The 243793-nt window shown below is 48.7% G+C and overlaps 2 protein-coding genes, 1 long non-coding RNA gene and 1 pseudogene across 5 annotated transcripts; 2 read left to right on the top strand and 2 right to left on the bottom strand.

Annotated features, from left to right (window-relative positions):
* Positions 1-876: 876 nt before the first annotated feature.
* Positions 877-6317, bottom strand: Egr3 (early growth response 3). Of its 3 annotated transcripts, XM_021642444.2 has the most exons (3): positions 6000-6136; positions 5497-5549; positions 877-4601 (listed from the first exon to the last, which is right to left on the bottom strand). In XM_021642444.2, exons 2-3 carry the CDS (start codon positions 5534-5536, stop codon positions 3592-3594), a joined length of 1050 nt encoding a protein of 349 aa, XP_021498119.1. In that variant the 5' UTR covers positions 5537-5549; positions 6000-6136; the 3' UTR covers positions 877-3591. The 3 variants fall into 3 exon arrangements, with proteins under 3 accessions (XP_021498119.1, XP_021498118.1, XP_060247365.1); XM_021642443.2 differs by lacking the exon at positions 5497-5549 and having other exon boundaries at positions 6000-6317; XM_060391382.1 differs by lacking the exons at positions 5497-5549; positions 6000-6136 and adding an exon at positions 5711-5907.
* Positions 6318-24185: 17868 nt separating this feature from the next.
* On the bottom strand, positions 24186-230965 carry Pebp4 (phosphatidylethanolamine binding protein 4). The gene is made up of 6 exons (XM_021651211.2): positions 230817-230965; positions 226006-226132; positions 119691-119789; positions 37425-37470; positions 34829-34942; positions 24186-24360 (listed from the first exon to the last, which is right to left on the bottom strand). The coding sequence occupies exons 1-6, from the start codon at positions 230963-230965 to the stop codon at positions 24215-24217; spliced, it is 681 nt and encodes a 226-aa protein (XP_021506886.1). The 3' UTR covers positions 24186-24214.
* On the top strand, positions 62774-69364 carry LOC132656500 (uncharacterized). The gene is made up of 3 exons (XR_009594247.1): positions 62774-62912; positions 67773-68134; positions 68211-69364. It is a non-coding gene; the product is annotated as an uncharacterized LOC132656500 (long non-coding RNA).
* On the top strand, positions 213680-214600 carry LOC110557072 (ribosome biogenesis protein NSA2 homolog; annotated as a pseudogene).
* Positions 230966-243793: the final 12828 nt, after the last annotated feature.

The raw sequence follows: 243793 nt of genomic DNA, 5'->3' as shown, positions 1-243793 counted from the left end.
AGGCAAGACAGGGAGGGAGAAAAGATTCAGTTGCCCGAAGACTGCTCTAGAACAAGAATGGAAAAGGGAGATAAAGACAAAAGCCAAAGACAAATCTTCCCTTAATGGCCAGCACGCTAGGTTGGCCAGCGAAGCCAGGGGAGGGTGAGGGAGGTAGCTTGGAGGGCATGGGAAGTACTGTTTTCACAGGAGATAGAAATCACGAGATGAACGGGTTGACACCACACGGACTTTCCCTGTCCTTTGCATGCCCTGAATCTCAGAAGTCCTTTCTTCCTTTAAAAGCAGCAAATCTTTGAGCAATCCACAAGCCCCTCTCTTAGGACCACCTTTCTTAGACACTGGCAAGCAGTGAGGACTCTGGAAAGCTTGTTCAAGTGGGATTAAAGCTGGAGGGCTTTAAAACCGGACTCCCTGCTCCCCATTATCTGACCACAGAGAAAACTGCCAGACTCTCAGGTTATCTCGCCAACACTGAGGAACCCCTGTCAAGTCTGCACCTGTCTGTCAGGCTTCAAAAGCTTAAGCAAGAGAACTTCTCAGTGCTGTTCCAGAGGCCCTTCAGGGTCTTGTCTTAAGACCAACAGAAAAATAGTTTACCAACCAGGAGGTTTACCCATGGAAACAGAGAGAGGCTTCCAGATTTAAGTCACTGCCCTGTCTCCCATGAGTTCAGTTTATCCATTTTGTTCACATAATTGCTCGGTTAGCAGGGCTCAGAACTGGATTAGCGACACCAGGATACACACAGAATCACGAGCCTTGTCTGGGGACATTAGCTCTACCCTGAGAGCTTTCTGAGCAAGAAACATAAATCCAGGCACCACAAGCTATCAAACAGACCACCAAAGCCCCAAAACAAAACAAGACCAAAAGACCCAGGCCAAACCAAAACTTTATACTGTGAAAACAAGAAATAAGATGAGATGTAAAGCCCGGCTGATTGTCAGCAAACACAATATATCCACTGTTTTGGCATTTGCTCACAGGGCAAATGGTACAACATTACACCGTTTCAATATTTGTTTTTAAAAATGCTGTTTTCATTACCTATATTATATTGGCATAACAACGTGACAAGGAGTAAATGAAATGTTGGTGAAGAATCTCACCTTTTCACAATATCAAGCATTTTTTTTTAACCTTAGTATAAGGTACTATAAATCCAAGAAATAAAAACATCCACAAAATATATTACATCTGGTTTGTCTTTTTCTAAGTACTCAACTGTATACAAAAGTCTTTCCAAAAATATCATTCCCCATAGGTTTTTCTGTTTAAAACCTGATTTTTTTTCTCTCAGTTCACATAAGTTAGAGTGCATTTTCTTTTGCTGTTTTTTTTAAACATGCAGACATATAAAAAAAATCGGGATAGCACAACCTTTTGGCAACAAAGTTATTTTTCTCTTAGTTTAGCTTAAATGTCTGAGAACAGTTTTATTAAAACAAAGGAAAAGTCAGAGTTATCATGCAGCGACATGCATATTCCAGAAGGAGGAAGGAAAAAAATATTAAAGGATATTTGATTCCTCCTTCCAGCTTTGAACTGACCAAATTTTTTGTGTGTGTTTTTTAAATAATCATCACATTATAAAAAGTATTCAGCAAAATACTGTCTCTGCAAAGAAAGATTTTACCCTTCAAGCTGAAAAAATATGGGCCCTCCTGGCAAACTTCTCCTTCTACAAAAAGCCCGAGTACCTGGAAATTCACAATCCCCCTGCTCTTCGAGTTTTTCCTCTCCTTTCACTAGAGTCCTTTTAGTATTATTTATCCACCATCAAAAGACGGTGCTTTTTAATTAGAAAAAAAAAAAGTGGGAAACGCATAAAGTGACTTTAAAAACAGACATTCTGTAAACTCCAGACCTTTTGTCGCTTCTCTCTGGGCAGCTCACTGGCCACAGGAGAAGGGACGCAAACAGGGAACAGTACATTCAGTGAAGACCACGCTGGAGAGCACCCTTCTCTAAGTCTCCACTTCAAAGGGGCCACCCTGTGTGAGGAAGGGCTGGGCAGGACAGTTGGGGGAGAGGGGCTCCTGAGAAGAGGTGAGGTAGGGTGGGGAGGAGGTGTGATGGGGGGGCCATGAAAGCAACACAGATTAATGCAAATATCCCCATCTGTTTTTGAGGAACATTTGAACAGAATGTGTATGCATATATACACGTGTGTCCATATATTCACACACATACACAGGTAGATATAATCTCATCAGTTAACATTTTCATAAAAATAAATCATTTAAAGCAGTATATGCCTACAAATTCTCCTTATTCCAGTGCACTGCGCTGGATAAACCAAATGCCATAGATTTGATTTTGCTAGGAACAGTGTGTTATGTAAACATATGTGTATAAAGAAACACACACATACATCTACACACACATACCGGCATCATATACATACATTTCACTTCTATCTGTTGTGTTGGCGATCACAGAGGGCAAATGAATAGAGCCAGCATTCCCAGGAATGGAGGAAATGAGAAATGGGCACGTGACAGAGACAAACAGTTGAGTGGTTGATTGAGGCCTGCCTTTCTGGGTAAAGATTTTGAGAGCGATCAAGTGAGAACCTGAGAGGGAGAAAGAGAAGATGGGAGGGAAAGGCAGGGGGCAAGCTCAAGAACACAGATTTTGAAAAGTGGGGTTGAGCAAATGATTTTCTTTTTTTCCCAAAAAAAAAAAAAAAAAAAAAAAAAAAAGGCAGGCTCAGGAGATGGTGGCTCTCTCTCCCCCAAAGATCAAACTGCCCTGAGGCCTAAGAGGGAAGCTCTCGGAAAAGGAGGGGGGCTCTGAGGGGCCAAACCCGAGGTGGCGGCGGCAGCGCAGCAGCAGCAGCAGCTGCGTCCGAGGCATTTCTGTAAGAAACATTATTAAGGAGCAGATGGAAGACCATCTCCTCTGGCCACATGCGGATCCCCAGCCTAGGACATCTCCCAACGGCTTGGGGACCCTATGTGAAGAAGAGTTTGGGGGTAGACACAGCCCAGTTCAGCTCAAGAGTCTCACCCATGCGTGCCCGTATACACACACACACACACACACACACACACACGCGAGCACGCGCACACTCGCGCAACATCCCTGCACGCAAGCGCGCGTGCGTGCGGGCCGGCAGCAAGCTCGGCGCTTTGGTGCGCTCCTTACCCCCTCCCCCTCTCGGGTGTTCGAGGGGGGCACACAGGGAGACACTGGAGGGGAAAACAGTGAGGTGCTTGGGTCAGGCGAGGGTTGGGTAGGCCTCGCCTTCAGTCCCCCGCAGGTCCTTGGCGCGGCCCAGAGGCCCCTGGATCAAGGCGATCCTAACTGAACAAAGCGGGCTAGACGCCACCTTTCCGCCCCCACGCCTTGGCTAAGGGGGGCGGGGGGGGGACCGCAAGGAGAAAGTGCCTCCAGCCCTAGCCCCCAACCGCCGGCCGGTGTGAAAGGGTAGAAATGGGCGTCGAAAAGGAGGCAGAGGGGCCGCACGTCCAGGGCGAGACCAGGGCGCGGCCCCTGCGCCTCGGTGACTGGCTTTCCCCGCTGCTTTCAGGCGACCAGCCAGGAGGCACTGGAAGGGAAAAGAAGGGACCTGGTGCCCGAGCCTCAGGCGCAGGTGGTGACCACGGGGGCCAAGGACACGGTGGGCGCCGAGGAGGCAGAGGGCGCCCCCCCTTTCTCCGACTTCTTTTCCTTCTGCTTAAGGTGGATCTTGGCGTGGCGCTTGCGCTCGTCGCTGCGCGCAAACTTGCGCCCGCAGAACTCGCAGGCGAAGGGCTTCTCGCCGGTGTGCGTGCGGATGTGGGTGGTGAGGTGGTCGCTGCGGCTGAAGCTCCGCATGCAAATCCGACACTGGAAGGGTTTGTGGCCCGTGTGGATGCGCAGGTGCCGGGTCAGCTCGTCGGAGCGGCTGAAGCGGCGGTCACAGCCCTCGGCGGGGCACGCATGGGGCCGTTCGTGGAGCGGGGTCTTGCTAGGCCGGTTGGGGTACTTGCGGGGCCGGATGGGTTTGAGAGTGAGCGGAGGCTGGGGCAGGCTGCCGAAGCCCGGGTGGATCTGCTTGTCTTTGAAGGCCTTGATGGTCTCCAGGGGGGTGATGGGGGGTGGGTTGACCCGGATGGGGTCCATGCCCTGGAAGGGCTTGTGTTCCGGAATGGAGCCCATGTCGTTGGGGTGGTGGTACAGGTTGTAGTCGGGAATCATGGGGAAGAGATTGCTGTCCAAGGTCGGTTTGGCCGATTGGTAATCCTGGGGGGAATAGGCTAGCCCAGGGTTCCCCTGGGGGTCGTGGAAAGACACGGGCTCCGAGTAGAGATCGCCGCAGTTGGAATAGGGGGGCAGCGCCGGATACATGGCCTCCACGTCGCCCTGCGGAGGCTGCACCATGCTGGCCGTGGACGTCTGCGTACTGAGCGCCCCCGAGGCCGGGGGCACCCCCAAGATGCCGGCGCTCATGAGGCTAATGATGTTGTCCTGGCACCAGTTGGAAGGAGAGTCGAAAGCGAACTTTCCCAAGTAGGTCACGGTCTTGTTGCCGGGGGCTGGCTGGAAAGAGCCGGAATAAGAGAGTTCCGGGTTGGGCTTCTCGTTGGGGAGACCGATGTCCATCACATTCTCTGCGGAGAGCGGGGAGAGAGGGGAGGGAGGGGGTGAGTGAAGCCGAGCCGGCTCCGGGCCCCGCGGCGCCCAGGTCCTCCTCGCCCGGGAGTAGAGAGGGTGCGGCCGGCTGGAGTGCGCAGCGCGTAGGGTAGGACGAACGCCGCCGCCGAGGCCGGCGCGAGGCGGGCGGTGCCGCGCTCCCCGGCGCAACCTGGATACGGCAAAAAAAATACTACGGATCGGGGTGTGGAGCGGCTCCGGCACACGCACACACGCGCACACACACACACACACACACCGCGCACACACTCACGTACCACACACAGACAACGCAGGCGCGCGCGCGCGAGGGAGCATTGTTGTTCTCTCCCCGAGGTGGGGCGGACAGGTAGCTGCAGCCACAGGTAGTTTCGGAGCCGGAGCGCGCCCGCCTCTTGCTCTCCCGGGCACACACGACTCGGCCCCTTCCCCTCTCTGGCCCGTCTACTCCGAAGACGCCGCGCCTTGGCGCCCCGAGCGAGGTCCCCCCCCCCCACGCGCGCTCAGCCCCGGGAAGCCGACTCGGGAGAGCTCCGACGCTTTTGTCCTCGGAGCACAGGAGGGTGTCGCCCGTGGAAAGGGAACCTCTCCCGGCCCTCGCCTCCCTTCCCCCGGCCTGAGGGAGCTTTTCTGCTCCGGCCGGAGGGCAAAGCCCGGACCCGGCTACGGGATGCGGAGAGCCCGGTCGGTGTCTCCACGGAGGGAGCGGCCGCGCATCCCAAGCTCCCCGGTCCCCGGCATCGCCCTCGGTGTGGCGAACCCCTTTCCCACCCACCCCTCCCCGCCCCGCGGGTGAGCCCCCTCCCTCTCCCCGCCGTCCCCACACCCCCAACGGGCTTTGCTGAACGCCCCAGAAAGGCAGCGCCGCAGTACCTCTCCCACCGTGGGGACTCCACGCCGCACATGGCTCCATCCCGGGTGGGAGGCTGAGGGAGTAAGGAGGGGGGGGGAGAGTGCGGGTGAAAAAAAAAGAAGCCGGGCTCCTCCCGAGAAAAAGGGGGCTAAAGCACCACGCCTTGCCTCACAGCCTAGCGACCGGGCCCCCCCTGCGTAGGGAGGGAGAACCCCGGAGCTTGCTCGCACCTACCTCCCTCCGGTCGGCGGCTGCCCCCACCCGGGAGAACCGATGCCTCCACCGTGGCGTCTCCAACCAAGCCTTCCCGATCTCGGAGGGCGGGAGGAGTGGGTGGGAGAAGCAACTCGCCCCCCGGAAAATTCCCAGCGCGCCCCCCATCTCTCCATCCGTCTCTCCAGCCATCCATGGCTGCATCCACCGGTCTGCGTGCAAGCCACCGCTAGCTCGCTCCCTCCTCCTCGTCCTCCCCCTTTCCTCCCCGGCCGCCTCAGCCGCCTCACCGCCTCACCGCCACCCTTACCTGTAGCCATCTGATTGTAATGGGCTACCGAGTCGCTGCTGCCGGAGAAGAGGTTGAGCGCGCTGGGGATCTCCTCGGGGTACAGATTGTCAGGCAATTGGTTTAGCAAACTGCTCATGGTCACCGGCACCTTCTCGGCGAGTTTGCCGGTCATAGCACTCCCGAGCTGCCGCCGCCGCCACCGCCGCCGCCGCCGCCACCGCCGCCGCCTGTTCCTAACGCAGCATCAGGGCTAGCGGCATCCGAGAGGCGATCCGTGGTGCAGGGGAAAAGCATGCGAGAGGGAAAGTTCGGGGGGAGGGGGAGGGAAGAGGGGAAGGGGTGGGCCAGGGGAGGGGATCTATTCTTTTTTTGGGGGGGTGGGGTGGGGTGGGAGGGAGAGGGGCAAAGAGGGGTGATCCTCTCGGGTGCCTCAGCCGGTGCGGTGCGACGCTGGGTCGTGGGGGTGGGGTGGGGCGTGTGCGCGGGGAGTGGGCTGGGTGCTGGGCTTGGGGAGAGGGGGGGGAGAAATCTAGGCTCCAGGGGGGTCAGACGCGGCTTCAGTATTGATCTCACAGACGCGCGCCTGCCGACCCCCCGCCCCCCCCGATCTGCCACAGCAGCCGCCGCCGCCGCCGCTGCCGCCGCCACCTCCTCTGCCGCTGCCGCTGCCGCCGCTAAGCACCACCAACCAGCCCCGCCGCTTCCTAGCTAGCTCACTGCTGCCCAAAAGCTCCCAGCCAGGGAACTCCACCAGTCTATTTATCTGAGCCCCGGGAAAGCTCCGTGACGTAGCTGCCCATATATGGACAGACAAAGCCCAGCCGAAGGGGCGCGACGTCACAATGGAAGCTCCTCACAATGGAACATTAGAAAGCAGGAAGCGGGCCGCAGCCGGCGTGCAGCGCCCGCACCGCTCGCCGTTCTTAAAAAAAAAAAAAAAAGTCAGTCAGAAGATTAGAAAGAAGCAGAGAGAGGAGGGGGGGGGGGGGACGAAGCCGAATGCAAAGCGCGCGGCGCGCGTTGCACAGTCGAAAACCCAGGAACCAAACGTGTAGCTTTTAATCTGTGGTCTGCGTTAGAGACGGCCGGCGTTTAGCGGGGGGGGGGGTGGGGGGTGGAGGTTGGTTGCAATGGGCCCTCCAGCACTCTCGAGCAAGAAGGGGTTTAACACACCAAGTCCCTTAGCAGCCTGGGAATGGGAGGGGGATGGGGAGGTGACCGCTTCAACCCAGGGTCCCCACACCCCCCCCACACCCTTCCTTCGGCACCCTACCCTGGACTAGACTGAGCTGGAGAGAGCGAGTGCTTCCCCTTGGGGAAGGGGCTTTCAGGGTCTCAGGGCCCCTTAGTCTAGTCCACCCAGAACTTTCGTGCGGACGACATTCTGATTCACCGCCCACAGCCCCGGCTCCTCCCTTGGGCTCTTGACCCGGCGCTGACTCCCAGTTGAGCGCACTGGCCTGAGACTGTGTAGCCGACTAGCTAATTGCGCCGGGGCAGGAGCCCCACACTTCGGGTGGGTGGGTGGAGGGGTTGAGGATAGGAGTTTTTTGGTGGAGAAGAGGAAAGAGTAAAGTTTAGGGGGTTAGGAAACACGTGCATCGATAATTTCCAGATAAATTCCCTAACGGTTCTAAAGCAAACCCCCTTTGGCCACAGGATGGCAGGAGGACCCAGCAGGCCCGGGCACAGTCACTGTCTACCGCAGCCGGCGAAGGGCTTGCAGAGGAGTTACAGCAGGAAGATGCGAAACCCACAGTTTCTAAGTCACCGCAGCGGTCTCTCTGAGTCTCCAGCCTCCCTCCCTGTCTCCTACAGGGCTGTCCTCATGGCTGCCTGAGGGTGCCTCGCAGTCAAGGCCGGCCCCCTGTGCCTACCCGGGGTGCTGTCACCTCGACAGCGGATCCCGGGGGTGGGTGATGTGTTCCCCGAGGCCTGCTCCTGATGCGCGCAGCCTGGCTGAAAGCGAGGGGGAGGAGAGGGAGGGAGCGTGGAGGCGCGACCCCGAATCACACCGGTTTGGCGGGGGAGGATTCCCTCCTCATTGGCCGCGTGGGCGCGGTGAATCCCGTGTACCCCGCTGGAGAGTCGGGGCTGGGGGTGGAGGGGGGACGGACTTGCATCTCTCATGACAGTGGGAGTATTGACAAGGAGGAAGAAAGGATCCCCGCCCCCGGGCCTCACGCCGTGGGAGGTCCACGCGGGGCCGGGGACGTGTAGGAGGAACTCCCAAGCTGAGTATTGTGAAGGGGGTGGATGACAACCTTACTCCCTCTCCCCTCCCCTCAGTTTGGAGGAGAACATCGGGTGGGAAGGGCCCAGGCTCCCCCGGATCTTCTCTAGCTCTTAGGAAAGGAGGGATTCCGCCGCCCGTGAGGCCCCGCTCTGCCACCCCCGCCTCCTCTCCCTCCAGGCTACCCATTCCTGGGCTCTAGAGGCACTGCGCCCCCGGGTTCTCCTCCGCCCGCGCGGCGCGGGGAGACTGCGCGCTGCAGCGGTCCCGGGCTTCGGCCGGAATCAGGGCATGCAGCGCTTCCCGCCCCCGGCTCCATCCCTGGAGGGGGGAGCGGCCGGTCAGGGGCGTGGGTGGCGGTGTGAGCCTGGTTGGGTGCGGGAGGGGCCATCGCGGCTGCAGGGAGGGTCTTGGGGCAGCAGGCCAAGCCGGGAAGAACCATACAAGGAGCGGATCCGGTGACGCGCCGGACGCGCCCCTTCTCCTGCTCTATTTGGCTGCAGATTCCGGTCCCCGGATTTGCATATTTTGGCAACCAGTGGAAAAGGGAAAGAACGGAACCCGCAGCCTTTAAAGGAACCGCACAGACTGTAGCGTCACCTAAAGAGGCGTTCTGGGGGGGGCGGGGGGGGGCAGTGAAAAATTAGCCTAGAGCTCTGGCCTCTGGCCGGAGAGCCAGGCAATTGGGGCGGGGAGAGGAGCCCAGGGTACCCGCGAGCTTTGGGCGCGCCTCTGCCGCGCTTCCTGCCGCGCGTGCTAGGGGAGGCTGACGGGCTCCGATGGGAGGGGCGGGGTGTCTCGGTGGGTTCCTGCCCTACGCCTGGACAAGCCGCGAGTTTCTCGGCTCTGGACCAAGCGGCGAATGTAAGATTGACTGCAGTGGCCATGTTTCCCCGCGTGAGGCAGCGATCAGTGGGAAGGCCCTCCGCAGCCCAGCTCATCTAGCAAGGACCCGAGATACCATCCACTTTCCACCTGTTGGGCTTTCTCCGTGCGGGCCTGTGGTGGAAGCATTTGGGATTCCCAAAGGCTTTCTGGCTCCATCGTCAGCTAATGCTCCTCTGAGGACAGCCCAGAACACTTTCGAGGAGAATTAGCTTATTGCTTCTAAGAGGGAAAGCTTAGCTCTCAGCTCGGAGCTGGGCCTGTTGGCTGGCAACAGGACCTTGTTGCCTACTAGACAAGACAGGGACGGCTGTCAGCCTCTTTACCACTAGATCTAACTGAATGGGAGCTTTCCGTTCACTTACTGTATTTATCAGAGCTTCATTGTGACAAGGCAAAAAAAACTACTGAGCTTCTTAATCTATCGACTGAGTTAACAGTGCAGACTTCACAGGAAGAATGGGAGAATTTCCATAGCAGACCTTTAGCAAGCACTCAGTAAACATCCAGTACTATGGTTTGACTACATTCTCTCCCGTCCTGCTGCAGGAGGGACACACTCCTTGTGTGCCCCAGAGATGGATTCAGACAGATGGTAAAAGTTGGCCTACTGGGGGAAGCCATCTCTTCCAGCGTGTCATGTAGAAGAAATACCGTGTATTTACAGAGGAGAGTGAAATTATTGTTTGGGGGCCTGATAAATGGGTCAATATAGGGATTTTAAGGAATGGTCCCCTTTCTGCGGGAGCCAAGACATGAATTAAGATCTCAACAAAAGGTGGTGACAGGAGGCAGGGTCTGATGTTCCTGAATCATTCTCTAACACCCTGGAGTGGCTGTGGCTCCCTGGCTCCCACGATAGGGTGCAAGATTCTGGGGCCTTTTCTCTGCATTGAAAGGAGCCTACAAGCATAGGCCCTTAATGGCTACTTTCTATTCAGGTTGTAATGCCAGCAGATGGCCTCTGCCACCCTGGATGGCGGTGGTGGGTGGGAGCCATGGTTCGGTGGTGGTAGAAACAACCAGGAATTTGGAGCCGCGTGGGGTGTTTACAGTGGTGATTTCTGTGGATTACAACACCTTCCTGGCTGTCAGTGAAGAAAAAGTTTTTCCTTCTTCCCTCTGTTCCCCCCTCCTTGTGTGTTTCCTTTCTCCCTCCTGGAGAGGGGCTGAGGGTGTTTGCTTCAGGTTTATTGGCAGGCTCCGGTGAGGTTGCCAAGAGCCTAATTACCTGAACTCTAAGCCCTGAAAAGTTGTTGGGGAGCAAGTAGGCGCTGGTTCACGGGCGGGCGGCGGCGTCCTTCCCTGGAGCTGGTGAAGGGCAGGCAGGCCCTGTGTAAAAGAGCCAAGGCCGCTGTCTCCCACGGAGGGGGAATGGGTGTCTTTGCTTTGGTGGGGCTGAAGAGTATGTGGTCCTGGGAATCCACTGTAGAAACAGGCGCGATTCTGTCTTGGTCTTTTGTTCCAGGCAGCTCTGAATTTTAGCTTTCCTTTTTGTTAAAACATAACCAGTCTTCTATCTTCCAAGAGTTCCTCCTCCCCCCCCCCCCCCGCCATGAAAATTAATCCAACCTGGGATGTTAGCCGCTTAATGCTTTACCAGTCTTAGGTGACATTTGCATTTATATTTATTTGTTTTGATGGGCATGCGTGTTTTACAGGCATGCATGTGTACAGAGGTTGTAAGAGGCCATCAGGTCCCCCAGGGACTGGAGTTACAGACAGTTGTGTGTCTCCCTGTGGGAGCTGGGAATCAATCCCAGTCCTCTGGAAGAACAGCCAGTTCTCTGAACTGCTGAGGTCCAGGCTCAAGAGAATTTGCATTTTCAATGGAGAATGCTTAGGATATGGGATGTAGCTCAGTGTTAACTACTCGGTAGCCTGATTAAGGCCTGGGTTTTTTTGTTTGTTTGTTTTCTTTTTGCTGTGTATAAGTTTGTTTTCATATGCATACTCGTGTGTGTGTGTGTGTGTGTGTGTTCCTCAATTACTCTCCACCTTTTATTTTTGGTTTTTCAAGGCTGGGTTTCTCTGTGAAATAGCCTCAGCTGTCCTGGACAGACACCTGCCTCTGCCTCCCAAGTGCTGGGATTGAAGTTATACATTACCAACCAGGCCAGCCACCTTATTCTTTTTGAAGCAGAATCTTATTAAACCTGGATTTCACTGATTTGGCAAGACTAGCCAGATTGTGAGCCCCAAGGATTCCCGTCTCTCAGTGCTAGCATTTCAGCTGTGTGGCAACGTGCTGCACTTTGTACATTACATGGGTCCTGGAGATGTGAACTCAGGTCTTTCTGATCGAACAGTGTGCAGTTTTCTATCTGAGACACCTCCCACCAATTCCTTTTTTTTTTTTTTTTTTTTTTTTTGAGGACAGGGGTTTTGATTACCTTTGAACTCAGCTGAGAATGGCCTTGAACTCTGGCCTCTACCTCCCAAGTGCTACAACTGGCTCCACTACCCAGCAATTCGGAGAAAAAAAATACTTAACAAGGGTTACTATATAACCTGGAGATACTAAGCTTGACACTGAGGATGTCACCTGGAATGTGGAGGCACTCATTAATGCTGCTGGAATGGAAATCTGGTTGTGGGACATCAGGCCCAATGATGAGAAATTTGGGGTTGTTCAAATCATCAAGTATCTGCAGAGGATCTGCCCTGGTGGCATTGTTCCTGAATGCCAGTTATCTTGAGGGTCATCTGGTGTTTTCCACTTTTGGGTGCCACCCAGGAAGGTCACTGGAGTCCTACTGCTCGGTAGAGAAATCTCTAGAAGTCATTGCCATTTCTTTGGTAATGGCAGCCAGCTTCGAGCAGCAGCCAGGTAGAATTTTCCTGGAAGACTGAAGAAGGAAAGTGTTGGTACCCAGTAGTTGGGTTTCATGGGGTGCCAATGCTGGTGCTTCTGGTGGATGCTATATCCCCAGAGGATTGGGCCAGTGTTGTCTGATGTCTGCTTTTCCCGGGCCTTGTGTATGTATGCCTATGTGTGTGTATGTATGTATGTGCTCTGTTTTTTTAAAATCTTTTTTGATATCTGTTTTTTAAAGTATGTAAGTATATTGCCTGTATGTATGCATGTGTCTGTGCCCATGAAGGTCAGATGAGGGCATCAGATTCCCTGGGGCCAGAGTTACAGATGGTTGCTAGCCACCGTGTGGGATCTGGGAGGAAAAAATAAATAAACCTGAATCCTCTATGAGAGTAATAAGTGTTCTTATCCACCGAACCATTTCTCCATCCCTCACTTATTTATTTATTTAGTTAGTTTTTACAACAGCCTCATTTCTTACTGCTAGCAGAAAGTCTACATGCTTGGAAGAGTCTTTGTACCTTGTTGGAGGTTATTTGGTCTCAAAGTGGTTCATCTATTTGAACTCAAGAATGCTTTTTGACTCTAACTGTTGTCCGTTTTTTGATTGTAACAGAGGGAAGAAATGAGGTGGCTGGTGTGGGTAGGAGGAAGGACGGAGCTACAGGCAATTGTGAGCCACCACATGGTTGGCTAGGTCAGAGCTGGGTCCTCTGAAAGAGCAGTAAGCACTCTTTGTGTGTGTGTGTGCGTAATTTTTAATTTGTTTTTCCCCCACAATTTATTAATTATATATCTTGATTGAAGCCCTCTCCCTCAACTCCCCCACCCTCTTCCCTCTTCCCTCCATCCCCTTCCCCTAGTCCACTGAAAGGGGAAGTTCTCCACTATTGCCATCTGCCCATTGCCTGTCAAGTCTCATCAGAACTGTCTGGATCCTCTTCCTCTGTGGCCTGGCAAGGACGCATCACCAGGGGCGAGCGATCAAAGAGCAGGCAACTGAGTTCATAAACTTAAGTGACAACACATGCTGGAGAGGATGTGGAGAAAGCTGAACCCTCCTCTATTGTTAGTGGGAGTGCAAACTTGTACACCACTTTGGAAATCAATCTGGCGCTTTCTCGGAAGATGGGAATAGCTCTACCTCAAGATCCAGTGATACTACTCCTGGGCATATATCCAAAAGATGTCCCACCACTCAGCAAGGACATTTGCTCAACTATGTTCATAGTAGCTTTATTCGTAATAGCCAGAATCTGGAAAAAAACCAAGATGTCCCTCAACTCAGTAAGCACTCAACCACTGATGCATCTCTTCAGTTCCTCCATCTTGATTTTTTTTTTTTTTTAATGACAAGGCTTGATTGAGGTATCCCAGCATCCTTTGGACCAAACATGGAGGTGAAGGAAGAGCCCCAAGGCCAGTAAGGGGGTGTAGTACTTAAGCTTCTTAGGAGTTCTGTTAGCACCTGTTTATTAGTAGGCAGAAGAGTGACTGTCCTAGCTCAAGTCCTACTTTCTAAAGCTGTTACAATAGCCATGGGAATCCTCTCCAGGGGCAATCACATTCTTCACTTTTATGTATTTTTAAATTTTGTATGTGTGTATTTGGTGTGTGCACACGTGCTTGTTCACCTGTGTGTGTGGGTGAAGGTTGAAGTATCCTCAGTTGCTCCCTACCTTTATTTTTAAAAATCTCTCTCTCTCTCTCTCTCTGTGTGTGTGTGTGTGTGTGTGTGTGTGTGTATGCAAGCGCACCTGTGTGAGTTTGTTTGCACCATGCACCTGCAAGTCTCCTTGGAGATCAGAAGAGAGTGTCAGATCCTCTGGAATTGGAGCTACAAGTGATTCTAAGCCATATGGATATTGGAAAGCAACAACAGCAACAACAACAACAACAACAACAACAAAACAGTAGTAGCAGGCACTGCTGAGCCATCTCTCCAGCCCTCTCAACTCCTGTTTCTCTGAAGTTCATTGATTTGGCTAGGCTGGCTGGCTGACCAGTGCGCTTAGGGATCGGCCTGTCTTTGCATCCCTTTCTCTACAGCTGGGATTACAGGCGTGTAACGTGAACAGGCCTAGCTTTTTACGTAGGTCCTAGACAAACAGACCCTCTTGTTTGCTCAGCAGGTACTTTATCAACTGAGCCATCTCCCTGGCTGGACACACTTTCCTTTTAAAATCTGTTGGTCTAAACTCAAATAAACTTATTCTAATCATGTAGAAACAGGATATTTGGGATCACATTCTAGGTAATTTTGGAATGTCTGACAACCAGAGAGGAAATGTACTGTTACGGAGTACCGCTAGCTGTGTGGGAGTAGCCACTACATTCCCAAAAGGTGGTTTATTCTAGAGACCTCTTCCCAACTCTGAGTGAGTCCGTAGCACTAATTAATTGCCATGGGTAAGCCAGAGAATGAACACTCAGGACTGAACTGGGACAGGGAGGGAAGGGAAATATTAAAAGTCAGAATTGAGGAAAGTGTACATTGTGGGTAAATGTCAAACCCTTGCCCTGGTATGGGAACCAGGGGCTCTGATTTCCTCAATAAAACTACCTGTGTGTGACTTTGACTACAATCAGTTTTATTTGTGGGTGTCAGGAGGGTTGGACAACGCTTTTCTGTTAATTTGAGCTCTGGGTTTTGTCACTTCATGGGTTTCTGAATGAATTTCTAATGGTGGGGGCTCGTAAGGGGAGAGAGAAAGAATGAATGAAGCAGGCAGGCCTCCTTTCTCAGCTCTCTGGGTTTTTGACGATGGCCAGCAGGTTTGGGAGGAATGTGTTGAAGTTCTAGTTCTAGTTAGAGGTTCTAGAAGGAGAGGCCCGGTTGTGGGGGGGGGGGGAGGCAGTGTTTGGGGGAGTGGGTCAGGATATGAGGGCTTGTAATGGGAACTTTGCTCAGGGACTCATACAAGGTAAGTGGAGTCATGTGCTCTAAGGGGCTGTCACTCCCCTGGGACCCACTGTGGGCTAACCCCTTCTCAGTTAGAAGGGATGGTGCCTCTGCAGAAAGGGCTCTCAGGGGATGGCGCTTTTTGGAAAGAGGAACTTCATGATTCGAAATGAAGCACAAAAGGTGTGAGTGTCGGTGGAGGGGGGAGGGGCAGTGGGGAGGAGGAGCTAGAAAAGAAAGTGGGAGGGATCATGGGTAAGTTCTTTTGGAAGTGGTTGGCTGTAGAGCTGCTTTTGAAGAACAGGCTTTTTTTCATAAGGCAGGTGCTGTCTCTTTTCCTTCACTTTCATAAGAAAAACTCTGGGTTGGTGTGGCTAGAAGATGGATGAAGCTACAGGGAGTTTCTTTCTTTTCCCCCCTGCTGTATGCTTCTAGTCAAGCTGGATTCAGGGAAGCAGTTAACGACTCTCTAGAGCTCAGAACGCCGGCTCTTGGTGGGGTTCATGCCCTACTCCATGAGCAGCTTGGGGAGGGCTTCCCGCCTTTGTAGGGCTGGCTGAAATATATCTTTGGGAGTAGAGGGCCTGGGGTAGGGTCTCACTGTGTAGCCCAAGTTGGCCTTGAACTCAGTCTTCCTGCCTCAGCCTACTCTGTACTGTGATTATGAGTGTGAACCTACAACAACTCCCTGTAGCTTCATCCATCTTCTAGCCACACCAACCACCTCGTCAGAGAATTGATAAATCCCCGTTCAAGATGGAATATGCTAAATTCTCTACCAATCCTAATTTTGAAAGGGGTGGGGGGAAGGTTAATTACCAGTGGGAAACTAGGAAAGGAGGAGTATGAGAATGGGGGATCAAGAAACAGTACAACAGGAACTACTTATAGATCCCAGGTTGGGGGCAGGGTGGGGTAGGAGTCATTCAACACAATCTCAAGAGGTAATAACCCCGTTAATTGAGAGGTAATGACCCTTGGCATTTTCATCTTCAAAGCCAGGAACAAACTGTAATTAATGCTCCCACTGCCCGGAGGCTGGGTGGGGTGTGGGGAACCTTGAGCTACTGCTGCTCAGAGAAACTGAGGCACTGGCAGAAAGTCTTTAGGAGAGAGGGTTGGAGCCAAGCACAGCTGGGATCTTCGGGGAGCTTGGAACACATCAGAGAATTGCCCTCTCCAAAACCTGGCAGCCTGGAGAGAGTTGGGGAGAAGCCAAGGTTTAGGATGGGAAAACCTGAAGACCGATACAGGCCTCGACACAGGTGGTAGCTGGGTAACTGGGTTTGCTGGTGGCACAGCCTCAGAAGGCCCCACTCAAGCTGTGCCTAGTTTCCAAGAGCAGGGCCTGGGAAGCTCCAGGGGTGGACCTTGCAGCCCCCAGCCCGTGTTGCCATCTTTGTGGAGCACAGAGGGGGAGGACACAGAAGTCTTTCGCGCCCAATGGCTGGCGGACTCCCGGCACACTCAGAATGACTCATGGGGCGACTACGGTTTCTTCATCTCAGTCTGGCTGCCCCAAGCCCTGAGGGAGTTTTTCATTAGCATGATTATCCTGCTGTTGTTAAAAGCTGGTAAATCTCACCCAGGGACCGAGGCCTGGAGCTGCCTCTGAACTGCAGTCGGAGTTCATAGGTCCCCAGCTGCGGGCCAGCGGCGCCATTCCATGTCTCCTGCGACCTGTTCAAACCCAGGTGTCTGGGCACCAGGGGCAAGAGCCCGCAGGGGCTTATGTGCGGTCTCAAAGACCAGGCCCCCCACCCCCAAGTGCTCACCTGTAACCCTCATTCTTGTGGGGGTGCGGCGGTTGTGTGTGTGTGTGTGTGTGTGTGTGTGGAACTTTTTTTTTTTTCAGGAGCGCCTTGCCCATGCGCTTCCTCAGCCCCCCTCCCACGTTTGTACAATCCTTCGAGAAACGTGTCCCTTCAACAGGTGCTTGGCAAGGGCAGAAAAGTAACTTGTGATTTTACACAGACTCCCATTGCACCCCGATCTCATCCTTTCCCCCAACATGACCCCCATCCACCTGACACGAGCGTCTGGTGTCCACTGGGCTTTTGCCTTTTTGGATTAATAAGTTGTTTTGGGGGGGGGCAACGGAACTGTTTAATGACCCCTTGTCCCACCGTCCCCACCTTACCCCCAGCATTTGATGGTTATGTCTGTATGCCAACTGCAGGTTCACACACTGGGATAAGGCATAGATGAAAGTAGATCAGGTCTCTGCCGTGGGGAAAGATCCATGAGGCTTCAGGGTGGGCAGGGAGTGTAAGCAAGTACAGGCGATTTGGTGGTAAGGAATATGGGTAAAGATAAATTAGGAAGCCGGGGGTGGGGGTGAAGAGTGGTGAGGCCTGTATCGGCAGCTACTCTCCGATCCTTGCGTTTAGAGGTATGGCTTGGTCTGCCGGCTTACCTAGCAAAGCACTGAGTTCTAATATATGGGTCAGAGTTTTAGTCCGGTTACGTCCTGGCTCCCTAGATGCTCTGAAAAATTCCACAGGAATGGGATCTTTGTTTTGTTTAAATCTCATCAGGGGCTAGTGGGATGGCCCATCAGGTGGGAATGCTGCTCTAAAGCCAACGACCTGAATTTGATCTTGTGCCTGAACTGACACTGACACTGGCTCCATGCTTGTGCCATAGCACAGGTGCATCCATAAGTGTGCACACACGCACACACACACACACACACACACACACACGCACACACACGCAGACACCACACAGAAGCACATTAGGGACAGTCAGACCCTGGAAGCATTGCCCCTTGGTCCCTGCCCCAGATGGCCTGAGGGGGGAAAAATTTCTGACAGTGTTATGAGGACAGGATCATGTTCATGGTGTGTGTGTCTGTGTGTGTCTGTGTCTGTGTGTGTGTGTGTGTGTGTGTGTGTGTGTGTGTGTGTGTGTAGGGAGGCGGTTGGGGTATAATGAGTCAGCAGCAGATCAATAGTGATGGTGGCTTTGGATGCCCCAGCCCCAAATCTTGGGATAACACTTTCCTCTTGCACAATTGTACCCTTTTTTTTTTTTTTTTTTTTTTTTTTTTTTGAGGTAAGGGAGAAGGTGGAGAAGCTTTGTCTAGACCCCAAATGAAAGAAAAAGTGGTCATGATGGAAACTCAAACAAATTCTTCCTCATTGCCCTACTTCCCTCCCGTGGTCACACTTCCGGCTGCCACCACAGGGTATTTTAGGCTCAAAAACAAAGCATCAGATCTATTTGAGCAACTTTTGTTCCATCGGAGTAGAAGCCCAGGGGCTTGTGGCCGCCCTGGGCTAGGCCACTTCCCCAGGGAACTGACGCGTTTCCCCTTCGCTGCCAAGGTCCAATTTAGCAACTCAGTCTGGCCGATTTTGGTTTCTCCTTTCCCTGGCTGGGCAGCACACAGGCAAGGGGCCAGAGGTAGGGCTGCGAGGAGGATAGGCATGAGTCTGGACGCCTTCCTCATGAACTTTGAGGGAAGGCCTGGTTCCTGTCTGCTAGCACCTCCCCCATCCCCTACCTTCTCCAATCACACACAAGAAACCTCCACTGCAGTCGTCAAAACTCCCCTTGAAGTGGCAGATTGCAAAGTGAGATTTGTGGTTAGGTCAAGTCTGGTCCTACAGAGGCTTTTTTTCTGCGTTAGTGGTGGGCTGGTGTGTGATCCGGCTGTGAGTGAGAGTGTGAGGGCCAACAACATAATCACAAATGCAACTTGTCTAGGATGTCTAGAAAGAGGTTGAGCCCATACCCCTTAGTGTCTATCGGGTGTGTGCATCACGTGATTTTTGTGAGGGCCGATGTGTTGACAGCGCTCACGTGCAGGTAGCGTATGGTACAGGTGTGTGTGTGTGTGTGTGTGTGTGTGTGTGTGTGCGTGTGAATGTGAACACTTGTGCTTGGATATGTGTGGATGGGCAAGGGCATGGCTGGCAAGAAGACACTCAAGTCCCTGACATCTATGGCCGGTGTCCACGTGGGCAAAGCTTAGGCTGCAGAGCATTGGTTCTCAACCTGTGGGTTGCGTATCAGATATGTTGTATTAGGATTCATAACCAGCATGCATGCCCTTCTCCTCTTAGGAGCCTGTCTTCTGACTGCGCTCTTCTGAGGCTCAGCTCTGATGGGCATCATACTCACACAACTGGGCTAGGGCAGTGACTTGGCCATCCATAAGTCAATGGTCTGAATGCATATATGCAAGACTGTCTCTGCTTCTGTGGGTCCCGGGAAGCAGAGAGTGCGCAGGCTCTGGGCTGCTACTCAGACCCTACAGGAAGTATGCTTTACCTGCTTTCATCATGAGACTGGACTCAAAAGTGGGAACCCAGGGCCGCCGAGTCCCTTTCTGACAGATTCTGTTTCTTTCCTTTTAACCCATTGCTCCTGACTCGGGATTTTCATTTATGAGTCTGTGTGTTGCTTTGGGTCCCTCTGCTTGAGTTTTGTCTGGCTTGATTCAATAGATACTGCCTGTGGGAAATCTCAGACTCATCAGCTCCCTACGTCTGTAAACTCATCTTTAACCCAAGCGCCCTTACTAGGATTTTCCGGCTTCTGCAGCTGAATGCGCTTGGCATTGCTTAATCATGAAAATGCTCATTCTGCTCTGTGTGGTGCTTTCTCTCCTGCTTTCTGAAATAACCATACAGAATTGTAGAACATGGAGGTGGAACGGAACTTATAGAACGAAGTATTTCATAGATGAACAAACTGACTTGCCTGGCAAAGAGAGGAGTTAATGGCAGAAATGGACTGCCCACCAACAGCTTTTTTTTTTTTTTTTTTTTTTTTTTTAAGAAGGGGAGATATGAGCCGAGGGCATGTCTGTGAGTGTGTATGCTGTGTGTGTGTGTGTGTGTACAGACACATCTTAGCAGTTACTGGGGGCAGAGGCAAAAGTTAACTACCAGGAGGAGGAAATGTGCTCTGGAGTCATCTCAGTTGCCCTTAGGCTGGCTAAGACAGTGGGGTAAGGTCCTAGAGGTGGCTGGCTCTGCACTCCATCCCTGCAAAGTAAGAACAGACACCTGGAGAGGCTGTTGGGGTGTGTGTGTGTGTGTGTGCTGAGTGAAGGGTCTTTGTCTTTACAGGGAAATGCTTGCTAGTTGCTAAGGAACTGGATGTCTTTCCTGATCCAAGAATCCCAATGTTTTGCTCAGTTTGGGAGGGGGATCTTGGGCTGGGGCTCGAGACACCCTAGCTAGTTGGCCCTCTCCCTGGGCTAGTAAGGTTCTGATGGGTCTGGTAGAAAGGATACTCATCTGGAGGAGGTGGCTCCTAAGCCTGAGCTTCGTTGCTTGTCTCAGCTGAGCTGGGGAGAACAGGTGAGGTGGAGGCAGGGAAGGAGGGGGAAACGTGTGTAACAGACTGCCTGTCAGCACCGTGCTCGAGTACCCGTGCTGCCATCTCTTCTCATTGTTGTAAGCCTTCCTAGAAGGAAGACATCTACCCACCCCCCCTTCCATGATACTCTTTATTGCATTTGAAACACAGGTCTGAAACAGTTAAGATGCTCCAGGTTACTAGGTTGTCAAGTGGCAGAAGTCTAGGTGAATTTAGGCCTTTAGAAGGGAAACTGTGCCTTTTTTATACTCCCTGGCTGCTTAGCCCTAATACCCAGATATACCACCACCACCACCATTGTCATCACCGCCATCAGCAACACTATCCACCACTGCCACCACCACCACCACCACCGCCATCAGCAACACCTTCACTGCCATCACCATCATTACCACCATTCTGAGTCCTCTTGAGGTAGCTTTCCCTCCTTTTCCACCTCTGTACCTTTTCTAGGAGTAGCTATCACATAGGTGTGTGTGGGAAGACAGAAGGGAGATTCAGTTATGTGAAGGTGAAGTCGTGGAATAGCCTTTGACAAGGAGGGAGCGGTGATAATGGTCTCTGGACTGGCCTAGCCTGTTTGCCTTTAGTGCTCGGAGGCTCTAGCCTTCTCCACAAAGGTCCAAGGATGGCTGAAACCTTAAACTATTATGGTACTTAGCAGCCTTTCTCCTTTGGCTCAGCCAAGCTCCTGAGTGAATAAAAATCCTGGCCTTTATTTTATATTGCCCAGAGAGTAAAATTAAGAGTGCTGTTACCCTCTGAATATTATGCCGAGAGGCTTTGGTATGATGTTCTGCCGTTGCCTTTTATGAATCAGAGAGCAGGGACTCTGTTTCCTCCATCTACGAAATGAGCACGCGACTCCCCGCGTCGTTAGGCTGTTGTGGCGACTGGACGAGAGAACAAGCATGAAGACCTGAGTAGGTTACGAATCAGGGTTGCGCGTAAAACATTTGGTGCGGTGCACGGTGTGCGGAGAGTGTTCGGTAAGTGACATCTGACGACGACGACGATGATTTAAAAAAAAAAAAGTCATTTCTCCTCAGTGTGTAAAGGATCACAGTACATCCCCTTATGTATTTATTGGCCATTTACACGCCTTCGTTTTTATCCTGGAGCAGCTGATGGAAAGAGGTGTGAGGCCCACAGAATTCTGCAGGTAAAAGGTTGAGTCAAGCGTGGTGGCGCACACCAGGGATCCCAGCACTCTGGGAGGCGGAGGCAGACAGCTCTCTGTGAGTTTGAGGGCAGCCTGGCTTACAAAGAGAGTCCAGAATAGCCAGGCTACACAGAGGAACGCTGTCTTGAAACAACAATAAACAAACAAAGAAAAAAGCTGAGTTGAGAGGGGTGCCCCCCCCCCCCCGCAGTCACTTTTGTGGACTTCAGGCTTCCCCGTTACCCCAGTCAGACTTTCCACTGTGATTCTGGCAGGGCTGGCTTCAGCCTAGGGCCTGGGCCAGCTGCTTTCTTTTTCACTTTTTAGGACCTGAAGAGTGGAGGTCCTTCATGAGGCTGAACTCAAAACCTCAAACTCTAGGGCAAAAGAAGGGACGGGTGAAGAAAAGGGAAAGAAAGCAAGCTGATAATTTCCTCGAAGGATAAACATCCGATTTTTTTTCCTTACCCCAAAATAAACATGTTAGCCACAAGGAATTAAAAGCAGAAGAGGGAGGATGTCTCAATTTGGGGTTGTTCTAGCAAGCTGACCTTCTATTTATTCTAGTCTTGGGCACCAATTGGAGCTGCCAATTACGCTCTGCATCTGGCATGGTAAGGGTTATGGATAGAAAGTTCCAGGGAACGTGGAACCTAAAAAGTCCCTTTTGTGGCTGTCTTCCATGACACTGCAAATGGAAACTTCCTTTTGTTTCTTATTTTAGCTCTGCTCACAGACTTGCCTGGTAGGGTAGAGGGAGCAGGAGGTTCCTTTTGCCTTGGGCTGGCATCATAATGTGCTCCTGGGACATAAACATTTGTTCCTATTCTTTTGGGTGGGGGCGGGGTCTGAACCGAGCAATGGAATGGGGCAGAATCCAATACTGGCCTCCCGAGCCACAGACTCAGTAGCCCACCTCACTGCATTCCTTAGCTTCAATCCTGAAAATTAACTAACGGGTTAAGAGTGTGTTCCACAGGGTGAAGGGTAAGCTGGGGCCCCTCTACCTTGTAGCTATCATGGGGTCTGCCTCTGAGAAGGTGGGAACAGCATGCTCAGCTCCGTTGATGAGAGGCTACTTCTCATCACAGATCCCTTTGGTCTGGGGATCTCGAAGCACGCTGTCACCAGTGCTGCGGTGTCTCGGCCACAGCCTCCAGGTCTTAGTAAATCTTGGAGGGAACCTGATCTAGAGGATCTTGAGGGGGGTAGAAAGGACTAGGGTAGGGGTAAAACAGCTGAGGAGCTATGGTTCATGCTGCACACGAAAGTAGCAATCTATCATTCCATGATTTCCTATTTTTTTTTTTTGTATGGATTCAATGAAAAACTATAACATGGTTATGAGGGCTGGCCTGGCCTTTGCCAACATATACAGCCAATATCTTGCTTTTCTCTCCATTAATTAATTAATTAATTTACTTTACACCCCAATTGGAACTTCCTCTCCACCATCACCTCCCAGTTCCTCCCTTTCAACTCTCCTCTCTTTCCCCCATGTCCCCCTCCCCAAATATCTTTCTTGCGTGCTTCATTCCAGTTACTTTATGGGGCTTTCATTTTCTGGAGGAGGCCACATATGTTCCTGCCAGCAGCTTGGTGACACTCTAAGAAACTCTTTGCCGCTACCTCTAGCCACTGAATTAATCCCTACACCACATTCCAGCCACAACTTTAAATACCACATCTTCCAAGGGGCCTTGCCTCTTCCACTCCTGCCAAAAACCGGGGCCCCCTTTACAGCCTCATAACGCTTACTGTAGTTTGTTAGAACTTGATTGTGACTATCAGATGATTAACGCCCTCACCCAGAACTGTTAACCTCCACCAAACTGGTACCTCTCTCTGTCTTCCCTGGGTCTAGTATGGAACAGGTGCCAGCCGAAGTCACTGAGTAAGGGTTGTTAGCCAAGAACCTTGGAGATGGAAAGGGCCGTGGTCAAAATTCCAGTTTTCATTACTGTTGATTCCTTCTTCATTGCCGTAGCTGGGGAGGTGGGGCTTTAGGGTGGATGAATGATTTGGCAACTTGGGCCCTGGGCCCTGGTCTCCAGTTGTCTATCTAGCTCTCAGCCTGCCATGCTTACATTTGTATGAAATCCTCAGATCCAGGGTAGACACCAGTCTAGACTTCCTTGTTGGTTTTCTTTCCTTCTCTCCTTCTTTTCCTCTTTCTTCTTCTTTTTCTTCCTCCCCCTCCTTCTGTGTCTGTGTGTTTGTGTAGATGTGTTTGCACACACACATGTGTTTGTGCATGAACGTGACATCAGAGGAAAACCTCAAGCATCGTTGTTCCTCAGGCACATTCAACATTTTGTTTAAGACAGAGTCTCTCCTCCCACCCGCACCCCCTATCATTTTCCCAAAACAGGGTTCTTCTGTGGAGCCCTGGCTGCTCTGCAACTCACTCTAGACCAGGCTGGCCTTGAATTCAGAGATCTGCCTGTCTCTGCTTTGATTAAAGGCATGTGCCCCCACTGCCTGGCTAAGACAGAGTCTCTTATTGGCTCAGATATTGGCAAAGTAGCCAAGGCTATTGGCCTTCGAGCTTTGGGATCGCTTTTGCTTGCCTCTGATTATCGTGTTCCTATCAGTGGACTTTTTTTCATGGGTTCTGGACATCTTAGCTCAGTTCCTAATACTTGCAAGTCAAGTTCTTTATTGCCTGAGGCAATTCCCCAGCCCTTCCCTATCGATTTTCAGAGGAATGCAGGTTAGAAAGCAAACTGCTAAGCCCTGGGTGACTATTTTCTTAAAAATTAATTATTTATTTAAAAAAATTGGAAGATGCCAAGGGGAGGTTCTGTCCCCAGGCTATCTGTAGTGGATTATATGACATGGACACACACCTGGAAGGTAAAGTTTGCAGCTCAGTGAACAGTTATCTTCTACCTTGTCATCAGTTATCTTCTGTGTCATCCCCGTCATCCCTTTGAACTTTATTAAAGTTGGGTATTTCCCCATCAAACTCCGTCATGTATTGGGTGCTTGCCTCAAGAATGCTCAGATTGTGATCCGCCAGAAATTTGTCTAGGTTCCAAGCACCTAGAAAGACAGACAGACCACAGAGAAACAGTAAGAGATAACCGATGGCCTGAGCTGACCTGACAGGGGCAGGTGAGCTCTGAATAGATAGAGTCGCCTTTGGTTGTCAGGTGAGGCAGGACATGCTGCACGGGGAGAAGGAAGTGTCATCAGCTGGGTGTCGACTCTTCCCATTCCCTCTTCTCTTCAGAGTTCTGACGGAGGGTACGTCTCATCAGACCTGCTTGCCCTAGCTGTTGGGGCTGAAACTGGCTGAAATCTACTGGTTTTCTTACAATTTTTTGTCCCCCCAGGGCTCCAATCACCCCATAAAACACAGCTCCTCCTTGAGGTGAAGGGGAAGAGGGTTGCGCTTAGATCCTCAATGGGTATCAAAAATGGGAGACATCTCCCCTGCCTGGTGCTGGAGAATCGTATTCAGTGCCTAGGACAGATGGGTGTCTTCTCAGGGACAGACAATCCAACATGGACTTTATGTGATGAAAGTGGACGGACGGGTCTTGTGACAGGAAAGTGAGTGTGTACAGGCCTGGGCACTGGAGAAAGTTGAAGGAAGTATTTGGATATATATGCCCTTATTCCTTTCTCAGATCCTGAGCTTTGGGTATCCTGGGTAGAGGGTTGCCAGGAAAATTCAGGAAGCACTGGTAGGTTTGGATTTCAGATAACGAGTAATTTGCTGTATATCTTCCCCCACCTACTTCGTGGAGTATACGTACGCTAATTTTTTTCTTTTCCTGTTTATGTGGATAACTGCAATTCGAATGCGTCCTGAAGTGTTTTATTCTTTTAGGGGTGGCTGTGGCTAACTCTAGCAATCTTCCTTGGGTGGGAAAACACCTGAGGAAGGCCTTGCCCGTAACACAGAGAGGCAGTGGCCAATATGCCATGGTTTGTGGGGACCAGTCATCGATGGGATCCGGATGCAGGAGTGCCAATGACATGAGGTTGTCTCTGCAGAGCCTCGCCTTAGGGTCATAGGCCCCTGATGTCCCCCCTCCCCCGTTATATCCACTGTATCCACAACTGCTTGTACAATGAGGATGAGATCACCTCCCCACCAGGTAAGTACCAGACAATTTTTTTTTTTTTCATACCAGCTCCCAAAGCTGTAATGGTGAGAGTGGAAACAATGAAAGGAAGGGCGACAGCACACCGTTGCAGGGTTTCCTAGGAGCCATCGGTTCTCACGGGAGCGCTATGTACATTCCTTCATGTCTCTTCTAATGTGGAGGACTGTGGTTATTTCGGCTCACAGACGGGATGAGGGTGGTGGGGTGCAGGATGGGGTACAGGGATGGGGATACAAGGCAGCTCAGTGAACAGTTTTCAAGGTTCCCTCAACCCTGTCTGACTCAGTTTCTGAGCGCTTGACTCTGCCTCAAGGGCTGTGGTTGGTAGAGCTTATGCAACTGTCTTGGGAAGGTGGCTGAGGTGCTCCCGGCTTGGCCTGTAGGTAGGTGCCTAGTACACTGGGCAATTCCACGGTGTGTTACCCTTCTTTTGTGTACATTGTGCCTGGCTAGAAACCCTGTACTCAAGGGGCCCAGCTGGCTGGAAAGAAATCTTGTTTATCTGACCCTTGGAAAGCACCTGTTGGTGAATCCTCTGTATGCACGTGCTTGCATGCCTTCACCCCCACCCATGATTGTGTGTGTGTGTGTCCCCGAGATGGGATCTTGGGTGAAGCGGTGTGTGGCAGGTATAAAGGCACAAGGAGGCTTTCTCCTTTCCTCACTGAGTATGACAGGAAGGAGCCTGGGTGGCAATGAGGGAATTGAAACTCAGTCACGAGATCAGAGCAAGCTGGTGGGAAGAAATCCCCTATGTCCCGAGAGAGAGGCCTGGCTCCCTCGTGCAGAGCTGGCCACCCCCAACCCAGCAGCTGTCTTTTGTGTGAGATCGCAGTGTCCTGAGGTACTCAGGCTTCTTCCAGCTACAGTTCCAGCAACCCCGTGGTTTTCAGCAACTTGGGCAGCAGCTCCACGAAGCCAGGGATCTGGGCTGGCCTGTCTCCTGCTGCCTCTTCCTTTTGGCTCAGCAGGGATCCCTTACACACCCCCACTTGTTTCCTGCCGCAGAAGGCGGGAGGAACTGACCCAGAGTAAGCTCCAGAAGGAAGAGGGGTGGTGGTGAGTCAGGCCCTCAGGGGCATGTGGGGAGAAATGGAGAGCTGTGGCTTCTGTGGTCACTGCTAGAAGGAAAGCCCCTTCCTGTATGGCACTGCTCTGTCTCTGTGTTGCAGGAAGAGGGTAGGACCACTGCCCTGGTAGCCATGAGGATTCTTCTTGGGACAGGACAGGTGGGTGAATGTGCTTGTTAGAGGCAGCTAGGAGAAGGCGGCTCTCTGGTGTTTATACCCCGGGGGAGCAACACAGAGGCTGGTGATCCTTCATCAGGGCCACACACATCAGCTTGGTCTCCACACAACCCTAGGGGCACCCCTTTCATCCTACAGAAGCAGCCTTGGCAGCCTAGCCAAATGGCCACGGTTCCTGCTAAGGGCTGGTGAAGAAGAAGTTGACCAAGGTGCTGATGTCAGCTTGGTGGTGGAAGGGAGCAAGGGGAGCATGAGGAGCACTGTCTAAAAGCCTGGAAGAAATTGAGCCACATGGTATGCCTGACTTCTCCCTAGGCACCGGGAGTATGAAAGATGAAGGACCCTCTTCAGCATCCAGGGGAGCGACTACTTCCCTGAGGCTCACTCCTAGGGAATTCCATGGCTAGCAGATTTGGAATGGCCTTGGTGGTAGATGTTCCTGGTCACTTTCTCCATTCTAGGTCCTGAGTCCATGGGGCAGGCTTTTGGAATTTGGAAGCGGCAGCCATGCGTGTACATGCCATGTACAGGCCTCAGGGGAATGAGATGGACAGCTCCTTCCTTAGAATATGTGCGTATGAGCTGAGTAGATCTCTGCGCTTGCCTCATTTATGGAACATTGGCAGGACCTCCCTGGGCCTCTCTTAGGCATAGGCAGTGGTAGCTGCTTTATCTAGCTTCAGTGACCTTTGTGAGTTTCTTATATTATCTAATTAACATTGGAAGAAAACGAAACCAGTCTTGGTCAGGGAGGCCGTGTCTAGTAGCACAGCTTCGTAGCTGGCTGTGGACTGATGCTCCCAGACCCTTCTTCATCCTGCAAGCCTACTTCCAGATTTCCAGCCAGCAGAGGTCCGTGCCACCTGCTTCTACTCTGGTGAAAGATAGTTTTCATCTGATTTCCCATTTGGTCCTTTCATCTTAGGGATGTGGGGTTGGAAGGCTAAGGGAGGCAAAAAGAGATAAGGTGGAGGTTCAGGTAAAGTGGAGAGGAAAAAAAAAACAAACAAAAAAACCAGGTTCTTAGCTATTGGCTCTGGACTTCTGCCTGAGGCAGTTCAGATAGGCACTCTGGGTCTTAGCTGCCTGAGCCCCAAGGCAAGTATCTAACCGAGGTGTTCAGCCTCTTCCCTGGCCTTGACCTTGCTCTACTCTCGAGTTTGGGAGAGCAGGGGATGGTGGCTCTGAAGAAAACTGCACAAAGTCAAGTCCAACCTAATAACCACCGCATGGAGAGGCCGGCTCAGGTCTGTAATTTGTTTGGCTCGCCAGGGCTGGACGCAGTGATGGAAGTGCTGATGCCTTTCCGTGGAGATTAATGATGTCCTGGCGGTGGTAGGCGGGAGGCCTGGGCCTTTTATTTTTTGTGCCATTAAATGACATCCAGAGACTTTCACTCAGGAACTGAAAAGCCCTCATTCCATCACATCCAATTACTTCTGGGGAGTATTTGCTGAGTGGCTGATCCTGCTGGCTCGAGAGGCTTTGGGACAGAGGGACCACTGGGACCTGGGACTTCGGTCCACATGGGCAGGAGGGAGGCTGGGCAGGCCTGTGGTGGTGAGGAGATGTCTCTGTCCTCTGTAGAAGAGGACCCAGGAAAGGTGGGGAGTATGAGGGGGTTTCTAATTGTTCAGCCAGAGGAGACGGGGTGGGGGATGGGCTCTTTTAGTCTTGTAGCTGAGGGCCCTGATGGAGAAGGGAGGGAGAGAGGAAGGAATTCAGGGGCCAGCTTAGCCCCCACCAGTTCCTATATTTGGCAGTAGCAGTGGCTGGCTACAACTTGGGAGTTATCTGTGGGTTCTCCACGATGTACTGGTCCTCTTGCTTTGAATGGTTGATGGTCAGCCTGGCTGGGACACATTTCTCTGAGAGGCCTACCTTCAGCCTACAGAAATTTCAGGTAGTTCCTGGAGAGGGTACCTGGCTGTGTGATTGCCTAGGATGCTCCCAGCTGGGCGCCTGCCAGAAACCCAGAGGTACCAAGTTCTGCCAGGTGGGTGGGACCCTACAGAGGCAAGAGAGAGCTGTCTGCCACACAAGCCCACCGTGAGTTGTGATCAGGGGCTAGGCCCTGAGGGATTCTGGGGCCAGGCCAGGTAATCCGCTGTGGGAGGTCATGGAGGGTTGGGCTGAGTTGTTTTGCAGTGGGCCGTGTGTGTGTGTGTGTGTGTGTGTGTGTGTGTGTGTGTGTGTGTATTTGTGCCTGTGTCTGTCTCTGTGTATGTGCTGCAGGGCGGTAGTTTGGGGGTGGGGCTGTCCTTTAGAAACGACCTCCTTTCTTCTTGAACCTCTTTCCTTCATATGCCCTGACTTTCTCTGAGCTTTAGCTTTTGCCTAAAGGCCTATGGGGTCCCTCCTAGCCTTGTTCCTTAATGTCTCCAATGCTTTTGCTTTCGGGGCTCTGTTGCCTTCATGCCTGTGGTCCCACAATAGCCCTGTCTTACTCAGGCAGAGAGCCCTGTGGCTGTTCAGAACCATAAGCAAGACTTAGAAGCCATTGTATGGCAGGCCCATGCCTGCTCCTCCTCTTCAACCCTGGAATCCAGATGTCTGTGTACTGGGGAGCACTTTACAGCTACCTAGCTTCAGACCCTAACAGTCCCTGCTTGCTGTTTCCATCCCGTTTTGCAACAAGTAAACTTTACCACTGAAGGTCCCTGAGGTGGTGACCATCAGAGTGGCCCCGTCTTGGACTTGTGGTCTCTGAGTGGTTTCCTGGAGCAAGTGGTGGCATGCCATTTGTCATCTCAGAGGACACAGATTATGGAGAACCCACGATACTCCACAAATCCCAGCCAGCCATTGCTACTCCCAAATGACCGCCAATGACCTCCTACTCTATTCCGTTCCTTCTTCTCCCTCCCACCCCTTACCCCCGGCACCACCACCACACGAACAGGAGGGACATGAGACTGGTTTGCGACAATTGAGGGCCAGTGGCTTAGATGCAGCATAGTGTAGACTATAGCTCTCTAGGAGTTTGAGACTTAGTCAAAGACAAGAAGGGAGCACTGCATAAGATGATCACTCAGGCTCAAGACAAGATATGGTTGCTTCCCACACCAGAGCCCTGAAATCTGCTGGGCTGGAGGAGAGAGGCAAGTGTTGAATGTGTTGGTGCCAATGTCAGGAGCCCTTTGTCGGGAGAAGGTCGGTCTGATTTGATTCATTATGTTCTGCTTTGGTTTATTACGGGCTTAATTTTTTTTTCCCAGTCATCCAGGGGATGTCAGTCTCTGTTCTGCCTCGTGACAAGGTGGGGCAAAGGAAAACGTCATGGAGCAGCTGACAGAGAGGCTGCCCCACTGGTCTGGAGTTGGATAGGGAGGACGTGGCCATAGAGATTGTCATTCGGGAGCATTAGTAGTCGTAGAGGCGGCTGCCTCTTCAGATGTTGAAGGGTGTTGATGTGGCGTGTATGTGAACGTGGTGGCGTGAGAACATGCCGATCTGTGTGTAAATGGTTACACACATTCTCTCTCTCTCTCTCAATGACTGAGGCCAAAGTAGGCTGGGTGCAATGACATGATAAAAGGAAGGACTTGCTCTGCTCTCAAGGAACCTCTGGTGTCATGATGGAAGCAGGGTGGATGTGCGTGGAGTATTCTTTGCTAACAGCGGAGAGACCCACGCAGATGCCCAGCAGAACATCAGGAGGGCTGGCACAATGATGGGGACACTGATGGGAGAGTGTAGGGCAGGGCTGAGCCGAGAGGGGACAGCCCTTGTTTACTGCAGAGCACACTGAGGAACAGTTCAGATTTGGGAGGGGGGAACCGCTGGTCCTTCTAGATTGTCAACACAGGGATGGGTGAATCAGTTGTTCTGGGAACATGTGAGGCTTCTGGGGATCTGTGTGTGTGCGGGGAGTGCTGCTATGGGGTCAGGTGGTTCCTCTAGAATATAGACATGAAAATGTCAAGGCCAAGGCTGCTGCTAGAAAAAAAAAAAAAAAAGGTGTAGGGAATCTGAGAGTCCACAGATTAGCTGAGGCTATGTCTTGGCCTTCAAGATTTTGTGCATGTGTGCACGAAGTTGATGTGTGTAGAGTGAAAGTGCAGTCCGTCCTAGGCCAGAACGGACACTAGCTCCTAGTCTGGGCAAAGCATAGCCCTTGGGATGATGTCAGTGAACCACGACCTACCCTTGCCAGAGGTAGTGGCTTCAGGGGTCCTAATGATAGGTTTGGATACTTTCTCCGATGTAATCTGTGTGTTCCAGTTCTCAGGCGACACCAGGTGACACCCCCGTCCGAGGGAACAGAGACTTGCAGCAGTTCTCTTTTGTCCTGTCAGCGCTGGGAAGGATGTTGTGCACAACTTAGCATGGAACACTGTCCCAGGGTTGCAGAGGGCATTGCGCAGTCAGGACAAGAGAGAAAGCGGCTGTGGCACGGGAGTGGAATCATGACGCCACAGGTCTTCCTAGCTAGATCGGGGTAGCTCGAACCCCTCAAGGTCCTCCCTGTAGAAACCCCCACTTAGAAATGTCTGGGGCTGGCCCCTTCAGTCGAGCCTTATTGTCGCTCTCATTCACATAGCAGAACTCAGGAAGGAAGAGCACAGGAAGTAAACGTAGGAGCATATCAGTTCCAGGTCATTCCAGTGTAAAAGAATTCATTACATTTTGATGAGACAGAGGTCAAGGTGCAGGGGTGTGAGCTGGCTTGTCCAGCGTCACACAGAGAGCTTGAATGTCAGGATGTCTTTATTCTCTGAGTACATGTGTTTGTCCTGAGTCATGGGACAGAGCAGAATCCTGAGGAGGGTTTCACCCGCTTGGCTTTGAACAATGCCACCTGCCACTCATTACCAGTCATGGCAGGTTCAATGGCGATTCATTGCTACGTTCAGCCTGCCACATACACACGTGTCCCAAAGAGGACAGGGCCCTGAGTAGGAACAGAACACGGCTGGTTTTACATATTTTTTGCTTTTCAATGTGAACTGTGCTCTGTGTCACACTGGGGACCTTTAGGTTACTTTAGTTTCAAAACTGCTTTGCAAAGGTTTCTCGTAATTGTCTCACTAATTGGCTCAGGGAGCTGTCTTTTCAGATGCCCCTTTGCCTAACTCCTGTAGCTTCACCTTTCCCCCTCAGCCTCTAGAAGCTGTCCTTGCCTGTTCGCCCTGGGGGATACAGCAACTGGTTCTAGCATACCTACATCTCTCATGGCTCTGATCCTAGGGACAGAAAACTAGATCAAGGCAAGTCCTGGGGCTTGTGTTCATTGGCAGGGCCCTATGCCCTGACCTGAGTGTTGGTTTTGCCCAGGGCTCCATGAGTTCCTAAGCACAGTAGGACAAGTGCGGAGTGTACCGGGCTCTCAACACTGAAGTTGTGCAAGGACCACAAAAGCAGTCTCTGCTTTTGCAATTGCCCTGGGTCCGTCTCTGCTGGCCTCTCACTGCCTCAGATCAGCACACTTATGGTGGCCTCCTGCCCCCTCTCTCTGATTATTCATATTGCTTGTCCCCAAAGAGCCATTTTTCACACGCTACCTTTCCCTCAAACAATCTCTACTGGCTCCTTGTGATTTACCCACACTTCTGGTGGGCCTTTGAGAATGACTGCAAATTTTCCTCTGTTCCCCATTTTCATTTTTTTTCTCTTTCTCTCTCTCCCTCCCTTCCTTCCTTCCTTCCTTCCTTCCTTCCTTCCTTCCTTCCTTCCTTCCTTCCTTCCTTCCCTTTCTCTTTTCTTTTCTTTTCTTTTCTTTTCTTTTCTTTTCTTTTCTTTTCTTTTCTTTTCTTTTCTTTTCTTTTCTTTTCTTTTGTTTTTTTCAGACAGGGTTTCTCTGTGTAGCCCTGGCTGCCCTGGAACTTGCTCTGTAGGCCAGGCTAGCCTCAAACTCACAGAGATCTACCTGCCTCTGCCTTCTGAGTCCTAGGATTAAAGGTGTGCACAACTACTGACTGGCTTGCTCCCTAGTTTCTTACTTGAAAACAAACAAACAAACAAACAAACAAACAAATAAAACTTTGTATCTCTAATCTCCACAGCCAAGAGCTCACTCTTCCACCATTCAAGAGTTCAGATCTTCTTCTGCAGGGCCCAGTCTATACTCCAGACTCCTTCATGAAGCCCTAGGGCAAGATACCTGTAGGCCTGGCTGTCAATGACCTCATCTTTCTGGAGAGGAAACTGAGGCCCGGAGAGCATTCTCACCAGCTAGAGAGTGGAAGCAAGATTTCTTCACCCCACAGCAAAGATACATCTGCTCACTACCTAGATGAAGAGGGGCTCTGTCACGGCAAGAAAGAGACCCCAGGGAGGGAAGAGATAACTCCCCAGTCCTCGTAGTACTATTGTGTCCCCAGAGTCAGGGCAACACGATTAAGGACTTAATTATAAGCTGCTCTACACTGTTATTTAATCAGTTCCAAGCTGGACTGTCGGCCCCTTGAGGGCAGGGAAAATCCTGTGGGCCCTGGGACTGTTTCCTCTTGGCACAAGGCTGTGCACATGGTAGGGCCAGAACCTTTGGCAGCAAAGAAAACTATAGGGGGCTTTTACTCTTCTCAGATATGTGCAAGGTGCTTGCGTGAGTGTGAGTATGTAAGGAATGGTGCTTCTGGTAAACATCCAAAGTGATTAATAATGGTTTTGGGTCCCATAGGTTTGTAGGTTTTCTTGCCTTGCTGTCTGTCCTAGGAGGGGATGCAGCCTCTGTCAAGTACTTAAGCCACTGTGTTTCATGGCCGTTGGGCTATGGTGATCTACCAGGAGCAGGACAAGGCAATGTCTTGGACCTACACTGTCCCCTTCCTCTCCTGCCCCCGTCACCCTTCTTTCTGGCCTCCTCTAATGCTCTCTCTCACTCCCATTCTGTCAAAAGGAAGACAGCTTCCCAGCACAAGCCCATCACTGAGTCTAAGGCAGAGTGCCTGTTCTACAAGAGTTTCATAGGATGGGTGGGCAGGAATGACGTAGAAGGCACCCCACAGCTACTGAGCCTCAGTAGCAGCCTGTGATTTTGGTACCCAGGAATCTAGGGAGACATAAAACTTGTTTTGGTCTAGTCAAGATGCATTCTTTCCCACCCCCCTTTCTTCATACTTGATGTCCAGATTTCAAAGTGTGGCCTTGGCAGAGCTGTTTAAACAGACTTGGGCTTGGCAAGGCACTGAAGGCACCTGGGAGGGGTTCATGGGTAGAACGGTGGCACCTTCTTGGCTCCAGGGGCTGAGTCTTTTGTGTCTGATGCCCTCCCCCACCCCTGCTCAGCACACATCTAAAGGGCTCCACCAGCATGCCAGTCCCTTTCTGGGCTTCAGTTCCTTACCTCTGGAGCCTCAGGCACAGGGGATGTGACAATACCTGTACTGGCTTCCCAGTGGGTGGAAGTTAGTTGGGGTCACTGGGGGAGAGGAAATGGCTGCCCACATCTGCCTTTCCACTCACCTCTGCACAGTCTGGGGCATGTGTGCTTATGTACCCTTACACCGATGCCTGTGAGTTCTGTAGGACCTTCCCTTTCCTAAACCTGGGAGGTGACAGACTGCACAGGGACCACTGTTGTCCCATTTCCCCAATGAGAAATCTAAGGCTCACACAGCGAGTTGCCTGTAGTTTGTCTGGAAAGCAATCTCATCTTGCTTCTTAGTCCCACTGGCATGATGGCTGAAGCCAAGCAGGCTAGGTTAGCCATGAGGAGGCTGTGGAAATGTGTCCTCTCCAGGGTCTGAGGAGGGGTGGGGTGCTCAGAGAAGCAGGGGCAGGGGTCGTGGCTGGGGACATCTTTGCCCCATCACTGAGATGGCAAGGCAGACCAAGCAATTAACCACCAATGAAGACAGACCAGCAGGGTGGCATTCCAGGGTACTCTTGCCCAGATTGGCCTCAATTATAGGGCACAATTACCTGCTGAGGTGTTGTAGGGTAGCTGCCTGTGCATGCCATGCAAAGTTTTGGGGGTGCTCCTTAGCTGATGTATTTACTTCTGGGAGCCCACATCTGAGGCCAACACTTCCTTCAGGATGTTCATCCCAATCATTCCCAAGAGATCCTGCCCTTCGACCCCAGCCTCCAAGGCTCATGGGTGGAAGTGGAAGTTCTGACTCCCCCCCCCCATGAGGACACATGACTTCAGTTCTGCCCCCAGAATCTACTCTTGCTTCGGTGTGAAGGTCCAGAAGGCCTTACCTCGGTTTTTGTTTTCGTTACTTGAGATGGAGACCTGCTTGTCTCCCTGACGATAGAGGCGGAACTGGTAGCGATGTAGACCCGTGGTCGGGGGTGGGGTAGGAGGCTCGTATGCTGTAAGAGAATGGCAAGAGACACCGATGGGTTTACCACCTTGCTGCCCAGGGTGGAGTTCCTGCTTACAACACCTCCTGGCTGCTCTGAAGAAAAAAAAAAAATCGCCTGTGTTTTTCCATCCCTGATGACCTTCCTAGGGTCACCCAAATGAAGTCACACCCCTTGGGTCCCTCCCTCTGCCGTTAGGGCTTAGACTTGGTGGGATCTCACTCTCTGTGACTCTATTAAAGGTGTATGTTTGGCATAGGTAGGGGTATGGGAGTGCTGGGAGTGGGGCTCCCAGGTTGGCATGAAGGGTTGAGGCCCCCAGGCCTTTCTGGGCCAGTGGATGGGTGTTGGCCATGCCCTGTTTTTGTCTTAGCCTGTCCTGATGGACTTCCTGCCTCAAGAGAAAACCCCTTTTCCCCTGTGAGTGTGTTTGGTAGTAGGTTTTAATTGATTGTTTTTTTGTTTGTTTGTTTGTTTTGTTTTGTTTTTCTTCTTCAGTATTTCTTTACGAAGTCAACCCCTAAAGAAGCCAATTTCTTGGCTGGTTTGGGAGGGTCTGAAAGTGGTTACCAGGGTGGGTGGGACTGGGTTCGAAAGGTTTGATCACAGGCACTGTGGAAGCTAGGTACTGGGAGAAGGCTCCTCTTTTTCATTTTTCCTCTTGGAAGCTGGCTTTTTTTTTTTTTTATGGGGGTAAGACAGAAGGGTGAAGAGATCCCCACCCCCTTTGCCTCATGCCTTTGCAGCAACCAACAACTGGGGATTTGGTTGGCTTGGCCTAGGCCTTCTAAGCTAGAACTGGTTCTGAGACTGCTGTGCCCCTCCCCACTTTCCTCTCCCCATTTTCCTTTCTAAGGAGGATACACAAGCTACAGCCAAGAATCTTCCCTGGGTTGGGGATAGTGCTGGTAGGCTGGGGTTGGGGGAAGGCATAATTTTAAGGATTGTAGAGGGTGGGAACACTGGTTCTTCGTGGCCATCCTCCTATCCTCTCTTAACCATGAAACAAAAGAGGGACTGATTGTCAGAAGTGTTTCTCATAGTGTACTTCTGGCCACTGGGCCACTGGCATTCCAAGAGCCAGGGGATTTCCAGACTGTTCATTTTTCCCATTGAAGATCAGATTGTGTGTGTGTGTGTGTGTGTGTGTGTGTGTGCGCGCTCTCTGAGGGAATGGAGCAGGGTGTGCCAAGAGCCTTGTGCATTTGTGTGGCTCAGGGTCTAACAAGGGAGTAGGTGAGACCGTGACAGTGCTCTGAGGTTACTTTGGAGCTTCTGAATTTAGGTAAACCAAGGGATGCCTCTCAAACACTTCTAGGGTTAAGAAAGACTTCTGAGCATGGGGCGTAAAAAGATAAAAAGACGGCCACTTCGTGTACATGGTTGTGTGCAGGACAGATATATTAGGTGGCTTCTGGCCAGCCTGGTGGGCACGGGGGAGGGGGTGGGTTACTCTTGAGGTGGGTATATTCTTCATGCCAAGGACAGGTAGCCAGACATCTCCATGGACAAGACTGAAATTAGAATTAAGGATTTAATCACAGGGGAGATGAGGACTTTACCCCTCTTATTAGAGCTTTCTTGAAGACACCCTCCATTCAAAAGCTCCAGAAGTGAATATTTGGGAGTAGGGATTGGGGACCCTACATGTTGGCTAGGTATATAATGGGCAATTTCCTCCCACCCAGGCCTTGGTAAGGTCCGGATTCAACTATTTATTTATTTATTCATTTATTTATTTATCTGTCTGTCTATCTATTTTTAAATTTTTGTTTGTTTGAGGTAAGATTTGTCTGTGCAGCTCTGGCTGTCTTGGGACTTCGCTTTGTAGACCAGGTTGGTCTCCAACTCAGAGATCCATAAGGTCCGTTTTTTATGATGAGGAGGCTGAAGTTTTGAGAAGTGAGACGGGCCCATAGGAAGTGAAGCTGGGATTGGTCTCAGCCTTTTGTCTGAGGTCAACTTGCTGCCTTTATAAAGCATCCAGAGTACACCATGGGAATGGGGATCTTGGGGAGGGGGTCTGGGGGGCTGGGAGGTTTGGTCATGGGTATCCTCCAAGGCCGGTCTCTTGCCTTTTCAGTTACATGATAAGGGGAAGCCCTTCCTCCACCCCCACCCTAACTTTTGTTTCTTTAGAAGTAGATCTTGGGGCTGGGGATGTGGCTCAGTTGGTAGAGTGCTTGCCTAGCATGCTTGAAGCCCTGGGTCCCAACACCTGCATGGCATAAAACCAAGCATGGTGATGCATGCCTGGAATCCCTGAACTCAGGAGTGGAGGCAGGAGGATCAGAAGTTCAAGATCATTCTCAGAACTACGTTGGCTTTGAGGCCAGCTTGGAATACATGAGATCCTGAGTCAAAAACAAAACCTGGTGGTTGAGATGATGTCGGAGCCTACAGGTGACCTCTAGAGCTGATATTTGCACATTGTGAATTTGTGTTGTGGTTACTCTTATGACCATCATTAATGTCCTGGCTGGAGACTCACCGGTTAGCACATTGCCCCGAGGAAGCCCATTTTTTATGTTAGCACCCTAAAAGGAGAGAGGAGAAAGACTGTGGATTACTTCCTGGGCAGTGACTTTCCATGCATCAGCTATGTCCCCCCTCCCCCCACTCCACTCCAGGTACTTAACGGCTGACCTTTCTTTGAGAGCAGGATGGAAGAGGGGGTGTGGCTGCTTCTGGGAGAGGACTTTGGAGTTGGAAAATGGTACTTCAGGGAGCCTCGGGGAGAGGAGATAAAAGGTGTCAAGGGGGTAGGGGGGTGTCCTGGAGGCAGAGAACAGACCCTTGACCTCCGGGAGATCCTGATAGGAACCTTCCCCAAGGGCTGCCTTAAGGGTCACCATCTGCACTTGAGAGTGGGTACAGGGTATAACTGTTCATGGGGCACTTGGCCTGGCTTCCTTAGCTACTGGCTCATTAACTCATCTTCATGGGAGGGAGGGCTCTGCTTGTGACTCTTCCTTTTAGCCTGTGAGGCAAGGAAGCAAAGGGAGGTAGGTCAGCGGGGAGAGTAGACTGCCTGGCTAGACTCAGCCACAGCTCTGGACAGTCTTTTTGGCCTCAGTTTCTCTCTGCTTCCCTCTGCCCTCCTTCCTTCCACTCGGGTGTCTGTGGGATAATGAGTTGCTCCTGGAGGCGGGTGCTAATTATTGTTTTTGCAGGACGGGTGGATGCTTAGATGAAAGAGACTGGAGCCAGGCCCCTGGGTCTGTGCCACAGCTCAGGGCCCCAGGCCATGCCAGGGAACCCTGCGGCCCCTAGGTGTGGGGTTTTTATAGCATTAATGATGGTGATTAGCGTGGTTCTTAATTGATTCTGCCAACACCTAACTGTGCCCTGGCCCCCTTTCCACCCATCCCTTCCTGGGGCAGTCTGTGCCTCTCATTCCCTGAAAGAGGAGGCAGGATGGAGGGATGGTGGGGAAGAATGAGGCTGGGGCAGGTGAGGCTGTCCCCTGGCTAACTGACTGCCTGTTCTAGAACCAAGAAGGGACACTGATGGGGGGGTGGGTAGCAACCTGACCTCTTTTGCTTTGGGCTCTGCTTGTCCACTGTTCACTGTGGGTCTCCTTGCCCATATCTCTTCCCTAGGCTCACCTATGAGGGTCTAGATCACCTTTAGTTGGGGAAAGGTGTAAGAGTCTAGAATGACAAAATCCTCTACCATAAGTCAGTGCATCTGATTTTCCCTATTCCCTTTCTTCTCTTCTCATCCTCCATTTTTCCCTCCCTCTCTCCTTCCCTCCCCCCTCCCTCCCCTCTTCCCCCCTTCTCCTGCCCCATTTCTGTAGCCTCGGGTACACCTGGGTAGTCTTGGATTGGTACCCACTGCAGCCTGCTTGGTACTTCTCTCAATGCAATCCCTTAGTTCCTCCACTTTGGGTCCTGGCATTGTCAGGGCCTGGCATCAGACCCAGATGTGACCAGAAGCTGAGAGGTTGAGGTAGACGTGGGAGTGGGGTGAAGGTGGGAGGTTTGGAGCCTGGAGGCTTTTCTCTTCAATGTCCCTTCTAGAAGGGGAGGTCAGGACGCCTAGAAGCACTCTCCTAAAATAGCTCTGTTGACTCCCCTTAACAAGATGGGGAGGAGGCAGGGAAGCCCAGCCCTGCAGCCTGCTCTCTCTCTCTCTCTCTTCTCTGGCCTCCCCCCTCATGCCTCTCTTAGGCAGCCTGGCTAGTAGTTTGTTTAAAACCAAACAATAGCAACCTAGGCTGGCTGTTTCTTCTCCATCTCCCATGGGCTTGGGTCCCACCCAGAGCAATGAACAGGCTTGGCTCCTCCAGTGAGGGCAGGGAAGCAGTGAGGGTGGGGGCCGAGGCTTCTAGGTCAGGGAGCTGCTGTTGTGGAATCGGAACTGTGCCTGTGTGGAAAGTCTGACTTGAAGCTTTACTCAGACCCTGGGAATATCTTCTCACTCACTAGGGCTGCTTGGCAAAGACTGGACGCAAACCCTTGGGTTGGGCCTAGAGAATCATGCTGTCTGCCCTTCCTGCCTGCCTCCCTTGTTGCCTCTCTGCACCCGGGTTTCACTGGGTGCCAAGGACATTTAGCTGTTTGGGGTGGCCTCAGTTGGTCCGATAGATAGATGTCACTCTTGCTGGCAGGAAGGGAAGAACATGATGGCGGCGTGCGAGGGGGGCCTCCATATGCAGTGAGTGGGCAGGGTTTCAGGGACTTACTTGGGTTGGGTGAGGATGGCTAAGAGTCCTTTGACTGTAATCCCTCCTCAGGTTAGTCCTGGAGGGGCAGACATTCCTACTTCGGGATCAACGCCAGTCAGGAAGTCAGTCTCTAAGAGCCAAGAATATTGGAGCTCAAAGAGGCTGGACAAGTTGTCTCAAGCCATTTGAGTAATGAGTAGGAGAGCTCCAGCAGGCTCAGGGAGCGAGAGACCCTGAGACTCCCAAGGCTGACGGATCAATGGCTCAGACCATTTAGCCCATATTCTGCCCTGTGCCTTTTCATGACACCTTGACAACCCCATCGCTCCACTGGCAAGCACTGTTTTCAGTCAACCGTCATTAAATACACAGGCGTTTGTGAGGGTGTGGCTCAAAAGAATGGGGTGCTTAGCGTGTGTGGAGGGTTGGACTTAATACTCAGTACTAACCCATACCAAACGGAACCAAATAGTATCTGGAGACTTGGGGCTACAATGGAAACGGCTCTCATTCCATTCCATCCCACCCTAACCCGCCCCATCCCATCCCACCCCACCCCACCTCACTCCACCCCATCCCACCCCTCCCCACCCCATCCCACCCTACCCATCCCATCCCACCCCATCCCAGCTTTTCTAAAATATCTTGGTAGAAAATCATATCCAGCCTAGAAAGCTGGAACATTGGAGGATGGCCCAGGACTCAGTAGTAGAATATGAGCGGGTTGCTAAAAAATGCCAGCTCTGCCCTAGAGGCCAGGCCTAGAGGGGATGGCTAGGGAGCTGGTGTTGGAGGAACATAGACACCACACTTGCACTTTTGAAGGAGCACCTGCAAGAGGCCAGGGACCACTGAGAACCTCTTTAGCCTCTTTCTACTGGCTCCAACCTGCTGGCTCCACCTGCTCTGACAGACTCCAGGTGTTCATCGAGGCCCAGCAAACCCAGCCCGAACCTCCTTTCCCTTTTTGTATCTGCAGACAGATTGAAATTTTCAAGGAGACTTTAAAATGCTCAGTTAGAAAAACAAAACAAAACAAAACAAGAACGAATTATAGAAATTACAAACATCATAGACGCTGTTGGATTTTTGACCCTCGGGAACAAGGCTCAGAAGCCAAGAATGAATGGGGCTTTTCAGAGTGGCAGGACTAGGGTGCCTTTAAGTGTGCTTGTGTCATGTACCTGGGAGAACATTCAGGAGCTCTCATAAGTGTTGAGGACAGATGGCTCGGGGCCGGGGTGTCGGGGGGGGGGGGTCAACTCCCACTTGCATCAGCATCTTTTGGGAGAGGGGAATCTATTACCTGTGGGGGTTTCCAAGGTGGGGGAAACCGCTCTGTAAGGCAGACCCTATGTGTGCTGGATGTAAGGGCAGGAGCTTCTCTTGTTTCTTAGATGTTGGTCTTGTATGCGTGTGTGTGTGTGTGTGTGTGTGTGTGTGTGTGTGTGCGCGTGCGTGCGCGCGTGTGTACATGCTTATGTGAATGCATCCACGTATGTGTGTATGCCACAGGGTGCTGAGAACATGCATGACTACTTGGCATAGGATTCCACACGAGTTATGCTAAGGGTAGAGTCCCTAAAACCATGAGCATTTTTAGGCAAGCACTCTGTTTACTGGACAACACCCTTGGCCCTAGCACAAATGATTCTAATTGCAGAGAAGGAGTTGGACTCAGGGAGCACACGGGCCTCTCTGCATGGGTAGACGTCAGATTTCCTTTCGCTGGCTTCCCTCTCGGCACCCACTGCCTCCCTATTGAGCTAGCTTAGAATCTGGAGATATTTAGGGATGGTTGGGGCTTGATTGAGAGTCACAGAAACTAAGAAGACTTAAAACATCTTAAAAATGCTTCTTCAGGCTGATTTGTCTCAGCTTAAGTCAAAAGCATGCTGTTGGAAGCGCGTGCAAGTGTGTGTGTGTGTGTGTGTGTGTGTGTGTGTGCGTCTGCCTGCCTGCCTGCCTGTCTGTCTGCCTGTCTGTCTGCCTCTAGTTAACTCATAGTTTGATTCTCCAGGGCAGTCTTCTGTTGATTGATCTCACAACATTCCCTACCTGGGGCACTGGAGAGTGGTAGGCCATAGAACCAGACAGAAAGCAGAAGGGTTTCTGCTCCTGCTGGGCAGGGAGTGTCCATTCCCCTGGGATGTCTTGCTCCCTTCACCTTTGCTATCCCAGTCAGTTCTATTTCTCATCTATACCCTTCATTTTCTCTCCTCATGGAGACACTTGTGTGCTGACTCTCTGAGGCTTCTCACATCCTCCACTCACAAAGTCTACCAGATAAAAGCTCAGGCTCTTCATTTGGTTCATGAATGGGGTGTGTGTGTGTGTGTGTGTGTGTGTGGAAGGGGACCTGGCTGCTGCAGGTCCCAGCAGGGTTGCTGCCTTGCCGGCCTCATTCTGCTGCAATTACCCACTGGCAACTAGCCACCCACTCGGGGGACCCTTTTCCAAGCTCCAGGTCCCCGGCTACCTGACCCCCAGGTAGAGGGTCATGGCACTTTCCCTCTACCACTCAGGAGATGATTTAATCTCTTCACCCACCTCTTCCCCATTTACACGGAGGATTCAATCACTTCTGCTTGACTAGGGATTCCCTCTGGCAGAGTGGGAAGTTTCGCTTTTTTTGATTTCAGGGAGAGTTGGGGGGAGGGGCATAATTTGGAAGACAAGGTACAGAGATAAGGAAGAGTGGCAGGAGAAATGAGCAGTACAGAAAGTCTTTGGGTAAAAAAAAAAAATGAAGGAAGACAAATCCCCAAAACAAAACAAAACAAACAACAACAACAACAAAATCAAAACAAAACAAAAAGAGAAACTGGAAATGAAGTCCAGACTGCCTGACACTGGCACGGAATGAGAAAGTTCCTTGCTGTTTCGCACAGCTGCCTGCAAGCTGCCAAGTGGCAAAGGAGCCAGGAAAAGGCACAACACTGGAAAGTGCTACCCAGCAATCTGTGTATTCTGCAATTAACAAGGGCTAAGTGAGTGGAAGGCATTGACAGCTCCCAGGCTCTGAGATCCCCAGGGGCTGTGGCTGCCAGGCCACCAAATGCCCGCCTGGAGGAGACCCAGCTCCAGAGCTGGTGCCTGCTCCAAGGGAAAGCCTTCCAGTCGATTAACCCCATGGCCCGATCTTGCCCTGAGGCTTGGTCACTGGGGCAAGTGGAGTAAAGTCCACGGGAAGTGGTAAGATGCAGGCACACGGGTCTGAGGCCTCCTGTCAAGGGAGCGCTTCTAGATCCCCAGGGTATAAGGTGGCCATTTATTTTGCACACCTGTTTTCATCAACATATGTCAAGACTGAAGACTCATCAGGCCTTTCCCCTCTGCCCTCACGGGCAGTAGAGACAGCACGGTAAATACTGTTCGTCGGAACAGGCCGACGGACGGGCAACAGATCCTGGCACCTTGACCTCAACTGATGATAGGGACCCCTGGGTTTTGATTCTGAGCTTGGTTTCGAATCGAGGTCTTCAGGTACCGTGGTGGAGCAGAATGGGGCATAGCTGCTGGGGAATGATATACTTTTTTTCCCAGGAAGTAATGGCCCAAGATGGAAGGAACATCACCCAAATGTAAGCCTCCTTCCTCACACTGGGTTAGTAGGCAAATATCCCAAGACCAAGGTCAATTTTGTCTGTGGCTTCATAAGTAAAAGTGGCCCCACCCCTTTGTTCCAGGCCATGTGAGGTACAAGTGGTCTCTCAGCAAGTCCTGCTCACTTGACATTGACCGTGTGTGGAACTGGGTCTGAGGAGTGATGGCTGGAGAGGTGGGAAGGTGAATGAATGGATGAGGTGTTCTGTGTTGGGCGTAGAAATATCAACAAGGCACAGTTCCTGGTGTCCTGGAGCCCATGGTTCAGAGAAGCAGATAAATTAACAAAGGAAAGACCGTGGAAGTGAGGCCAGCAGGCAGTGCTAAGAGGACGAGAAGATGCAAAGAGTAGGGGGAGAAGAGAACCCTAGAAAGCTGTGGTGAGGAGGCCGGTCTTTGGGCGTGTGTTTTGTTTTGTCAATGGATAAAAAGGGGAGGAAAGGGCAGCCTAAGTTGGGAAATCTGCCTGCTCTTTTTCAAGTCTGTAATATCCCCCACAGGCCGTGTGTTTCAACATGTAGCCAGTCCCTGGATGGTGGTGCCCTTTTGGGAGTTGGTGGAGCCTTTGGGACATGGTAACTAGCTGGCGTCCACAGGCCACGAGGGGCAAGCCCTTAGAATTCTGTGCTTCACTTCTGGTCTGTTTTTCTTTGCTTCCTGAGTTGCCCAAATCTGAAGACCTGTAGCTTCATACACAGCTTCCCTAGCCACCATGCTCCCCTACCATGATGGACCGTGGCCTTCTGAAACTGTGAGCTAAGACAGATCCCTCTCTTAAGTTGTTTCTGTGAGATCAAAGAGAAGAGTAACTAACATACTACTTCAGTGACGTGTGAGCACGGAAGTGACAGGGAAGATGGGACTAGATTGGGTCACCAGTGTGCATGTCTGCAAGATGATCGGGGGAGACTGGACACTCGAGGGAGAGGTCAGGCTCTGATGGCAGAAAATACAGTCAGGCTACAGAGAACCAAAGGCATTAGCAGGCTGAGCCTTGAGTTCACAGGTCCTAAGCAAAGCCTTTCTGTTTTCCAGAGCCTCTGCTGCCATCCAAGGGGGGTTAGGGGAGCTAGCTCGCCGAGCTGCCTCTCAGTTCAAGAGAGTTAGGCTGGGTTTTGGTGCCCTGCCATGTCAAAGGTCAAAAAGGATGCAGCTGGATTCCATTACCAATGGCTTCCCCTCAGAGCATGTGAGCTTGGGATCTGGGACCCCAAACTCCTCTCTTCTACAGACAGTAATTTTGTCTGTTTGTTTAAGGTTACAAAAGGACGCATCATTTATTTTATTGTAACTTTGTGCCTATACGTGTATGTGTGCTTGGGTGTGTGTATGTGTATGTGTGTGTCCAGAAGCCACAGGACTGCCTCAGTGGGGCAGGCCCCTCACCAGAGCTTCTGCATGAGTCAGTTCACTTTGGCTTCTGCTCTGCAGGCACGTCTCTGCTGAAGTGCGGTGAGGCTGTGAGACTGTGTGCTTGGAGGGGAAAGGCCTTGAGCAATGCACCCTGCGTTGGCTTTTGGCAGCCACAAGACCGAGGAAATGGAGACATCCAGTTGACAGGCGGCTCAGGCATCCAGCATGCCTGTGCTGCGGGGCCAGCCAGACTTCTGCCCGGTGTCATTACCAATTAGCTACATGACTTTGAGGAGCCACTCAGTTTCCAAGTGTCTCAGTCTCTGTGCCTCTGAGTCGTGATGGTCATGTGCATCTGGGGTTTCTCGCCGGGTTGCTGTGAAGCTGTAATTAGGAAACAGAACCCTGAAGCCCCACAGTGCCACCCAAGTGTAAGGGACATTACGGAGCTGAGCTCTCTGGTGAAGCTTGGGCTGGTGGAGGGAGGAGGGGCTCAGTGGCTGCCAGAACTCCTTGATTATGACAGGCCCAAGAAGTGTCGGGGCCAGGTCAAGCTCACAAGGCTAATGGCTGTGCCTAGGGCTCAGAGATTACCCAGCTGTGACTATGGCCTGTCCCGCTGGGCCTGGGCTTACTCCAGGCTTGTGGAGCAAGCAGTAAATGATGTTTATTAATAGGCCTTGATGAGGGGCATTAGTATTTCTTAATGATACCATCTGAGACTGGTCTCTTTTCTTCTCTTACTTCTCGGCCCTTCTGCCAATGCCCATCCCCAATCCCACAGAGACACACACTGTCAAATAACACGGGACACAGAGGCACAGTCAGGTCTGGAGGAGGCTCACACCAGAGGGCCAAGACAGGAGCGATTGTCTGAGGAAGAGAGGGAGGCTTTGTGGCTGGAGAATGGATGGGAGGTCCAGTCTCAGGGATCAGAGGGAGGGTCCCAGTGGGCAACAAGGCAGGAGTCGGTGGAAACTTGGCCAGAAGTGGCTTGGTGACTGAAGGGAGGAAGAACCGTAGCAAGACATTTTTTTTTTTTTTTTTTAGAAGTAGTAGAAATGGTATGGTTGGAGCTTAGCAGAGTCAACCTAGAGGGGGCTTGCTTCCTTGAAGGGAACAGCAGAGTGTGTGTGGGGGGCAGTGGGAGCTGAGGAGGCTATGACGTTCCCGCTTGGAGCTGTGTCTGAGAGGGATAAGTGGCAGGGGAGAGACAGTTACTTTCTGACAGGGACATACACCCACACATACCCAAAATGTGCCCAGTTCCCACACTTAGCATATACCGATGCTCACCCTCACATAGTCAGTGTTCTCATAGTCAATACCCTCACATCCATGCTCACATGCGCTTATGCATGCCCATATATCCGCATATGACATACGTCCACACTGCACCCATGCACCTCCATATTCACATATGTGCTCACGTTCACTTGCATGCACGCACACACACACACACACACACACACACACACACACACACACACAAATGCTCACCCCAGAGGCCCACTCACAACTTACTAACACATTTAACATACATACGACGCTCATATGTACGCACGTGTTTGCACTGACTACACATCCTCTCTTAAGATGCACGCACTCATACGTATGATCACACGTATCCACTGATGCTTACCTCTGACATGCTCACAAATATAACATACAGAAATATGCATGCTCAACGTGTTCATTGCATACATATCACTCATGTGCTCACCTGTGCATGTTTACAGACTCGGACATAGCCAATACAGTATGCTCACATGTATCATGTGCTCGTACATTTACACATGTTCGCAGACTACCACGACACATAATCTCTCATATGCTTGCCCGTATATTCACATACATGCAAGCACGAGGACAGCCATATATGTATGTGCACACGTGTACGCTCACACATTCATGCATGCTCACACACCCGGACTCCTATTCTCACGTTCTCACTAATACACAGATATGAGATGATCACTCGCACACGCTTCCTCTCCCAGGCAGCCTGCGCCTCGTGGTATAGTGAGAGTTTAAGTGTGGTGGGAGGAGCCGGGCAGGTGTCTGGGCTGCAGCTCGGATCGTGGGAAGCAGAAAAGTGGCAGGGGGTGTGGACAGACAGAGATAGAGGACTGAGAGGGCTGGCCTGTTGCTCTGGGGTGTACGGGCCCAGTAAGCCTCAGCCGGGAGGTGTGGAGAATGTGGGGGCCAGGGTGCTGGAAGGTGGGCTCGTAAATCTAGTCCTCCTTGGCCTTCCTCCCTGGGTGCTTGCAGGAGGCTGCAGGTCTACCGGCTCCAGCAGTAATTAAGAGAGGAGTTCAGTTAATCCCTAAAACAAACAGGGCTTGAGAAATTGCAGCCCAGCGAGAGGAAGCTGCAGGACTCACTCCTCGGCCCTGGTTCTTATCGTGCTTCATCTTTCACCTGGAGAACCCTGTCTTCCTGGCTGTTGACTGCAGCCCATAGCTGACACCCCACCCCTTGCCCTGGATTGTGTAAAAAGACGAACTAAGGAGGACCCATACATGAGGAGGAGGTGACCCTACCAGACTTCTGCTTCCTGCTTCACAGCAGACCCCTCGGGAGTGCTACCTAGTGATGTCTAGAATGCCATGCCCCCAAATTTGGAGGCTCTTGCAGTGGTTGTGATTGCTTCCTGTATCTGCAAAGCTTCTGGTCCCATAGTTTCTCCTTGTTTGCGATCCTGCTAATTTTCGGTCTCCTCTTGTTTGGCTGAGGCACTCCTTGTCCCAATCCATCTATTCACTTTTTTTTTTTTCCTGCCAGCCAGAAATGGTCAACAATCCCTGTGCTACCTTGCCTTCCCCATTTCCCATCTAAGAGCTGAGGGGCCTTCTTGAAGTTGGATCACACAGGCTGGGGTGGGGTATAGAGCTGGGTAAGAAGCTTTACAGTCAAGAGCTGTCACTGTGGCCTCAGGGATAAAGATGGGTAATTGAGAGCAGCAGCAAACAAACTACTCTTGGGTTCCTGTCTCTGCTGTGTCCCCTTTCTTTGCCCCATTTGATGAGTTAGGGGTCCAAGTGACACCTCAGAAGCAACTCTGGTGGGAAGAGAGTGTGCAATCCAGACTTTTAAGCCTCCCATCAATGGGCCCAGGCCTGGGCCTGTGCATGGAAGGAAGGAAAAAAGAAAGGAAGGAAGGAGTGAAGAATGGAATGAGGGAAGGAAGGAAGGAAAGAAGGAAGGAAGAAAAGAAGGAAGGTAGGAAGGAAGGAAGGAAGAAAGGAAGGAAAAAAGGAAGGAAGGAAGAAAGGAAGGAAGGGAGGGAGGAGGGAGGGGAACTTGAGCAAGAAAGGTCAAGCGCCTTTTGAAAGAGAAGCTGCTGACAAGAGTTGGAGGCTCTGGGAAACAGATACTCATGAGAAAGTGTGACAATGAGCAGAAACAGTCTAAGTCCCATTCAAGTCCCATTTCACTCATTTCCGAAGGTTGACACACAGCTTGGCTGCTGCCCACTAGCCATTAGTCCCTGTTATTTAAAATGAGGCTGACCCAGAGCAGTAGCTGGGCCTATGTGATCTCCTGCAGCTCTTTAGAAAATGCAGCATCTGGGGTTCCCCTCTAGGCCTAGTAGATCCCAGCGTTTCAAAAAATAAGAACCTGAGATGAAAGCTGTTGCCAGGGATGCAGGCTGTAATTGCTGCTGAGGTAGGTGGGTCACAAGTTGAAGACTGGACTGAGGTACAGAGTGAGTCCAAAGCCAGGTTGGGCAACTTAATCGGGCTTGTTTCAAAAGTTTTTAAAATTGGAATGTGTTGCTAGGGGTGTAGCTCACTGATAGAATGCTTGCCTGGCATAGTAAGAACTTAGGCTCAGTTTCCATGGTGGCTGAAAGGAACAGTCCCCATCCCTCCTCTACCTGAGGTGATTCACACACAGGGCCAGCCTGGATTCTACCTGCCAGGGAGTCCTGATTCCCTAAGGAAGGAGACTGATTCTTCAGCAGACCTATGGAAGTAACAACAGGAAGCCTCTATGTTCTTGTCCTGGATGGGTCCTGGCCCCTTGGAAACCTTTCCTTGATATGCCTTGGTTGGGCTTCAGGTCCTAAGGTGCCTGGCTTTCAAGGAAGGTGGTTCAGAGAGGGCAGGACAGCTGGAAGAGGGTCAGTCACCCTGCCTAGGGACACTGGGCTTTGAGTCTTTGAAGCCTTGATGGTAAGGTGGTCACCACATTTGCCGGGTACATGAGCATATTGTGACCTTTTGAGAACCCCCCTGACAGTCCTTCCCCAGACAGTACAACTACAACTCTATCGGATGTGGGGCATTCCTGTTCTCCAAGTGGGTGGGACCTCACAGACCAGTGGGAGAGGGAAAACATGGGAGAGTGGGGACCTACAGACTGGAGGATGGTGCAGGCAGCGATTGGTCCTGAGGGCCATGATCTTCTCTGGGGTTCTGGTGGCGGTAGCAGGACTGTCTCCAAGTTCCTCTCTCGTTCAGTTTTCCCTCCTCCCAGATGTCCAAGGTGCTATCCCTGACCAAATACCACAATACCCTCCCATTCCTTGACTCTGCTGGGACCTGTGTGGTGGGCCTTCATGTCTCTGCCTGCCTGCCACAAACCAGATGTTTGTTAGGCCCATGGAATTAAGAATGGGGCCCACCAGAGCCCAGCCAGGGACTGGGGCCGTGCAGTCTCCAGTCAGGCCCAGGGCTTGCTCTCATTCCATTGTGTCACTTTTTTTAACAGTGCCCAGCAGGCAAATGCCAACCTGGGGAGCTTGGCAATTATAATGAGAAAAACAACCCAGGCTAACACAGCCAACTCCACCCTGACCTCATGGTTGGTCCCATAGGTCTTTGGAATGGTTGGGGACTGACATGACCTCAGGGGGAGGTGGGGAGCTCCTATGAGAACCTGGGGGGGCAGTCACTGCCAGTAGTCACTGGGTAGGTGCATATGAGGTCCCTGGCTGCTTCTTGGCAGGCAGAAGAACGGGGAGCTGTGGGGGGGGGGGCGGGGAGGGCAGCTTGTGGCATTTGGCATCCAGCCCCTGTGGGGAGCATCCTCAGTCCCCATGTGTTGAAATGAATCTTTGCACAACTTTGAGGAGGGCCTGGCCATTCCAGGTGATGGTGCCAAGGGGCAAAAGGAGATGGGAGGAAAGGGGACCAGGTGACAGCAGAGGAGAATGCCAAAGGGGGTCAAGGGGCATCTGCTGACTCCTAAACCTACCTTCTGCCAATCAAAGCCCATTGTAACTAGTCCAGGGCGTGCCCCACCTCTGCAGAGCAGTCTGGGAGTTTGGATACCTAAGGCTAGGACACACGGAGAAGTGAAACCAAAAAAAAAAAAAAAAAAAAAAAAGTCTCTGCAGCTACTTGTCACATCGTCTAAGGCTGCTGTGCACACAGGCAAAGGGGTCTTTAATGAATGCATGTGACAACCAATTTATCTGCAGGCTCTTCGCGTGGGCTATGGCCACGCTCCATTCAGCCTGGTCGGCTTGCGCTGCTGGGGTAGGCTTCAACGTACTGCTGCTGGCTTTCCATCTCCTTCCATCCCTCAGGACTTAAGTGCTATGGGATGGCCCGGGAAGACGGGTCTTCATCCTCTCAGACTTTGTTATCAGGTGTTGCTTTACAGTGATCTGGTTACCTTTCTGGGGACAGGAAGTGCAAGGGGAAGGCCAAGTGGCCACTCAACAGGACTTAGAGAAATTAAATTAAATGAATTTAATTTAAATTAAGGGGGTGAGGCTTGGTCCACATGCTCTATCCTGGCTCCTGACAGCTCAGTTCTAAAGTACTGCTAGGTTCGGAGTACAGGGCCTGTTGGAGGTGTCTCACAGTGTGTCAAGGACTTGAGAATACAGAGGTACATCTGTGACCAGAGCTAAAAACTGGACATACAGAGGACCCAGTGGGGAGAAGGAAGGAAGCTTTTCTTTTCTTTTTTCTTCTTTTTGGTGAGGGTGGGGGTAGGAGTCGGAGGGAGAAGCTGGTGTTGGTATGTACCATCTAGTTAGCTAGCAGTGCCCCGTAGATGAATGTGGAGATTGGCTATGGCCGCTTGTGCCAGACTGTAGCTGTCACTCCTAAGCCCTCAACAGGACCCCCTCTACAAGAAGCAGGAGCATTAGGCCCTTCTGACAGCCTTCGCATGGTCTTGGGCTGCCCCAGCATCTGGAGCTTGGCGAGTTGGAGGGGGAAATCAGAGGCAGGCCTAAGACTGAGGCTTGTGGCCCTTTCCCTTGGCCGGACATCTTCCTCCAAGGGAGAAGCAGTATACCCTTTGGGGGAGAAACCCCCCTCAGTTTCTACTACCATAAAGAATGGGCCAGAGCTCTCTCTGTTGCTTCTAATGATGGGGTTGGGGTGTAATGAATATTTCTGTTCCCATAAAACAGGCTAATGACGGCCCTCATTTCGTGGACCCCTTTTATCCTCACTGTTCCCAAACTGGAAGGGACTATCTTGGTTGGGGGGGAGTAGCGCTGAGGCCCTGAACCTGATGGCAGTCACAGACCACAGCTAGAGTTGGGGGTTGGAATGGGGGCTGTTGGTTTGGGAGGCTGCCTGTTGCTCCCCCATGCTTTACCTGGTACAAACAGCCTGAGCAATTTGGGTCGCCGATGGCTGAGAAAGCTCAGTGTGAGGAACTGGGCAGGGATCATGAAAGGATGACATAACTTACACCCTAATTCATAAGAACAGAACCTGTGGACCCAACAGAGACCCAGAAAGCACGTGAGTGCCCAGAGGCGGTACCACACCCCCCTTCCTCTGGGTGGGTGCTGATAGGCACTCATTGAATCATCCCAGGCTCCGTCCAACACCTAAGAAGAGCTAGACTCCACGAGGGAGGGGCTGGACTGCTGAATCACCAGCAACACCTGTGTTTTGCTTGGGAGGTCTCCTGCTCCTAGACCAGCCAAGCCTGACCCTGTTTGGCTTCCCGGAGCAAGCTTGGTGAGATCACAGCCTAGGGTGTTATGGCTCCAGGCCAGTGTGACCTGCTATGCAGGGAGGATTTTTAAAGAGATACTTGCCCCTGTGTTCCCAGGACTAGTTCAGAGAGGGAGGGAGGGGGAGAGAGAGAGAGAGAGAGATAGAGAGAGAGAGAGAGGCTGTTCTGTGAGTCCATGTTCTGTGAGTCTGCTAATGTGGATTAGTAGAAATTGGTCACTGAAGATAAAATGACCCAGGATATGAAGAGGAAAGTAGTCCCACCTGCTTAGTATAGATAGGTATCTGGGGGTGCACAGGGGATCTTGGTAAGCCATAGCACCTGAGGGAGATAGAATAGGCATCACCAAAGCCCCCATAGCCTCCGAGGATGGAGAGAAGACTTGGGCGCTGCCTAACCGAGGTCTTCTGGTCACAGTCTGTATAAGGTCTACAGGGCCACTGTGGCAGAATCTTCAGCAAGTAGCAAGGGTCATTACTGACTCAGTCAGCAGCCTCCCTGTCACCGTGCAGGCACCGGTCCAGCCCTGCTTCGGGTGACCTGCAGATAACCGGGGGTCAGCAGAGGGCAGAGGATGGCAGAAACTCAAGTTCCCTGCACCCTAAGCCAACCTCCCCTTTCTAGGTCCCCTCCCTTCTAAAGTGGGGCCAACGAGGCATCTGTACGCCTCATCCAGCCTTCTGCAGGGCATAGAGGTGGTAGTGTCCACTGCAGGTGTTTCAGGCCCTGCGTCCCACAGTGTCACATCTCCGCTCCTCCCTAAGCTATCACCCACAGTTTGCAGCTGGATCATAGTCCCGGTGGGCAGTAGAGTTGGGAGTGGAATCCAAGTATCCTGGCCCAAGGTCGCCTCTCGACTCATGGCCCGAGGGTGCTTCAGCTTCCCCCTCAGAACACAGGGGGCCTGTGTGAAAAGTTCTAAGGTGGGGGGGGGAACTTGGCTTCTCTTCTCTTTGCTGGAATCACTCTGGCAAAGGTAGTTTGGTCAGAACTTCCTACATTGCTCCTGCATTGTGCCAAGCCCAGCGACAGAAAGCGTTTCCAGACAGGGACCAGTCATTTTTTGGTAACATTTGCTTAATTTAGAGGGTCTTTGGTACCGTGGGCTGAGAGGGTTCTCATACAGTGTCCCTTGTAATCTGACTGGGGACAGAGTCCTGCAGGGATGTGGGTCAGACTTGGTGAGTGAATGGGGCTGGAGTTCAGTGGCTGGAGGTTTCTCCATGCAAGCCTGAGCATCCTTTGTCTGCCTGGACCAGGAAGAACTAATGAGCTCCTGTTCAGCTTGGCCTGGGGGTTCTCTGGCTCAAGTGTCCTTTCTCTTTCCATTTCACACAGCTTCCTCTAGGAAGCCTTCCTAAATTGTCATTTTCCAGTTGCTTGTCCCTCACCCTCTGTGTTAGCCTCCATGGCCAGACCTGGCTGTCCCTTCTACCTTTCTTCTGTGAATGATCTGACAGGGCACCATCCGTTGCCAACCTCCTACCTCTTGTGGAACACTGGGGCTAAAGGGCTTGCTTTGCTCATGACTTCAGTGTCCTGGAGCCATTCATAAACACCACGGCTGGGTATGCGAGGGAAACTAAGGCTGGAGAGGACAGGGCCTGTTCGAGTGATCAGGTAGTAAACTTTGAATGAAAGCTAGGCATTTCTGATTGTGTGGGTAATGCCCTTTGCCCAGCATGATGGTGTCTTTCAAATGTTTACTTAGAAGAATGCCAAGAGAAGTGACAAAATGGACTATGGGTGTGTCCATGTGATGGAATCATGGTGCCCTCTGCTTTGGAGTGGTCTGTTTGTAGCAGGAGAAGCACTTTTGTTAAGAACCTTATAGATCACACACACATACACATCTGTGTGTACAGTATGTGTGTTTGTGTGAACATGCTTTCATGTATGTGTGTGCATGCACACACCCACCCACCCTGGTGCCTGGTTTTCTTCTTCTAAGATGTGGGTTCCAGGGATTGAAGTCAGGTTATCAGGCTTGACAGCAAGTGCGTTTACATGATAAGCCATCTTAGCCCAGGAGATGCATTTTTGTATCATTAGAACTTACTGTTTATATCTCTTTCTCTGTCTCTCTATTTCTGTGTGTATGTGTATTGTTTTGTGTTTCTCTCTCCCTTTCTTTTTCATCCAGATGTATTTTACTGGCTTGAACAGTGAAAAAGATCTCAGGGTCCCTCTGTTAGATCTGTCTGCCATTTTGTGCTCAGATGTGGAAGCCACCTGGGGGACAGACGAGTGCACGGTCAGAAACAAGCTGGGCTCTATGGATCTGTACTCTCCTTGTGTCATCTCTGGCCACTGGATGGCTGTGACATCTGTGATCCTAGACCTCGGCCCTTCTCTAGTAGGTGGGAGACAGTGTGAGTCACTCTGGGGCCAGGGCCAGTTGGTGGAGTCATTGTATGACAGAGATCTGTATTACAGTTGTTTCCTTAGTTTTCCTATGCTGTCTCCTATCTTATGTCCCCCTACTTTGACATCCTTTGCCTCTCTCTGCCTCCTTTCGCCCTCTCTTCTGCCACCTCCTCCTGTCCTTCCCAGGAGGACATCACCTCCCAGTCTAGGATCAGATCCTTCAGGCAATGTCAGCTCCCTCTGACCTCCCTCCAGGTCGGCCTTGTCCTTTGCAGGTGAGGGCCTGTTTCTTTGTGCCCTCCTGCTGAGCAGCTGTGACCCTGCCTTCTCGCTCAGCACTGTACAGGGAGCTAGTGCTACCCAGGAAGGGAATTAGAGCAACAGTGACTTCATTTTACTTCATCTGAATGGAAGGAGCCACGTAGAGCCGGCGGTGACTACATCAGACATCAGCACTGGTGGGTAGAGGCGGTACCAAGCATTAGACTCCAGAAACTCTCTGGGAGTGGCCTCTGTGCCTATGTGTGCGTTGACATGTGTAGGAGCAGTGGGCAGATTTTCTTTTTTAGGGAGGTAGGGGAAGGTTTGAGGCAGAGTCTCACTATGAAGCCTAGACTGTCCTTGAATTCCTCCTTCTCCTGCCTCCTCAGTGCTGGGATTAAAGTGGCATCTGGTTTTCTACCCAGCCCAGCCTCACCAGGCAACGCGAGTCTAGGAAATGGGCTGAAGGCTACAGAGCTAGTGAGATGGTTGCGACCCGACTCCGTTCTTGGCAGGCATCTGCAGGTTCCCTGGCCTAGGCTGTTTGTTTCACAGTGCGTAGACTTCCGCTTTGACCATAAAAGTCTCCCGGAAAGCCTTCCCACGGAGGCCTCGGGGGCTTTCTCAGGGAATGTGTGAGTGTGCACACAGTCATTGAGCGTGCTATCCCAAGGAGCCGTGGCCTAGCGCTGAGGAGTGTGTGTGTGTGTGTGTGTGTGTGTGTGTGTGCTCCAGTTTGGGTGAAGGGATCTGGGACTTGGGGCCCTGGATTTCTGAAATGTTTGAGACTCATGTCAATTAGGCAAACTGAGGCATATGCACATGAGCTCCTATAGATAAGCATGGACTTTATGCGGAGAGGTATAGAGAAGGTAGATATTTTCTTTTGCTTCTGTATCCCTGCCCATAGGTCCCCTCCCCCCTGAGATTAGAGAAAGGATAATGGTCTCTGACAGAGAGCGGCTTCCAGGCTGCTTGGGTTTGGGGCATGTACCCAGTCTAGGGCTGAGGTCTGATAGACCACTGATAGGAGGGCCCTACGTTAGGTGAGAGAGGCCCAGAAATCAGCTTTAGATAGACCATGGCCAAAGTCTGGACAGCAATGGAGGCCTCCTTCTTCCTCCTCGAAATGGTATCCAGGCCTCGGGTATCCTGGGTCATAGAACCTGCCTGTCAGAGTGTTGCGTCAGAGTGAAACTGTGCTAGATGCCTCAGGGGAGAAGGCAGTGAGGGCCTGTGAGCCCGATTTTCCAACCTTGAGGTGCTCAGGGTCAAGTCTTTGGACTCCACCAGCTCTTCTCCAGACTTCCAAGAGTATCCACTAGACCTTACATAGATGGAAGTGGTCTCTAGGGCGTGTGGTCTCCAGGGGGTTGTGAGTCAGAAGTGACCAGGCTTTCATCAGCCCTGAATCAGAGGGAAGGCAGGGAGGAGGGTGGGAGTGACTGTAGATGGTCTTGTGGTTCCCTAGGAACAAAAGCATCCCGAGGAAACCAAGGCCATCTGGACAGTCCAAGGCTTATGACGTGCCCAGTTATACAGGCCATTGCCACACAGCCCAGAACAGGACAGGCCATCAAAACCTTGAGTGACTTAGGAGAAGGGCTGCCTGCAGTGGGTGGTGGCGAGGGGCGGGGAGGAAAAGATGGTACATCCCTAGGATTCCTCTGAATTTTGTGATTCTACACCGAGGCCTCACCGCAGCAACACTTTTTTTCCCCCCTGTGGACCCAGACCGTCTGATATGGGATGTGTTTCTCTTTTTAAAGCTAGCAGCCCTGATATCATCTATATAGAGTGAGGTTGAGGTCTGGCTGGTTGGCACCTCCTTCTAGGTCTCTATAGACCCCTCTTTAGATCTTCTTGCTTTCTACCCAGATGCAAGAAGTTCCCATCTGTATCCTGTCAGCACAAACATCATGGCTACCTATCTGCCCCAGGCCTTACCTCTACCCACTCCCTGCCGGCAAGTGTCATCACCTAGGGTTACAGCCATCCATCTGGCACAGTGTGTAGATCAACCTTCCCAGGCGGTCTCTATTTACAGTGTGTCTGAATGCTCACCTCCCCTCCCTTTGAGTAGACCCCCCTTGATCCTGCTCTAGGCAGCTGTGCAGGCATGCACGAGTCATGAACATCAGCCCCATGAAAGCACCATAACTGATGAGCTAGGGCCACCCCTGCATTCAGCAAAGGGACACATTCATGACCCTGGCATCTATAGCAGAAAGGGTTTAGGACCCAGTTCTTCTGATCTCCTCACTCGGCCTGATAATCTTCCACAAGACAATACTTTCATTTTCTTAGGACTCAGCTGTTAGGCCTGGAGTTGGGAGAAATTTTAACTGAGTGGAGTGTTTTCTTCTTCCCAAGCCGGCGGCATGAGGTACTGGGAACGGGGCTGCTGTTTAATAAATGCTTGCCAAAGGACTTGCGTCTCTTGGGAACTCCTGTGTCATCGTCACCGTCCTCACCCTCCTCACCCTCCTCACTGCCGTTCGTGAGGGCTAGAAGTGAGGAGAGCAGGTAAACCACTCCTCCATCTCTTGGGTCACAAACTCTCTTTTAGCTCCGCTCGGTCCCGAGACCTGAGCCAAGGAGTGGGTCTGTGTAATGTAACCACCCTGTCTAACTGTTGGAGAAACAAACAAGGTGCTGTTGTGCCAAGAAGAGAGGGCTTACATCAAAAGTATCTCAGAAAGGAAGAAAGCTAGTTTGTGTGTGTGTGTGTGTGTGTGTGTGTGTATGCGCACTTGCGTGTGCCTTATGTGAGATGCATGGATAGGGGGGGAGAGGGGAAAAAATGCCTGGGTAATTAACTTAATAGGTTTCTTAAAGAATGCCCTTGTGAGTGGTGTTCAACACATTCAAGTGTTGACAAGAAGGCATTGAACTTGACGCCCACGCAGCGGGCAGAAGCATGCTCTCGGCTCCGACACACCTTCGTCTGAAACGTGTAGTAAACTCGGTGCTGGGTTGTGAAATTAGTCCCAGGGAATCCATGCTGTGGGGGCTCTGAGGCCAAGGTCTCTGCTCCGAGAGAAGTCAAGGTGGCCACCGTCGACAGAGACCCTATGAGTAGGATAACGGGTGTAGAACATCGCCTCAGGTGCTGCCGTATCTGTGGTGTGGGGGATGGGCAGAAGTGAGGCCCGTCCTTCCCTTTCAGGCCCCGGTTGTCTAGAAAGGCATGAGCCTGACACCCAGGGACATCTGTGAGACCCTAGGGATTCCCTGTCTTGAAGAATTCTCAGAGGAATCCAGGTGAATGTGTGCCTATGGCTTTCCCCTTTCTATGAACTATGGAGTCGGGGAGAGAGATCACCAACCGTTGGTGGGCTGGCAGAATAGGAACTTTGCCTTGTATGTGCATGCGTGCGTGCATGCATGCGTGCGTGCGTGCGTGCGTGTGTGTGTGTGTGTGTGTGTGTGTGTGTGTGTAACAAACACTGGTTGCTCTTGGTTGAAGCCATAGGAGGACCATAAGTCATCTTGATCCCTCTAATAGAGGGTACCCTTTGCTAGGCGGCCTGCTTCCAAGGCGTAGAAGAGGATGAGCCTGGGCCTTGGTGCCTATCAGCTACCTTCCTGCTCGTCTCTCATCGGCCCTCCTGTCATCAGTGAGCCACTCACTCATCCTCTCTTTCTGGGATGTGAGGCTCCAACTTATCAGATGAAACTTTTCAGGCTGAGACCTGAGTGGCAAGGGACTCCATCACAATGATGGTGGCCAAATTTGTAAAGTGGGGAAAAGGTGCCATGAATGCCCATGTGAAAGAATTTCTTTTTCTCCCCTCTCTCCCTTTTTCCTTCCCTCCTTTTCCTTCCTTCCTTCATATTCCTTTTCTCCTTCCTTCTCTCTCTTTCATGAGAGAGGGTCTCCTGTGGCCAAAATGTTTGAATTATTTGTATAGCTGAGGATGATTTTGAACTTCTAAGTTGTCTCTGTTTCATGGGTGTTGGGATCATGGGCATGTTCCTGCCACCGCGCCTGGTTTATGGCGATGCTGGGAATTGAACCAAGAACCTTGTACATGCTATGCACACATTTCTACTGACTGAGTCCCACTCCCAGCCCTGAAAACTTCTCTTTCTTAGATACTTAAGAAAATGGTTTAAAAAACACATACACACACAAAACCCACAACTACCCATGTCTACAGTTGGCTGGTGGTTCAGAGGCAGTTCATATCAAGGGGACCATCTGAAAACTCAAACTGAGCCCCATGATTCATATTTTTGGAGGAGCCTGACAGAAAGATCAGCAACTGCCTTCACCTGAAGTCTTACACCAGACCATGTAAGCTGGGAGAGTGGGGTGATTTGAAATTATACCTCATTCACAGACAGTAGAGCCCAGGAGGTGAGCCCTTCCTGGTAACTGCCAAGTTTGGATCAGCGCTTTGCTCTGGCCCTGCATACCAGCGCTTGCTCTGGGGCTCCCTCCTGCCTGGAGAAGCCAGTTCTCATGCAGGTTAAGTCCTTACTCTGGAAAGTGCAGGATTCTGGTTTTTCCACACACTCTCCCAATACACTTCTAGAATAAGGTAATGACTGCCCATCTTTCTGGTCACTCTGGAAACATTAGCTCTGGCGTCTAAGGAAAGGTTGTGTCTGTGTAGGGGGACACAGCTAGTTTCAGTGTCTCCCACATGGTTCTCCATCATGGAGAAATACGCTCATGCCTCACCTTTTCCTGATCGCCTAATCTGAGTTTCCCAAAGGCAAATCGAAAGGGTTAATCAGGTTCCCCCATTTGCCTTTTGATGCTGATGTGTGTCAGAGAAGTGGGCTGGCAGCTCAGTTCAGCACATCCCTACCAAGCAAGCACCTTCTATGTCTAGAGTCAAGGCTGGGGATTATGGGTATACGTTCATAGTCCTCCAGCTCCTGGTCTTAGGGAGGGGCTATCATATGGACACGACAGAGCCTCCGGAACCATCCTGAAGCCCAGGGGATGAATGATGCTCTATGCTCAGGAAAATAGAGAACCCTAGGGTTCTCAGGGAGCTTTGAGAACCCTAGAAACAAGCTGGGTTCCAGAAATGCCATCACCTTTCAGCAAAGTAGACCCCACCCCACAGCAACAAGGCTAGACGGTGCCACGTGGATTTCTGCAGACGAAGGTACGGTACATCTTTTTTTTTTTTGCATCAACCACACACGTGTATGTTCATTAATGTGCATGTGTTCGACGGTCAGGGGACAACCTTCCACGTGTCATTCCTTTTCGTTTCTTTTAGAGTGTGAATGTGTATGTGGTCTGTGTTTCTCTCCGCGTGTGTTACATCTGTGTAGATGTATGTGCAAGTGTGTGCACCTGCATGTGTGGAATTGACATCCGTGTAGTCTTCCTTGAGATCATTCCCCACTTTTGTTTATTGAGGCGGGATCTCTCCTTGAACCCAGAGTCCACCAATTCTGGTGAACATGGCTAGTCAGCTTGCCCCAGGGATCTGCCTGTCTCTGCGTTCCCTGTCCTGGGACTGCAAGGATACTCCATGACATCTAGATTCCATGTGAGTGCTGGGAAACCGAACACAGGTCTGCACTTGCCCAGTATGTGCTTTATCAACCGAGCCACCACTCCAGTTCTCAAGCTTAAAAAAAAATAAAATAAAATAAAACAAAACCCAGTAATGTTTACTTCCCTTAGGTGCCTGCCAGAAGCATATTTTTTAGGCATGAGAAAATAATGAAATTGGTGTCAACATTGGTGTGTTTCGTGTGGACAGAGGATGCTAGGAGGTAGGACTTTAGAGCCAGGAAGGTCCTGAGCAGCTGTCGAGGCACTGAAGTTGAAGTCTATCTAAGTTCAGGGAAGACGCAGACTTGCTGGAGTTTTTCCTAGGTCGCCACTCCTTTTGGAGGCCCCGGCAGGGCAGGAACCAAGGTCCTCGGCTGTGCTGTTCTAGTGGCCACTTGATGGCTTTTGGATTGAGAAGAAGAAAATCTGGACTAGACTTCCCCACCCCGGCGTGGGAAGTGTGAGGGGCTGGCGCAGGGAGGCAGGAAGTGAGCACAGATGGACAGGCCTGGACAGCTGTGCAGGGAACAGAGCACATCTGTCTGGGAGTAAGTTTGGCAGGGCCCCTCCCACAGCCTTGCTGCTGAGTGTGGGCTGGGTTTGGGTCCCAGATGGGGAAAATGATGGGAAAGAAAAGGGCCGAGATCGAGACTGGGGCTGGAAGCTGGTATGTGTGTGTGTGTGTTCGTGTTTGTGTTCAGATGGAAGCCAAGAATGTTGCCGAGCAATGGGGAGAGGGAAGAGACAAGGGGCAAAGCAGAAGTTCGTTGAATGAATAAATGGTTTCATGGCCTAAACTAGCATGAAATTTCCTCTAATTAGCTTCAAATACTGCCAGGACACTCCCAGATAGACACCTAGGAGAGATCCTTGAGCGATAGAAGCAGGATCAAACTTCTCCTGGGAAATTTACCCTCAGGCTTAGGGGTAAGTTAGCCTTTTGCTCTGTTCTCTGGAGCGGGACAGAGAGGAAAGGTTCGTTGTTCTAGAAACTGTAGCTACTGGCTTGTCATCATAGCCATCTGCGTAGCCTCCAATGGAGCAGTTTTCCGTTCTTCCGTGCAAAACCTGTCACCTGCCTGGTGTGGAGCTGGAGAGGTGGGGTGCCGCACAGACCTCAGCAAGCTTGGTGGCTGACAGATTCCCCTGCATCTGCTCTTTTGCCACCTTCTCAGTTTTCCACTGTGCGAATGAGCCAAGATGGGAGCTGGCACTCTAGCCCTGCCAGGCACTGTTGCCGGGGCACTGCTGCCGGAGACTCCTCAGTCACTCACCATCCTTTGAGCCTTCTCATTTGTAGGATGGGAGGTTGGGCCAGCTGACCTCCAAGACCCCTCCAAGCTTTTCCATCTTGGAATGTCATAGGGTAGTAAGAGGGAATGTGGCCTTTGAAGGTCGTTTCTATCATCTGTGTGTTTGGGCTGGGTGCTTTGCCTCCTTCACTCAGGCTTGGGGAAAAAAGGAGGAAGGCTCAAGACGCACTGACTTCACTTGCCAAATGCTGGACTTACTCACTTGTGTAATGTAATGGTGACTCCTCTTTTCTGGGCAGATGGAGCCTAGTCCTATATAGGGTCAGGAGGTCAGTGTGATTCCTGCAGTGTTTCAGACTCTTGCTTCTGGGTTTCAGTTGTCTAGTGAGTGCAATAGAAATATCACTAGACAGGCAGGAAGGGCTGAAGCCTCCAGGGCTTGGGGCTAAACAGGATAAGCATACCCCGTTCTAATATCACCATAGTCATCACCGTCATCATCACCAGCTATTAATATTGCTAAATGTTTATTGTTCTTTATTCAGCCCTGTGCGGCGGATGAGTAAATCCTCGGGAAGAGCCAGTCCCAGGTACTGGCTCCATTCTAGGCATCTCTTAGATACCAGTGAACTTGACCTCTACCTAGAGGCCAGAGCTCACTCACGGCAGGACATGGAGCCAGAGGCTCTGAACTCTTGTGTTTATCAGGATGCTCTTCTTCTGGGGAAGATAAGCATCAGAATCCCATGCTCCTGCTGTTGCTTCACAGTTGTGCCATCCAATTCTCCCTACCCCCATAGTCCCTTCATCAGGGTACAGCAATCAGTCCTGGCTCAGCATTGACTGAAATTCATTTTTGTGATGATGAATTATGATGCATCTGGCATGGGAAGGGAGCCTGGAATAACCCAGGGGCCTGAGAGCTTCTGGAAACTGAGAAATCTCTACTTCCTTGACTGGGGCATCTTCCAGGCTAACGCCTAGAGCTAGAGAGCCTCAGTTTGCAAGACTAGCGTGGGATTGCCTTTGGAGGCAGGGTGGCAAGCTGCAGACAGGAGGTGAACTGCGGGCGCCTCCTTCTGGCCCTGCAGGGCTTGAGCAGGCCTGGGGAGGGCTCCTGCCTGAACCTTAGCCCCTAGGCTCTGGTGTGTGACCCTCCCTGGCCCTGAGCCCCTTCAAGGCCAAAGGGAGAGAGGAGAACCCGAGCTCTGGAGAGCCATTTGGAGACAGACAGAGAGAGAGAGAGAGAGAGAGAGAGAGAGAGAGAGAGAGAGAGAGGCTGTTATGTAACCAGTTTACCTCCTCATCAAAACTGGTGACTAATTCAGACAGTCTCTGCCAGATTGGCTCTGCAGCCTTGCTGTTAGCTTCAGAGGGCTCAGCCAGTGTGTGACAGGTCCTCACACCCTCTGCTGGATAGATTTCCTCTTCACTGGTCTCAGCTCCCCGCGTGTAAACTCTCTCCAGAAGTTACCAAAACCTGAGTAGTTAGGGAGGCAAGCCTTTCTTCTCTGCATCCAGCCCCACTCCCACTTTTTCTTGCCTCAACAGAGGAGGCCAGAGGAAGAGTTCCTCTATCTGTCTGGAGATGCGCTTGCCTGTGAGCCCACTGAGGTCTGTCACCTTTTTCTGAGTGACAGTGACCAAGAGAAGCAGGCAGCCAGGCTGGGAGCTTCGGCTTGCAAAGGTTGAGAGTGTTGGGCCCAGAACTCGGTGGCCAGTCTTGCCATGATTCGGGGTGGAAAGGACACCCCAACACTTCTGACCGTGGACTCCTAGCTTTGTGGGTTACGGGCTTCCTGGATGATGCTGGGGAGTTATGCTCACAGCCCATAGTTCTTTCTTTTCTTGTTCCAGAGCAGGTGTGTGCATAACACGGCTCTTTCCTACTACAGAAGGCCGTCCTCAAGAAAACAGCAGCACGTGTTGGTGCATATGCGGAGACAGTGCACAGAGAGACGCAGGCAGATGGTGCTCAGTGATGGCTCCAGTGTACTTGCCACAGTAAGTATCCACACTGTGTGCCAGGGTTCATTTTATTTACTTCTTCACGGAAGAACTGTCTGGGCCTTGTAATGTTCCCATTTTATAGGTGAGGAAGCTGGGGCTGAGAGAGAGAGACCGTGGTTTCCCAAACCTCTTAAGCAGCTGAGAAGGGATTTGAACTTACATCTCAAAGCTCAGGAATCTGGATCTGGCTTGCCACACCACTTCCCTGTGGCATTCCCAGGGCTGGTTCTGAGGCCCTTGAGACATTCCCTGTCACAGCGACTTCATAGCAACTGCCTTGCCAACTCCAGAAGATAATGCAGCCTTGTGTTCGTCCTGCTACTTCCTTCCGTCAGGCAGCTCATAGACATGACCTCATTCGCTCTCCCACATCCCTTAAGACCTGGGAGTGGTAGAGATCCTGACTTCTGATTCCCAGGGAGAAAAGACCCGGTGCAGAGAGGCACAGAGACCCGCCCTCAGTCACACAGCTAGCCGGAACTGAAATTGCCCTTTCCTGTCCTGTAAGGCTGTCACTTAGCTTGATGGATAGGAGTCAAAAATCAGCCCCCCCCCAAGATCTTGAACTTGGGGTGGGGGTATGAGTCAGAGGCTGAAACAACTCCAAGAGAGTTGGAGTGGTGTTGAAAAGAGAAATCTGAGATGCACAAAAATTCAGGCCTTATGGGAAGCAGGGGTATCCCACTGCCCGCCTGCCTGTGTGTTCCAGCTTCCCTTTCTGGAGGCCTTGGAGGTCAGAGCACTCTGGTGTGATGGACAGAAGCTGGTCTTCAGGTCACAGAACCCCTGGTAAGGTGATCCCTCAGTTACTCATTCTATCCCTGCCTCTCACACAGAGTGGGAATGCTAACTCACAAAGAAGACAGTGTGAACCGTTTCATCCTCAACCACAAAGCTTGCACAGAGGAACACAGCTGCTGTCCCCGACCCCCAGCCCTATTTCCTCTGCTAGACACCGTGTGTGTGAGTCTGTGTGTGTGTGTGTGTGTGTGTGTGTGTGTGTGAGAAAGAGAGAGAGAGAGAGAGAGAGAGAGAGAGAGAGAGAGAGAGAGAGAAAATGGCTTTGAAGTGAGTGGATTGGTGCTCCAGTTGATGTCTCAGGTCCCATGTCTGGCTTTCCCTCTGTACCCTTTGTACTGTGTGTGTGTGTGTACCGCTCAATGCCTGATTGTCAGTGCATGAGCCATCCCTGGGCAGCCCCACAGCAAACTTTCTAGAAAGGCCCGGGTAGCAGATGCCTGAGCCTTGGTGGGCTACATGGTATTAGTCACATGCTCCCTGTGTGTTTTCATCTTCGCTTACCACCCTTCAAAGACACAAAGGCCACTCTTAACTCACAGGCCCTGAAGAAGCCGGCGGACACGTCCTGTTTGTTGCAGTTTAACTGGACTGCAGGCGGGTGGGAGATTAGGAAGAGGAGGTGCCTGGCATCCAGCTTTTGGTAGCTGTGTGCCCTTGAACACGCCACTTAACCGTCTTCAGACGTAATGATGTTGCCGCAACTCCATGCTTTTCATTAACGGCAAAGTGGAACTTTTGGGGTACCAGGTGCTAGGTGAGGGCTGGGTGCACTTGGGCATCCCTCCAACCAGCCTGTGCCATACCTATGGGTCGGGACCCTCAGTCTGTGGCTGTGGGAGAGCATAGACCAGAGCAGGGGCTTTCTCCCTCCCGTATGGCCTGAGGACAGAATTTTGAGATTTTAAATTTTATTCTCTTTCTCCCTCTCTCTGTTCCCCCCACTTTCTCCTTTCCCTCTCTTCCCCCTTCTCTCAGAAATACAGGGAGAAACGGCTGTCTCCCTAATTGTCAGGCTACCTCATCATTACTCAGCCTGTGCCGTCTTATGGCTCCTTGAGAAGGGTTCAGCTCGGACCCACGTCCTAGGATGTCACTCGGCAGTGGCCAAAAACATGTTCATTTCTGCACTCCCTTGCACTTGGGCCCACTCTCCCCTGCCTAGGCACTCTATTGCATTATCTCAGTTAATCCTTAGGAACCTATGAGGCACACGTTCTAACACCCAATACAGAGCCTCAGGGGCAGCCAAGTAACTTGCCCAGAGTCACTTAGCTGGTAAGGAGTCTAAAATCTGAGCCCAGGCAGTTCAATGCCAGTGCCCTCCTTCCTAGTTACAAAGTTAATATTGCCTTTCTTCATTACTTATCATTGACCCAAAATGTAATTAGACATTTATGGGTCTGTAAGCATCTCTTGAGCAGAGACTCTGACTTACTTGCTCCAGATGCCCCGGAATGTAGTATATAAAATAATGCACACAGTGGGTGCCCGGTGGATGTTTATGAAGTGAATGTTGAAACTGTGGTGCTGAGGCCACAGAGGAAGGTGACAATTTTTTTTTTTTTTAAGTCAGGTTTCACTGTGTAGCCTTGGCTGTCCTGGATTCATTTTGTAGACCAGGCTGGCCTCCATTTCACAAAGATCTGCCTGCCTCTGCCTCCCCCATTGCTGGGATCCCAGGTGTGCGCCACCGTACCTGGCTAAGGTAACCAATCTTAAACAGGCACGGGAGGCAGACATATGGATGAAGTGCCTGGGCTTCCGGAGCCCTGCAGGGGAAGAATGTGCCTGGGGAGCCCTCACCCTGCCCTCTTGCAGTTGCTGTCCTGTGAAGGCAGCAGAGTTGTGTCCTGACCCACTGCTTGGTGAGCATTCCTAGCAAGACCTAGGATGCACAGAGGTGCTCTAAGTCCAGGATGAAGAAGAATTATTCAAATCCTTAGCCAGCACACACGGGGAGAGCCAGCACTCAGCCTTGTACGATGGACTTGGGGGAAAACACCCCCTTTAAGGTAAGGCCTGGACCGTGTGACCTTAAACAGGGCTCTGAACATTGCTGTCCGTCTTTGTGTCTGTGGCAGCCATCGGGGGTTCCTGAGTGTAAATATCCGTGTATGTTAGCCTCTCTCTTTTACAGTAGAACAGAAAGTTGAATATGAGACCTTTGTTTTCTGCCTGGCTCTGGCCCTGGCCCAAGGAGGTAGTGGGGGGCTGTTCCATTCAAAGCTTATAGAACCTCCCAGCATGCTAAGATGGCCTGTGAGGTCATGTAGCATGTACCCTGGGCTGTGAAAGCAGCTGTCGGATTTTGCAGGTGGGTCTGTCCAGGGAGCTGTGGTGTGTGTGTGTGTGTGTGTGTGTGTGTGTGTGTGTGTATGTATGTGTGTGTGTGTGTATGTGTGTGTATGTGTGTGTGTGTGTGTGTGTGTGTGTGTGTGTGTGTGAATACTTCACTGTGGTGACTGGCAGTGCCCCCTGAAGTCAACTGGAAAGCACTTTGCTTGCCTGGAAGAGGCCCAAGGCATGTGTGGTTGCAGGCGTGGCAAGGCGAGGCTATGGGGGGAGGAGGGAGGCTGGTGAGTGAGAAGACAGCCCCCTTGCAACCCTCGTTCATACAAAATGCATTTCCCAACGTATCCCTCTGGCCTGTCGAGGCCCTTCTGCTCACTGCTCTGTTTATACATGATAGACAACTAATTAACAGCAGAACCTCTTGAAAGGTCTTTTCAGAGGTAATGTTCTGACAGATTATGTCAGCAAGGAGCACTGATTTGTCTAAGCATGGATCACATTGTTTCAGATTGAATGAGGTGAATATTAAATTGCTTTAAATGTACTCTTCATAAAGCACTAATTACACACTCCCAAGGGAGAACAGCCAAGGAATACTAAACAGCAGAGAAGTCAACAGAGGGACCTTTTTATAGTATGTTGCTGGGCTCTGTGTTTTTCTGTCTCTTCTCTCTCTCTCTCTCTCTCTCTCTCTCCTTTTTTACAGTAAAATCACAGCAAGCTAAAGAATACACATTTATAGCACAATGCTTCTCATCTAATTATATGGCAATCATTAGTTCTAAGCTGGATGCATTATATTTTCTTTGATATATTATGCCTGAGGCACAACTCTGTATTTATTGCTGCTGCTGGCAGATTTTAGTCCTCTACTCTCCCCCCCCCCCCGAAGCCCCAACTCCTCTCTACCCGCTACCCCTTAACAAATTATTTAACCCCTAGTATTAGTTTGCTTATTGTCTCAAGGGAGGAAAACATCCTTACAATTTAAATTGGCAAAGGGGTGGGGGTGGGGGTTAACTAAAAGAAAAGAAAAGAAAGAAAGAAAGAAAGAAAGAAAGAAAGAAAGAAAGAAAGAAAGAAAGAAGAAAGAAAGGCAATCTTGTGTGTTCTGGGAGCTATGTGTTTGGTTTATTAACCAGGTGGTGTCCTGAATACACAATTTCTCTCCCCACCCCAGTAAAATTCCTTTGCAACAAATCTTACCAGATCACACTGAATTCCCACTTGGCTGAGTTTCATTGTCCCTCGGGGGAAAAGATATTTCTATGTCTATAAATATATGTATATATCTGTAAAGCAACACAGGGGTGGAGAGCATTCCATGAGATGGCGGTAGGGGGGCATTCCTTCAGAAACGCTTGTCCACAGAGGCTGCCAACTCCTGCTCCTGCATCCTTTTCTGGGTGACTTTCACCCTTGTCCGTAGTTGGGGAGAACCAAAGGCAATGCTGAGGTACCCTGGAATAAGAGACTGCGAGTCCCTGGGAGGGAGACTGACCTGACTGGAGCTGGAGTCCATGCTTGCCTGTACTGCCAGAACCTGGGAGGTGGACGTAGGAAGATCAGTAGTTCAAGGTTATATTTGGTTATACGGGGAGCATGACACTAGCGTAGGCTGCCTGAGATCAGGCCTCAGACAGCATCCACAAATCAAACTCTTACAGATTGTGTTTCTTCTACAGCCGTCTGTTTTTGCCGAACACCGGGTCTTGGGTCCACCTGAAAGGATGGGAATAACCCTTGCTCCTTGTTTTACAGATGTATGACCTTGATGGAGTGGGAATGGGGCGCGCCATGCACTATCCCGCAGCCGCCTGCAGTTACTTACAGCTGGACTCCCGGGGCTTGAACGATCAGAAGGTGTAGTTCCAAGCAACTCTCTGTGACAAACTTGGCTGACAGCAAAGGAATGGAACGACGGCTATTTCTCCGAGAGCGAGAAGTCATTGAGTCCATCCCTCTTGTTGCTGGTGGGTCTCTCCACTATCCCTACCCATAAATGCTCGCTTCAATGCTTGAAAAGCTCTGCTGTCTGGAAGGTGTTCAAGGGCAATGACAGCTGGAGCTGGCGCTTCTGCTTTCAAATCTTGCACAGCCACCTGCTACTTGGTGGCCCTTGGGTAAGAGACATTGTTTCCTTTTTGCTTCTGTTTTCTTCCTGCGTGCACGCTGGTAATTGGAGTGCCTCCCTTGCAGGGTTTTGTGAGGAGGGAGGAGACCGTGCTACTTCCCAGCCTGCTGGACCACCCCGGGATCACTGTTACTATTGTTAGAGAACTCACCGTCAGCGGAGCACCATCGCTGTAGACAAGGACCTGAAAGAACTAGCTGGGTCTGGTGGTGCAGGCCTGTAATCCCAGCTCCTTGGGAGGCTGATGAGGGGAAATACAAAGTGCAGGGCCTGCTTGGGCTACAGAGTGAGTTCAAGCCTGCTCTTGGCAAATTAGCAAGACCCGTCTCAAATGGAAAGTGCCAAGAGGGGTAGGGGCTGGTCAGTGAGGAAGAGCACTTGCCATGCAAGCTTGATGGTGAGGGTTTTGATTCTCAAACCCATACAAAACCTGGATGCAACGGCTTTCAATCTAGCACTCCTATGACAAGGTGGCAGGCAGAGGCAGGAGAATCTCCTGGAAATCCATGGACCAGCAAGGTATAGTACATTGGCACAGTGGCAAACACAAGGGACAATGCTTCAAAACAAGGTAGTTTTGGTGAAGATATGAATTAATACAGTCATTATGAAAATCAATTTGCAGATTCCTCCCCCCCCCCCCAAGATTTAAAAATAGAACTTCTGGCTCTTTTACTTCTGGGCATGTAACCAGAGAATTTCACATTCTACCTGAAAGGTATTTAATCCTCATGGGTACTTTACTGCTGCTTTATTTACTACAGCGAGGAATTGGAGCCAACCTGTTTGTCTCAGTAGGGGAAGCTATGATGAAATCTGGCACTGACATGAAATGGAATACTATTCAGCTTTGAAGAAAACTTAAATCACCAAATTTGCAAGAAGGTAGATTTGCAAAAGATAATATTGAGCAAGGTCACACAATCTCAGAAAGAAAAAAAAATACCCATGTTCTCCCTCATTTGGGGATCTTAATCTACTCTATATGTGTAAGTATGTATATGCATGTAAACAATATACATATGATTACTGTAGAACACATAGAAAAGAGAACAAGAAAGGCTGAATATTAGGTGATGAGGAAAGAAGGAATGCAGGTAAAGGACACTTGAGTCATGAAGAAGGAGATGAAATGGTTTTTCTAGTTTTAACTCTGTTATTGAGCTACCCTCCCCCCACTTTTTGATACATGGTGAAATAAGTGCATAAAAATATAGTTGATGTGAAGGTACAAAATCCATTGTGAAGCTCCACAGCTTCAGAATGGCCATTCTAACTGCATAGAAATTCACTGAGATGTGTAGACTTTGGGTTTGGCTAATTTCTCTGTGTGTTTGTTTCTTTGAAAGTTCTTCATAATAAAGTTTTAATTAATAATTAAAAAGTATGGAAGGAGAGGACTGACATCAGAGCTTATCCTCTGATCTCACACACTGTGGCATGTACACACATACACACAACAACAACAACAGTAACAACAACAACAACAACAAAACGAAAACATTGTCTTTCCAAGAACTACTTTTGGCCCCATGGACTGAGATTAACTTTCTTCCAACCTAGCTGCCTTCAAATGTTTTAACTCACATGTGTCGCTTTTACCCTGGCCCTGGATACCTGGTCTCTGCTTTCAAAGACCTTGGGCTCAGAGCTTGTCTTTCTCAGAATGGCTCCTTGGAGCCTTGGCATGCTCCTCCCTTGGCATGATGTCATAACCGTCTTATGGAGGGAAACATCAGGAAAGTAGAGATAGATCAAGGATGAAAGAAAGTGGCTGCAAATTTGTGCTTTACTTCCCCGAACTGCATAGTATTTGAGATTCATAGATGTAGGATACTTCTCAGCGAGAGGAGCCCAGGTCTTTCTTTCCCTCTCCCTACTCTCTCTCTCTCTCTCTCTCTGTGTATGTCTTTCTCTGTCTCAGTCTCTCTCTTGCTCTCCTTGTCTTTGTCTCTGTCTCACACACCCCAGTTAAACTAAACAGAGTACCTTTGCATCTGCCAGTTCTCTGGGAGATATATATATATATAAAATTTTTTTTCTGTCTCAAACCCTGTGATGAGCTGTCATTGGACAAACTAGAGACTAGGTGATGGTGGGTGAATCTTCTGAAGCACTGAGCTAGCTGATAGTTCCCTAGTCACTGTATTTGACAGCCTCAAAACCAGGCACTAGGATGACTTCCTATGAATGTGGCCAGTGAAGGCTCTTGACCTTAAAGTGACCGAAGGCTCTGTTGTCTATGCCTTTCCATTCCTAATGACTTCATCTTTGGAATTGTGTTGTGAATGAGGTCTTATGGGATGGCACATGCTGGGGATTTGGAGTCTCCCTGGTTGAAGTGTGCTTCTACCCACTTTATGATTGGTCACACCTTTTCAGTAGGGCCCTGGGACAGGTCAGAGTGGAGATCAAGGATCCAATTCGTCTTGGGTTGGGACAAAAAAAAGTGGTCACCCTGGACCCTGCCTGGCAGCATTTGGTACCTCTTACCTACCTCTAATCTAGACACCAACCAACTCATGGCAGGGAGGTCACAATCCCTGGAGTTTTCCCTGGCAGTGGGGGAGAGGGGCAATGGGAAAAGGACACGGCCTATCTCCACTGAAGGTAGGCCCAATTCCCTTGTCACGTCAAGTCCTACAATCATGCCATCAAGTTCTGCTAGGGATCTTGCTGAAGACTCCCTCTGCATTCCCTTTTCCTCCAGTAGTCAAATGCACCACCACGGGAGCCCAGTTCAGGGATGCTGGGACCACCTCTGTGCCACCCCCAGCTTTTGCATTCTCATCCCATGGCTGATTCTGCAAAAACTGGCATCAGAGAAGATGGATTTCTTTTGGTTACTCTCCAGCAAAGGTCCTTTCTGCAGTGTTCCCTGTTGTGTCTAGGAGAGCAGACAAACCTCTTTGGCACATGGACATATGAATAGAAGGATATATCTATGACCTGACATATATTGAATCCACACTCTGGGTGGGTTCCAAGAATGTTTTATTTGTTTGTTTGTTTGTTTTTGTTGTTGTTCATTTGTTTGTTTTGTTTTTGGGTTTTTGAAACAGGGTATCTCTGTGTAGCCCTGGTTGTCCTGGAACTCATTCTGTTGACCAGGCTTAGCCTCAAACTCACAAAGATCCACCTGTCTCTGCCTCCTGAGTGCTGGGATTAAAGGTAGGTGCCTGGATGAATGCCAATTTTAAAAGGAATTTTTACCTTTTGTTTTATAGAACTGAAAAACACGCTACATTTTTATCCAGTTTGTCATCCCCCAGCCTGACGCAATCTGTGCATAGACAGGGTCCTGGATGCAAATTATGTAAATTATACAATTATGAATCACTGCATTTAGGACCCTGGTGGAACCATGGGTGGCAGCAGATCTAGCTGCCAGCTCTTTGGCCTACTTGCAGGATCCCTGTTTCTCTGTCAAGCTCACGCTTACTTCCTCTCTCTCATAGTGCATCTCTGGGCAGTTGTATTGAAGTGAGGCCCTTTGGTGATGCGGACATGGTGGAAAAGATGTACTTTTCATGCTTAGACGATACCTGGCTGGAGAGGTTCACGTGACTCTGGGCTGCGTTGCCCACGCATAGGCAATGAACACTTAGACAAGTCTGTGTGTAGTAGAAAGAGGCTGCCAATAGCTGATCGTCAGACTGGTCACTGTTCTCATCTTCAGGGAGCTTTTGGCTTCCAGGAATTCATTTAACTCTCTGAGCACAGAAGGCCCATTCTACAGGGTTTCTATAGTGGAGACATTTGATAAAGGATAAATGTTCCACAGGGTTTCCAAGTGGGCATTCCTGTCTATCCCAGGAGTGTAGGTAGAAACTGGCTCTTCTGGGACAGGAGCAACTGTGCACAAATCTTTAAGGGTGTGACTGGATACCCTGATATATCTCTGTCCCTGGCCTTGATGGTAACCAAGAACGGGACAGATGTTGGCGAACACGGTCTGTGCCTCTGGTGTTCAAAAGAAGCGTGCTTGGGAAATGTGCTATAAAGCATGAAGATAACTCCCCCCCCCCCCTTATGTCCTAAAGGTATCAATTTCCTCCTGGGTGCAGGCTTCTTCGTCCTGGCTCAGAGATGCTCAAGATCTTCTGCTCCACCCACTGGTGTATCAAAATACAAGCTTTGGAAGAGACCAAACTGGACTGGAACCATTGCCCGCAGCCTGAGAGTTGTTCACCGACCCCATGCCTCAGTTTCCTCTTGTGAAAAGTGGGGATAATGGTACTATGCTGCTTACTTTGATGGGGGGGGGATGGCACAAGGGTGCAAGGGTATGGCACATGGGTTTCTGGGTCCTCTGTAAGTCTCGCTAAAGGGCACTGTGGCCTTAATGGATTCTCTCTCCTCAAGAGGCCTTTCAAAGAGGGGGCTGGGCTGTTTGACACAGTGCGATGGATCGACTGGAGCATGACTTCAGGGAAAAGCAGTAGGGTGGAGACAGGAGATATTTTGGGGGCAGGAAGTGGCCTTCCTTTAACTTCTGAAATCACACCACTTAGACTAGCAGTTCGCAGCCTCCAAGCTGTGACACGCTGGTGTGGGACCAGCAGTTGTGAGATGCATCACAGACAAATACGTTACTAATAATAAAGTGTTGCAGTTTTCGAATAATTTCCCCCTGTTTTTTTTTTCTTTTGTGTAAATTAGAGGGAATTCAAGGTTATCTGCCTCTTGTTGTCAGACACAGCCTCACACCCATGTGAAGAGGGAGGACCTGGGAGTTGAGCCTGGCTCTACAGGGATGTGTGTACTTGGTCACTGGGTGATGGATGCCCTGGATGTCATGGGCTCCGGGCCCCTATCTGAGAGCGGAGAAGCCCAGACGTGAAAGTCTTTGAGAAACAGACATACTAGGGGACACAGATGAGGGGACAAACACCTGCTGTCTGCATCTGCACAGGTGACACAAACCGGCACCTGCCTCACGGTGACAGCCAGCGATGGTGACAATCGGTTGGCGGTGACAGCCCAGACAAATAAATGCCCCCAAAGTGGAGGAAGTGAGTGAAAAAGAGGCAATGTGGTGGGCCTCTCAGGGTGCTAAAGAGAGTCTGTGGTTTGGGTATGGTGGCAAGCCCACAGCTGAAACACCACAAAGCTGTTTAGTTAAGGTCTGCATCCTTGGGGTGGGTGCAGTGTGCATGCCTTCAATCCCAGAAGGCGGCAGATCTCTGCGTCTGAGGTCAGCTTGGTCTGCACAGAGAGTCGTAGGCCAGCCAGGGCTACAACACGCCCTCCCCCAAGAACAGATCCGGGTCCTTGTCCCATGTGCTTGTATCATCACAGGAAAATGTTCACACATCTGCATAGGGTCCTAGTCACACACATACAGGGGGCTTTCCTAGAGCACCTTCTGGGAGTTCCCAAAATGCTCTAAGGCCTCAGGGGCTCTGGGAACCTTGGGGTCTCCAGAAGATCTGGTTTCCCCGTAGGTTCTGCCCATGAGCTGTGTTTACACATCTGCCTGTTCCATTTAGTGGCTTGGTGTCTGCTCTGAGCTACCTACCCCCGGGGAGATGACTGACTCTGCTTGCCTCATTAACACCAGTGCTTACCCAGACGAGGTCTTCATCAGAGATCTAATTTCTGGTGACAGCTCTGCGGGCAAATTAAGAGCGTACACGAGGCCCACAGCATGTTGGGAAGTGTTCCTTGCCAGGGGTTTCCCTCAGCAGTCTTGGTAAAAGGGGGTGGACAGACAACCCCCTTTAAATCTCAGGCTCCAGGATGCTGAGGTGACTGTTCGAAGGCCACCCATTTGGAGCTCATTTCATTTGCTTTGTGCGTTACTTTTCAACCCACCCCCTCAGTTGCCAAGGAAACAGTGATGCATCCCAGGGTGGGGCCTGAGCTGGTCAATAGAGCCTTCTGAGGCCACATTCAGGGAGGTGGGCCTGGGAGCAAGTGTTGGTACTCAGGAAGAATTGGAGCAGGGTAGGATGAGAGGTGGGAGTGATGGGCTGTTCAGCCCCCTGCAGGTCCCAGCCATACACGGTCTCTGGAGACCTATCCTTCACCATGCCACCAGCAGCAGATACAAGGCAAATATAGGGCAATGCTAGCAGTCCTCCCTGCCTTGGTATTTGTGGGGCTTCACCAGGTCCAAAGCCTGTGCAGATTACAGCACAGTTTGGAGTCTGGGAGAATGGATTTCTTCTCATAGACAGCTCGGGAGGAGTCATGGGCCAGTGCTAAACTCAGGCAGGTCCTGCTGTGTAAAAAGTGTCCTATGAATGGAACTTCCTGGCTTCCCGTCCTTAGGTCACCACCTGCATCAATATCAGGATCCGTGGGACCTCTATACCTTGGGCCTCTTTGACATAATTCTCAACCTCCATCCCCTAGGCTCACCCTTACTTCTTTCCCAAGATCCTCTCCTCTGGGCTGTGTGGGTACCCTCTGTGGTCTTGCCAGCGGCTGGGAAATCACACACTGACATAGCGCCAGTCTTCTTCCCACAGCAGAGGCCCCTCATCCACTCCCCGCCTGCCTCCGTGCTGTCATTTCCCTCTACCACCCAGTCTCAAAACCTATGAGCTATTTTTGCTTCATCTAGCTCCTCTATCACCCTTATCTAGTCGCCTATCAAATTCTGTCAGTTCTTCCTTCAAAATGTCTCTAGCATATGTCCCTCCCTTCCTTAAAAAATAAATTTCATTGTTTTTCTTTGTGTGAGAGAGAAATGCACTCAGTGTGGAGTATTTAGAAAAGGCAGTACCCGTAACCAAAGAAGACAATAAATAAATAAGAAAGAGAAAAAGGAAAACCACGAGCAGCTCTTCACATGATAGCTAACTCTTCTCATTGTTTGGCTACGTGCCAAGTCACCTGTCCCCCACTAATGTGTCTGTACCCTTCAGCCTTCTCTTTCCTCCCATTGTTCCCCATTCCTGTCCCCACCCTCCTTTCAAGGTCTCATGCTCACTTATCCTTCCCACCCTCTTCTGCTCTGGCCAGCTGAAGCTCCTCAAACACTCTTCAAAGTGTCCTGTCCCCCACCTGTTGAGTTCAGAGGCGATGAGGGTCCACACTAAGCAAGTGCCCACCCCAGGGAGAAGCTCACGGCTTGGCAAGCTTATGGCCAGTTCCTTTGTGGGAATTAGAAAGAGGCTTGCCTTGTCTCAGGGTGGAAGTTCATGCTATGTTTGAATGACCCCTCCCCCTAAAGTCCATAGAGTGAAGGCTGTCTCCCCACATGAATATGCTGATGGCATTTGGAAGTGATTGGGCTTAGGGGAGGCCGTGGCTAGATGGCATTAATGGTAAGAAGGTGGAAAGAGGCTCAGGTGAGCACGCATGCCCTGCTTTCCACCGTGTGCGGCTCACGTGCTGGCCGGATGCCGGGGCCACGCTCTTAGACATTTCAGCCTTCAGAACCATGACTGCAAATCTCGGTTATTTTTTCCCTACTTTTTATGTATATGTGCACGATTGTTCACGTGAGGATGAGTGGGTGCATGCACACACACACATATACACGTGTGCAGAGGTTGTTCCTCAGGAATGTTACCTACTTTTGGGTTGGGGTTTCCCACTGGACCTGGGATTCACTAAGTAGGCTAGGCAGATTGGCCACCAAAGACCACGGATCCTCCTGTCTCTACTTCCCCAGCGCACTAGGGAGCCTGGCTTTTTTTAAAATGTGGATTCTAGGGTTTGATCTTTGGTCCTTAGCGTGCACTTTACTGAGTGAACCATCTCCCCAGCTTTTAACTCCTGTTATTTGTAAATTACCCATTCTTTGGTATTTTGTTATAGCAGCAGGCAGCATACAAAGATACCAAGGGAAGGTAAGTGACTTGGTAGGTAGAGAACAAACTTCCTCCTGCGGAGTAGTAAACAAATCTGGGAGGCGGCCCTCGTGAAATGTCCTCTGCCACGTAGTTGGCAAAGCCTAACTTACCAGCCTCGGCTTCTGGCTTCGTGGCACTTACTATTCCCTGCTCAGGCTGGGCTATACCCTGTTTCTCAAAAATGTGTCTTCTACTCTTTCCTAGGCTCCTGTTGGAGCTCTACCCTTCTCCAGCATCCTCCTTTCCCCTACACCTATATTCCCACTTCTGCGGCTCAGGGTCAGCCCTCAAACGCCGATAGATTCCAAACACTTTCCCTGAATGCATCAGTGGGTAGGATGGGACTCTGTGGCGAGGGCCTGGCTCTACCAGATCTCTTTCTCTGCTATTAAAACAACCTCCCAAGCTTTTGAGGTTGCTTGCTAGAGAGATCCTTCTCAGTCATGACTGGGTTATATCCAGACAAACTCATCACAAATGGTAGCCAGCATTAGATGTAGATGGAGTTTATCCTCCTAACTTACAGTACACCACAGCTGCAAACACATCACACTGAAAAGTTTTAGTAGTCTCCCCTTGTGTTTGTGGGATTAACCAGAAGCTGAAGCTCTGCCTAGGACCGTAAGTGTCATAGTGTGTACATTGCTAGCCTGGGAGGAGATCAAAGTTTCAAGTCCCAAAACTTTGGGGGCAGGGGGGGGGAGGATGGATAAAGCTGTAATCCCAGCACATGGGAGTATCAGGTAGGATGATTCCAGGACTTTGAGGCCAGGCTTGGCTGTGTAGTGAGTTCCAGGCTAGCCTGGGCTACATAGCAAGACTCCATCTCAAAACAGAACAAAACAACAACAACAAACTCCCTCCAAACCCGTGTATGGTTTCTACTGAATGTACGATCATGTTAACATCAGCCTAATGCTGAAAATTACAAGTTGTGAGACCTGATAGGCTAGGGTCAGATAGAAGAGGAGGAGGTCCTCCCCTGTCAGGGGACTAGGGAAAGGGCATAGGCAGAGAAGAGGGAGGTTGGGTGGGACTGGGAGGAGATGAGGGAGGGGCTGCAGCGGGGATACAAAGTGAATAAATTGTAATAAATAAATATATAAATTAAATTAAATTTAAAAAAAAAACATAAAAAAAAGAAAATTACAAGTTGAGCAACTGTTAACTTGAGGCTGTTATCCAATAGTTTAAAGGCCTATCCCAGGTGAAGTAAAGCTATCCAACTCTCCATTAGTTTATTTCTCCTTTAAAGAGTTCTGGCCCTCTGTCCCACGTCTCTGTGCTCAACTCTGCTGCTTACACAGAAGAACCATGCCCACCTGGGCAGTTCAGGCTGCCTCATGCAGTGGCAAACATTCCCGTTCATTCATCCACTTAACAGGGACACATTGAGGGTCCTTCGCAGATTTCAGAGCACTTGGCTCTGGCTTCTGACTCCAGAACGTTCTGTAGCAAGTGGCTTACACTTCGCTTTCTGGTCTGTGAAATGGGGATTAAGCCAACTCTCGGCTCACTCACTTGTGGGAATCACATGTGTGCCAGCGTTTTGCAAACTGTGGTACTCTGGGGAGTGCCATTAGCATCCCATCATCCTTTGTTTGAGGTGTGCTAGGCTTGTGTTTCTGAGAGGTGGTGGCTGGCTCCCGATGGTCCCGAGGGTCTAACTCCGGGCTTATGGTAAGATTTATGTGGATCTGTTAATAGAGTGCACTTAGGGAACTGTCTCTACCTCCTTCGATGGAGGATTTACATAGACTCCAACACAACCAAGTACCGTGAAATAAGAACATAACGACAGTGACAAGTAACCCCGACGGAGTTCTTGCTGCATGCCCGACACCTAGCTAAGAGCTTTTTGATCTCTGCTTCATATCATCATCACAGTTACGTCCTCAAGAAAGCTGTGGTTGTCACCCTTACTGTACGGATGAGGAATTGGGCTGTGTGTGGACGGTGAGAGGTCTGCACAGGGATCAGGGAATCGAGGACACCATGAGCCAGAAGGTTTAGATCACCAGAGATCACACTTACAAAGGCACCTGGAAGAGTCTCACACAAACTAACAGCGCGTAATATGTGTGTGTGTGTATGTAAACATATATATAAACTGTTTGTTACCAGGCCTAGGAAAGTCTCTTTTTAATTTAAGTCAACCTTTATAATAATCCTGTGAGGAAAGTACTTGTTTTAGTTTCTTTTTCTGATCAAATAGCTTGGCAAAAGAAATAATATAGAGAGAGCAGTTCAAAGCACAGTATATCATGGTGGGGAAGTCAAGGAAGAACCTGGCCACATCACAGCCACAATCAGGAAACACAGCTGAGGCTGTCAGCACCCTCTCTCTGGTAAGAATGCTTACCAGAACACTGCTGATGGTCCTCCATGGGTCTATTAGTGAGAAGGTCCCTGTGAAGCCCTTCAGTGCCTCTTTCACCTGAACCCACTTGGCTCATGAATACCTCTCTGGCTTGGGATGCCCAGGGCTGGGCATTCACAGGCCCTCCCTGCAAACTTCAAGACAACAAAGACTTACAGTACCTTATCTTGGCCTTCCCTGCCCCCCTACCCATTTTCTCCCCAAAGAAAAATGAAAGAATCTGATAATTACTTCTATCTACCACCCAACTGTACTAATTACCAACCTATTTCTTCACAGTGTGACAGACACCAGCTCTGGAAAACACATAGAGATAAATTAGCACTAATTGGTTTTCCTCTGGCTGTTTGAATTAGTATTTAAAGCTCCAATTACAAAGCAGAATAATTGCTATTAATGTCCTATCGAAGTACAAAAGGCAGTTCTCTCGAGAACCAGCCCAGGTGTATGATTACTCTGATTACAGCGTATTTAACCTGGCTCGTTAAGAGGGAGAGGAGCAGACGGTTTCAATATGGCCGACAGGCCACTGCCTGCAGGGCTGTGGCTGGAGGGAAGAAATGGCAAGCAGAGAAGGTGAGAGCAGAGTAGAGGGTGCCAGGGTGTAGGAGGTTGGGCCTGCCTGCCCCTGCCAGTCAGCAAAGACCCTCTAGCAGAGACTCCTGAAGGATGTGTGAAAGGCTAGCACAGGGGCATGTGGTACCAGCCAGTTAAGTGGCAAGGGCTTTGCCTTCACCCACACCACCTTCTTCTTGATGGGGTCTCAGTGGACAGCTTCAGGATGCGATCCTTTGCCTCGCTCTATGACTCTTTTGCCTGGCTTCAAGCCTCCTACACAATTTCCTCCTTGTCCCTCTTGTTTCCCCTCTCTGACTAGAGATGGATGGTCAGGAGGGGTGGGGGGGAGGGCGCTCCCTGAATGCATGCTTATGCTCTGCAGAGGTGAGTCAAGTGGGATCCTGGCTTTCTGGCTCCTCGGCTACACTGACAAGCCCTCCAGCCTCCACAAGCTTCGGCAGATTTCTTCATCTCTGAACCTGGGACCACAGTGTCTGCCATCTGCCAGGATGCTGTGTACCTGTGGATCTGAGCCCACTGCGTCAATAAAGTTGGGTCTCTACATTCACTGTGGAACAGTCATGATTGGAGCTGGATTCCCCCCCCACACACACACTTTGGTCTCCTCTTCCTTTCCAAGCAACTTCCTTCCTCCTTTTTGCCTCTTTCTCAGCTTCTACTTCCTCCCTTCCTCTGGGCCGCCACCCAGATCTCTAGTCTCCCCATTCACGTTGGGATGCTAAGATCTCAATGAGCTCTCCTTTCCCAAAGCAGCTGCAGTTTGAGAAGGGAGGGCTATGTTTAACCCAAAGAAATGAGTCACTAATGGTGAACTTTCAGGCAAACTGAGATGATATTTTGTGGGGGAGCGAGGATGTCACAGTGCTCTTCAGAGCCCCCTAGGCAGCTGTCTACTCCGCTGACACACACCGCTTTGGTGCGGGCCTGTGCCAGGCTGAGTCTGAGCCAGGGAGGGGAGAAAGAGGCCCACGGGGACAAGACAGCAAGATAGGAGGCCCTCTGCAGGCACCTAGGCTGCAAAGCCAGCTGAGGCTGCTGACCTGAATGGTGAGGTAGACTGAGGTTTGGGGGGGGTGTTCCGTGGTGGAGCTGCTGGCGGTGCGGAGGGGCATCCCTCATATGTTTGTCCCCACTAAAATATTCAGTTGTGTTTCTGGGCTGGGTGTCCCTGAGGCTGTCCCGAGGAACTCCGCCTGTCTGGAGCCTGCCATCCTTTATGTTCTGATGCCCTGTTTTGTGCCCCTAGACTTCCTTCCTTATTGTCATATGGGAACAGTCCACTCTGACGTTCCTCTGCTGGTCTACTGGGGTCCCTTGTCCTTCGGAGCCTTCCCATCTTCTCTCTGTTTTCCTTCAGGAGTCCCCCTGACTTTGCTCCTTACTGTCTGTTGTCACTCACTGTCTGTCTCCCTCCTGTGTTCTGGGAGAGATGTCACAGGGCAAGGGGTCATAGCAGCATCCTTGGGGAGGGGGGTGGCCAAGGTTCAGTTGAGTTAGCTAGCCAATATACTTCCTTTTGCCTCCTCAACCTCAGTTTCCAACCTGTACCGCGAGAGATTGGCTCCAAGGGCTTTTCAAAGGGAATGTTCTAGCTTTGGGAGCTCTCCACTTCCTTCCCCCTCCTCCCACCTGGTCTCTTCCACCCAGCAGCCTGCATATCTGGGCAGCAGCCTCTGTCAGTGACTTTGGGGCCTCAAGAGCCTTGGCTAAGGGGGTCCTGAAGTTGGCAGTGAGAAGGCTGCCAGGGTCTGTCTATTGGGGAGAAGCCCCTGGGTGGTCTATGTTGGGTGGGCCCAGCTATAGCAGCCTGGGCGAAGAGCAGCACTGCCAACCAATCCCTTCTTTACAACCATGCTGGGAGGGACTTGCAAGGGCCTGTGGGTGGTGTTCACGTATTGGGGGGGGGATTTCTTTTTAAGAGACAAGGTGGGTGGAATGGGGGAAGCCAGCTGGCTGTGGGCTCTATTTCTACTGACAAGGCTTTACCCTGTAGGTGTGAGGAATTCCAATTAAATATGCAGCCTATTTGTCTGTGTGTGGGAGAGGGTTTGCTGGAGGGAGGGGGATGGAGGCAGCGTCTCTGTGGCATACCAGCAAACCAGAAATTAGCTCCGTTCATCACAGGCACACGGGGCTTCCCTCAACCCTCCTGTGCACTCGCAGGAGTCGAAAGAAGGAGACAGACAGAGGAAGCTAGAGAGAGGTTGGGGAGGCGGGTTCCCGGCTAGAAGGGCTTCCGGAATTTCTGAGTGGGCAGGAAGGATTGCCCGATTCCTTGGCTCTTGGGGGATTTTCCGGATGCTAGCAGTGAGCTCCCCTGGCTCATCTCTCCCTACTAATGGCCAGGGTGGCCTGGGCTCACTCCTGGGAGGCCCTCTGATATATGTGAAGGGCAGGTGGACAGGACAGCCACCACCAGCCTGGATGACCTACCTCCTCTTACCCACCTCTCCATTCCAAAGAAGCGTGTGGAGAGCCTCCCTTGGGGCAGTGATTTCTCTGTAGAAAACACCCCTGTGATCCTGGTTTGAGGGTTATTCAGAGGCACTGGCGGGGGGGGGGGAGGGTGTTACACAGGTCTCCAGAAACTGTTGTGAATCTCTTTCCTGTCCCTCAGTTCTCTTATTATTCACAGATGGAATGGAGAAACCACAGAAATGCTTTCTAGACTACAAAGACCAATCGACATTGACAATTGACATTGATCCATTTAGAGCAGGTCTTTTGATAGTGAGATCACGTGACTTTGGGGAGGTTTGTGTGCCCATACATAAGACATACGATTGTCAGTGAGCCTGGCCACGGGGATGGTTGGCCAACCTGGTCATTGTCTTCCTCAGTCTTAGCCATGAAAACACTGGTCTTCTATTCAGACTGCCACACCCCCGTCTCACACCCCACCTACCCATTTCTTCAGTGATCAGTCCCCTGCACTTTTATACTTTCTTCCTCCCTTAAGGTCTCTCCCTGTTTGCTTTTACCGTTCTCCCACCCCTCAAATTCACTGCTAATAGATGAAAACACAATCCCTGGGGAACCTAAGAAGCAGAGTAGCTGGGCTGATACAGAAGGGGAGAAGGAGAATGTCAGATGGGTATTTTTCTGATCAAGGCATCCAAGATGTTGGTTGAGTCATCCCATGCTAGCAAGCGCCTCCTCTTCCAAGCAGCCCTAGTGTGAAGCCTGGGTGTGGAGGGGGTTGACAAGTGGCTTCATGCCTGCCTGAAGGATGGCATGTGGGCACAGCTGAGACTGTTGGTAACAGGGACCAGGGCAGCAAGCCTGACAAGAGCGATGGGATGAATGTTGGGCAGAATGGGGAAATAGCACCATTGAGATCTGGCGTAGAGGGAGAGGGGTGCAGAGGACGCAACTGTGCCTATAAGCGGGTTGGGCCAGAGCCACCAGTGGGCAGCCGGGAAGGAAGTCTGGTACTAGTCATCCAAGGAAGAATACAAATGACAACCTCTGCTCTGCTGTCCCTGTCTGCTCCCTTCTTTCTGTTTCATCTCTGCTGCATCCTTCCTTCCCATTTCCCCCGTGCCCCCATCTATAGCATCTCCCACATTTATAGGGTGAGAAAAGAGGAGCCTCCTGGAGCACAGAAGACAGGACCTTCTCTGGGGATGCCCTGTCAGGGTTTTGAGATAATGTCTGAAAGATAAGGAGCCTGGGTTACACAGAGGAGGAGTGATTGCACTAGCCACTGACCCTCCCTTCCCCTTGCTCCTCACTTGATAGAAAGGTGGAATATGGGTCCATGGCTTACAGGAGAGGGCTAACATAGAGGTAGGAGGGCAAGCAGAGGTGGAGGGGACCAGAGGAGGCCAAGAGCAGAGAATCCGGAGAGGAGGCAGCACATTCCCTTTGAGATGTTAAACTGGTAACGTCGTCTTATATGAAAGTTATCTTAAAAGGGTAGAGACAACCTTCCGTCGAACCAGATGTTTGTAGAAAATGTTGGAGAGACAACATCGGGCTGTATTCAGAACTCAGCTGGGGTCCTCCGCAGTGGTTGTGGGGACACTCTGAAGTGTGAGGGACAGTGCTGTGGTACTTCCTACAGGGGCATCTGCAACCTGTGATGCTGTGGGTCCCACAGATGACATCAGCACTGCCTCTAGAAATTCGCTGACGAAAGAAAAACATCTCTGGGGACACATTACCCCCTCATCACTTTTTTTTTTCTGCCCAAGACATGAGCTAAATGGTAACCGCCCTTATTTGAAGGGAGGAAAGATTTATTTTGGCTCCTACTTAAGAGGGTACAGCCCCATCATGGCAGGCAAGGCCTGTCAGCTAGGGTGGCAGGAGTCAGGCGGGGTGGCTTTTTCATGTCTTGGTGGATGATGGGGAAGCAGAGAACTCTGGTTGCCAAGTGGGGCTGGACTATGGCCTACAATAATCTGCACCCAGGGGCACTTCTACCAGCCAAATCTCCTACCCTAAAGGTCCACAGCTCCCCACCCCCACCCCGGCCAAAACAGATGTTCAAGCAGGAGCTCATGATAGGAGATGTTTTCCACACAAACCGTGATATTCTGCTTCTGACCCTCACAACTAGAATGGATGAGCCATCAATGATGGAGGTGCTTCTCTAAGCCCAGCCCTCAAGCAAGAAAGAAGAGGAGCAGCAGGAGATGACCCTCCCCTCCCTCTCAGGGGCACTTTCCAGGCTACTGAATGACATTAGGAAAGACTGCAATCCCGGGTACATTGAAGTGGGTCCCATAAGCCACAGGTAGGATTTGTACTAGGTTGACAAGGTGCTGGGTGGGATTATGAGGACTCCTTGAGACAGAGTTTAGGATGGATGGGGAGGAGGCTGGCTGTGCAGCCCCAGGACCCTCAGGCAGGGTCACATCTTAAAGAAGATGGGCAGGCATCTTCTGGGGCTACGTTGGACAGGGCCTCCCTAAAACAGCCAGAAGGCCACTGGGAAACTCCTCCTCTGGCCCCATGTACCCAGTCTCGCTGCTCTCAGGCTCCTCTTACATTGCTGATACTCCTGTCACCCCAGAGCCAGGGGTGGCTGGGGTGCAGGGGAAATATGAACGGCAGAGCTGCCCCAAGCCCCAGCCGGGAGAAGAAAACCCAACCAGGAGGTATTTTCCAGGCGCTAGGGATAACCTCGTAGGAGGGAGAGAGAATCCAATTAGACATGCAAGGATGGGAGCTGTGTGGTGAGTGGGCAAAGCTTGCTTCTCGATTTCTGGCTTCCCTGGCCCTCAGTGGGATGTGACAGCTCTGCTCCCTCACAGCAGCCCCTCACATCCCATTTTCCTCTCCATGGGGAGGATCACTACTCTGACCACCACCCTGTCTGATGTTGGGTGGGACAGTCTGGGACAGAGTGAAGCCCTGAGTCAGCAGCACCCCAAAGGGAGTGGCCACCACTGTCCCTTTCTCCTTAGTGGCCTCTAGATTTGGGTAGGGTGTTGCCTCCTACTCCCCTGGGGGTTGGATACCCATCCTCCCCTTCTCCATTTCTCCAAGCATATCTGAACTCCACAGGAAGTGCCTGTTTCATCCCCCTCTACTTGGGCTTGGTGCAAATGACAAGTGACAAGTGACCTTGCTCTTTCAGGAACCATCATCCCCAACTGTCCCTAGCAGCCAGGTAACCCTGATCTTATAAATGAAGCCTGGATCTTCCTGCCTCTGAGGTATACCACTTATCCTCATCGACATCTATGGATATCTAGGGGTGGACACCTAAGCATGTTGGTTGAAAGTGGCTTAATTTGACCGTGGACAGGCCCCTGACCTCAAGCCTTCAGCCACTGCTCCCTCCCCTTTGAGCATCCCAGGAGGGGGAGGGTCTGTTGGAGGTGGCCTTGGGCTCTACTTTCTACTGAGTTGGATGGGCCTGAGTTGCAAACCAAGCCACCTCTTCCCCCACCCCCAACCTGGGGCCCTGGGTAGAAGGTTCTGGAAGTATCATTTGGTTGGATGCTGAGTATCCAGGGCATTTCTAAGTCTCTGGATGCTCCACCTCGCCCTTCTCTTTCAGTTCTGCTGGGTCCATTTGGAGGGGACATTTTTAGGGAAGATGAGCCTCCTGGTCAGCTTTAGTACCCCTCCATAGTCTTGGAGCCTGCCACTACCACAGGCTCTGGTTCCTCTGCGTTTTATTACAGGCTGTCCTTAGAGGTGTGAGGAACTCCAATTAAGCATGCAGCCAGTCTGCCTGTGTGGGGGCCTGGGCTGTGGGGGAGGCTCCTTGTGCTGGTGAGGTGACTAATCCTCACAGCACCAATTATGAGCCTGTAGGGAGGAGGTGTGGGGAGGTGAGGGGGTGGGGGAAGGTGGGGAGGTGGGAGGAGGGGTTTCCTCACCCAGTTAGCTGGTGCTGGGCAAACTGTGCCTTTGGTGGTAGCCAGAGGAATGTATGCAATCCCCAGAAACCAGAGCCACAGGGACTCAGTGCCCTCACAGGAAGGGCCACACCCCACAGTGGGGTCCAAGGCACCCCCATGTTTGAATTCTCTTAATGCTTTCTGAAGACCAGGCTTCTTACAACTCTAAGTTGGCCTCAGTTTACCAAACAAACACAAAAGGATTTGAGTTATAGAGAAGTGACTTTTGATAAAAGTCACTTAGCTAAGAGGTGACAGGACTGGATGAATGGGAGAGATTATATGCTTGGGAGGTAACTAGCTAGGGTGGGTCCCTGGATGCCTCCCCCACTCTTTGCCCAATAATGGGGTAAAGTTCATGGAAATCTGGACAGTATCTCCACGGGATGCTTATCCAATTGACTTAAAGATCTCCTAATGAATTAGGCTACATCCTCAGGCCTGGGCCTCTTACCAGGAAGGGCCAGGAAAGCCAAGTCACCAAGAAAAGAGATTCAGCCTGTACTTGAAGTTCCGTAGCAAATGTAAGAGGTACTGAGGGGCCCAGAAGAAAACTGAATTAGGCTCCCTGGGCCTGAGAGCGGCTGGATTTGAAGCCTCATCTAGAGCAGAGTGAAAGAAGATCTGCCTTTAGGGGAAGACAGGGTGTCAGAGAGAGCAGCTGGACAGAGGCCTCCCTAGAGCCACCTCGGCTCTTTTCCCAAGTCTCTGCTAAGAGGTCAGGCCAGCTAGAGACAGGCCTTTCATCCCAGGGTACCTTGTTAAGAGTGGGTCCAAGGGCGGTGCAGGAACCAGAGCTTTAAAAGAGCAGCAGAGGGCTCTGGGAAAATGAGAGGTGGTGGGTCTCCAAACCTTCCCAAGTTTGTCGTTTGAAGTGCATGCGGGTGGAGAGTAGTTAGCTGCTTCTGTTTCCCAAATGAGAGGGACCAAGGTTTAAACTAGCCCATGTAAGATGAACCCTTAAAGAAGGCTGCTGTACAATGCACCAGGGCAGACTCTGGGAATTTTGCTTTCTTTTTGGAGGGGAGGGGGGGGCTGGAGGTGTGGAATGGATAATAGTCTCCTTCCTTGTGGTCAGGTTCACCGGGGACAGATGCCCTTTTTGTCCAGATTTTTCCTGTAGCTTCGTGAAGCCCAGGGCAACTCATGCCTTGAAATCCATTTGTCCACGGCTAGAGAGACGGCTCAGGGGTAAAAGGATGGACCGCTCTTCCAGAGGACCAGAGTTGGATTTCTAGCACCTACATCAGAAAGCTTATAAACTGCCCGGAACTCTAGGACCAAGGAATCTTATGGCTCTAGCATCGGGGGACATCTGCATTCATAGAAACATACTCCCTGCCCCCACCCCCCATACATATGATTAAAAAGAAAATAAATCTTAAACGAAAGTCTCCTAGTCCAGAGGAGTCTGCCGAATATATAGCAGGGGGAACTGGGGCACTTGTGACCCTGCCTGAGCCCTGGGTGAGGGTTTTTGGGGTCTGATATAACATTGAATGCCCCACGATTCTCCTTAGAGGCTCTGGATAGGATTCCTTTGAGCAGTGAGGCAGATCCCCATGGTGGGAATTCTTGGGCCTAAAGGCACAGGTCCACCCTGCGGCATGGCTACTGCGCTAGAGGAACACGGGTGGTGGACACTTCTCAGGTCCCAAGCGCGACTCACATTCCCTGTTTCTCCCACTGGCATGGAGCAGGCACCTCTGCTCATGTCACACTGCCCTCAAGTCCTCTCAGTGAGTTACCCTAACAGCCTAATGGGGCTTCATTAGGCTTCATTCCTAGATAAAGGACCCAACCAGTTCAAAGTCTGAGATCCTTCCTCGCCCCCGCCCCCCGCCGTCTCAAAGCTAGCAAATAGCAGTGCTGGGGTTCAAATCTGGACTTCTGTCTTCTGAGGGGATAGCCCTTAACCCTGATGCGGCCAGTAAATAACCCCTTGCCCCCTGTTGGGCTGACCTTAGGGGTCATGTGGACCGGAGTTCCCAGAACCATCACTTGGGGAAGGGGGCGGAATACATGAGGGGGCGGGGCGTGACAGTCCCTCTTCCTTCCTTTTGCCTTGCCCATCACGTTGGGCTGTCCTCGGCAGGTGGGTGGCCTCTCCTCGTCAGTCCTGTGGAGGAGTTGGGAGTTCCGGAAGAATAGGAGGGGGCCGGGGTTGGTGGAAACTCCCAGGCACAGGGCTGGGAGTGGGGAGGAGGGACACGGGGGTGGGTCCCAGGCTTTTCCCCACACTTCCTCAGGGATCGCTTTACATAACCAGGCCTGCTTAGTCACTGCTTTTTACTTTTTTTTTTTTTTTTTTTTGGAAACAATTTTCTCAGCATCACAGCTCCCCGTCTCCATCCCTTACTAGTCACCGGTGCTAGGGAAGTCCCTTTTCTCCTGTTCCCTAGGCAACCCAGCACATTTGCCTTTCAAATGCTCCAAGGCCTGGGCGGGGGTAGGAGTTCCCTCCCCCTGTACCCAGGCCTCCCACACAGCCACTCCTGCCTCAGTTGGCTTGTCAGGTGGCCCAGCTGCCAGAGACGTCTGGGGAGACCGAACTCTTGCGCCTGGCTTCAGACCTCATCCCTCATTCGGGACCCCTTGGCTTAAGCCCACAGCCCCCAACCCATGTCTGGAGATGCCCATATGGGCCTTTGGATGTGGCTGGCTCTCATCCTTCTTCTCTTGGGGAGAGAAAGCAGGCCAAGAATCTCAGTGAAGTGACAAAGCTGGGTCTGTCTCAACAAGGCCTAGGGAACTTGAGGACTGCAGAGGCTGTGGTGCCTCTACACCTCAGGCGAAGGGTTTGGGGTCTTGGTCCCTTTCCTCTCAGTGTAGGGAGAGGATATGGGGTGGGGCCTACTTCCTCCCTCCTCCTTGGCTTTCTTGAAACTGCCCACTGGCAGCCTTGGTTACACAGCAGTGTCCAATGGGCTTGAGAAAATTAGACTCAAGGTAGCTGGGTGCCAGTAGGTCTCTCAGGAAGTAAGAAATACAGAACAGAGAATTCAGAAGGCCTGACCTTGTGTGCCTCCTCCACTTCCTCATAAAAGGCCACAATATTTTTTTTAAAAAAAACCTGTTTCTCTCTGTCTCTGTCCCTTGATATGTGTGTGTGTGTGTGTGTGGCTGCAGGCTCACGCATATCACAATGCATTTGTGGAGGTCAGAGGACAACTTGTGGGAGTTGCTTCTCTCCTTCTATCACCTGGGTCCCAATGCACTGACTGGGCTTAGTGCCAAGCACCTTTACCTGTGGAGCCATCTCATTGACTCCTCAATGCTGGCTGTAATGATACAAGGTGCCTGATGTTATGAATTGAGAGCACTTGTATGAACTATAAAAACAGAGTAGGACGGTATAGAACACAGAATCCTTTCGCCCCTTCATTCAGTACACATTAGTGGAATACCTACCCCTTGCTAAGTGTTGTCCATGTCCTTAAGGATTCAGACCTCTGCCTCTAACAGCGTGAAACTGCCCAAGTTCTCCAGCAGAGAGTCAGAGGACAGCAGTTCTCACACAGAGTCCATGGACCGCATATGGAAAGTTCTCATACACTCTCAGAGGGATGTTAACTAGGGGAAAGGTCTTGAGAATGTGCAGGAACCATGAACAGATTTCAAAAGGTTAGCAAACGAGCATGAATTAGAAAATTCTACACCTTTGAGTAGGTTTGAATGTGTGTTTCTCTTGAACGGTGGTTCTCAACCTTCCTAATGCTGGGATCCCTTGATACAGTTCCTCATGTTGTGGAGACCCCCCAGCCATAAAATTATTTTGTTGCTGCTTCATAATTGTGATTTTGCTGCTGTTGTGAATTGTAATGTAAGTATCTGTGGGTGGGATTGTAATGGTCCAGGATTACAGGGGTAGGGTGGAGGAAAGCTTCAACCCTGGATACCTCAGATGAGGACGGCAGGAGTTGGCTCCTTCCCCTCTCCCAACCTGGTGTCATAGAGTCAGCTACCCCACCATCAACCCTAGTAAGAACTGATCACCTTGTTGTCAGGCTGTACTCCTTGTTTGACCTTATAAGGTCCCCCCAACTCCCACCACACTACAGCCCCCAAGTATGCAAATGAAGAATCTTCCCACACCCCTGCCCTGACTGATTGTACAGGGCCACACAAATCTTGCCCACCTCCCCAGGGGCATAGACACACACTTCTCCACCTCCCCCCCCCCAATTAAATGAGCTGTTTCACTGAAGCTGTCCCTGGAGATGGCTGTTTCTTATGTGCTCAGTGCCAACCCAGATCCTGTCTTGCACCCACCAGCTCAGGCTAAGCTTCCTCCATTCCAGTCCAGCTCAGTACACAATGAGCCTGGATACCCTGAGGGGAGAAGCAGAAATGGTGGTGTCCGTGTTTTCTCCTTTGACCCCCCAAAGGAGGCGTGACCCACAGGGTGAGAAATGCTGCTCTAGGGAGAAGCCACTGCTTGTGTCCAGTTGGGGGTCTCTGATTCTCTACGAGGTAATCTAGAGGCTGGCCCAGCTTTAGAAGCAGCAGTGAGTGCTTCAGGGTATCATAGGAAGGAGAGCTGAACCTAAGCACATCTGGAACATGCCAACCACAGTGGGATCCTAGTAACCAGTCTTCCAGACCCCCCCCCCCAGTCTTGCCTCTGCCAGGGTCACAGGAATGGCCCGTGGTGACAATGAGGATCCCAGGAGATGTCAGCTGTCAGCTCTCTCAGGTCCAGCCTCTGTTGGGGGGTCCTGGTAGGCACCTGCTTCATACAGGAGTGTACCTGGATACCCTATGGGAAAGCGCCACCTGCATGACTTGGGGGAGGCCAGGTGAGCTGGGTGCTGCTGCTCTGGGATTAAGTTCAGGTAACCAGGTTCTCGGGCTCAAACTCCACTCTGTTTTCTTTTATATTTTGACATTTCCTAGTCCTTTCTTGGGAATAAGCAGGCGCGTGCTGCTCTTTTCTTGTCATTTCTTTCATGTGGCTGTCCCTTTGAGGAATGGTGGGTATGGCTATCCTGTCAGGTTCGAAGGTATCTGTGGCACATGCTTCCCTGGATTTCCACATGGCCGGTTCTTCCCAGGCCTTTGGCTTCTGTCTGTACTTTCTCCTCGGGTCCTGACACTTAGGGTTGTCCTGTTAGGTCTCGCAAAGGGCCGGACCCCCAATAGCAGCCTCTTAGATGTCTTCATGGGCTCCCACCAGCATTCTTGGGGCTGGTGGTCAGGTGCTCAGTGAGAGGCCTCTGGGAGAGCCAGAATCTATGATTCAGACATAATCCGACTGGGGTCACATTCTTTAAGCAGGATCTTAGCACAGCAATCATGAGGCTGACAAACTAATGATGCCTACCTAACAAGGGGCATTATTTCAAGTGCCTCTCCCTTGCTGGGAGTGGGCAGGGCACAGGCTGTGGAGTCAGGGCTATAGGAGAGCCCGGAGTGACTCTCACTGGCCCCACGTGGCCCCTCCAGGTCTCCATGTCTATCTTTGGAGCAGGTTGAGCATACCAGTGCTAGGTCGTCACGAGGATTACAGAGATAGTCCCTGGCATGCAGAAGAACCCTATGTTGGTTAGTTATCTCTTGTTCCTGGCACCCCTGACCCCAGAATCGAACACATTAGTGATGATCGGGGGGAGAACAATGCCAGAGAGGAATGTGGGAGCGGAGGACAGCTTGGTGGAGGAAGAGGAGATGGGTGGAAAAGGACCACAATACTAAATCCAAACTATAGCCTTGGGTGGGATGGGCTCAGAAGCCAAAGTCAGAGAAAGCACTAGAAACGATCAGGGAGAAACAGTGTAGGTCTCTTGTGGCCGTTCAAGAAACCTGTCACTGGCACCTTGATGTCTAAGGAAACTGAGGCAGAGGAGTGACCAGGACAGGTCTCCTCGCCTTGAATTCTGACCCTGTTGCCAACATCCCGACCTTGTCCTGGGAGCAGTGCCAGGCTTGGGTGCTGCCAGCCGGGAGCTTGATTTAGCACAAGCCTTGTTAAGAGAAGCTAATTAACAAACCTGCATTTAAATAAGCAGCTGCCTGGGTGTTTGTAACCACCGCCTTATTGAATTGTGACAAGTTATTAGCCCTTGCATGTTAAATGAAACAGAAGCATCCAGGAAAAACCCCTAAATCCAATCTGCATAAAGCAGATTCCTGCGGAGAAAATGACGGCGGAAAAAAAAAAGGACTGATTCACTCTGCTGCTTTGGGGAGAACTCCGGGCCTTCACTCTGGGTTACATAACCCTCTGTCAACAGTGACGACACCAGGAGAGAAGGCATGGTGCTGTGGCGAGGGCCTTCAGAGATGCTTCGGGCCCTGTCTAGAGTACAGCTGCCTTTTGGGGGTGCTGGAGTTGTAGCTAGGTCCACATATTGCCTGCAGGCACCCCTTGTGCATGTGGCTCTCACTGTGTCCCCCTCTGATACTCAGTTTGACCCTGCTTGCCTCAGATCTACAAGTTGCAGTGAGAATTGCAGAGCATCAAGCTCCAGGCCTGGCCTCATGATGGTGTAACCTCAGCTAGGAGGCTCTCCCTGCGCTTTCTATTTTAAATGTTGGGAGCTTGTGAGCAAAGGTCAGATTCAGTGCTGCTCTGGCTCATTGAGGGCAAAAAAGCCATTGGCTTTCGATGATCCCTAATCAAGGATACCAGTCTTTAAAGAGGAAAGGACCAGGAATTGTCCTTGTCCCTGTGAGACACCTTTGGGAATCTGGCCCAGGCTTTCCTTGTCCTGTCCAAAGCTGGGGTCACAGCTGAGGCCTTGTCAAAATTCCACACTGAACACCATACCTCTGGGTGAAGGGATAAGGGGTGGGATAGTTTGAGACATGTCTGTCTGGCCACAGATCCCATTCTGTGAGGGCTGAGAGAAAAGCTGGGAGGGGAAGGCAAGATGAACAGAAATATAAGGGAGTCAAATAGACCTAACTGCCTCTTGGCTCCGCTTCCACCTTGGAAATGAAGACTGGTTAGCAGGCAGGGTCCTGGGGGTTTGCTATCAGTGATTGCTAGCAGAGAAGAAGGAAATGGGACCAATTGGCTGTTCCTTGGGCTTTGTGGCTGCCTGGAAGTGGACTCAGTGGTTGCACAGGAAAGAGGGCAGACGTTGGAGACAAGAGAGGCTGGGTTTAAATCTCTGCTCCACTCCTTATGTGACTCTGGATAAAGGAAGTGACTTCTTTGAACCACCGTTTCCTCATGGGTCAAGTGGAGCTCATGATGCTCTTGTAGTGTGAGGAAGAAATGACCCTAAACCGTAAGTGTTTAGGAAGTGTTCCACACAGATAGAAATGGACTCCACACTCTTCTCTTTCCTCCTTCCCGCTTCAGTGATATTTTTAAAAATTTTCTCACAAGAGAAGCACTAATCCTTCCATTCTGGAGGGTTCTGGATTAGTGGTACCAGGATGGAAAGCCCCCAAAGACATTGTTGTATCCTGTGCATGTTTCCCCTGGTTGGGATGTACAAAGGGAAGAGACTGTCCTCTTGGATCAGATCCTGATGTTTAGGAGCAAAGCCTTTACTAGCGAGCCCCTCTGAGAACACCCCTAAATGCCCCTCTCAGAGGGTGATAGGATTTACACTCAGGGTCAAAGGATGGTACTTTAGAAGAGTAGATGGAGTAGAGTGAGAGGAGTTGGGAGCTGAAGGCCTATTTCAGCCATGGAAGTCAGGTCGTCATACAGTTTATACTGGAGAAGCTGGCAGAAGACAAGAACTACAACAAGTCTTAATTCCCAGAGATGGCCTTTCCCAATGGATCCTATTGTTCAGGTCTGGGAATTCGTGGAGGTAGAGAAAACAGGTCAGGGTAGCAGTGCTCTGCAAGATTAGCTTGGTTTCCGTGGTACCCCTCTTGCTGAGGCCAGAAAGATTCTTGATCTAGATTTCCAGTTGGTTGGCGATGACAGAGAGAAGAGGATTTAATAGATCAGGATAATATTTTCTCTTCAGTCCTCAAACACACGCTCTGGTTAAGTTCTCTCAAGTGCTTGAGCCTAGTTGAAGAGTCAGAGAAACAAACTGCCATGACCTCAAAAATGTGCTGCTCTACTGAATTTCAGGCTAGGAGACTGTGTACACTCTGGGGGTACCTTATTTCCCTGAAGGAAGAGCTCCCAGAACTACCTTAGAAGATGAGATGTTTATATTCAACCTTAAAGGATCCTCTAGGTGAGTGGAGAGGTGTGGGTTGGGCCTGGCAAAACTGAACGAATATGCTCTCTCACGCACTGTGAATATCCTTGTAGAGTGTACAGGGAGAAATAGGTCTCAGGCCTACCCAAGGAACCCTGGACAGAGGTAAGGGGCGTATGGCCAAAGCCTTTGGGAGTAGAGCCGCTTCTGCTGGGAAAGGGAGGAGATGCTGGGAAGACTAATCAAGAGAGGGACAGTCAGGCAATGGGAGGTACCTAGGAAAGATAATGAGGGGTGGGGGCTGGCCAGGGGGTGGGAGGAAAGCCCTGGCAGCTCATGGAGACAGCTTTGCAGCATGAAACATCTCCTAACTGTCCTGGAGATGTCCCTGGGATAAGAACGAACATATTTTCATTGAGAGGGCAGAAGGAGAAACAGTTTATTGGGGGGAAAAATGTGCGAGGAGTGATGAAGGAGACCTTTGCAGGCCAGTAGGTCTCAAGTTAGCATAGCTATGAAAGGCAGAGGAAGATTCTAAATAGATAGAAATTCTGAATGCTGGAGGGTATTTTAGTGGCACGTACCATCAAGCCTTTGAGCACACGAAGCTCCTGAACCCTGAGGCTCATCCTAAGAAAGTGACCACAGAGGTGAATGGAGAGTTATCTCCTCACGTGTTCATTGTAGCCTTGGTGATAATTATATATCTTTGAGGGGAAAATGAGACACAGCCTAATGTCCAACAGTAGAGGATTGGCTGGGGAAATTATAGTACACCCATATGGTAAACTACTTCTGCAGTAAAAATCATGGTTCGGAAGATTATGTGTTGACATGGGAAAATGTTAATGATATATTGCTAAGTAAAAAAGCCGACTACATTACGGAACGTACAGTATGATACATTCATTTTCAAAATTTTTGATTAGGACACAGACCAAATCTTTAATTAATGTCATTTTTTTTTTCCTCCTTCTCTTGGCAAGCAAGAGAAGTATTATCTGGAATAATGAAACCAGAAAATGAAACAGAGAGGCAGAGTCCCACACTGAGTGTCACGTGGATTTTTAAAATCATTAGGATGGAGAATAGGCTGTTGGCAAGTCAATGGAGTAGAGATGCTGAGGAACTGTAGGGATTTTAGAAGTGGGAACCACCCTAAGTTCGGGGGACTCCGGCTCCTCACTTTGCAAATTAAGTTAGATTTGCTCCCGATGTCCTGGGCAGCTAGTTAGGATGAAGGTGAATGCCATGCTGAGACCTGCCATCGCCCAACTTTCAGTTTATGCCATTATATTGCACCTCCCCCCCCCCCCCGTGGAGGCTATGCTGGTATTTATGAGGGACCCTGTTTCTGAGCTTCCTCCTTCCTCCACTCCTGGACATCTGTGCAGGTCAAAAGGTGGCAGGGTGGTGGGTTTGGGGGTAACTTCTCTGGGGATGTTGGATCCTCTGGAGCCGACCTTGTGTCCCAGGAGGAAACCAGTATGTGGGTGCCCCTTAGATGGGCATCTCTGGTTTCCGAAAGAACATGCCTTCAGATTGTCAGGCACTTGCCTGAAGTGATTCTCCTTCCTTGAAACGGGTTTCCTCTCCTGGTCCCAGTTGGCTAACTTTCCAGCTCAAGATAACACACCACTCTTTGCTGAGCTCAGCTTTGAGACAAGGTGAAGCTACGGTCGATGGCTTTGGCTCTTGTCGGCATAGCGACCCCTGGCTTCCCTTCTCACCCACCTGGACTATTGCAGTAGTTCTGACATCTTCCTGCTTCTACCTTGGGTCCTAAAGCGGTCAGAGGAATCCTGCTAGAAATGTGTCCTTCCTCCACTCACATGCCCCAGTAGCTCCTGATAGACTCACCGGAATAGCAGAGCTTGGACAGGCCTGCCGACCGTACCTACCCTCTCAAATCCCCCCACTCTGGTCTGAGCTCTCTCTCCCCTGAAGCCACAGCCTCCTAGCTCCACCTTGGACACCCAGGGTTATACACGCCTTAGGCTCTTTGTATTGGTTGGTTCTTCTCCTCAGAGTCCGCCCAGATTTCGGTAAGCCTCCTCCCTCGCCTCATTTACATTTTCATTCTAATGTCATGAATCACATTTCTCAGGGGGGCCCTCCCTGCCATGGACTGTAGGTCCCACCTCACTCTGCAGCCTTGTTCAAGAGTACCTGGTGATTGACCCTACTTTGCAGCACTTTTTATTTTTAGTTTTGGTCGTGGTGTTGGGGCTTGAACCCAGGACCTTGTGCTTGCCGGCCAAACTTTCTATTCCTGGATCATGTCCTTAGCTCTCGTACTTTTTATTTTGAGACAGGGTCTCATTAAGTTGCCTAGGTTGGCCTTGAATTTACATTGCAGGCCAGGTAGGCCTCTTGCCATCTCAGCCTTCTGACTAACTGGAATTACAGGACTGTGTGCCAGTAGACCAAACTGCATTGCTCTCTAGCGCTCTCTCTCTCTCTCTCTCTCTCTCTCTCTGTGTGTATGATATGTATGCATGTGTGTGCAGTTGCACATGCTCCCGAGTGCCACAGAGAGGCCAGGTGAGGACACTGGAAGTCCTGTCTGTCACGTCTCACCTTATTCCATTGAGACAAGGTCTTTCGCTGAACCTGAAACTTGCTCCTTTGTGGCACGCCAGTAAGCTCCTGGGAGCTATCTGTCTCAGAGCAGCTACTCAAAAAATGTGTTTAATGATTCAAAAAAAAAAAAAAAGGATAAAAATTATGAGCTTGGGAACCCCTTTCCCCAATCTGAAGAGTATGGGGAGGTGGGTTTAGGTCAAGGTCAGTGTTCATGAGCACGAATGAGAGCAGAAACACAGGAACAAGTTCAGCTCCCACCCCAGACCCCCATCTCTCTCTTTCGGTCCTGCAACCCCAGTCTCTATCGCATCCATCTCAAAGGCTTCTTTTGTTACCCTCCATTACTGCAAGTGCTGTGTACTGACTGACTGACCCAGTCCGCTTCTCATTCACTTATTCATCATACCCACTGGCACAGACCTAGTCACAGTCTCTCCTTAAGAGGACCCCAGGACCAGAGAGCGCAGAGGCCTTTGGGACTGATCATGACCACAGCAGGTGGGCATCCCTTTTCTTTCAGCAGGCACAGGAAATCAGGTGAGAGGGTCAGGGAAGGGGTAGGCCGGAAGCTGTCGTTGCATAGGGGCGGGGTATAATGGGAAATACCAAAACTGTTCCCGGGGTTGCTATGGCTGGCTGAGGTTTAGGGGTACCTGGGGTTCCAGAGGACACAGCTGAGCTGCAGCCTGTCTTTGGAGGGTCTTGAGCTATCTCTGCAGGCTGGCTGGTACAGTCCCCACTTTGTACATTTTACAGGCTTCTGGAGAAAGGGGGAGTTGGCTCCTCTAAGCAAACAGACGGGGTTTAATTGCTGTTACTGTCAGTGTAGTTGCAAATATCATATAAAAAGGGCTTTTTGGCTAATTGTTTTTAGGATAAAAATTCAAGAACTATGTATAGATATTATGCATCCAGGGTTCTTTAAAGATCAAACTGTTTCTATTACCCTTAAGCACAGTCTTTAGCACGAGGCACTAAGATCTGTGAGTGCCTGGGACACGCAGTGATCCCCCAGGGCTTTGAGATGCTGGATCAGTGCGACAGAAGTCACTTTATTTTGCTGGGATGGGAGGGAGACAGCCAGCACCCTTTGGTTGGCCAGAGGCCCAAAAGAGTAAGTCAGTTCAGCTGCTAATTCGAAGACACCCTTGGCCTCAGGCACTGGCTTCCCGTGGACATCCCAGTTCCACCACACACACCCAAGGAGAAGCTGAATTGCGTGGGCTTCTGGGGTGGGAGAGTGCCATGAGCTACCTAGTCTGCTGGGCTCCCGGGCAGACCCGGGAATGCACGGTTGTGACAGGAGGCAGCCTGGGCAGGGGGAGCCTCCGTGCTTCCGGCGGCTTGCTTCCCTCACCTCAGCTTTTCTTCCCTCTCCCTGAAATGGTACAGTGAGATTTTCATGCTGCACAAATAAAGCAAATTCATATCTATTCATTGCCATCCCGTCCTCATGTTCAAGCCTCTCAAATTTTAATTTGGGAGCTTTTAGAAAGGCAAATTTATTTGTGACACCATCCAAATTCTATTTTATTGGAATTCTATTCTCAAAGGATGCAGTTGACTCCTGAGAAAGCTGTGGGCTTCTCCTTTTGATATTTTCCCAAATGGTGTGTGTGTGTGTGTGTGTGTGTGTGTGTGTGTGTGTGTGTGTATACACATGCATGCATAATCACTCTTGGATTCTCTACTTATCTTATGTACAAACACATAATGCACATTCACTAGGCAGCCACAGACATGTGTAGATATACATATGTATTTGTCACATATATGTACAATACAGTGTAGACTCTTGTAAGCCAATATTTAAGTTCTATTTTATGTATGTAACAAACATTTAATAAGTACTTATGGTTCATTAAACACTCTCCTAGGCCCTGCGTATAAAACAGTGAGCAAATCAGATTGAAAAAATAAAAAGCCTTAGTCTTGGGGAGCTAATATATTAATTCTGTGGAATTCTTAACAAAAGGTTGCCAATAAATGTAAGGTATTAAGGTCATTGAGTGAGTTGGCTATGGGTAATGTCAGGACTGATGGTCCCCGTATACAGAACGGCTCTTCTGAGCTCAACGGTGGTGTTAGGGTTCTTCTTGCCATGGATAGCCTCTCAGACTATCCTTGCTAGACACTGGGCAAAAATCCAGTGTCAATGGAAGAACTGGGAGCAGGGTTGGTGGGATATTTCTATGATGACCTGTGTTTTGTGCATGCATGTATGTATGTGTGAGTGTGTGTGTGTGTGTGCAGGTCAGGGAACAACCTTGGGTGCTGTTCCTCAGGTGCTATCTACCTTGTCTTTTGAGACAGACTCTCTTGCTGCTCTGGGACTGTTAGGCTACCCCAGGGATCAGCAGTAGGATTACAAGTGGGCCCTATTACGTGTAGCCTTTTAAACATGGACTCTGGGTTAAAATCAGTTCCTTGTGCTTGTAAAACAATGGCTTTACTGACAGAGCCTCTTCCCCAGATCCCTTGGGACCTTTTATCTTTTTCAGCCCACGGTGATACTGGATTGTAACTTTGGTTATATCCCAACTGCGCTGCCAAGCTTCTGCGCATCTTCCTCCTCTGTAAAACCTTCCTTCCTGGCTCTTACCAGTCAGAAGCAATGTTTCTGACTTAGATGTCCTGTGTCTGCATGATTCATCCAGCACCTGACACGCCTTGTCTTATTTAAGTACCAGTAGCCCTTTCAAGAAGCACTCAGGATTTCAGGATTCTGGCTCTGCCCGAGAGGCACTCTCAGCCCAGCTGTAGGACAGATATGCCACCTGTAATTGCAAATGGAGCTCCGGGTTGATGGCAGAGGCATGGGCAGGATGTAAGAAGGGAGGGGGGGGAGGTGGGGACAGGTCACTCTCAGGGTTTCTGTGCCTCCTAAAGGGAGCCTCAGGGACCTCTCATAGTCCTCCCCATCACCCCTGTAGCTGTGATGGTCATATGCTCTGCTCCGCAGTTTAATTTTTTTAGACAGCACTTAAAATATGGTGATAAAAATACATATTATATAATATTTGGAAAAACATCTAAGCCCAAAGAAGAACATAAAAACCACTTCCAAACCTACAGCTGCTGCCTGGATTTGACTCTTAGGAACATGTTGGTGGGTATACTTTCCAGTTTATTCTCTCGTGCATATTTTCCCATACACCCAGAAGGGGTAGGTGCCATCTAATTATTTTTACTGGGCTGAAGTCACCCTGTGGGGGCAGAACCAGTGTCCTTCACAAATGTACCTGTAGACATTCCCTAGGTGTTTTTTTATTAATTATGGATTAATTACTTTTCTCTTTCTTTTTCTTTCTTTTTTCTTTTTCTTTTTCCTTCCTTCCTTCCTTCCTTCCTTCCTTCCTTCCTTCCTTCCCCCCCTCTCTCCCTCTCCTTCCTTACTACCTACCTTCCTTCCTTCTTTCTTTTTTCCTTTCTTACAGTGTCTTGCTATGTAGCCAAGGTTAGCCTTGAGTTTGGAATCCTCCTGTCTCAGCCTCCCACATGCTGGGAGATGTGCACATATGTGCACAGCTGTGTCCAACACCTGTCTAGTAACTTGCACTGTTTTTGTTTTGAGAGCAGGTCTTGTATGTCCCTGCTTGGTCTCTAACTTGCTATACAGCTGCTGATGACCACGAATACCTGATCCTCTTGTCTTCATCTCCCCGGCACTGAGATCAGAGGCTCACCCTACTACCTTTCCTGGTAGATGCTCCACTAACGTCACTGGAAACAGAAACCAGGGCTTTGTGTATGGGAGGAAGAACTCTACTCCCCGAGCTGTACCCGGTATCTTAACAACTTTTAATTTGCTTCTTTCATTTCACATAGCCATGTGGCACAAATTATCTTCATGAGGTTCTTTTAATAGTGTGTTTATTTTAATAGCTGCATACTATTCCAGATGCCACTATTAGCTGCCAATCCCGTCACTGGGTAAATAGGTAATTTCTAACTTTTTTTCTGGTATTGGGACATCCTAATTCATAACTAGTACAAGCTACCTGGCAGTGAATTGTGCTATGGATGGTACACTGGTCACATCCTCCATAATTTCCTTCACTTAACATGTCTGACTTTAATTAGGTAGATACTACTTTTTAATATACGGATTAAAAAGTTGTGTGGATTTCTAGAAGGAGCCTTGGGTCAAAGCCTGTATACATTCTAAAATTAGAATTTTAAAATTCTAGTTTTAGAATTACCTGCATTAGGATTACCTGGCAGAATTACCTGCATTAGGATTCTCAGCAATTTATACTCCACTCCCACCAGCAATGTATGAGAGGATCTGAGTATTAATTAATGAACTGATTTTTAAAACAAAGCCACATTCAGTGGTCCTGCCGATTTAACGGCCATAGTCCGTCACCATGGCTCATGAAGGCAGATGATCCCTTGTTTGGTCAGCATTTTTCACTGCCCTGCAGATAACCATTTCTCACAGGCTTACGAGCCTTTCTCCAAACAGAATTTTCTGGGCTAGGGGTCTGGTTCAGCATCTGAGGCTTGTTTAATATTCATGAGGTTCTGGGTCACATTCCACCTAAATTATCCTGTTTATGTAATGTTTTTCTATTGAGCGTTAAAGTAGATTGATAACTGCTAAAATTTCTTGAGGGCTTACTGTGTCAGCCAGTGTCCTGAGCATTTTACATGCTACTTTTTTTTTCCTCTTCCCACAACCCCTTGAGGTATGTGCATTGATTTAGCCCACTGTAATTGCTCTGTGTGTCCATGACAGTGCTATTTTGTTATTTGTACATTGCATTTTTTCCAGTATCCATTGTTTTCTAATTGGCCTTCGAAGGTTTTTGTGTTTACAGTGTCAAGGTTTTTCACAACTATGTAAAAGTGTTCGTGCATTTATTCTTTTATGGTTTAACATTAAAAATTAACGCTCACATAGCTAATTTGGAATTTATTTTGATTATGAAATGAAAAAGAACTTCAATATCCTTACTGTGCTGGAAAATGAGCCCAGGACCTTCTGTATGCTAGGCAAGTGCTCCATTGACAAGCTATAGACCTGACTCCTTCTACATTCCTTATGTTTTGAGAGTAGGGTCCCAGTAAGTCGTCCAGAATGGCCTGAAGCTCATGGTGTAGCCCAGGCTAGACTTGAGCATGTTATCTTCCTGCTTCAGCTTCCTGAGTGGCTGGGATTACAGGAGTGAGCCACTGGGCCCGGCTAACATCATTTTTTCCCCTAAAGCTCCTACAGGGCAATCCATCCTTCCTCTTGTGTACCTGGGCTGATTATTCTAGTTGGCTCCAGATCTTTCTGTTCCATCCCAAGGACATGTCTGTGAATTCTCCCACCACAACTGCACTTTACATTACTGTACCTTCACAGTATGCACCAACGTCAGTAAAACTGCTCCATGTGACCCCCTTACCCCCAAACACATTATCCCTCTTTCACAAAAATTTCTTGAATAGTCCTATGAGTCTTTTTTTTTTCCTTCTAGGGAATACGGGGTACCTTAAGTTCATGCAAAGAACATTTTTAAAAGATTTGTTTATTTTTGTTGTGTGCATGAGTATTTTACCTACGGCTACATGTATGTCTGCACATCATGTGTGTACAGTGTCCATAGGGGCCAGAAAAGGGTGTTAGATTCCTCTGAACTGGAGTTACAGAAGGTTGCAAGCCAGTCTGTGGGTGCTGGGAATTAAACCTGGGCTCTCTGGACAAGCAGCCAGTGCTCTTAATTGCTGAGTCTTCTCTCCAGTCTATAAAATTTTATATCAAATCCCAGTAAAATCATTATTTGCCAAACAGTAAATTGGTAAGTTAATATAGATTATCAACTTATGAACTTATATCTATCTATATCTATCTGCACGTCTGTATCTATATACATATATATCTGTACATATCTATCTATCTACTTACATATTCACCTATCTGTCATCTACCTACCTCCTCAAGCCTTTCATTTATTTTTTGAAACATTTCATAACATTCTTCACATTTATTGGATGTTATTTTCTTGCTGTTTCATACCCTTTTACTAGCATAGCATAGAAATGGATCTATCTTTTCTGAAGCAGGTATCAGTACAAACATGATGGTTTTTGTGCTTCTAAGTGTCAAGGACATTTTAAGAGGCGCATCTTCGATGTGGAGACGTGGTGATTTCTGAGCCTTTCTGTGGTTAAGAGGACCACAGTGTGGAGTGTTTACAGTGGCAACAGCATCAGACAAATCCAAGCAAGCCCAGCGCTTACATCACCGTTCTTTCGAGGTGGTAGACACTCGGTACCCATAGATGGCTACATGTTGTGTGCTGTGGGATGCGTGCAAAGCCAGAGGGAAGATTACAGGAAACATCCCAGACTGTCTTGAGCACCAGTCCATTGGTCTATGATGTCACCTGGTTTCCTTAGCAATTTCTCAGATGGTGTGCTGCGTGTGTGTCCACGCATGTGTGCATGTGGGCACATATATGTATGTTTATTGCATTTCTCCATGGGGTTTTGAGTTTGAGGGTGTTTAATAATAGCCTTCTATAGCTTCCTACAATGCCCAAGCAGAGAGCTGAGGAAGGAAGGGGTAGGGGGGTGGAGGTGTCTGCCTGTCCAGCCTCGCATGGGTTGAGTCACCTTTTGCTACTGAAGCTATCAACGACATGGTCAGTAGTCTGGAATGGAAAGAAGGCTTCTCTACCGAGCATATGGTGCGGACCGTGGGGAGTGCTGTCACAGTTCCCATATCCGCCCAATGCCGTCTAAGAAGACATTCTTGCCTAGACCCAAGAAGTAGCTATATAGAAAATGTCAATACTTTGGGTGATGCCCAAAGGGGCCTCGGTGGTCATGCAGCCAACTCTTCAGCCAAGCCGGCAGTATACTGAGGCCAGGAAGACAAGCAATCTCACCAAAGTCAATAACCTCATGGTGGGCAAGTTCATGGTCTCCCCGGAAGCTGTCTTGTAGCCTAAGCCAGTTTGGAAGCTACAGAGCACTCTGCTGTGGGGAGAGGAGAAGCAAGAGGCTGTTTGGTGAAGGGGAAGGCAGGAGTAGATGTTTGGAGGCGCGGGAGGTTGTGGATGGTGAGCGGTGGTGTGTGGTCAATGCTGGAGGGTGTATGGTAATGGGAGAGAGCTGTGGGAAGACCGCTACTGGACCCGCGCAACTGGAAGGACAGAGGGAAGAGAGCGGCCCTTGAGAGGGACAATGCAGGCCATGATGCTAGCCTGTCCACCCGTTATAAATGTGTCAAAGACAGTGTGGTCATAACTGGCGCTGTAGAGGGGATAAGGGTTGGTGCCAGCGCATGCGGTGGAGCTTGGGGAACAGGGTTGGACGCGCACCAGTGCAGGAAGGAGGCGAGAGGAGCCTTCCCAAGGGTCTGGAAAACTGGGGCAAGCACCCTGGAATGGATAGGGAACAAGAGAGCGTGGAATTGGGCACTAAACGGTGCAGGAAAGCCTGTGCTAAATGAGAGGTGGGGGGGGGCTGGGAGGGGAGGGCCCTGGTCCTAGACTCCCAAAGGAGGCACCTGAGCAAGAGGATTTTCGAATGGTTTCAGAAGAGCAGCGTTTAGAGAGACAGGGTGCAGGGTGGGTCAGTCATACTTTTTCTCTTCTGTGTCTTGTGTTGATGCTTTGATAACCCAAGGGGCACTTGTTCTGGAAAGATGCCCCCCCCCCCCGAGACTGTCTATTTCCTAGACACTGCCAGCAAGCACACCTGTCAGGTACACACTAGTCAGCTCCAAGCCCATCACTTCCTTCCCCCCACTCTCTCATACCTAGCCCCACGCCACCCCAGGGCAGGTCCCAGGCATCTGGAACATACTCCTATTACCCCAGAGCCCACTGATATCATGCCAGCTCACCAGTCCCAAGCTTGCTAGAGCTTGCTTGCCCTGATTCTGCTCTTTTCCTGTAGAAACCACAGCGGAGGCTCCAGGCCACACTCTCCTCTGCTTCCTGACACACCCCGGGACTTCCCCGTGTGGCCTTGCGTGGCACAGCTTGGCAGGTCTCCTTCTCTTGAAACTGTGAGTAATAAAAACTTCTTTTGATGGCATTGATCTCTCCATGCCATGCCTATAAATTATGACCTGGATGCCCTTGGGAGGAAGGAAGGAAGGAAGGAAGGAAGGAAGGAAGGAAGGAAGGAAGGCAACTATTATTTCTAGGGGCCACTGGCCCTAGAGAGGAAAGCACAAATTTTGCTGGGAGATAAACTAGGGTGAAATCATCCCCTTTCGCTTGGCTCTCCTTCATTGCCAGGGCCTCCTGATTTGTTCCCTGAGTAGGCTCATGCAACATTCCCATTTTTGTTTATTGCCAAGTTGAGTCTGGGGCTTAAGTCAGCTCATGGCTTCTCCCTTTGAGTGACCCTTTCAACCAGGCCTTCAACTGTTTTCATGTTACCAAGCAGCTCTAAAGCCAATGGGGAAGAAGATTTTTTTTTTTTTTCTGGGTCAAGCGAAGCTCCCAAATGACGGTTTTGATTTCTGAAGGGAAGGGTGAGGACTGAGCTGCCCGGGGTGAACTTCCCCATTTTTCTCCATTAGTCAGACCCCAAAGATGGGTTCCTTGGCATCCCTGGTGACCTCATTAACCACCTACTAACCTCCAGCGTCCCACCACATGAGAGCCGGAGGGTGGCTTCTCTCATTTCATCAATGTTGGGGCACTAGAGACTAAAAGTTAGGACCCTTCCTTCATTGTGGTCCATACCACACTTACCGGTTGTGTGGCCTTGGGTCTCAGTGTCTTCGTGGGTATGACCAGATGCACATGAGGCATCTGCTAGCCCTGAAGATCTAGAAGAGCCAATCTGCGGCGGCAACCTTGTCTCAGTTTCAGGCATGTATAGGGGGGTGCCTCATGCACGCACATGCGCATTTGTGCGTGTGTGGCGGTCTGGGTCGGCTGTCTTCCTCTATTATGCTCCACCTTACTTTCTGAGACGCGGCTTCCCCCTGAACCCGGAACTTAGCAGTTAGCTAGACTAACAAGCTTTTTAGCTCCTCTCCTCTCTGCCTACCAGTGCTTGGAATTCGAATTCAAGCTCTTTATCCACTGAGCCATACCCCAAAACCCGGAGGCTCTTGACCCTTTGCAGTAAGGAAATAAAGGATTTCTCTTTCCCAGAGTCCTTTGGGGCATACAGTCTCTGCCAACCTGACTCCCCGATAAGCATTATCTTGGACTATAGGGTGTCCTAGTCCCTGGGGTGACCATTCCGTTTTATACCTGGGAATGGGAGCCAGACGGGGGCTGGCGGTGCGTTAGCTGGGATAGTGGAGTGTCCTGCCCAAGGAGGGGCCGCAGAGGGCAGCGGGTATGTGTCGTGGAGCCGTGACTCACAGTTCCGGCATCCTGAGCGGGAAGGCCTCTCTCTTCTTTATCACTAAGAGCTGAATGTACGGCTCCTTTCTCTGCTCATGCCAAGCGTACGTACTTCACAGCCCCACACAGCCTTACCTCTTCTAGGCCTACCTCTCTACCACAGCTTCCCTGCCGGCCAGGCTCGCTGTCCTGATCCTTCTAGCCACACACCCCTCCCACCCCTGTCTCCAGAGCATAGAGCAGGGCCAACATCCCAGGCAAGACTGTTGACTGACGAAGCCATACTGAGGAAATATTAGTGTGTGTGTGTGGGGGGGGGGGAAGCCCCTCTTTCTCCGCAGAAGGGAAGCAGGTCACGATGGGGAAGGCTGAGGGCGCGTGCCCCATGTAAACTTACACAACCTCACGGGAGCTCTGAATCTGCTCTTTACAGATGGGGACTCACTGGGGGTGGGGGTGGGGGCGGGGGCAAATGCAGTCAGTTACGAACCAGTCTCATGGAGCCAAGCCCACTAGATGCTTGTACGCGCCTGCTCCCACTATTGAGCTAAACTGCCTCCTGGTGCAAAAAGGCTGGCTTCTCGCTCCAGGAACACCTGTTTCTAATGGCAGCAGGCCAGGGGACATAGGCAAGGTCTACATAAGCAGTAGGAGAAGAGGGGTCATGGCTGGAGCTCTGGGCACCTGCAGCCTTAAAAGGCCACTTTCTAGGAGACAAAGGTTTTTTGGTGGGGGGCGGGGCGGGGACAGGGGATGATTCCCTACTTCTTAGGGAAATCGGGGGTGGGGGTGGGGGTGGGGGAGAGGGCGGGACCTGAGCCTACCTCCTCATGAGCAGTTTTACATAACACATATAGATGGACGCACATACACACACTCAGTGCACACACATGCGCACATGCACACATGCCTCCCCACCCGGAGCAACACGGCTTCCCAGCCACCTCGGCCCTCCCCCCACCAAACCCCGTCTCCCTCCTACCCTATATGTGCAATCTTGTGAAAACTCCACCACTCTTAAGGTTAATAAGGCTCATTTGCTTAAGATAGCACCTGTTTCTATGGTGACTCCTGCCACCCAGAATCTGTTCATCAACGGAGACAAGAGAACAGTGACTTCCACCCTCTTTGAAAGGAGAGAGCTGGTTCTTAGTGAAAGGCTTAGTAGGCCAGCAGCCCAGAGAGCTCTGTGCATTTGTCCTGCCACCCTTGAAGGGGGGGGGAGTCCATCCATATGCCCCTCCCCACCATGCCACACAGAATCTGCTGGTTCCTCCCCAGGAGTACTGAGGAACTCTGGACTGGCTTCCTCCATCTCTTCCTCCTCTCCCTTCTTGTCTTCACTATCCTCTTCCTCCCTCTCTCCCTTCCCCTCTTCATCCTCTTCTTCCTTCCTCCTGCCTCCTTTCTGAAGAACAAAAAACCCAGTGAAAGAGGGCACGGCATTCTGGGCTCCTTGCTCTCCACGTTCTGATCTCCACACTAGCTCCAATGGGTTATTGGATGGCGGGATGGGGGGCGGGCAGGGTAGCTGGTGATTCCTAGGGTGCTCCTGGGTCTTTCTCCTCAGCCTCATTGTCACAACCTAAGCCTTTCACCCTAGCAAGTCTGGATTCCTGTAGCTGCCTCCAAAACATCCATCCTGGCAGGGGCCTTATCTATCCCCAATGTAGCCAGGATGCTGAAGGCTCCGCACACACCCTTCTCCCAAATGAGAGGTTCTGGTCCTACCCTACTCCGTGTCTCATCCTGGTCTTCTGGTTTGCAGCACCAACCACCGGTTGCAGATCACTGGGGAAGTGGGTCCCCAGGCAGGTGTGACTAACACATAAAGCCCCGCTGAGGAGTGACTCACCTTTCTAAACAAGTGAGAGTGGCTCCCATGTCCTCCCTCTAACAATGCCACTCTCCCTGCTACTCAGAAAATATTCTGTAGACAAGGAGAGCAAGCATGCGGGGAATTGCTTGGAACTCACAGTTTGCTTTATGTGTTCTGAGACCTGGGGAGAGCAGGTTGTGCTTATGAACAATGCCTCCTTGCAGAAAGACTGAGGGCTGCTTTGTAGAGGATCAGGTCTGGAGCTTGGTACCGGCACCAAGTTCTACCTGCTTGTCTCAGTTTGTAAAGGGGGCATAGGAGATCCACCCAAGAGCAAAGTCTACTACTTTGTTACCCAACGGGCAAGTGGCCTGGTAAACTTGGACGTATCACCTGGTCCCCGTCAAGACCGAGCTGGCTCACCATTTCCCCAGCCTCTCTGCCTGTCTCATCTCCTCTCAACGCAGGCTCCAGCTGGACAGGAACTGACTGTCAGTCACACTTGACTGTCAATCTAGCCTAGCCTCCTGCCCAAGCCCTTCAACTCAGCTTCTCCTTGGACAAATGCAAGGATAACTCCCTCTCTTGATGAAGCAGGACCTGGCTGTAAGCAACCTTGCACGTCTCGCTGTGCCAGGCTCCTGTCGGGCCCTCCTGGGATGTCAGACTTCTATCAGTCACCTGTTTGAGCTCTCCACGAGGGGTCCAAAAGGCCTTTTAGCATGAGCTTGTCTGTGTGTGTCCCTCTTGGTAAATGGCACCTAGCTGTAGGAGCTGCCATCGGGCTACTCTTCACCCTCTTTGTCTAATTCATCAGCAAGTCCTGATGGCTTCTGACCTCATGGCAGGCCCTGATGCTCTCCCCTCCGTGTCCTCTACTCTTGTCTTGGGGAAGACCACTGTCTCCCCTCTGGAAAGAACAAAATTGTCTCCTGGGGCTACCTGCAGCCATAGCACACAGCCAGAGCTTTTAGGCTATTTATTTATTGATCGATTAGAAGTCTTGCTGACTTGGCTGGTCTCAAACTCTGGGCTCAAGTGATCTTCCCACCTCCTACAGAGGAAACTACAGGTGTCTGGCATTGCACCTAGCTCCCAGGAAATTTCTTAAAAAAAAAAAAAATGATGTTTTTGTTTATGTGTATGAGTGTTTTGTTTGAATGTATGTCTGTGTACATGTTTGCCTGGTGCCTGAGGGGGTCAGGAGAGGGTATCCGATCCCCTGGAACTGGTGCTATGGATGATTGTGAGCTGTCATGTGGGTGCTGGGAGTTGAACTTGGCATAAGTGCTGTTAACCGCTGAGAACTTCCCTTCAGCCCCCCTCAGGCAATTTCTAACCTCTGGTCAAAGCCCTTCTCCAATCCATGTGTTAAAATCCTTGCCCCATTCTAGGTGTTCATATGCATTGATGTTTCTCAATTCCGGTGTATGTATTTTTTTTTTAATTCCTTTTCCCTTTGTTGTGGTGAGAGCACTTTATGTGAGAGCTCCCTGCTTGCGGTCTGAGTGTCTAATACAATGTTGTTAACTAGGTACTGGATCTTAATCATCTTGCATAACCCAAGCCTGAGATCTCTTCTATGGCAACACCTCTCCCCCACTCATCAGCTCTCTGTACAGTTACCTCACCTGGGGAGCCTTAAAAATGAGTGGAAACCTGTGCTGTAGCCCCCTCCAAGACTGATTTAACTGGTTTGGGTGTAGTTTCCATGGAGGCTCTATTGGGTGGTAAGGAACATTAGAGCCTCCATTTTGTCATGGCCTCTCTCGTCATGTCACTGACCTTATGTCCTGAGCACTTCCTCTTTCCTTGGTGGCAAGGTGAGCATCTACGTGGCTCATAGATCCAGACCTCGGGGGAGTCTGCTCCTAGTCCTCTTCCTCACCCCCCACTCAAGACTCCACTCCATCCCAGCACTTCCCACTCTGTACCAGTCATCATTTTTCTTCCCTGGCCCCTGTGGCAGAAGAGATTTGCCTGCATTAGCCTGCAGGGAGCTGAATGGAACCTGCTACCCAGGATGTGTGGAGTGCATGCTGAATGAATGAGTGAACGAATGAGTGAATGAAGAGTGAATGAATGAATGAATGAATGGATAGTGACAGTCATGGTTTGACCAGTTCAGAGAAAGACCAGTTGTGAGCATGTTCAGTGATCTAAAGGCTCTTTGTCTTCTGATGTGGCCTAAGATTAGCTTAACTGTCTTAACTCCTGAATTATGGTTTGACATTCTATTATTATCTGAAAATTCAGATTTAAGTTAGCTTCGGAATTAACAACAACTCTTTCTGATCGTTTCCTTCATGAACCTCTGACATGCCAGATCTTTCCCACTCTGAATGCGCAAAACTGATTTGAAGCCTAAATATAGAATTTTATATCAATCCCTATTAAAATTCAAATTTTTTTTTGCAATGAGGGCCCCTACTTCCTGTTTTTCAAAATCAACATTTTATGTTACTCATCATAACAACTACTTCTTGAAACTTTGTGTCACCTAATACGGTGAGTGTTATCACTGTTAAATATGGCGGCATGTTTTCCCTAAAAATACAGAATACGGCAAGGCTCGTACTGGGATTACATGGCTTGTCACCAGTGACTTCACAATCACTGCTCATTTATTTGTCAATGCTCTTCAGAACTGGTTTGTCAATGAGCCGCAAACCCACATCATGCCACAGGCATTGAAGCCAAGTCTCCTCTTTTCTCCCATAGGCTCCCAGGGTTGGTATGGTTTAAGCCTTCTCCAGTCAAGATGTGTTGTGCTTGCTTAGGGTTCCCTTCTGTTCATGACCATGTGCCGATAAAGGCATCCAAATGGTCTGGAGGACTGGTTTATAGGGAACCTATGTGGGTTCCCTTGTGTTGAGTTTCTCAGAGCGTCTGCTTATTGAACGCTTTTTGATTTTTGATGAGGTTGGCTAGTATGATGGCTCAGTGGCTAAAAAAGAGTATTTGCTGTTCTTCTAGAGGATTTGGGTTCAGTTCCCAGCACCTACATCAGGCAACTCACAAACTCACAACCACCTAAAAATTCCATTTTCAGCAGAGCTGACAGTCTTCTTCTGGCCTCGGAAGGTGCTGGCTCTCATGTAGTGAACATATATATATATATATATATATATATATATATATATATATATATGTGTGTGTGTGTGTGTGTGTGTGTGTGTGTGTGTGTATATATATGTTCAATATATATATATTGAAATAAATAAAAATTACAAACAACTTTTTTGATGAGGGTTGGTATGATACCAGCCTGAGTTCAAGAAACTGCGCTTCCCTTTCCCATTTCTGGAGAAGGCTTTATGGTCACACATCTTAGCTCTTTCTGGACCCCCGAAGGTGTAATTCATCTGGAGGTTCTGAGGTGGAAGTTTCTGGTTTCCTTGAAGACTCAGTGTTGTCGTGTGATGTTTTGCTGCAAGCTGGGCATGTGATCTTTTGCCCAGGTTGGCTTGTGAGAGGGCACAGTGATGCTTTGCTGTGAGCTCTCTCATGCAAGGGGGGTGACTTTGGCCAGATGAGAACATCCCTGGGTAGACTCTGAGGAGAGGAGATTTAGAGAGGTCCGCTCACAGTGAGGCATCACTGTTTGGATCAACATTGCTGTGCTGATCTTCGTGCTTCGACACTCGACTTTGCAGAGGGAAATGTTCTAGAGAACTTCTCAGGACAATCCAAAGTCTTGCGATTTCATGTTGCTGCTTGGTGTTGGCCTTTGGACTGGACTGCTGGTATCCTGATGACTGAGTTTGGTAATCCCCTAAAGACTCATGGACCCTAATCAGCAGGAAGTAGATGAGAAAGGTCTATAGCCCTTTTCCCTACTAATCTCCTACCTAAGGTTGAGGTGGTGGTGGAAGGGAGGTAAAGGTATTTAAGAACTTTAAATAAAGTAGGTTTGGTGAAAAATGTAAGCCTACAAGGTTCTGATGAACTTAAAGTATCTCGTATTTGCAGATTACAGAAGAGCATGTAGGATGAAGGGACAAAGCAAATGGTTCACCGAAAGATTTAGGGACAGATCAGAAGGAAGCTGTGCAATATTCAGAAATGGGCCTGGGCCTGCCTGAGGAGAGGGTAAAATATGGCTTCCAATAGGAGAGTAGTCTCATCATGTTTAGATTTTTAGAAATTGTTAGTGCCTTCCCCAATCCTACAACCTAACCTTTTTCTACTAGGCCCCACCTATCTTTTTTTTTAATATTTCATGTGTGTGAATCTTTTGCATGCACACATGTCTGTGTACCAAGTTTATGCCTCACAGAGATCAGAAGACAACATTGGATCCCCTGGAACTGGAGTTACTCGTGGTTGTGAGCCACCATGTTGGTGTTAGGGACCAAACCCAGGTCCTCCGAAAGAACAGCGAGGGCTCTTAAACAATGAGCCATCTCTCCATGGCTATGTATTCTTTTTTTAAATCCTGCTGATGGAAATGTAGGCTCTCTGTAGAACATGCTACTGTGAATCTTGGGGGGGGTTATCTTCTGAGTCACTGACCCCTACCTCTTACCAAGGGGGCAGTTTTCTGGGTCACCCATGTACTGTTGCTTCTAGTGACAAGGACCTCACTCCCACTTGCAGTAGACATTAAAGTTTTGGGGTAGTTCAAATTCTTAGAAAGTTCCTCCTGGTATCAAGAATTGCTTCCTGTCAAACGCTGCCCATGGGTCCTTCTGTTGCCCAAAGGGGGCCTCGGGTGGTCCCTGCCTCCTGGTGACGTCACTACACATCTTTGAAGATAGCTACTTTGACTGTTTCCTGGGGTCACCTCAGAAGACTACCCTCTCCCCTCCTTTTGTGATCGCTGATCTGGGGTGATTTCTAGACAGCCTTGTGGTGGTGCTGGCTGCTTTGGGTGGGTGGGGGAGGCTGTCACAAAACATTTTAAGGAAGGTTAGCCAGGGCAGAGGCCCCTCATTCTGGATATGGTATCTACCATCTTGCTTTCATTTATTCTCAACAGCATTGCAAACATGAGGACCTTTCCTCAGATCCTAGGAGCATTCAGAGAGTCTACCATGGCCCCTCCTCCCAAAGCCCCTTCTGTCTCTACCTAAGAAGCACCTGCCACCATGTGTTCGTTAGGTTTTTTGTTTTTCTTTCATTTGATACAAATTAGGGTCACCTAAGAGGGAGCTTAACTGAGAAGATGCTCCCATCATATTGGCCTGTAAATAAGTCTCTGTGGACACTTTCTTGATTAATGATTGATGAAGGAGGGCCTGGCCCATTGGCGGTGGTGCGATCCCTGGGCAGGTGGTATAAGAAAGCAGGCTGAGTGAGCTGTGGAGAGCAAGCCAGGAAGGCTGCACTTCTTCATGATGTCTGCTTCAGTACCTGCCCTCAATTCCCTTGATGATGGACTGTGACCCATAAGCCAAGTAAACCTTTTCCTGCCTTCACAAGTTGCTTTCAGTCATGGTCTTTATCACAGTAATTGAAAGGAAACTAGAACACACAGACTAGGTGACTGAGGCCCAGGGGACAGTGACAAGCCCAGGTCACTTACATTGGGACAGGAATAGATTGGGACTGTGGGTGAATAGTTGGGTCCATTGTACAGCCCTGTCCAAGAAGCAGAGCCAAGACCAGGTCCTGCACTTCAGAGCCGCTGGTGGAGGAGGAGAGCAAGACTGTGATGTGCTCTGTGTATGTGTGTGTGTGTGTGTGTGTGTGTGTGTGAGAGAGAGAGAGAGAGAGAGAGAGAGAGAGAGAGAGAGAGAGAGAGGGAGAGAGAGAGAGAGAGAGGGAGAGAGAGAGAGAATGTTTTCTGCCTGCTCCAGGAATTCTCCTGGATGGCAGAATTGGTTTCCATAACGACTTTCTGATATAAACATATTTGATAAAAATAAGTTAACAGTGGAGCTGTGGTAGAGCAGATTCTCGGAGTGCAGAGAGAGAGAGAGGGAGAGAAAGAGCGAGCTTTGAAGAATTGAAGAACGGCATTTTCTTTCTTTTCCTCCCCTCCCTTTTCTACTTAACATAAACCCACTGAAAACCTTTACCATATTCCTATGTGCACAAGCCCCCTTTCTGTGTGCCGCACATTCATTCTCTCTCTCTCTCCTTCCCTCCCTCCATCTCTCCCTCCCTCTCCTTAGTTACCTGAAGCACTGCAGTATGTATGGGATAATATGATAAATTCATTTCCAATTCACTGCATTATCCCTTGAATATTTTAATGACTCATTGAATGGAGTAAAAAAAAAAGCTATTTCAAATGAACAATTATGCTGCATTAGTCTAAGGGCTGATTATATTTAAACACTGCTCACATGGATAACAGGACACAGCGACCTCAGCATAGGAGAGCTAATTTGGCTCTTATCTCCAAATAATTTTACACCGCAAATTACCGTGAAAACCTAAAGGGCTTTAAAAACATTCATCAAAAGATAATATTCTACTTTGTAGCAACATTTTATTTAAATTATTTTGAATGGGAGTGAAGGCATCTCTGGGGTAGGACAATGACAGTTGAGTGAGGGGACTGTGAGTGATAAGAAACTGGCAAGGGGTTAAAAACAAAAGCAGAAAGTGTTGGGGAGGAAGGGCCTGCAGCCTCTGCCCAAGAAGTACACAGAAGCCTGACCAGGAAGCCAGCACCTTGCCCTGATGTTAGGGGTGGGAGAGGCCTGATCTCATAGGGAGGTCAGAGGGCAATCGCCAGAGTCTGGGTGACAAGGCTGACTGCTCCTAAAACTGCATGGTGGCACATTCCTGTAGATCTAGCACTCTGGGGACAGAGGTAGGAAAACTGCAATTGCAAGTTCTCTGTCTGTCTGTCTATCTCTCTTTACACACACACATACACACACACACACACACTCACATATGCACACACAACATATACAGACAGACCGGTGGACACACACACAGAGACAGACAGGCAAACACAGTAATAAAACAGCAACCTCAAAAACATTAACAAAGAAGCAAACAACAACAAAAAGGAACTGCTTATCAAGCCCATCTCTTCAATTTGCCCTCTTCATCTCAACTGGTGGTCCTGATAAAGATAATTTATTCTGCTTTTTGTTGTTAGCTGCGTTCTGGTTATAAAAAAACAACACATTCCATAATTATTTATAGGTACATATGTAAATCTCTACAGGGTCTGCTGCTTGGTTTATTAGGAATGAGGACAGAATGCTACTTTCTGTGCTGCCTCTTTCTAGGAAGGCTTCTCTTCTTTACGTATTTAATCTCCTTCCTCGATCCTGCCCCGGGGAAGAACGTTTTTTTTCAGTGGAGAAGCCAAATTCTCAGAGATGTCAGGGGAGTTGTCTGAGATCATTCAGGAGCACACTGGAATATACATTTTTTACAAAATGTATTTACTCTATGTGTGTATGTATATGTGTGCATGCATGCATTTGGGGGAAAAAGGACAACCCCCACCCCACCACCACTCTCAGATCCTCTGTTTGAGAGAAGGTTTCTCATTGGCCTGGACTTTAACCAAGTAGGTTAGAAGAGCCCCAGGGGTCTTTCTGTTTCTGCTTCCCCAGTGTTGGGGTTACTAGTATAAGCCCAGTTGTTGTTGTTTTAATCTGTTTATTTTTCACACATGAGCTCTGGGGCTTGAACTCAGGCTCTTATGTTTCTGAGGCAAGTACTTTGTCAACAGAGTGAACTCCCCAACCCCAGCGTGGGTCACTCAAACACATGTAGAAGTCAAAAGCAGGGAGCCAGTGTAAGCCCTGTTTGTTGGGTCTTCTATTCCTCTTATTCATCTAACATACTTAGAGGTCCTTTAAAGACACACACACACACACACACACACACACACAACCTCTTATTACAGAAAAAAAAATTCCACCCTATAGAAAAGTAGACAGAATAATGACTCCTTAGAGGTCCTTTTGATTCAACTCAGAATCATTTGCCATTTACGGCTGCCAAAGGTTGAGGGCACCGAATGAAAGAGGAAGCATGAACTTGGCGGCTCTTTTTCCTTTCTTAAAACAAAAAAGACATTCAGGACAAATTTTTGAATCATTGACTGTTTCTAGGAAGATTTTCTTTTTTGGAAGAAAAAAAAAGGTACTCTTGTCTCCTTAATTATTCTTCATATTCTTTGTCACCAATCATGATATTCTTTGTGAAAAGTATTCATGTACCATCTCCCCATGTTTAATATTCCCATTAACAATTAAAAAAAAAGTCTAATGAAAATATCTGCATGAAAAGCCCTGAGTGCTAATTTCAGAGACAAATAAGACAAGGAGCCAATAAACTCTTCTCCTGGCGTGAATGATACAGACTAATTGATATCTCAATTGGGCTTCAGCAGAATTGAAAAGAAACTGGAGGATGCGGCCCAGGGTGGAGGATGCTATCTCACTGTGCGCTGCTAGAAATCGTTGCTTTGTCTTTTACAGTGGCATCTCAGTCCTCAGGCCAAGCTAGCCTAGCGCTCCAGGTCTTCCTGCTTCAGCTTCCAGGGTTCGGGGATCACAAGTGTGCACCCCCACTTCCGGCTTCAATTGGAAAGCTCTTTCACTGGGTGAGAGAGAGTTTCAGAGAGGGTCCAAGGATCACCCCGTGTATTGTCTGCACCCCTGCATTCTTTGGCATGGCCACGTTGGGGGGCTTCCACCTACTCCCATTGCTGAGCTGATGGGAGCCGACAAGTAATGGAAGTTCTAGCCAGGCCTGCTCCTGGACCCTTCTGATATCTCCCCTGTGTAGGACAGCATCTTCGTGGGCTTTTTGTTTGTTTTTTTGTATTTGTGGCAAGAGAGGTACTTGGCTCTGAGCAATGGCAATAAGAGCGTAGCTCCCGACTGTTTAAAGCGAGCTACATGCTATGGGTTTTCGCCATAAGCGTTTTACTTGAAATGACCCAGAGAAGTACCATTTCCAACAGTGTGAGGCAGAGACTCTAAATATTTTCCACCTTTCAGGTGAGCACATTCAGACCTGAAGAAGCTGAGCAACTAGCCCAAGACCATTCAGCTAAAAGCGGTGAGTTTGGGATTTGAACCAGAACAGATGGACTCTACAGTCATTGGTCTTAACCACTTCACTAGGACTGACTCTCTTTCTGGGCATCTTTCTGCCTCCTGCTCTCTATCTAAGATGTCCAGGTGCCTACAACCTTATCGTCGTCTATCTGGACCCTGTGAGCCTGACGTTAGGGTGTGTGTGTTTAGGGTGGGAGCAGGGGTGGCTACAGGTGTTCCCATGGCTCCTAAGAACTGCTTTCTATACTGTCCTAGTATGGATAACCTTTCAAAATATTATCTCCACCGAAGGGCTTCTGTGGCCATGCCGTAGCCTGCTGTCCAGTTAGAGCTGGCTGCCTGATGCCATGCCAGATTAAGTGCCTCAAAGTTTCTTTCTTTGTCCGTTAATCACAGGGGCCACACTGTTGCTCTGTTTGCAGTGACCTTACTGCATGCCTTACTGATGAGTGTGTTTGGGTGTAGTTGGGTAGGTGTTGGTGGTGTGTGGGGTGTACTTTTATGGGGTCTACAATACAGGCCAGTGTGCTTTATATGCCAAGGTAGCCTTCCCTGGGCACTGTGCCCTGCAAGCCTGTATTCAAAACCCAGGAGGGAGCTGTAATCATGGAAACGTGGCACGGAGACCATTTTCATCTTACAGAGGGAGTATGATGGTTGCTGGGACACAAGGAAGCTGATGGAGATGGTGGGACCACCACAGCAGTATAGCAAGGTATGATTGATTTGGAGTCTGCAGCGGCAGTCTGTGGAGGATGTCGCTGAACCTCCTCAGGCCCTGCTTTCCCATCCCTCAATGGGTCAATGCTGGCTCTCAAAACAACTGAGGTTTCAACGATTCCCAAAGCACTTTTACCTGAACACAGCCCTAGAAATAGATGATGTTAGTCAACCATCCCGGCCCTGAGCACTGCTGTCTTCCCCGCCCTGTGAGTTCCTCTGAACTGCTTGGTCAAGGTGGAGACCATGTCATCTGTATGTCTGCAAAGCTCTTCCACAGCACAGCTGGAGAATTCTGTGGCACCACAGAGGCTGGCTTAGTTATTGCTCCAAGAAATTTCAGCTTCATCAGGACAGTGACCAGGCTGTCTCTGTCCCCTTGGACTTTCAGTTGCCAGGTAACGGGCCCCTCCATACCCAAGTTTGTGGAGATCATAAGTTCTATGGCGAGGCGGACCCGAGAATTTATGTTCTTCCAAGGCATCAGCCTACCCTTCCGTGTGAACTCCAAGTTAGAGAACTGGCTCTTAGGCTTGGCCAGAACCCCCACCTTCTACCCTTCTGCCTTTGACAGAGCTCCGGGACCTAAGACGTGAACCCACTTGGCTGATGCCACCTTTCTGGCTATCAGAACACGAAGGCAGGTGGCAAGGCCAAGTGACTCCATGAGGGAAATCCACAGCTTCCTGCCGGGCACCCAGAGGAGGGAAAGTGGGTGGTGATGTGACAGAAACCTGAGCCTCTACTGGGCAAAGGGGAAGTGAGGGCCATGCCCTGGCAGGTGGCTTTGCTTAAGCTCTGTGGCTTAGCAGCCTTGCCTGACAGCTGCCACATGTCACCTGCCACCTGCTGTGTCTCTGAGCAAGCCTTCTGGGGCTAAATCCTTGTTCACAGCACAGAGCTGGTGTGAGAAATATGTCCCAAGTAAGTATCAGGGTGATGGGAGTGGGTGGAGAGGGAGTGTCAGACATCAATGGAAGCTATGTCACAGTATCAGGGCTACTCAGCTGGGAAACCATTCTACCCACGTAGCTTTTTCCTCTGGCCTGAGAATCCCAACCGGAACCTTCTCACAGGGAGTTGTGTATGCATGCATGCATGCGTGCCTGTGTGTGTGTGTGTGTGTGTGTGTGTGTGTGTGTGTGTGTGTGTGTGTGTTTGGAGGGAGGCTATAAGTGTGACCTTCTGGTGAAAATCCTTTCTTGAACTTCCACCCCAAGAGCTTTACCCAAGTCTGGAAAACAACAATGCTCTAGATGGAGACCAATCTGACGGGCATCCCAGCTCGTCCCTGCCACATACCAGGACCCTCCCTCAGCCCTCTCTCTTAGTTAACTGCCAATTTCTCCCACAGCCTGCTCAAGGAGAAGCGCTGGTAACCAGGAATCTGGCTCCACTGCAGGTCAAGAAGCCTCATCAGGGCAATAGCTAGGCAGCTCCTGAGAAAGCTATCCCCTTGATTCCCACAAAGCATCCTGGTGCTGGGACATGGTTCATTGCTGAGGGTAACTCTCCCTTCCCTGCCCACTCTGGTGTGTGAGTCCTCCCTTGTTAAATTGATGTTCTTTCTTCTGCCCATGGCTCTAGCAGTCAAGACACTAGCCTTTGCTCTTCACTAGCCTTTGTCAGGGTGGCCACAGAGTGTCAAAGAGTGTGGGCCACACTTGGCAGAGAAACAGGGAATGCCTGGTCTGGAACCATCTCTTAAGTCACAGCACATTCAAGCTTCGCTTTGCTAGTTTCTATTAATCTTGTAGAGCAAAGGGCTTTGTACATTCTTTGCAAACGCTACTTGTAGGTTGTCTGGGCACTGATCCTGAAGGCTATGAGCTGGTGTGGATTTCTCCAAAGTATACTGCCAGGCTGCTCATGACTACCAGATATCATGATTGAACAGGATTTGGAAACAAATGTGCGATGTATACAGTTGGGCCTCTGGTATCTGTGGGTTCCATGTCCTCAGAGTCAACCAAAAGCAGATTGAAGAAAATATATGTAGAGAGAAAATTATGTTTGTGAGCATGGGTGGGCATTTTTCTCCCTGTCACCAATTCCCTAAACAATACAGTACAACAAGCTATTTATGTAGCATTTACACTATATTGGGTGTGATAATCCTCTAGACCTGATTTAGAGTATGTGAGAAGATGCTTATAGGCTTGATTCAAACACTTTTATATAAGAGACTCCTGGGGGGGGGTGTTCCTGGGGACATTGAAAGTTGACTGTACTGTCTATTAGGACAGCAATATCTTTGAAAGGCCACTTGATGAGACATGAGATCAAATCAGTTCAAGCCTGAAGATCTAACGCTCATGTGTTGATACAGTGTGATCTTTGGGCATACTCTGAAAAGGGCAGGCTAGGCTTCTCCCCAGCCATCATGAAACAAACTTACAGGCAGCTGCTTATTTCTGTATAAAGAGGGAACTCGCCCTGCATCTACTGCGCCCCTCATACAGCAGTGGGAAGGCCCATCAAATGCTCTTCACTCCTTCCAACAGAACTAGGGACCACCCCACCAAATCCACAGTGATGTGCTTGTGGACTTCCATAAGTTCTGCAAGTCAGTTCCTCGGTCATTGATGCCTTGCAATCAACATCGAAGAGGAGACCTCTATCATAAGGAACAGCAGGTGCACAGAATTGGAGTTTTCCACTGCTCTTATCCAGCCCACCACAGCTCAGGTTTAGATGTGTTGTTTTAAATTCTTAGACACTTTGCGAATCTGACCCAGAAGGCCCCCGTCGCCCTCCTCTCTAACTCTCCTGAATGAATGCTAACTCTACGGAATGAAAACAGTATGATGGCCTCCCAGCTACAATCCCAAACAATTTCTTGTCAAGTTTGAGTTGAAAACACCCCTTTGTCTCCTTACTATGATGTCGGACACCACCCAGTGTCTCCAGTATTTCATGGTGGGCTCATTCCTGCTGGGCGCATCCGGATCCACCATCACCAGCACGTACGATTTATCCTGTAACACATGCATCAAGAAGTGATGTGACACCGTGGCTGGCATTTAATAGGAGAATATCTATTAGGGGAAGATTTAACTCCCCCTTCCCAGCTGAGGATGCAGCCAGTGCCTACTCCATCCGACTTGCTTTGTTATTTCCCTCGTGTTGCATGCTTATTCTCAGAAAGATCCAGTCTAGCCAGGCATGGTGGTGCATGCCTGTAATCCCAGCACTCAGGGAGGCAGAGGGAGGTAGATCTCTGTGAGTCTGAGGCCAGCCTGGTCTACAAAGTGAGTCCAGGACAGCCAAGGCTACCCTGTCTCAAAAAAAAAAAAAAAAGAAAGAAAGAAAGATGAAGAAGTCTGTGAGCTAGTCTATAGGACTCTTGGCCTTGATGAAGAAATAAAGCCAACAAGATTTTCCTAAGAACCTGGTGGTGGGGGTTTTGGGTTCGTGCCATTATGCTAGGTACTTGGAAGGAAACAGGAAAACCTACAGCACGGTGTCAGCCCTCCAGGAGCTTCCAGTACACTTTCAGATACTGCTCACCCAACAAGCCAGTGAGAGCTTGCTTGGTGTCAGAGCCACTGGGGAGCTTCCAACAATCAGTAGCTGAACACCTGTGTCCTGGAAACTACTCTGGGCTTTAGAACACAACATACTAACATACACATGCCCAGGAAACTTGTTTTAAGATATGGGTAATAAGAGGAAGGGACACATTCAGTTGCGACCAGTGCTTGGTTGAAAGTGCAACAGGGTGAGCTGAGGAGGCATAGGCAGAAGTGGGGGAGGGAAAGAAGGGAGGGAAGGAGGAAGGGAGGGAGGGAGAGAGAGGAAAGGACGGAAGGAGGGAGAGGGAGAGAGAGAGAATATGCTAAGGCTTTTCCTGGTGGATTTGTTGAAAAGAACTCTTGTGGCCTGAACAAGGGCAGACAAAGGGAAGAGTGGACATGATGAGTGGAAGGTGGCAGTGGGGAGATGCAGAAGATTTTCTAGGCCTGGGTGAGGAGTGAAATTTGACTCTAAGTACAGCAGGATCACTCAGGACAGCATTATGCCTTGTTTTATGTTTTTTGGGAGGTCAGTTGGGCAGCCAGGCAAAGAAGGTGAAGCAGGAGAGAAAAGAGGCAGCAAGAAGCTGGGAAAGGATGATAGTATCTTGAATGACAATAGTAGAGATGGAACCAGAAACCAGTAGGTGGCTTAGAGAAGCATTTTCAGGTAGACTCCACAGGACTGGCTAATGGAATGGATAGTAAAGCAGAGAACAGGGGGTGGGAGAAAGAAAATTGGGAGTGACTTCTCATTTTTGGCTTAAGAACCTGGGCAATTTGTTGGTTTTGTTCTGTCCTTGAGACAGGGTCATGCTGGGTAGCCCAAGCTGGCTTTGAACTCACAGTCCTCTTGCTCTTGCCACTGAGTGTTGGGATTACAGGTGTGGGCCACCGTGCTTGGCCAGCAACTGGGCCAATGAACACACAGAGATTAGGAGGGGAGAATGTTTGGCTTTCTGTTTCAGAACTGATATGTTTGAAAGGTGGGAGAGAACACAACCTAAATCTGCATCTCAGAATCTGGAGGGCAAGGTTAACCACAGTAAAAGAAGTGTATGTTCATTTGTGAGCCACAGAGATGGAGTCTGTAAGCACATAACAATGAGAGAGTGGACACAGGAGAAAAGAGGGCTGATGACTGAGCTCTGGACCATACAAACACTGAGGACGAAATCTGGCAAAGGAAACAGAGGGAGGCCAAGGAGGTGAGACCTGGAGAGCAGGTGATGATAAGACCTGTCTGGGTGGAGTTAGAAGGAGTGGAAATGGCTGAGAAGACATGGGTCATAAGGAATTGAAGATGCTGTTAAAGATGGAAAAGGACAGGAGCCTACCACAGAGGGCCTCTGAAAGACTCTACCCAGCAGGGTATCAAAGCTGAGACTTATAGCCAAACTTTGAGCAGAGCACAGGAAATCTTATGAAAGAAGGGGGAGAGAGAAAGACCTGGAGGGGACAGGAGCTTCACAAGGAGAACAACAGAACCAACAAATCTGAGCCCAGGGGTCTTTTCTGAGACTGATACTCCAACCAAGGACTATGCATGGAGACAACCTAGAATCCCTGCTAAGATGTAGCCCATGGCAGCTCATTGTCCAAGTGGGTTCTCTAGTAAGGGGAACAGTGACTGTCTCTGCCATGAACTCAGTGGCTGGCTCTTTGATCACCTCCCCTTGAGGGTTGGCGGGGGAGGGGCAGCCTTACCAGGCCACAGAGGAGGACAATGCAGCCAGTCCTGATGAGACCTGATAGGCTGGGGTCAGAGGGAAGGGGAGGAAGACCTCCCCTATCATTGGACTAGAGGAGGGGCATGGGAAGTGAAGAGGGAGGGAGGGTGGGGTTGGGAGGGGAGGAGGGAGGAGGCTACAGCTGGGATAAATTATAATAACATTTTTTTTAAAAAAGATGACATGGAGAATGGTTGAGATATGGGGTGGCTTCCACTAGGGAAGAGAGAGTCAAGGGATTTTTTTATTTTCTTTTTTGATGGATGATACACAGGAATGCTTGCAAACCAGTTGGGATCATCTAGTAGAAAAGAGGGTACAGATGGCAGAGAGAAGGGGGATGATCATGAAAACCATGTCTCTAGTAAGACAGGATTCAGAAGAAACCAGAAACTGGGCGTTTGTTAAGATCAGGGACAAATGAAGAAATGGAAGATGCAACAGTAAGGAACCCTGGCTGTATCTTCTCATTGCTTGTGGCTTTTTCTGATTTAGAGGCAAGGTTATTAGGAGGAAGGAATTATGGGTAATTTGGGGATAGGGAGAAATATAGGACTATAATCTTTTTAAATTTTTTATATTAATTACAGTTTAGTCACTTTGTATCCCAGCTATAGCCCCCTCCCTCCTGCTCTTCCAATGCCCCCATCCCTCCCTCATCTCCTCCCAAGCCCCTCCCCAAGTCCACTGATAGGGGAGGTCCTCCTCCCCTTCCATCTCACCCTAGCTTATCAGGTCTCATCAGGACTGGCTGCATTGTCCTCCTCTGTGGCCTGACAAGGCTGCTCCCTGCTCAGGGGGTGGTGGTCAAAGAGCCAGCCACTGAATTTATGTCAGAGACAGTCCCTGTTCCCATTACTAGGGAACTCACTTGGATACTGAGCTGCTATGGGCTACATCTGAGCAGGGGTTCTAGGTTATCTCCATGCATGGTCCTCGGTTGGAGTATCAGTCTCAGAAAAGATGCCTGTGTCAGATATTTTGGTACTGTTTCTCTTCTGTGGAGCTCCTGACCTCTCCAGGTCTTACTGTCTCCCCTTTCTTCCATAAGATTCCCTGCACTCAGTCCAGAGTTTGGTTATGAGTCTCAGCGTCTGCTATGATACCTTGCTGGGTAGAGTCTTTCAGAGGCCCTCTGTGGTAGGCTCCTGTCCTGTTTCCTCTTTTCTCCTTCTTCCAGTGTCCAATAGGATTATATTCTACAGTGGCAAGCTAGTTAATTGCAGTAATTAGGCTTAACTCAGGTGGAGGCTTAGGCTAGTGACCTACTGGAAAAAGTAAGGTTGGGAGAGAGGCACAGGCATCTTGACCGTTCTCCTGATCTGGACACAGACATAACTGCTCCACAGTGTTCCAAGAATTCCAGCAGAGAAGCATTTATGAAGTGCTGAGGGAATGTCGAGGAGGGCAGTCTGAATTGTTCTGTTAGAAATATATGTTTGAGTTTGATCTTGAAGGATAAGCAAGTGAAAGATGAGAGAAATCTCTTTCTAGGCAAAGCAAATACTGTGTGTGAAGACAAGGGGCTGCTTGGAAAGTGAGAGACAAGTCCAGAGTGAGTCCGTAATTCTGTCCTGGGCAGATTGTGCCAAGCTGAGCTGGAAGACAATGAGCAGATAAGCGGGGTGTTGGAAAGTACAGGCAGAGACGGCGTTCTCATGCATTTCCCAAGATTTGGAAGGCTGGCATGTATCTGGGGGTAGCAAAGCCCATCCAGGGATAACTCATGGAGAATAAAAGGAAGAACCCTGGAACTCAAGGTAGTGTGGAGATAAGACAGCAGAAGGGAGTTAGTCTAAAGTCTGGGAGTCACAGAGCTGTGGACCCTGAGAGGATGGAAATGGGGCAGAGTGGCACTAGGGAGATGAGAGCCCACAGTGACCATGGAAGTGGCATTGGGACTACTCTTTATTTTCTAAAGACAAGACAGAGATTAAAAACAAACAAACAAACAAACAAAAAAAAAAAAAAACACTGATTGCTGACTGTTAAAATCTAAAAGGAACAATGAGCCACACATCCAGGCACTGGAGAAGACTAAATCTGAGAATTTGAGGACAAAGTCATACAAGTCTCCAAGGACTCGGGGAAGAAAGGTTGAAAGGTAAGAGGACCAGGGTACATGTATGATCCTGGTGGAGGTCTGGAAGGAGGAGCCTGTGTGTTTGGTGCCTCCCAGAACTGTTTCTAGCTGAGCAATAAGGGAAAACAAACAAACAAACAAACAAAAGACACAACTACAGCAAAAGAAGAAATAAAGCCACTAACTTTCCACTTTTCCCTTTTTTTTCCCAAATGAAAAGATAGTCTACATGAGAATCCCTTTTCAGAAACCTTGAAAATAACTAAATCAATAAAAAAGTAAACTGATAGTAAAACACACAGAGCTGTTGCTTTTCTGCATACTAATAATAATTATGAAATGTACTTTTAAATCCAATTAAGCCCCATTTACAGCCGTAATAAAAATCTAAACTATCTTGGAATAACCATGATAAAAAATGTATGACTTATTTAAAAAACAACACAAATTTGACTAGATGGAGAGACACATTCTGCTTTTAAACTGAAATAAGTGTTTTTCAAAACTTCAAAAAAGCTTTAATTAATTCATTAATATAGCCATAATTCTAACTAAAATCTTAAGTAAATATTTTGCAAACTTCATACATGATATTAAGACTTATAATCACATTTAAGAAACAAGAAATTAAAAGAAAAAAATTGTGAAAGGCAGCACTGAAAAAGATGAAAAGGGGATGGTATTGACTTTGAAGACATACAAATATATTACAAAGCTAAAATAGTTAGAACAACATGGTACTGGGAGACGACAGGTACAAGAAACACAATAGAGAATCTAGGGAGAAACTCAAGTTTCAATGTATATATATTTAACATATACATAGTGATATTTTATTTAACATGTGATATTTAAGATATGACAGAGTTGTGGTCAAGTCATAATGGTAAGGGTGGGATATTTTTATTAATTCTATGGGAGTCAGGTGTGGTGGTACACACCTTCCATCTCAGCACTCTGGAGTCAGAAGAAAGCAGATTTCTATGGGTCCAAGGCCAACTTTGTCTATATATTGAGTTCAACTTTGTCTATATATTGAGTTCCAGCCAAGGCTACATAGCAAGACCTTGTCTTATGAAAAAAAAAAACAAATTTAAAATTCATATATATATATATATATATATAATTTATATTTATATACATACTATGGTGATGTCACAGCTTCGTTTCTGTTGCTTTGATAAAACTCCCCAAACAAAAGCAACATAAAGGATGAAGGGATTTATTTGGCTTCCAGGGTACAGGCCATTGTTTTAAGGAAGTCAGGGCTAAGGAATTCAAGCTGCTTGGCATGCGGCATCAACAGTCAAGAGCATAGAGAGGACACAGGTGAGGACACAGCTACCCTCGATTGCTGCTTCTGCTAAGATAGCGTGTCACTGTCTTAAACAGTGAAGGGCCAGACCATGGGATGGTGTCACCCACATTCCGAATAGATCCTTCCACCTCAGTCATCAGTCAAGACAATCCCCCGCAGACATGCCCACAGACCAACAGTTCCTCACCGAAACTCCTCTTGGGTGTTTCCGTGTTGTGTTAACAGCTAAAATTAGACAGCACAAGGTTAACTGGCTCATTACATTGGGCAGATAAATTGAGGTCTCTATTTCTTTCAGACATCAGAAAACTGACATATGTAGATATGAAAGTGAAAAAAGACTACGCCTGAAAGCTGGTTTAATAACAGAACGTTGAATTCATGGATCAGAACACACTACCGGAGTGAGATCTTTATATTACTAATGTGAAATAAGCAAGTTGAAGAGCAGTGTGTATGACATCTTAAATGTGCAGAAAAACTTTATATATCTAGCTATATATATATATTTATAGATATATCTCCATATGCACAGAAAATGTCTGGAGAAATACATACCAAACTGTTAACAGTAAATGGCATGAAAGAAAAGATTGATATAATCTGACTGGATATATTTTAAAGTCTTTTATATGGCAAGAAAATGTAAAATTAAAATCAAAGACAACAAATTGAGGGGAGATAGAAGATCTATGAAAAAAAGACAATATTCTCAATATATAAAGTACTCTTTTGAATCAATAAGAAAAGGACAAGGAGCGAGCATGGCGGTGCACGCGTTCGATTTCAGCACTCGGGAGGCAGAGGCAGGTGGATCTCTGTGAGTTCAAGGCCAGCCTGGTCTACCGTGAGAGTTCCAGGACAGACAGGACTACACAGAGAAACCCCATCCTGAAAAACCAAAGGAAAGAGAGAGAGAGAGAGAGAGAGAGAGAGAGAGAGAGAGAAAAGGATTAGTAATCTAGGAGAAGAGACAATACAAAAAGTCAGTTTTAAAAGTAAGAAACCCACGTGATCGATACATGCAGGAACAATTGGTTGAATTTCACTGACAGTGAGATGCAAGCAAAAATATAAAATCAAATCCCATCTTTGTCTAAAAAAAATAATGTATGTTTTTAATATTTCCCCAGAGTTTTAAAATATGTAAAACCAAAGGATAAGTTAGAAAACCTAATGAACCCTACAAGTTCATTGTTCTCATAAAGAGGAAGACAAGCACAGAGCATCTGGCACAGATGCACACACGCTCTCTTTGGGTACCCTCTGTATTCCCAGCTAGTCCCACAGTTACCCACTGTGACAAATGCCTTACAAAAGACTCAAGGGAGGAAGGGCTTAATTGGGATAAGAATTTAAGGGGAGTCGGTCCATCCATCACACCAAGCAGAAGCAGGAGGCAGCCGGTCACGCGGCATCCACCACCGCCACAGAGCCGCCGGAAGCTGAGGCCAGACTTTGAACCCTCAACGTGACCCTCTTCCTCCAGCGCGGCACCACTTCCTCAAGGTTTCACAGTCTTCCAAAACAGCGCCACCAGCTGGGTGCCAGGCATTACAACATATGAGATAACGGGCGGCAGTTCAAACACCACCACCATTCACGAAAAAACAAACAAACAAAACTAGAAAAACAAGAAGTGTAAATGTATGTGACTGACAGCCCTCTTAGGGGTGGGATAATTCAGAATCTTTTCCCCTTTTTATTTTTTTTCTATATTTTCTAGAGTTTCTGAGCCAAACAAACAAACAAAAACAAACATGCTTTTGTGCTTACGATAAAAGATTTAGACTTACAAGAAAATAAAGCCACTGTACAAAGGTAGAGAATCTTTCCTGTTTTCAAACAGGCACCCTCCTTCTTCAAATAGGCACCCAGGAACATTCTTGCCTGGAGCGGGTTTCCCTTCCATCCTTATCCCTGTCCCTACGGCTGCTCTCCTATGCTCCCTGCTTAGAGCTCTAAGAGTCTTTCTGAGTGAGACTGTATTGCACGGCCCTCTCCAGGCTGGTCATCTGCTAGGGGTCCCAGATGACGACTGTTGTTTATGAGTCACTGCCCAAGACCTTATAGGTTTCCATCTTGGCCCTCACTGTGATGGTACTGTGGTCCTTGGGCCACTAGAAGTAAGGGCCATTAATCACGTAGGAGGGATTAATGTAATTCTCATGAGGTCCTGGTTAGACCCCAGTTGCTTTCTGGCTGCCTTCTGAACTAAGACACATGCCTTGGTTAGGGTTACTGTTTCTGTGATGAAACGCCATGACCACAGGCAGGAAAGGTTTATTTTGCTCACAGTTCCATATGATATCATCAAAGACGTGATTGATAGTCCTGCTGGAGGACAGGAACTCAAGCAGGGCAGGAGCTTGGAGGCTGGAGCTGATGCAGAGGTCATGGTGAGGTGCTGCTAACTGATTTGCGCCCCATATTTTCTCAGCCTGCTTTCTTACATGTGTGCTTTGGAAAGCTCCCCAGGATGGATGAAGCAGGACAAGCAAGATGAGGGGCCGTCCATCTAGTATCTTACTTTTGTGCTACAAGATAAACCATTTCTTCAAATGTGCTTGCATTTGCATAAACAAACTGCGTTAGTGACTTTTCTATTGCTATGATAAAACACCATGACCAAGGAAGCTTATCGAAGGGGGAGTTTATTTGGGCTTATGGTTCCAGAGGGAAAAGAGTCCCTCATGATGTGGAGTCGGCAACAGCCATCAGACATGGTAGCAGCGGCAGTAAACTGAGAACTCAAAAGTCTGCCCCAGTGACATGTTGCCTCCATCGAGGCTGTACCACCTGAATCTCTCCCAGTAGGTGCCACCAACTGGGGTTCAGTTGTCCAAGACTATGGGGGACTTTTCTCATTCACAAACTACAGCAACATGTTTGAAATAATTAGCAAAGGCTGTGGATGATGGCAGTGTTGGAGAAGATGGGATGGAGCTGGCAAAGAGGCTTCTATTGTTATTCTGTCATTTGGCCTTTTGAGCTGTTGTGGACATAAAACTAGACATAAAACTGGTAAAACTAGACTTTGACTATAACAAAGTGGAAGATGCGGAGAGAGGCCAGTCTTCAGGCTATTCTTCACTCAGGCTAAGAGTAGTTAAAGGATGCCCTAGTGGTAGAGAGGTTAGGGGATGTGTACTTCTTTTTTTTTATTTTTTTAATGATAAAATATGAGTCAAGTAATTAATAAAAATTTAAAAAAATAAAAATTTAAAATTAAAATTAAAAAAATTACACAATGCAGCCAGTTCTGATGAGACTTCATAGGCTAGGGTCAGATGGAAGGGGAGAAGGACCCCCCCATCATTGGACTGGGGGAGGGGCATGGGAGGAGAAGAGAGAGGGGGCTACAGCTGGGATACAAAGTGAATAAACTGTAATTAATAAAAAAATAAATAAAAATTTAAAAATTAAAAAAAAACAACAAAAAAATTTGAGTGTCAAACCTTGTTACAGAGCAGAGAACGCACAGGGTGCTGGGGATCCAGGTGATGGAGCCCAGAACTCCAGGGTCATGCTGATGACTTAGGAGCATAATTAAACCTTAACTTGGCCAGATATGGGTTGTGTTGTTACTGTTTGGTTGGTTGTTTTTCTTATTTTGAGGCAGGGTCTCATGTAGCCTCTCTTCCTACAGAGCCGAAGCTGACTTTGAACTTCTGCTTCTCCTGCCTCTGCTTCCTGAGAGCTAAGATTTCTGGAGCGTATGACCAGCCCTGCTGGAGGTGGACCCGGGGCATCACGCATGCTAGGCAGACCCTCTCTTCACCGAGCCACATCCCCATCACCTGGATGAATTCTTAAAATGTGGCTATCTGGGTATAACTGACCTATCACAAGCCCACTCCTTTCAATATATAATTCAGCAATTTTTTCTTGTCATTGCACAACGTCTGTAGACCCATCCCATAAGCCACACTGTGACCATTTTCGTCTCCCAGATGACCTTGTGCCCACTGACAGGCATTCCCATTTCCTTCCCCAGATCTGATTGGTTTTCTGCATTCCCAATCTTCTTTCGCCTTTCCCGAGCATTCCATATGAATGGAAGCGTGTCACGTGTGGTCTTGTGTGCGTAGCTTCTCTTCCTTGGCATCGTTCTTGGAAGTTCTTCCACATGGCACCACATATCCATGTGCGTCAGTTATTCACTCCCCCCCGCCCCTGAAGAGCATCTTACTGCATGTGGAGGCATTTTGCTTATCTGGTTAAGGGACGCTTGGCTTGTTTTGTTTAGCGCTGGTGATGCTGACGTGAACAGTTGCGCACGTCTTGGCGGAGATGCCTGGAGAAGGATTTCTGTCTAGGATGGTGGCGCGGTTATCTGTGCTAAACTTGACACGACCTAGAACCACCCCGGAAGAGACTCTAAATGAGGGGCTGCCTGCATTCGGTTGGTCTGTGAGTATGTCTGTGGGGTGATTGTATTAAGTTGATTGGCATGGGAAGACCTAGCCCACCATGGGCAGCCCACCATGGGCAGCACCATTCCCTAGGCAGGAGATCCTGGATTGTGTAAGGGAAGGGAAATCAAGAAGAACACAAGCAAGCAAGTAAACAAGTGAGCATGATGACATCCATTTCCCTTGGCTCTTTCCTGTGAATGTGATGTGACCAGCTGGTTGAAGTTCCCTCCTTGACTTCTCCACAGCGTAAGCTGAGATATAGGCCTTGCTTGCGGTGTGGTTGGACGAATCAAGATGACGTCATACTTGGAAGCCCTAATCCCCAACAGATCGGTATTGGATGTGAGAACTTTGAAGAGGTGGTTGGCTGGCAAGGGCAGAGTCCTGATGGGGAGAATATTGTCATTATAAAAGACCCATAAGAGCTTATTCTTCAACCTCTGCCATCTATCTTGCCTACAAATCAAGAAGTGGGCCGTTTCCAGGTACCGAATCTGCATGTGAATTGAACTTGGACTTCTAGCCTAAAGATCTGTGAGAATATATGTTTCTTGTGTGAGCTGCCCAGCTGATGGATTAATTGCTACAGAGGCCTGTGTAGAGCACTTAGATCCTAGCATGAAAAAATATTTTCGGACGCTCTGGAGAATGTGAGAAGTGGGGCCTGGGCAGTCGAGCACTGTGACTTTGAAGGTTATATGCCACCCTGGCCCTGACTTAATGTCTGCTTATTGATCTACTAAAATGTAAAGAGCCTCTGCCACATGCTGCCACCACCATGGAGGGAGCCTCTCTGCCCTGCCTTCCCCAACACAGTGGACTGAAACTGTGAGACAAAAGAAACCTTTCCTCCCTTGGGTCACTTCTGCCAGGTATTTTTGGTCATAAAATAATAATACACGGCCCAGGCTGACTAACACAGAGGCCCGTCCAGGCTGAGTGTGGTGCTATCCCAATATGAACACCAACATGAGAGTCTCCAAGGCCCCTCCCTTCCATCTGACCATTTATACGGAGTCTTCCTCCCCAGAAAGAGAAACGGGATGAAAAAAAAAATAATAATCCTAGGACAGCCTATGACCAGGCTTCAGTAGCCAGTAGAACAGTCATGAGTTCCTAGAAATACTGAAAAGAAGATGCCCATTTTAATCATGTCTTTTATTTTCTGGTGCTTTGACGTCTTGCTGACCTGGAGGGACAGTTTTGGCTAGAATTGGCCATTTCTCAAACAGAGCACATTCTTCAAAGACAAACTGACCTCGCTGAGGCTCACAACCTCAACCACCTCCCTTCTAAGGCTGAGCCACTCTCTCCATGGCACCATTATTCTGGTTCATATTTGATGCCTGTGATAAAATTGACTTGGGGAGGAAAGGGTTTATGCGGTTTGCAGGTTACAGTGGAGATCACCGAAGAGAGCCAAGGCAGAGACTCAAGGAAGCAGCTTAAGGCAGAAAAGCATGGAGGAATACTGCTTACTGGCTTGCTCAGCTACCTCTCTCATAAGGCCCAGGTCTACCTACAGTGAGCTGGGCTCTCTTTCATCAGTTAGCAGATAAGGAAATACTGCGCCCCCCTGCCTCCAAAAGCTCCAAGGCCAATCTGATGGAGGCAATTCCACAGTGAGATGCCCTCTTCCCAGGTTGTGTCTAGGTTCGTGTCAGGTTTACAAAGACAAATTGTTACAAGCATGGCGGAGGGGTTGAGGGGACCAGCATCCACCAGAACTGCTCAAGCCGGTCAGTCTTAACCCTATCTGCACGCCTGCCTTGCCCTCCCCTGTCTAGAAAAACTGTAATGGGGGGAGGGCTCTCTCCAAGTCTTAATAGAGTTTGGAAGTGGGGCCTGTGAGATAAGGAGGGTTGGGTGAGGTAATGAGGGCAGGGGCCGCTGTGATGTCATCAGCGCATCTATTTACCCAGTGTCGTGGTGTGAGGCTCTTAACCACGCTCCCAGCCTTTAGAACCACGAGTCAAACGGATCTCCACTCCCCAGAGCTCCTGAGATTGGGGTGTTTAGTTACAGCAACAGCAAGTAGACTAGGATTCAGTGCTCTTCCCCTTGGTTCCTCTGCCTCGTGATCTGTCACCGGGCTCTCTTTGTGGTAAACGGCACTTTGTGTCTAGAGATGAAAACTTCCTCCTTTATCACACTCATTTCTGTCTGCCTATCTCGCTACTCTCAAGTAAAACAAGCCTCAGATCCATTTTGTCTTTTATTTATCTATTTGTTTGCTTAGTATTTATTTATGTATATGAGTGCTCTGACTGCATGTACACCTGCATGCCATAGATGGTTGTGAGCCACCATGTAGTTGTTGGGAATTGAGCTCAGGACCTTTGGAAGAGCTGAGCCATCTCTCCGGTGGCCCCCCCCCCCAGATCCATTTTTGAGCAGGGCCCTTGACTCTTGTTATGCCAGGGGCCTATAAAGCCCATCTAGAGACTTACAGGGACATGGGGAGTGTGCCCCACTTTCCAACACAACTATGGTTGCGGCTTGTTGCCTATAGCATTTCTTCAATGGAATCTGGGCTGGCAGGGCTAGGTTCAGGTTCATAGTCTAGTATGTATGTGCTCATGTGAGTGCAAGTGTGTGTGTTTACCTGTGCACACAGGTATGGAATCCAGAGGTCAATGACGAATCACTGTCCACCTTATCAACCCTTTATCTACTTTATTTTTTGAGACAAGGTCCCGCCTTGATCCTAGAGCTCACCAATTGGCTAGCGAGCTCTAGGGATCCTGTTTCCACCTCGATTATCCAATATGTTCCACCACAGGCTATTTAAGTGGTGCCAGGGATGCAAATTCGGGTCCTCATGTTTGCTGAACAGATACTTGGCCTACTGAGCCATCTCCACAGCCCCTGAAGAGCCCCTTTCTCCAAGACGATGATGCTTACCCCTGCTTGTGTCTGAGCATCACCAGTGGTGATTTTCAGAGCGTGAGGGCTAGGCCCCACTTCCCTGGCAGAGGTTTGGATTTATAAACACCGAGTACTGGCACTGAGTTGGAATCTGAGTTGTAGAGAAAGGGACAAGACCCACAGCCCAAAAAGTGTGTCTCCCTCAAAGTCCTTGCCAAGTCTGCCATCATAACCACATGGATTCCTTTCCTCCTGGTTAGTGCACTTGGCCCCCGGCGGGAACCCTTGTGTCTTCTTCACAAGGAAGAGAGCCTTCCGTGGGCTCAGCTGTGGTCCTTGTGAAAGGACTTGGGCACCCATGGAACAGCTGAAGTACAAACACAATCGCCCCGGGCTCCCACTGCTCGTGATTCTGATGGGTGGAACACAAATTTAGCCTGCAGTGGGTAGAGGATTGAGCCGCCCCCACAAAGTTCTGCATGGGAAATCTAGTTAAGAACCTCCTTCCTGGGAGGCTGCGCTGAGCAGCTGATCCTCACTGGGAGGGTGAGCCTAACAGGATACCAGCTGGGTACCGCCCTGAAGCCCAGGGCCTTTTGTACCAGGCCTGGCTTCCAGTCCAGCTACCCTTTCTTTGTGTAGGGCTGTGGAAAGAATAGCCGGGGCCGGGTGAACGTAGGAGACTCCGCCCAGGATCTGGGACTCCCGGAATGCTTTATGGGCTAATTCTTTCTCTTGTGGTTGTGACTCAACAGCAAGCAACTTAGTAGGTCTATCGTAGCTCACAGTCTGAGGGGACGTAGTCCAACAAGGTGGGGAAGACATGGTGGGCAGGGGTGTGAGGTGGAAGTAGAGAGTGGTGAATGCCCACTGCTCAGTTCGTTTTCTCCTTTTTAATTCTGTCCAGGGCCCCGGCCCGTGGGATGGTGCCGCCCGCATTCAAGGTAGGCCTCCTCCACGACTAAGCCTCTCTAGAGACGCCCTCATGGATATGTCATGCACTGGGTTCCCGTAGTGATTTTAAATCCCGTCAAGTTGGTAAGGCATAGTAACCATCACACTTTGGCGTATTGAGGAGAGACGCTGTGTGTTGGTTATTTTTATGTCTGCCTGACCAAATAAATCCTTGACAGGAACAACTGATGGGATTAGATCTCGTTTGGCTCATGGCTTCAGGGGCAAGGTGTAAAAATTCACCATCAAGGCGGGTGAAATTCATGGCAGCAGGGGCCTCCTCACGGGAGACAGAGATAAGGGGCTGAGACCAAGGGCCAGACTCTACCCTTCAAAGGTGATCCCCTTATCGACTGCCTGTGCCAGCCAAGCCCTGCTCACTGAAGATTCCACAGCCTCCTAAAATGACATTTTTACCCGCCAGGAACAAATGCAGAAAACACGGGCCAATGGGAACCATTTCAGATCCAAACCATCACACCGTGGATCAGCCATCCCTCCCCCTCCCTGTCTCTGTTCCAGAGGGATGGGAGCTAAAGTATTAGGTTTCCTAGGACCTGTTACCTTAAAGTAAAGGCATCACTGTGGCCAAGATGCTGACGAAATTGTCTGGGGAGGAGGTCTTTCCCTGAGCAAAATACAAAGCTATGGAGAGAAAACCTTTGGTGTCTTTCATTCCTTTATCCATTCTCTTTTCTTTCTGGGGTGTAGATGTGAGGCTATATGTGTAGCAACCATCCTCTGACCAAGAGGGAACAAATACGAAAATGAAGTCCTGTGTACTAAAAATGGAAAGCAAAAATGTGAAGAGCCTGAATCTGGTTAAGGTGTCTAGCCCTTAGAGCGGTGGTTCTCAACTCCGAACGCTGTGACCCTCTGATACCGTTTCTCTTGTTGTGGTGACCCCCTAATCATAACTGCTTCATAACTGTGATTTTGCTGCTTTTATGGATCATACTGTAAATATCTGACATCTAGGATATCTGATGTGTGGTTTTCTTGTAAAAGGATCGTTCTAACTCCCCAAAGGGGTTGTGACCCACAGGTTGAGAAATGCTTCCCTAGGCTCTTTTGCATGAAACAAACCCTTCAGCTTGGGTGGCAGGGATATACACATTCCTGGTGATACCTATGTCAATTTTCTGTGTTTGTTTAGGCAAGAAGTTTCTAGGGGCTGGCTGGCTCAAAGCCAAGTTGATGTGCAGAGATTTCCTGAGTCAATGTTAGGGGACCTGACTTCTAGCCGAAGTTTTTCATCATTTACTTTCTCTTTCTCTCTCTCTCTGGGATATATTCTACTAAGTTGAAAAATGGCCATAATGTCTGCTTCCCACCACAAGATTACTCTGGATGTGGAGTGAATTATAGGTACAGTGATATATTTTAGCAGTGTTTATGTCAGGTTAGGTTGTCATGAACAAGTGTCACGGTGCCTGTTCTCAGCGGCTCCTAGAACATTGTTCATCTTGATGCAACTTTCTCCAAATGTCTCTCAAAGCCCAAGTGTGGGAAGACTGGCAAACACAGAGCTGTGGCACCACCCATACAGCTTCTCTTCCTCCCTCTCCATGTCCCTAGGAGGACTAAGCTCTCTCAGAATGGGATGGATGGCAGAACCCTGGAGCACTAGAATGACCAGGGATGTGTCTCCATGGGGAACCTAGCAAGGTGTCCCGCATCTTTCGTGTGTGTGTGTGTGTGTGTGTGTGTGTGTGTGTGTGTGCAGTGCTGGGTATAGAGTCCAGGATTCATAGACTAGACAAGCACTCTATGACTGAGCTACATTCCCAGTATGTAAAGGTAATTTCTCCCTCTCTCCCTCCCTTCCTCTCTTTCTTCCTTTCTTGCTTCCTCTCTTCTTCCCTCCTTTCCTCCCTCCTCCTTTCCCTCCCTTCTTTTGTTCTCTTCTTCCTTCCCTTCCCTTCCTTCTTTTTTGGATAAGGTCTCAAGTAGTCCAGGCTGGCCTCGGACTCACAGAGATCCACCTGCCTCTGCCTCTTGAGTGCTGGAATTAAAGACATGTGTCATCACGCTCTGCCTGAGAAGGTAGTGTCTGGTGAGGGAGAAGCAAGGGTTGGTGGTGGCAGGTGACAGAGGTTCGTTCAGGTCAGTCAGTGTCATACTTTGGTCTATCCAGAGTCATGTAACTGGGAACAAGGAACCACTGCATGGAAAGCCCTTAAACAGAATTATTATTCTGAGGCTACAGGTAGAAATACCGAGGCTTGGGGCGAGGCTGTGGCAGGTATCAGTCAGTGGCTATGCTCTATATTTCCATGAAGCAATATACTTCAGTAACGAGACTCCTACTCTGATGCTGGGCTGCCTTTGGGCAAGTTGCCCGAACTCCCTGGCCATCATGTTTACCGTCACATAGAGGGACTGGCACCACATGGGGAGCAGAGGGACAGAGGGACAGATTCGGGGATCGAGTTATTTTTTGAACTAGGGACGGAATCCAGTGCCCCATCCATTTTAGGCATGTGCTCTGCCACTGAGCCACACCCTAGCAATCAGGGCAATACGCAGCAATACACAGACCACCAAGATACACTTGTTGGTAATATGTTCTAGAGTCCCCACTTCTTGGCTGTGTTGCCACTGGGCTGCCTAGCCCTCCGGAGACACTTGTCCCCCCTACAGCATCTGTCCGCTCAAGATGTCTAGGGGAAGGGATGTTTTCTCTACGCTTTTGTAGCCATATGCCAAGAAGCTGCTGGCATGCCTAGTGATGAGTTCAAATCCTGATCAGTTCAGTGTCTTATCCTTTCTTTAGAGTCCTGATTGGCCCCTTCTGGGACACTGAAATTTTTCTGTTAATAAAAGCTGAATGATCTATTTAAATGCCAACCTTTCGCTAGCAGCCAAGCAGGCAGCAAAAATCAGTACATGTTGAAGGAAAAATTGAGAAAGCATCCCTACCGCCTGGGAGGCAGGAGCAGAGGAAAAAAGAGAGTCCTTAAGGACAGAGACAAGAGTACCAGGTCCTGGCTGCACAGCCATGTTCGTATCTCTACCCTTGCTCTGCCCTCCTCTTCCTCTGCCTTTTCTCACTAACAGCAAGGTCACCATTAGTCACCAAGTGCTGATCTTTGGATTCCTCCTTCAGTCACTGTGTGTTTCCAAGGTTCAGGATCCTCCACTCCAGCTTCTCTCCGTTCCTTCTGGCACATCTGTGAGGTTTCTGGATGCTCGTGTCTCCACTACTTTCACAGTGTCCTGACAGCCATCTTCCCTTCTTCCCACTCAAGGGGCCCTTGCTGGCCGGAAGAGTGATCTCATTAGACTTGTTCTTAAAAATAAATGAGTAAACCCACCCTGATTTATACGGTAGCTCATTCACAGGGTTGGATGGCCACACCCTGGTGCCAACCTAAGGTCATTGGACTTGGAGTTGAAAGGATGCCCAGAACTGGTGGGGACAAAAGCTGCCTGGGAATACCTTTAAAGAACAACTGGCCACAGCCCTCAGGCTAGACACATAGGAGGCCTTGCCCAGCTCACCCAGCTGTCTCCAGCAAGCTCTTATGGGTGTCCGTGTAAAAGACAGACATTTTCAGTCCCCAGTGTGACTGACTTTCCAAGTTCTGTGTGTGCCTCTGTTTGTTCGGGTCTCTGTGCCCATCAGATATTCTATTCCTCCGTGTCACCTCCTCCCTGTGGGGTCTCCTGTGTCCCTTGACCCCTAGAAATGAAGCCCCAACTGCATCCTGCTCGCCCCTCTGTTAGGCGCTTCCCCGTCTCACTACGCTGGTATCTCTGTGGGAAAAGCTTTGTCCCAGGATTATTTATTCTGACTGAATATCTGACCTACTCATGAGAGTAGAGCTTTTTTCACTTCGATTTTTTAAATTTTAGGGCATAGTGTTCATCGCACAGGAAAGGAACGCTGGCAGGGACACGAGGCATCCGGTCACATGGCCTCCACAGACAGGAAGTAGAGAGCGGACAGACAAGAGTCGGGCGGGGCTGTTAAACCTCAAGACCCACCTCGAGGATCCGCTTCCTCCAGTGAGATCACACCTCCTGCAGGCCCCATGGCCCGCCCAAATAGTGCCACCAGCTAGGGACCGAGGGCTCATACACAGGGACCTGCGGGGGACGTTTCACAGCCAGAGTCCCTCTTCCTAGATGGTGATTTTCTTTTATGTAATAGTAGTGTTTTCAAAATAAATCTACCCATGTCCCCTGTTGTGGGTAAGACTTTGTTTTCCATGTTTTAAATAAGGAGGAAGAGAGGTTTCTGGTTCCAGAACTGGGTTAGGGCCCACACTGGGCTGCTCACTGTGGATCACCCTCACTCCCAACCCCCAGGCAGTCAAGAGCAGTTTGGCTGTGCCCCCTGCCAAGTATCCATTGAAATCACTGGCCCTTTGGCGTCCACTAGCACAAGCACACTAAACATTTGCCTAAAAAATAAATAAATAGATAGATAGATAAATAAATAAGTAAGTAAGTAAATAAAACAGGCCTGTCATTCAGTTGGTCCAGGATTCCATGGCTCCCCAACATGGGCCTGGGCTATCCTGTGAGGCCTGCGCTGAGCTGTGGCATGGCTTCCTCTATGCCAGGCCTAAGCCGCTGTGGTCGCCAGGGCCCCTAGTGTGAAGGAATTTGAGTTCTAACTTTAGGTGGCTACGTGGCTGATGGCTGTTTGTGAATATCTCATTCCTCCTTTGGGTGCCCAGCTGGTGGGAACAGAACGGTAGTCATGGGACTGTCATCATGTGCTGTCCAGGTTAACATGTAGCGTTTCTATTACTATTAACAGACTTTCTGCTCCTCACTCCATCTGTTCCTGAAATAATTGCAGTTGTACAGACCATGCCTTCGCTACAGGCAAGCTCTGGGGAAGAGGATAGTGCTTTTCTGAGGAGGAAAAAAAAAAGTGTTAAAAAATAACAGCAAACATGAGAAGAGAGTGGGAATAGAGCGAGCAGCAGCTTTCCAATTTCTTTCGGATTCCGGCCTGCAAAGGCGGCATTTTTCACACTCATCAGGGTGACCAAGCCCAGCTCCATGGGGCGAGTGAGTAGCTAGGCTGGTGGCTCAGCCTTTTGGAGACAGGGTTGTTTGCCGAAGGGTTGGGACTCGCTGAGGTGGGGTTACCTTGATCTGAGTGCCCAGCAGGAAGTGCAAGGGAAGGAGGAACCCTTGGAGAGAGGCAGGGCATTGATTTATCACTGGGTGTCCTGCTCAGGGCTCTGGAAGGTACCACTGCCTGAAGGGGATGGCAGAGGGCCAGGGCAGTTTAGGGTAGGAGGAGGTTTTGAGCTACCAAGCTGGCTCCGTCTGGGCCTCTGTTTCTCCACACACAAAAATCAGTGAGGTGGAACCTTGGAGAGATGGTAGGACAATGGATGGACTACCGAAAGATTCTTCCAAGGGAGAGCTAACGAATACAAAGGACTCCGTGTGTGGAACAAAGGCTTTATTAAGCACGCACAGCAAATCTAGGAAGGCGCCACGTGCTTTGAGCATGAACCTGGTGTGGGGTTTTCTCCCCGTGGAGTGTAAAATGAGGTGTAACCGAGAGTCCCAGTTAGGACTTGTTCTGACACCTTTTCTTTTACCACCCAGCTCCTAAATGGCAGCTGCCCAATTCACAGGACCATATCTTATCTCCTGAGGCTGAAGACAGAGCTAACCCAGGACCCAAGCCTCTCTTGGGATGGTGGAAGAGAAGGAGGAGGAGGAGGAGGAGGAGGAGGAGGAGGAGGAACCTCTGACTTCTTATGGAGGGCGCAGCATATGGATGAAGACAGCTGAATGCTTTCTAAGTCTTTTTTTTTTCCAGTGTCAAGGGAGTGTTTCCGTTCAAAGAAACTCAGAGTGTGACAGGACCAATGTCATTAAGACAGTAGTTGAGGGGAGAAAATTGTGGGGAGGGGTAGAAGGGAACTTAGTGTTGTGCTCTTCAAATCCATCAGAAGATTCAAACAGGGCTGGAGAGGTGGCTCAGTGCACAAACGTGTGTACTGTGCAAGGACTTGGGTTTGATTCCTCAGACCCATGGTGGAAAGAGAGAAAGTGAGGACTGATTTCCCGAGAGTGGTCCTCTGACTTCCACACACACGTGTCGCCTGCACTCCCTTCCACAATATCCACACAACAATAGTAAGTCAAATTTTAAAAAGTTATTTAAGTAGCTATTATGGAACGGTCAGAGAATACGTCAGAGAAGGGTCAGGCCTACTGGTGTCAACCATATTGCCAAAAACTTCGCACGCATCAGACATATGTCACCTGTTTCACGGGTCACCTGCTCACGTGACCAGGTAGCTCTCAGGCTTTATAACTGGCTCCGAGGACCACAGGGACTTTATTGGAGGTATGACTAAAACATGGCTCCCATGGGTTGTCCCCAGAGCAACCTACTTCTCTGAATAAGGAGTGGGAGGGCCTGGCTCCAGCCTGATGACACCTTCTCAGAGTGACGGGGTCTTAGGAGAGCCCACCTGTCCTTTTCACAGATCTGACTGAGGAGGAAGAGAATTGGTCCCTTGAGCCGATGTCTATGCGTGACGTTTCTGCCATCAGCAAGCTGTACATAGACATATGATCTCTTAACCGTATAACGGGGCTGAAGAACACGTCAGTGCATTGTGGTGCATGCCTGTAATGTACCATTTGGAGGCTGACGTGGGAGGCTATCAGTTCTGAGGTCATCTTGACTGTATAATAAGACCCTGTTTCAAAAAAGAAAAGTGTATCATAGAACCAAGGTGTTTGCCTTGGTGGTATGTAACCTGTGTTGTCACTCCCATCAAGGATGGTGTAGACAGTTACCTAGCATCCCTGACAACACTAAAGCCTGTTTCTTCTTTGTGTATTCACTATACTTTTCATTGTTATGTTCAGGTATAGTCCTCATTCCAAAAAAAAAAAAAAAAAAAAAAAAAAACACCAAAAACAAAAACAAATGGACTAGGTAGATGGCTCAGTCAGTAAAGTGCTTGTTACGCAAACACGTGGGCCCTAGTTCAATCCCCAGGGCCCACATATAAAGGCCCATGTGGTGGTGTGGTGCCCATGCTTGTAATCTCATCACTGAGAAGGTGGCAACAGGCACATCTCCAGGGTTGCTGGCCAGCCTACTTAGCCTCCTTGGCAACCCCCAGACCAGTAAGACACTCTGTCTCAAAGAACAAGGTGGACAGCGTCTGAGAAATGACACCTAAAGCTGACCTCTGGCTTCTGTACATATGTTTGTGTGTGCACACCCACATAAATGTGCACCCCATACCCAACTGTATACACACCACATGCTGTCAGTGGCCGCAGACAGCTCCTTTTCCCTCCCTCCCTCTCTCCTTTCTTCCCTCCCTCCCCCCTCTCTGCTGTTTGTTTGTTTGAATCAGGGTCCCACCGTGTAGCCCTGGCTGGCCTGGAACTTGCTACGTAGATCAGGCTGGCCTCAAACTTACTGAGATCCACCTGCCTCTGCCTCCTGGGTGCTGGGATCAGAGCTGTGCGCCGTCACACCCAGCTCTTCTCTTGTCTCTTCAGGCAGTGGAAAAGCCACAGGCTTCATTTGCCTGTAGGAAGCTAGATTTATGTAAGATACCCTAGGATGGTTACACCGTGGTGGGGTTGTCTAAGGACCCATTTCTCAGAGCACGGCCCTGTTATTATGTGACACTCGAGTACGTCCCCCTGGTTCCTAGCACACGGAAGGTACACAGAAAGCATGCAGGCTGAATGCCGGGAGCAAACATGTAAGCTCTAGAACAGATAGTACACGCTGCCAAGACGCTGACCACAAAAGGAAAAACTTTCCCATGGAAAGTAACCTAAGCAGGGTGTGGTGGCATGGACCTGTAAGCACAGCCACTTGGGAAGGGGAGGGACAAAGATCTCCAGTTTGGAGACCAGCCTGAGCTGCATAGTAAGACCCTGTCTCCAAAGGGAAAATAGAAGTTCACACGTTGGCATTGTCAATTGATCGCAATCGGTCAAAAAGATTCTTCGACAAATACCAGGTGCAACGAGTCAGACCTGCTTGTGGTAATTGTGGTATTTAATGTGTGGCTCAGGACTACTGTGCCCATTTTAAAGCTAAGAGTGCTGCCTCACCGGTTGTGGTGGCGCACGCCTTTGATCCCAGCACTCCGGGAGGCAGAGGCAGGCGGGTCTCTGTGAGTTCGAGGCCAGCCTCGTCTACAAAGCGAGTCCAGGCCAGACAAGGCTACACAAAGAAACCCTGTCTCAAAAACAAAAAACAGAGATAGAAGAAAGTACTGCCTCACGGGGAGAGCACGCAACTGGCCCACGATCGTATCTTGGTCGCAAAGCAAAGGCAGAAAGCCAGCCACATTCTGCCTGGACATCTGGGGACTCCCTCTGATGACCCAAAATAGGGGGATGCAGGGGTATCTGTCCGGGGCATCCATGCTTTCTTAACCTGTTGGGTTACACAGGCTTTTGACAAGCTGACTTTTAAGTACTTTGTCACTGACAGAGAGAAGTTTAAAGAGACCAACAGGGAAGTATCATTCTGTGCATCTCTAACATGTTGCTCTGGGTTCAGTCCTGCCTTCATATGCACGATAAGGGAAGGAACCTCCTGCATCGGATCACCAGGAAATCAGGTGCCAGGGAGTCCTTGGCCTGTGGAAATGTCACCTCGTGGGCATAAGTCTAGATTCACCAAGGAGTTGGAGAAGTCGAATGGCTTAGAGCCAGGCTAAGCCCAGGCAGAGCTACTCAGAAAAAGGAGAGAATGGCGACAGATGGCTCCCAGGAGACAGCAGCCCAAAGGTCCCCTGCATCCCGGAAGGACAATGGAAGGTTGAGAGTCGCTGGTAAGTCCTCACACAGGAGGTAAGTCAGTGTGCCCTCACCCAGAACCTGGAGGCTCTGTACTCGCTTGGGGCTCTGGGCCATGGAGAGGGACATCCCCCAACCCCTGCTCCCCACCCCCATCATAGGAAAGGCTGCAAGGAGGAAGAGAGACCCTGCCGGAAGTTGGAAGTTGAGGTGTGACTTATGTCTCACATTACCCAAGAGGTAAGAGACACACACACAGTCTTGGCCCCGAACCCCGGGAGGTGGGGCTGGAATGACTGAAAAGGAAGTTGCTGGCTGGCAGATGGAACAAAACACTGCTAACCCCAACTCTGGGAGCCAGTTCCTCCAATCAGTTAATCCCCAAAGTGAGACAGGATGGGAACACAAATTGCTCCAGAAGGTTTTGGGGGGAACCGGTGGGTGATTCATTCAGGACAGGTTTTGGGGGTGGGTGGGTGGCGACTTTTTGAGGAGGTTCACAAGGAATGAGCATACAGAGAATGGTGTCCACAAAAGTCTCTGGGTCGTGTTAGTTACTCGCAGACTTGATAGGGCTGACAGGGACCCAGAGTGCCAGTCAGATGCTCTTGTCAGGCTGAAGGAGGCAGAAACTCTGCCAGGAAGATAAAATAAGGCTTATACGAAGCAGATTCTGGGCCTTACAAACTCAGAAGCCCCATGTTCAGATGCTGCTGAAGAAAGCCTTTAAAAAAAAACCAACCAACCAACAAACAGACAAAACCTGAGTTGAACACAGCTGTGCTGAAATGGAAGGTATGTGCCTCCGTCACCAGGCCACGATCCCGGTAGGCCTATGGGGGCAAATGAAGGCTGTGCAGCGCTGTTCTGACCACCTCAGAAGCAGGATGGGCCTTATTCGAATACAACCTGTGCAACCGCAATAGGGCTCCGCACTTTGAAGGGTCCAGTGCTTGTTTTAATGGCCTGTTATCTAGAAAACCTCAATAGATTTTTGAATGGGGGACTATTTTACAGTGAACCCCACAAATCATATAGCTGGTCCTGGCTGGGAGCTACACATCTGGCACGATAATTGGGGGGGGGAAAGGGGGGTCACAGGAAGGCTAAGGAAAAAGGCCAATCGAGGCAGCTGAATCCAAATGATACCAGGCAGCAGAACATGTATAGAGGGGACAGTTTCCTAGGTAACGGGTTGCTCCATCTAAGTGTCACACACATGCCTTGCTAAAAACAATTTCTAATAGCTGGGAATAAAATAGAGGCCTGGCCCGAGGAATACGGAGATGGTGCTCAAGAACTGACTGTGTGGCCAACCTGTATACGGAATCATCTAGAAGAGAGAGGGGGGCGGGGGGGACAGAAAAGAGGGGGGACCATGAGCCCCATCTCAAGTAGATGTTTCAGGGCTTGTGAGCAGCAATCTCTCTGTGAATAGTCTCAGGATGTTTCTCGGGAAAGACCCTCACGTGAGGGATGGGCTAATGAGGACGGCCACTCCTGAGGTCTCTGGGAAGCTTGGAGAGCTTTGTGTTGGGGACTGTTACAGTTTGAATGTGAAATGCGTCTCCCACCTACCCACCCCCACCTCCAGCTTGGGTGTTTGATACAGCTGGTGGTGCTGCCTGGGGAAATTGTGGAGGGGCTGGGACCTCAGCCCCTGGCAGAGGTGTGTTTGCTAGGTGCGGGCCCTGTCACTCCTGGAGGTATGTGGTGAGGGGTGGGCCCTGAAATCTGTACTCTACCCTGCCTCTGGCGCAGCGCTCCACTCTCCGATCTTCTGAGATGTACCGTGGCAGCACACCTTTAATCCCGGCATCCGGGAGGTGAGAGCAGGTGGATCTCTGATTTCAAGGCCAGCCTGGACTCCACAGGGAGTTCCAGGTCAGCCAAGGCTACCTGGTGAGGCCCTCTGGCAGGAGCTCCGATGAGCCTTGCCGCTGTGGTAAGGGGAACGTCCTGAAACCTGTGAGCCAAAATCAGTCCTCCCTCCCTCAGGCTGCCTCTGTCAGGTATTTTGTCACAGAATGAGCAAAGTAATTAGGACAAAGGTGACAATGACTCCATTAAAGGGGAGATTAAAAAAAACAAAACAAAACAAAACAGAGAGTGTTCCTCCCATCTCTCCCAGAACCACTTGGTAGCAACATTTATAAAAGTCACTTGCTTTGGGGAAGTGCTGACTTTTCCATCTTCCAAGCTAGTGTTCTCAAAATGCCATTGGGACGTGGGGGGAAAAATACTATGGGAGTAATTAACCGGACAGCTCCAATGGTCCTGGAAATAGTTGCAGAGGAAAACCCAAGGTGAGGGCTCTCTTGGGATTTTCTCCATTCACCTGTGCAGCTACAGGCTGGAATTTGTCAGCTGAGAGAAGTTATTATGAATTATGATGGGGACTTGCCCTGAGGAAACTCTGGACCACAAAGCTTTGGCTACTTTGACAATGGCAAGGGGCCAGGCCTGGTGGCAGAGACCTATCATCTTGATTATTTGGAAAGCTGAGGCAGGAGGATGTACTTGGCTATGGAATGAGTTTAAGGCTGCATTGAGCAAACTTTGTAAGCTACTATCTTGAAATGAAAACAAACGAACAACAACCACCCTAATAATAAGGCTAGGGATAGAGCTCCATGGTAGAGCACTTAGCTGCAGTTTGTGAGGGCCCTGGGTTCAATCCCAGTATCAACAAGCCAAAATCAACTTCACGTCCATTCTAGTAAAGGGGCCCATGCGGCTTCTTTCCTTTTCACTTAACTATAATTCTCTTAAGAAGCCTGGTTCTGCTGAGGCAGGTTGACTCTGATGGTCAGAGGCTTTCGACTGGGGCTCTAGAGGAGGCCAGCACGTTTGAAACGTGACCCTTGTCCCCCTCTTTACTTTTGCTCATTTGTTGATTTGGTCCCTAGCTGGTCAAACGACTCTAGGCGCTTGGCCTGGGGCAGCCACAGTCCTACCTTACCCTTAGCACTTTGAACCTAGTGACAACAGGATTTGCCAGGAAAAGTAAAGAGAGAAGGATTTCAACCAGCCGAAGGGAGAACCTTCCTCAGCATTTGTACCAAGCAGCCAATGGCTTGCTTAAAACTGAGGTGGGAAGGGAACTCAACGTTTTATCATGGTATGGGGAGAGCATAAAAACCGGGGGGCATCCTCCAGTGGTGGGTTCTGTGCCCAGCTGCATGGATTGCCCTGGGAAAAGACTTACCACCCAAGGCTGAGAAATTTATCCTGTGCCACATTTAATCCACCCAGATGTATTCTGCCCTTGGGCTCTGTAAGTCATGTCTCACCTCTTTGCTGGCAGGCTTTTTTTTATTATTTTATTTTTTTAAAAAAATCTGTCCTTGTACTAAATCATGGCTTCTCTCTAGGCAGGGCTGCTCCATTATCCTTAGGACTTACACAAGGTTTCGGCAGATACAAGAGGATTCACAAACCAACAAATGAATAAATCCATCAGGCCCTGAGCTGCACACACACACACACACACACACACACACACACACACACACCCTGCTTTTCTATCCCTTTTGGTTTAGATTGGGCATGCCTGACATACAGCTTGGCTGGCAGGGGCTGTGGTAGCACTGGGTACTTCTGGAAGGAGAGGAGAAGCTGGGGGTGAGGTAGAGTGCTTGCTTAGCACACAAAGAGTTATAGACCTCATCGCTGGTGCTAGAGAGAAAGAAGGAAGGAAGGAAGGGAGGAAGAAAGGGAGAGAGTGAGAATGAAAAGAAAAAGGAGAGATTAGGTACGGCTACATACACCTGTCATAGCAGCAACTGGGGGGTTGCCGTAAGTTTGAAGCCAGCCCAAGCTACATAGCCAGTTCCAGGCAAACCAATCCCACAAGAACAAGGCTCTGTCGCAGACATTAAGAGGAGTGAATGGGGTGAAAATGACAGATGGAATCTTTCCGTATGAGGCTCAATATCCTTCTGCATGTGGAACCCTACTTGGATTTGACACGAGAGGACCCCTTCTCTTGACTGTGTCCTCAGAATGTCACTCCTGCATGAGCACTTCCCTGTGTGGATCGGGACGTCTGGCTCCCTCAGGCGTGGGAGGAGGCAACACATGCCAAGCAGAAGCAGCTTGGTACAGAGTGAGAGGCTAGGGAGCCTGGGAGATGCTGGGAGTCAGAATTGTGATCCTGTGTGACCAGGGCTAGCCCTTTTCCCTCCCTGGGCTACCTTTTGGAGGTGGCAGCCCCTCTTAAGAGTGAGGGGGGCCGATGCTTGTGGAAGAGGCTCTGGCTAGGGGAGAATCCCGTGGGCTTCTTGGAGGCAGCACAGAGATCTCATCAGTCCACGACAGGAAACCTTACGGGATTCTCCCAGCCCACCTGACGATCTGCTTTCTCTTCTGGATGCTGCAGCCCACCCTTACGTCCGCAGCCTTTTCTCCTCTCAGGAAGGAAAAGGCAGAAGTAGGAGCCAGGCAAGAATGTATGGCACTAATTTCAACCAGCACGGCTCCCTTGGAAAACGGGCCTGCTGGGCATGGGTCTCCTGTTCGCTGTATTTGTGGTGGCCTAAGAAAGGCCATCTCAGACAGCTGCAGGGGGAGGAGTTGAGGAGATATCACTAGGGATATGGAATCATTCCTCTAATAGTTCTCACCTCGGGTGAGGTCAAGCAGACAGAGAGGCAAGGAAAGCCATGGAAGTGACTTGGGGGGCGGAGGCAGATCTTTGTGAGCTGGACCACAAGATCAAGTGACATCACTCAACTAGTGTGAATGACAGTCACTTTTGCCTCCTTCCTTCACTTTTCTTCATGTCTCCTTTACTGAAAAGGTGGAAGGGGAGACAGGGACACCTGCTGTGGTCAAGAGGGGAGGTTCAGGAAGATCAGGGAATCTGTCCAAAGGACCATTAGGGCCAAGAGTTAGAATTGGAACTGGAACTGGAGTCTGTCTGCTGTCACAATCCTTTAGGGCAGCGGTTTTCAACCCCCCCTAATGCTGTGACCCTTTAATACAGTTCCCCGTGTGGTGACCCCCAACCGTGAAATTATTTTCATTGCTACTTCACAACTGTAGTTTTTCTCCTTTATGAACCATAATGTAATTATCTGTGTTTTCCGATGATCTTGGGGGACCTTCGTGAAAGGGACATCTGACCCTCAAAGGGGGTTGGGAACCACAGGTTTAGGGTCTCCCTCTTGCCTTGGAGATCTCTGTGTTTGAAGCCTAACCTTGGGAGAGGATGGTTCAAGCTCCCAGTGTTCTGAGGGATTTTTATAGCCTGTCTGATCTGGCAGGCAGGAGGAGTCCCTATGAAAAGAGGCCTTGGCTCGGTCTTAGCTTTGTCACCAGTGAGCTGGTGACCTGGGGGTCTCCTCTTTGGATGCCAGGCTGAGTTCCCACATTTGTCACGGGCGTCACTTCAAGTAGAAAACTCTGAGGTTTTGTGAGGTAAAAGCACGGGCTGGGCCGGCGCCTGACAGCATATACCCTGGGTGAGTCGGGGGGGGGGGGGGACCCCTGTGTCTGTCTGCCGGGGTGGGGCTACCTTCCCACGAATGCTCATCCTAACCCTGGGGTGCCCTAAGGAAGTCAGTGATGAAGGGAACTGAGAAAGGCCTGAGTTCCACGTGTCTCCCTCAGCAGTCCCCACCAGCCCCTCCTTAGTCCCTAGTGTAGTGTCGGGTGACAGCACCCGGGCCTGTGGTGGCTGCCTGGATAGCTCACAACTGGAGCCTGCCGCCCTCTGAGCTGTAATTGCTGAACTCCGTGAGCCAAACACCTCAAAAGAGCTAAAATGACTTTAAATGCCTAAACATTTTAAAACAAACCGTGCAACACAAGGCTTTTAATCCTTCTTGTTCTTCTTTTTTTTCCCCCCTTCTTGCCCCTGTGCTAAAGCTCTTTCTGTCTCTGTGTGCTTTCTCTTTTGGGGGAAATTCAAAAGCCGTTTTCCGCCTCATTACCTGCACACTGTGAGTGATGTCTGTCGGTCCTTGCGCTGTAAATACCTTAAATCATGCTTCATTAAGAATATCTATGGTGCTATTAAAGAGCTATAATAGACAACGAGTTAACAGATGATTAAAGATGAATTCCATTTGTGTCACTCAGCAGCCAGGAAGAGACGGGGAGGCTGGAAGTTCTCAACTCATTATCCCGCAGCTTCCCTGCCCCCCACCCCCCAGCACCAGGAGGCTAGAGATGGGGTGGGGACTGTCTGCTCAAGGAAGTGAGGTACAGGGCCACTGAGAGGTGGCAGCGGGATCCAGGACAGGTTACATGTGTGGGATCAGCCAAAGGAAACAAAGGAGAAAGAGCCTGGAAGCTCAGAGAATGTTGTGTGTATGTGCGTGTGTTTGTGTGTGCATGTGTGGTCATTCCTGTGTCTGCTGTCTGATGCCACTGCTGGTGAATCCTGGCTACTTCCTTGCAAAGTCAAACTACGCTTGCAGCCGTAAGAAAGGGTCAGGGTTAGAGCTAGACAACGGTGGCCCATGCTGTAATCTCAGCACCATGGAGAAGTAGACAGGAGAATCAGGAGTTCAAGGTTAGCTTTGCCTACCTGATGGGTTCAAGGACAGCCTTGGCTATATAAGACTCTATATCAAAACATCAAAAAGAAAAATAAAATAGGTCAATTATTAGTCTGATGTTATGCCATACACCTGTATAATTCTAGCGCTCAGGAGGCAGATGGCTGGAGTATTACCATGAGTGTAAGGCCTGCCTGGGCTATACAGAGAACTTGAGGCCCACCCTAATCTGAAAAAAAAAATCAATATTGACTTGATTATGTTATGTTATGTTATGTTATGTTATGTTATGTTATGTTATGTTATGTTATGTTATGATATGTTATGTGAATATGTTTTTGCTATAATCCCAGGTGTGGGATATGGGGGCTGCTTCAGAGTGTTCACAGCTGCTAACTATAATTTGTCTCAGGCTTTAGGATGAGGGCGTGATGTTTGCCAGCTGCAGATAGTTTACTTTGGGGAGTCTGAGAAGGTAAGAATGCACGAGCCCCCGAGAGGGCCCGTGACAGCTGCTGCTGCCCCTGCTGCTGCTGTTTTTTTCCTCTTGCTGCTTGTTCCTGCTGCTGTTTTTGCTATTACTGATTGCTGGATTGCTGGTAATGCTGATGACAAGATTGGATTTGCCCCACATTGGGCACCACCTGTAACCATGCTTTTGACTATTTTATTAGGTTCTTATATCTACCACTCTTCTTCACCCCAATACCTTCCAGCCCCCCAACACTAAGCAGGTGAGAAAGGAGAGAGAAAGGATAGCAGGAAGTAGTCTAAAGAGATCTATGCTCCCTTTCCCCTCTTTCTTTCTCACCTTCCTAGTGTTGGGGGGGTTGGGGTGGAGAAGGGTGGTAGATATAAGGACCCAATAAAGTAGCCAAAAAGCATGGTTACATTGCCTACCTGAAGACCAGAGGAAGAATGAAGCAGAAATGAGGAGATGGGGCCCAAGGTGAAGAGGCTGCATTTCGGCAGTGGCTATGGAAATCAGGAAGAAAGGAAAGGTGTCCCAGCCTCCGAGTGGGGAGGGGAGGAAATGCTGTCACCAGTGAGAAGGAGTTCAGGTACAAAGGGGGGCCACCTAAGGGGGTAAACTTGTTTCCATCTGGGGAACTGTAGAAGGCCAAAATCTACCCCTGCACTCCGGGCAGGAGATGACAAGAAGAGCTGTGACCTTCAATTCCTCTCCCTATGACAGTGCAGGGTCTAGCTCAGAAGGTGACAGGCACTCTCATTCCTGTTTGGTGCCTGGGACCAGAAGGGTCTCAGCAGGAAGAGACAGGTAAGGTCACAATCCAGGGAGAGTAAACATCCTGGCAGTTCTAACATCCTGGCTTTAACACTCCGTGGGGATGCTAATGTTTTCCTCATTCATGCTTTAAAAGGCTCGAACGTTTTCTTCCCATTTACAAGTGGAGAAAGTGAGGCACGGAACCAAAAACACTGAGGTGGCTGTTCAGTCTGTGGGTGCTGTGTTTCATCTACTGCAACATGGGTTTCTGACAGGCAAGATCTGACTCTTTCCGGGATTCAGATGGGCAGGGAAATGAAAAGCCACCACCCAGGGTCAGCAAGAGGGCAGAAAGACAGCTGAGATGCATTTACTTGTGTTAGCAACCTTGATGGCATCTGTGTGTTGCTTGAGCAAATGATAACACACTAGCTCATCTTGGCATCTCCTGACCCAGACGGTGTTTCTGTGCCCACTGCCAACTTCTCCTAGCTCTGTCGGCAGCACTGATGTGTGGCATTATGCTATTCGCGTCCCCAGTGCTACTGTCACATTCTCTGACATCCTGGATGTCACCTGCCATGCTGTCTTGAATGTGCTACTTGGCCTGGGGTGTTACTGTACTCCTTGCTCTACTGTATCTACTTCTTATGCAGAGAGAGAAGGGGAGAGGAAGGAAAGGAGGGGAGACGAGAGAGAGATAAAGTGAAAAGTTGTCAAAAACCAACACTAAAGCTGACTCAAGACAGACAAGTTTTATGTCCACAGTTTTATGTGTTTGTGTTTTGTAGTCATGGGGATTGAACCTAGGGCCTTGGGGATGCTAAATGAACACTCTCCTCCTGACCTAGATTCGCCTAACAGGTCCATGGTTTCAGTCTGCTATCTATTGCCCTAGAATGCAGCTACTATGTAAGTAGGGTTGGGAGAGAAGGTTGCAGTGTGATTTAAAGAGAGAACGGCATGGCTGGACATTTGGTCAGTGCACAGTGGTAAAGAAGTCATCAGCTGTGGTGGGACAGTGGCACAGAGGGGCTTGTGTCCTCTTATTCTCCACTCCTGTGAACCTACTGGCTTCCTCCAAGAATCCAGTGAAGAAAGTATTGCCATCAGATTCTTTGAAGACTTGATAATGATGATATAGAATTTTATGGTTCAACAAGATTGTGCCTGCCAATATTTCTTCATGAATGAGTGGGACTCATGAGGGCCCACCCCTCCCCCGAGGGATCACTGGCTGTTAATAGTTGCTGGGGGAGGTGATGGTGAAGCCACTGAAAAGTTGCCCTGTGCTCCAATAAATGACCTCCCAACCGTGCTAATGCAAGGAACCATAATTAAACTCAAATAAAGGCATGAAAAGAGAGACTTCTTGGAAGGAAGGGTTTCATCCAAGATCAGGGCAACTGATATTCATTACATGTATGTATTAAACCATCAGAGAATAAATGAATAAATAAATAATGCTTAAAGAAGAAACAAAACAAAAAGATGAAAGTGGCCTCAAGGGCTTGGGCCAGTAAATAAGGAGCTGGAATGATCATACCTCTCAGGTCTGAAAGGACCCTCCTGAAAACAATGGAGACAGTGGACAGGCAAGGAGCTGGGAACGGAGCTCAGTTGAAAGCATGAAGCCTTGAGTCTGGATCCCCAAGCACCCATGTAGAAGGCATCCTGTAAACCCAGTGCAAAGACAACAAAAACAGGAGGATGTCTGGGGTTTGCTGGACAACTAGGTTAGCCTACAGGGAGCTCCAGGTGCAGGGAGAGATGCTATCTAAATAAATAAATAAATAAATAAATAAATAAGGTCATGGTGTCCGAGGAAGATGCCGAACCAACCTCTGGTGTTCACAAGCAATGCACGTGTGCATACAAGCGTGAACACATATAACCTGCCACATCACACACACAAAAGGAGAGAATAAGGGCCCTGAACCACCGGCCAGCAGCGATAATTAGTCTGTCCCGTAGAGTCAGTCGGTGCCTATGAGCAGCCACAGCCTCAGGACCTTGGGGAAGGGTAGCGGGAAAGCCTGTCGCTGCAGTGTTTGTTGAGTTTAGGAGGGAGCTGGAAGAGACTTGGGTTCAGATTCTGCCGGCTTCATGCCACATTCCACTTCCAGGAAAGAGAGAGCGAGAGAGAAAAAAAAAACAGGTTTTGTTGGAAGAAGCAAACAGACTCCTAGAGCATCTTGGGCATCCAACAGTTCTTAGGAAACAGCATTTGGGCAAACACCACTGAATCAGCAATGCTTGGATTCTGTTTCTAGTGACAGCCTTACAAACTGAGAGTGGTTGAGAGGCAGGGGGTGGGGGCCTGGGAAGGCACCCCTTAAGGGATGGTGTCCAAACAGATCTTGGGGATGGTCTCTGTCTAGTTCCTCCCTCCCACCCACACCTAGTGTAGCAGCTGCCTTGGAAGAATTCTGTCATGCAAGACCTTATGGAGATTTTTAATGAAGGGGACCCACAAGACCCTTATGTACTGTGGCCACACCTCTCTGACTGGGGCCCTGGGGCCCTGAATGGCCTTTGCTGTGACTTTGTGTTCAAGTTCCTTTGGAGTTGCACCTTTAGAATGAATGCACTCTGTGAAGGAAGTGCTTTGGTTCCCTTGGGATTTTCTCACTTGATCATGAACCCAGAGATAACCTGTTATAACGTGTGTGTGTGTGTGTGTGTGTGCATGTGTGTGCATGCGTGCATGAGTAGTGCATGTGCCTGTGTGTCTCACACACACTACAGGATACACTCAGATGTCATTTCTTGGTACCATCCACCCTTCTTGTTGTGGGCTTTCTAATTTAGCCTGGAGCTCATCAAGTAGGCTAGACTGGTTGGCCGGTGAAGCCCAGGAGGTCTGCCTGTCTCAGCCTCCTCAGTGCTGGGATTATAGCACGTACCATACACTCACCCCCACCCTAGCACAGGTTCTAGGGAGTTTCACTCAGGTCTTCCTGCTTAGTCTTTGCTGACTAAGCTATCATCCCAGCCCTGCTATAACTTATTGTTGTACGGTCAGGGTTGGGGAGAGGAGGGAACCGAGGCTCAGAACGCCTGAGTGACTTGCCCAAGGCCACACAGCTAGAATCAGTGTCTCCTGACACTCTCATGCTTTTCCATAAGGTCAACCACCATCAAGATTACTCAGTTCCTGATAATGAGGGTGGGGAAAAAAATCCCCTCTCTTTCTTGCTTATAGAAACCCCCATTACCCACAGTTACCAGGAAGAGAGGGGACACCAAACACTCATCTGGAGAGCACAGGTGAGAAATCAGGGGAGGGAGGGGGGACATCCATAAGAGAGAGAACACCCATTGCCCTGATAATTGAATCTTGTTGTGGGGAGACAAGGGGACACGCTGAAATTGAGTTGAGCGGAAAATGTGATTTCTGAATTGGTAGACGTCTTTTCGGCCCAAGGCCCCTATCATTTACTTCAGGTACCTGATGGTCTCAACACATCTGACCCCAGAGCTCAGCTGAGGCACTGGCCATCTGGGATCAGCTGCGTGGGGGCAGGGAACAAAATTAATTTTCAATTCCCAGGGGCTGCATTTGGTAGACCAGCAGCTAAAGACTAGGCAGAGATGGGGAAACCAAGACACAATCCTTCCATGAAGAGTTACTGAACTCCCAAGGTGAGGGACAGGCCAGTTGCAACAGTCTTTATTGGCAATCCAGTCACAGGAGCATAATGGACATTCCCTTCCTGGTGGCCTCTTGCTGATTTCTGTCTCGAATATTTAATTTCAAACTCCTGCCCTCCACCTCCAAAGCCTGAACCCCTGGAAATGAGAAGAGCTGTGTTTCATCTCCTCTCCCCCATCCCCCTTTCTTTTTTTCCTACTTGCTGTACTGAGGCTAGAAGAAATTGCTTTGGCAAAATGGCCTTGCTCCCATTACAGGAACAAATCCTAGAAGTGCCCCCCCCCAACTCCTTAGAATGCAAACGTCCCAATTTATTGTCAGAATTTTCACAAAAAGATATACGGCTCAGTCTACTGTCCCTCTGAACCCACCTTTTCTAGTAGCTACTAAGTGAACAGCAGTTTACAACACCACAACACCCAACCAGGAAGAGCCCAGAAAAAAAAAATCTGTTTCCCAACAGGAACTCAGTTCCAGCAGTCTTTTGTGACTGTGAAGAAAATATGAATTATGGTTCCTGGCCATGTAAAGTCCTCACTGAATAGAAAGGAAAAAAAAAAAAAAAGAGGAAGGGAGAAAAAGGCTGCATCTGTTTCTCTCTCACTTGCTCACATGTTTAAAATACATCCATGAGGCCTGGGTCTAAATTCACCAGGTCCTGAGCAACTAGCTTAATTAAGAAAGCAAGAAAATGGGAAGAAGAAAGAGGACAGCGGCGATGGGAAGAGCAAGCAGCTGAGACGCGGGCATTGATGGGTTTGTTTCTACCTCAATGCATCCCTGTGCAGTCCTGGCCCTTGGTGAACAGGGGGTAAGAAACAGAGCATCATTAGCACAGTGCGATCTCTCAGCCCACAGCAATTACCACCCAGAAGCCTTCAGGCTGCAAGGTGCTTTCATTACAAGGGAGTAAGAGATCACTCACCCAGAGTTCTATCTTGGGCTAAAAAAAAAAGTGTTTTCTGCACTAAAAATCATGGTTTCGTTTAAATCCGTAATTGCTTTGATTTTGGTATGTATGGGATATGGTGAATTCATGACTAAGAATTCTATTAGTCAATAAGTTTGCTACTTTTATGAGTCATTAGTCATTAGTCGGTCCTTGTCAACCAGGGTGGTAAATTTCTTCCCCACCCCCACCCATCTGTGGGGGACCAGAGAAATCATCCTTTGAGACCACCTGTTCCGGGGATAATTGGTTTCTGCAGGTCACAGAGGTGGGATGGAATCAGTGAATGCAAAAGGGGCCGTCGGTCTGGTTTCCCTTCCATATTGAAGGAGGTCACTTAGTGAAAGCTTTTAGCTTAGCAACTATTTAATGTCTATCAGCTGAGGGCCGGGGAGGTGGGTGGGAAGGCACCCATCCCCTTATAAAGGGTTGCAAAGCTGCTGATAAAGAGGTCTACAGAGAACTGAGATTTCCTCTGATTCTGTATACTTTCAAGTTGACAATGGACTCACAGTCAACGCCTTCCCCAGGAGGAAACCCAGCCTGGTGAACCATTGCTATGTCCCTTTGGAGATTCACAGCCAACACCTTGACTCAGCCTGAAGCACCTTCTTTGGTTAAAAAAAAAATATATATGGCCTGGGTGAATGGCTAGTTGTGACCAGGGATTTGCCAGGTAAAGATAAATACGTGCTTCTATTTCCTGGCCCCGGGATGGTTGGACTGGGCCTCACAGACAATGATCACAGGAGATGCAACCCCACTGGGGCAGAAATTGCATGGCTTGCTTATTAAGACAGGATGTCTCATTAGGTAGCCCAGGCTAGTCTCAAATTCACTCTTCTCCTTTTCACAGGGGGCTTCCCGGATTTACACACTCGCCAGTTATCTGATTCTTGGTCACTCATTGAGTCTGGTGTCCCTTCCTTTCACCCTATCTGCAAACTCAGCACCTTAGATGGGACTCGACCAAAACAAATAGGGTTGTCATGCAGCCAATCTCACTGAACATCCCTGATAAATTGGGGCTGTGTGTTGATTATGATGGCGGACATAGAAAAGGCAGTGAGGGATCCCTAGGGTCTAGGCTATCAGGACACTGAGGGGTTAACCTTGTCTTACCCCATCTTCACTTGAGGAGTCTGAATTCTTGATCAAGTATTTTGTCAGGCTTGTTGTGTATTTACTGTAATTACGGAACATCAAATGTGCATTGACGTAATTACCATAAATATGTGTAAAGACATTATAACGTGTAATTATGTCATCTAATTCTTTAATAAAGCATGCAGGAGAAAAATTACTCTGCACATGCGCACTCCTTCTTCTTCTAGTTGTACCTGAGATTTTATTTGCCCCACCATTGCAGAGATAGGTTTTTTTTTTTTTTCTATTTGGAAATAAATAGCAGAATGGCAAAATGTGTGTGTGTGTGTGCGCGCGCGTATGTATGCATGAGGCAGGTGTATATGCTCATGTACACACACACATACACACACACACACACACACACACACACACAAACCAGAGAGGAAGGAAAGGCATTTTTAGCTCCTGCAAGTGACTGGTGCTAATAACTCTTTGACCCAGGATCAACCTCCTTCTCCTCTCCTCCTACACTCCTCTCACTTGTAATTGCCAAGGGTGACCTGTGTCCTGTAGGAATGGGCATGTCAGTGAACAGACCACCACACAGTTTGGTGACCCTGAGAACTCCAAGGAGAGGGACACTGGAGACAATGATGACATTATTCTGAACCCAGAAAAAAAATACTGTAAAGATTTGAACAAGAAAGCAAGTCTCTCAGGTAGGGCCCACAGGGGTGGGTGTTCAAGCACAGGTTGGATTGGTTAGGGCACCTTTAGGGTCTGTGCCATGGCCTACATTCTCACATTCTCATATTTTTACCTCACAGGTCTTTTGGAGCATGGCTTCCCTGAGTAGGGTGTTCTGTATAAGAATGGTCCTCATAGGCCATATTTGAATGTTAGTCATCAGGGAGTGGCACTATTTGAGAAGGATTAGGAGGCGTGGCCTTCTTGGAGTGGGTATGGCTTTATTGGAAGAAGTGTGTCACTGGGGGTGGGCTTTGAGATTCCAAAAGCCTATGCCAGGGCTAGGTTCTCTCTGTGTCTAAGGATCAGGATGTAGCTCTCAGCCACGGCTCTAGTGCCGACCGTGTGCCACCGTGATGACAATGGGCTAGGTCTCTGAGACGGTAAGGTAGCTCCCCATTAAATGCCTTCTCTCATAAGCATTGCCTTGGTCATGGTGACTCCTCGCAACGCTAAAACGGTGACTTAAGAGACCAAGGCACAGAATACTGGAGAGGAACAACCTGGACTATTATGCTCTTGTAAGAAAAGGTTACTCTGAGCTGGGTACGGTTGCATACGCCTGTAATCCCAGCACTTGGGGAGGCAGAGGTAGGAGGATCTCTGTGAGTTTGAGGCCAGCCTGGTCTGCAAAGTGAGTACAGGACAGCCAAGGCTACACAGAGAAACCCTGTCTTGAAAAAAGAAAGAAAGAAAGAAAGAAAGAAAGAAAGAAAGAAAGAAAGAAAGAGAAAAGGAACTCTGAATGAGGAAGCCTTCCCAATAACAGAAATCATAAAAGGAAGAGCTGGAGAGGTGGCTCAGTAATTAAGAGCGCTTGTTCTTTTGGAGAACCCAGATTCAACTCCCAGAACCCACATGATGGCTCACAACCGCTTGTTAACTCTTCCGGCCTCCGTCAGCACCAGGCACATACAAGGTGCACCTACACACGAACAGCAAAACACTCAAAAATAAATAAATAAATAAATCTAAAAAGTTTGACCTAAAAAAAAAAAAAAAGCAACCCTAAAGGGAAAAGATTGGTGCAGTAGAGTATATAGAAGAATGTATATAACCTCTCTACGTTAAAAAAAAAAAATACAATGAATCAAATTGAGCAAAAGATTAAGGAGGCATTTGCAACACATACAACACAGTTGTTAGAGAATCAGTGTTAATGTGAAAAACACACTACTAGAAACACACTACTAGAAACACACTACTAGAAACAGAAACCAAACACAAAACACCAAAAAGCAGAGGAAGTAAGCCTAATGCATAATCACTGGGAAAGATACTATTTTCCACATATCACATTAGTAATTATTTTAATAAATTAAACAGTATTGGTGAGGTGTAAAGAGATGGGTTTAAATCCTCGAAGCCAATTTAGCAATAAATTAAAAAAAAAAAAACTGAAAAGGTGCAACAATCTTTGACTCACTAATTTTTCTTCTGGTATCTTATTCTAAGGGATGAAAAACACAGTGAATCAGTCTAAGTCCTCTTGGGTTCCAATTATTTTTTAAGTGAAGGGTGGAGAAAAAAAATCCCATGGGAGCAATTCAATGCTCAAGGAAGGGGGACTGGTTAGAGTTCTTACACACTCGGAATACTAGTCAGCCATAAAAAATGACAGGTGTTTGATAAACATGTATTGATAAAGTATGATGTGGGAAAATGAAAGCTTATGTAACCTAAAACACAGTTCATGGAGGAGGGTGTACGCAAGTATTACATCTAGTCATCAGTGTCAAAGCAGGGGCCCATCTTTCTTTTATTCTTAAAAATATCTAGGTAGGTCGGGCCCTCAATCCCAGCACTTGGGAGGCAGAGGGAGGTGGATCTATGAGTTCAAGGCCAGCTTGATCTACCGAGTGAGTTCCAGGACAGCCAGGTCTACACAGAGAAACTTTGTCTTGAAAAATCAATCAAGCAAACAAACAAACAAAAAATGTCTAGTTAGGATCTGGATAGATGGCTCAGTGGGTAAGAGCACCTGCTGCTCTTCCGAGGACCTAGGTTCAATTCTCAGCAGCTTGTGGTGGTTCACAACAGTCTGAAATTCCAGTCCCAGGGTATCTGACTCCCTCACGACATCTGTGGACATCAGTTATGCACATGGTGCACAGACATACATGCAGGCAAGACACAAAGAAAGAAGGAAAGAAAGAAAGAAAGAAAGAAAGAAAGAAAGAAAGAAAGAAAGAAAGAAAGAAAGAAAGAAAGAAAGAAAGAAAGAAAGGAAGGAAGGAAGGAAGGAAGGAAGGAAGGAAGGAAGGAAGGAAGGAAAGAAAGAAAGAAAGAAAGAAAGAAAGAAAGAAAGAAAGAAAGAAAGAAAGAAAATTAAAATGTCTACTTAGTCCAAGGTTTTTTTATAGTCAACATTTAGGCTCCTCTTTAAAGTGTCACACATATATACACACACTCTTTGGTTTAATGCCTTAAGGCATTCAGAAACTATGCACAATTTGTAGAGCATGGATCTCACACTGCCAACAAAAGGCTACTCCTGCCTCTTGCTTCCAGTCATACTTTACAGGAACAACATGGCTGGAGCCAAATTCTTTTCCTTCTCCTCCTCCTCCTCCTCCTCCTCCTCCTCCTCCTCCTCCTCCTCCTCCTCCTCCTCCTCCTCCTCCTCCTCTTCCTCCTCCTCCTTCTCCTCCCTCTCTCTCTCTCTCTCTCTCTCTCTCTCTCTCTCTCTCTCTCTCTCCTGTAATGGGATCTCATATAACCCAGGCTGGACTGTAACTCGCTATATAGTTGAAGAAGACTATGAACTCCTCCTAATCCTCCAGCCTCTGCCACTCGGGTGATAAAATTACATGCCTGGTCTATGTACCGCTGGGAGCAAACCCAGGGTGCCTGTCTGGCATGCACTCTACTGACTGAGCTACATCTCAGTGGTTAAGAGCACTGTGTGCTCTTCCAAAAGACCCGGGTTCAATTCCCAGCACCCACACGGCAGCTCACAACTGTCTGTACCGCCAATTCCAAGGGATCTGACACCTTCACACTAATGCACTGAGCAGCCTCCAAAGCCTATTGAAGATTTATCAGAAGTTTGAGGGTAGATGCTCAATTTTATTTTGGCTTCCAAGTAGCAAGCAGGATTTGAAGCCAGAATCGGGGAGCCAGGATAGCAGACCAGAGCTAATCTAGTTGATGGGGTCCTTGAAACCAGTACTAATACAAAGAAAGAGTCTTTGTCCTGAAGTCACAGGACAACCTCAAGTTGGGAGATCTCGTGGAGTTGGCCCTACTGCATGCAGACTTCAGACTGTGTGAGAAGTGGGAGCAGGTTAGCATGATGGTTTGAATAAGAATGACCCCACATAGGCTCAGGGAGTGGCACTGTTAAGAGGTACGGCCTTTTTGGAGTAGGTGCGTCACTGTGGGTGGGCTCTGAGATTCCAGAAGCACAAATCAGGCCCAGTGTCTCTCTCTTTCTCTCTTCCCTGCCTTCGGACCCAGATGTATCTCCAGCCCCACATCTGCCTGCATGCTGTCACGCTTCCCACACGATGATAATGAACTAAACCTGTGAACTGTTAGTCAGCCCCAGTTAAACAGCCCTTTCTTTTATAAGGGCTGCTATGGTCATGGCGTCTCCTCACAGCAATAGATCGGTGACCAAGACAGTCATTAAACTTGAAGAGCCAGAAAACAGCATCAAATCCTCATGTATTCCTGATTTACGTCTCTGCTGGTCTGTCCCAATTTGTATATTTAAGACAACATATGGAGCCAGGCATCTGTGAGCCTGGACACAGATGAACAGGAAATGATGGGCAAGATGTACGAGAGGAGTTTCCGGTGAGAGCTACCTGCATGGGAAGTAACCATGGAGTGATTTACAGATGTCACACAGTGCAGAGGATAGTGGGCTATTTTTAATGAACCACGAATGGAGCAAACTCTTTGTTGTCATGCCAACCATCTCTTCTACCTTCTGTAAAACATGGAAATCATATGGTAGAATTCTTTGAGGGGACTTGGAGGCATTTTTGTCCTTACTACCACTGTGACTAAGGACAGGGTCCTTTCTACACCCCACAGAGAAGGGTGGGAAACTAGAGTTGTACCTGCAGACTCAGCGGATTAAAGGCTCAAAAAGGGATGTCGCAGTGAGTCAAAGAATAGGCCAGGTTGATTTTTTTTTTCTTGAATATCAGGCAGCAAAACCTTAGAGACGTCACAGGAATTCAGTTGTTTTGAGTAGTGTTGCCGCAGAGATGAGAGGACCTGACTGTCTTTACTGAATGACCACGTCAGGTACTGTGCATCGTCAATCTCAATAGAAGAATCTCTCCAGCAGGTGAAACAGTGTGCCTCTGTAACCCGAATCCCAATACCCAGGGAGGCAGAGACAGGTGAATCTCTGTGAGTTTAACACCAGCCTGGTCTACATCATCAGGCCCTATCACAAAAGGACAGGGGCGAATAAAGAAAAAAGAAAGGAGCGTGGGAAGGGAGACCTTGTGGGTGTGTGTGTGAGTGCGTGTTCCTGTCAGGGCTGATTGTGTACGTAGGTGTCCATGGGCAGAGGCTAGCTGTCAATCTCACGTGTTGTCCCTCAGGCGTTACCTACTGTGCTGGCTATAGAGGAGGGAGCCTCCACTGAGAAAAATGCTTCATAAGATCTGGCTAGAAGGCATTCTCTTAATTAGTGGTTGCTGTAGGAGGGAGGGCCCATTGCGGGTAGTGCCAGCCTGGGCTGGACTGGTGGTCCTGGATTCTGTAAGAAAGCAGGCTGAGCAGGCCATGAGGAGCAAGCTAGTAGGCGGAATCCAACTATGGCCTCTGCCTCAGCTTCTGCCTCCAGGTTCCTGCCCTCCCAGAATTCCTTTCCTGACTTTCTTCAGTGATGAACAGTGATGTACAAGTATAATCCTCTTCTGCCCAGGTTTCTTTTGCTCATGGTATCTCATCCTCCTTGTTATTTGAGACAGGATCTTTCATTGGTCTGAAGCTCACCAAATAGGCCAGGCTGGCTGGGCAAGACCCAGGGATCCAGTAGTTCCCCCCCTCCCGCCCCCAGTGTTGGGAATATAAATGCGCAAGCCTGGTTTGTTGTTGTTTGCTTCTTTTTTCCTATATGCAGCTCTGGGGATCGAACTCATGTCGTTATGTTTGCAAGGCAAACACTTTACTGACTGAGCCGTGCAGGCCAGACCAGAATTTTCTTTTGTTTCATGCTGGGGCATCCACAATACTGTCAGTGTTGAGCATACTTATTATCATTATCTCATCGTGTTATTCAGAGTTCAAAATATGTCCTGTTTCTACTTCATTCACCATCTCAGTATCCCTAGAAAGTCGGGAAGGAATGACACACTCATTACAAAGAAGAAAAAAAAAAACAAAACACAGACTTTTAGCAGAGAACAGAAGCCTAAAATTCCTGTGCTAAGTACATGATGGAGCTGCATGGAGAGGCTTGTCTTGTGGCCATCTGGCTCTCAGTTTTATCTAGATTCAACCTTCTATGGGTGTGCCCAGTACACCCAAACACTAAGGGTAATAAAATACAACTGAATTCATAAACGTCCTAAAACAAACCTTTCTTGCTGTCAATAAGCAAAGTCTTAGGCTAAGCAAAGTTCAGACCTTTTCAAATCAAGACAAAGTGGTACCCACACGCAAGGGAGCCCCATCACATGGCCATCGGACTCCTCTGGGAGCTTGCAACTACAGAAAGCTAAAGAAGAGAAGCCCAGGAAACTGACACAGATCCAGGGACAGGCCTTGTGTTGAGCTCATGCCACTGAGGGGACTTGGGAATGTCCAGTTGGGGAAAAAAAAAATCCAGGGGAATCAGGCAGATCTCATTTATTCCCATTGGTTACTAGAGCTTGAACACTCAGCAGAATCAGGTCAAACCAAAGCCAGGGGTAGAACGGAGACAATAGCACAACAGGCTTGCTCACACAGTGCCCTCAACAACCCTATAGCGGCCGAGGTTGAGGAAAACATCGAAAGCCCTCAGCAACCCACAAAACTGAGGATAACGCTTTAAACTCTGTACTCTTTGGCATGACATTGAAGGCCTCCGTGTGCCCTCATCTCTCATCTTGCTCTTCTCTGTACGTCAAGTCCAAATCCTGTCAATCAGCCACCCTTCCACTTGTACTGTCATGCCTCTCCACTTTACCTCCCACCCCTTATTTCATTTGTACTTTCAATACATTCTAGTACATACTTCTAACTTTTTTTTTTTTTTCTTGATGTGACAAAGCTCCAGACAGGAATGATGCCTGGGAGGGAAGGTTTGTTTTGCCGCCTGATTTCAGTGGCGATGGCACATCACCATAGAGGAGGAGCAGCAGCTGGGGTGGCATGACTGCAGGGCCCTGTGACATGGTTTATTCACATCTCGGAGGATCAGGAGGCAGAGAGAGCTAGCCTGGAACCAGGACTGGGCCCTACCCACAGAGGCCTCTCAGTGCATCACCTCCTCTACCCAGGCCCCACCTCCTATCAGTTTCAGAATCTCTCTAAACAGTGCCACCGGCTGGAGACCAAGTGTTCAAACGCACGAGCCAGTAACGGACATTTCAGAGCCAAGCCGCAACAGCACATAAGATACAATTTTCCGTGTTGATTAACTAATTATGTGCGCTTAGACGTGTACGCACGTTTGAGTGTGTGTGAGGCTACACACCCATAGTACTGTCACTACGATTCGGCTCACTGTTTCAGCTCTGCCTTCCCCGTGTTGGGATTACAAGGGTGCCCCTCCTTGCCTGGCTTTTTGTGTGTGTGCTGAAGATTGCACTTGGGTCGTCCGTCTTGGGTCACAGGCACTGACCGAGCCATCTCTGCAGCCTCCACCTTAACTGATTTTAAGTATACTGTTCACCCTCCCCATCACTGTTCAGACATCCCTGCAAATGTATGCTTATAATACATCTTACACATATCCACGTGCCTTGCTTAGGGTTTCTATTGCTGTGAGGAAACACCATGACCAAAACCAAGTTGGTCAGGAAAGGGTTTATTTGGCTTATGCTTCAATATCATAGTTCGTCATGGCAGGGAGTCAGGACAGGACCTCAAGCAGGGCAGGAATCTGGAGGCAGGAGCTGATGCAGAGGCCATGGAGGGGTACTGCTTACTGGCTTGCTCCCCATCTTTTGCTTAGCCTACTTTCCTATAGAACCAGGGCCACCAGCCCTGGGGTTGGCACCACCCACAATGGGCTGGGCCCTCTCTCATCAACCGCTAAGAAAATGCCTTACAGCCTGACCTTATGGAAACATTTTCTCAAATGAAGTTCTCTCCATTCAGATAACTCTTAGCTTGTGTCAAACTGACATAAAACTAGCCAGCACAGCACGGGTATGTATGTGTGGTATATGTGTATATTTGTACATATAATGTATGGTGTATGTAAGTATCATGCATATACATGTGTGTATGTGACAAAGTGTACAATTTCCTGCTTTAAGTATATTCACACGGATATATAATCAATCTCCAGAATTCTTCATGTTGCAAAACCAAAAACTGCACTCACTTTAAAAAAAAGTTTCCATTCTTCCCCTCCTCTCAAGCCCTGGCAACCAGAGCTTTCTCTCTAGGAATCTGACTATTTTGAGAACTTCATACAAGTAGAAGAGGACGGTGTTTGTGGTTTCTGTGGCGAGCCTATCTCGGTCAGACTCACATCCTCAAGGTTCAGCTGTTACAGCACGCTCATCCCTTTCAAGGCCGCGCCACCTTCCCTTGTATGGAGAAATCACATCCCCTCCTGTTTCTTTGACCTCTCCACATCTGAGAATAGCTTCAGAGCTTAAAGTCCCTGGCTCCCCTCGAAGCTGTCCTCAAGGTTCTTGGCCACAGCTGGTCACTCACAAAGATCTCTGGAGCCCCTGTTCTGTGTCATGTGATGGTGGGAAAAGCCAGCCTCTCCCTCGTGGTCTGTCCAAGCCCAGGTTCCTGAGCACGATTTGGGGGACACCACTCCAGCCTGGCAGCCCATGCTGACAACACACCTGTGGCTGTGACATCTGTTTGGTCCTTTCCACATTACCTGTTGCACCTGTGTGGTGGTTTGAATGACAATTGTGCCCACAGGCTCATAGGGAGTGGCACTATTAGGAGGTGTAGCCTTTTGGAGGAAGTAGGTCCCTGAGGGTGGGCTTTGAGGTTTCAGGTGCTCAACCCAGGCCCAGTGTCTTACTCCCTTCATCTACAGATCCAGACGTCGAACCCTAAGCCACCTCTCTAGAACCCATGCTTCCTGGTGTGATGATCATGGACTAAACCTCTGAACTGTAAGCCAGCCCCCATAAAATGTTTTCCTTTGTGACAGTTGCCGTGGTCATGGTGTCTCTTCACAGCACCAGAAACCCTAACAAAGACAGCTTGTAAGCAGTTCAGGGCTTCCCGGCTTCTCAGACATTTACCAGCCAACAGGATGAGTGGGAAGTCCAGGCCTACTCATTGTCAGAGCTCACCCTGACACAGGTCCGGGGCCTAAGCTGAAGGGGAGGGGATGCCTTGTAAGGGTGGTTCCTTACAGCCACTAATATCACCATGTGCACAAGGAGAGCTTGAGGCCCTGAAGTGAGTCGCCTGAATTGCCATGATGCCCTACAGTCATCCACAGGGCCGGATCTCTCAGTGCTTTCCTCCTCATGAACCCAAAAGATGTGCATTGGTCACAGATGAAATAATCTCACAAGTGGTGCAGATGAGGCATGAAGGCTAAACATACCCGAGTCCACATCTCCAAAGGAAATTACACAGCCAGAATGAAGGTCCAGGCAGGCAAATACTATGACCTTTTGAAATTATTACATTTATTTGAGTGTGTGTGTGTGTGTGTGTGTGTGTGTGTGTGTGTGTGTGTTTGAGAGAGAGAGAGACATGAATGGAAAACAGAATTAGTTTTTTTTTTCTTTCCACCATATGAATCCTGTAGATGGAACTCAGGCTGTTAGGCATGTCACTTTTATCTTCTGAGCCATCTTCACAGCCCTAAGCTTTTGTCCATCATCCATGGCCCATCATTTAAAAAGCTGTAAAAAGAGGGCAAGATGAGGTTTTTGTTTTGTTTTGTTTTGATTTTATTTGATTCAGCGTGGTACTGGGTTGCAAGAGGGGACGGTGGCGGTCAGTTTTATGTGTCAGCGTGGCCAGGCTATAGAACCCGATTATTCAGCCCCATCTCCGCTGATGGAGAGAGGAAGGTACCCAGCCCATCATCTACTCACTGTGGTGCTGCCTGTGTGGCTGGTGGCCAGTAACACCAGGGTTATCTAAACAGCATGGCTGTCTCGTTCTAAATGAACTTTCGCTTTCGCTATTAAAAATAAATGGCAAACACTAATGCTTGTGTGACCCGTGGAGACATGTGGTGGGTGTGACTGATACCTCATGACCAGGTGGGCTCTGTTCTGCTTGTAGGGATTCCCTGGAGGGAGAACTGCCTACCGACTGGGGTCGGGCCCCACCTGCGGGCTGCCAGCCCCAGGAGTATAAAAGCCAGGGTTTCCTGGGTTTCCTGGGGGTTCTGCTTCCCTGACTCACCCTCACGTGATGCACAGGCCAGCAGTGACAGTTTGGGAGCCGGTAAGGGGGTGTCTGACTGCACTACTGTAGGTGATCTTTCCACGGGTCCGTGCATTGAAGGCTTGGGCTCCCAGGGGGCGCTGCTGACTGGGAGGTGTGTGGAACCTATGGGGGTGTGTGGCCTACCAAGAGGTCCTTAGGTACTGGGGACATACCTCCAAAGCAGGTTGTGTACCGCACCCTTGTTCTTTCTCTGTTGCTCCCTGGAGGTGTGCTGAGTATTTTGCTTCTCTACAAGCTCCCCACCTGCCCTTGCCATCCAGCAGCTTCACCAGAGACCCGCAGCTATGGGTCCCTCTGGTTGGTTGGTTGGTTGGTTTTTTAATATGTGTATTGTGTTAAGTGGTTGTTGTTGTTGTTGTCTTTAGGAGGTTGAAGGCTGTCTAACACAAATGAGGGGAGGAAAAAGAAATGACTTTAGAGGCTTGAGGTGGACCACATGTTTGGAGTGGGGACAGATCATGAGCCTGGGTCCCAGCTCAGTCTTCCACTGCTCACGGCAGCGGGGGAGGGGGGAGGGCTGTTTCCTCTGGATTCCAGAAGGGCAGTTTGGATCAGGAGCTTGAGATCCCACCCAACAAAAATATTCTTGCCAGTTCTTTACAGGATTTCGTCCCCTCCCAAAGCTTAGCCTTCAGGGCTGGAGAGACAGCTCAGCAGTGAAAATCACATAGTTATTTTCCAGAGGACACACTGGGAACTCACACGTGCCTGTAACCTCCAGCTCTGGAGGTATCTGATACCTCTGGCCTCTGCTGGCCCTTGCACATGTTTAAAGATAAATCTTTAATAAAAAAAAAAAAAAATGGCTTTCCAACAAGGTGTGGTGGTTCACTCTTCTAATCCCAGACTTTGAGAAGCTGAGACAGGAGGATTTCTGGGAGCCTGAGACCAGCACAGTTCTAGGCTAGCCTGGGCTACATCCTAAGACTATGTCAACAACAAAAAACAAAAATGTAGCTTTTCTAAACAAAGTGTTTGCTCTTGTCCCCAGACAGTGGTAGAGTGCAAGACTATGGTTCCCTTCCTAAGTCTCGAAACCTTAAAGAGAAGGAAGCAAGGCTTCAGGGCAGTTGTGCAGATGACTCTGACAGTGTCGAGTTCAAAGCTCCCCTTCCCCCCCCAAAAAAAAAATGGCAGAGCTGGTGACACAGTCCTAAACAGAAGAATCTGGCAGGGTAAACAGAAGAATTGTTGTCATGTAAACAAGCGTAAAGGTTTCTGTTCACTAGAAAAACAGATCTCTTAAGGAGGTTTCTGCTTACCAGGGATCACTCTTAATCCGCCAGGAACCTCCATTAACCTTCTCCAAAAGCCTTGCCCGCTGGCAAGGGCAGATGAACCCCACAGCCTCTATCAGCTCAGATACCCTCCCTGCTGACTGTCTCTCCTCACTACCCCCTCTTCCCCCAGCGTAGACTTTGGCAGTTTGATCTCCAATAAATCTTTCTTTCTGCTTATAGACAGCATGGCCGAGTTAATATTTATTCAAGGCCTACCATGGACCAAGTGCTCAAACAGGGGTCAGCCACCTTAGGCTTCCCAAGGGCTCTAGTATATAACCAGTACACAGATGGAAAAATCAAGGGTTTGCAAAGGTGGCTAAGTCCCCTAACTTCCCTAAGGTCACACAGCTGACAGGGGTGAGGAAACCGGGGTTTATGCCTGGATCAGAACCCTGCATGACCTCATCTTTCCCTGCTACTGTAGAACCTCCATGCAAAACATCCACATCTCAGTCAGATCAACTGAGTATGCTTGCAGGAGACCATCAGGAGCATGTGGGGTAGACTGTTGTCATTCCTGATAAAAGGGGGTTGGGTTGGTAAGGGACCCTTATCTGAGGTCCCAGTTAATCTTCCCTGCCATTTGTATGGAATTTTGCCCCAACTGCACGAGTCTCTGGTCTTGGAGGTACTACAGTGTTTAGGCTGGGAAAAGCTAATTGAAGGGGACTCCTTCTATGTGACTATAGGGACGCCACTTGTCCATGCTGGGTGAAGACTTTACGAAGTGGCTGCTTTTCGGCCAACCACGCTCCTGCAAGTCACCCCATATCCATGCTCTGTAGATAAGTCCAGAGCACTTATTGGTTCCCCAGAGTGAACTCTTGTGGAATTGAATTTTGGGTTGTCAGTGGAACCTTATAAGGAGGGGTTCTTGCTTAAGAATTCTCACAATATTTGGCCCTGGACAGATGACCAGAGGAAACTATTCACAGGGGAAGAAAACCCGAGGTCTCCAGGCGTTTGCTGATGTTGTGAAGGGAAAAGGGAAGAAGGTCATCTCCCAGCGTCTCTGACACCCTGAAATGGGACAGCTGAATGGAGGTGCCCCATGTGTCCTTGTGTAATCACCTCTGGGCATCTTAAGGGGCTGACACCTAAATCTGTGGTCTGTACAGCCTCCTCCAGTAAGAATTTCAACGGAGCACTTGAAGAACAGCTCTGAATTTGGGGTTTGCAAGTTGGGTCCCTGAAGCCAGTGAGGAGATTCCCTGCAGGTTTCCAGATCCACAGAGAAGGCCGTGAAGGCTGATCAGGGAACCCTGCTTCCTTTTCCAAGCCTGTAACACTCAGTGATCAGCGTCCCATCATCCTGCACCCCTCCACTTCCAGTGCAGGGAGGATTTCCTCTTCCTTTGTTTATGCTCATCTGATCAACCCACCATTCATTCAGCCAGCACTCAGAAGCTCAGAAGATAAGCCTGGCCTCCGGTTGCCATGGCAGAGTCGGGAGGCGGGGCAACTACCTCCCTGGAACTCCAGGCATCCAGCTCAAAGAGGGAGGCAATTTCTTCCACGTGGTGCGGGGAGGCACGACTGAGGTCCTTGGAAAAAGCCTGTCTGAGAGTGGGCCGAAGAGGGAAAGGAGGCTGCATGCGACACTGGCAATCTCCAGCTAAGGGGCTGTCCGATGCTTCTCAAAACACTTTTTGTCTTCTCCAGGGCTCCTGGTCTAAACGTTTATCATCTGGGCTCACCTCTCCTGAGAATTTGGTTGGTCTTGGAGGATCGGTAGTACCTGAGCCCTGAACTTATCTCAGGATCCAAAGTCAGGAAAGCAGAAACACCAACAGGTGCGGGAAGCTTAAGGTTTCCTGTATGGGCAGCTGGATTCCATGCCTCAGTTTCCCCTGCTAGAACACAGCCGGGGAGGGTGAGGCTGTCGCTGGATCACTCAGAGGAAGCACTCCCATTCATTAGCATTTGTGAAGGGCTCTGAGTGCTGCAGATGGAGGCTGCTCCTAGCAGGCAGCTTGGTGGGACTAAAAATAGAGTCGTGTGGCACCTTCTAACACAGAGCTGGGAAAGGGTGGAAGGGGTGAAGGAAAGGTAGTCAGAGGAGTAAGTGGCTGGCCCTAGTCCCCAAGGGCAGTGAGCACTGGTGAACTACCAGGAGATACTGTCTGTGCACTGGGCTCCAGCACTGACCCCTGCAGTGGCTCTCTCTTTGAGAAGGTGAGAGGCAGATGGCTTGTCATGCCTCAGGGACAATGGACAGAGAAAGAGGTTGTGGACCCCAGGACTTAGACACTGCCCTTAGACACTGCATCAGGGATGGCAGGCCGGCCAGGTCAGGCAGGCCAGGACAGAGCTGGCCCTGAGAGGTAAAAAGGTGGGTGAGGGTGGCCCATCCATCCAAGCTGGGCAGCCTGGAGGAAGTCCCGGCTGTGGGGCGTGGGTGGAGAGCTGGCCGCAGCTGGGGCTGAACCTCAGGAGAGATCTGTGGTTCTCTCCTGTGACTCAGGCCTGACTCAATGCCATTTCTGAAACAGCCTAGGAGAAGGGGTGGGGAGGGTGGAAGGTGTTCTTGCTAAATGACAAAGCCACTTGCTCAGGGCAGCCAGACAAGAGGTGCCAGTGGCTGGGATGGGAATCACCTCAGGCCCACTCACAGGCAAGGCAGGGGTGGCTGGCTGCTGAGGGACCCAGGATCTTGGGCTCTCCACACACACACACACACACACACACACACACACACACACTCCCTCTTGGGGGGGGGGGGTGCGCTGTCCCCAGAACAGGTTGATGGGCGGCCCCCCATCCTCACCACTGAGCCAAGGAAAGGAAGGAGCTTCTTGTAACAACTAAAAGGACGCCGAGAGGCCTCCCCACCAGAAGGGGATTTCCTCCACTTAAAGTCCCCGACCTCCTCCAGTCTGACACTAGAAGCCCGTGGGAGCAGGCAGCAGAGGACTCAGCTCCAACCTTGCCCCTCAGCTCAGTCTGGAAGGCAAGCTGGGATGGCGGGAGAGGCAGCTCTCCCTACCAACCGAGGTGGGCAAAGTACACGCCCTGTGGGACAAAGGAGGCGACCATGAAGGTGTCCCCCAAAACCTCACATGCAGTGGGAGTGCAGTTATCGGGTAGCTGGACCAGGCTGTCTACCCTACCACAAGGTCATCACTGGGCACAGAGAAGCCCTAAGCAAGAGCCACAGAGGTACCCAGCTGGCCAGGGCTTCTAGGGACTCTAGAAATTGCTAGGGTGTCTGTCACCCAATGCAGTACCTGCCTGGATTCCCCTGAAATCAGTCCACTAAAACTTCCTGAGCAGATCCATGACGTCTTGCTTGTCTCGAGGTCCCAGTTTAGCAACCAAAAAGGAAGGGAATGTCAGCACACAGTAATCACTATCCCTCTCTCGCCAATCAGTGGGACAAATAAGCATTGCTCCTCCTACCAGCAAATCTCGGGGTCCTCTCTCTAGACATTGTCCTTTGAGGATACGACGCTGCTGTAAGGGGTTGGCTGTTTATGTGCCCGGGAAGATGCTGGGATGCTGGGACTCACTGAATTCAGGGACTGCACCGGGTAGCCAGAAAGAGAAAACAAAGTTACCTCTAAAAGCTTGGGGACAGCTCCGTATCTTAAACACAGGAAACACCGACGGCCACTGCTCAGGTCTACTGGATTGCAAACACAAACTCAGCTCGACTCCAGAACTCAGCCAGCCGCAATGAAATACTATGAGAGGTGGCCTCTTTCAGTGTCTATGTAGCCTGAAGGGAGCACCCTAGGCTCTCCCCTCCCCAGAAAGGGAGTAACACACAGTGTGCTCTCGGTTGAAATCCACAGAATAAAGAGGAAGGGGCAACAAGACCAGGAGAATATATGTTCAAATGATGGGCGATTTCTTCTTCTTCTTTTTTTTTTTATAAGCACCATTATTTTCCATACTGAACAAGAAGCTTCTAAGAAGGAAAACAATGTTATCGATGCATAGTTTAAATGTGAAGCTTCCCAAAGATGAGTTTGTCTTCATGAGAGCAGGAGTGAATGGAATGGGGAGCGGAGAAAAGTCACACAGAGAGGAAAGCTTTGTCTACCCTTCCGGGGGTGGGACAAGAAAAACAGGCAGGAAAATAGGCCTGCTGGGAAAATGAAAAGGAAGGAATGAAGTTTGGAAAGGAGAGATCGAGGCCTCGGTTACATTTCTAAGGAAGCCCCTGGTTGAAGATTCCAAACCTCTGATATTATCTTGCAACCTGCCCTGCTTAGAATCCCCTTGGGGACCTGAGAGAGTAGTCCAGAAGTGGGCTGAGATTCCTGAAGGTTATTATGTGATAAATCTTTTTTTTTTTTTTTCTGTCTTTGGAGGTGGGAAAGCTGCGTGTAGGACATTAGACGCCGCCGTCAACATATTTGGGTCAGAAGGTGCCAAGTGCTGGGTGGAAATCAAGGCAGATGGAATGGGGCTGTTCTGGACACATTTTCATTAATCTGGTCCTATTTCATAACTCAGTTTTACTCTCTCTCAGATCGGAGCCTGCAGAGACATTCCATCAATAATCCCCACTTGGCCATTCTGCCCATCTCTCTGAGGTCCCCTCGGTACACCAGGTCTAATATCAGCCTTAGCTTATTAAAGCACTAGATTTTCAGGTGGTGGATGGCAGCTCTTGTCCCTTACACCTAACCCCAGGCTTGCCAAACTGCCCTGGTTTCCCGTTCCCTGACTGGGAACCTAGGACAGAGGCCAGTTCATTGTCCTTCCCCTCCTGGTCCAGCCCCAAGAAGCTTCTCTGGATCCCCGCACTCCCACCCCAGAGTTGCAGCTTGGAGCGCAAGGAAAACAGCCTAGCTGCTCCAGGCTGGAAATAGAGGGGCCTTTGCTCACGTCACTGCATGAAATCCACCATCTGCCACTTAGCAAGAAAGTCAGGGACGTTTCATGTGAAAACTCTCGCTTGGGCAGTTGGCTGTATTCCAGGGTGAGGACACAGCTGGTATGTTAGACCAGGGACCCGGGCTACTGGAATTAGGGATTTGCCTAATACTGGGCTGATAGGTAGCAAAGCCACAGTCATAGATCAGTTCCCTTTACACAGCTCCCTCTTCGCCCTCACAGACCATCGGCAGCAGGGCCTGGGCCAGCATTGCCTGGCTAGGTTACGGGGGTTAGCCATCCTGCTCCCTCCATCCCCCGGCCCCTTAGCCTTCTCCCTCTTTCTTTACCTGCCTGCCTTGGAGGTGAAGAGGCAGGGCAGGCTACAGTTGTGATTATCTAAAACTCCAAAGGGTCTATTTCCTTGCCATGGGGGAAAGAAAACACATCAGTACGTCCCCTTCTCTGTCTTAGAGTGAGCAGTCATGGCGGGGGGGGGGGGGGGGTGGCGAGGAGAAAGGAGAAAGGAAGGGGAGTGGGAGAAAGGAAGGGAAGGGAGGCGGCGTCCTCTCCATGATCCTCTTGAGTGTGGTTTTTGGCAGCTTGGATTTCTCTGCCTGCCTTAAACCTCGAGAGAGTCTGGAAGGAACTGCTGCTCTCTGCTGGGTGAGTTGATTTCCCGAAGTCTCCACATCTTCCCTGGGGGTCTCTGCACACGTGGGGCGGGGGGGGGGGGGGCAGGAGGAACAGGATTTTTTTTTCTTTTCATCCTCCGAAGCATGTATCTTGTCGGTAGACAACACGGGCATGCGCCTCTACCTGATGTTTCAAGGAAAACGTCCATCGGTGTAGCGGAGCGGGTCTCAGACGTGACTCCTCATCTGTGCCGTGCCTGTCTCAGCCCCTCGCTCCTCCTCAGACTTAGGCCACCGCAACTGCATCCTTCCAGTGGCCAGGTGCCCTGAGCACCTTGGTGTTCTGGCTGATTCTTCTTTTTCTCAGGGGCACGTCTAATCCAGCAGAGGTCTCACTGAACAGGAGGGGAATCCAGGAACCTTGAGGCTACTTCTCTCTTCCATCGCTTCCTTCAAGCCAGCTTTCGGCATGGGAGCCCGGGGAACTGTGGTCAAAAGCTAAGTGACATCACATCACTCCTCAGCTCAAAGCCTCCCCAGTGACTCCCTGTTCTTCTCCGAGCAAAAGCTACAGACCCGCAAGGACCGGGAGCTTACAGGATCAGCCGGTACCCTCCCACCATGCCACCTACTTCAATCCATAGCAGCCTCTCTGAGGCCACAAACGCACCAGCCACATCCCTGCTACTATCCCTCCAATTCCTCTGTCCTTTGGTTTCCTTGGACCTCTTTGCCTACGTTAAGCCACTCTTTCTTGATGAAGCCCACTCTGCCGTCATCTTTGGACTGAGAAAGTCTCCTTGGGGGAAGCTCTGAACGAAGTCCTGAGTCTTGGTGTGTGCTGTTGGTGTGGGAACAGGCATGTTAAGGACCCTGTCTTAATGCTGTGAAGAGACACCATGACCAAGGCAACTCTTATAAGGAAGCGTTGAACCCAGGGCTTAAGCAAGTTTTACAGGTCCGAGATTACCATGGAGTGGAGCAGACAGGCACGGTGCTGGAGCAGTAGCCCAGGGCCTTAGATCCTGATGCACAGACAGCAGGTGGGGTGGGGGGCTGGGGCTTTGGAAACCTCAGAGCCCAACCCCAACACCTCCTCCAACAAGGCCACACCTCTTCATCCTTTCCTAACAGTTTCTCAACTGGGGACTAAGTATTCAAATATATGAGCCTGTGGGGGCCATTGTCACAAAAACTTTCCCTTGGGGTGAGGCTTAGAGAGGTGGTGTGTGTGAGTATTGAAGAGTGGGTGTAGAAAATGCCCACCACAGCTTTCTCCTGCTGGATAGTTGCAACCTGAGGAGTGGTTCCCTGCAGAGACAGCCCCTACCAAGATCAGCCAGACCTGTCTCCTTGCACGTGATAATCCCACCTCCTGGCTCGATGTATGCACTAGCCTCAACTCTCTGTTCGGCTATCTATAGTAAACAGCCTGGGCTTCCCGGGGAGGCTGTGGCTTCTCCCTGTGAGAGAGCCACTCGGCCGGCCGTGGTTTTTCTGTACCCATGTGTTTATCTGTTCTTCGTCCTTGTCCCTGGAGCTCTGCAAGGGCTGAGCATCCCTAATCTGTTAGACTCAGATCTTGCTATCATAGAATATACTTACAACTATTTTAAAAGTATATCTCTTAATAGGTGTTCTGAACACCCCTACCAGAAAGCATGTTTTTGCTTTTTTTTCAGGGGTGTCCCCGGCACTTGGTGCTTTGCCTGATGGGTGTGTTTAAGGGGTGCATCAGGGGTGGTATGTAGGGTGTGATGGCCTGCCATATACTTTCTCCATGAAGCCATGCCTTTTATAACTGGCTCCAGCTTCTTTTCATTTCATCCAGCAGGCCTACTGGGCACGACCAGATGGGGTAAAGGGGGAGGAGACAGACTGGAAAAGATGGGGCTGATAAAGGATGGGGATACAAACTATAAAAAGAACACCAAAATGAACAATGCAAACAGAGAAATGGGCCAGGGATAAAGTATGACTTGGTGACAAAATGTGTGCTTAGATGCCTTGGGTTCAAGTTCTAGTGCCAGAAGAAAAGAAAGGCCAAAGCTTGGGTGACAGTGTCACCAAAGAAGAGCGTCACTGACCCCCCACCCCCAAATTGCTGAAGTTTCAGTTATTCCAAATCAACCACAGGCTATAAATATTTGAACTGAAAAAGTCCCAGAAGTAAGCAACTCACAAGTTTTAAATTAGATGCTGTTCGGAGTAAGACTAATGAACTCTAATGCCCTCTATTCCATCCTGCTGAGGTAGGAATCGCTCCTTTGTCCCATGTATGTGCTCTGTGCAGCCTACCTGTCCACTGGTCACTAGGTAGCCAGGGTAAGTTTCAGATCTTCTGTCTTGCTACTTGTGAGAAGGTCACCTTCAGTTTACTTCAGCACAGTCTCAAAGCATAAGGATAGTAGTGCCAGCAACTCGGGATATGCCAAAGCGAATTCATGAAGTGCCATTTAAGTGATAAGGTGAAAGTTTTTGGCTTCACAAAAGACTAAATAAATAAATAAATCATGCACTGAGAGCTAAGATATACAGTAAGAATGAATCTATCCCTGAGAGTGTGAAGAAGAAAACAAAATTCAGGACAGTTTCAATGCTGCCCCTCAGGCTGCAGAAGTTACGGTCACAGTGCCAGATAGATGCTTAGTGAAGATGAAGCAGATAGTAAGCCGATAGGCTTCAGTACCATGTGTAGTTTCAGGCATCCAGTGGGGGGTTGGGAATGTACTTGCCGTGGAGAAATGGGTATTATTATATTCAGGTACTAAATAAACATATGGAAAGATGTTCAACATCGTGTATCATCAGAGCATTACAAGGTAAAGCTATTACACCTGTCAGAATGGTCCAGATCCAGAACACTAATGACACCAATGCTAGTGATGCGTGGAGCAACAGGAATGCTATCTATAGCTGGTGGGGATGCAAAAATGGTACCAGCACTTTGGGAGACAGTTCGGCAGTCTCTAATGAAAGACACACACACACACAAACACACACACACCCCTCTTGCTGCACAGTCAGCAACTGTGCCCCTTGATATTTACCAGAGGGAGTTGAAACCTTATGTCCTCCTATATCTATTCAAAATTGCTAAGACTCACAAGCAGCCAAGATGCAGGTGAACGGATAAACATGGCATGGGATGTCCGTTCAACGGCATGTTTTCCATCATTTAAAATAAATGATAAGTAGCCGGCACAGTGGTTCACACCTATAATCCCAGCACTCAGGGAGGCAAAGGCAGGCAGATCTTTGTGAGTTTGAGGCCAGCCTGGTCTACAAAGCAAGTCCAGGACAGCCAAGGCTACACAGAGAGGAAGAAGAAGGAGAAGGAGAAGGAGAAGGAGGAGGAGGAGGAGGAGGAGAAGGAGGAGGAGGAGGAGGAGGAGGAGGAGGAGGAGGAGGAGGAGGAGAAGGAGAAGAAGAAGAAGAAGAAGAAGAAGAAGAAGAAGAAGAAGAAGAAGAAGAAGAAGAAGAAGAAGAAGAAGAAGAAGAAAGGAGGAGGAGGAGGAAGAGGAAGGAAGAAGAAGAAGGAGAAGGAGAAGAAGAAGAAAGAAAGATAGATGAAGCCACAACTCTGAATGCACTATTACTGTGTGAAACAGCTGCACACTGCCTGATTCTAACTCTGTGGCATTCTGGGTAAGATGAAATTATGGAGACCTGAAAAGAGATCAATGGTTGGCCAGGGCAGATGTTTATGACCACTGGAGTTCTTTCTGCCCTGCTGTCGTGATGAATGGATGTAATTGGGCATTAGTCCAAATCCATAAAGTGTACTTCCAGGACTGAAATGACAGACTTTGGGCAATAGTGACTCTTCCACAGGTTTATTGGATCTAACACCCATGTTCTTGTGGGAGATGTTGAGAGCTGTGTGTGGTGGGGCTGAGAGGGGAGAGGTTGGGGGTTCAATTTCAGTTGAATTGACCACTGGTCGCTTTTTTTGTTTAGTTTTCTTTTTTCACAGTTTCATACACATATGTGATATGTGTATATTTCTCCCTTTTTATTATCCCCTCCCCCTCCTGCCAAGCCCTTCCCCCTTCCCAAGAAGTTGCTTTCCTATTCCAAGTCTCTTTTTCTTTTAATGCCCCACTGTATTTAATTAGGGTTGCTTGTGTGAGCATGGGGGTGGGGAGGTACTTACTCCAGAAAGGCCAGCTTAGCCATTGACCTTAAAGTGTTAAGCTTTGAATAGCTATGTCTTTCCCATCAAAAGAAGTCCCTGGGCTGACATCAAGGGTCGGGTTTGTTCTAACACAATCTTCATCTCAAAATCCTCAGGATCCAAGAAGGCTGGGGATGCAGGAGAGGAGGGTCCTCTGCAGGTGCCTCTTCTGTTTGGATGGAGACTTCTCACTGCTGATCTCAACCCCAGCCCTGGCCATGTAAAGCAGGATCCTTGAAGCCACTAAAATATTACCATTGCTCTGGGGTTGGATGGAGGGAAACAGAGAGGCAGGGGGAGCTGTGAAGGCCAGCAAGCAGCACCAGGAGTCTGGCCCCTTTCTCATAGGCAAAACTCATGTCAGCCCTTGATTTTTTTTTTCTTTCCCACAGTAATTCTGTCCTGAGGACATTTTACATCATAGTTTGTCACTCCTGTATCTGTCATAGTTCAACCCCGTGAGCAATAAGGATAAGAATGAATGAATGAATCAATGAATGAATATGAAATAACTGTGGTTTTAGAGATTTGGATTGTGCTACAAGAGTCACACACATGATCTCAGTTAGCCCATACAGTAGTTTTTAATCACAAAAGCACAGGGTCAGGCTACTTGCTCAAGGAAAGTATTGCTACTGTCACGGTAGGGCATGGATTTGGATCTGAGCCTTTGAAGTCAAAGGTGACCATGTATTGTCCACAGGCTGTCAGGTAAGGGATAGCTAAAATCCAGGGTCCAGGGGCTGCGGTTGAGAGCACGGGCAGAGGACCCAGGTTCCATTCCCAGCTTCCACGCGGCAGCTCACAACTACCTGCAACTCCAACCCAGTCTCTGATACCTTCTTCTGGCCTCAGAGAACACCATACACACACATACACACACACACACACACACACACACACACACACACACACACACACGAGGTACAAAGGCATATGTGCAGGCAAAATATCCATACACATAAAATACATAACTTGAAAACATTAAGTAATTAAATAAAAGTCAGTGTCTGGCTACCTTGCCAAGTTGTACGAGGGATGAACTAGGCCAAAAGGCAGTGCTCCTGTCCTGATGGGGACATCACTCGGTAGACGGGCCCTTCCCTAGCATGAATGAGCCCCCAGCCTCCAACATGCCTGAACGCAGGAAGCCTACCTCCAAGAACATACCAATGACACGGATGAGGGCAAGAGAAAGGGAAAACAAACAAGTTTTGTTTGTTTGTTTGTTTGTTTTTTCAGTGCCTAGAAAATGAGGAAGGAAAAAAATTATTATTTCCATTGCTACAAGCTGTAGTTCAGCTGCAGTCTGTCCCCTATGGTATGTCCCCTAAAGGGCTTGTGTTCTGGAAGCTCTGTTCTCAGTGTGGTGATGTGAAAGGTGACAGGGTTTAGTGGGAGGTGGGGAGGTCGTTGGGGACATTGCCCTCAGAAGCGATTAATGCTGGCCTCCAAGTCACTCCCTTGAGAGTAAGCTGTTAGGAGGAAGAGGGTGGCCGGCCCTGAGAAGATGGTTCAGTGGGTGAAAATGCTTTCCGTGCAAACCTGATGACCTGAGTTTGGATCTCCAGGGTCCACACACACTCACACACAAAGCCCAGGTAGCTTCAATATCTGTAATCCCCGTGTGCCCTGGTGGGAATCACTCACCAGACGCTCAGGTCAGTTAGCCTGGTTGGGCAGTCAGGAGCAGACTCAGCCTCAAACCAACACCTGAAGGTTGTCCTCTGACATCCACACCCCCCCCAATACCAACACACACACACACACACACACACACACACACACACACACACACACATGAGCAAATCTGGCCCTTCCCCAGTCTGCGGCCTCTCAGCTTGCCATTGTGAGGCCATCGCCACAATGCCTTCCTTCATCAGACCTAAGCAGAAGTTGTCACCATGCCATTGACCCTCCAGAACTGTGAGCTAAGCAAACCTCTTTTCTTTACAAAGTAAACGGCCTTAAGCATTTCGTTTTAGCCACAGGAAACAGACGACAACCTACAAATGAAAGCACCACCTTTGTTGGCAGTTTCCTCTATGCCTTCTTTGATAACCCTGCATACAATAGTTTCTAAACCCCAGTCCCCAACTTCCAAGTTTAGGAAAAATTATACACAGAAAAGGAAGCATTGCTGTAGGTCAAGTTGAACAGCAGCTTAAATTGAGCAAGTTCTCCCCCGTATCACTTGTTCCCGGTGAGGGCACACAGAGAAAGAGGCAGGAGTCCCCTAAGCTGGCTGTACTTCTATTGTTCACCTTAAAGCCATCAGTCTTAAGTGACATCTTCTTCTTCTTTCCCTTCACTGTCAGCCATGAAGGAAAGGATGTCTTAGGAGACAACTTTACATTTTTTCAGTTCAAGTTAAGTTCACTAAGACAGCATTTAAAGTCACCCTGCTCTCAGAAGCACAGATTAAATACACTGCTCTGAGCACTGTCATGGCCCACATCTCTTCTGCCTTGATTTTCTATGGGAGGAAAGAATGCAGCTCCTGATGAGGTTCAGGTTCATTCCTGGGGAGCATCACCTGCAGCCTGGGGAAGGCATGTGTGGAGTGAAAGAGGTCTGTGCTAGGTTTTGACCTTGAGGTGTTAAGCTTGCCTAGTGTGTGGCTTCAGGATCTGAGGGCTACCATCACTCAGTGTCTCTCTGTAGCTTTCTATCTCCTCCCCAGGTGTCTGGTCACCACCTCTGTCCACTCAGCTCTAAAGAAATGAAGGTAAAAAACCAAACTCAGCAAAGAACTGCAGGTCTTGCTCCCTCTGTCTCCTTAACCAGCTGGAGTCATCCTGCGGCTGTGAACAGGATGTGCGCAGACACCGGAGGCCCACGGTACAGCCTGGGAGTGGAGAGAATTCCAGCCATAAAAATAAATCACAAGGTCGGGAGAGTGCAAAGGGAAAGAGGGCAAAAGTCTCTCTTTAAAGTACCTGGGAAATTATTATTTCAATTACTATGAAAATGTATTTTATTAGAAGATGGGAATTTATCATTGACACTCAAAAACCTGAAAAGCAATATCCAGCATAATATGCCGGGTCTCCATTGCAGGGAGAATGAGTTATTAAATCACAAGACGAACGCTTGCAGCTCAGATAACGGCGTCTGTTAAAAAAGAAAGCCTTCTAAACTAGCTGTAAATTCCCAATCCCTCAGCCTCGAAGGCCTCTTGCCAGCCCCCAACCCTGCATCCTCAAGGATCGGATCTCAAAGCCCTTTCACACCCTTTCAAGTTTTCCACCGTCGCATGAGAATTCGGGTGTAAGGGGGGGGGTACCCCAACGAATTAAATGCAAACCAGAGAGGTTCTCTTATTATTATTATTAAAAAAAAAAGCAGTTGCATATAGTTCAATTGTTGGGAGTGTGAGGACGTAAGTGCGAGGCATTCTTATGTAGAACAGCTTTTCCTTCCGCTCCCATGGCAGCCTCAATAACTCTGTGCTTCTGTTCTGCATGAATAAATATGTATAAAACGTAATGCTGCAAAGAAATAAAATCCGATAACTGAAAGATACCATTTCTTAGATTCCGGGGGTAACAGGAGGCACCCGCTTCCTGATTCTTTAGTATTTATGTGAGGAGCCTTTGAAATGATAATTCGGAATTTATTATTAATATTATTATTTTATTTTTTTTGTCAGAGGCGAGTCATTTCCAGCTGAAAACTCAGACAAGAGGGTCTGGTGGCCCACCTACCTTTAGGCTTTATAAAGGTTGGTGGTGGCTGGCTGCCAGCTTCCCCACTCGGGCCTTTTAGCTAGAGCTTCCAGACTCCTTCCACTCACTGCCTTGGGAACCAGCTCCATTAGTGAGAGGATGGATGGTCCCTTGGAGTTAGCCTCAGGCAGCCTTTTCTCCGCTAAGACTTGAGAGATTTCATATGCCAGATGAGAGACACTCTCCCATGAGCAGTCAGTCATGGGACCAAATCCTCACCTGCTCTTCTCTCTGGAGTTGCATGAGGTACTGATCTTCAGTATGACCCAACTTTTTGTTATTAATTTCTTGTTTGTTTGTTTGTCTTTTTTTGAGGTGGGGTCTCAAAGCTGACCTTGAACTTGTGGCAATTCTCTTGTCTCAGCCTCTTGAGTGCTGGGATTACAGACATGTACTGCCACACCCAGCTGCAGCTCCTTTTTAGGAAGGAGGATATTGTTTTCAAACGTTGGCATTTTCTGTGTGCGGGCACATGCTTGTGTGCACAAGCTCATGTCATGACACGGGTGTGGAGGTCAGAGGACAGACTCAGGGGTCAGTCCTCCTCACCTTCCGTTTTGTTTAAGGTCAAGCCTCACCCTCACTGCAGACAGCAGGCCAGCTGGTCCTCAGGCTTCTGGGATTCTCCTGTCTCCGTGTCCACCCTCTGCAGGAATGACAGGACTGCAAGCCCTTCACACAGTGACATCCGGTTTTACATGGGATCCTTAAGATGAAAACTTATGACCTCACATTTGTGTAGCAAGCACCTAAGTGAGCCATTTTCCTGCCCCACGCTCTGTCACTTTCTGTCAATAATCCTGTGGACCCTGCTCTGTCATCTGTGTGGCAGAGACCGGGAATTACAGGGGGCCAGGTCTCTGATTTCATCACCCATGGCTCTTGAAGGTCAACCCAGCCCATCCTTTCTGTCAGTTTTCCTGCATTCCCATTCACACTATCCTGAAGCCCAGGAGTTTTGGAGCTATGCTTTGGAATCCATCAAACCTCCCTAGATCTTCTTGCCTTTACATTCTCTCTCTCATCCATAGGGCCGCTCCTTCTGACCTTTCTAAATTGGGCTCCTAGGCCATTGAGGTTCAGCTCGGACATCAGCTATTCTGTTTCCTTACCAGTTCATCTTTTATTGCACCTACATACACACCTTTCTGGCCATCTTGGTATGCTTCCTACTGGGCAGAGGATATGTCTTAGGGCTTTCTGCATCATCCGTTTTCGATGTTGTGGTGTCATGACCAGTATCCAGTGTCTGCCGAAGTAAGAAGTGAATGAATGGGTACCAATAAGAACCAAGGGTACCTAGCTCACTCCTCCATTTCTCACTCCTCCATTTCCCCACTGCAGGAGAAGGCTGACATGAGAGTGTCTGGGGATACCTGAGAAACCAGAAACGGAAGAAAGGAGTTCCTCCACTATGACAGAGGTGCCACACCCTGTCTATGCTCTGGATTACAAATAGGCTTCCTTTTGCATGGCGTATGTTCATGGTGCCTGGCTTGTGTAACAAACACTTGAGGCAGACAATAAGAAGGAGGGAAAGTGATGAAGAATTTCTTTCTTCCTCAGACAAAGCTAATTTCAGATGAATTACTGGGATCCCGGGATGGCTATTCTTTGTTGCCAACTTGACTCTACCCGGAGTTAACTAACATCCCAAAATGGAGTGGCATACCTGTGAGGGATTTTTGCTCAATTTGAAGGGGGAAAATCCACCTTCAATCCGGGCCATGTCTCCTGCGGGCAGCCTATATAAGGACATGGAAGAAAGAAGTTTTGTTCTTTGCCTGCTTGCTCTTGCTGCCAAGTCCATTCCTTCACTGGCATTAGAGCCTGCTTCTTCAGGATTCTGGCATAGACTGAAGACCAGCTGAGACATCAGGCCTTGCAGGCTGAACAACTACTAGATTCTCAAACTTTCTGTTGGTAGACAGCCATTGTTGGATTAGCTAGAGTCATTTTAATAAGTCCTTTTTAGATAGATAGATAGATGATGGATGGATAGATAGACAGACAGACAGACAGACAGATAGAGGTTCATTTTATATAAGATAGAGGTTCATTCTGTATATTCTGTTACTGTAGAGAACCCCAGCTATTAGCTTCTTTGAACAAAACCAAAACTAGGTTTTGTAGGAGAGAAAAAAAGTGAGCAAATTTATCTTGAAGTTAAATATGGAAAGGAAGACTGGAGTTTGACAGGAACCTTTCCGTTTGACTCTGCGTGACCTTGAGATAGTTCCTTGAGATCCCTGGGCCTTAGCTGGTTGTGTTTAAGAAGAGAATAATCACAGCATCCTTCCTTAAGTCCAGATGAGGACCTCCACACAAATCGCACAGCCTGATCCCTGGAATAGAGATGCTCACTGTTTGAATGATGGGCTGGACCTTGTGGGTCTATTCTCTCCTTATAAACTCACCAAGGGGACTTCATGTCTAGGATGCCCCTTCCAAAGCAGCTCTCCTAGTGAGGCAGAAACAGTCCCTAAATGGCTAGGCAGTGAGGAGACTTCCTTATGCTCAGCCCTTTGGCCTCAGGCACAAGGTTCCGTGCCCCATTCACCCCAACTGTCTGTCCTTTGCTGTCCTTGGCCACCAGGATGAAGTCAGCTGACTCGGAAGAGGTTACTGGTGCATCACCAAGGTGCTCTTGTCACATCACTGTGAATCAAACTCTCTGCTTAGCTGACAAGGAGAGGCTAGTGCTTACTTAGAAGAGCTTTGAGGAGGAGCTGTGCTTGTCCTGTCGCAGAAGACTCTAGGTCACACCTCCACACTTCTTTTTTCCGTCAGGGCCAGGTCCTCTGGGCCAGGTCCTCTGTACCCTCTAACTGGGTAAATAGGTCCGAGACTTGATTACTTACTCGGTGTCCGCTTAGATATCCTTATAGTTAGAGAGTGTAGGTAGCTACTATGTCATTCCTGGGTACTGCAGACAAGAGCCAGGGAAGCACATAGAGTTCCATAGCCAAAACGTTAGAAAGTACACCGGGAGGGATGGCGAGAGGAGAAGGTGTCCTAGAATCCTGAGGTCAGTGGTTGGGTCCTGTGTATGTGTGTCCGTAGGCAGACACAAGCGCAGCCTGGAGGCTCACGGGTCAGCCCAGTGCAGGCCCACTACACCTGTGGCTGACTCACCTCCCCGGCCTGAGAGCCACAAAACTTGCCAGGACAACTGCCGTGGGTAACAAAGGCTTTCTACTTGAGGCATCCGCAGCAGCTCTTCAGAGCTTGCTGATTACATAAACAGTGCCTACGGGACACCTGCAGTGTTTGAACAATAGGAGTCAGAGCGGCGGGAGGGTGGTGGTGGCGGCAGCGGCCAGGGAAAGGCACCTGGAGACCCAGCAAGCAGCGAGAGATCAGTTCTCTGCCCCACCGGAGCGGGAGATGGCTTCACACCCGTTCATCACGTCAGTCAGCACACAGGATTGTTATCTTTTCAGCTGGCAGGCAGGGAGGCAGGCAGATCCAGCCATTCCTACCTCCTCCCAACTAACCCGGCTGACACGGGAAACTTGAGACACCCCCCCCTGCTGAATGTTTGCAGGTAAAAGGAAGACAGGTGCAGTAGTTCATGAGAAGGGGTGGGACTTGAGGGTGGTGAGTTCCCTGGGGGGGGGGGTCTACTTAACACGCTGTAGGTCAGCTCAGTGTGGACTCACTGGGAGAGACTAGATGCTCAGGAGAAGGAGCATCTCTAAGGGCGCCTTCTGTGCTGATGTGTCTGCGGAAGGCTTCCGCGTCTGGGTCGCACTTTCACACTTTTTTACGTCAGTTTACCTGACGCACCAAGTTAGTGAGATTGCTGCTGAGGAGGCTGTGAGTCATCCCATAGGCTCACGTGTCACTGCAAAGTATAGAGAGAGAGTAGAGGGGGTCCCTCTGTTAGGCCTGGGTCCTGGTCTCCAGCCATCTCCTCTTCCAAGCTCCTCACGTGGGTTCTTCATTCCTAGCTATCCTGGGGATAGAACCCAGGACCTGCTGATGGGATTTGTACGTTCCCTGAACCCATCAAAGACTCAAAGGTGAGGCATAGAATGTGTAGACAGGGGTTGGAATGTGTTGGAAGCAGGGCGGGTGGAGAGACAACAGGACAGGCCAGATGACGAGTGATCCCTTGTTTTCAAGCATCTCTGCTCCTTAACTGCACTTACTACAATGAAGACACCATAGACAGGCAAAGCCCAGAGGCTGGAGGGCAACTGGGGTGATGCCAGCCTGGTTTCTGGCAGAACAATGGAAAGGAGCAAGAGCTGGGAACCTGTCTGGGTACCCCCATCTCTTTTGTGGAGAAAAAAAAAAAGAAAGGAAGGGAGGGAGGAGGAAGGAAGAAGGAAGAAAAGAAGGAAGGAAAGCAGGTTTGGTACACAGACAATACCTGCTTCGATTCATGCCCTGGCATAGTCTTCCTGCCTCAGAATCTACTCATAGCCAATGGTGCCATAAGACAGGCAGACAGGAAAATTATCTCCAACTGATGAATATAAAGCCAGACACACAGATATAAATAACTGCTCTAAGTCCACAAAATGGAAACGTACTCTCTGGAAGGATCCTCAACATACTTTATTGTGATGCTAACAGAGGGTACTAAGCACAGGAGCTAACCAGGTCTGTTTAGACTCTCGCTGCCTCTAGCTTTGCCTTTTGTTTTGTTTTTGTGTCAGGGTCCCATGTGGCCTCCAGCTGGCCTCACTATGTGGCTGAAGATGGCCATGAACTTCCTGCTCCTCCTGTCTCCACCTCCTGAGGGCTCCGATTGGAGGCATGCACCACAATACTCAACGGTTTTGTTTGTTTGTCCTTTGTTTGTTTGCCTTTGTCTGTCTTTCGTGGCGCTGTGGGTTGAACCCTGGGCTCCATGCACGCTAGGCAATTGACTCCTTTGCTCCTGACTCACTCTGAGGCAGTGATCTCCCTTGGGTCCCAGGAATGACTGGACTGATAGAAAGACACCTTTATGATAAGGCATCGAATATACTACACCCAAACAACAGCAAGCTTCACAGAACAGGCCTCCCCATGGTGAGGTCATCCCACCCACCCAAAGGACGGACCACACACTGTTCCCTAAAGCAGAAAAAAAAAAAAAGCCACCATGACTCCCCACTCCCTGCAGAGCCTGGGCAGAACCAGAGCTGACTTGCAGTCAAACAGATTCAGCTATGTGCACCCCAGATGTTCCTTTGCTCCATTTTCCTAGGAAACCCCAAAGTCCTGGAGACGCTTTATCTGTCCTTTTCAATGCAAGCACCTTCATCAAAGCTCCTTTTGCCTACCTGTCACTGCTGCTCATCTCTTTGATGGGTACATTGGGACACGTGGCTGAGTCTAGGCCACTGGGATGCTCAGAGCCAGGGATTTTGCCCTAGAACCACAGTCACAGTGTCCCTAATCTGGGATGCCTGAGTCACTCAAAGCACCCCAGAGGCAGGGACTGCACCTAAGCTACTCTTGTATTTTCAGCCCTATCCCCAGCACAAAAGAGACACGTGATAAGCAGGTTTGTGCCAGTGTGATTCCATGAAGTACCAAAGATAAAATTTATCCTTTCAAGGAGCACCATGGAAGCAGGGACATGTCTTCTGGGTTGTTCAATATGACCTCCCAGCAGCTGTGGTGTCTGCAGCGGGCTCAAAGGAGCCTAGGCCTGTCAATCATGTATCAGGGAGGAGTTTAACTGGCCCTACCCCTCCAAGCTGAACTACTGGTTACTGATGGATTCTGGGCGGAGGGTAGTCATTGCCATTAGTTCTGTACCCGCTGAGGAGACCCCACCTGGCTCCAGCAGATAGTTCCAAACCTGTGGTCACACAGATGATCCTGGCTACACTCAATGGTATCAAACAACAATAGCAACACGAATAATAACCGAGTCATGAGTGTGGGAAGGGGACTTGTAGGAGGGTAATAGAGGTAGGAAGGAAGCTAGAGGGAGGAGTTACAATAATCAGAGTGGACACTGTACATTATAAAATTACCAAAGGGTAAATAATTTAAAAAATAAATAAATAAAGGAAAAGACCGAAACCAAAAAACAGAAATGGAAACAACTGTGAGACAATCAAGTTCCAACCCCTCAGGTTACAGGAGAGAAAATGTCATGCTAAAGAGGTGAGGCCACCTACAAAACCCACACGTGTCTAATTTAGACAGGGACAGGGCTGCCTCTCAGACATCCTTCACTGCACCATCCCACACTGGAGGGAGAAGACAGAGAGGCACATACACTGGAGAACCAAGCGGCCTGATTCAGCCCACGTCTGTGGCAGCAATGCAATTATCTCTGAGACCAGAGCACTGATGGCTGATGGGAGCCGTAATCATCAAAATGCCCTTACCCTCCCTCCCAGAGAGAAGGAAACAAATGTCTTCCTACGCGCCTGTTTCCTCACAAAATACAATGTGTCAAACACCACTTCTTGGAGTGGCAACTGTTTTATTTTTCCTTCGTTTTTTGAAACAGTGTCCCACTGTGTAGACCAGGCTGGCCTCAAACTCACAGAGAGTGCCTCTGCCTCCTGAGTGCTGAGATTGAAGGTGTATATCATCATGGCTCTGCTGCAACTGGTTTTTAAAGTAGCTGAAGATGGTGTTTCTTTTTGCCACACATGTTGAGTTTGGCTTCCAATCAGAAGAGGTCTACCCAACCAGGAATGGTGACATGTCTGGAATCCCAACACTTGGGAATAGGGGCAACTCTTGGGAATAGGAGCCACAGGCCACATAAAGTGTTCAAGGTCAGCCCAGGTGACATGAAACCTTGTCTCAAACAAACCCATCAACAACAATAAAACAAGAGTCATTCTACCTAAACTTAGACCTGATAGAGAAGAGTGGGCCAGCCAAGAACAGGGCTGCCTCTTTCTGTCCTGCATGGGGCCTGAGCCCAGAATAAAACAGATAACGGGTGGCAGTTAACAATGATGGGAGTCGGGGTAATGGGCTTTCAGGAAGGTTCCACTAAGCAGAGAAGCCCTGAGTGGTCTCTGTCTACTAGGGGACCCTGGCATGGTTTCAGCCACTTTAATTCCTGTGCAGGCATATGACTCTCGCATTGTCAAGTCATACATGAAGTCACTGGGAGACTCAGATGGCATTATAAATGAGAGGTGTTACTGCAACAAATAAAACGGAGATGTGCTGTGATGGCCAGCTTACAATTGTAAAGTCAAAATGGTTCCGATCACTCCTGTGGCATCTGTGGTCTGCTTTTCAAGAAGGGAAAGTGACCTTTCTCCCTCTTATTCCAGACTATGGTCTTCCCCAGGGATACCTCAGGTCAGGGGACCTAGAACTTCTCCCCACTCAGCCCCTCCAGCCTGAGGATGGTAACTGCTTCCAGTTGCTGCTGATTTGGGATGGCCTCTCATCCTCCCATCATCTCCAGAAGCGATCCCCACAATAACTACCCCAGAACAACTACCCTTTTCACTTTCAGTACTCAGTGTAGATTTGGACTAAGCGGAAGATCCCCAGCGGACTGGGACAGCGAGGGCAAGCTCTGAAGAAGGAGCCGCGTCTGCTCTGGTGAGGAGGGTGATGGGAGGTGGCCACCTGGTGAGGCCTTGCTACACAGAAGGGCCCTGAGCTTGTCAATTCCCACTCCCTAAGTGTTCTGGTCAATGACTTTGAATCACCCGACAGAGATGGTTAGGCACACTTTTGGGTGTGTCTGGGATGATAGTTCCAGAAAGGGTTAACCAATGTGGAATACCAGCTCTGAATGTGGTTGATGCCATTCCCAGAGGCTCCCCAACTCCCAGAGATAAGCATTCTTCTTTGTCAGCTTCCTGATCTGTGGAGATACATGTATACCAACTGCCATGAACTCCATCTTGTCTTGGCCACCATGACTGACTGTACCCTTTCAAACCCTCTCTTACATTGCTTCTACCAGAATGTTCGTCAGAATGAAGGGAATAAGTGACTAATTCCCTAAGACATATGTATTTTTTCATCTGTCTTTTTTCTCATCTGTCCCCCTCTCTCTGGGCAAGTGCTTCCAGAAAGCAGGGACCTTGTTCTGTTCATTTACCTCCAGAGTCTAAAGCCAGGCCAGGCACTGAATGTACACAAAAGACTTGTTGGAAAAAGAGAAAGCCCTTGAGTGTCTGTCTCATTCTGGGCCGAGGAGCTTGGCTCCTTCTCTGGGGTAATCTCTCTGGCTCCCTGAAGCCCAGGCCAATCTTGGAAGATCCAAATTAGGAATAAGGCTGTGGGACCAAAACCCTGGGACCAGTTAACTTAAAACTTAGGTGATCATAGGGGCAGGGGATACATGGCTTTACATCTCTAAACCTCAGTTTCTCCAGGCATAAAATGGTACCGACAGTGACTTGTCCATCCTATCGGCATTAAACAAGATAAGCTCTGGATTACTCTTATGTGGCCTTATTATGACCAATATTGTCCCCTTAGCATCTCAGCTCAACAGGATTGGGAGAGGAGACCTGAGGAGACCCAGTAGCTTTTCCAGCACGACTGTCATCAACTATCGTGTGGGTTGTCTGCTGTTCCTTCCTTTCCCTTAATGCTTCAGGAAAAAGTTCCCAGAGTTAGGCTCTGTCCTCTCCCCATCCACCCTCAAAAAAAGTTACCTAGAAACTCAAGGCAAGCAACCTGACCAAGGCCTTACAAATTGTTCTGGGCAGAGGGCAGAAGGTTTCTGTGTCATCCTCAAGACCCCTGTACATCGTTAGTACCAGTGTCGTGGCCGGCACTGTCCACTGGGGGTTGAGTCCAACTGGTGAAGGAATGTGGAGGCCTTGCTTCCTGACCCCTCAAGGCATGGCGATGGGGATGTGTGAGGATGCACACCAGTGCTGGGGAGGTGAGGGGAATGTCCCGTGGTTGTGTGTTGAGTGTGTATGTGTTGTATCCATGCCCTCTTTTGATCATGGTTTAAAGCAAAGCATGACTCCAGGCAGAAACTGTAACCACAAGCCTGTCGAGCTGTATATTCGAGGCTGCCTTCACTCTGCCTGTTCAGGACTTTGATATCACTGGGCCTCATTGACTCTGGAGAGACTGCCGTGCCCCACCCCCAGGGAAAGCCAATTGTCAGAGAAAATTAATAAATCCCACTTCATGTGCAGGGGCACCAATCCTTCATCCAGCTCGAAGGCTGCAGGCCTTTAGCTGCCTGCCTTGGGCACTCCAGGGCCAGTACCTCTGACAGGGATGCCACTGGCACCTAGAGCCTGCTTGATTTTTCACCCCAGCCAGCCCTAAGCCTGCTCACCTTGCCGCACCTGGCCCCTCCCTCTGAAACTGCAATCCAGAGTCCTTTGCATGCTTTGTCCTCATTTCCTGACCAGCCCCAGTGCTTCCCTGTGTGGTCCTGGGTACCGTGACATGCTTCCTCTGTCTAGCGCTCTGTGAGAATAAAGTCCTTCCTTCGCGTCTGTCATCTTCCTCATTGTGTCTAACCGTAGCTGATTAAAAGCAATCCCGAGTACACTCAACATGACGGGGACACCGTTCAAGGCAGGGGTTACAGACAATGTTTGCTTTAGCAGTTCAGAAAGCCTGGACCTAGGAGGATTCTTGCCACAGTTTCCTTCAGTTATCTCCCTGACCAAACCCTTTCTGATAACGTGGAAACAACCTAAGGAGCCGGCACCGGAGTCCAAGTGCTCTTAAATGTTAAGACTAACTGGAACTGGCTCTGGAGAGACTGCTCTGCAGTTAAAAACGTTTGTTGCTCTTGCAGAGGACCTGGGCTCAAGCCCTATTACCCACCTGGTGGCTCATAACTATTTATATGAGCCCAGTTCATACACATAAGTAGATAAACTTTAAAACAACAGGACTGACTGAAACAATATTTGACACTCTCACTGGGCATGTTGACATGGGCCCTTAACCCTTGCGCTTGGAGAGGCAGAGGCAGAGCTAGTCTGAGGAAGTCCTAGCTCAGCTTTGGCTACAAAATGAGTTCTAGGCTAGCTAGTGCTATAGCATGAAACTCTCTCTCACAACAAATGCACAAAACATCTCTACTCCCCCTGCTTTTTGTCTCACCTCTTGGCACACCCACACTACCTACCCAGTTCTGGCCACCCAGTCACTGGCCCCCGAGTCCTTGCCATGCCCCAGGGACTGCTGCAATGACCGGATCTTAAAACACCTATGTTCCTCTCCGGGGAAGATGGTGTCTGCACACTTAATAAAATAAAATGTAAAAAAAAAAAAAAAAATACCGAGCCAAATATGGCACAAAATTAGTTCCTTCAACAGACAAATTTGCTCCTGAAACACTCTGCCAACCTGCTAATGAGTCGTCTTGAACCCGGCGCAGTGTTACCTCTAATTTTACAGCCTGCTAGGATTTGAGTTCCGTGGACAGCCTGGAATTTGGTTTGGAATTATAGGCTGAGTTGCTCCTCACTCCTATTATTGTGTTGTCAATCCTACATTAACACATTATAATACGGTACACTGAATGCACCTGTTCCTTGTACCGAGGGGCGCCATTGCCATTTGTTGAATCATTTTGTCTTATATGATGGTTGAGCAATTATTTTATCTTGGGCTGCTGAAACCCTGATGCCTGTGTACTGTTGATGGAGGGCTGCGAGAAGCAGGAGAGGAACCTCCACCGTCAGTCCCCGTGCTCACAAATATTTACATTGAGCTAAAAAGGTTTTCGGAACCCTGGACACACGTCCTTGAATCACAGAAGGCAGCCAGAGGAGAGGATGGGGAGGATATAGCTGGACCCGAGGGCTGAAGGGTCTGCAAGTTTGGAGGCAACTGAAGAGCCACTTACACGTCACGCTGCTGTGTCATCATCGGCTGGTCCCTGTCGTACGGGGGTGGGGTGGGGGTGGAGCTCACATGTGGATTGTAAGCACTTGGCCTCAGAACAGGACCTGGTTCTGGTAGCCAGTTTAGACAGTTAGGAGAGCTGAGCTGTCCTCTGAGATCCGTAGTCCAAGTCAGCGAGATAGGCTCTCCTAATTAGTGAGACAAGGAAGACTGGAAAGTTGCTAAAGCTACCTGGCAGGGCTTGCAGCCCGCTGTCACCACCGCAGTGACAGAACTGCCTTCTACGCTGAGCCCATTATACTGGCAGGATGTGGGATGGCAGAACGCACTGGCTATCAGGCAAGAGAACGCTCACATCACAAGTACGAATGAAGGAGAATACTAATCAAAGAGAAGCCTGTGGGAAAGTCTTGTTTGGCTCCTGCTCTGTTTGAACTGGGGCGAGGTGATCCCTGCCAAATGCCAGTGTCCCTCCTCAGCTTGAACTCCCAACACCCAGCGTACTTTCCTTTTCCCCCTAACTCCTTTCCCTAGAGTCTCCCAAATGTCCCCTCCTCACCCTTTCTGCTTCCTCCAGTGCGATTTTTTTTAATGCCTCCACAATCTTCAGCCTTTTCCTGTTCTCTGTGCCTGCCTGAAACTTCTTTCTCATTTCCCTCTCTTCTCTCAAGGCTCTCACACCTCTCCCAGGTCACCTCTCCCAGGAAGCGCCACCTTCGTATGCACCCTCGTCTCGAATCACAGCGGCATTTACTGTTTAATAACTGCCCAACTGCTTCAAACCCAGAGCTCACCCCCCTCTCTCCACACACCTGCTGGAAGTAGCACTGGAGTAATAGCTCTTCACACACAGTGATCCACTCAGCTGTGAGTGGAGTCGCCCTCGTACTGCAAACAGTCTCACCTGGCTGGCCCTGGGATGCGCACACTGCCCTTGTTTGACTGGTTAATAAAGAGAACGTTTGCTTGTTGAGTGTGTGTGAGTGCTGAGAACTTTGTGCGGATCGTGCCGCTCAGGCTTTCCAGCAAGGCCCTACATTCAACCCTTCTCTGCTGCTTTAACAAGACTGGGTGATGTCTAATTGCAGAGTGTGTAACGTATAAGGGAAAGAGAATTATGCAGCTCCATTTGGAGGCTGAAAGTCCATGCTCAGGGTAACAGGTGTGGTCTCTAGTGAGGGGCCCCTTAGCAGCTTTGCAACGTGGTAGATAGTAGGAGGGGCTGGGACAAGATCACATGATGAACAAGAACCTGAGCAGCTTCAGAGGTCAGCCTTGTTCATTTTAAAACTACTTGCTGTCATGGGAACAAGAACTGCCTTAATCCTATCTGAGGGCAGCACCTCAAATGACTTGGTGGCTTTTCACTAAACCCTGCCTCTTTAAAGTCTTCTTAGCTCCCAGCATGCCCACACGAACCATGTTGAAGCCTTGGCAACCTATGAGGCACTGACCCACTCTAGAGGGCCTCTATCAAAACCTCTATTCCCTTACCCAGCAACAGCAAAGACAATAACACGGATAAAAGACAGTGTGAGGCCCTTTAGGTAAGACCCTGGTACCAGATACATTATTCAGAGAGCAGAGATTCTTAGACAGGGGCAGAAATAATCCAAGGCTGACTGAGGGCATCAGCCCGTCTTCTGTGTGTGAATCCTGGCAGATAATCTCAAATGGTGTTGCTCAGGTGCCCTCCTCTTCTTTTCTTACTAATTCTCTTGTATCTGTTTACATATATTTTAGTGTGTGTCTTAGAGAGACAGGGGTGACGGTGAGGCGTGTATCACAGTGTGCAGGTGGTGACCAGATGACAGTTCAGTTTTCTCCTTCTGCTATGTGGTTTCCAGGAATCAAACCAAGACCATTAGAAGTGTCAGGAAGTGCTCTACCCACTGAGCAACCTCACCAGTCACCATCTCTTCCTTCCTTCCTTCCTTCCTTCCTTCCTTCCTTCCTTCCTTCCTTCCTTCCTTTTCTATCTTGTTCTCTTCCCTTCTTCTTCTTCTTCTTCTTCTTCTTCTTCTTCTTCTTCTTCTTCTTTTTTTAATATATCTGCTCTAGAGCTCAAACTCAGGTCCTCATGCTTACAAGAACTTAATTAATTCAGCTATCTCTCACCACCACCACACCAAATAAGCAGATTTTGCAGGCACAATTCTTCCCAGGGAGGCTCCTCTTCAAACAGCTACGCAGGGCATCACTGTATCGTGACAAGAACTTCTCGTAATATATCTGCTTGGCCTCCCCAAGAGGCTCAGTTATGCCCCTTGGCTGGCCCAGCTCATTTGTCAGCCACCTTCCGTGTTCCCCCATGGTGCCGTGCTGCCTGCCAGGCACATCGGAAACCCCACACAGACCCTGATTTGATTTGGGCTTCATTTGACCCCCTGGAACCAACATCGACACAGCTATAAAATAAGGATCGTGCTCCCAACACACAGGACCACTGAAATCAGGATTCCAGGGTCATGGTGTCCTTAAGGGGCTAGCTACAGCCACGGAGGTGCCCTCAAAGTCCAGAGCCATAATGGATAAACTGAGGACTAGAAAGCAGGTGGACTCTGGGAGACTTGTCTCAGTCTCCATCAAGAAAAGATGCAACCTGGTTCTCTGTTTTGCTCAAAGGCCTGAGGGAGCTCAGAGTTTAGGGAGACAGTAAGTGGGAGAGAAAATTAAAGGCAAGAAAAATCTAAGGAAGTCGTCAAAGTACAGCCAGATGAACAGAATCCTGGGGAAAAAAAAAAAGAAGGCAAAAAGTAATGCCGTAAATTATAGCTTAAAAGCCTCGTTCTGGGCAAATTGCTTTTTAACAAGTAGACAAGCTCTATCAATAGCATCTACCGTATGTTTTTATAAAGTGCAGAAATATGTTTTTAAAAGGCCAGTAAATAAAGTTCCTATCGATTTGAACTCAAGTGTAATCTGTTTTTCTGTCTGCCACCAGCACGGGTAATAAAGCAGAATCATGTAATACGGTATTTCAGCTAATGTGACTATACATCACTCAGGGACGCCCTGCGCTGTGGCGATCTATCATTTTCTATTGGTATTGCTTAGCTGCAGAATTTATAAACTTGCTCCAAATTGATGCAATGTTCAATTTTCTTTTCCAATTTATTTTTGGTTGAGCCAAGCAATATTGAAGTCTCTGAGCAAGGCGCTGGGTGCCGCCAGATGTTACCTGTAAGACAGCACTCCTTGGGAGAGGGAGTGGGGAAGAGTTCCAACTGGACCTTTACCACTCGCCGCAGGCAGAGAGGGCCAAGGACCTGAAAACAGTTGACTATGGGAAAGACGTAGCTCGAACCCTGGGGACGCTGGGTCTGGAGTCAAAGGTGATTTCCCCAAGAAGATACAAGCAGAGTGAAGTGGTGGCCATCTCCTCCTTCCTGGGCTATACAGCAGTCACATGACAGATGGGGTTTTGGCAACAGCATTCCAGGGCTGTCATCAAGTTCATGGGTATGGGAAGAGAGTATTGGCATGAGAGACATCCAGACTCCATGTTGTCAAGTCTAGTTCCTCACAGCCTGGGAGCTGTCTTCGTTTGGGGTTTCTATGAAACACCATGACCGAAAACAAAAAAACAAAAACAACAACAACAAAAGAGCAAGTTGGGGAGGAAAAGGTTTATTTGACTTGCACTTTCATATCACTGGTCATCATTGAAGAAAGTCAGGAGAGGAACTCAAACAGGCCAGGGCTCTGTAGGCAGGAAGCTGATGCAGAGGCCATGGAGGGATGCTGCTTACTGGCTTGCTTCTTCATGGCTTGCTCAGCCAGCTTTCTTATAGAACCCAAGACCGCCAGCCCAGGGGTTTTACCACCCACAATGGGCCAGGCTCTCCCTAGCGATCACTAATTCAGGAAACGCCTTCCAGATTAATCCTTTGGGGGCCTTTTCTCAGCTGAGGTTCCCTCCTTTCAGGTGACTCTACTTTATGTGTCACCTTGACATAAGCCAGCAGAGGAGTTTAGAGGTTCCTGGATCAGTGGGGCTGAGGCCTCCTGATAGCCAGACTATGGAGACTGCAGCTTGCTGGTGAAGTGGACAGTGACCTCTCAGCTCCCTGGATTTTTTTTTTTTTTTTTTTTTACTGCAGCAGAAAGAGCCTAGCAACCTTGGGCAGGCCGGTTTGGGTGGCTTTGTTTCTGGTGGAGTTTTCCTGGAGGCCCAAGCTGCTTAGCCCGTCACATGGTATTAAAGGAAGGTCGGCTTCCTGCAGCAAGTTTGTGCTTAAAACATCTAGACCGTGGTTTGTGTCGCCGACTAACACAGCATTAGAAACCAGAGAGGGTTCTGGCAATAGCTCTTTCTATTACAAGGGCGGCACTGCCTGTTTATTTGGTTGGGTTTCAGGATCTGCAGGCTCCAGCCACAATGAGTGTCCGAGATAAGACTTACCTTACTCCCTAAGACCACAAAAAAACTGGAGTAAAACACTAGACACAGTGTTTTTAAGACTGAGCTTTAAACTATGCCTGAGAGTGAACCTTGGGGGAGGATAAACCAAAAAGAGAAATCCTACGGTTAGCCCAGCTTTTTACATGGCTAGCTAACAGGCAGAGAAGGGACCCAGGGAGACTGATGGTTGCCCTGAGTTGAGGAGGCAGAGCTGGAAGTCCAGAGGCATCAAGGCACCCAGTATTCACAGGGAGGAAAGAGAATTCCAGAATTAGCCAAACTTGTTTTGTTATGTTTTGTTTAGGCTGGAGAGGGCAGGGCCTCATTATATAGCTCTGGCTGGCTGGCTGGCCTGCAGCTCACTGTATAGACCAGACTGTGCTTGAGCTCACAGGGATTAATCTGTCTCTGCCCCCTCTATGCTAAGATTCAAGGTGCATACCATCAGCTCTCCTAACTCTTCATCCAATAAAAAGCTCACCAGAACACAGGTTGTATCTGAATCCAGAGAAAGCACACACACACACACACACACACACACTCCACCAAACAGAAAGAACAAGTTTAAGGACCAAGACTAGCTGGTATCTATTGTGGTTTGGATGTGAAATGTCCACCATAGGCACCAGTTGGCGCCCAGCTGGTGGTGGTGCTGCTTTGGAAGATTGTAGAATCTCGAGGAGATGGATCCTGACTGGAAGAGCTGAGTTCCTTGGGGTGGAGTTTGATAGCTGGCCCCCACTTTCAGTCCTCTTTACACTTCCAGACTATTGGCCTGACACAGGGTGGGCAGCCCCTTAGTGCTCTTGTCATCGCAAATTCCCCGCCAGGTTGGACTGTGTCTCTTCACGAACTGTGAGCTGAAAATGACCCCCTCCTGCGTTCTGTAGCTTCTTGTTAGGTATTTGGCCTCAGCATCGGGAAAAGTAGATAACCAAGCTTAGTAAAGAGCCTCCTAATTCATAGGCAGAAGGACAGAGAGAGAGAGAGAGAGAGAGAGAGAGAGAGAGACAGACAGACAGAGAGACAGAGAGAGACAGAGAGAGAGAGAGAGAGAGAGAGAGAACAGCAGCAGGGCCAAAATAGCTGAGGAAAAAATGGTTGCTGTGGTCTCACTCCCCAAGATATAAAAATCAAGCCCCAGAAAGAATTGTACTGCTCTAATGAACCCAGCAAAGTGCTAGAACAAGGCCACGGCATGTTTACAAGATACCAGTCACACTTTACACCCACCAAAGTAGAGTCACAAGGTCTGGCATCTACATTTTTTTTTCCTAGGCATCCAAAGATGCAGGGAAGGGCAAACCATAACAAAGAAAAAAAACTCAGTCAGTGGGGAAAGATCCAGAAATGGTTCAGATAACCAAGATGGTACCCACCAACACATCAAAAGTTTTTATGACCGTATTCCCTATTTCCAAGGAAGTGCAAGAATGATCAAACATCCCCAGAGAGATAGAAAGTATCTTCTAAAGACACGTTTACAGGATTTTTAAGAGACTTATTTCAGTGCCTATGGTGAAAAAGTGAAATGTGAGAGAAGGTGAGCTCTACAGAAGGGGCCCAGCAAATGGAAACCACCAGTAAGATGAAGGACAAGTAGCCAAGTGTACCAGTAACTGAGTCCCTGAAGAAAGAGACAGAGGAAGAGATCTTCAAAGAAACAACAGCGAAGTTTCCGAAGGTTGGGGCAAAAAACTACAAGCTACGGGCTGGGGAGATGGCTCTGCCGGTAAAGTGCCTGCTGTACAAGCCTGGGGGCCCAGGTTAGACCTTCAGCACCCACGTGAGAGTGCCAGGTGTGGAGGTAGACACTCCTCAACACTGCGGAGGTAGAGAGGGGCAAGCCAAGGCTAGTAGGCAAGCTCCAGGCCCCAGCGCGACAAGGTAGGGGACATCTGAGGAATGATACCTGAGGCTGTCCTTTGGCCTGTGCACACAGAGATGCACACATGTACAAAACAATAAGGTTTTGTATTGGACCTAGTAGGACCAATGTAGATTCTACACCCAAAGAATTAGCTGTGGTATGTGGGTGTGATCCTGTACGCTAAGTGGGTTATCTGACAAAGGCCGAGCTACACTACGCTACTACTACGCCTATGCTGTGTGAAGCCAAAGTGACAGGAACTCCTTAATGTAATCCGGAAGGAATGGTCTAGATACTTAGAGAGCTACGGGAATGTTGGAGGGGGTTTGGTTTACACACATGGTCGCCTTTCACACCTCTCCAACTCCGTCCTCTGAGGACAGCTATTTCATGGGCACGTGGAGATGCTGCGGTGAGGGAAAAAGCTAGCTTTCTTTTTCTCCTTGGTTGCTTCAGAACTCCTCGGTTTTCAGGGGTTTGGTCATGATGTATGAGTGACCAGAAATTTAAAACTCCTGATTCAAGTTCTCTGAGCTTCACGGCTCTGTGGTTTGCTGTCTTACATCTCTTTGGGGAAACTGTTGGTCATCATCTCTCCAAACATTTCTTCTGGCCCATTGTGTCAGTCAGTGTTCTCTTGCTGGGAAGAAACAGCATGGCCACGGCAACTCTTACAAAGGAAAGCATTTAACTGGGGCTGGCTCACAGTTTCAGAGGTTTAGTCCATGATTACCATGGTGGGATGCATGGCCTCACACAGGCAGGCATGGTGCTGGAGAAGAAGCTGAGAGTTCTACTTCCAGAATGGCAGGCAGCAGGAAGAGAGAATGACGCTGGGCCTGGCTTGAGTTTCTGAAACTTCAAAGTCTGCCCCCAGTGGCATATTTCCTCCAACAAGCCACAGCTACTCAAACAAGGCAATACCTCCTAATAGTTCTACTCCCCATGAACCTATAAGGTAGTTTTCATTCAAACCACCACACCTATGTTCTTTTTTCCCTTAATGGGGTCTTACTTATATGCATGTTTGCCCATTTCGTCAGTAGGAGCACCATGACAGAGGGGAAAGGGACAGCGTAGAAGACAGAATTTCACAACACTGGTTGCCTCAACATCCCACTGCCCGGTTCCAACATGAGGCCAGGAATCCCACAATCAGTGTCTCCTTCTTTTAACTTGAGATTTCCCAACTTACATTGATAAACGATAGCCTCTTTCCTCTCACAGGTCACGCACGTGTAACATGAAAAGTGTACTACACAAGATATGTCACATATGGTGTATTAGTTACTTCTGTGTTGCGGTGATCAAAACACCCAACAGAAACAACGTATGAAAGGAAACGTTCGTCTTGACTCACAGTCTCTGGGGTGTCCGCCTGTGGTAGTGGGGAAGGGTAGAGGGAGACCCTGCCAGCACACACGCTTTGCTTCCTGTTTTGCTGTGGTGGGAGCAGCCTCTGCCGCAAGCTCTTGTCACCATGAACCGGGCAGGGAGCTCCTCTATACCTAGCCCAGTGATGCATTTCCACCAGCTAGGTTCCACAGCCTCCCCAAATAGTGCCACCAACTGGAGACCAATGTCCCCAACAAGCTTATAGGGGGCATTTGAGATTCAAACCATAATATGTAATACATTTGAATGTATGTGTGCGTGTGATATATTTAGATAATATATACTTCCAAATCAAATAAAGTGGATAATGTTGTTTCTTGCTCTCTAAGGGTGTGGTTTCAGGACTTCTCATGTAGATACCAAAACGTTCATCTCTTCTATAAAAACGATGTTCTATGTAATGTACTCTTATATAAAAGATGTCTAAAAGCTACACAAAACTTTCCAGATGTTTTAATGTGTGTCTAGAGATAATGCTGGAAAAGTAATCGTTCTGTCTCATTGCTTAGGGACTGATGACAAGGAAAAAGTCTGAGCATGTTCAGTGCAGAGGCAATTATATATTTTTCAATTAAGAATATTTTTCAGGTGCTGAAGAGGTGGCTCAGTGGTTTCAAGAACACTGGCGGCTCTTCCGGAGGACCCAGGTTCAATTCCCAGCACCCACGTGGCAGCTCACAACTGTCTGTAGTTCCAGTCCCAGGGAATTTGATACCTTCTCACAGACACAGATGCAGGCAAAATACCAATGTACGTAAAAAATAATTTTTTTAAAAAAGATTATTTTTCAGGAGCTGGAGAGATGGCTTGGTGGTTAAGATCACTCGTTCTCACAGAGGGACCTGTGTTCGGTTCCCAGCACTTGCATGGAAACTCACTATCTGTAACTCCAGTTCCAGGGGATCCAATGCCCTCTTTTGGTCTCCTCCAGTACCAAGCATACATGTGGTACACACGTATGCTCATACACATAACATAAAAATTTTTAATTTAAAAATATTTTTCATGTACAACTAGCTGATGGAGAACATATAGATGTGAAGGACAACTGTTTTTGCTCATCATTGCTTTTCTACCTGTGTGTGCCTGTGTATGTGTACATGTCTGTGAATCAAATACTCAAGTATAATATGTCTTTTTTTGGTTGGTTGGTTGGTTGGTTGGTTGGTTGTTTTGGAAACAGGGTCTCGATATGTAGCTCTGGCTATCCTCAAAACTCAGTAAGTAGACCAGGCTGGCCTTGAACTCTAAAATATACCTGCCTCTACCTTCCAAGCACTGGGATTAAAGGTGTGTGCCACTGTGCCCAGGATATATCAAGTCTTAATTTTGCCATTGATATGTGAGAAAGATTCAAGAAGAAACACTTAAAATTGAGCAAAAATGTGTTTGTTTGTTTGTTTGTTTGTTTGTTTGGCTAATAGAGAAAATACTTCTTTCCTTTTCTTCTTCCTTCTTTTCTCTTCCTCTTCCTCCTTTGTCTTCCTTCTCCTTTTCCTCTTTTTCTTATACCTAACCTTCCTGTTCTCCTTCCTCTCTCCTTCCTCTTCTTCCTCCTTCGGCTCCACCGCCTCCTCTTCCTCCTCCTGCTCTTCCTTCGTGCTAAGAGCATTCAGCCTCTTTTTATGCAGAGGCCTTTGGGATTTGATAGATAATACCTTAAATTTCTGTCAGTCTCTGCTCTGTGATGTGATGTGGCGAGTTTCAGAAGAGTGATATACAGATGAGGACACTTGCAGTGGGGGTGTGGAGAAGAAAGGGATGCTCTTGAATCCACAGGGAAGAAGATGTGGGAAAAGGCACAACCTGGGGAAGACTGACAAAGGAGAATGGCTTCACCATTTCCCCAAGTGCTTATCACTGCCATTTGACTCTTCACAGTTATCTCTCTGCTCTTAGCATGCATACATATATCATCAAGTGGTTTGTTTTCTTATTTGAAACCTACAGCAGCCCTGTTCGATGGGTATTATGGATCCTGTTTTGTAATTTTCGGGAAGGTGAGTTTCAAATCTATTTCTATCTCCAGCCCATCTGATTCCCTTGAATGTTAAACTCTTGCACATAAAAACATTCTTCGCATATCTGTCTGTATCTGATAGCACCTCAAATTCACCATGCCCAGACCAGAACCCTGGAGTTCCTGTTCCTGTCTTTTAAAACTGTTGCTCTTTTTTTTAATCATTCCCATCTGTGGTAGACTGAACAATATTCCCTAAGTTCACAGTCCCCAACTCCCAGTGTGATGGCATTTGGAGATAGGTCTTTGGGAGGTGATTGGGTCGTGAGGGTGCGGCCCTCTTGATGATGTCAGTGCCCTGATGAGGAAAGACAGCAAGGCTCAGGCCCTTTCACTACCATGTTAGCACATAGCGAGTTCTAATACAAATTGAGAGCAAGAGAGGGCCCTTGACAAGACAAAGAATCTGACTCTGACAAAGACAAAGCACCTTGACTTGGAATTTGAGCCTCCAAAATTATGAGAGGAAATGGTTATTCTTTAAGCCTTGGATCCACAATATTTTGTTATGACAAAGGGAAAGGTTTGCCTGCTCCCATCTCAGAACAGGATGACAGTCTCCCCAGTCACCAACAGCTCAATCTAATGGGCAGGCTTTCAACCAAAGTGTTCCCTGCTCTAGTCCTGCCTGTGCTGAAGATAAACACAGATGCTTTTCCTTAGGGGAGTGCTCTTCTCATGCCTTTCCCCCAGACAGATAGACTGTTGGGCGTACAGTGGTTCTTCCTTCCTTATCTGTAATTAGTAAGCCTTTCTCAGGAAGTCTGGGGTGTATGAGCTGCCCCCTTATAGAAGAAATGCATGACCAAAACCCTAGACAATTCAGAAACACTGGTCCACACCTGTAGTCCCAGAACTAGGGGGACTGAGGCAAGAAGATCAAGCGTTCAAGGCCGTAAAGGGTAAGGGAACAATAGGACACATGCAGTCTGAAAGCGATGAATGGGTGGATAGTGGGGATTAAAGTTTTAAGTGGAGATGGGGTGGTAGAGACAAGGGTGGGTTAGCCAAAGCCCAAAATATATGAAAATCTACTTTGTAAGCTAACTTAAAAATGTAACTTTTAAAAGGGCATTTGAACTCTACTATCCTGAAGGGATAAGCAAGGCTTACCCCAGAAGACACAGATAATTAAACAAAAATCTCAATGCCGGGCAGCAAATACCTCCCTCCAAATTTCTGGTCTGGAAGGCCCCAGAGCCTCTCACCCCAAACAACACAGACTATTTGTCATTGTTCTTTTATTTAAAAAAATATATATATATATTCATGTGTATGCAAATGTGTCTCTGTGTGCATGCCACATATGTGTGGGTATCAATAGAGGCTGAAAGAGGCCATCACATTCCTGGGAACTGGAGTTAAAGGTGTTTGTGAGCCGCCTGTCATGGGTACTAGGAAATGGACTTGGGTCCTAGAAGAGCAGCAAGAACTTTTAACCACTGAACCCTCTTTCTAGCTCCTGCCATTGCTCTTGATTGCCCACTGAATATTGGGGAAATCCTACTGCTGAAGAAACAACACACTTTGATCACAGAACACAGAGAATGCAAGCTGGAACGGACCTGAAAACTTCCTCCCTGCTGGCTAGTCTTCATAGTGCCAGAAGGTGTCATGCAGGCTGCTGGGGGAGAAAAGATATCAGTGGTCTTCCCCAGTGCTGGGCCATTGGACACTAAATGCTACAGCACTTCCAAGCAAGATGTAATCACTCATGCAATAATGGCACAAAGGTTACAAGGGTAAACCAACCACTTTGTGATTTGAGTTGAGTTGTGCTCCCTAGCCAGGAGGGAATTCATACTTTTTTGATCAAAAAGCCTAGGGTTTTTGGGTTTGGGAGGTCATAGGTTCTTAAGGAGGAACCTTCTGCTGTTGTTTTGATAAACAGGCATGTTGCCAAACTGCCTTCCAAATACCTATGTTTATACTCGTAGGTTAGTCTTGGCTGGAGCAGCCTCTCTCTGCAGTGAGCAACAATGCAAAAGCTGGTAGCTGGTGAAAGTGCTGAGAATAAGTGACTCTTGAGTGCTTAGCCATAAAGGAGATGTCCATATCTGTAGAAAGCATGCGGGTCCTTGTGCTCACAGATAAGCACGAGGGGAACCAAGAATGTCAAACACACAGGGTTGTCTCTTCAGAGGGGGAGATTTTATTAATTGCCTGGTGACCTTTGCGCTATCTGTGAGGCCAAGCCGCACCGGATCTTCCCCCTCAGACCCTTATCTAGAGCTTGTTTGTCTCAGCCAATCTATAGAACTTATCTATATGGAAGATGTCACTTGGGCTTTACAAAGAGTTTTGGTGCCGTGTCTTAAGCTTTGCTGTGCACGTGAAACTGAGCTAATTATCCATCAGGAAACCTTTTCCCAAATTGTGCTGTGCTTAAATATGCCTGAAAGAAACTGCTCTAGGTCAAATTCTCCAAGTTGGAACCAACACTGGCTCCTGAGTCTTGTTGAACCAAACTGCCTTCTTGCCCCTGCTGGACGGGATATTTGCAGAGATTTCCCCCACATGTATCGACCCCTGCAAGGCTTAGGGAAAGCAGGTGAAGAAAAATGCAAGAGCCAGAAAATGGGGAAGAGTACCCATGCTGTCTTCCTGGAGCTGGAGAGAGGAGCCAACGGTTAAGAGCACGTACTGCTATTGTGGAGGAGTCCAGTTCAGCCATGTCAGGCGGCTCACAACTGCCTAAAACTCCAGTTCCAGGGTATCCAGCTCCTTCTTCTGGCCTCCTCAGGCACCTGCCTTGATGCCCACACAGCCACGAATTTACACACAGTTTAGATGTTTAAAGATCTTGTTTAAACAGAAAGGCCGCGTCTCGGATGTGCCCTGGCCGTTGTACTCATGGACTCGCCGCAGCCATGGTTACCTGCAAGAATATCCATACAAGGTGAAGCCAGCCCGAGAAGATTAGTCAGCACTGCAGCAGGCAGTACTAATTCGATTCAGTGGGTTTCAGAATAAAATAAAATCTAAGAGGCTGTGAAGGCAGGACGGGGAGACATGGTGTGTCTAGGGGGGTGTGAGAAGGGGCACTTAAGGATAGGTGGGTATGATCAAGATACATATCATACATGAATGTAATGGTCAAAGAATAAATAAAAGATGGTCTAGAAAAAAAAAAGCTTAAGACCACCGTAGGCTATAGGACAAAGGTCAGGACAGGCTACAGTGTCTCCCCTACTGTCCAGAAAGGAGATGGTGAAAAAGACAGTAAAGGACTGGCCTCACCAAGAAAAACATGCCAGACAGGAAGCTGAGCCTCAGCCTCCCTTGCTGGTCCCCACTTTGGGGGTTTCATGGAAGTTTATCTTGGCTAATTAAAGCCAATGACCTCAACAGGCAGTACAGCACAATGGTCAGTGCAAAGCCCCCAGAGCCACATCCCTGGGCTTTGGAGGCCAGGCCTGAAGCTTAACGGTAGTGGCTGAGGGCAAGACACATCCTGCTTCTCCATCTGGGAATTAGGAGTAACAGTAGGGCTTATCTGGAGGTCTCGTTTGTTGGAACACTAAATGATGACTGTGCAAGAACTTGGGGGAGCTGGAGAGATGCTTCCTGTGCAAGCATGAGGAACCAACTTCAGATACCTATGTATAACAGCCATGTATGCAGCTATAACCCCAGCACCGAGGGGAGTGGAGACAGGAGGACCACTGGACCCTGCTGTCCAGCCAATCTAGGTCCAGGTTCTGCTAGAGACACTGTCTCAAAGAAATCAAGTGGAGACTGATAGAACAGAGAGTGCAGACACATTACACACGTGTACAAATACATACAAACGCCGACTTTGGGTAGCACCTGTAGTCATGTCCCATCATGCTCTGCACTCTGACCACGGAACTGTTCAAAGAAGCCGATGGGTACACTTGGGCACAAGAGCACAAGGGGCATTCAGCCTTCATCATCCTTGCCCAGCTCAAAGGCTCTCTAGTTAGATGCCATCTCCTCTTTGGGTAGCCTTGCTCACTGTTCTAAGGCCTTCCTGTTGGGGGGTGGGGGTGGAGGTAGGGGTTGGGAGGATCCAGCTTGTTCACTAGACTTTCAAAATAACTAATCCTGAATGGAACTTCCTGAAGAGGGTGGAAAAAAAAAAGTGTCTGTCTGCTTTGTGCTCAGGGAGGCTCTTGGGAGCATCCGTCTTTTATTGTTGACGCTGGGCTCTTGGGCCCTGCTCACCTTACATGTCCGTATGGATGCTTGCTGGACTGTGTCTAGGTAGTAGCCCTTGTTCTTCCCTGAAAAGCAGCTTTGATTCTAAGCTGCTCTTTCCCTGGTCACAGTGGAGCTGAAAAGCCACCTCATCTACTCAGTGACATTAGAAAGAGCGTGAAACATTGGTGATGGCCTGGTGAGATGGTTCAGTGCTAAAAGGGGCTTTCTACCAAGCCACTGATGGATGACCTGAGTTAGATCCCTGAAATCCACATAGTAGGAAGAGAAAACCGATTCCCACTCTGACCTCCGTAAGGATCCTATGTTACATGCCCATTGCCCAAACAAATATATAATTTAATTTTTTTTTTTTGAATTGAAGAAAATTAAAGGCTCACAAATCAGGAACTTTTTTTTTTTTTTTTTGCCTTTGAGATGGTTTCCAGGCAGGCCTGGAACTCACTGTGAAAACCTTGAACTTGCTCTGTGGTCTTGAACTCACAGAGATCTACTTGCCTCTGCCTCTCCAGGTGCTGGGACTAAAGGTGTGTGCCACCGTCCTGAGGCTGACACAGTAAGTCAAGATACTGGACAGCTAACCTTCTTAGCTGTGGCCACCAGGTAAGTGACGACAGAAACATCCCCATCCCTTTCTCAGAGCAGTTTCTAGAGGGACAGGAGGCCTGGCTGGGAGTCGAGGGTCTGTGGCTGCCTGCCAGCGGTGCCCTCTGGCAAGAGCTTCTGCGGGCTTTGGCTTGAGAACAGAAGATCGCGAGACCTGCCACCCAGCCCTGCAGGGCCGGCATGAATTCAGTAAGACGGTAAAAAGGAACCAGCCCTCTGAGTGGAAGATACAAGGAAAACAACTCCAGAGGGAGGCCACCATCCGGCCAAGCCTTGCTGAGGATCAGAAACCCTGGAGCAGTACAAGATGGCGTGTAGAGGAGCACCTGCTGTGGAAAAGGCTCCAGGCCCTTGACTGTATTTTCCCTGTGGGTGTGTGTGTGTTTGAACATGCACACAGAGGCCAGAGGAAAAGACAGGTTGTCATTCCAAAGTTGCCATTTTTTTTTTTAAAGCAGGCTCTCTCTGGACCTTACCAAGTGGCCTAGCTGGTTGGCTGGCTGGCCAGTGGGCCCCAGGGATTCACCTGTCTCCACCCAGCGCTGAGGTTACAAGTTCATGCCACTCTGCCCAGCTTCTTCCACCACCACCACCACCACATAAAGGCTAGGGTTCTCGAGTTTTCCACCACTTTACCAACTGATCTATCACTTCGGCCCCTTTATCCACTTCTGTAGATGAGGACAAAAGATTGAGGAAGGTATGGATGCTAGTTAAAGGCAGAACTGGAATGCCAAACTCAGTCTTGCCTCTTGGCATTCGAGGATTGAACTCAGATTGCTTGCTGTGTGACCCTTCCTCGCCAACAGAGAAACGTAACACAAATCTGTCTTTCCTGCTCCTGACTTGTAGGCTAAAACCAGGCCCTAGATTTGCATCTGCATTGTGAGCCTATTTACTCTTAGTTTAGACATAATTCTGACATTCTCTGCTATTAGGTTTCCCATCCTGTCAAGAATTAGAGGGACCATAAGGATACTAATCATCTTTTGACAGCAGCAAGAAGTGACAGATGACAGGAGGAAAATAAATTTTAAAATAATTTTAGCAGTCTTGGGTGGTTTCAGGGAAAAGCAAGGAACCCCACAAGTTTCCTTGATCTCTCAGGGACCACTGAGTAGTCTGAGAAAAAGCTCCTGCATGCTTTATAAGTGTAAGTTAAAAATCTATATTTGCCAAGCAGGCCAGGTGCCAGGGAAATAAAGCTCTACCTTGAGTAGGGCAGCTGGACCTCTCCCAAGTCCTCAAGATCTTCTTTCCCCTTTCTGAGATACCGTCCTAGTGATGGGACTCTGTGCTTGTCCTTGGCACCCCAGCAATCAAGAGTTATGAACATGCTTGGGATAGATGGGTAGACCATAAAAGGGAAGCAATATGTAAAAGATATAAAACCGGATGATCCTATGCAAAGTAGAGCTTGTTTTATCATTTCTATAATAATGAGTAAGGCTGGGACCCTGCTGTGTGCAAGCTAGTCAGATTCAGACTAAAACACCTCCAGTATTCACTCACTGAGGAAGGCTGAACCACAAGAGGATGTGTCCCTCCCCAAGCCCCTAAGTCAAGGATGAAAACACAGACTCCTAACAAGAGCACAAGCCTTTCTAAGGAGGCCGAGGGAGAGTTAGCTATTTTCAGAACCAACCCTACTCCTGGAACTAGGTTTAGATTGGCACTCAGCAGGGTCCTAGTCCTTATTCATCATTATGGAAGTGATAAAATAAGGACTATTTCAGAAAAGAGGTTTCCTTAGCCCGCAGTTCTAGAGGCTAAGAGTCCAAGATCTGGTGGCTCCATTTCTGTGGGCCCTGATGAGGGATCCAGTGGTGGGCTCACAGCACAACTGAAATTCGGGAAGTGGGGGAGACATATGAAGAAAATGGAAAATGTGGTGAGTCAAAGAGAAAGAGTCACAGACCAGACTTGGCTCTCTCACTTTATAGCCAGGCATGGTGGTGCCTGCTTTAAGTCTAGCACTAGGGAAGCAGAGGTAGGCAGATCTCTGTGAGCTCGAGGCCAACCGGGTCTACAAAGCGAGTTCCAGGACAACCAGGACAATTATGTCATACAGAGAAAACCCTTCTTGAAAAACCAAACTGAACCAAAAAACAAACAAACAAACAAAAAATTCATTTTATGAGAACATTAATCCCTTCCAAAAAGGCTTCCAATGACCTAGCCACCTCCCAATAGGCCGCACTTCCTAACAGTTCCATTACCTTGCTTCAACTACACAGGACATCAAACCTCCAACACATGAATCATCAGGGGCCAGAGCGCATCAGACCAGACCAAGGGGTGACTTTTCTTCAGGTTGAGAACAACAAAGGGGGAGGAAAAGAAGAGAACAATGTAAAACCAGGTGATCTGGGGCTAACTAGATTCTTCCTCATTTGCATAATCATTTACATAATCCTATGTGGATGAATCCAATCCTAGAGCTGGGGATTTGGTCTTGAAGAACTGTCCCTCAAGCACTCACTTTCCACCCTTAGATCTGCTCGTGCCACCCAGGCAGGTGTGGCCTTAGCCAGGCAGGAGCAAATCCACAGAACCCTGCCGGCGGAATATGAGCCTGCAGCTCAGAGAAATGCAAGGATCAGACTTGAGCTAGGACATTGCTGAACGACAGCTGTTCACAGGGATGATACAAACACCCTTAGCAAAAGCCAAATCATGTTCTTTAGACTCAGCCTAACAAGGTGAGGTCATATGTAAACTATTTTAGAACTACGATAGGAATAATGAGATAAGAAATTTGGGATCATAAATAAACACGATGACGCTACGCAGAAGCTTTGAACAGCTCCTTCCATTGTACACGTCATCCAAGGTGATAACTGAACATACAATTGTATCTCCTGACTCCAAACCCATGTCACTTCAGAGTAGACATTGCAAAGCTCCCAAGTCCTCTTTAGTAGTCTTCTGAGGCAGATAAGGTGAATGTTTCCATGCAGACGAATGACTTAGAAAAGATGTGACCAACCTCAAGTCTCTTCATTTAGGATCTGGTTCCTCCTTAAGTTCTCCCCCACAGCCTGGGTGTCACCAGCCGGGGGTGGAGGACAGTGAGAGCTGAGTCCTGGTCTCTGTCCGGCTTCCATCACTTCAGAGTAAGGAGGAGAGCGCCTCCCCTCAGGAAGAGCTAGGGTTCCAATTTTTCCCAGAGGACTGGAGTCAAGAGTTTATCACAGACAGAGGCTGAAGCTCCTGCTGGAAAGGAACCCTGCACAAAGCTTTCCTATTGAGGCACAAGTTGCAAACCCAGCTGTTGAGATCCCTGGGGCGGGGGGTGGGGGGTGGGATGGAGGGCACAAGCCTGAGTTTGTATACACTGAGGGTGGGTAGCGGTAGACATTACGCCCTCCTGGCCTTTCCTGTAACACCGTGCACATTGTATGAGCAGGGCTTTACAAACTAGTGGGATTGAAAGAAGGCTGTGGCCTTTCAGGACTTGGGTTCCGTGTCTCTCTGATGGTACCGGATGCTCCTAATGTTTTATGTGGGAAAAATCAGCCCAGAAGAAACGTTAACTACAGCAGAACTGATTTACCTGTTACTTAAAAGATGGGTGCGGCGCTGTGTTTAAATGCATAAATTTGAAGCAGGGGCAGGACAGCCAGCTTTCTGATCCAAATCCGGGCTTTATCACTCCCCAGCTGTATAGCCTTGGGCAAGTTACCTGACTTCTCTAGACCTCAGCTTCTACATCTGTGAAAGAGGGATAATAATGGTTCTGGGAAGTAGATGGATTAATATTTCCAGTGTCTGTCTGTCTGCCACATGTCTGAGCTTGCTAAATAAAACAAAATAACCAGGCACCGGAAGGAGATAAAAGGCAAGGCATTCCCAAGCAACATCTCTGTGACTTAAATGCTTGGGTTCTCTTTCATCTCCCTACACACACACACACACATACACACACACACACACACACACACACACACACAGCTCCTCACCCCAGAGGCAGCAGTTCCTGAATGGGTCTATGGGTCTGCTGGGGAGGGAGTGCAATGAAGGGTTAAACCATGGAGTGCACAGAAAAACAAGTTCCATCTGGTCCCCGGGACAAAGCGACAGCCTGCAAAGCCCCCAGCCCGGGCTCCTGCTCAAAGGACACATTGCTTTTTAAAATTCCAACTTGTGGCTGCCTCAATCCGTTCTCCACACTCAAGAGCTCCCAACAGGATCTGCAAATGGCAGTGGCAAGCCATTCGGTGGCCTGAGGCTAGGCAGAGGAAAGTGGCCTTCGAAGCTCAACCAAGATTACCTAGTGCTCAGGCTCCACTTTTGGCTTTGCTTCTAGGTGGGCACTAGCTCCCATGGCAGAAGAGGAAAGCAAGGCAGAGCAAATGGGCAAGAACAGGCTTGAGCTAGCAGGACTTTTGCTTACATACTGAACTCTGCATAAGGTTGCTTTGCAATCCATAACCTTTGATGCTCATTGTGCAATGGCACAAATAAAGTCATTTGCCATTTACTCCGTGCTGTGACTGAAACCCCATCTTTGGGTTCCAGGCTAGCAGATGTACAAGAACCACCAAATGCTCCTCAGAGGCTTCTCGGAGGCTTAGAAGAACCCCGGTGAGAGGGGCAGAATCAGCCCCTGAGGCAGCTCTCTCCCCAGCATCCACTGTGGGAGCAAGGACCCTCCCTTCTTGGGAGAAAGGAAATCAGGATGAAACCAGGGCCCCCAGTTGCTATCTCCCCAACCCCCAGGCACGTGTCAGCCTGGAGAATGCTGAAGCCAGCGCCTGCTCTAAGCCCACAGAGAAGGAAACTAATTCACAAAAAGTTGGGCAATTCAAAGTTACGGTTTCCATAGCAACCAGCACTCAGACCATTTGGGTAGCCGAAGCCTTTTCTCTTAGCATTTACTTTTTCCCCCCTCCTCAAATAGCGTTTTTTTTCTTTATTATTAAAATAATACTCATTCATTGGAGAACATATGGAAATTACAGACAAGTGTACTGAGGAAAATAAAATTCACCCTGAATCCCGCCATTCAAGATAATCCAGTGTCAACATTTTGATGTAGTCCCCATTTGTCTAGTTTTTTTTTTTTAATTTGCACTCATAAAAAGACATTTTTTAAAAAAAAATTGGGGCTTAGGGAAATTACTGTTTTATAATTTGGTTTTCTTTCACTTAAAATATATTGTGAGACTTTTCAATAGCCTTAAATATTCATTGAGAATGTGTTTTTTTTTTTAATGGCTTGCTGGTATTTTTTTTCATATGGATAAAGTACATTCTCTTTAGCCTGCCTATTATTGAACATTTAGATGGCTTTCATTTTTTTGTCCTGCTATTTTAAATAACACTACAATGAACATCCTTTACATAAATGTCCATCTGTGGCTGATTAAGTCATCTGATTAGAATAAATTCCTAGACCTAAACCTACCATCCGTACATGATGAACATGCTAATAACTTTGGGAAAATCACCTTACAGAGAGGTTGTGGCAGTTTTCACTTTTGTCTGTAATATGCTCTCCCCTTTAAGCTAAGGATACAAAGTGCCATCTGGCTGGCTTTACATAAAGTCTACACCATTTTTAAGTTATATTTTAATGTGGGGCTGAGGCTGCAGCTCAGTTAGTAGGGTGCTTGCCTGGCATTCTTGAAGCTCTGGATTTGGTCCCAAGTACTGCATGAAAAACAGATGTAGGGCGCTGGAGAGATGGCTCAGTGGTTAAGAACACTGAATGATCTTCCAGAGGACCGGGGTTCAATTCCCGGCACCCACATGGCAGTTTGCAACTGCCTGTGAGTTGAAGATCTGACACTTTCACACAAACATGTATGTGTGAAGCAGGCAACATACCAATGTATATAAGAAACAATAAATATTAAAAAGGAAGAGAAATTAAAAAAAAAAAAAACAGATGTAGGGGCACATGCCTGTAATCCCAGCACTTGGGAGGCAGAGGCAAAAGATAAGGACTTCAAGGTCATCGTCAACTACAAATTGAGTCTGAGGCGGGCCTGAACTACAAAACATCCTGTCTCAAATATATATATATATATATATATATATATATATATATATATATATTACATTTTAAAATTTATATTCAACTTCTCATGTTTTTAATAAACCTTCTTTTTTTTTTTTAAATCTAGAATCATCTGGTAGCATCCTTTGCATTCTTTCCCTATGGAGTGTTCTCTCTGGTGCTGATTTGCAAGAGCCCTTATGTGGAAAGATGATAAACATTTGTGTCAGACTCAGCCCTGCAGGGCAGGTTTTGAAGGGCAGAAGTTTTTACATCTTGTAACTCACATCTGGAGATTTTCTGATCCTCTCTTTAGGCAGACCACCACTCTAACGCATTGAAGTAACATAAATGCTGCTCTTCTGGTCATTCTGGGTTGGCTTTAGTTTATATCAACTGCTCCAAGCCACCTTGGATTCAGGCAGGCAGGTGGAGTACACGCTTCCCAGAGAGCTCTGAGGAAGGATACCAGTCAGAAGGCTTAGGGAACACTGCCTGTCAGATGCCAGACCTGATCCACCTGCTCCTGTCTGTCTGATCTTGGCCTTGTAGATAGCGTCCCTTGGGGACCCTGGAATGCTGCTAATAACTGGAGGAGAAAAGAGCTATTCCGAGATTATACACCAAACAAGATACACTTCCCATGGCCTTGGCTCCCCATCTGGGAGGATGGGGAGCACCAGAGGTGTGGAGAGCTGGCAAACATGTTTTCTAAAAATGGGGATTCAATGCCAAATCTGAAGTTAATCATTGTTCTACCTGTGAGATTAACTGGGAGAGAAATTCTGAAGGTGTGTTAGGAAGAAATGCTGGGCGCAGAGAGAACCTAGACTGTCTGCTCCCCCAAATACTGTTCTCTCCAGTCCAACTATACTCAAAGGGCCCTAGAGTCTCAGGCATGTCCCAAGACTGTGAACAAAGGCGGTGCAGATGCCCCTGTCTTGCCCCAGGAGATGCCTGCCATCCCTCCATACCCTGTTTCCTCCTAGCCTCAGACTTCACTAAAGCCAGCTCTCCAGACGCTGATACAGCAAGAGACACGGTCATTCGCTCTTTGGGTTTCCTGAGTGTCTACCGTCTGCATAGCTCTGAGTCTGGCTTTGTTGCTCTGCTTCCCTTCATATAGACACATAATATTTCCCTCCTATTTCTTTCTCCCTTTATCTCTCAGCCGAGGGGCGGGGAGGATGTAGAGAAGAAGCACAAGTGATTAGCCACACAAGGTTCTGGGCTCAGTCTCCAGCAATGGAGGAAAAAAAAAACAGAGAGAAGGAGAGAGGGAGGAAGGAAAAGAGAGAGACAGAGACAGAGAGAAGAAGTAAGGGAGTGAGGAAGATAAAGACAAACTATTTTTACTCTCCTGCCGTCTAGGTTTGGCTTTGCTTTGGCTGTCAAGTTGTAAGGTTGCGCTGGTCGCCTGGGGTATCTGAAATTATTCATCACTTCGTTACCTCCATCATCATCATCATCTAGACAAAGTTGGGATCAGACACCAACAGACTTTACATACAGGAGCTTTTGAAATCTTCACTGAGCAGTGAGACCCAGGAGTTGAGAGGTTTTTAGCTCCATGGCTGCCATCGAGTCACAAAATGAATACATTGAACTACACCATAAATTCTATGGATATTGTTTGAGTTACCATGAGAAAAGGAAGAAATAAAGTCAGGAGGCCCATGAAAGGGGGAAGAAGGAAAAAGAAAGAAAGATTGGCCTGAAGGCTAAGCTTTATCATAAACAGGGCCACGCTGAGAAAATACAGATGGAAAAGGCTCTTAAAAGGCATGAAAAGAGAAACACCCAAGGAAACAATGATGGAGAAGACTCCACAGGATGCAAGCAGCACCTTCCCACTATCAGACAGAGAGGGGCAGTCAAGGACAAGAGTACTTTCCAACGGGATTAAGCAGACACGAAAACAGAAGGCGGGAAAATGAGGAGTCACTCTACCCAAAGTTCATACCCAAGGAGAAACAGAAGTGTTCAAAGTTATTGGGACAGAAAAGGAAGGAGGAAGACGTGGAACAGAGGATGGTTCTTAAAGTCTGCTTTGCTGGTGATGGTTTTATGAGAAAACCACCTAAATACAAACCAATATTAACTGACGGACCTACATTTCAAAAAAGCCCGTGCCACATATCCTGAGACAAAAGCTACCTTTTGCCTAATGATACCTGGTGTGAAAAAGAACCCATCATCCCCACCATATACAACCCTGGGTGTGATCACCAAAAGTACAGATATTGACCTGAATGTGAGCGAGTTGGCCTAGTGACACAAGGAGGCAAGGTTGGTGGGAGAAAGCATGCCCAAGTCACCAACCAACCGTCCCTAAGATGATGGCTGCATAAATGCAGACTTGCTGGTTGGACAGGGACTTCATATATGTCACTCCAAATCATTACTGAAGACTACAAACTGTCAGAGAAACCACCATTGCTGTGATCTTTCTGAATACTACCGAGCAGCCTTACCAATGCGCAGTCGTTAGGAGAAGTATTTATTTAGTTCTGAAGAAAAAGAAATACATCGAAGATCTCTATTGGATCCCTCCCCCTTGGAGCTCAGGGAGAGCTCCTGCAGAGAGAGGGAGAAAGAATTGTTGGAGCCAGAGGGGTAGAAGATACCATGAGAACATGGCCCTTAGGACTCACGGAGGCTGAAGCGGCAATCACAGTGCTGCGTGATCTGGGCTAGGCCCTCTGCATATATGTTATAGTTGTTTAGCTTGGGGTTCCTGTAGGACTCCGAACAGTGAGGGGGGGGTCGTCTGACTCTTTGTCTGCCCTTGGGACCCTTTTCTTCCTACTGGGCCACCTCGTCCAGCCCTGATCTGAGGGTTCGTGCCTAGTTTTATTGTATCTTGTTATGCAGTGTCCCGTTGACACTCCTGGGAGGCCTGCTCTTTTCTGAAGGGAAATGGAGGAAGAGTGAATCTGGGGGGAGAGGGGAGGTGTGTGAAGGGGGCTGGGAGGAGTGGAGGGAGGGGAAACTGTGGTCAGGATATATTGGGAAAAGAAAAAAGAAAAACCTGCCCGGTTTTACAGAGAAAAAGAAAAAGAAAGAAATCTTCATTGAATCATATCCATTCAACAAATCTGTAGTAAGAGCCCGATAGGCTGCTGCAACTCTTCTCTAGCTTAGGATGCAGTAGTGGGCAGAGGGCAGCTCTGCCCTCCCAGAGCTTACAGTTTAGTTGTGGGGTAGAGGTAGCAGCAGAGAAACAATTCAGCAACACCCAGAATTCTTGAAGACGTTACATGTGGCTTGGAAGGTGGTGAATGGGATGAGAAATTGGGGTGGGTGGTGAGGGGGGGTTAGAGGACTCTGCAAGTCCTCCCTGAGGAGATGACCTTCAAACAAAGATCAAAAAGAGAGTGAGGGAGCCATGCAAGGGGTGGGGGCAGGGTGAGAAGGTACAGGTGACCCACAGGAGCCCTTGGGAATACTGAGAAGCCAGGTAAGTTAGGCGGGCAAAGAGCAGAGGAGCTGAGAGCAGAGAGGAAGTGAGGACCGGGTCAGATCCCAGGGCATCTGAGAGGCGTCTGTTACTGATGGGGCTTTTACTCAGGAAACTGACAGGGAAGCATGACAAATTTTGGATCAAGTGCTTGAACTTATCTGACCTGAAGATTTAAGGGCTCCCTCTGATGGCTGGACTGAGAACATGCTGGGCTTTGGGGACACATGCTGGGCGGTGGTGATTGGTGACAACTGGGCGAGAGAGGCTGTGGCAGCAATCTAGGTCCAAGGTAGGGACCCTGAGGAAAGGAGAGATAGCTCCTTTCTAGGCCTTTCCCTGGCGCCCTGGCAGCACACTGGGAGGAACCAGGGAACTAAACCCTTCATTCCACCCTGACCTGGAGTTAAAATTGAGGATGAAACAGGTTTGGTGAGGGGTAAGGTGAGGATTGAATGCTTAGGGTTGGACATGCTACATACGAGGGGCCCACGGGACATCTCAGTGAATTGAGATGATCATTGGAATGTGGGTAAGGCCACCCAAGAGAGACAACTAAGGAGGGGACAGAGAAATGAGAGAGGCCAGCCCAGAGAGTACTGGTCCTGGAAGCCACCTGTGTCAAGCAGGAGGGAGCCACCCCCTGGGGAAACATCCCAGATGGGGCCAAAAAGGATTCCACAGAATACTGCCCTCTGGGTCCCAGCCTTGAAAGAGACTCTTGGGAGTCTACAGTGAGAGCAAGGAATCTTAGAGGACCAGGGATTTTGCATAGGGTGACAGAGCTCCAAGCAATAGCTCCAAGGTTTAATTAAACCTGGCTTCTTATGCTCTTGGTGTAGGCTCTAAGCCTCTGTAAACTGAGGCAGGCAGCTTCTACATTTCAAATTTTCCACTCAGGAAGTCTGTACGTTGGGAACCGCAAGCACTTTCTCAAAATCTTCATGATCTGGGGTCGGTAGCGTGTGGGGGAGGGAGAGAGGGGCGGGGTTACCCTCTTGTTCTTCTCATGGTCAGCAGTTTGGCCCAGCTAACTGGGAGTTAGGGGCTGAGGAGGGACATTTTAAAGAGAAAGCATAAATAATTATAAAGCATAAATAAATAGTTATTGGCGTTGTCGTAACAGAAGTGTGTTTGCACAGTGGACTGGTGAAAAGAGAGACCAGGCACAGCATGGACCTAATGCTTCACACGGAACCCACATGGTGGACCCCTGAGTCCAGCCCTACTAACTGGCAGGCGCCTGTGTGTTCTCGCCTTTGGGTTGTTCAGGGCCGGAGAACGGTCGCCTATCTCCCCCTGGTGGTGACTCTTCCGGTTACAGTCCCGGAGCAAGCAGAAGCCCATCTCTGCCTACCCACAGGCAGGCTGAGAGACTGTGACTCCTTGGAGCCTTTGAGATCTCCTCTCCCACCATACCCTTCTGCTTTGAGTCCAGGCCCCCACACTGCCCTGGGCACAGCACACACGGCCTACTCCCGCTACATTCCCATAGCCATGAAAAGCGCTCAGGCGTAGACACCCAAATGTCAATCTGTCCCTGTAGACTCAAAAAAACAGCAAAGAAATGCAGGGTCCTCGATCTGCACATACCTTGCCTACCTCACCTGTCCCTTGGTGAAGGCACTTGACATTTCTGGAACCATAAGTAACAGAAAGTGATTGCTTCCTGTCCTGGCTTTTCCCTGAACCTAGGAAGCTATCTGGGCATCAAGGTCTATATTCTTTCCATCACTACGGGAAGGCTCAGGGCAGTGTCCCCCGCCCCCACACGCACACCAGACTCACAGCAGGAGGGGGCCGTCGGGACATGTGGAACACCACCCATGTGGCCCTCTCCTCACCAGGAAGCGGCAAGGCTAGACATGAGCTCAGCTCTGGACTCACTCAGTCCAGCCTGAGGACTCTTGCCGTGCCTCAGTCTCCTAGAACCTACTGTCCGGGGTGACACCGGGTCTTAGGTGTGGTCGGGTTCACAGCGCGCTCAGCACAGAGCCCGGCACTTGGAGGAGGGCCAATACATGGCTCCACGGTATAGACATCTGGGCAAGGTGGGAGTGAAAAGATGGAGGGAACAGAGACTGATGCGGAAGTCAGGGCATCAGAGCTTTGCCTTCCGTGTCGCAGGCCCCGCCACAGACAGAGGCCCACACTTGCCTGTCGGCGGGGACTGATCTTAGATAAGAAGTGTGAAATTATAGTGTGGCGTAGAGCGCACGGGAAAGGCGGTCATAACAGGGAAAGTGCTTTGGAAGAGCCCTGACGCTTCACCCTGTCATTACCGAGGGACAAAACTCCCAGCACTCCATTCCCTATCGCAGCGCAAGTCTCACCTCGTGAGAACTACCTGTGATCTTGTTTCTTTCCCAGGCATGTAGACATCTCTACCCTGGAGATGCTTGTGTTCTCATTGGAGAGGAAAAGGAGGGGGGGGGAGAATAAAGAAAAAAAAAAAAAAAGAGGATGTTGAAGTTGGCCCCAGGGGTGGAAGTGGGCGGTCCTCTGTTCACATCAAAAGTCTTGGTAGAAATATCCCTTTAGAGAAGAAGCAATTCTCGGAAGAAAACGCTGAGCCTAGGGCAGTTGGCCACTGGCTTGAACGAAGATAGATGGCGTCTTCTGAACCCTCCTAGGAGGGGAAGCTACCCCAGGGGTTAGGTCACCTGGTGGTAGGCTCTGCCAATCTGAAAAGGTTACATGTCAAATGATCCCAACTATGTAACTAACTCCCTGGAAATGGGGAGCTGGGAACAGGCAGTTGCCAAGCATGTTAGGGGGAAGAGGGGCTAAGCAGGAGTTGCTCAAAGTGTCCTCGGGGCAGTGAGCTTACTCTGTTTGGTTACTCTGTAACAGCGGCTGCCTGTCACCGGGAGTCCACAAAACCACGGCATGACGGGTACAACACCAGCTCTGGGTGACATAGATGGATGTTGACAGCTGCGTGCATAGGAGCGGGGGGGGGGGGCAGAGGGCCCTCTTGATTTTCTCCTTCAATGTACTGCAAATCTAAAACTGATCTAAAATATAAAGTGTATTAAGAAATTGCTTTCCACCGAGCAGTAGTGGTGCACGCCTTTGATCCCACCACTCAGGGTGCGGAGGCAGGTGGATCTCTGTGAGTCAGAAGCCAGGCTGGTCTACGACGAGAGTCCCAGGACAGCCAGGGCTACCCTGCCTCAAAAAACTAAAACCGAAAACTGAAACCAACCAAACAAACAAACAAAAATCATTTCCCCAGAACTGTGTTTGCAAAACAGAGGCCCCGAGACCTGGTCAGGCCTGCTTATGATGCCCATGAGGCTGCGATTAGGGTCTAGGGTCGGGCACACTTGGTGATGTACAACGGGCTCCTCAAAGTGATAGGTACACTGGTCTCCGGACCCCAGAGAGTGAGGGAACCCTTTAAAGTCAGAGTAACAGACACCATTCACGCTGCGGGTCCTCCGGCTGCTGTCCCACCACAGCTCCTCTCCTCTCCTCACCACCACACTGGGCAAGTGTGAATGATAGATGACTTATTGCATCCTCAAAGACCTGTGAAACCTTTCTCGGTACTCCTCTTTGAACCCACTGCCTTCTTTCTCTAGTAAGAGCAAACGGCAGGTCTGTAACATTCAAGGCGCACACACTCTTGCACGCGTGCTCTTACCAGCTGCAGCAGAGGCTGGGCAGCTATCTGGAACTCTTAAGAAACCTCTGCTGGCTCTCAGCAGACCTCTGTGAGTGGATCCTGGCTGGCGGCGAGCCCCACACACGTGTTCCTGTCCTTTTTTCCCCCCCTCAACCAGATGCAAACCCACTGAACCCTCCTTGCAGGTCCCATGTGCCTCGCCACGCAGTGACCCACATGGTTGTTCAAAGAGACGCTATTTGATCTGAAAAACATCTGCAAGTGCTTCCTCAAGCCTGGACTGGGAGCCTCGGCTGAGATCAGACATCAGATGGCTGTGTTCTGAGCAGTGCTTGGGGTGGCCGGTTTTTGCAGTCCCCCGGGTTTAGTTAGAATCAGGTCTGTCTGGAGGTTCTGCAAGCCCTAAAACACTGAGTTCACCCACAAGGAAGATGAGCAGGAATAAGGAGAACTTATGTCAAAGGGCAAGGAGCTTACCAAATTTGCCATTCTGGAGTAAGACATGGGTCACTAAACACGCAGTTAATTTTATTTTGATTTTTGAGACATGTTTGTCTTTTTGAGGCTGGCTTCAGACCCAGTGGGTAGCTGAGGATGACCTTGAGTTTTGCTGGGATGGCAGGTATGCATGCATTCCGCATGATTTACGGGAGCTACGTTCCCAGCTCCACTGTGAGTGGGTTTTATGGCTTCCATTCAACTTTCAGGGTTTAAGAGGCAACAGCAGCGATGAACATCCTTACTCTTCTGAGACATCCGGGCAGGGCAGGGGTGTGCTGTCTCTATCCCTTGCTCCTGAAACAGTGTCTGGCAGGAGTTGTAGGAATCCAACCCCCATCAAGATTAGTCTCAATAAGTGGAGGGTTGGATAAACGGAGATATGGATGGGTGCATGGACAGGATGCATGGATGATGGGCATATGGACAGACAGATGCGTGGATCGATAAGTGAATGGGATCCTGAGTCTTGCATAAACACTGGGGGGGGGGGGTGTTCTTATTTCAGCGACAAGCTTATATGTGTGGAAGATCAAAGAGGCCTGTCTGCTGACTAGAGCTATTTATTCCACCTGTGGGCTTTAGGAATCTCTGGACCTCCTCCTCGCCAGCTGAACTCTGCTGTGTCTAGACAATGACCGTGTGGCCTGGGCTGAAGTAGGACACAGACAGGGTGGACCGCTCCAGTGGTGACACTCAAAGCCAGTGACACCGGAGCCAAGCCTCCTGGATGTGTCTCCATCCATGCCATGGATAATGCCCTCAGCCTCATCTGCCCACCAGGATGCAGTTCTGCCAATTGGTGCCCCTCCTTCTACAGCCTCATCCTCATGGGCTCCTACTTCTTGCCTCCAACCATACAGGCACCACACAGCCTTTCTCTTGAACCTATTGCCACTCAGAAGACAAACTGCAAAGTATCCCATGTCTTCTTATAATAACACCCAACACAATTTAGTACCATTTATTAAGCTCTGGTTAGGTAGTAGTTAGTGAGTAAAGGTCCTGTCTCGATCAGCTCTTTCCTGCACCGTTGCAGGAAAGTGGTGGCCTTCCTGCTGGTGGTCCCCTCACTCTGCGTTATATTACCTTCTGCTCTCAGGCTGCTGTTCTAGGGTACTGGGATTCTCTGCTTATATGGGGAAGGCAGAGGACAAGGACACCATGACCCCTCCCCATTGCTACTGCCTCTCACCTTCTTCTTCACCTTCTTTTCCTCTCTTGTCACAGCCAGCAGGGTGAGCACCTGTCACGCTCCATGCCCAAAGCCCTTCCACTTGTTTCCAGGATACAATTCCCACATCATTTCTACACCCTGGAGTTGAGGCTTTGGCTGGCTGGACTCTAGCACACAGGGCCCTCACCCCAGGGCTGGCCCTGTGTGCTTCCTCTTCCACTTCCTGGCCCTTTTGGAAGTTCCTGCCAAAAGAGGGCATCAGATCCCAGTAGAGATGGTTGGCAGCTCCCATGTGGTTGCTGGGAATCAAACTCAGGACCTCTGGAAAAGGAGGCAGTGCTCTTCACTGCTGGGCCATCTCTCCAGCCCCTGTCCATCTCTTTTGATGCAAATATTTCCAACAGGACTGTGCCTCCTTTTCTCTTCCAGCTTGGCATTGCCCTAACCTATCTGCTCCGACCAGCTAGATTTAAACACTCCTGGGTGTCTTTTTCCCTTGGCCAACTAATATGAACAATTGGCCTTTTCAACAACGCCTACTTCTCATTCCCTCCTCAGTCCCTTCATGGAGGTCCACCAAGTATTCCCTTGTGGTTTGGTCCAAGGCACATTTTCTACCACCTGTCTAACCTGACATCTCTGGCCAGCACCTACTAAACTTGCTATATCCTTTACTTAAGAGAAAGTCATCCGCTAGAGATCTCCCTGGGCCTGGGCATTGAAGCCTCCATTCCAGGTTTTCGGTCCAGGCTTTCTGTCTGACCTCAGTCAGACAAGGCTGTGTCTCTGTCTGCAGCTGCCTGTGTTCCACACACAAGATCCTCAGATGCTGGACAATGGCACTTGCCAGTGCTAGGTGTTCCCTGGAGAGCTGAGGCTTCCTTTGTGTCCCTTGCTTGGGAAGGTACCATTCTTAGGATCAGTGAACACTGACTGCTTCATGCTTGGACTGGGCCCAACAAGACCACATCCAGGCGTGATTAAAAACAATGCTGCCTCCATTCTCAAAGGGGGTAAATCAGGTGTTTGGCCTCACTCGAATCCACCTGCCCTTCTCGTCCAGAAACCTAAGGATTCTTCCCACCCTATCCTTCTCCTGATATGCCCACAGACACATCACCTCAATGAATTCCATTACCCTGCCATCACTTACTCCATTGCCATGGTATTCCTTCAGCTCCCCTCCCCCATCCTATCTGCTGCCACAGTTGATCTTTGCCCTTCCAAAGTTGCTCACCGTCCTCAGCCTAAACCTGAGACCATGGCTTCAAGATGCAATTCAGGCTCCACAGCAGGGCCTTGCTGCCTCCCACACCTCACTTTCCCATCTGGCTACTCCAGCTGTGGTCGGTCCCTCACTAGCTGTGACCCACAGGTACCCCTGTGCATAGCTCCAGAATGCTAGCTCTTAAGAAATCTGTCTGTACGTTGTGGGCAAGGAGGTGGTGCCTGGGGACACGGACAGGCTGCTGCAGACACAGGTGCCAGAGGACAGGCCTGAGCAGCTCTGGGGAGCGTTCTGAATCACTTGTTCTCAGGATCCTGATTGGTAACCTGAGGGGCAGCAGGACAGAGCGCTGTGGCTTTTGTTCTAATCCTCTAGTGCAGCACACTTTCCCCACTTAAGGGCAATTTGTTCCTTTCAAAAGGGTTCCAGCTGGTTAAATTTGAGGTGAAGAATAAGCCTCGTTAAGATGCTTCTCGGGGCTTTTCAGTTTTCGTTGGCTGGAGAGCGGGGCGCATTTTAAAATGCAGGACACTTAATGTTTGTCGGGAGGAACACCAGGGGAGGGAACACCAAGAGAGAGACTAACCAATTGGCTCGTGGCCCTCAGCTCTCCGCCGCAGATCAGCATGGGAGGCAGCCTGCTTCCTAAGTTCCTTCGCCTCTTTGAGGACTTTCTCCACAGCCTTTCCTACTGCTCCTTCCCACTCCTAGCAGGCTCCACCTGGGCAGAGGATACTTTCCTGAGCCCCTGGTCTCAGCAGCTTTGCTTCAGTGATGAGGACTCCAAACAGCTTCATGGGCAAGCAGGCGGGGGTTACTGTTCATAGCTTATGCACCAGGGAATGATTTTGTGCCAGCCATTCATTCATCTATCCACCCACTTGCTCAACTATCCATTCCTCTGCACATCCATTTTTCGCAATCAGCTACCTGTCCATCTATATATCCATCCATCCAATTGTATGTCCATCCATCCATTTATCCACCCACCTATCCACTTGTCCACCTGCCCGTTTATCCAACCACTCACCTCTCCATCTATCAACGCTCCTATCCAAAACTCATTGCTCGACCCACCCACCCATCCACCCCCTTCTTACGCAGCCAGCCAGCCCAGGATTTGCCACGCCAGCAGGGACTGCAAGTGATTCAGTGTTTACAAGGTGGTCACTGTGGTACAAGAGGTGAATGGACAACAGAAGGAGTGCAAATGCTCTGTTTAGAATGTAGGGGATATCCAAAGAGCTTGGGGCGAGACATTATCAGCAGGCCCAGCAGTCAGGAAGGCTTCCCAGAGGAGGAAGTAAAGCTCAAAAGATGGGAGAAGCCTATTCGAAGAAGAGGGGTACACCCCAATGAGGGCACAGAGGCCTGCCCCCTGCCTGAGGCACCCCTGCCAAGGCCTCAGATTGTGCTTGGCAAGGTGGGGGTGGGACCTCCCTGGGCAAGGCCCCTGACAGTTGTCACTTTAGTCACTTAAATTCAGCCGTTTTGGAAATGAAGTGCTGTTTCCACTATCATGTGTCAACTCTTGCCTTTTCCCCTCATCCCTCCTCTATCTGAAGAGTTGAGTCCTTCCAGACCCTGTCCAGATCCTGGGGACAACATGGCACCTCTTCCTCTCTGGCTCCACCTGTTTCTCTACGGCTGTCTCCTCCTTTGGGATGCTCCAACCACCACCTTACTTAAGGTCCCTACCATCCTTTCCACCACCCCCTTTCCACTTTTGCCAGAGGAGTTTGCCTTCATCACCCCTTCCCCAGTCTCCTCTACCCCCTCCCCCAGAGCCCTTGGCAGTGATTGACTGCTGAAGCCCAGGGTTCTAGAGACAAACAGACCAAGGTGTTCAGCCTGGCACTGCCACCACTCAACTCAGCATTGGCTAGATCTTTACATCCATCAGAATGACACTGCATCCCCCCCGCCCCCGCCATCCCTTTCTCACAAGCAGCTCCTGATGCTCCTTTGGGGACTAGCTCCGTGCCATCCAGTTAGGAGCCTACTGCTTACCACTAACCCCTTTACAAAAGCAAACGCGCAGTCGGCAGGCTTGAGAGAACGGAGCCGACCGACAGTCTATGTAGGACCTAGCATAAAGCGGCACTCAGTGAGTGGTACCCCCTGGCCCTACCCTCCCGTGGGTCTGTTACATTTTCAGAGAGCATTAGGTCTGCACGGGTTCCGTGCTCCTTCTGTCTTTCTGCCCCCTGCTTCTGCCAAACCTTCCTTCCTGAGTCTCGATTCTCCTAGGTTGCATTAAGTCTCCTTTCTGTCGCTCCCACCCCTCACCTCCAGGCTGAGACAGCAGATTTCAGGAAGTGGCAAAGACTGTCACTTCTCTGTTGCTTGATGTCCACATCCCAGGACTCCTAGCTGCCCGCCAACTCCTCTTCTGAGGAAGATCCGGAGCTTGGCAGTCTACACTGCCATCTAGTGGACCCTCGAAGCAATAGCAACACTGAGCGGGAGATCTCCTTGGGAATTAATGCACTAACAGATTAACGGTGAATCTGATGGTCCCTCCTATAAGGATACGTTGGTTTCCATAGCATATGTTGGGCCTATGTGGGAGTGAGGTTGGATCTTGCCCAGTTCAGCAACAGCTGTCCTTGCTCTGCTCTTCCTGGCTTCCCATAGGCACGACACTGGCTGAGGTCTCTAGGGAGGAGGGCCAGAGGGTGTGTGTGTGTGTGTGTGTGTGTGTGTGTGTGTGTGTGGCTTCCCATAGGCATGACACTGGCTGAGGTCTCCAGGGAGGAGGGCCAGAGGGTGTGTGTGTGTGTGTGTGTGTGTGTGTGTGTGTGTGTGTTGCTGCTCAGTCTCCTGGAGGAAACACAGCACACTGGAAAGGTTTCGAACTGTCATAATTGCTCACAGGACACCTTAGGCAGCACGGCTTCATGTATCAGGCACATCAACTGTGAAAGGCTGCAATCTGTTCGGTCCGAGGAAGACAGACAAACCAGGACCCCACACACGAGCAATCCTGGTGAGGACGCCGCCTAGGCTACCTGTGTCGCCTCACCACTCTCTGCCTGACCAGGGTGGCACAGGGAGGGAGCGAGAAGCCTGTGGTCCCTCCCTGCCCTCCGTAGAAGGGTTGGCACCTTTTATCTATTGACTTGTGACTTGCCATTTCATAGTCCTTGTACTTCTGTGACATTAGGATCACACCGCCCCCATCACCACCACCACCGTCCTCATGCCTGCCTAGCAGAGAGCCACTGGTGCTTTGTGAGCCCTGTCTGGTCCATGAGATGACAAGAATAATAATAAAAAAAAAAAATGACCAGGAGGAGGAGACGAGGGACTTCCTACTTCCCTGTTTTCCATTTGCATGGCTGTTTCCAGGCTTTCTGGACCTTCAGGCCCAAAGAAGCTTCCGGAACAGATATTGACTGTTACTTCCCAGGAAAAAAAAGTAGTTACTCCCAATTCCTAAAACAGTTCCAGTGTCGTGTTTTAGATGATTCTGAGCACCAGAAGGACACACCTCATACTGTAAGAGCCCAGGACTTCAGCCATGGGTCCACTGTAGAAAAGACACAAGTTCCAAGCCAGTGGTTCTCAACCCGTGTGGGCCGTGACTTTTCTCGCGCTTGCCCAAAACCACCTGCATGTCAAGGTTCACACTACGACTCATGACGATGGTAAAAAAGTACAGTTATGAGATAGCAACAAAAATAATTTTGTGGTTGGGGGTCACCACAGCTTGAGGAGCTGTATTAAAGGGCTGTGGTGTTAGGGAGGTTGAGAACCCCTGCTCCGGACAATCGCTGCCTGACTCCTGCAAACCTGTCCCTTCAGACTCTGCAGGAAGGAGGCTTCAAGTCCCCAAGAACAACGAGCTAAAGGCGAGTCAGGACCCCCTCCCCTTCCCCCAGCCAACCCAGTTCACTCACGCTCTCGGCTTCTCGGAATTTGACTTGGGGCGGAGGCCACGCGGTGATCTTCTGTCTGAAATGGTTACACTGAGGAATGATTTTGCAGGTGACGTTCCCCACCTCCACGTAGGTAACTTCCAGGTTACTGTGAAGAGAGGAAGGCAGTCACTTCACGCCAGGGTTTCGGCCAATCCTGGGCCTCCCCGAGTCTGTAGCCTGGCACCACTGGGGAGGCAGAGTTGCATGGGGTTACATTGTAGACCCGCCGCTAACTCCCTGTGGGACCCAAGAGTTTGTCCTAGGTCTCCTCGCCTGAGACAGGGCTCTAGGGCCTACTTCATGGGGTTGGTGTGAAGATGCAGCCGTGGTCAGTGGGTGGAGCAGAGCCTGGCATGCTGCGAGTGGCCCAGGAAGAATATAGTCATCCTTGGTGTGCCAGAGGTTGGTTCCAGGACCCCCGACCCATGGCCACTCTCAGATGTGTGAGTCCCTCAGGAAAGTGGTATGATGTCTGCATTAGTGCACTCATGTCTCTCTGTGTCGTCTGTTTCTATAGTGTTGATAATACACACAGTAAAGTTGCCGTGCTGTAGAATCCTTTGGGAAATGAAGGCAAAAGGCTGTGCGTGCAATGTGTGTGTGCAAGTGTGTGTGTTGTGAGAGAGAACTTTGGTTTCTTAAAAAACCCAGTTATGTTGGGTATATGGGGTTTTTTTGTTGTTTGTTTGTTTGTTTAAATCCCTGGTGTGGGATATGGGGCTGCTTCAGAGAGTCCACAGCAGCTGACTGTGATTTGTCTCGTGCTTTGGCAGCGGTGTGATCTTGGCAGCTGAAGACATTTTACATTTGGAATTCTGGGGGCTCTTGAGAGGGTATAAATGCAAGAACCCCCGAGAGGGCCTGTGGTGGCTGCTGTTCGCCCTGCTGCTGCTCCTGCCCCTGTTTGTGCCTTCTGCTGTTGCTGGTTGCTGGATTTCTGGTTGCTGGTTGGAGATATCCTGATGATGAAGATCAAACTCGTCCCAAGGAACTGGACGCCCCTTATCAGCAGGAAGTAGTCTAATGATATTGAATGCCCCCTTTTCCCTCTAACCTTCTTTCATTCCTACCTAGTGGGTGAAGTGGAAGCCATAAGAGTGGTGTAGAGAGGTCGGGAAAAGAACCCAATAAAGTAGCTGAAAGGTGCAGTTATATGTGTGCCTACATGTATGCAAGTGTGTATATGTGTATATGGGTATATGGGTATAGATGTATATATGTGTTTATGTGGATGCATGTGTATGTGAATACATGTTTGTGAGTGTGTAGTACCCAGGGACTTGTACATTCCAGAAAGTACTCTACCACTATACTCCTATAGTCCCTGAGTTTTTTCCTTTTTCTTTTTGAGACAGGGTCTTGCTATCTACCCCAGGCTGCCCTTTGACTCTCCATGCCTTAACCTTCTGAGCGTTGGGCTTACAAATAGGTGACCAGGCCTGAACCAAAGGTAATCCCCCCATCCAAACATTTCCAATTTGTGATTGCTTGAATCCACAGATGTAGAACCCGCCAATGGAGGCAAAAAGCGATCAAATTGGGCCGATCAGGGCATTACACATGAGCCTGTCAGACATTCTTATTATACAAAGAGCAAGTGCTGTGGCCCCCAGCCTTTTCTAGTATCCCAGTACCCCTAAGCTATTCCTTACATAGGCTACCTACAACAGTCCACCATGCCCGGCTGGAGCGGCACCTGGGGGACCCCCAGGGAGGATGTCATTGAGTTCCTGCAGAGCATAGTGAAGAGAGGCCCAGGGCGGCCTCCTAGCGAACCCCACATGGCCTTTTTCACTCCTTGTACTCTTCCTCGTACCCTCAGCAGTTCCAGAGGTTCAGATTCGGACAAAGGCAGCTGGGTCCACAGCAGCTATTAAACCAAACGTAAGGTGCTTTGGTGGGTGGGCACCCCCACCACCTAGACTTCGTCACTGTGGTCCCAGAGGATGGGAGAAGCGGTGTGAGTTGGCGAAGCTAACACTTGAGAAGTGTTATTTGTCTCTCTTAAGCTTTCGCGTGTGTGCGGCACTCTTTTTGGACTGCATGGCTTGGGCAGTTTTTGAAGACAGCTTAGAAAATGTGTTTTCTTTCTTTTTTTTAAAAAAAAAAAAGTTTTTTTGAGACAGGGTTTCTCTGTGTAGTCCTGGTTGTCCTGGAACTTGCTCTGTAAATCAGGCTGGCCTGGAACTCACAAAGATGCGCTTGCCTCGGTCTCTCCAGTGCTGGGATTAAAGGCGTGTGCCACCAACACCAGGCAGGGATGGGATTTCTGTTTCGTTTCTGCTCCTAGCAGCTTTCTAAAGACTATTTGGATTACTTCTTCCTCTGCCACTATTCATTACAGCTAGCAAGCTGTGAGGGAGACAAAGTGGACCCTCTCAGACGAGAGAAATACAGCCTGCACATGGCAGGGACATGGGGGAAACTGAGGGTCCAAAGGAGGTAAATTAAAGACAGAGGGACCTCCCTACCCCATAGCAGGTCTTCTCCTGTCTTTTCTAGTAGAGCTGAAAGAGTTAGACAATCAATGTCAGCAACCTTGTTTGGTGGGTGAGCTCAGAGCCATAGAAACTGCTTGACAGGACCTGCCAGGGGGTCTGAGGAGTAGTTCTATGCCCTCTTCCACCCATCTCCTCAGTGGGGCACGGTCAGCCCAAAGTGTGAAGGCAGCCTGTTGCTTCACATAGGTGGATATGCCAATTACATGGTACCCTCAAGCCCGACTGGTGGATGAGACAACAGTTAATTTCCTTATACTTTTTTTGCCCTCAGCCTCTTGATACGATTTAATAAAAAAAATTATTAATGAGTAGGTGTGCAGCTTAAAGATTTAAAGTAGAAAAGGCTGATTATTTTTATGTAAAAATTTATATTTGTGATTGTTTTAAGAATTTTTGTAAGATTACTTTTTTTAAGATAATCGATTCTTTCTGTGTAAGTGCAAATTGCAGCCTGCCAGTAAAGAGAAACTGGCTGAGAAATTACCCTGCTTGTTCATAGTCTGTTAATATATAACAAATTTCTTAGCTACAAATGTCTATGGGTTCTGTGGGATAAATTGTTTTTCATATTTGTTTTTCACCCATAATACATAAAACATTTGATCATGTAAGGGCATCGGGGAACACGTTTTTCTTACATATACTCATTGTAACCATTCACTTAAAGAAAAATAGAATAACTACATTGTGATTTTTTTTTTTTTTTTTTTTTGGTACTGCTTGAAAGATTTTGCTGGAATATATAAGCTGTGGGGAAAAAGAATAAAGACGAGGTTTGGGACTCGCTCTTTGGAGTTTGTTCCATCCAGAAAAAAGAAAAAAAAAAGATATGCCCAGAAGCAGGGGTGGGTGACAAGCTGTTTATAAACTTACCTACACATAAAATGGCTTTTTCTTTAACAAGAGAGAACTTGTAGTTTGTCTTGTGCGAAATGAGGGGAAATGGACTGAAGTTAAAGAGCCCCAGGCCTGCAGGTAAGGGCTGAGGTCTTCGGCATGGCCTTTGGGCAAGTTCCCATCATGGGGAAGTTTCACAGTCCTACGCATGCACATTCGCTGTGGCCGCCTCGGAGGATGCCAAACCAAGTCAGGTGGATAACCATAGCTCTTCCCGTCCTGAGACCGAGCCTAGATTCTGCCAGACGTGGGTAAGGCCTTGCCCCGAAATTTTTCTCAATTATAACTTATCTCCACTTGAAACAGAAGTAAAATAGCTCCTTTATGGATTTGTGCCTCTGAGTACTAAGTCCAACATTCTGGAACTCCCTGACAGACTCCACAAGAGGAAGGAGCAGGCTCCCCAGTCAAGGCTAGAGGCTTCAGTTGAGCCAGCACAGAAGGAATATTGCTCTGCCCTTAGGGCTGACATGTCCCTGACGTGTCTCCATGTCCAAGGCCACCTCTTACAAAGGTCTTGTGGCTTGAGTAAGAAATGCCCCTTATGTGGGGGCTCTTGTGTTTGAACCCTTGGTCCCTAGCTGGTGCTGCTGATTAGGAAATGCCCTAGTTCTCTTTCTGGTTTCTGTGATAAAAAGCACTGACCAAACAAGCTGGGAGAGGAAAGGGTGGGCCATCACCGAGAAAGTCATGGTAGGAACAAACAGAGGAACTCTGCTCACTGGCTTGATTTCCTTGACTTCCTCATCTTTGTTTCTTATACCATGCAAGACCGCTTGCCTCCTGGGAAGTACCATTCACAGTGGGCTGGGCTCTCCCACATCAGAAGCGCACAGGCCAGTCTGATTCTGGTTTTCCTCAGCCACCAGCTTGCAGGGAGAAATGGCAGAAAAGTGACAGGGGAAAATGGCTCAGGGGCCTGGCGAAATGAAGACTCCGATTTCTAACCTGCATACTATGAGAGTGCAGAGCCCCCCGGGTCCACAGCCGGTGTAACCCAGAGGGAGGGGAGCCTTGTGTCCTCAGAAGAAATGAAAGTAGCTCGACCCCAGCTGGGAGCACAGTCCCTTGTGCGCTCCCTGGCAAAACACGCAAGGGCCTACTATTGAAAAAAAAAAAAAATAACCTCCGATTATGAGTGCTTCTTAAACTTGCTTCTTTTCGTTAAAATGCCACTTTGTTGGAAGCCTTGCGGAGGGGGCTTTCCGGGTGGGTTTGGATGACTAGCTATGAACCTACAGGGTTCTTCCATGCGGCAACATCGTCTGTCAAGGTGGTCTCCAGACCTCATGCCTGCTCTCACAGAAGCTGGCTAAACCCTAAGCCACGGCACCACTGGGTTCTAGGTGTGCAGTCCAGGCTGACCCTTCCCACCCTGCCTGCCCTGTTTACCTGCAGAATGAAGCATCTGCTTCCTCGATGGGTTCAGCAACACAGCTTTCTACTGTCTCTCCGGACTCAGTTGATGTTGTCAGTGTGAGGCCCAGCCATACGGCGCCTGCGATGAGGCACAAGCAAAAGGCCACTGCAGCCAGCTTCATTGCGAAAGACCCTGGCAACTGAAGAGGGGAAAACAACTGGAGTGATGCTGTGACCCTGGACAGGGATTCTCTTCCCCTCTTACGCCAGTCTCCAGGGGTCTTCCTGGTGGGCAAAATCTCAGTCTCAGAAGCACCACAGAAGGCTGGCCAGCTCTCTGGGCTCCAGCCACTGGTGTATTGCTCAGCTGTATGTACTTTGGGAGGATTTGGGCCCGCTCCAAGCTGGACTCTGGTTCCAGTTCTGGCTTAGGCCTGTCCCTGACTGGACGAATAGCTTTCTTGTCACTTTTGTTCTGGCTGCATGGTAATAAAGTTGAGGGCCCATGCCTTGGGCTTCATGGCTGACTACAGGCTGGGGAGGGCTGTGGGTTTAGCTGAGCTATGTCCTTCAGCTGTGTGGCTTTGCCATCCAGATTCTCAGCTACCTGACCCCTTGGCCTCTGGGCCACCGAAAGGTGAGATGGTTGAACAGAGCGACCGTATGGAAGAGGGGTTGCAAAGCAGGATAAGGCTGCTACCCAAGGACCAGCTCTAAAATGTCACCTGGGGACAGAGGGTACACCTGGCTGTGCCTTGCAGTGTGCTGAGCTGAGCACACTCCCAAAATAACAGCACCTGGAGAAGTGGGTGGGTTAGAGCTGGAAGGTGAGCAGAAACAGTCTGTCCCAATCTGAGCAGGGAAAGGGGGTTCCTGAGGTAAAATACTGCTCTCCCTTGAAGTATCCCTTCAGTTGGTCTTAAGGTAGGGGACTCTAGAGCCTGCAGCAGAGAGGCTGGATAGACAGAATTCACCCTGTGGATCCCAGAGACTGTGGACTTTGGATCTCTGCAGCAGTAACTGCCAAGCCACTAGAGAGGACTCTTCCTCACTGAGCCACATCACTCCCCATCACTAGAACAATTCAAAAGACACCCTCTGCCAGCTCTTAGGAAGAGGAGATGGTAGGGTGTGTGTTATGTGTTGGGGATTGTCATTTCTATGAAGAATCTCCTGTCTCAATGTTGTATAAAAATTGTTCTCCATCATCTCTGATTGGCTAATAAAGAGCTGAAAAGGGAGGACAGAAGGTGAGACTTCTGATCCCAGTCAGGGGGTCTCAAGTAGGGACCAGAGAAAAATAGAGGTGGGGGTGGCCACCATGAAGATTTCACCGTTGAGGACAGACAGGTGGAGCGGAAACAGCTGAGGTGAGACTAAGAGGCACGTGGCTGGGAAGTAGTCAGGCTAGCAGAGATAGGTTAGGATAAATAACTATCTGCCCAGCTGTGGTACTTTAAAGCTTATTAATACATGTAATAGGTCTCTATGTCATTATTTGGGAGCAAGAATAGGTGTAGGAAAAAAAAAACCACTATATTATTCAATAGGTACGGGTATGCCACTTGTTTCTGAGTGGAACTCTTTTCTGTTTTCTGCTTCCAGGATCCCAAACTCCAGCAGGGAATCTTTTCTTTGGGTTCTACAAATTAAGCATATTCTTCTGTCTCACACTTTGAAGCATGACAAGCATGCATGACTCTAAACCCTAAGAACTTAGTGCCAACACCACCAGAAGAATGACAGGAAGTGTCAAGCAATAAAGAGGGAGGGAATCTTGTAGTAAGTACTCATTTTGGATAAGCTAAGCACGTCTTAGATTCATCCATCCATCCATAGACCCATTCAACTATCTATCTATCTATCTATAGATTGAACTACTCACTCACTCATTCATTCATTCACCCATTTACCCATCCATCCATCCATCCCATATAAGCCAATTGCTGTGTCTGTTCTCACAAAACTTATAGGTCATCCGGAACCAGAGGATAGTATTGCCTAGGGAAGATGGCAGATGAATCCCTGGTTTCCTTTCTCAAACTGAAGAGGGCAGAATAAACTTTACTTTCTCTAATCATCTGGGGATAGCCCACAAAACCATCACCTAACTCAAGTCTCAACTGAAGAAAGATACAAGGGCTTTCTGTGTCTTCAGATGACAGACTGAAACGCAGCACAGAAGGAGTGTCTGGGGATGAGCTGCTTTGGAAGTGAAGATATTCAAGAGCATCTGAGGACAGAAGTGTTGAGAAAGTCACATTCAGGTCCATATACGACATCTGCTCTCTTATGGCCTTATTTCTAAGTTATCTTATCTCTCAGACCAAGTTCCTAGCCCAGGCAGGGAATGGCAGCTTGGAGATGGGGAAGAGTTCACAGTTAGGATGAGCCAGACGCTCTGATCATTCAACCCTCATGGCAAGCTTTTGAAATAACTAAATAACTGGGCATCATCACCCACTTTTAGGATAGAATCAAGGAGACCTACCCTGAGACATATTTGAACTACTGAAAAACCAGAGACAAAGAGAATATCTTGAAAGAAGCAGGAAGGGGGGCTGGCGGGATGGCTCGGAGGTTAAGAGCACTGGCTGCTCTTCCAAAGGTTCTGAGTTCAATCCCCAGAAACCACAAGGTGGCTCACAACCATCTATAAAGAGATCTGGTGCCCTTTTCTGGTGTGCGGGTGTACATGCAGGCAGAACACTGTATAAATGATAAATAATCTTAAAAACAACAATAACAACAACAAAGCAACAGTCAACCAAGAATTCTTTAATCCAGTAAAACTATCCTCCAAATGAGAGGAAGAAATTAACAATGAAGCTAGGTAAACAAAGAGGGAATTCATTTCAGTGGAGCTAAATTGCAAGAGGTAAACCAATGTTCAGGTGGAAACAAAAACCATAATGAATTAGATTAAGAACAGATATGAAGATAACCATTAGAGGGAAATAATAAACAAAAATAAAAGCTTGTTATTTTCATATTAATGTGCAACTACACTTTTAAATACAAGATTTAAAGGCATTAAATACAAATAATCATAGCTCTATCAGCAAATAAACAGTACCTAAAGTTATAAATTGTGGCATCAGTAACATGAAAAATGGAGAACAACATAGAGCTCTATAGAAACATGTTTTTATAAGTAATTGAAGTTATACGGCATCTATTCAAATTGGATTGTGATAACTTTAAAAGGGCTTATGTAATCCTCATGAGAAATGCAAAGTAAATCTGTACAATATATACAAAGAAAGATTAGGAGTCGATCAAATGTGTTGCCTCTTAAAAAAAAAATCAACTAATCACATGGAAGAGTAGGCCTGCCTTCCAGAGGAGGTCTTCAAGGCCCAGGAACATCCAGGTTAGATGCCTCCCAGCCAATCCCCTGCTTGCCAGGTCCACCTGGGGCACAGCCAGCAGAGGTGAGCTGCACATTCTCCCCTGCGCTCCATCATCTGGTCCACGGCCCTGCCTGCCTTCTTAAGAACATTTAGAGCCACCTGGAGCACAGCCAGTGACAGTGAGCAGAGTGCTGTTCCTGAACTTCATTGTCAGGCCCATGGCTCTTCCTGACTGCCCTTGAAGAGTCCTTCAGGCATCAGGAACAGCCAGCTAATACCAGGAACAACCAGATGGCTAAGCGCCAATGTAAGAACACAATCAACAAAAGCCAGGACAACATGGCACTGCCAGAGCCCAGCTATTCTACCACAGCAAGCCCTGGATAGCCTAACACAGCCAAAACATGAGAAGATGGCCTTAAATCCAACCTTATAGAGAAGATAAAGGCCTTTAAAGAGGAAATGAACAAATCCCTTAAGGAAATACAGGAAAACACAATCAAACAGGAGAAGGAAATGAATAAAACTGTTCAAGACCTGAAAATAGAAATAGAAGCAATAAAGAAAATGCAAACTGGGGGACTCCTGGAGATGGAAAACCCAGGGAAGAAAACAAAAACTACAGACACAAGCATCACCAACAGACTACAAAAGATGGAGAAGAGAATTTCAGGCATAGAAGATATGATTGAGGATAATGTTAAATCTAAAAAGTTCATGACACAAAACATCCAAGAAATCAAGAACATTATGAAAAGACAAAACCTAAGAATAATAAGAATAGAAGAAGAAAAAGACTCCCAGCTCCAAGGACCAGAAAATATTTTCAACAAAATCATAGAAGAAAAATTTCTCAACCTAAAACAAGAGATGCCGATAAACATACAAAGCTTACAGAACACCAAATAGATTGGACCAGAAAAGAAAATCTTCTGCCACTTAATAATCAAAACACTGAATGTACAGAAAAAGAAAGAATATTAAAAGCTGCAAGGAAAAAAGCCAAATAACATATAAAGGCAGACCTATCAGAATTGCACCTGACTTCTCCACAGAGACTCTGAAAGCCAGAAGGGCCTGGGCAGATGTCTTTCAGATCCTAAAGTACCACAGATGTCAGCCGAAACTACAAGACACAGCAAAACTTTTAATCGCCATTAATGCAGAAAACAAGATATTCCATAACAAAATCAAACTTAAACAATATCTATCCAGAAATCCAGCCCTTCAGAAGATACTAGGGAAAAATCTCCAACCCGAGGAAGTTAACTACACCCAAAGAAAACATGGGAAATAAATAACTCTACACCAGCAAAACCAAAAGAAGGGAAGCACACACACACACACACACACACACACACACACACACACTCACAGTACCACCACCACCATCAAAATAACAGGAGTTAACAATCATTGGTCATTATTACCTCTCAACATCAATGAACTCAATTCCCTAATAAAAAGGCATAGAGTAACAGAATAGATATGAAAACAAGATTCTGCACTTTGCTACATACAAGAAACATACCTCAGCAACAAAGATATACATTACCTCAGAATAAAGGACTGGAAAAAGGTTTTCCAAGCAAACAGACCCAAAGAGTAAGCTAGAGTAGCCATTCTAATATCTAATAAAATAGACTTTCAGCCAAAATTAATCAAAAGAAATGGGGAAGAACACTTCATATTCATTAAAGAAAAAAATCCAAAAAAATAATGTCTCAATTGTGAACATCTATGTTCCAAAAGCAAGAACACCCACATTCATAAAAGAAACATTACTAAAGTTTAAATCACACATCAAACCCCACATATTAATAATGGGAGACTTCAATAACCCTCTCTCACCAATGGACAGGTCACTGAGACAGAAACTAAACAGAGAAATAATGAAATTAACAGATGTTATGAATCAAATGGACCTAACAGATATTTAAAGAACATTTCACTCAAACATAAAAGGATATAACTTCTTATCAGCACCTCACAGAACCTTTTCCACCTGCATCTTATCAGATCATCATGGATTACAGCTGGACTTCAACAACAACAGAAACAACAGAAAGCCTACAATCTCAGGGAAACTGAACAACTCTCTACTCAGTGACCTCTGGGTCAGGGAAGAAAGAAAAGAAAGAGAGAGAGAGAGAGAGAAAGAGAGAAAGAAAGAAAGAAAGAAAGAAAGAAAGAAAGAAAGAAAGAAGGAAAGAAAGAGAGAGGGAGAGAAAGAAAGAAGGAAGGAAGGAAGGAAGGGAGAGAGAGAAAGAAAGAAAGAAAAAAAGAGAAAGAAAGAAAGAGAGAGAGAAAGGAAGGAAGGAGAGAGAGAGAGAGAAATTAAAGACTTTCTAGAATTCAATGAAAATGAAGGCACAACGTACCCAAACTTACGAGACACAATGAAAGCAGTGCTCAGAGGAAAGTCAATAGCACTGCCATTATAAAGAAACTGGAGAGATTTCATACTAACAACTTAAAAGCACAACTGAAAGCTCTAGAATAAAAAGAAGTGAATACACACAAAAGGAGTAGACAGCAGGAATCAAACTCGGGGCCAAAGTCAATAAATTAGAAACAAAGAGAACAATACAAAGAATCAAGGATGTTCTTTGAGAACATCAACAGGATAGACAAACCCTTAGCCAAACTAACTAAAAGGCAGAGAGACTGTATCGAACTTAACAAAACCAGAAATGAGAAGGGGGACATAACAACAGACACTGAGTAAATCCGAAGAATCATTAGGTCTTACTTCAAAAGCCTGTACTCCACAAAATTGAAAAATCTAAATGAAGTGGGTGATTTTATTTATAGATACAACTTACCAAAGTTAAATCAAGGGTAAGCAATTTAAATAGTTCTATAACGCCTTAGGAAATAGAAGTCATTAAAAGTCTCACAACCAAAAGAAGCTCAGGGCCTATCAAAATTACAGCTGACTTCTCAATAGAGACTCTAAAAGCCAGAAGGGCCTGGGCAGATGTCTTTCAGACTCTAAGAGATGTCCACAAAAAAAAAAAAAAAAAAAAAAAAAAAAACTTTTAATCACCACTGATAGAGAAAAAAAGGTATTCTGTGACAAAACCAAACTTAAACCTCAATAAAACACTAGATACATTTAGTCTAAAAGAAGAGAAAGTGAGGAATAACCTTGAATGCCCTGGTACAGGAAACAACTTTCTGAACAAAATCCCAACATCTCAGGCACTAAGGTCAACAATTCATAAATTCATGGTTTTAGCCCAGAATTTTACCAACTTTCAAAGAAGAGCTAATACCAATACTCCTCAAACTATTCCACAAAATAGAAACAGAAAGAACATTATCAAACCCATCCTATGAGGCCACAGTCACCCTGATACCTAAACCACACAAAGACTCAATAAAGAATATTTCAGACCAATTTCCCTTATGCACACTGATGTAAAAATACTCAATAAAATACTTGCAAACTGAATCCAAGAACACATTAAAAACATTATCCACCATGATCAAGTAGACCTATTCCAGGAATATAGCGATGGTTTCGTATATGAAAGTTCATCAATATAATCCACCATATAAACAAAATGAAAGAAAAAAAAAAACCTCATGATCATTTCATTAGATGCTGAAAAAGCCTTTGACAAAATCCAACACCCCTTCACGTTAAAAGTCTGGGAGAAAAGAAGGGTACAAGGTGCATACCTAAACACAATAAAGGCAAAATACAGCAAGCCAATAGCCAACATCAAATTAAGTGGAGAGAGAAACTTAAAGCAATTCCACTAAGATCAGGGACAAGACTACCTGATCTCTATCTCTTCAAAATAGTACTTGAAGTTCTCACTAAAGCAGTAAGACACTAAAGGAGATCAAAAGGATACAAATTAGAAAGGAAGAGGTCAAAGTATCGCTGTGCACAGATGATATGATAGTATGCATGAAGGAACCCAAAAAATTCTACCAAAGAACTCCCACAGCCAATAAACACCTTCAGCAAAGCGACTGGATACAAAATTAGATTAAAAAAAAAAATCAGTAGCCCCCCTTTACACAAATGTTAAACTAGCTGAGAAAGGAATTAAGGAAAGAACGCTTTTCACCATAGCCACAAATAATAAAAAAAAAAATATCTTGATGTAACTCTAACCAAGCAAATGAAAGACCTGTATGTCAAGAACTTCAAGTGCCTGAAGAAAGAAATTAAAGAAGATATCAGAAGATGGAAAGAACCCCCGTGCTCATGGATTGGTAGGATTAACATAGTAATCCTACTATGGCCATCCTACCAAAAGCAATTACCTTCAAAATTCCAACACAATTCTTTATAGACTTTAAAAGAGCAATTCTCAGGCTGAAGAAATGGCTCAGGGGTTAAGAGCACTGGCTGTTCTTCCAAAGGTCCTGAGTTCAATTCCCAGCAACCACATGGTGGCTCATAACCATCCTTCTCTTCTGGTGTGCAGGCCCACATGCAGGCAGAATACTATAAATATATAGTAAATATATAAATAGTACAAAAAAAATTAAGCAGGGTGAGGTGGCACATGCTTGTAATCCCAGCACTCTGGGAGGCAGAGGCAGGTGGATCTCTGTGAGTTCAAGGCCAGCCTGGTCTACAAAGTGAGTCCAGGATAGCCAAGGCTACAGAGAACCAGAGACAGAGAAACCCTGTCTCAAAAAAAAAAAAAAAAAGAAAAAGAAAAAACCTACAAAAATAAACAAACAACTGCCACCATCACCCCTAGGGCTGAAGAGATGGCTCAGTGGTTAAGAACACGTGCTGCTTTTGCAGAAGGCAGGGGTTCAGAAGACAACTGAACTTAACAACTGTCTGCAAGTCCAGTTACAGACAACCCAGCACCCTCTTTTGCTCTCCACAGGCACTGCACGCATGCGGTGTAGAGATGCACACTCGGGCAAAACCCTCAGACACATAAAGAGTCAATTCGCCAAGAAGATTGCCATCATCCGGCTATGTTTGGGTGACGGAAACTGGGCGTCCAGTTTCTGCTGTGACTGTGTGGGAAATTATGAAATATAGAACCTGGATTGAAGAGTCGACTTGGTGGTTAAGGACGCGTGTTGTTTCGTAAGGCCCAGTTTTGCTTGCCAGCACCCAAAAGTAGACTCAACACCTCCTTAGGCACCAGGGACACATCTGATGCACAGAGGCACACAAGTCTGAAAACTGAAAGAACAAAGCCATAATCCAGCATGGCAGCACTCGCCTATAATCTCAGTAAGTACTTGGTGAGGGGTGAGGCAGGAGGAGAGCTGGGAGTACAATAATGAGCTCTCAGCCTGCCTAGGTTACATAGAGGAACCTTTTCTCAAGAAACATTAAAACAACAAGAAAAAATGAAAACAGAGCAGAACCAAGGGAAGCAAAGATGGCAGAGACTACTGGGAAGTGTTTTAGTGACCGAGAGGCCCATCCTTGGACGAAGCCAGTGATCACTGGCTCTTTGCTTCACAGGATCTCTAGCTCTTGCGCTGGATCTGCCATTTTGGTGCCATGTACCATGTGAGGCGGCCAAGGGGTTCCCTGCCGAAGCCAATCAGCTGTTAGTTCCATGCTCTCGTACTCACAAAATTATAAGCTAAATGAATCCCATTTCTCTATAAGGTAACTATCCTTGGGTATTTTATTTTAGCAACAGACAATAGACTAATACAAAGATACAACAATTACGAATATATGTGTGTGTGTGTGTGTGTGTGTGTATTTACCAAACATCAGTGATCCAAACTATGTGAAGTTTGCAAATATTGACAGAATTAGAGAAATGGATAGCTTGATGACAGTTGGAGAACTCAGTAATATACTTAAAATTGTTTAAATTTCATGTACTTATCATGAGGGATACACAGACCATGGCATGCATGTGGAGAGTAAAGGACAACTTATGGGAGTTCTTTCCTTTTACCTCATGGGTCCTGGGAATTAAATTCTGCTCATCAGGCTTGCTTAGCAGCAGGTGTCTTTACCTACTGGGCCATTTCAATAAAGACATAAAGGACCTGAGCAATACCATAAACAGATTGAATGTATCAAGATAAACCTAACAGCCCACTCAACAACAGGATAATGAGCGTGTTCCCAAACTAAACACGGGGAACATTCTCCCACATACTGTGTTAGGCCACAAAAGCAAATCTTAATGGATATAAATTGTGGAAATCATACAGCATGCATTTTGGATTCTGTGGAGAGAAACTAGAAAATAACATGATCATAGTTGGAGACTTTAATACTCTCATGAAAGGGCTCAGTGGGGGAAAAGTGCTTGCCGCAAGCCTGAAGAAGGAATTCTAGAAAAAAAATCACAAACAGGTCGAAAATGAAATAACATATATTTTCTGGTGATGCTGGGAATCAGACCCAGAGTCTCATGCATGCTGGGCAAGTCATCCATCACTAAAAGACATCCCTACAGCACACAAGTAAACAGACAAAGGAGAGGTCACTAAAAAAATCAGAGAGTAACCAGAGAGAACAACATACCAAGACTGGGAAGATGGGACACAGAGCAAGCTGGAAGTCATCTCAGATCACTGTAATTGGAAACATTGCAAAACAGTGAGAAGCCAGATTCCCAGCACCGGCAGAGGCAGGTGGATATCTGAGTTCAAGGCCAGCCTAGTCTACAAAAACATAAAGGAAGGAAGTTAAAAAAAAAAAGAAGGAAAATGGAGAGAGAGAGAGAGAGAGAGGAAAAGAATAAGAAAGCTGAAAAGAGTGACACCATTAAAAAGAGCACACACTGGTCTTCCAAAATGTTGAGCAGCTCACAACCACCCATCAGTCTAACTCTAGGATATCTGGTGCATGCACATGTGCATGGGTACACACAGGCACACACAAACAAACACACACACATTCACATACATAAATGTTTAAAAAAGGAAACCCTTGCATCAAAAAATAAAAAATAAAAGGGGGCTGGTGTATGCCCTTAATTCCAGTACACAGGAGGCAGAGAAACAGGAATATCTCCATGAGCTCAAGGTTAGCCTGGTATATACACGGAGTTCAGAAACAAGCCTTTATGTACATTATGATCTAATGATTTCCAATGAAGATACTAAGAATGCAAAACAGAGACCATCATTTCAACACATGAGGATTGTTAGCTATAATGCCAGACAGCCCCATACTGAAGACTATATACCATATAGAAAAACTGAGTCACTGTGGGTCAGTTTTAAATATAAGAAAAAAAAAAGTATAGAACTCAGAAGAAAATACAGGAAGAAACTGTCATTGGTTGTCATGGATTTGGTAATGACATATGTTAAAATAATGTATGTATTATATATGTCTATAATATGTATAATGCCAAAAGCATAAGAACTGGAAGCAAAAAAGACAAGCTGGATTTCATCAAAACTGGACTCACTTTCTCATTCCAGGGACAAACCCAATCTGTGGGTCCCCATACTTCTGAAGATGGGAGACGATAGGGTTATTATTATTATCATTATCATCATCATCATCATCATCATTATCATTATTGCTTTTGCTTTTCCTACTTCCCAGAAGAATGAGGAGGCTGCTAAAAAAAAAAAAAAAAAAAAAGAATGTGGGACTGGAGATGGCTCAGCAGTTAGAATGCTTGCTGCTGCTCTTGCAGAGGATGGACATTCGGTTCCTAGCATCCACAATGGCCTATGACTCTAGCTAGCGGATCCAGTGCCCTCTTCTGGCCTGCATGGTTACCTGCGCACACACGGCATACACACATATACACATAAAATAAAAATATTTTAAGAAAGGGAACATGCTAGGACTGTCCAATTGAAGCTTGCTAAGGTCACTTATGCTCTTTGCCTAGCCCAGAGCCCTAACAATGGGAAAGATTCCAGTGCTCTTTCTAGAGGGGATTAGAAAAATGTTTATGCTCAGAGACAAATGCTTGGAAACGCTACAAATGATGTATTAAAATTACATGAAAATTGCAGAGTTATAAAATGCTATCCTTAGCGCTAATTTCTGTCAGCTCTCTAGACCAAGTTTCTGCATCTCAGTTTCTTCTCTCTTTTAACTCTGTCTCATGGAAAGTCCCCGTATCACACCAGGAGCCAAAAGTACTCTTTTACTTACCCGTAAAAAAGCATTCGCTATTGGATTTCCCCCACCTTCACTTGGGGGATGCTGATCCGGTTCAATGCCAGGTGAGGGGTCCCTTTTGGGTGCCCTCACAGTATCTGCTTTTAAAGGAATGACGGTTAACTAATTGAGGACCGTCTTAGAGAATGTCTGAAGGGATGCACAGGACAGGGGAAGCAGTTGGCTGTTGGGGAGGCAGTTGGAGAACGTTCCAGAGAAGTTCCAAGGAAGTGCTTTTAGTTTGGGCGGGAGAGGATAGAAAAAGAAGGGGAAGAAAGGTTGCCAACCTCCAAAGGATTCTAAGGCAAGGAGTGGGAACTTCAGGGACAATTCTTTCCCCGTTCCTCTTATTTTTCAAGGGATGCTACAGATGCAGAATGAGAAAGCTGCAGGCAGATGTGGAAAGTCAAAGAGGCAAACAGCTGGGCCCAGCATTTAGAGATAGAGCAACAGCATCTGGCGAGTGAAAATGGCAGGAAGGCTCACACAGAAAACTTCCTTGGAGGCTTTTGTCTCCACAGCCTGTGTGACCTGGAGAAATTTGAACAAAGAACTCACTCCCTGTCTCCTCAGGCACAGTTCTAAAATCAGAGAAGCACCACCTTTCCTGCCACAAATGAAGATCGGGACAAAACTCTAGGTCTCAGGATGTGGATTTCCTGCTGTGTTTGAATAACCATGCCTGGATTTACAAGTTTAATTCTTTCTACAGAATTCCTCCCAGGAACATAAAGAAATCTGATGGGACTTGAGAGCACAGCCACTGCAATCTCAATTACTTAGTACATTGAGGCAAGAGAAACTTGCAAGATCAAGGCCAGGCTGAGCTACAGACAGGGTTGAGATTTAGACCCAGCAGCTTAATGAGATTCTTGTATCAAAATGAAACATAAAAAGATAGAAGCTCACCAGACATGATGGCACACGTATTTAAGCCAAGCACTTGGGAGGCAGAAGCAAGACGATCTCTGAGTTCAATGCCAGCGGTCTACAGAGGGAGTTCCAGGACAGCCAGAGTTGTTATACAGAGAAATCCTGTCTGAGGGTGGGATGGGGGAGGTGAGATAGGAGCTGAGGAATGCAGCTCATTTGGTAGAGTACTTGCTTAGCACACATAAAACCCTGGGTTTGATCATAGCACGACATATGCTGGGTGTGGAGGTGTGGACCTGTAAATCACAGTACTCAGGTGGTGGAGACAAGAGGATCAAGAAATTCAAGGTCATCTTCCACTGCATAGTAAATTCAAGGCCAGCCTGAGATGTATGAAATTCTGTTTCAAAAAAAAAAAAGGCTTTTTTTTTTCAAAGCAAAAAAAGAGGGCCTGAGTGTATATAGTTCAATTGTAAAGCACTTACCTAATATACCCAAGGCCGTACTTTAACTCCCCTGTACTGGGAAGGAGAGAAAAAGAGAAGAGAAAAATAAAGAAGATGGAGAAGGAAGGAAGGAAAGAAAGAAAAACAAGAAAGAAGGAAGAAAGGGAGAAAAGTCAATGGAAATTCATACACTAGTAGTTTCATTTTCAATCCTGACTGCCCAGTAGACCCCTGGAAATAGCA

The sequence above is a fragment of the Meriones unguiculatus genome, chromosome 9 (assembly GCF_030254825.1).
Source record: "Meriones unguiculatus strain TT.TT164.6M chromosome 9, Bangor_MerUng_6.1, whole genome shotgun sequence".
NCBI classification, from domain to species: Eukaryota; Metazoa; Chordata; class Mammalia; order Rodentia; family Muridae; genus Meriones; species Meriones unguiculatus.
Note: the sequence above shows the minus strand (reverse complement) of the source record. Positions and strands in the feature narration are given on the sequence as shown.

Coding starts and splice junctions, on each gene's coding strand:
- Egr3 (XM_060391382.1), bottom strand. CDS start 5,885: ATGGATGGCTGGAGAGACGGATGGAGAGATGGGGGGCGCGCTGGGAAT. Junction 4,602..5,710: donor CAGCCGCCGACCGGAGGGAG/GTAGGTGCGAGC, acceptor CGCTCTCCGCAG/AGAATGTGATGGACATCGGT.
- Pebp4 (XM_021651211.2), bottom strand. CDS start 230,965: ATGAAGCTGGCTGCAGTGGCCTTTTGCTTGTGCCTCATCGCAGGCGCC. Junction 119,790..226,005: donor AATTCCGAGAAGCCGAGAGC/GTGAGTGAACTG, acceptor CATGTGTTACAG/GATAAATCGTACGTGCTGGT. Junction 24,361..34,828: donor TAACGAAAACAAAAACCGAG/GTAAGGCCTTCT, acceptor CTGTCTTTCTAG/GTGCTTGGAACCTAGACAAA.